General features: G+C 54.4%; 7 protein-coding genes, 3 long non-coding RNA genes, 3 other non-coding genes and 3 pseudogenes across 14 annotated transcripts; 6 read left to right on the top strand and 10 right to left on the bottom strand.

Moving 5' to 3' along the window:
* The first annotated feature begins 5,240 nt into the window (after nucleotides 1-5,240).
* LOC142025403 (U2 spliceosomal RNA) lies at nucleotides 5,241-5,434 on the top strand. The gene has a single exon (XR_012648674.1). It is a non-coding gene; the product is annotated as a U2 spliceosomal RNA (small nuclear RNA).
* Nucleotides 5,435-17,674: 12,240 nt separating this feature from the next.
* On the top strand, nucleotides 17,675-31,647 carry LOC142024869 (zinc finger protein RFP-like). Its single transcript, XM_075017163.1, has 8 exons — nucleotides 17,675-18,140; nucleotides 21,230-21,325; nucleotides 21,948-22,178; nucleotides 22,768-22,790; nucleotides 23,429-23,544; nucleotides 28,552-28,572; nucleotides 29,336-29,356; nucleotides 30,892-31,647. Exons 1-8 carry the CDS (start codon nucleotides 17,724-17,726, stop codon nucleotides 31,422-31,424), a joined length of 1,458 nt encoding a protein of 485 aa, XP_074873264.1. The 5' UTR covers nucleotides 17,675-17,723; the 3' UTR covers nucleotides 31,425-31,647.
* A 13,347-nt stretch (nucleotides 31,648-44,994) lies between these two features.
* On the top strand, nucleotides 44,995-45,203 carry LOC142025325 (U2 spliceosomal RNA; annotated as a pseudogene).
* A 6,452-nt stretch (nucleotides 45,204-51,655) lies between these two features.
* LOC142024882 (E3 ubiquitin-protein ligase TRIM11-like) lies at nucleotides 51,656-203,456 on the top strand. Its single transcript, XM_075017189.1, has 6 exons — nucleotides 51,656-52,918; nucleotides 190,524-190,619; nucleotides 191,430-191,660; nucleotides 193,105-193,127; nucleotides 193,227-193,327; nucleotides 202,510-203,456. Exons 1-6 carry the CDS (start codon nucleotides 52,502-52,504, stop codon nucleotides 203,103-203,105), a joined length of 1,464 nt encoding a protein of 487 aa, XP_074873290.1. The 5' UTR covers nucleotides 51,656-52,501; the 3' UTR covers nucleotides 203,106-203,456.
* LOC142025320 (U2 spliceosomal RNA) lies at nucleotides 56,717-56,893 on the bottom strand (annotated as a pseudogene).
* On the bottom strand, nucleotides 59,359-63,202 carry LOC142025000 (uncharacterized). Its single transcript, XR_012648563.1, has 4 exons — nucleotides 63,184-63,202; nucleotides 61,227-61,400; nucleotides 60,006-60,498; nucleotides 59,359-59,900 (listed from the first exon to the last, which is right to left on the bottom strand). It is a non-coding gene; the product is annotated as an uncharacterized LOC142025000 (long non-coding RNA).
* Nucleotides 73,553-84,254, bottom strand: LOC142024841 (zinc finger protein RFP-like; annotated as a pseudogene).
* On the bottom strand, nucleotides 96,851-106,656 carry LOC142024833 (E3 ubiquitin-protein ligase TRIM39-like). Its single transcript, XM_075017102.1, has 8 exons — nucleotides 106,240-106,656; nucleotides 105,813-105,908; nucleotides 103,600-103,830; nucleotides 103,303-103,325; nucleotides 102,620-102,732; nucleotides 101,432-101,452; nucleotides 101,188-101,214; nucleotides 96,851-97,563 (listed from the first exon to the last, which is right to left on the bottom strand). Exons 1-8 carry the CDS (start codon nucleotides 106,654-106,656, stop codon nucleotides 96,965-96,967), a joined length of 1,527 nt encoding a protein of 508 aa, XP_074873203.1. The 3' UTR covers nucleotides 96,851-96,964.
* LOC142024579 (E3 ubiquitin-protein ligase TRIM39-like) lies at nucleotides 114,809-136,929 on the bottom strand. Its single transcript, XM_075016710.1, has 9 exons — nucleotides 136,849-136,929; nucleotides 134,603-134,605; nucleotides 133,677-133,982; nucleotides 125,071-125,155; nucleotides 122,749-123,159; nucleotides 122,285-122,318; nucleotides 121,853-122,063; nucleotides 119,995-120,016; nucleotides 114,809-115,407 (listed from the first exon to the last, which is right to left on the bottom strand). Exons 1-9 carry the CDS (start codon nucleotides 136,927-136,929, stop codon nucleotides 114,809-114,811), a joined length of 1,752 nt encoding a protein of 583 aa, XP_074872811.1.
* On the bottom strand, nucleotides 120,042-121,220 carry LOC142025004 (uncharacterized). Its single transcript, XR_012648568.1, has 3 exons — nucleotides 121,105-121,220; nucleotides 120,695-120,717; nucleotides 120,042-120,107 (listed from the first exon to the last, which is right to left on the bottom strand). It is a non-coding gene; the product is annotated as an uncharacterized LOC142025004 (long non-coding RNA).
* Nucleotides 132,544-140,824, bottom strand: LOC142024255 (uncharacterized). Its single transcript, XM_075016076.1, has 4 exons — nucleotides 140,717-140,824; nucleotides 139,661-139,958; nucleotides 134,890-135,003; nucleotides 132,544-134,605 (listed from the first exon to the last, which is right to left on the bottom strand). The coding sequence occupies exons 1-4, from the start codon at nucleotides 140,822-140,824 to the stop codon at nucleotides 132,942-132,944; spliced, it is 2,184 nt and encodes a 727-aa protein (XP_074872177.1). The 3' UTR covers nucleotides 132,544-132,941.
* A 6,272-nt stretch (nucleotides 203,457-209,728) lies between the features above and the next one.
* On the bottom strand, nucleotides 209,729-214,995 carry LOC142025016 (uncharacterized). The gene is made up of 3 exons (XR_012648580.1): nucleotides 214,964-214,995; nucleotides 209,939-210,043; nucleotides 209,729-209,812 (listed from the first exon to the last, which is right to left on the bottom strand). It is a non-coding gene; the product is annotated as an uncharacterized LOC142025016 (long non-coding RNA).
* Nucleotides 214,996-224,756: 9,761 nt separating this feature from the next.
* Nucleotides 224,757-224,947, top strand: LOC142025394 (U2 spliceosomal RNA). The gene has a single exon (XR_012648665.1). It is a non-coding gene; the product is annotated as a U2 spliceosomal RNA (small nuclear RNA).
* A 13,309-nt stretch (nucleotides 224,948-238,256) lies between these two features.
* On the bottom strand, nucleotides 238,257-246,463 carry LOC142024911 (uncharacterized). 2 transcript variants are annotated; one of them, XM_075017253.1, is made up of 5 exons: nucleotides 246,234-246,463; nucleotides 243,684-243,857; nucleotides 242,465-242,980; nucleotides 242,158-242,359; nucleotides 238,257-239,912 (listed from the first exon to the last, which is right to left on the bottom strand). In XM_075017253.1, the coding sequence occupies exons 2-5, from the start codon at nucleotides 243,798-243,800 to the stop codon at nucleotides 239,713-239,715; spliced, it is 1,035 nt and encodes a 344-aa protein (XP_074873354.1). In that variant the 5' UTR covers nucleotides 243,801-243,857; nucleotides 246,234-246,463; the 3' UTR covers nucleotides 238,257-239,712. The 2 variants fall into 2 exon arrangements, with proteins under 2 accessions (XP_074873354.1, XP_074873353.1); XM_075017252.1 differs by lacking the exon at nucleotides 238,257-239,912 and having other exon boundaries at nucleotides 241,720-242,359.
* Nucleotides 239,392-239,582, bottom strand: LOC142025393 (U2 spliceosomal RNA). Its single transcript, XR_012648664.1, has one exon. It is a non-coding gene; the product is annotated as a U2 spliceosomal RNA (small nuclear RNA).
* A 1,332-nt stretch (nucleotides 246,464-247,795) lies between the features above and the next one.
* LOC142024787 (uncharacterized) lies at nucleotides 247,796-256,086 on the top strand. The gene is made up of 2 exons (XM_075017007.1): nucleotides 247,796-248,775; nucleotides 253,963-256,086. Exons 1-2 carry the CDS (start codon nucleotides 248,544-248,546, stop codon nucleotides 255,624-255,626), a joined length of 1,896 nt encoding a protein of 631 aa, XP_074873108.1. The 5' UTR covers nucleotides 247,796-248,543; the 3' UTR covers nucleotides 255,627-256,086.
* Nucleotides 256,087-258,616: the final 2,530 nt, after the last annotated feature.

Here is a 258,616-nt window from a genome sequence, read left to right as displayed (position 1 = left end):
CACACATGGAAATAAGGGTGCCAGGCTCAGCTGCAGACAGGGTCACAGGGCGAACTCAACAGCATTAAAATTAAATTAAAATTAAAATAAGGGGATTTCCACATCTGGACCAGCTGCACAGCGCGAGCCGCTGCAATTTCCAAGTGCTCCCCCCCCCCCCCCCCGCATTCTAAAGAGAGTCTCATTAGTAATCTTCAAAATGGCTATTTGCATGGACATTTTGAAGTTTTCGGCTAGTGTAGACACAGCCACTTTGTTTGATGTGACTCTTGATTTCTCCCCTTCGTACCGCTCTTCTGGTGTGCCCACTTTGATTCCGATTTTTCTGATTTGTCAACCTTGATGACTACTTTTGGTTGTCTGTGCCTTAAATATTGTCTTATGGTCTGAAGATGTAGGTCTATTCCAGAAAAGCTCACCCCTTAATAAATTATTTTGTTAGCCTTTAAAATGCTCATAGACTGCTCTTTTTTTTGCAGAGAAAAGAATCCGTGTGTTTGTAAGAGGCAGGTCTGCTCTAGGTCAGCAGGCCTCCAGGGCTGGTGAAAGCAGAGGGCTGCAAGTCCCCTTCATCAGCACTCCCATGATAAAAATTGTTCCAGCCCCCCTGGCCAGACCTGGTTTGGTTAACCATTAAGAACAGATTGAAACTTTTTGATTGTGCAGGTTTCAGACAAAGAGGAGACGCAACTGAAGACAGTTGGCAGTTTTTCCATGGGGCCTAAAAGGGCCTAAAAGCAAGCAAGCTGCACCCCTGTAGTATAAAACTCTTTCAGTTCTGTGTAATGTTCACCTGTATCTGACATTGAATTCAGTGTGATGGTTTTGAAATTAACTTGCTGTTCAGTCTCAGTACTGATTGTATCTGTGCTAATGAAAGCTCCTTGTTGTGTGAGTGAGAATGGATGCTGTACGTATGCGAGACTGTCACCAGACGTTCCAGGAAGCGATCAGGACAGACCCTTCGTGCTGCAGATCATTACAAGGTGAGCAGTGGGCAACTCTAGAGAAGGAGAGAGGCGGTGAGAAACAGTCCTCAGTCAGCAGTAGCAGGCTGGGCCAATAGAAGACGAGCCTGTAGAGTGAGAGGGAAAAGGCGAGCAGTGGGCGCATTGCCACCTAGAAAGGCTGGCGCACTCTGGGATGAAGCGGGGCTTTGCCCACGAGAGCTTATGCTCCAGAATGTTAGTCTCTGAGGTGCCCCAGGACTTGTTTTTCTTACAGGGCACTGCAGGGCAGTCCCAAGGGGGTATTAACCCTGAGCGAAATGCAAGTCCCCTCTCTCATGCGCTCTGCTCCTGCTTGTCCCCCTCCCCGCCCCCGCTCCCCCCAGCTGTTGGTCACCCCTTGGGAACAAGGCTGGGATGTTGGCCCAGCTGAGTTGGTGCTTCCTCTGTAAAACCCGGGCTCAGACTCAGCCTTCCCGTTAACTTTTCCCAGACACCTGTGGAATGAATTTGTTCCGTGCACCCCTCATGGGAAATGTGACACGTCCCCTCCATATCAGTAGTCTGACAAAGCGCGGGGGGGGGGTGAGGTCAAGGGGTTCGGCGTGTGGGAGGGGGGCTCAGGGCTGGTGCAGAGGGTTGGGGGTGAGGGTGCTGCCTGGGCGTGCGGGCTCTGGGGTGGAGCCAGGTCTGAAGGGCTTCGGGTGCCGGCTGGCTCCGGGCTACAGCAGAGAGGACCCCACCCCAGCTCTCCCCCCAACACAGCCCCCAGGCTGAGGCAGGGGGAGGCGCCACGTGGGGCTGGGCTGGGAGATCGGCATCCCTCCCCTGCCCTCAGTGGGTCTGGGGCTGGCGGGGGCTCCCCTGGGCCGGGGGGTTCCCCAGCTGCAGCAGGTCCCTGCCAGGCTGGGGCGCCTTTCCCCTGACAGCGGCAGGCTCGGGCCAGTTGGGTCCCGCAGCGCCCTGCTTGCAGGGGACGTCGCCCCAGGTGACCTCCGAGAGCAGCGTTCACCCCCAGCGGGGCTAAGCGGCGCCACGTGTCCCCCACCCCCGGGAGCAGCCCCAGCTCCTCGCCCCCGCCAGGAGGCCCGGCCCCGGCACAGCCCAGCGCCGAGCTCCCCGCACAGCGGCCAACGCCCCGTGAGCTCAGCGCCCCGGGAGGGGCTGGCCGGGGAGCCCCGTTACTCCCGGAGCAGCAGCCGGGCGGGGCGGGGCGGGGCACGTCCCCTTCGCGTCCCGCTCCCCCAGGCGCGCGGGAGCTGCAGGGGCGGCCCCAGCGCGGCAGCGGCGGAGGGCGCCGGGCTCGAACCTCGGCTCGAGAGAGCCCGCGGGCGCGGGCGGCTTTAGCGCGCCCCCTGGCGGCCGCAGGTGGTCACTGCCGGCAGGGAGCTGAAGCCACCGAAGCAGCCGCCCGGGCTGACCAGACCCTCCCAGCACCTGGTGTGACCCAGACATTTCCCGCCCGCCGCCCCCCGCCCCAGCGTGATCTGACCCAGAGCCCCTCCACCGCCTTCCAGCCTTGCCTGATCCAGACCCCCGCCCACAATGCATCCACCCCCCCCCCCCGGCACCCCCCAGTCTGGTGTGAGCCAGGTGCCCTGCTGCAAAGCCCTGAGTAGTTTCCGGGGTCTGCCATCAATCCAGCTTTAGCCACGCCCTCTTTCCCTTGAGCCACGCCCCTTTCCCCAGCTGTTCCGTCCCAGCTCTGCCCACCTGTTCTTGGCAGTCGTGCCCTGGTGCGTCACTTCCGGGGGTGTGGCCTACCAAAATCAAACCTTCGCCACAACGCCTTTTCCCTTCAGCCACGCCTCAGCCCTTTTAGCTCCGCCCACCCCTTTCACCAGAAGTCCCACCCCCTTAACCCTTTCGACCCTCCCTCCTGTCACCAGATGTTCCACCCCAACCTTTTTAGGCCCGCCCCCTGTCACCGGCAGACGTGCCCTTGGGGGGCAGGAGTACATCGGGGTCAAGTGAGACACGTGCCTGGAAGGAAAGGGTGTCATGCGACCCCTCGAAGGACTCGCCCCGCCACCCTCTACCAATCGGAGCGCAGCGCTACCCCCAGAAAGAGGCCATCTGGCTCCAAGGGCGCGTGGTTCAGAACTGTGCAAACGCTGAGCGGGAAGAGGGACACTTTCACCACCCCTGCCAGGAGTTCGGACGTTGTTCATGTGCCGACGGGTCTCTGCCGCACGTGGAGAAAGCGCCTCATCCGCGACAGCTCCGAGGGGGAGGCGGTAGCCGAGGGGAGCCCTTTGGCCCAACCCTTGTTGACGGATACACCGGAACCCGACCCCGAAACCCAACCGCTCTCGAGGCGGCCCGACAAGGTAGACGGCCTCTCTCTGTCCACCCCTACGGAGGAAGGCGGCCGCAGCTTGCAGGAGTCGGACAAGGAGAACGGAAAAGAAGCCAACGAGGGAAGAAACGAATGAGCGAGGTGGGGGGGGCGGTGTAATGGGATTTTGTAAAAACCTAAAAAGACCACAGGATCTTGCATTATTTTCTTTCTGGGAATCTCTCCAGAGCTCGACAGGGCCTTCCTTGAGGACCCAGAGCCCCAGGACGACGTTGTGTCAGAGAACGAAGATGAAATGGGCCCACTTTGGTTTTGCTCAGCACCGATACAAACCACTGAAGATAATGCCAAGGACGACGGCGATGAGGAATTTAGGAAGAGGCTTGGTATGGAAGCGGCTGAGCCAGTGCCCCATCGTCAGTGTAAAAAAGGTCTGCGTTCGATTGTACGCGTTGCTGTTTATGCTGTCCTTAAGCACTGCCTCAGGGAAAAGCTTTTTGAAGATTGTGAGGCCTGTGTCATAGGTGCACCAGGCCAAAGGCACCAGGACTTGGTGGCCCCTTAGAGACGAACAGAGATTTTGGAGCATATGCTTCAAAACGTCTCTCAAAAAATTCTGTCTGAATTGTTCTGGGCCTGGAGCTTCAGGCACCTCAGTCCCCTCCTTAATAGGGCCCTGGGCACGTCCAGCGCCCTCTCACCTGCAGCAGCTCCAGCGCCGGCTGCTGACACGTCCCCTCCAGCTGTGTGTTGTTGTGGGGGACAGGGCAGTCGCCATACCTGCATAAGACATTGATTACACAGGGCTCCCTGGTTTAAAGACTTGTAAGAAAAAAGGTGGCGGTGCAGTGGTTAAGTCACTTTTCTCAGTGCCTTGGCTGTGCGGCTCTAAGTCTGGCTTGGCTAGTCCCTCCCTGCTGTTGAAAGGTAAAGGTGGTGACGAGGATGTTTGTAAAACCCTCTCTGAGAAATACCAGGAGCTCTAATGCTAAAGTGGCAGCTGAGGCCATGCTGAGGTAAAATCAGAGGGTTCTGCCTTTGGGGGAGCCCAAACAGTGGGGTTGGGAACCATGGTGGGTGGCTGGTAGGAGTGCTGGTGGATGACAGTGGGAGGCTGGTCAGAAGCCCATCAGATGAGGGTGGGTGGCTTGTGGCAGCAAGGGGAGGCTGCAGACAAGTGGACAGCTGGTACTGCCCTGGTAATGAATGTATCTGTGGGCTTTGGGTTCGGGACTGCACTGCAGAAGGTACACCCTGTAACTGTGTGTATGGGGTAAAGGGCCAAGAGCCCCAGCAAGAGACTGGGTTCTACCGCATATGGGGATGGTAGCTGGGTAAAGGGGGTTTGTCTCTTCTTTGCTTAGATATACTGCATCTGTCACTGTAACCTTGGGGTAGGTAATGGTCCTTAAAGAAGCCATTTCTATCTCAGACTCTGTGCTTGCGAGGGGGGAGAACCGCCTTCCAGGCACCCCGCATGGGGGTGAAATTGTCCCAGGCCACTGGGTGGGGGCTCGAGCTGGTTGGTTGTATCCTTGACAGGAAAACCCCACAAGAGCTGAAGCCGGCCCTTCTGGCAGGCATGTGGCATGAACAGAAGGCTTCCAAATTCTTTTGCTAGTCTTTACAGTGCTACTTGACTGCTTTTTGTTTTGGTTCTGCAGTCCATCCAGGGTTAACAGCTCGATGGCGTCAGCATGCTGCAGCGAGGGGACAGGCTTCAAGCAGATTAGGTGATCGCTTAGGGAGCGAAACAGCCACCACAAAGGCAGCTCGCAGGTCTGGTGGAATAAGTCATTTTAAAGCTGAATTCTCTGGTGGGAGAGGTTTTGCTTTGACCAGCTAGAAAGGAGCTGCAGGATGAAGAGAGCAGGTGTACTTGCCGATCTGTAAAGATCTTGTTGCAATGCTCACGTGTGTTGCATTCGGGTGAGTCGTCATGCCATGGAAAAGTGTCCAGATGGGTGGGCTGTGTAAAATTGTTTGAAAATGGAATTGCTTCAAGGCCTTTTGTGGGCTCAAATCAAGTGTAGTATCTGTTTTTATCAGTTTAATATCTGATATGTTCTCTATTTGAGAACTCTATATGAAATGGATTTTTGGAAGAAGGATATGGAATAGGGTCTTGTTCCATCTACTCCATGTATTGACCTGATATTGCAGTGCTTCCAGGAGCAGTGCACTTCTCTTTTGAGGGAAATGCATTTGGTGAAAAAATAGATTTTGAGTGTGAAGATCTTGTTTTTCTGAACCAAAAACCGGGTTCTTAATATGTAAACTTATTCAAAAAATCATTTACGGTTTTGCTTACAGGTTGTGTTTTTATTTGCTGTGATCTTTCAGATTATTATATAAATGGCTATTTTAAGCATTACTCAGGAAGCGCTGAAATACGTGTTTAACATTTGGAATAATGACAGAAGCTCCTGGGTGACATACCTGTTTGTTGTTTCAGACAATCTCCCAACCTTACGAGGTTTCTCACTAACAGCCACAGTCTATAAGCCCAGGAATAGCAGTCCTGGAACCTTTCCCTGCAACAAAGCCCGCTGCTCGCTTTCTCCACGTCTCTTCTCTGGAAATACCCTCACTGGACCTAATCAGGTTACTCACAGAATCACGGGCACTTTCTCATGCTCCTCTACTAACATCATATATGCCAACAGTGCCCAGGTGCTTCGTATATTGGGCGGACTTCTAACTCCCTTAGACAAAGGGTCAATGGGCACAAAACAGACATCAAAACGCTCCAGATCCACAAACCAGTTAGTCAACATTTTCATGGCATGGGGCATTCTGTCGATGACCTCAAGGGATGTGTGTTGCAGAAAAGCAATTCTTGCTCGGTTTTGGAAAGAGAAACATCTGAACTGGCTTTTCTATTCAAATTCGGCACATTAACACATGGTTTCAATCATGATGGGAACTTTCTGAGTCACTATAGGGGCTTGTCTGCATACTTGGCTCAATCTAATTCTTGACCTTCCCCCCCCCCCCCGCTCTCTGATTTGCTCCCCTTGATTATCTTTTTCTGATTTGTCCTCCTTGCTTACTGTTTTGGTTCTCTGTGCCTTAAATCTTGAGTCTGTTCTGGTCTGGCTCTGGTCTGAAGAAGTGGGTCTGTCCCAGGAAAGCTCACCTAATAAACCATTTTGCTAGTCTTTAAAGTGCTACTTGACTGCTTTTTGTTTTGCTATTTATCATCTGGAAAAGCAGTCAAATGCATATTTAGCACCTCATTAGCAAGTGCGTGGCTGGGGCACTTTGGAATTGCAGCGCTGCTCTAGATGGGGGTCCTTTTCAAAAGAACCCCGGCAACTTCGAAATCCCCTTATTCCTATCAGCAAATTAAAATAAGGGGATTTCCACATCTGGACCAGCTGCGCAGCGCGAGCCGCTGCAATTTCCAAGTGCTGCCCCCCACCCCGCCCCCCGCATTCTAAAGAGGGTCTCATTCGTAATCTTCAAAATGGCTATTTGCATGGACATTTTGAAGTTTTGGGCTAGTGTAGACAAAGCCACTTTGTTTGATGTGACTCTTGATTTCTCCCCTTCCTACCGCTCTTCTGATGTGCCCACTTTGATTCTGATTTGTCAACCTTGATGACTACTTTTGGTTGTCTGTGCCTTAAATATTGAGTCTTATGGTCTGAAGATGTAGGTCTATTCCAGAAAAGCTCACCCCTTAATAAATTATTTTGTTAGCCTTTAAAATGCTAAGAGACTGCTCTTTTTTTGGCAGAGAAAAGAATCCAAGTGTTTGTAAGAGGCAGGTCTGCTCTAGGTCAGCAGGCCTCCAGGGCTGGTGAAAGCAGAGGGCTGCAACTCCCCTTCATCAGCACTCCCATGAGAAAAATTGTTCCAGCCCCCCTGGCCAGACCTGGTTTGGTTAACCATTAAGAACAGATTGAAACTTTTTGATTGTGCAGGTTTAAGACAAAGAGGAGACGCAACTGAAGACAGTTGGCAGTTTTTCCATGGGGCCTAAAAGGGCCTAAAAGCAAGCAAGCTGCACCCCTGTAGTCTAAAACTCTTTCAGTTCTGTGTAATGTTCACCTGTATCTGACATTGAATTCAGTGTGATGGTTTTGAAATTAACTTGCTGTTCAGTCTCAGTACTGATTGTATCTGTGCTAATGAAAGCTCCTTGTTGTGTGAGTGAGAATGGATGCTGTACGTATGCGAGACTGTCACCAGACGTTCCAGGAAGCGATCAGGACAGACACTTCGTGCTGCAGATCATTACAAGGTGAGCAGTGGGCAACTCTAAAGAAGGAGAGAGGCGGTGAGAAACAGTCCTCAGTCAGCAGTAGCAGGCTGGGCCAATAGAAGACGAGCCTGTAGAGTGAGAGGGAAAAGGCGAGCAGTGGGCGCATTGCCACCTAGAAAGGCTGGCGCACTCTGGGATGAAGCGGGGCTTTGCCCACGAGAGCTTATGCTCCAGAATGTTAGTCTCTGAGGTGCCCCAGGACTTGTTTTTCTTACAGGGCACTGCAGGGCAGTCCCAAGGGGGTATTAACCCTGAGCGCAATGCAAGCCCCCTCTCTCATGCGCTCTGCTCCTGCTTGTCCCCCTCCCCGCCCCCGCTCCCCCCAGCTGTTGGTCACCCCTTGGGAACAAGGCTGGGATGTTGGCCCAGCTGAGTTGGTGCTTCCTCTGTAAAACCCGGGCTCAGACTCAGCCTTCCCGTTAACTTTTCCCAGGCACCTGTGGAATGAATTTGTTCCCTGCACCCCTCGTGAACTGTGAGAAGTCCCCTCCATATCAGTAGTCTGACAAAGCGTGGGGGGGGTGAGGTCAAGGGGTTCGGCGTGTGGGAGGGGGGCTCAGGGCTGGTGCAGAGGGTTGGGGGTGAGGGTGCTGCCTGGGCGTGCGGGCTCTGGGGTGGAGCCAGGTCTGAAGGGCTTCGGGTGCCGGCTGGCTCCGGGCTACAGCAGAGAGGACCCCACCCCAGCTCTCCCCCCAACACAGCCCCCAGGCTGAGGCAGGGGGAGGCGCCACGTGGGGCTGGGCTGGGAGATCGGCATCCCTCCCCTGCCCTCAGTGGGTCTGGGGCTGGCGGGGGCTCCCCTGGGCCGGGGGGTTCCCCAGCTGCAGCAGGTCCCTGCCAGGCTGGGGCGCCTTTCCCCTGACAGCGGCAGGCTCGGGCCAGTTGGGTCCCGCAGCGCCCTGCTTGCAGGGGACGTCGCCCCAGGTGACCTCCGAGAGCAGCGTTCACCCCCAGCGGGGCTAAGCGGCGCCACGTGTCCCCCACCCCCGGGAGCAGCCCCAGCTCCTCGCCCCAGCCAGGAGGCCCGGCCCCGGCACAGCCCAGCGCCGAGCTCCCCGCACAGCGGCCAACGCCCCGTGAGCTCAGCGCCCTGGGAGGGGCTGGCCGGGGAGCCCCGTTACTCCCGGAGCAGCAGCCAGGCGAGGAGGGGCGGGGCGGGGCACGTCCCCTTCGCGTCCCGCTCCCCCAGGCGCGCGGGAGCTGCCGGGGCGGCCCCAGCGCGGCAGCGGCGGAGGGCGCCGGGCTCGAAACTCGGCTCGGGGGAGACCGCGGGCGCGGGCGGCTTTAGCGCGCCCCCTGGCGGCGGCAGGTGGTCACTGCCGGCAGGGAGCTGAAGCCACCGAAGCAGCCGCCCGGGCTGACCAGACCCTCCCAGCCCCTGGTGTGACCCGGACATTTCCCGCCCCCCGCCCCCCGCCCCAGCGTGATCTGACCCAGAGCCCCTCCACCGCCTTCCAGCCTTGCCCGATCCAGACCCCCGCCCACAATGCATCCACCCCCCGGCACCCCCCAGTCTGGTGTGAGCCAGGTGCCCTGCTGCAAAGCCCTGAGTAGTTTCCGGGGTCTGCCATCAATCCAACTTTAGCCACGCCCTCTTTCCCTTGAGCCACGCCCCTTTCCCCATCTGCTCCGTCCCAGCTCTGCCCACCTGTTCTTGGCAGTCGTGCCCTGGTGCGTCACTTCCGGGGGTGTGGCCTACCAAAATCAAACCTTCGCCACAACGCCTTTTCCCTTCAGCCACGCCCCAGCCCTTTTAGCTCCGCCCACCCCTTTCACCAGAAGTCCCACCCCCTTAACCCTTTCGACCCTCCCTCCTGTCACCAGAAGTTCCACCCCAACCTTTTTAGGCCCGCCCCCTGTCACCGGCAGACGTGCCCTTGGGGGGTAGGAGTACATCCGGGTCAAGTGAGACACGTGACTGGAAGGAAAGGGTGTCATGCGACCCCTCGAAGGACTCGCCCCGCCACCCTCTACCAACCGGAGCGCAGCGCTACCCCCACAAAGAGGCCATCTGGCTCCAAGGGCGCGTGGTTCAGAACTGTGCAAACGCTGAGCGGGAAGAGGGACACTTTCACCACCCCTGCCAGGACTTCGGACGTTGTTCATGTGCCGACGGGTCTCCGCCGCACATGGAGAAAGCGCCGCATCCGCGACAGCTCCGAGGGGAGCCCTTTGGCCCAACCCTTGTTGACGGATACACCGGAACCCGACCCCGAAACCCAACCGCTCTCGAGGCGGCCCGACAAGGTAGACGGCCTCTCTCTGTCCTCCCCTACGGAGGAAGGCGGCCGCAGCTTGCAGGAGTCGGACAAGGAGAACGGAAAAGAAGCCAAAGAGGGAAGAAACGAATGAGCGAGGTGGGGGGGCGGTGTAATGGGATTTTGTAAAAACCTAAAACGACCCCAGGATCTTGCATTATTTTCTTTCTGGGAACCTCTCCAGAGCTCGACAGGGCCTTCCTTGAGGACCCAGAGCCCCAGGACGACGTTGTGTCAGAGAACGAAGATGAAATGGGCCCACCTTGGTTTTGCTCAGCACCGATACAAACCACTGAAGATAATGCCAAGGACGATGGCTATGAGGAATTTAGGAAGAGGCTTGGTATGGAAGCGGCTGAGCCAGTGCCCCATCGTCAGTGTAAAAAAGGTCTGCGTTCGATTGTACGCGATGCTGTTTATGCTGTCCTAAAGCACTGCCTCAGGGAAAAGCTTTTTGAAGATTGTGAGGCCTGTGTCATAGGTGCACCAGGCCAAAGGCACCAGGACTTGGTGGCCCCTTAGAGACTCACAGAGATTTTGGAGCATATGCTTCAAAACGTCTCTCAAAAAATTCTGTCTGAATTGTTCTGGGCCTGGAGCTTCAGGCACCTCAGTCCCCTCCTTAATAGGGCCCTGGGCACGTCCAGCGCCCTCTCACCTGCAGCAGCTCCAGCGCCGGCTGCTGACACGTCCCCTCCAGCTGTGTGTTGAGGGTGCCAGCCCGGGAAATCTTCTCCCCCAGCTGGGTGGCATTTTCCTCCCCCCTCGGCCCGATCTCCTGGGCCAGCTCTCCCAGCCGTGCCAGCAGGAGGCGCTCTTGTTGAGCCAGGAACTCCCACGCCAGCAGCTGCCTCTCCGCGGCCGTCTGCCGCTGGGGTGCGCAGAGGGGCCGGGCTGGCCACGGGGAGAGGGACGCAGGACGTGGGCTGTTCCGCGCTGCCCGGGGCTTTTCATTCACAACTCAGCCGGGCCTAGCCAGCTCGCAGCCCCGAAAGGAGGCAGCCCCAGCGACTCCTGTGAGGAGCAGCGAACAGGAGCAGCTCCCAGGCAGCTCGCCTTTGGGAGGAGCCACACACCTGTTCTAACCTTTCTCGTACGGGGTTTCTCTTGTGCCCTCCAAGGCGGCACTAGAAACAAATAAGGGATCTCTGTCAAGGGAGCAATGGAGAGTGACGTGGCTGGGGAGAGCTCTGGTGTTGTGACCTGCGGGGCATGTGCCGTGTTTGTCTTCCTCCCGAATGAGAGAGAGGATTTTCTCTGGCCCAGGGGTGAGCTGGGAGCCATTTTAGAAGAGAAGGTGAAAGGACTCGAGGCACAAATCCCAACCCTCAGGTCCGTCAGAGAAGGTGAAGTGCGACTTGGCCGCTTTTTGTTTCGACAGTGTAGAGACGAGCGGGGCTTCCTCTCTGTTACTGGGCTCCCTGTGCGCTGCGGACACACCCGCTGGGGGGTTGTGTTGAACACGTGTCCGTGGCCTCATCTGTGGTTGTGGTCACTGGGTTGTCGCACTCCCAATGGAGTCGGAGCACCTGACCGGGACCCCCCTGGGCGCAGCTGTGCAGGGGGGGGGGGGCGGTCGGGCGCTGGCGGCTGGAGCCGGAACTAACCGGTTTTTCCCGCCCTTTTCCCTCAGCGTTCCATCCCCTCAGAGCTGTTTGCCCCCCAGGGGCAGGTCCCCCCCAGGCGTCTGTCAGAGCCGGTGACGGACGGACGGACGGAGGGACGGACGTCCCAGGGCGGCTGCCCGGCTCTGCCTCCACCCCCGCAGCAGCAGCGCTGTCTGGCCCAGGGCAGAGCCAGCGCGGACGTCACGCTGCCCAGCGCCGGCCGGCTGCTGCCTGCCAAGGGAGGGGAAGGAGGAGATCGTCCTCCCACCCGCCCGTCTGTCCCCTCACGCCCCATCCGCACCCCTGCCCCCGCCGCCCAGCCGCTGCCTCCCTCCGCTCCCACCGCCCAGGGACTCCTCAGCGCCCCCCGAGGGGTCCCCGCAGGCCAACGGCCGCAGGTCCTGAGCACCCGCCGCCCTGACGGACGCCACCCGGCGCTCCCCGAGGGCAGAGCTCTCCGGCCGGGGGCTGAGCGTGTGGGGTGTGCAGGGCGCTGGGCTGGGGCTGGGCTTCCTGCCCACTGCGACGTCCCTGGTCCCAGCACCGGGTGTTTTATTCCATTGACTGTTGGTTTCTGCTTCTCTTCCCCTCCCCCACAGCGTAAATTAACCCCTCAGACACCGAATTCTGGTGTGAATCCCACTCACCACTCCTCACTGTGGGATGCAGAGACGGAGCTGGATACAGTTATGTATGAGACAGAGACCTGCAGAAGTGGGTCCGTCCCAGGGAAGCTCATCACCTAACACATCAGTTTTTCAGTCTTTAAAGCGCTCCCTGATGGCAGGCTTGTGTTGCTGGAATACAGACTAACACGGCGACCTCCCTGGTACTGTCCCTCGTTAGGGGATCAGGCAGAGGGAGGGGGCCATTCGGGGTCAGCCACAGGGGACAGACTCAATTGGAGGAACGGTTTTGCTTCCCCAGGAGAAGGGTGTTTAACACACTCACCCACATCCACATCAAACTCCTGAGCCTTCCCTCGAACACCCCCACATACTGCCCAGTGTGCCCCCGACCGCCCCACCCCTCACTGCCCAGATCTCCCCACAGACCCTCTGAGACCCCATCTCCCACACGCTGCCCCCAGCAGCACTCCCCAGCCCTGCCGGACTGGGAATGTGTCCCCCGCTGGGCTGAGCGAGGCCGTAGGGCTGCATGGGGCTGTCTCCCCCTCACCAGCAGGACCCAGCAGCAGCAACATTTGAAGTTTTAAGTGTCCCTTGAAGGCTGGTCCCCCTGGGAGATTTGGCTCTGGTGGGAGCAGGCCCAGGGATGCAGAGTGGGGATGTCCTGAGGGGTGGGGATAGGTCAGTGGCCACCGTGATTGGACAAGTACCAGAGAGGCAGCCGTGTTAGTCTGTGTCTTCGAGAACAAGAAGTCCTGGGGCCCCTTGTAGACTCACAGAGATTTTGGAGCCTGAGCTTTCATGGGCAAAGACCCACTTTCCCAGATGCCTCCACGAACGCTCATGCTCCAAAGCCTCTGTGAGTCTCTAAGGGGCCCCAGGACTTCTTGTTCCTGACTGGACGGGCTGTCTGGATGAGAGCAGCTGGGGTTGGCTGAAATGAGGGGCTCTTTCAATGGCAATGTACCCACTGTCGCAGGCCCAGGTGACGGACCCGGAAGCAGTGCGCCCCGGCGCTGTGCAAAGGCTGCCTGGTGGGACTAAGGGAATCACTTTGGCCTGTCCCTGCCCACGTACACACTAGCACAGCTCAGCCTTGCACGGGGCAGCTCCCGCCTGGGGTTAGCTTTGCTACGCTCCAGGCTGATCCCAGTGGTACCTGGCAGGGACCTGCGCTGTCTGGAGCCTCGTTGTGGGGGGCCACAAAGCATTAGCATCCACACAGTGTTCAGCTCCGTGACCTCCTCTAGTGCCGGCCGCAGCATCGATGTCTAACCCCTCGCGGAGCTGCCCAGGAGTTCTGCATCCCAGTGGGACCTCCTCTTCCTGCTGGACATGGGGCCTTTATCACAGCACTTCCCCCCAGCGGACACACTCTTTCATGGGGGCAGTGGTGCTGCTGCTTAGCAGGCAGCATGATCTAGAGGGTAGGGCCCTGACAGGACAAGGCGTATTTGGCTTCTACGATGACCTCAGCCACTGACATGCTGCGTGACCCTCAGTAACGCACTGCCTTGCTTTGTGCCTCAGTTTCCCTTTGCCTTCTCCATTTTAACCAAACTCCTCAGGGCCGGGATGTCCCTCAGTGTGTGTTGTGTGGAGCCCAGATCTGAGCTGGAGTTTCTCAGGGCTACTCTGCTGCAAACACAGGTAATGGGGTGACAACGTTTTAACCGGTAAAAATCATTGCGTTGTGCTGTTCTCAAAACAGGGGTTACACAAAGTACCGTTGGATGTTATTTACTATTTGTACATATCTGTTAAGGACTGTCTTGTATTCACGTGCGTTGCAGCTTTTGAAGCTTGGCTTTTGGAGCTGAATTTGAAAACAATGGCTCTTGTTGCTATTTCGGTTGCAGACTCCTGCACAAAGGGCTACGTCGCAGCTTCAGGGGCAAATTCTAAGAATGAGCACCAGGGAGATGCCACCTGGTGACCTTTGCCACTACTTTTCGGTAAACAAGAGAACGGATGTACCTGGGCCATGATAATGTTGGGCACCTGCTGAGGCTTCACAAGATAAGGGCCACCAATTTACCTCAGTGTGCGGTTACAATAGCAAAGCTGGAACATCAGCTACAGATATTTTTATACTCACCTAACAGGCTATTTATACACTTATTTAAATCCATATTCGTAAGTGTCTGCCTACAATAGTAACACCTACCTAACATGGACACAGAGTGTGAGCTCTGCAGGCCATTTGCATTACTGCTAAAATAGACCAAAACAGCCTAAAATGGGGTAAGTAGGGAAAACAGGCCAACTCCTCTTGCAAGCTAGAAATCCAACAAATGTACCCTGATTAATAAAAGTGTGAGCTATTACGCTTCAGGGTCGTGGTGTTCTTGTGATTATCCAGGCACCTACATATTTGACCAGGTGATGCTCTGCATTGCAACATCTCTGCCCCTCCATGAATCCCACCCAGTCATTGAAATTAGAAGCTCACAGAAAGGGTCCCAGCCCTGGCTGAGGGTGGGGTTGCTCCTTCCTCCCCATTTTGGGCCTAGGCTCATGTCCAGCCGAGAAGAAAGGTTTGTTCGTTTTTCCAATGCAGTAGTGAATATGAGGCCGCAATCTCATTGTACCGGCCTAGTGGGGCTCAGGCGAGTAATGGTTTCACCTCAGTGACGGCTAGCCCGCCCCAGCACCTTCCCGCCCCCAGAACTTTCCAGCCACTGACACTGAGGTGAAACCACTTGCCTTGTTTACACACAGACTGCACAAGGAGGGGCAGAAACCTGCATCCTGGTGTAGACACCCCCAGAGACTGTCTCTGGGAGCAGGTCCCACCCCACAAACACCTCCTTGGGCACCACTGTGATTCCTGATGTGCAGAAGGAATGTGAGCAACATATTTCACACACCTTCAGCCTCCTTTTCACAAATTCATCCCCTCAGAAATCACAGGGGAGAGACAGCCCCACATGTGCAGCCCCCTTGGCACAGAACCAGCTGGGGAACGCTCATTTCCACAGCTGCAGAGAGCACAAGAGACGGCACAGGCTGGGTATCAACAAACCACAATCAAACCCCAGCCCTCAGCACAGGGACATGTCCGTCTGTTCCCTACTGACGTTGGGGGGGATCCAGCTGAGCAGGGAACCAAACCCACCACTCTGCCCCCAACAAGTGCTGCCAGGAAAAGAGAAAGGAATATGTTCTTTATTTACCATAAATACCTGTCTCTCTCCCACTCCCTGTGATCTCTGTCACAGAACATCCCCCTCCTGTTCTCCAGTCTTCCCCCTGGATTCATCCCTTCCCCTCTCCCTGCCTCTGGCTGCTTCTCCTCTGCAGGGGGTTTTCCTGGCACTGTTTTCCATTGATTTTCACCCTTTCTCCAGGACACTCTGGTTAGTTGGTTTTACTTTCTCCTTCCCTTTTCCCTCCATTTCCCCACCAGCCCCTCTGACTCTCGCAGTGTCGCTAACCTGAGAGGTTACACACCAGGAGTCTGAACTGACACTGGCTGCCCTGAAAACGGAGTTTCAAAGCAACACACTACGGCCATTCGACTCGGGCAGCTTCTGTTGATAAAACTCCAGCGCATCCATGCAGTTAAAGCGCTCCCTCGCCAGTGTGTCGACAGAAGGCAGCTGTTCTGCCAGTAGCTTCATACCTCTCCCAGTTCAGGTATAACATCCCTGCCAACAGTGTTTTGTCGGCAGAGGGCCGTGCAGCGCTCTGTTTGCAGGGCTGCCATTGCATTGTTCTGTCTCCCCAGGGCAGCGCAGTCTGGCTGTTCGGTCCATAGAGCAAGTTGTGCGAAGCAGCAATCTGCCCACAGATACTCTGCCGAAATTTCTGTGTCAACAGTGACTTTTGTTGACAGAAGCTGCCCGTGTAGACATGGCCATTATATGTCCTGCTTTATCCGGTGATGTCAGAACTCCCCCTGCCCAGCCCCAGGGGTGCGACAATCACAGCGTTACCAGCTCCCCAGCAGTTAGAGGGGAAGGGGACTTTGACCCCTGTGGCAGGAGTTCTGGCTCGGAAACCCCAATGAGATCTAAGGACACAGTTCAGTACAAAACATTTCCGCTGCTGCGGAGCTTCCAGGTTCTCACCCTCTGCCCCCCGTTAATTGATATGCCTGTCCCCAGCCCAGCTGTTAATTCTGCCCCACCCAGCCCCACATCTGCTGCTCACAACCCCTCCTGCAGTGCCAGGGGTTTATCCCCCTCCCCCTGTTATCTCTGGGGATGCCGGGAGGGAGGGGAAGAGATGAGGAGCCAGGGGCTGGGTACATGGGAGTCCTCCAAGTTCACAGGGACTGATGTATGTGAGGCTGGAGAGGCTGATTTCAGGAGCACAGTTGGAGCTGGGATTGCCACAGCCCCAGCCAGGGCCAGATTCTCTCCCCAGGGACGGAGCCCGGCAGGAAAGTGAAGATCAGGGCCTGAGTAGCAGCATCGATAAATGTCACCTGCCCCCGGTCACAGTCCAGACACACCCGGATCCTGCAGGGGGCCTGGCTCAGGGGCAGGGGAGTCACAGGGGAGGTGAGAGCCAGAAGCTGATCCCAGCCCTGTTCCACAGCCCAGATCTCCCTTCAGGGCTGAGGCTGATCCGTCCCTTCCTGCTCACAGACTCTCTGAATCAGAGCGTGAGGGGCAGAGCTCAGCCCTGGAGGAGGGTTTGATGGGTCAGTGACAGAATCGGGCCCAGCTGGAGAGTGACTCAGGGAATCTCCTCTCCCCAGGGCAGGAGTCTGCTACTTGTGGCTCCAGAGCCACGTGGTTGGTGCTCCTTAAGGACTTCTTGGTGGCTGCCGATGTTGTAATTGCCAAGTGAGAAAAAAAGTAAACCGCCTGATTATTTGTGAAAAACGGTGAACATCTAAAAGCCCCCAACTAAAGCCCCAGCACTACATAGAAAAGGACACGTGCTCTTGAAATGTTGGATCAAATGGAGAGAGAAACTTTCTGCATCTCCGCGTCTCCGGTCACTGAACGACAATTCCCTGATGCCCGATTGTCTGAGCCCCCAGGTATTTCCCACAACTGTGAAAGGGAGGGAAAAAATCTTTAAAAACCACTTAGGGCCCTTTATTCTGTGCAGCTGAGAACATTTCACCCCGAAATAATGAGAAATGCTGACAAGGAAACACCCGTGTCCCCCTCCAAGCAGAGCCGTGAATTCTGCCAGACTGGCGGCCCCCTTAGACACACACGGCCCCGGCCCCTGCCCTGCGCCACAGGGGGAGGCTGACGTCCGGGGGAACCTCTGTGAGCACAGGTGCGGGGAGGGAGCACTCCAGAGACCGGCTGCTCCCACCACAACTTTAACTGCCAAGTGGGTGTCCCCGGCCCCTCCCGGCCCCTCTGGGTGGCCTCCCTGCGCCCTCCGCCGCAGGCACCAGCACCCCTGGCAGTGACTCCCCACACCTGAAACTGGCCCGAGTGGCCCCTTTCCCGCAACAGCCTCCAGGGCTCTGACTTCAGCTGGGGCCTGTTACTCTGTTTCAGAGGCTGCGGCACCTGGAAGATAAACAGAGTTTGTTTGTTCTCCGGCCGCCCATGAGCGCTTAGGCCAGTCAATGAGCTCGTGGGAGTCCCAGGGCCCCGGTGTTACCGTGAGCTCCTCCCAGCCCAGCAAACAGCCTGAGTTAGATCCAGACAGGGAAACACCCGCTCGCTGCAGCGCATGAGCCTGTTCCTGAGCTCAGGGAAGCGAAACTCACCCTGTTCCCAGCCCGGAGGGAGCCATGGCTGCAGGGAGCCCCCTGCAAAGTCTCCAGGAAGAAGCCACATGTCCCGTCTGTCTGGAGTATTTCACAGCCCCGGTCACTCTGGAGTGTGGGCACAACTTCTGCCGAGCCTGCATCAGCCAGTGCTGGGAGGGACCCGACCCAGCCGCCTGCTGCCCTCAGTGCAGAGAGACTGTGCAGCAGAGAAGCCTCCAGACCAACAGGCAGCTGGCAAACATGGTAGAAATAACCAAACGGCTGAGTTTGCAGGCAGCGAAGGGAGCAGGTGGGGACGGGGTGTGTGGGGAGCACCAGGAGGCTCTGAAGCTGTTCTGTGAAGAGGATCAAACCCCCATCTGTGTGGTGTGTGATAGATCCAAGGCTCACCGCGCTCACACTGTGGTTCCCATCCAGGAGGCTGCCCAGGAGTACAAGGTACAGAGCTGCTGTCCAGGCTGATGGGTAATAACTTTGCGTTTTACTGACAACTCAATGGCACCATTCCGGTGTGTGCAGCCTTCAGGGCCTGAAAGTTGCTGTACAAATTAGTGATGCTCCAGCCTGGCAAAAAGGCAACAAAGGACGTTTTCAAGTTTGTCTTGTGAGGGACACCCCTCCCCCCTGTGCTGTATGGAAAATGGGCTGTGACTGTAAATCTGTATAGCTTAGAGATGCTTTGAACAAAAGATGTTTTGTCATTGATTGTTTTTAAAATTCTAACCTGCTGAGTGTGTAATTGTTGTGTGTAGTTGGAAATACGCCGTGTGCTTGTTGAGAGTTAGAGGTGCTAATAACGGCCATTGCTGGAGATTGAGGTTAAAACAAAAAAGCAGTGCAATAGCACTCTAAAGACTAACAAAATAGTTTATTAGATGATGAGTTTTCGTGGGACAGACCCTCTTCTTCAGCCCATAGCCAGACCAGAACAGACTCAATATTTAGGGCTCAGAGAACCATAAGGTTGACAAATCAGAAAAATATTATCAAGGTGAGCAAATGGGAGAGCAGAGGGGCAGAAGGTGGGGTGGGGTCAAGAATTAGATTAAGCCAAGTGTGCAAAAGAGCCCCTATAATGACCTAAAAAGCACATGGTTTGAGCTGGGATAGGAATTTTCAGGTCGTTATAGGCTCTCTCTCTCTTACTGTTTGGGGGTTACAAAGAGGAAGCCGTGCTAGTCTCTACACTATCAAAACAAAAAGCAGTCAAGCAGCATTTTAAAGACGAGCAAAATAATTTATTAGGTGATGAGCTTTGGTGGGACAGACCCACTTCTTCAGACCAGAGCCAGACCATGGTCTGAAGAAGTGGGTCTGTCCCAGGAAAGCTCACCTCAGAAACCATTTTGCTCGTCTTTAAAGTGCTGCTTGACTGCTTTTTGTTTTGTTCAGGGTTAGTTTTCCTCATGACTGAGCAATTACCCTGAGAGCTTGTAAATGGCTTTGTGTTCTGTAGGTTGAGGGGTGGCTGGTTTAAAGTAGTGAGCCTCACCCTTGCTGACTGAGCTAACCTTGTTATCCCCACCCTTGCTCTGGCTTATTTACACCTGGCCCTGCAGATTTCCAAGGGCAGCACCTGATGCAGTGAGTCTGTGCTCACGGAAGCTCATGCTCAGAACTTTCCTGTTAGTCTCTAAGGTGCCACAGGACCCTTCGTTGCTGGTTTAAAGCAGTGGCTCCCAAACTTTTTGGCATCCTGCCCCTCTTTAGATTTTAGAGACACTTTCACCCCCCCCCCCCCGCCTTCTTTGCCATCACCCAACCCCCCTTCTAAGAAAAAATGAACGACGTTGTTTAACACAAACACAACTTGAGATAGAAATGTTATTTAAAATTAAAAATAAGCACAAATGGTTTTTCCTGGCCCCTTGCAGGAGCCTGGTGCAGCCCCAGCCGGGCAGCTGCCTGAGCCCCATGCCAGCCATCTGCCAGCCCAAGACCTGCACTGCCAGAGCCGCCTGCCTGAGCCCCGCACTGCTAGGGCCAGCGACTCACCCACCAGCCCCAGCTGCAGGCCAGCTGCCCACCCAAGCGCCACACTGGCAGGGTCAGCCACCTGCCCACCATCCTGAGATGCCCAAGCCCCACGCTGCTGGGGCCAGCCATCTGGGCCTCATGGTGTTGGGGCCAGCCACCCACCTGCCAGCCCCAGCCATATAAGCCCTGTGCTGCTGGGGCCAGCTGCCCACCCACCAGCCCAAGACGCCCGAGCTGCCCATTGCCAGGGTCAGCTGCCCAATCCCCAATCTGCCAGGGCCAGCCGCCTGAGCACCGCAAGCCCCACGAGCCAACTGCCAGAGGCCCTCCCCTCCCACAAAGCCAGGTACCTCCAGCCCCCTGCTCTTACCCCATCCCCATCCTCATCCCCGTCCCCATCACTGAAGACAGCCATCTCCAGTCCCCCATATAACCTCATCCACCTCATCCCCCAGCCCTCACTCACTCATCTTTGCAGAAGGCAGCTGGCTCCACATGGGTCTTTACTGGCTGCCTGCCTTTTATAGCGGCTGTTGTAAAATGGGAGTGGGATCCCTTTCAAACCCTGCTCCCCAGGGACCCATGGGCACTCTCCACAGACCAGGAGCTGTTCAATGGTCTGTGAGGTTTGACTCTCAGGAGCCGGAGGCTGTTCTAGGTGAGAGAGCTGCCTTCAGGCTGCAGAAGGGCGAGTTACAAGTTGTGGCTCTTATTGCCAATTCTATCACAGGGTTTATTGTTGTAATTGGCACCTCAGCAGCTTCTACAGACCCCAGATGTGATCTGCCCTTGGGTGTGTGGGGCCCTGCACAGAACCTAGTGAGGGACAATCCCTGCCCTGAGCCATTTACACTCTAACTGGTCAAGACAGACGAAGGGTGGGAAGAGAATCTGAGGCACGTGGAGGGGAAGTGACTTGTCCAAGCCCACTCAGCAGGTCAGTGGCAGAGCTGGGTATAAACCCCCAATTTTCCAAGGCCAAGTCCCGTATCCAACCACTAGGCTATGAGGCCCATCTCACCAGCACTGAGCAGTGAAGAGGAGCAGCCGTTAGGAGGGAAAGACGCGCTGCTGAAGGCCCCAGGCCCAACAGGGAGAGGAGGTTCCCACTGGGAGGCTGAACTCCTGCGCAGCTCCACGAGGGGTTAAACTCAGATGCTGTGGCCGGCACTAGAGGAGGTCACTGGGCTGAACGCTGTATGGGCCTCAGATGCCCTCAGCCCACCCACAACAGGGCTCAGATGGAGCAGCTGGTTCACCCCCATGTGACTCCAGTGTCCTGGAACGTGCTGCACCACTCAGCAATTCGCAAGTACCCACAAAGCTTGGGCAGAATCCAGATCTCACACAAATTACTAAAAAGCCCTAACGTGAATTTGTAACATGTCTGGCTGTGACCAGCCCTGGGGCTGCATTAATAACGTGTCCTCTGCTGGGGAGTATTGACCTCACAAAGATTAACAGTTATCTTGAGTTCTGGGGGGGAACACCCAGCGCCACCCCCCTCTCGACCCAAAGTAAAACCTCCCAAATCCTTTGTGTTTCCTCAGGGAAAAATCCAGGCCCGTTTGAAGACTCTGAGGGAAGAGAGAGAAAAGCTGCTGGGACTGAAAGCGACTGGAGAAGAGAAAAGCCGGGAGTACCTGGTAGGTGCCTGTTGTTATGAACCATCAGGGCTGGCAGAGGGAGGTCTGTTTGGAGGCAGACTCCTGCGTGGCCTTGGTGAAGGAGGGCTAGTGAGTGTCTCTGTGATCAGGGATTGCTGGGTTAGAGCCGTGTGCAGACAAGCCCTGAGCTTCCATTGCAGCTAGAGTGTAAATGGCTCAGGGCAGGGGTTCCACTGCAGGGGATGAGTTAGTATCTGTCCCTTGTGCCTTTCCCACAAACCCTCCCCAAGGGAACGGACTGTCCCCAGGCAGTGCTGCCTGCTGCGTCTGCTCCTTTTGTTCACACACACTTCCTTCTTTTTTCTCCACTTCGTCTCTGTCAGTGCGGCGCTGAGCCCGGCCTCCTGCCGCCTGAACTCCCAGAGTCCTCGGATAACATAATATGTTGAGCATCACAGGCCTAGAAACCTCCCTTACAGCGATAACAGGGGACAAAGGGGGAAACTGTGAGAGAATCCTCTGCCTTGTGTGCACAGAATAGAGTCAAGCGTCAGATATCAGGTTTTTCAAAGACGTTCTCCCTCCTGCGCACTCAGCCCCCCATGACAGGGCCCAGGCGCCACCCATGGCCCTGACCAGCCCTTCCCCTGTCTTCCTACAGAAACAGACACAAACCGAGAGGCAGAAAATCGTGTGGGAATTCCAGCAGCTGCGGCAGTTCCTGGAGGAACAAGAGCGACTCCTGCTGGCCCAGCTGGAGAAGCTGGAGGAGGAGATTGTGAGGATCCAGAACGACAATGTCAGTGAACTCTCTGCGCAGATTTCCCGTCTCGGTGAGCTGATGGGTGAGCTGGAGGGGAAGTGTCAGAAGCCAGCGAGTGAATTCCTGCAGGTGAGACTGAGGGAGACACAGAGACTCTGTGTGTGCCCCAGGGCTGGAGATCCCATTGAAAAAGTTAAGTTGTTGCTTTGCACCCACCAGCCACAGCTCCTCCACTTCTCCCTGCACGTCCTGCCTGCCGCAGTCAGCTGGGGGGGGAGATGTGGGATGGGGAGGAAAGAAACAGGTCAAGGGTGTGCTGTGGGGAGGGGATGGGCACAGATGGAGATGGGGAAGGGGAAGAGGAAGTGCGGGGGCAGGAAGAGGTGGGGCAAAGTGTGGCATTGCTGGAGGGGTGGAGTGGGAGTGGGGTTCTGCACCCCCTGGGAGAAGTGGAAGCTGGTGCCTGTGGTAACAAACGTCCCAGCTCCCCACACAGGGAAGGGAGGCTCCTGAATCATAAGCTCTGGGGTCCAACAGTCAGAAGTCTCGAGTTACAAACACAGAGATATTGGAGATGGTAAAGCCTCAGTAGCTCAGGGAATCCAAGGCCCTGGGGCCAGGGCAGGGCCCCTCTTCCCTAGATTTGCAAACTCCCTTCCCTGGGATCCCCTGTGCGTGTTGTGTGGGACTGAGATTCTTTTCTCTCCTTCCCCTGTAGGACGTCAGAAGCACCTTGAGGAGGTACGTGGCTCTCACTCCCCTCCCACCTCCCAGTGTTGGGAAAGAGCTGAGAGATGATGTTAGCACCGAATCTCCCCAGGGCTCTACAGTGAGATGTTAGGGGAGGGTCACATCTAAGCTACAAATATCCCTGATCATCTCCAGCCTGAGGGTCTCACCCCTGCACAGACTTTACACTTATCCCCTCAATGGCAAAGTCTGACCTCAAGTATTCCCTAGAGGTGTCACCTCCCTGGGGGACTGGCTGCCCCAGGACTATGAGGCTGGAACATCAGCTTGTCACTGCTGGGCACTGGGTGAATTGGTGTCTGAGTCTAGTTCCTAGTGGGCAGATTTGTACAGCACTTCCACTGGCAGCATCCTGTCCCTCAGAGCCTGGAGGCCGAGGCGTGAATGGGCCATGGAGACGCAATTCCCCTTTTGTCCCCAGAGCTGGTCTCTCCAGGCTGGATTTCAAGCATATTAATAGGGCCTTTGAGTGGATGTTGCAGGGCCCTGGGCTGTGCTGCACCTGCTCTCAGGCTGGGAGAGGCGGAGGGATTCTAACTCCCAGCCTGTTAGAGCAGAGACTCACTGACAAGAACTGAAGAACCAAGTCACTAAATGCCGTATCACCATCTGACGTTGTTTCTGTCCAGGTGTAAGAAGGGGAAGTTCCAGCCGCCAGGGGAGATTTTCCCTGAACTGGAAGGACAAGTCAGTGGTTTCTCCATGAAAACTATTGCTCTCTCCAAGACTTTGAGCAAGTTCAAAGGTACCTACAAGGGATCTAGGAGGGGAAAGTGAGTTAATGGAATGTGAAAGGCTCTGTTCAATTGATTCACAATGAGGTTGTGCTTCTATTTAATTGCTGGGTGAAAATGGCACAAACTTGGGGTCGACCACACACAGGTTGATTAATTAAAAATCTTATTTGTTCCAAAAGTATCTTGTGCCATTAGAATTACCATTAGAGACAGAGAGATAGTGGTGTTAGTCTGTATTCTATCAAAACAAAACACTAGTCATGTAGTGCTTTAAAGACTAACAAAATAATTTATTAGGTGACAAGCTTTTGTGGGACAGACCCTCTTCTTCAGACCATAGCCATACCAGAGCAGACTCGATATATGAGGTCCAAAAATTGTTACCAAGGTTAACAAATCAGAATAATTGTTCTTCAGGTTGGTAAATCAGAAGAGCAGAGGGACAGTGGGGTATGTGGGTGTATGTAAGGTGGGGAAGTTAAGAGTTAGAAAAAACATTGAAATATGTAAAATAGTCCTTATAACAGGTCAGGTAATTGCTGTTGCTGTTCAAACCACATGTTAATCTGTCAAATTTGAATATGAATTTGATAGAACAAGAAGCAATAAGCTTAAACTGCAGCTAGGGAGGTTTCGGTTGGACATTAGGAAAAAGCTCCTAACTGTCAGGGTGGTCAAACACTGGAATAAATTGCTTAGGGAGGTTGTGGAATCTCCATCTCTGGAGATATTTAAGAACAGGTTCGATAAATGTCTTCCAGGGATGGTCTAGGTAGTACTTGGTGCTGCCTTGAGGGCAGGGAGCTGGACTCGATGACCTTCTGAGGTCCCTTCTAGTCCTCATATTTTGTGAGTTTGAATTACACAGTGAGGAGGGAGAAACAGTAACAGGAAGCTTGGAAATGGCAGAGATGTTTAATGACTTCTTTGTTGCAATCTTCAGTGGGAAGTCTGAGGAAGGAATGCCTAATGTAGTGAATGCTTCTGGGAAAGGGATAGCTTTAGAAGATAAAATAAAAAAGAGCAAGTTAAAAATCACGTAGAAAAGTTAGATGTCTGCAAGTCACCAGCACCTGATGAAATGCATCGTTGAATACTCAAGGAGCTGATAGAGGAGGTAGCTGAGCCTTTAGCTATCATCTTTGGAAAATCAAGGGAGACAGGAGAAATTCCAGAAGACTGGAAAAAGGCAAATCTAGTGCCCATCTATAAGCAGAGGAATAAGAACAACCCAGGAAACTACAGGCCAGTCAGCTTAACTTCTGTGCCAGGAAAGATAATGGGACAAGTAATTAAGGAAATCATCTGTGAACATTTGGAAAGTGGAAGGTGATAGGGAACAGCCGGCATGGATTTGTAAAGAACAAATCATGTCAAACCAATCTGAGAACTTTCTTTGATAGGATAACGAGCCTTGTGGATAAGGGAGAAGAAGTGGATGTGCGTGGTGGAGTCAGTCGCACTCCTGGGCCGCAGCTGCCCTGTTTAGTCCACTGTCCCCACCGTATGAACCCAAACTCTCCTTCCCCACCCTTCCCCTTTGCCCTGCATGGAGAAGAGCTTATAAAGGCAGCCCTGAGCAGGATCAGCTGGCCCTAATTGATTTAGGGCAGCCTACTCCTCAGCTGCTCCCACTTTGATTGCCAGCTCTGTCTCCCCTCTGTTTTCACTCCTGTCTCCCCTCTCCTGGCCCCACCCTGCCACAATGTGGTATACCTAGACTTTAGCAAGGCCTCTGGTATGGTCTTGAATGATATTCTTATCAATCAACTAGGCAAATACAACTTAGAGGGGCTACAATAAGGTGGGTGCAAAACTGGCTGGATAACTGTACTCAGAGAGTAGTTATAAATGGTTCTCATTCCTGCTGGAAAGGTGTAACAAGTGGGGTTCCGCAGGGATCTTGTGACCAGTTCTGTTTAATATCTTCATCCATGATTTAGATATTGGGATAGAAAGTATGCTTATTAAGTTCGCAGAAGATACCAAGCTGGGAGGGGTTGCAACTGCTTTGGAGGATAGGGTCAAAATTCAAAATGATCTGGACAAATTGGAGAAATGCCCTGAGGTAAACAGGATGAAGTTAAATAAAGACAAATGCAAAGTGCTCCACTTAGGAAGAAACAATCAGTTTCACACATACAGAGTTGGAAGCGGCTGTCTTGGAAGGAGTATGGCAGAAAGGGATCTAGGGATTATAGTGGACCACAAGCTAAATATGAGTCAACAGTGTGATGCTGTAACAAAAAAAGCAGACATCATTCTGGGATGCATTAACAGGTGTGTTGCAAGCAAGACACAAGAAGTCATTCTGCTCTAGTCTGTGCTGGTTAGGCCTCAGATGGAGCATTGTGTCCAGTTCTGGGCACCGCATTTCAAGAAAGATGTGGAGAAATTGGAAAGGGTGCAGAAAAGAGCAACAAGAATGATCAAAAGTCTGGAGAACATGACCTATGAAGAAAGGCTGAAAGAATTGGGCTTGTTTAGTTTGGAAAAGAGAAGATTGAGGCGGGACGTGATAAAAGTTTTCAGGTATCTAAAAGGGTGTCATAAGGAGGATTGAGAAAAATTGTTTTGCTTGGCCTCTGAGGATAGAACAAGAGGCAATGGGCTTAAACTGCAGTAAGAAAGGTTTAGGTTGGACATTAGGAAAAAGTTCCTTATTGTCAGGGTGGTCAAACGCTGGAATAAATTGCCTACGCAGGTTGTGGAATTTCCATCTCTAGAGAGATTTAAGAACAGGTGAGATAAATGTCTATCAGGGATGGTCTAGGCAGTACTAGGTCCTGCCATGAGGGCAGGAGGCTGGACTCAGTGACCTCCCAGGTCCCTTCCAGTCCGAGTATTCTATGGTTCTATGAACGTTTGTTCTGAGCATTCCCTCTGAAGGCAGTTGTTAAAGTACCTTTTCAGTAGAACACAAACTTTCAGGTCTTTAACAGGATGACCCGCTCCATTAAAGTGCTGGCTGACAGGTTTGTATATTTGGAGTTGTTTGATGTCTGTTCTATGTCCATTCATTCTTTGTGGAAGAGTGTTTGCCGTCTGTCCTACATACATGGTGTTTGGGCATTGTTGGCATATGAGGGCATACATGATGTTAGCTGAGGAACAGAAGAATGTGCCTGTGATTCTGTAATTAACGTGGTTAGGTCCAGTGGTGGTATCTCCAGAATAGATATGTGGAGAAAGTTGGCAATGGGGCTTGTTGCATGGAAAAGTTCCAGGATTAGTAGTATTGTGGTATCGACTGTGGTTGCTGGTGGGAATCCTCATTAGGTTTGGAGGTTGCCTATAGGAAAGAACAGACCGGTCACCTAGGGTCTTCTGGAGAGTGGCATCCTGATTTAAGATAGGTCGTAGGTCTTTAATGATGTGTTGCAGGGGTTTGAGTTGGGGGCTGCAGGTAGACAAGTGGGCTGTGTCTAAACTATGAAAATAACTTCGAAGTTGCTTACTTCATAGTTGAGCATCTTCCCACACCCTGCTTCAAAGTTAAACTTTGAAGATGGGCACTGCTCCATTCCCAGGAATGGAGTAAGGACTTAGAAGGAAGGGAAAATGTGTGTAGACTCTCTACTGGCTACTTTGATGTAGTGCATAACTTTGAAGTTAACTTCAAAGTTAGTTCCAAGTGTAGGCGCACCTGTGGTGTTCTGTTTTTGGCTTTTTTGGGCCTGTCTTGGAGGGGTTGGTTTCTGGGTATTCGTCTGGCCCTGTCGATTTGTTTTTTATTTCTCCTGGTGGGTAATTCAGGTTTCTGAATGTTTGTAGAGATCTTGGAGTTTTCGGTTTCTGTCAGTAGGATCAGAGCAGATGTGACTGTATCTCAGAGCTTGACTGTAAACGATGGATTGTGTCATGTTACCACTAGAGTGAGAAATGACAGACGCTTGGACAGAAATACTTCCCAGTTCCTTTCTCCTGGGGCACAGGCAGGTCATGCTGCATTTCCGCTCTGATGCTCTAACTAACCCTATGACAGCTGAAATGTTATACACATCCTGATTATAACTTCACGAGCAGATTTACCCAGCACTGCTCAGGTCCTTAACTCAATTCGGGGTTGTTTGACAAGAAGTGGAAAAGTCCATCCTTCATTGAAATGGTTGTGTTTTTCAAAATTACAATGTTGTTTTGATGAAGTTAATTTTTATTCTGGACTTTTTTTGAAAAAAAAAAAAGATTAACACATTTCCATTGAATTTTTTCAGACATTTTATAGAGGGGAATTTCATGAAGTGTATTTATTTTTTGTTGCTTTAAATTCTCTTTTTCTTCAGTGTGTTAACAAAAAAAAGGCAGCAGTTAATGTGGTTTCCAGTAACATTTTCTTTTTGTTTTCAAACCTTAATCATTGATTTAGGTGTGTTGAAACAGAACATGCTTCGAAATTTCTGGAAGGTTTATTAAGAAACAAGCCTATTCTAGGTTCATCCTAAATTTTTCTGGCTCATCTTGGTTCAGTCTCTTTCAACATTTACTCGGTTGTTAATTTTGAGGACTGTCCTGCATTCAGTGATCCTGTTTGGTTTTATGAGAATAAATCCCATTCCAGGCACATCTCATTTTCCTGACACAACCAAACCCTTATATTGCTTTAAATTCTGATAAGAGGAATCCATATACTGAATTTGGAGGTCCTACCTCTTCCCATTTAGGAGGATACAAAGAGACAAACTCTCTAAAATATACAGTTGAATCACAGAACTGGAAGGGACCTTGAGAGGTCATTGAGTCCAGTTCCAGCAGGACCAAGATGTGGGGAAGCACCACTTTTGATCTATTTTGTAGCAAAAGCTAATTTGAAAAACTGGTAGAGCAATAGAATCACAGAGCTCAAGACCAGAAGGGACCAATGAATGTTTTTGTCTAATGTCCCGAAGGAGATGTTGAGTTCTCTGTCTTCATTTTTTTTATTAATGATAAAGAGAAATGAGGCATAAGAAAAGGGAACTGCCTAACAGACACATGCATCTATATTATATATAACATTTATTTCTCTTCAATTTCAGACAAACTGAATGAAGAAATAAGTAAGTGTCATTCTCCTTCTTCTGAGAAGGTTTTGTAAGAAAATTAGACCCTCCTGCGGGGAGGCTTTGCATTAAATTTATCTTGTTCCAAACAAATCCCTTTTCTGTTTGTTTGCGGACGTGCTTTTTTATTATTACCTTTCTGTTTGGAGCTGTGAGTTGTTTTTCATGTAACTTTGTAAAATGTGGGGATTGACTAGACCGGATAAATTTCCCACCAAAAGCAAATAGAAAAACCGATGGTCAGTTCAGCAATAGAGACACAGAGCGTAAGGCCAGAAGGATTGACGAATCCTCCACTCAAGTGATCCCCAAACAGTGGGACCCACCTTCCTAGGGGTACATGCAGGAATATTCAGGAGGCCAAGGCCAGCCCACATGGGGGTGCAGAGGGAGCACTTCCTGCTCCCACTCTGCCCCCAGCCCAGCTCCCATCCCAGTCACAGCTCCACTCTGCCCTCAGTGCAGCTCCTTCCCCAGTTGTAGCTCTGCTCCTCCCCCGGCTCCGCTTTCAGCCCAAACTCCTCCGCAGAGCCAGTTGTTCAGCAGTGGGGGGAAGGGCACAGACCGGTTCCATTACTGGAAAGGGGAGGGCAGGGGTTGTACAGGAAAACCCTAAACACAACCTGTCCAGTCTGAGCTCCTTCAGGGGAGAGTGTGTGGAAATAATTCCTCAGTCGGAACTGCTGTGGTGAGGATAAAGGGACATAAAAACATTACAAGTGGGAAACCCCTAACGTGTGTGTGTCTCTTTCATCTTTAGGCAAACCGCATATGGGCATCGGTAAGTGTCATTCTCCTTCCACTGACAAGAAATGTTTGTCCCAAATCAGATCCTCCTGCGGCAGCTTCTTGCATTTGTGTGGAAGTTTTCCATTTTCAATGTCACTTTTATGATTTTGTTGCGATATGAGACACTGGCTGTTCATTTACCTGCTTTGCTTTTTGGAGAGGTTTGTGCAACTTGTTCAAATGGGGGGAACGCTCAGTTGGAATACAGTCAGGGGCACTTGTTTTTCCCTTCTCATTCTCCCCTCTGAAGAAAGCCATGAGCTCTGCAGTGACCCTACGCTGATGGGATGAGCAGGGACTGTGTCTGTTGGTGATCCCTGCTGCAGACACAAGCAGAGGGACGGAGCCAGGATCAGAGCCGGGGGCTCTCCTGGGGCCATTACACACCCCTGGGGAGCGCCTGTGACCAGAGCTGGGAGCTTCTTTCTTTTTGGCTCTCTGCACCCACCATGATCCCAGCCTGTGCCTGTCTCTGGTACACAGGGCATCACTTTCCTCCCATCACTAGCATGGCCCTCTCCCTCTTTCCACCAGCCACCTGTTTTATACTCCTCTCCCCCTCCTCCCCACGAGGAGAGCAGGAGCGGAGCCCAGAGCCCCTGGCTGGTTGTGGAGCCCAGGAAAAATATCCATCAAGGCACCAGAGCCAGCTCTGCCTGCTGCCCCCCAGTGCTACTGCCAGACTGGGGGTCTGGGCTTGGGGTCTTGCTGTGTGTCTCCTGCTCCACCCACCCAGCACTCCAGCCAGGGAGTGTAGTCAGGGTGAGGGAGTTGCCTAGTCTCCAGCTGGAGCACCAGGTGCCCTGTGCGCTGACCCCATTCCCATGACAGAAGCATGAGGAGTTGGGGGACAGCAGGCAGGAGGAGAGGGGCCCTCACATGTTCTCGCCCAGGGGCCCACAAAACCCTAATCCCCCTTCTTCCCTGACACTTGTAGTTCTTGTCCATTTCACCATCAAACCCCTTCCCGTGTGTTAACCCCTCCCTCTGTGCCCCAGGCTAATGGACTCTTCTGCTGCTGCAGCTGCTGCTGAGCTGTGATATTCAGGGCAGGATCTATCCTGGTCGTATGTGGCCTGTTATTCCCTGAGCTGTGACATTTCCCAGCAGGCCGGGTGCAGTGGGCAGGCCCCGGAGCAAAGTCCAGCCCAGGGGCAGCTGAGACACAGGGAGATTTAAGGTGTGTGTTGGGGGGAGGGGAGCTCTGCCAGTGGTCACTGAGTTGGACCATCTGCTGGGGCTCCCAGTCTCTAGTCCCTCCCCAGGGATAGGTGGGGGCAGGAGGGGAAAGATCCTGAGCCCCAGGCCTGGCCCAGCCGATCCTTTCACCCTGTCCCTGACCCGGCCCTGCCTGTGAGTGGCTCTCCCCAGCCCTGGGCCGAGATCTCAGAGCTGTTGGGCACAGCTTGGGGGAAGGAGATTCTCTGACTCACCCTCCAGCTGGGCCCGATTCTGTCACTGACCCATCAAACCATCCCCCCAGGGCTGAGCTCTGCCCCTCACGCTCTGATTCTCTCTCCCTTGCAGCCAATGTGACTCTGGATCCAGACACGGCTCATCCCCAACTCGTCCTGTCTGAGGGTGGGAAAAGTGTGAGACGGGAACATACACGGCAGCGACTGCCCGACAACCCGGAGAGATTCGACACTCGGCCCTGTGTGCTGGGCTGTGAGGGGTTCACCTTGGGGAGACATTGCTGGGAGGTGGAGGTGGGGGGTGGGCGATGCTGGGCTGTGGGGGTGGCCAGAGAGTCTGTGAGCAGGAAGGGACTGATCAGCCTCAGCCCTGAGGCGGGGATCTGGGCTGTGCAGCAGTTGGGGGATCAGTTCCAGGCTCTCACCTCCCCTGTGACCCCCCTGCCCCTGAGCCAGGCCCCCTGCAGGATCCGGGTGTGTCTGGACTGTGACCGGGGACAGGTGACATTTATCGATGCTGCTGCCGAGGCCCCGATCTTCACTTTCCCGCCGGGCTCCATCCCTGGGGGTAGAATCCAGCCCTGGCTCTGGGTGTGGGACCATAGATCCCAGCTCCGACTGTGTCCCTGTAATCAGCCTCTCTAGTCTCAGTCTCTATGACCTTGGGGGACTCCCATTTCCCCAGCCCCTGGCTCAGCTCTATGACCCCTGGATGCCCCTTCCCCTGGATGCTTTATTCTGGGTTTGCACTTAATTTTTAATTTTTATAATTAATGATAGGATTGCTGTACATCCTCCCGTCACTTGTTCATTCACATAATTTTCTCTTGTTAGTTTTTGTTCTTTGTAAAATAAAAGGCATCTAAAACCTGGAACTTTTTAAAATCAGCTTTGGAGAATTACAGGCAGCAATTTTTCGGTATGAATCTCCCTCTCCCCGGGCCCAGCCTGTCTGTGGGCCGTCAATATATTCCAAGCCCAAAAGTGTTCTGTGGCCAAATTACTTCAGGAAACGCTGACCTACCGGAATCGTTCCCGCGCCCCCCCCACTGAAATGCAGCCACCTCTGAAGGGAAATACACCGGCTGGCCAGCAGCGCACCACACGGCTGCAGGATGTCTGAAGGGAAGGGTGGAAGATGAACCCCACACCGCCTGGCCCTGCAGGAGGCAACCTGCAGTCACCCAGGCTGGACTCTGGGCACACTCAGAGCCCCTGTTCAAGCAGCGCTGTGAGATTTTTAAGGATGCCAAACAGCCCTGGCTGTCAGTTCTGCTCAACCACTGGCACTAGCGAGGTCAGAGCGCCCCCTACTGCCAGTCTGCAGCACTGAGCTCTGATCAGCCCTGTGTGTGGTCCCCACTTCCCAGGCTCCGTCTACACTGGGAGTTAAGTCAATGGCAGATACACAATTCTAGTTTCTGCAGTTGCGGAGCTAGACTCGACCTCTCTGCAGTTGACTTACCTGGCCGGCTACACAGAGGGAAGTGGATGGAAGAAACTCTTCATCGATCTCCCTTACTCCTCGCGATATGGAGGAGTTCAGGGGTCGACTGTCAGCTCCAGAGAGTTTGATTTCGTGCGTCTTTACCAGGTGCGCAGAATCGAACCCAGAAAATCAGCCCCGAACAGGTGACTCTTTCGCTGGTATTAGGGTGACCGTATCTCCCTATCCCAAACACAGGACAGGGAGATATGGTGGTGGGGGCGGCTCCTCCCGGCTCCACTGAGGTGTGGGGAGCTGGGAACCTGGCAGCAGCCGGGGGTGAGCTCCCAGTCAGCCAGCGGGGGTGTGTGGGAATACAGGGCAATTAGCCCCTTTTAAAAGATAAGCTGGGATGCCTTTCTGGCCCCCAAAATATGGGGCTGTTCCACCCGATATGGGACGGATGGGCGCCTGACATAGTATAGACAAGGCTCCATCACCAATCAGTGACAAATCTTCCAATCTGCTTTCCTAGTCCCGCCCCCCTTGTCCCACTCACCTGGCCCTCCCTCCCCTCCCCCACCCCACTGCACTTCCTCCCTCACCCCAACTCCACTACCACTCCCTCTCCTCCCCCGCTCCCCTGGCAATCCTTCCCTGCCCCGTCCTTTACCCCTCACCCCACCCCTGGGCACTCCCTCCCCTCCCCCACACCTCTAGCACTTCCTCCCCTCCCTCCCGAACACCCCCCACACCCCAGCAGTCCTGCAGTTGCTGCTGTACTTCAAGAAGAGCTTTTACCCCGGAGAAGCCACATGTGTCAGAGACTCCCGGAGAGACCCGGGGCGGCCTGGCGATTGACATGGAAAATGCCCACACCCCAGCTGGAAGCACCCAGCCCAGAGCAGTGAACGGGCAGGTGTCCTTCGGGGGAGGGGAAGGGAGACAAAGGGAAATAGCCGGATTTACGCAGAGACTCTCTCAGAGACAGGGATGTAAAATCACCTTTCATTAGCTCACCAGTGAAACACGAGTTCACTGCTCAATGGGTGCAGAGGCAGCTGGGGGGCCCCTCCAACCTCACCCGGCTGGAGCAGCCCCACTGCCATGGACAGGAGCTGCTGCAGCCCAGCTGGTGCTTCCTTGCCCGTGGCACTGCTGCAAGTGGGGGGCACCCCAGAGCAGACACAGGAGCCCCCATCAGCAGCGGCCTGGCTCAGGCGCTCCACAGGGCAGGGATGCTCCCGCTGGGCTGCAGCAGCCCCAGTCTGCCAGAGAGAAACCTTTCCAGCCACGTCCCCCCTCCCCCACCACTCCCAGGGCCACCACAGATGGGGGCTACTCTGGCCTGGCTGGAGCGCCCGGGCCTGCGGCAGGCAGGAGGCTGCTCCAGCCCCTACCGGTTACCCATAACCCTTTCAGGTGAGGCTTAGCAGGGCCACATGAACATCCCCACTCAGAGACCGCCTCACACAACATGCTGAGACAGACCCACACGTGACCGATGCGAATCGCTCCACTGAGAGGGCAGCGCTCAGGTGCCAGGAGGACACTGTGGGATAAACCTGAATAACCGCGGATGAAATCAGAACTGGATGCTGCGAAGAGTTCTTGGTAACAAAACCGCCACAACCATCCAAAGCAGCACGGAACTGGGCATCAGAACAACCCAAACAGCCGCAAATGGCCAAAGCCTGGTTCTCTAGGGGGCCCTCACCTGGCCTGGCATCCGGCAGACCCGTTCCTCAGCTTCCCCTCAGCGGCTGCACAGTCAATTCTGTTAAGCTTTGCGCAGGCCCCGCGCCAGCAGGGGTCCTCCCTCTGCCAGGGTAGGAAAGGACCCCAAGGAAACACAAGCTCTTCACCCTTCCTGGGCCACTTCTCCTCCCAGCTCCTCCCCTGCGTTGCAGGGTTCACAGAAGTCACTCCAGGGCCATTGGGTCACCTGCTTCCCAAGATGCAGGGGGTGAAGATGGCGAAGAGCTGACGTCTTTTCTTGAGTGGGAAGTGCAGGAGCTCTGCCCACTGCGCTCTTCCCTTCCTGCCACACGCGGGGTCCTTTCCTGGAGCTCTCCATGGGAGGCCTCCGGAACAACAGGCCGTGGGCTCAACCCTCCATTGGAATGCGCAGGGCAGCTCCCCGGGCTCACAATCATTTTCTTAGGATCTGCAGACCCAGGCAGATGTTTCTGCGTCGCTTCTTCTCAGGTCACAATTCCAGTCTGCTCTTCCCACGGACGCAAACCTGAAAAGAAATGAAAACACAAAACAAAACAGTCGGAGGTGGGGGTCTGCACCCTGCGGCTCTTTAAGGACGCTCTTTGTGGCTCCCACGCGATAATTGCAATGTTAAAAAAATTTTAAAAAATCCCCTCTTGATTATTTCCAGTAAATGGTGAACGTCTAAAAGCCTGAAAACAAGCAACTCATCTCTAAACAGCAAACAGTGTGTGATCTCCAAACACTGGGTAACTCCCCCCAGCAACTGATCAATCCCACCTCAGAACAGAGACTTGCTCATTATCCACAATGGCTCCAAGCACTCTCTCTAGAGTGGCAGCAGCTAATTTAGACCCCCCCACAACAGGTCTGGTGGGATGATGTTTTCCCCTGTGCATCACTTTACATTGATCAACACTGAATTTCATTTGCCATTTTGTGCCCCAGTCACCCAGTTTTGTGAGATGCTTTTGAAGCTCCAAACACCACATTGCAGGCTGCAAAGGGGTGCATGGACCAATCACTTACCCCGTCTCATTTTCTCGCTAATATTCCCAACCCAAAGTCCCACGACAGAGACCAAACTGCTGCAGGAGCCGTTATTCTGGGCAGAGTTTTTCGAGGAGGTTCCTCGTCCCTTTCTCCACCCACCCACCCCTGCATCCCACCCTCTGCCCCAGCCCGCAGCCCCTCCCGCACACTGAACCCCTCAACTTTGCTGCTACCAGCCAGGCGGCTGCTAGCCAAGACTGCTCAGGAACAGCTGTAGAAGCCACTGCCCTGACTCCACTGCCCTTGGGGGGTGCGCTGCACAGGGGTCACCCTCTGCTCCCTGATGGACGTGAGGCCTCAAGGGAGCAAATCTTAATGCAAACCTCGGTTTGTAGTAAATAAAAACATTCAAAGGACAAATTGTGCACAACTCTGGGCACCAAATTAAACAGGAAACACCACCTAGTTCACAGGCACTGCCAGGCCCTTCAGCCTGCGTGGGTGGGTGGGTCTGTGGGTAAAAATAAGCCCAGCGCTGCCCTAAGGCTGGGATCGCCGGAACACCCTCCCCGCACTGCATACCAGAGGGCGGGACTCAGTTTCCCAGGACACTGCGGTGTAGGAAGATCACAGCTCACCTCATCCAGGCACTCCCGGGCCGCAGCGCCCCTTGCAAGTCAGGTCCCAGCTCCACCTCCCCGTGTCTGTCCCGTAGCCGAAGGGGGACCCCGAACGCCCCATTCACACGCTCCTCTTTTCCCATTGCCAGGGCAAGAAAACGCGCGAAAAAGCCAGGCGGCAGCTGACTCCCTGTAGGGGCGTGGCCATATTAGCATAGTGCTCCCGGATTGGACGAGGCCCCGAGAGCTCTCCTGCAGCTGCTGTTCAAATGAATGAACTTCACCGCGGGCGGGAGGTTGGCGATGACCCTGTGACATTAGCATACAGCGCGCCAAATCCCTTAAAGGGGCAGAGCCCGTAGCTCTGCCGGGCGCGGCAGGCTAACAGCGCAGTAAAGGACTCAGCCTGCACCAATGTCCGGCCCCGCCCCGGCCCCGGCCGCGCTCCGCTGCCGCCCGCAGGGCTGTGCCCGGTGTCGCTGTAGCCGGGGCAGTGCCACGGGCGGCAGCTCAGAGACAAGGGGGACGGACGGAGGGACGCGTCGTTTATTGGCCCGGCTTCTGCCGGGGGGAGACTTGCCGGGAGCGCCGCGTCCTGCGGCAAAGCGCCGGGACCTGCCCCGCTTGGCCCTGCCGCCCACAGCGGGTCCCGCGAAGGCCCCCCCCCCCGCTTTGGGCTGGACACGGACGTGCGTGACCCGCAGTGACCGGGGAGCGGAGTCTCCGCTCTGCAGACGGGCCGAGGGCGGGGGCGCCAGCGGCCTGTGGCTCCTGGGACAGCCCCGGGCTTTAGTCCCCCGGGTGCCGGGTTCGTTCCCTCCTGTGGGTCCCAGCGGTCGGCACTCGCCTGCTGCCCCCCGGGCTGTGAGCTCCGACCCTGCGGGCCTGGGGCCCAGAGATCACACACAGATCTGCCCGGGCTGGGGCTGCGGCCCGCCGAGAGGGCCGGGCCGGGACCCTGGGACCTCCGGAGTCCTGTCCGGCTCTGTGAGCTGCGACTGGAGGCTGCGGGCAGCGGCTCTCCCCCGCCCCGAGGAGCTGAGACCGGGGCTGCACACACCCTGGAACGGGGGACAGGGTCTGCCGCTGGGTCTCGGTCCCGTTTCAAAGGCTGGACTCTGGGGCTGGGCCTGGCTGGGCGCTCACAGGGCTGGACTGACCCGCACTGTTTGTACTGGGGGTCCCTGTTCCCTGCACCGGCTCCACGGGCTTCACCCCCCCCGGGCAGAAACTCCCAGCGGTTGGGGACATGAGACGGGTGGGGGAGGGGCGGCTCATGGGTGGGACAGAACGTGGGGCCGAGGTGAAGGGTTTGCTCAGCTCTGGGACAGGCTCTGGGGGAGGGAGGAAACAGCTCCCGCCTCCCCAGCCAGCCAGTGTCCCCTCCGCCCACCGTGGGCAGCGCCAGTGAACCCAACAGGGAACCACCAAGTGAGCAGTGGGAGTGCTGGGAATGCAGCTGGGCAATATCGACCTCCTGTGGTCCTGCAAATTCTTTCGTCTGGCACCGGTCAGGGCCCGAGGATGCCGGACGGGGGAGGTTCATTTACACATTGCGCAAATTGCATAAATTATGTCTAGATACAACTGCAGCCTGAACGTCGCCTGAGCCGCATCTGGGGAGCTGCACTGCCCCCTTCATCGTCCTGCTGCAATGCTGGGGGCGGCCAGTAGGTGTCAGCATTACACAACAGACACACCCCCCCCCCCCCGCCAGCCCTTCGGCATTTAATACCCCCCCTCCCAGGGCTTGGGGGGAGCCCGCGCACACCCCCTCAGAGCGGAGGAATTCACCCCCCGGCAATAACCAACACCCCCCGCCAGTGCTGGACTCGGTCACGCGTTAAGCGTTGGATAGTAACAGGGAGGAAGCCCCGCCAGTCTCTACACTATCAAAACAAAACGCGGTCAAGTGGCACTTTCAAGACTCGCAAAATGGTTTATGAGGTGACGAGCTTTCGTGGGACAGACCCACTTCTCCCGCCCAGAGCCGGACCGGAGCAGACTCAAGATTTAAGGCCCAGAGAACCGAACGCACAAATCAAGGCGCACAAATCAGAAACAAACGATCGAGGGGAGCAAATCAGAGAGCGGAGGGGCGGGGGGGGAGGTCAAGATTTGGACTAAGCCAAGTTCGCAGACGAGCCCCGAGAGTGACGCGGAAAGTTCCCATCACGATTTAACCCCTGTGTTAAGGTGCCGGATTTGAATACAAAACCCAGCTCGGCTGCGTCCCTCTCCAGAACGCAGCGATAATGTCTCTTCAGTAACACACGTACCGCGGGGGAGAGGGGGCGGGCGGGGGCCAGAAGCTCGGGCTGTGCCCCGCCCACCCCGTACCGCGCATGCGCAGTGAGCGCGGCGGGAGCCGCTGCCCGGACTGACCCTGCCGGGGCTGTGGCTGCCGCTGCCCGATCGGCGCGCACGTGACAAAGCGCTGCGGGGGGGTCAGTGCCCCCTAGAGCCCCACGGGGGGAGAGTCCCCAGGGGGTGAGCCCCGCCCCCCCGCGCTCAGAGGGCGGGACAGGGCTGTTGTCACCCGCGCCCGGCCCGGCCCTGCAGCGGGTGTGTGCGGTGTCCTGCCCCTCCCCCCGCAGCGCAGCGCCGCGCCCCGCCCGTCGGTGTGACACTGTCACACCCGCTACACACCCGCCACGTCACGTGTTCCCGGTGCACCCCCGGGGCGCCCAGCGCCGCCTCCCCCGGGCCGCACCGCACAGCACCAGGGCCAGGGGGCGCGGCCACAACGGCGCTGCCCGTCCCGCTGGCACCGCCGCCCTGCGCTGCACCGGGGCCCGGCTGGGCTGGGACCCAGCCGCTGCCTGCGGGGAGCGCTCCGGCACTGCCACGTGTCCTGAGCCCATGAGTGAGTGACCAGGGGGCTGGGCTGCGCAGGAACGGCCGTGCAGGGCTCAGTGTGTGGGGCTGTGAAATGGGTGCCTGGTTCAGAGGCTGGCTTTCGGATGGGGGTGGGGCGAGGGGCAGTGCAGCGGGGTTGGGAGGGGCGGGGTGTCTATTTCCATCTCCCAAAGGAGGGTGACATCTCATGGGTACATTATTGCAGGAGCAGAGGGAGATCTCGCAGTTGAAGCAGGGGCAGGGCTGGGCACCAGGACTCCTGGGTTCTCTTCTCAGCTCTGGGAGGGCAGTGGGGTCGAGTGGTTTGAGCTCTGGCCTGCTCTCCCTCACTTCCCTGTCACTCTGCGCCTCGGTTTCCCTTGGTGAGTGAGGACACGTTTCCAGCCCCCCGGGGAGCTGGGCAGTCTGGATAATTCACCGAGAGGGGCTTCATGCCACTATCGTGAGCATACTCGAGATACACCAAGGAGCATGGGGGTTACTGCAGCCCATTGGGCTGCCCCACAGCTCCGACAAGCTGCCTCAGAGCAAGTGAGCAAGCTGCCTCAGAGCAAGCAACTTCCCCTTGAGCGGCCAACGTGTGTCAAAATGTCGCCTGCCTCAGCTCCCCGAGGCCTGTGACAGACAACAAGAGCTGCCTTCCCCAGCACAGGCACCACATGGGCCGGGTTTGCCTCTACGGAACCCCTCAGGGTAAACTGAGGCACAGGGAGGGAGTCGTGAGTCGCTTGAGCTGAGCTGGGGAAGCAGCGCTGTCTCCCACCTGCCCCTGCCTGCTCTCCAGCCCTGGCAGGCCCCTCACGCCCCGGCCGCCCCTTGCAAGGGAAGGGACACGACCCAACTGGATTTCTGGCCATGGAGCTCTGTGCTCCCACTGGAGATCCACCCAGTGGGACTCAGCCACTGATGTCCCTTTGAACACCCAGACCTGCTTCTTTGCCCTCTCGGGAAGGAGGGGGATTACGGGGCTGGAGCACATGACCTATGAGGAGAAGCTGAGGGATTTGGGTTTATTTAGTTTCCTGAAGAGAAGACTGGGGAGCGATTTGATAGCAGCCTTCAACTACCCAAAGGGGACGCTCTGGGGGGGTTGATCCTGCTTTAGGCAGGGGGCTGGACTAGACGACCTCCTGAGGTCCCCTCCGGCCCTCGGATTCTGTGATTGTGATTCTGATCTGTCTGCCTGTTCCAGATGGATTAGATCCTTTTCCAGTCGATTGATTCTCATCTGATTTTACCCGTTTTATCATCTTCAGCGCTCTCCTCCTGAGTAGAACACAGAGAATCCCTGTTTATCGACCCTCCCGTAAGAGATGCCTGTGTCCAATCCACACGCTCCTCTGCGCCCGTCGGCTCCCCCCAGCCCTTCGCTTAAAAACTGCTCTGCGACATCTCAGTGTTAAGTGCCAGCAGCCTGGTTCCGTTTTGGGGTAGGTGGGGCCCATCCCCCCCGTACAGCCTCCCGCTTCTCCAAAAGTGTCCCCAGTTCCTAATGAATGTGAACCTCTCTGCCCGGCCCCATCCTCTCACCCCTGCGCTGAGACTCTGCAGTCCTCCCTGCTCACCTGGCCCTGCACGTGGAAGTGGGAGCGTTTCAGAGAGCGCTGCCATAGAGGGCCTAGATTACAATCGCTCCAGGATCTCTCCAGGTCTCTTCCAGTTCTGTGACCACCCCAGAGCGCTTGGGCGGCTGCCCAGGAAAGATTCAGGGCCACTCAGCTGGTTTGCAGAGCACCCAGCGCTGGCCGCCTGTGTTTCTATTGCAGGCGCACAGCCACACAGGCTTTGGTGCACATACACATTTTATTCTGCTGCTGGAGGGGAACAATGGTGAGGAGGGAGAGGTCAGTGGTTAGAGCGTTGGCCTGGTAAACCCAGGGCTGTGGGATTAACCCTTCAGAAGGGCCTTCAAGGGTCTGGGGCAGGATAGATTGAAAAAACCCCAAAACTATCAGGCCTGGTGATGGGTCCTAGTAGTATAAGGGTGTTAGCCGGTGGGCAGGTAATGTGCGGTGAGGTATTCCCCTGGGTCCTAAGCAACCCAGTTTTTTACTGGTAGAGCAGGCAGCTCCTAGCACACTCACCCACGGCCAGGCTGTAGTAACCAAACGGTTAAAGTTCTTTTGTTGTGCCGGCTGTGTTGCAGTGACAAAAGGGTTAACAAAATAGTTAGGCTTGGATCTTAACTAGTTACAAGTTTATTAAGCTACAGTTATAAGAGTGCGGTTGCGAAAGGCTATTGTTTACTTCTTATATGCTAGCAAAGTACAGGTGTTAACAAGTTACCTTACAATCCAATACAAAGATATCAGTTATCATCTAACACAATGATATCTTGGCACAATGACATCTAGTTACAGAGCTCTAATTCTTTAGCTGTGCACAAAAAAAAGTCAGAGACCTAGCATGGGTGTATCTTACCCTCTCTGCGTCTCTCGATACCAGCGTAGCCAAGCCGGATCGGTCACTCAATTCCGCGGAAAGACGAATACGAGGTTGGGCGTCCCCAGTAGTGGACCTCGGGAGGCAATCACCTGACCCGACCAGCAGGTAGTTGGTTGAAATGCACTCAAAGTTAGAGTTCTGCTGGACCCATCTTTTATACCCCTTTCGGGTTATGTATTCTCTTTCTTATCTATGGTGCCAGATCATACTGGTCTGTCTTTGTGACGCCAGTTTGTTACAAGGGCATTTCTACTTAGTTTGCACTTGTAAGACAAGAGATAAGCAATTTAGGAGTACAGGACATTCTTTTGTGCGGGCGGGGCACGTCCCCTTCTGGGTGATTGTGTGTGTGCATCATATTGATCAATGCCAGCTGGGGTGATTTCTTGAGGGTCCCCCCCACCTCATGTTGACAGTCTGGCCTGTTAGCCTTCTAGCTGTACTTGCTGCTTCTCAGGGTCACGATAAGCTAGCATGTCTGAGCCTCAATGAGGGCATCAAAGACTGTGCTGTCAGCAGCCGTTTCCGTGCCCTGTGTGCTCCTCAGTGGGGGGGGCAAACGAGCAAGCTGGCTTGTAAGGGGGAGACTTTGTCTGGCTACAAAGGGATCTACCATCAATCTTTAGCCACGCCCCTTTTCCTTTTAGCCACGCCCCTTTCACCAGAAGCCCCAGCCCAGCCCTTTTAGCTCCGCCCATCCCTTTCACCAGAAGTCCCACCCCCTTAACCCTTTTGCCCCTCCTTCCTGTCACCAGAAGTTCCTCCCCAACTCCTTTAGGCCCGCCCCCTGTCACCGGAAGACGTTCCCTTCGGGGGTAGGAGTACATCTGGGTCAAGTGAGACTGGAAGGAAAGGGTGTCATGCGACCCCTCGAAGGACTCGCCCCTCCACCAATCGGAGCACAGCGCTACCCCCAGAAAGAGGCCATCTTCTTCCAAGAGCGCGTGTTTCAGAAATGTGCAAACGCTGAGCGGGAAGATGGACACTTTCACCACCCCTGCCAGACTTCGGACGTTGTTCATGTGCCGACGGGTCTCCGCCGCACGTGGAGAAAGCGCTGCACCCGCGACAGCTGCGAGGGGGAGGCGGTAGCCGAGGGGAGCCCTTTGGCCCAACCCTTGTTGACGGATACACCGGAACCCGACCCCGAAACCCAACCGCTCTCGAGGCAGCCCGACAAGGTAGACGGCCTCTCTTTGTCCACCCCTACGGAGGAAGGCGGCCGCAGGTTGAAGGAGTCAGACAAAGAGAACGGAAAAGAAGCCAAAGAGGTAAGAAACGAATGAGCGAGGTTGGGGGGTCGTGTAATGGGATTTTGTAAAAACCTAAAAAGACCACAGGATCGTACATTATTTTCTTTCTGGGAATCTCTCCAGAGCTCCACAAGGCCTTCCTTGAGGACCCTAAACCCCAGGACGACGTTGTGTCAGAACGAAGATGAAATGGATCCACCTTGGTTTTGCTCAACACCGATACAAACCACTGAAGATGATGCGAAGGACGATGGCTACGAGGAATTTAGAAGGAGGCTTGGTATGGAACTGGCTGAGCCAGTCCCATGTCATCAGCGTAAAAAAGGTCTGCGTTCGATCGTGCGCGTTGTTGTTTATGCCACACCCGCTCACGACACTGTCCTCAAGCACTGCCTCCGGGAAAAGCTTTTTGAAGACTGTGAGGCCTGTGTCATAGGTGCACCAGGCCAAAGGCACCAGGACTTGGTGGCCCCTTACAGACTAACACAGATTTTGGAGCATATGCTTCAAAATGTCTCTCGAAAAAATTCTGTCTGAATTGTTATGGGCCTGGAGCTTCAGGCACCTCAGTCCCCTCCTTAATAGGGCCCTGGGCACGTCCAGCGCCCTCTCACCTGCAGCAGCTCCAGCGCCGGCTGCTGACACGTCCCCTCCAGCTGTGTGTTGAGGGCGCCAGCCCGGGAAATCTTCTCCCCCAGCCGGGTGGCATTTTCCTCCCCCCTCGGCCCGATCTCCTGGGCCAGCTCTCCCAGGCGTGCCAGCAGGAGGCGCTCTTGTTCAGCCAGGAACTCCCACGCCACCAGCTGCCTCTCCACGGCCGTCTGCCGCTGGGGTGCGCAGAGGGGCCGGGCTGGCCACGGGGAGAGGGACACAGGACGTGGGCTGTTCCGCGCTGCCCGGGGCTTTTCATTCACAACTCAGCCGGGCCTAGCCAGCTAGCAGCCCCGAAAGAAGGCAGCCCCAGCGACTCCTGTGAGGAGCAGCGAACAGGAGCAGCTCACAGGCAGCTCGCCTTTGGGAGGAGCCACATGCCTGTTTTCACCTTTCTTGTACGGGGTTTCTCTTGTGCCCTCCAAGGCGGCACTAGAAACAAATAAGGGATCTCTGTCAAGGGAGAAATGGAGAGTGACGTGGCTGGGGAGAGCTCTGGTGTTGTGACCTGCGTGGCATGTGCCGTGTTTGTCTTCCTCCCGAATGATAGAAAGGATTTTCTCTGGCCCAAGGGGAAGCTGGGAGCCATTTTAGAAGAGAAGGTTAAAGGACTTGAGGCACAAATCCCAACCCTCAGGTCCATCAGAGAAGGTGAAGACTTTCTGGATAGAAGGCAACAGATAATACTGCAGGTACAGCAGGCTGCCCAAAACAAAGAGGAGAACTGGAAGCGTGTTACCTCCAGGAGGAGGGGAAAACCAGTTCAAGTCTCTCCAATTGCCGTGGAGTTAAGTAGCTGCTTTCAGCCTCTCTCTGAAATCACAGAGCAGCAGCTTGGGCCTTGCAGAGCTGAAATCACAGGGTTGTGCCTCAGGGCAATCCCCAGCAGTGTGATTGCTAAGGGAGGGACGATGGCAGTGGATGAGAGCAGGGGGTTGCTGCCGAGGTGTGTGGTTGACACCGGTTCTGCGGTCCGGTGGTCTGATGGTGTGAAGAAGTGGGTCTGTCCCACCAAAGCTCACCTAATAAATTATTTTGCTAGTCTTTAAAGTGCATGATGGGGTCAAATTTAGCTACGACAGATGAGGAAAGGGATCTTGGACTTATAGTGGATAGTTCTCTGAAGACATCCACGCAGTGTGCAGCAGCAGTTAGTAAGGCAAATAGGATGTTAGGAATTATTAAAAAAGGGATCGATAAGAAGACAAAAGATATCATACTTCCCCTATATAAAACTATGGTACGCCCACATCTTGAGTACTGCGTGCAGCTGTGGTCTCCTCACCTCAAAAAAGATATATTGGCATTAGAAAAGGTTCAGAAAAGGGCGACTAAGATGATTAGGGGCTTGGAACGGGTCCCATATGGGGAGAGGCTAGAGAGACTGGGACTTTTCAGTTTGGAAAAGAGGCGATTGAGGGGCGATATGATAGAGGTATATAAAATCATGAATGGTGTGGAGAAAGTGAATATAGAAAAATTATTTACCTTTTCCCATAATACAAGAACTAGGGGACACCAAATGAAATTGATGGGTAGTAGGTTCAAAACTAATAAAAGGAAATTTTTCTTCACACAGCGCACAGGCAACCTGTGGAACTCCTTGCCCGAGGAGGCTGTGAAGGCCAGGACTCTATTAGGGTTTAAAAAAGAGCTTGATAAATTTTTGCAGGTTAGGTCCATAAATGGCTATTAGCCAGGGATAAAGTATGGTGCCCTAGCCTTCAGAACAAGGGCAGGAGATGGATGGCAGGAGATAAATCACTTGATCATTGTCTTCTGTTCTCCTTCTCTGGGGCACCTGGCATTGGCCACCGTCGGCAGATGGGGTGCTGGGCTGGATGGACCTTTGGTCTGACCCAGTATGGCCATTCTTATGTTCTCATGCTACTTGACTGCTTTTTGTTTTGGTTGTGCAGTCCATACAGGGTTAACAGCTCGATGGCGTCATCACGCTGCAGCGAGGGGACAGGCTTCATGCAGATTAGGTGATCGCTTAGGCAGCGAAAGAACCACCACAGAGGCAGCTCGCAGGTCTGGTGGAATAACTCGTTTTAAAGCTGAATTATCTGGTGGGAGAGGTTTTGCTTTGACCAGCTACAAAGGAGCTGCAGGATGAAGAAAGTAGGTGTACTTGCCGATCTGTAAAAATCTTGTTGCAAGGCTCACATGTGTTGCATTCGGGTGACTCGTCGTGACGTCTAAAAGTGTCCAGATGGGTGGGCTGCGTAAAATTTTCACAAAATTGTATCGCTTCTCGGTCTTTTGGCTAAGATCAAACATTCGCTTACTGTAATTTTTTTAAGCTGTTTTTATCAGTTTAATATCTGATATGTTCTCTATCTGAGGGCTATATATTAAATGGATTTTTGGAACGGAGAGAGGGAATAGGGGCTTGTTCCATCCACTCCACGCATCGACCGGGTATTGCAGTACTTTCAGGAACGGTGCACCTCCCTTCGGGGGAAAATACTGTTAATAAAAAAATAGACTTCAACTTTCAAAGTCTTGTTTTTCTAAACCACAAACAGAATTCTTCATATGTAAATTTGTTGTAAGAATCATTTATGCTTTTATGTCCAGGTTGGGTTTTTACTTGCCCAAAACTTTGAAATTACCATAGAAGTGACTATTATAAAAACTACTAAGTGAACACTGACATACATATTTAGCATTTCTAAAAGCAGTTAAATGCATATTTAGCACCTCATTAGCAAGGCCATGGTTGGGGCACCTTGCAATTGCGGGGCTGGTTTAGGTGGGGGTCTTTTCCAAAAGAACCCCGGCAACTTCGAAATTCCCTTTATTCCTATCAGCAAATTAAAATAAGGGGATTTCCACATTGGGACCAGCTGCGCAGCGTGAGCCGCTGCAATTTCCAAGTGCTGCCCCCCACCCCGCCCCCCGCATTCTAAAGAGAGTCTCATTAGTAATCTTCAAAATGGCTATTTGCATGGACATTTTGAAGTTTTGGGCTAGTGTAGACAAAGCCACTTTGTTTGATGTGACTCTGGATTTCTCCCCTTCCTACCGCTCTTCTGATGTGCCCACTTTGATTCCGATTTTTCTGATTAGTCAACCTTGATGACTACTTTTGGTTGTCTGTGCCTTAAATATTGAGTCTTATGCTCTGAAGACTTGGGTCTATTCCAGAAAAGCTCACCCCTTCATCAATTAGTTTGTTAGCCTTCAAAATGCTCATAGACTGCTCTTTTTTTTTTTTTTGCAGAAAAAAGAATCCAAGTGTTTGTGAGAGGCAGGTCTGCTCTAGGTCAGCAGGCCTCCAGGGCTGGTGAAAGCAGAGGGCTGCAACTCCCCTTCATCAGCACTCCCATGAGAAAAATTGTTCCAGTCCCCCTGGTCAGACCTGGTTTGGTTAACCAATAAGAACAGATTGAAAGTTTTTGATTGTGCAGGTTTAAGACTAAGAGGAGACGCAACTGAAGACAGTTGGCAGTTTTTCCATGGGCCGTTATTAAGGGCCTAAAAGCAAGCAAGCTGCACCCCTGTAGTATAAAACTCTTTCAGTTCTGTGTAGTGTTCACCTGTATCTGACATTGAATTCAGTGTGATGGTTTTGAAATTAACTTGCTGTTCAGTCTCAGTACTGATTGTAGCAGTGCTAATGAAAGCTCCTTGTTGTGTGAGTGAGAATGGATGCTGTACGTATGCGAGACTGTCACCAGCTGTTCCAGGAAGCGATCAGGACAGACCCTTCGTGCTGCGGATCATTACAAGGTGAGCAGTGGGCAACTCTAGAGAAGGAGAGAGGCAGTGAGAAACAGTCCTCAGTCAGCAGTAGCAGGCTGGGCCAATAGAAGAAGAGCCTGTAGAGTGAGAGGGAAAAGGTGAGCGGTGGGCGCATTGCCACCTAGAAAGGCTGGCGCACTCTGGGATGAAGCGGGACTTTGCCCACGAGAGCTTATGCTCCAGAATGTTAGTCTCTGAGGTGCCCCAGGACTTGTTGTTCTTACAGTGCACGGCAGGGCAGTCCCAAGGGTGGATTAACCCTGAGCGAAATGCAAGTCCCCTCTCTCATGCGCTCTGCTCCCGCTTGTCCCCCTCCCCGCCCCCGCCCCCCCCAGCTGTTGATCACGCCTTGGGAACAAGGCTGGGATGTTGGCCCAGCTGGGTTGATGCTTCCTCTGTAAAACCGGGGCTCAGACTCAGCCTTGCCGCTAACTTTTCCCAGGCACCTGTGAAATGAATTTGTTCCCTGCACCCCTCGTGTGAAATGTGACAAGTCCCCTCCATATTAGTAGTCTGACAAAGCGTGGGGGGGGGGTGAGGCCAAGGGGTTCGGGGTGTGGGAGGGGGGCTCAGGGCTGGTGCAGAGGGTTGGGGGTGAGGGTGCTGCCTGGGCATGCGGGCTCTGGGGTGGAGCCAGGTCTAAAGGGCTTGGGGTGCTGGCTGGCCCCGGGCTACAGCAGAGAGGACCCCCCCCCCAGCCCTCCCCCCAACACAGCCCCCAGGCTGAGGCAGGGGGAGGCGCCACATCGGGCTGGGCTGGGAGATCGGCATCCCTCCCCTGCCCTCAGTGGGTCTGGGACTGATGGGGGCTTCCGTGGGCCGGGGGGTTCCCCAGCTGCAGCAGGTCCCTGCCAGGCTGGGGCGCCTTTCCCCTGACCGCGGCAGGCTCGGGCCAGTTGGGTTCCGCAGCGCCCTGCTTGCAGGGGACGTCGCCCCAGGTGACCTCCGAGAGCAGCGTTCACCCTCAGCGGGGCTAAGCGGCGCCACGTGTCCCCCACCCCCGGGAGCAGCCCCAGCTCCTCGCCCCCACCAGGAGGCCCGGCCCCGGCACAGCCGAGCTCCCTGCACAGCGGCCAACGCCCCCATTAGCTCAGCGCCCCGGAAGGGGCTGGCTGGGGAGCCCCGTTACTCCTGGAGCAGCAGCCGGGTGAGGCAGGGCACATCCCCTTCGCGTCCCTCTTCCTCAGGGTGTACGGGAGCTATTATTCCCCTCTGCTCATAGGCGTAAAGAGACTTTGAAGTAGGCAGGATCCTTTTGTAAAGGAGCCTCGTCTGGACGAACTGCGTACCCGGTGGGGGGGGGGGCATCACCTGTGAGGTGCAGCATGGTCCAAGAATCAGAAGAGTGCTTGAGGTAGTGGTTGCGACACTCCCCAACTTGGGGTCCATCTTTTCATTCCATGGTTGGCCAAGATGGAAGGGAAGTGGAACTTCAGCAATAGTACAAAAGGTGGGTGGAAGCCAATGCTTCCACTTAGCCCAGTCCTGTATCGTGTTCGTCATCTCGTCACGTGTCCTCGTTCCCCATATTCCGTGTTGGCTGGGTCGTGGGCGATGAGTGGAAGGGGAACGAGGGAGGAACGCACTGCGAAGGGAGGCAGAGAGGAAAAGAAAAAAAGAAAAGGGAGGCTAGGGAAGGGGTAAGGAGATGGCTTCTCTCTGTGCAGTAGGGCCCATTAGATGAGTTCTGGGTAGTTGGGCAGTTATTTGTCCTGATATTGGCGGAGGCCTGTAATATGCTCTGTGTAGACGTCCTGGGACCATCTGATGGCATCTGACACCATTAGCTGTCGCACGAGGCGGGCATAGTGGCGGCTGATGCCGCAGGCCTCCAGGACCATTTTGTTCTGGGGGTCCCAGGCCCCCAGGGCACCCACCAGCAGGGCGTGTACCTCCACTTTGTAGCCCTGTGTCCTTAGTGTATTTGCTAGCGGTGTGTATTTATCTAGCGTCTTTGCCCTTGCTTCCCGGAAGGCCACTGACAGGTTTTCGAAGGGGATGGAGACATCCACCATGGTGATCTTCTTTGCCCGCTCGTTAGTTATTACGATGTCTGGTCTGAGCAGGCTTTTGGTGTCCAGGATGATGCAGTCCACTGTCACTCCACCCAGGGCTGCCGGGAGGGCCTCGATAAATCAATCTAGGATTGCGTTATGCTGTAGTTGCCAGGTCCTGGAGGCTACGTCTACACGTGCAGCCAACATCGAAATAGTCTATTTCGATGAATAACGTCTACACGTCCTCCAGGGCCGGCAACGTCGATGTTCAACTTCGACGTTGCTCAGCCCAACATCGAAATAGGCGCTGCGAGGGAACGTCTGCACGTCAAAGTAGCACACATCGAAATAGGGATGCCAGGCACAGCTGCAGACAGGGTCACAGGGTGGACTCAACAGCCAGCCGCTCCCTTAAAGGGCCCCTCCCAGACACAGTTGCACTAAACAACACAAGATACACAGAGCTGACAACTGGTTGCAGACCCTGTGCCTGCAGCATAGATCCCCAGCTGCCACAGAAGCAGCCAGAAGCCCTGGGCTAAGGGCTGCTGCCCACAGTGACCATAGAGCCCCGCAGGGGCTGGAGAGAGAGCATCTCTCAACCCCCCAGCTGATGGCCGCCATGGAGGACCCAGCAATTGCGACGTTGCGGGACGCGGATCGTGGAAGTAGGGCGCTATTCCTATCTCCTCATGAGGTTAGCGACTTCGACGTCTCGCCGCCTAACGTCAAAGTTAACTTCGAAATAGCGCCCGACGCGTGTAGACGCGACAGGCGCTATTTCGAAGTTGGTGCAGCTACTTCGAAGTAGCGTGCACATGTAGACGCAGCGGGGAGAGAACCAGACATCCACAGAGAACATAGCACAGAGTATCCTTAGAGTATCCACATCCTCTGTTACAGTTCCCATGCTGGATGGCTCTGCTGACATGGATGCAGTTCAACCACACACACTGCATAAAATACCATTGTGCAAAACAGATAAAGTTACTGGCTAACAAAAAAGTAGGCTAAGATTACTGACACTTCATTTGCAGGTGATCTCAAATACTACACTTGACCTTGACCTACCTTCTTTTCTTTCTTTCTATTTTTTTTTAAAAAAAAAAGAGGGTGACTTAATGTTATGAACATTTTACACAGCCCACCTGTCTGGACACTTTTATATGTCATGACGACTAAAGCCAATGCATCACATGTGAGCATTGCAACAAGATTTTCACAGATTGGCAAGTACACCGACGTTCTTCATCCTGCAGCTCCTTTCTAGCTGGTCAAATTAAAACCTCTCCCACCAGATAATTCAGCTCTAAAACAAGTTATTCCACCAGACCTGTGAGCTGCGTCTGTGGTGGTTGTTTCTCTCCCTAAGCGATCAGCTAATCTGCATAAAGCCCGACCCCTCGCTGCAGCATGCTGATGCCATCGAGCTGTTAACCCTGTATGGACTGCAGAACCAAAACAAAAAGCAGTCAAGTAGCACTTTAAAGACTAGCAAAAGAATTTATTCGGTGAGCTTTGGTGGGACAGACCTACTTCTTCAGACCATCAGACCACCGGACTGCAGAACCGGTGTCAACCACACACCTTGGCAGCCACCAAAAGTATTCAATCAGGCGCCAGCAAGGACAAAGAAGAGAAAAATCAGACTGGAGCAGAAAGGAGGAAGAAGAGCAGAATTCAGCCAGGCGTGTGGCAGGAGCAGGGAACCTTTTCGGGGCTGGAGGCCGCTGACTACAGAAAATGGTAGAGGCCTCAAGTGACAAGGAAACCACAAAGTAAAACAAAAAAAATACTGCAACGCAGCCCCAAATGATGAGAAAAAACCTGCACAGACACGCCCCCCAAAGCAGCCTGGAGGGGGAAACAGCCCCCCCCCAAAGCCAACCTGCGGGCAATGCGGAGGCAGCTCCAGGGGGATAGCTCTGTGGAGCCTGCCCCCCACATCACCTGCCCCCCCAGAGTCTACCCCTCCTTATACGGCCTACGCTCTGCAGGCAGCTGCTGTAGAGGGACAGCCTCTCGGACCCTCACTCCCTGCCCACGCAGCCTGCAGGGGAGCGGGAGCCCCATGGAGACTGGTGGGCAGCTCCCAGAGCCTGCCCCACCCCACAGCCTGCCCACCATATGAAGGCCACGGGTGACTTGGGATAGCCCCAGAGTATCACCACCAGCTGGAGGAGGGGTCTGCAGAGAGAGGGCTGGAGCCCAGTTCTCCTTTCCCTTCCCCTGACAGCGAGTGCGGCAGAAAGGTGTGTTTGGTTAGTGTTGGTTATGTGTATGATGTACAGTTTCACGTCTGAGGACTTGCGTTTAAATGCTGCAGTTTCTATTTCCCTCTGTGTCACTCAGGGTTAGATGGTACGTACTGTAAGGCCTTGCTCCCTCCTAGCATTGCAGTTAAGTTGTATCCCTTGTCTGCATCACAACTCAGTTGTGTCTATAGGAAGTAGAGGCCCAGTATGAGGCCTTAGGCCTGAACCAAAGTAATGGTCAAGCCTTTGCTAAGAGAAAGCAAAGAGCAGCTGTGCGCTGAAGGGATGCATTGCTCACAGACGCTGGCATGAAGAGGGCTGATGGTGCATAAACAGAGCTACCCAGCATATTGAAGTATGAACATGGCACCAGAACACCCGACCCTGGAACATTCCACAGAGAAGAAAGAACAGGCCGACCCATCCCAGTGACAGGGGCAGAAGGGTAATATGATGGATAGAGTTGTTTTGTTGGAACCAACATGTACAAGGTGAGAGGCGGCACCTGACTACGTAGAAAGGGTTGTACCTCAGTACGTCAGGAGTGGTGTGTGAATTGTTTGTACCTGTGTATAAGAATGTACTCCTGGGGTGTGGTCTGGGTCCGGCCCAGGGGGCAGTGGAAAGTCCTGCCACTGACTGAGCCGAGTCCATTGACCGTGGGTGCATATTTGCAGTATGCCCTGACTTAGACTAAGAAGTCTACAGGGAATTACTATTGTGTCCAATACGGCAATAAACCTGGCCGACGCGCCTTCGCACCTTACTAGACTCTGTGGTCATTGGGGGTTCTCTTCGGGTCTGCTGCGTCGGCTATCTGCAGAGCTGGGGCAGCGCACAGAGGGAACACGCGCACGCAGCCGAGTGATACCAACACTAGAGAGAGCAGAGCACCGCGCTGGTAGCATCTGACAACAGAGGTGATCAAAAACAAGTTGAGCCGCTTGTCACAGCTGCAAGATATTCTTATTCAAAAGCAGGTGCATGCCAATATGGATCTGGTCCAAATAGGTTCGGGAAACTTGAAAGCTAGATGGAAAGTGTGGCAGTGGCTGAACTCTATCACCTGGTTGCTAAACAAGAAAGAGATGGAATTAGGAAATAAAACTGCCCTGGTGACTGGGTGTACTGAAATGCAGATTCTCAGCTTAGTGACGCTGGAAGGTGAAATGTATTGGGTGTTATCTGGGAATGTTAAGGTTTTAGCGCATCTCCTGAAACAACACCTATAAATATGATGGATACAATACGTCTCCAGCATGGTTAAACCTGATTTACAATTTGGTGAAATTGTTGTTAAAATTGTTCCCCAGCAGTCTGTGGAGACAGACCTGGGGAAGGTAGTAACCCCTGTCATTGTCATCTAGGATGAGCTGTAAATCCCTGAAGAAGTGCTGGAGAGATTTTAGCTGGGGGCTGTAGGTGGGGGTCTGTGGTTCTCTTTGATGGATCTGTCCAGTAGCAGGTGACGTCTTACACACACAGACCCAACTAGCTCCTGAAAGCTCCTTGGGACAAGTGGATGCTCATGTGCCTGTGAAGCCTCAGTGACCCTCCACATCAGGACTAGAGCCCTAGTGGCACGTTTTTCACCAAAGCCTCCAGGGCAGAATTGTTACCACTGGCACCTTCCAATTCAGCAAACAACCGAGTCAGTTCCAGGAAGGGAAAAACGCCCAGCACTTGCTGAAGGTGGGGCACAGTGTGAGCTCAGGAAAGGGAAACTCACCCTGTTCCCCAGCCCAGAGGGAGCCATGGCTGCAGGGAGCCCCCTGGAAAGTCTCCAGGAAGAAGCCACATGTCCCGTCTGTCTGGAGTATTTCACAGCCCCGGTCACTCTGGAGTGTGGGCACAACTTCTGCCGAGCCTGCATCAGCCAGTGCTGGGAGGGACCCAACCCAACCGCCTCCTGCCCTCAGTGCAGAAAACCTGTGCAACAGAGACACCTCCGGCCCAACAGGCAGCTGGCAAACATGGCAGAACTCGTCAAACGGCTGAGTTTGCAGGCAGCGAAGGGAGCAGGAGGGGACGGGGTGTGTGGGGAGCACCAGGAGGCTCTGAAACTGTTCTGTGAAGAGGATCAAACCCCCATCTGTGTGGAGTGTGATAGATCCAAGGCTCACTGCGCTCACACTGTGGTTCCCATAGAGGAGGCTGCCCAGGAGTACAAGGTACAGAGCTGCTGTCCAGGCTGATGGGTAATAACTTTGCGTTATATGTAATAACTTTGCGTTATGGGTAATAACTTTGCGTTAACTTTGCGATAGCATTGTTACCCCCCTTTTTTTTTTTAAAAAAAATATAAAGAAAGAAAGAAAGAAAGAAAGGTCAAGTGTAGTATTTGAGATCACCTGCAAATGAAGTGTCAATAATCTTGGTCTACTTTTTTGTTGGCCAGTAACTTTATCTGTTTTGCACAATGGTATTTTATGCACTGTGCATGGTTGAACTGCATCCATTTCCCATGCTGGATGGCTCTGTTGAGCGGTAACAGAGGATGTGAATACTCTAAGGATACTCTGTGCCATGTTCTCTGTGGATGTCTGGTTCTCTCCAGGACCTGGCAACTACAGCATAATGCAATCCTGGATTGATTTATCAAGGCCCTCCCGGCAGCCCTGGGTGGAGTGACAGTGGACTGCATCATCCCGGACACCAAAAGCCTGCTCAGACCAGACATCGTAATAACTAACGAGCGGGCAAAGAAGATCACCATGGTGGATGTCTCCATCCCCTTCGAAAACCTGTCAGTGGCCTTCCGGGAAGCAAGGGCAAAGACGCTAGATAAATACACACCGCTAGCAAATACACTAAGGACACAGGGCTACAAAGTGGAGGTACATGCCCTGCTGGTGGGTGCCCTGGGGGCCTGGGACCCCCAGAACAAAATGGTCCTCGAGGCCTGCGGCATCAGCTGCCACTAAGCCCGCCTCACGCGACAGCTAATGGTGTCAGATGCCATCAGATGGTCCCAGGACGTCTACACAGAGCACATTACAGGCCTCCGCCAATATCAGGACAAATAACTGCCCAACTACCCAGAACTCATCTAACGGGCCCTACTACACAGAGAGAAGCCATCTCTTTACCCCTTCCCTAGCCTCCCTTTTCTTTTTTTCTTTTCCTCTCTGCCTCCCTTCGCAGTGCGTTCCTCCCTCATTCCCTTTCCACTCATCGACCACGACCCAGCCAACACGGAATATGGGGAACGAGGACATGTGACGAGATGACGAACACGATACAGGACTGGGCTAAGTGGAAGCATTGGCTTCCACCCACCTTTTGAACTATTGCTGAAGTTCCACTTCCCTTCCATCTTGGCCAACCATGGAATGAAAAGATGGACCCCAAGTTGGGGAATGTCGCACCCACTACCTCAAGCACTCTTCTGATTCTTGGACCATGCTGCACCTCATGGGTTATGCCCCCCCCCCCACCACCACCGGGTACGCAGTTCGTCCAGACGAGGCTCCTTTACAAAAGGATCCTGCCTACTTCAAAGTCTCTTTACGCCTATGAGCAGAGGGGAATAATAGCTCCCGTACACCCTAAGGAAGAGGGACGCGAAGGGGATGTGCCCTGCCTCACCCGGCTGCTGCTCCAGGAGTAACGGGGCTCCCCAGCCAGCCCCTTCCGGGGCGCTGAGCTAATGGGGCGTTGGCCGCTGTGCGGGGAGCTCGGCTGTGCCGGGGCCGGGCCTCCTGGTGGGGGCGAGGAGCTGGGGCTGCTCCCGGGGGGGTGGGGGACACGTGGCGCCGCTTAGCCCCGCTGGGGGTGAACGCTGCTCTCGGAGGTCACCTGGGGCGATGTTCCCTGTAAGCAGGGCGCTGCGGGACCCAACTGGCCCGAGCCTGCCGCGGTCAGGGGAAAGGCGCCCCAGCCTGGCAGGGACCTGCTGCAGCTGGGGAACCCCCCGGCCCAGGGAAGCCCCCATCAGTCCCAGACCCACTGAGGGCAGGGGAGGGATGCCGATCTCCCAGCCCAGCCCCATGTGGCGCCTCCCCCTGCCTCAGCCTGCGGGCTGTGTTGGGGGGGAGAGCTGGGGGGGGGGTCCTCTCTGCTGTAGCCCGGGGCCAGCCCTTTAGACCTGGCAGCACCCTCACCCCCAACCCTCTGCACCAGCCCTGAGCCCCCCTCCCACACGCCAAACCCCTTGGCCTCACCCCCCGCCCCACGCTTTGTCAGACTACTAATATGGAGGGGACTTGTCACATTTCACATGAGGGGTGCAGGGAACAAATTCATTTCACAGGTGCCTGGGAAAAGTTAGCGGCAATGCTGAGTCTGAGCCCCGGTTTTACAGAGGAAGCATCAACCCAGCTGGGCCAACATCCCAGCCTTGTTTCCAAGGGGTGACCAACAGCTGGGGGGAGCGGGGGCGGGGAGGGGGACAAGCGGGAGCAGAGCGCATGAGAGAGGGGACTTGCATTTTGCTCAGGGTTAATAACCCCTTGGGACTGCCCGGCCGTGCACTGTAAGAACAACAAGTCCTGGGGCACCTCAGAGACTAACATTCTGGAGCATAAGCTCTCGTGGGCAAAGCCCCGCTTCATCCCAGAGTGCGCCAGCCTTTCTAGGTGGCAATGCGCCCACTGCTCACCTTTTCCCTCTCACTCTACAGGCTCGTCTTCTATTGGCCCAGCCTGCTACTGCTGACTGAGGACTGTTTCTCACTGCCTCTCTCCTTCTCTAGAGTTGCCCACTGCTCACCTTGTAATGATCTGCAGCACGAAGGGTCTGTCCTGATCGCTTCCTGGAACAGCTGGTGACAGTCTCGCACACATACAACAAGGAGCTTTCTTTAGCACAGCTACAATCAGTACTGAGACTGAACAGCAAGTTAATTTCAAAACCATCACACTGAATTCAATGTCAGATTCAGGGGAACATTACACAGAACTGAAAGAGTTTTATACTACAGGGGTGCAGCTTGCTTGCTTTTAGGCCCTTAATAACGGCCCATGGAAAAACTGCCAACTGTCTTCAGTTGCGTCTCCTCTTAGTCTTAAACCTGCACAATCAAAAACTTTCAATCTGTTCTTATTGGTTAACCAAACCAGGTCTGACCGGGGGACTGGAACAATTTTTCTCATGGGAGTGCTGATGAAGGGGAGTTGCAGCCCTCTGCTTTCACCAGCCCTGGAGGCCTGCTGACCTAGAGCAGACCTGCCTCTCACAAACACTTGGATTCTTTTCTCTGCAAAAAAAAAAAAAAAGGGCAGTCTCTTAGCATGTTGAAGGCTAACAAAATAATTTATTAAGGGGTGAGCTTTTCTGGAATAGACCCATGTCTTCAGACCATAAGACTCAATATTTAAGGCACAGACAACCAAAACTAGTCATCAAGGTTGACTAATCAGAAAAATCGGAATCAAAGTGGGCACATCAGAAGAGCGGTAGGAAGGGGAGAAATCAAGAGTCACATAAAACAAAGTGGCTTTGTCTACACTAGCCCAAAACTTCAAAATGTCCATGCAAATCGCCATTTTGAAGATTACTAATGAGACTCTCTTTAGAATGCAGGGGGGGCAAGGTGGGGGGCAACACTTGGAAATTGCAGTGGCTCGCGCTGCGCAGCTGGTCCAGATGTGGAAATCCCCTTATTTTAATTTGCTGATAGGAATAAGGGGATTCCGAAGTTGCCGGGGTTCTCTTGGAAAAGACGCCCACCTAAACCAGTGCCACAATTCCAAAGTACCCCAACCATACCCTTGCTAATGAGATGCTAAATATGCATTTGACTGCTTTTAGAGATGCTAAATATGTATTTCAGTGTTCACTTAGTAGCTTTTATAATAGTCATTTCTATGGTAATTTCAAACTTTTGGGCAAGTAAAAACCCAACCTGGACATAAAAGCATAAATGATTCATATAACAAATTTACATACAAAAACTCTGTTTTTGGTTCAGAAAGACAAGACCTTTAGAGTTGAATTCTATTTTTTTACCAACAGTATTCCCCCCCAAAAGAAGGTGCACCGTTCCTAGAAGTACTGCAATACCAGGTCGATGCATGGAGTGGATGGAGCAAGCTCCTATTCCATCTCCCTGTTCCAAAAATCCATTTAATATATAGTCCTCAGATAGAGAACGTATCAGATATTAAACTGATAAGAACAAATTAAATGAGTTTTAATGAAGAAATGTTTCAAATACAGCAGGGAGCTTAACAAATTCACATACACAGGGATATATCATCTGAGAAACTAAAACAGGTTATGGAACATAATATACAATAAACAGTATCTTAGTAGTTACATAAGAAACCCAACTAGTTTCAGAGAGACAACAAAACACAGTTACAAACAAGAAATAATATAAAATACTACACTTGATCTTACTACACTTGATTTTAGCCAAAAGGCCGAGAAGCGATACAATTTTGGGAAAATTTTACGCAGCCCACCCATCTGGACACTTTTAGACGTCACGACGAGTCACCCGAATGCAACACCTGTGAGCCTTGCAACAAGATTTTTACAGATCGGCAAGTACACCTACTTTCTTCATCCTGCAGCTCCTTTGTAGCTGGTCAAAGCAAAACCTCTCCCACCAGATAATTCAGCTTTAAAACGAGTTATTCCACCGGACCTGCGAGCTGCCTCTGTGGTGGTTGTTTCGCTGCCTAAGCGATCACCTAATCTGCATGAAGCCTGTCCCCTCGCTGCAGCGTGATGACGCCATCGAGCTGTTAACCCTGTATGGACTGCAGAACCAAAACAAAAAGCAGTCAAGTAGCATAAGATCATAAGAATGGCCATACTGGGTCAGACCAAAGGTCCATCCAGCCCAGCACCCCATCTGCCGACGGTGGCCAATGCCAGGTGCCCCAGAGAAGGAGAACAGAAGACAATGATCAAGTGATTTATCTCCTGCCATCCATCTCCTGCCCTTGTTCTGAAGGCCAGGGCACCATACTTTATCCCTGGCTAATAGCCATTTATGGACCTAACCTGCAAAAATGTATCAAGCTCTTTTTTAAACCCTAATAGAGTCCTGGCCTTCACAGCCTCCTCGGGCAAGGAGTTCCACAGGTTGACTGTGCGCTGTGTGAAGAAAAATTTCCTTTTATTAGTTTTGAACCTACTACCCATCAATTTCATTTGGTGTCCCCTAGTTCTTGTATTATGGGAAAAGGTAAATAATTTTTCTATATTCACTTTCTCCACACCATTCATGATTTTATATACCTCTATCATATCGCCCCTCAATCGCCTCTTTTCCAAACTGAAAAGTCCCAGTCTCTCTAGCCTCTCCCCATATGGGACCCGTTCCAAGCCCCTAATCATCTTAGTCGCCCTTTTCTGAACCTTTTCTAATGCCAATATATCGTTTTTGAGGTGAGGAGACCACAGCTGCACGCAGTACTCAAGATGTGGGCGTACCATAGTTTTATATAGGGGAAGTATGATATCTTTTGTCTTATTATCGATCCCTTTTTTAATAATTCCTAACATCCTATTTGCCTTACTAACTGCTGCTGCACACTGCGTTGATGTCTTCAGAGAACTATCCACTATAACTCCAAGATCCCTTTCCTCATCTGTCGTAGCTAAATTTGACCCCATCATGCACTTTAAAGACTAGCAAAATAATTTATTAGGTGAGCTTTGGTGGGACAGACCCACTTGTTCACACCATCAGACCACCGGACCGCAGAACCGGTGTCAACCACACACCTCGGCAGCAACCCCCTGCTCTCATCCACTGCCATCGTCCCTCCCTTAGCAATCACACTGCTGGGGATTGCCCTGAGGCACAACCCTGTGATTTCAGCTCTGCAAGGCCCAAGATGCTGCTCTGTGATTTCAGAGAGAGGCTGAAAGCAGCTACTTAACTCCACGGCAATTGGAGAGACTTGAACTGGTTTTCTCCTCCTCCTGGAGGTAACTCGCTTGCAGTTCTCCTCCTTGTTTTGGGCAGCCTGCCCAAAGGCAGTATTATCTGTTGCCTTCTATCCAGAAAGTCTTTACCTTCTCTGATGGACCTGAGGGTTGGGATTTGTGCCTCAAGTCCTTTAACCTTCTCTTCTAAAATGGCTCCCAGCTTACACTTGGGCCAGAGAAAATCCTCTCTCTCATTCGGGAGGAAGACAAACACGGCACATGCCACGCAGGTCACAACACCAGAGCTCTCCCCAGCCACGTCACTCTCTATTGCTCCCTTGACAGAGATCCCTTATTTGTTTCTAGTGCCGCCGTGGAGGGCACAAGAGAAACCCCGTACAAGAAAGGTGAAAACAGGTATGTGGCTCCTCCCAAAGGCGAGCTGCCTGTGAGCTGCTCCTGTTCGCTGCTCCTCACAGGAGTCGCTGGGGCTGCCTTCTTACAGAACTGCGAGCTGGCTAGGCCCGGCTGAGTTGTGAATGAAAAGCCCCGGGCAGCGCGGAACAGCCCACGTCCTGCGTCCCTCTCCCCATGGCCAGCCCGGCCCCTCTGCGCACCCCAGCGGCAGACGGCCGTGGAGAGGCAGCTGGTGGCGTGGGAGTTCCTGGCTGAACAAGAGCGCCTCCTGCTGGCACGGCTGGGAGAGCTGGCCCAGGAGATCGGGCCGAGGGGGGAGGAAAATGCCACACAGCTGGGGGAGAAGATTTCCCGGGCTGGCGCCCTCAACACACAGCTGGAGGGGACGTGTCAGCAGCAGGCGCTGGAGCTGGTGCAGGTGAGAGGGCGCTGGACGTGCCCAGGGCCCTATTAAGGAGGGGACTGAGGTGCCTGAAGCTCCAGGCCCATAACAATTCAGACAGAATTTTTTCGAGAGACATTTTGAAGCATATGCTCCAAAATCTGTGTTAGTCTGTAAGGGGCCACCAAGTCCTGGTGCCTTTGGCCTGGTGCACCTATGACACAGGCCTCACAGTCTTCAAAAAGCTTTTCCCGGAGGCAGTGCTTGAGGACAGTGTCGTGAGCGGGTGCGGCATAAACAAGAACGCGTACAATCGAACGCAGACCTTTTTTACGCTGATGACATGGGACTGGCTCAGCCAGTTCCATACCAAGCCTCCTTCTAAATTCCTCGTAGCCATCGTCCTTCGCATCATCTTCAGTGGTTTGTATCGGTGTTGAGCAAAACCAAGGTGGATCCATTTCATCTTCGTTCTGACACAACGTCGTCCTGGGGTTTAGGGTCCTCAAGGAAGGCCTTGTCGAGCTCTGGAGAGATTCCCAGAAAGAAAATAATGTACGATCCTGCGGTCTTTTTAGGTTTTTACAAAATCCCATTACACGACCCCCCAACCTCGCTCATTCGTTTCTTACCTCTTTGGCTTCTTTTCCGTTCTCTTTGCTTGACTCCTTCAACCTGCGGCCGCCTTCCTCCGTAGGGGTGGACAAAGAGAGGCTGCCTACTTTGTCGGACTGCCTAGAGAGCGGTTGGGTTTGGGGGTCGGGTTCCGGTGTATCCGTCAACAAGGGTTGGGCCAAAGGGCTCCCCTCGGCTACTGCCTCCCCCTCGCAGCTGTCGCGGATGCAGCACTTTCTCCACATGCGGCGGAGACCCGTCGGCACATGAACAACGTCCGAACTCTGGCAGGGGTGGTGAAAGTGTCCATCTTCCCGCTCAGCGTTTGCACATTTCTGAAACACGCGCTCTTGGAAGCAGATGGCCTCTTTCTGGGGGTAGCGCTGTGCTCCGATTGGTGGAGGGGCGAGTCCTTCGAGGGGTCGCATGACACCCTTTCCTTCCAGTCTCACTTGACCCAGATGTACTCTTACCCCCGAAGGGCACGTCTTCCGGTGACAGGGGGCGGGCCTAAAGGAGTTGGGGAGGAACTTCTGGTGACAGGAAGGAGGGGCAAAAGGGTTAAGGGGGTGGGACTTCTAGTGAAAGGGACAGGCGGAGCTAAAAGGGCTGGGCTGGGGCTTCTGGTGAAAGGGGCGTGGCTAAAAGGAAAAGGGGCGTGGCTAAAGTTTGATTGCTGGTAGATCCCTTACACTACTAGGACCCATCACCAGGCCTGATAGTTTTGGGGGTTTTTCAATCTATCCTGCCCCAGACCCTTGAAGGCCCTTCTGAAGGGTTAATCCCACAGCCCTGGGTTTACCAGGCCAACGCTCTAACCACTGACCTCTCCCTCCTCACCATTGTTCCCCTCCAGCGGCAGAATAAAATGGGTATGTGCACCAAAGCCTGTGTGGCTGTGCGCCTGCAATAGAAACAGGCTGCCAGCGCTGGGTGCTCTGCAAACCAGCTGAGTGGCCCTGAATCTTTCCTGGGCAGCCGCCCAAGCGCTCCGGGGTGGTCATAGAACTGGAAGAGACCTGGAGAGATCCTGGAGCGATTGTAATCCAGGCCCTCTATGGCAGCGCTCTCTGAAATGCTCCCACTTCCACGGGCAGGGCCAGGTGAGCAGGGAGGACTGCAGAGTCTCAGCCCAGGGGTGAGACGATGGGGCCGGGCAGAGAGGTTCACATTCATTAGGAACTGGGGACACTTTTGGAGAAGCGGGAGGCTGTACGGGGGGGATGGGCCCCACCTACCCCAAAATGGAACCAGGCTGCTGGCACTTAACACTGAGATGTCGCAGAGCAGTTTTTAAGCGAAGGGCTGGGGGGAGCCGACGGGCGCAGAGGAGCGTGTGGATTGGACACAGGCATCTCTTACGGGAGGGTCGATAAATAGGGATTCTCTGTGTTCTACTCAGGAGGAGAGGGCTGAAGATGATAAAACGGGTAACATCAGATGAGAATCAATCGACTGGAAAAGGATCTAATCCATCTGGAAAAGGCAGACAGATCAGAATCACACAATCACAGAATCCGAGGGCTGGAGGGGACCTCAGGAGGTCGTCTAGTCCAGCCCCCTGCCTAAAGCAGGATCAACCCCCCCAGAGCGTCCCCTTTGGGTAGTTGAAGGCTGCTATCAAATCGCTCCCCAGTCTTCTCTTCAGGAAACTAAATAAACCCAAATCCCTCAGCTTCTCCTCATAGGTCATGTGCTCCAGTCCCTTAATCCCCCTCCTTCCCCAGAGGGCAAAGAAGCAGGTCTGGGTGTTCAAAGGGACATCAGTGGCCCAGTCCCACTGGGTGGATCTCCAGTGGGAGCACAGAGCTCCATGGCCAGAAATCCAGCTGGGTCGTGTCCCTTCCCTTGCAAGGGGCGGCCGGGGCGTGAGGGGCCTGCCAGGGCTGGAGAGCAGGCAGGGGCAGGTGGGAGACAGCGCTGCTTCCCCAGCTCAGCTCAAGCTACTCACGACTCCCTCCCTGTGCCTCAGTTTACCCTGAGGGGTTCCGTAGAGGCAAACCCGGCCCATGTGGTGCCTGTGCTGGGGAACGCAGCTCTTGTTGTCTGTCACAGGCCTCGGGGAGCTGAGGCAGGCGACATTTTGACACATGTTGGCCGGTCAAGGGGAAGTCTCCCCCTCACTTGCTCTGAGGCAGCTTGTCGGAGCTGTGGGGCAGCCCAATGGGCTGCAGTAACCCCCATGCTCCTTGGTGTATCTCGAGTATGCTCACGATAGTGGCATGAAGCCCTTCTCGGTGAATTATCCGGACTGCCCCGCTCCCCGGGGGGCTGGGAACGTGTCCTCACTCACCAAGGGAAACCGAGGTGCAGAGTGACAGGGAAGTGAGTGAGAGCAGGCCAGAGCTCAAACCACTCGACCCCACTGCCCTCCCAGAGCTGAGAAGAGAACCCAGGAGTCCTGGTGCCCAGCCCTGCCCCTGCTTCAACTGAGAGATCTCCCTCTGCTCCTGCAATAATGTACCCATTAGATGTCACCCTCCTTTGGGAGATGGAAATAGACACCCCGCCCCTCCCAACCCCGCTGCACTGCCCCTCGCCCCACCCCCATCCTAAAGCCAGCCTCTGAACCAGGCACCCATTTCACAGCCCCACACACTGAGCCGTGCACGGCCCTTCCTGCGCAGCCCAGCCCCCTGGTCACTCACTCATGGGCTCAGGACACGTGGCAGTGCCGGAGCGCTCCCCGCAGGCAGCGGCTGGGTCCCAGCCCAGCCCGGCCCCGGTGCAGCGCAGGGCGGCGGTGGCAGCGGGACGGGCAGCGCCGTTGTGGCCGCGCCCCCCGGCCCTGGTGCTGTGCGGTGCCGCCCGGGGGAGGCGGCGCTGGGCGCCCCGGGGGTGCACCGGGAACACGTGACGTGCACGTGACGGCTGTGTAGCGGGTGTGACAGTGTCACACCGACGGGCGGGGCGCGGCGCTGCGCTGCGGGGGGAGGGGCAGGACACCGCACACACCCGCTGCAGGGCCGGGCCGGGCGCGGGTGACAACAGCCCTGTCCCGCCCTCTGAGCGCGCGGGGGGGGGCGGGGCTCACCCCCTGGGGACTGTCCCCCCGTGGGGCTCTCGGGGGCACTGACCCCCCCGCAGCGCTTTGTCACGTGCGCGCCGAGCAGGCAGCGGACGCCACAGCTCCGGCAGAGTCAGTCCGCGCAGCTATTTAAATTCTCCTCAAAACCCCCGCCCCCATTCATGTACCTGACCAGGCAGGTCTTTGCCACCAAAGCTCCTGCTCCAAATATCTCTTAGTCTCTGAGGTGCCCCAGGACGGTGTTGTCTTCTAGTCACCAGCACAACCAGGTCCCACAAGGGGCCGGGCGGGAATCGCACACACGGAAATGCCGGCAACGCTGGGGCCGGACAAGCCCCCCACAAGCGACCAGCTGGGAAAGGAAATGACTAGAAATCACAGGAGTCCCGGAGCTCCCACCCCGCAACCTGTCCGGAGCCCGGCCCCGCCCACAGTCTGTCCCCACCCAGAGCTCTCACAGCCCCGCCCCCTAACCTGTCCCGAGCCGGGCCCCGCCCACAGCCTGTATCCCCACCCAGAGCTCTCACAGCCCCGCCCCCAAACCTGTCCTGAGCCCGGCCCCGCCCACAGCCTGTGTCCCCACCCAGAGCTCTCACAGCCCCGCTCCCCAAACCTGTCCCGAGCCGGGCCCCGCCCACAGCCTGTATCCCCACCCAGAGCTCTCACAGCCCCGCCCCCAAACCTGTCCTGAGCCCGGCCCCGCCCACAGCCTGTGTCCCCATCCAGAGCTCTCACAGCCCCGCCCCCAAACCTGTCCTGAGCCCGGCCCCGCCCACAGCCTGTGTCCCCACCCAGAGCTCTCACAGCCCCGCCCCCAAACCTGTCCTGAGCCCGGCCCCGCCCACAGCGTGTGTCCCCATCCAGAGCTCTCACAGCCCCGCCCCCAAACCTGTCCTGATCCCGGCCCCGCCCACGGCCTGTGTCCCCACTCAGAGATCTCATAGCCCCGCCCCCCAAACCTGTCCCGAGCCTGGGCTCGCGGTGCCAACAAAAGGGTCCCTCCGGGGATTGAGCAGCGGCTGAGAAGGCGGACTCTTGTGTGTAATGGCCAATAGCAAGACACGTTACCGTTGATTGGCCACTGAGGAAACGGGATTGTCTCGCTCTAGCCAATGGCCGTGAGGATTGTCTGGATTGACATAATTGTCACAGAGAGCGGGAACAGAACGGGCGACCAATGGCAGGGAGGACTGAGAAGAACAGGTCAAATTCGGAAGGGGATTGGTTATCCTACTGACCAATGGCGATCGAGGATGTAGGAGGACAGCCAATGGTGGGGCGGGGCAATCCGAAGGCGCGCGGGACTGGTCTGCAGCCTACGACTCTGGTTGAGGTGAGGCGCTGCCGGAGCGCTGGTGGTGTCGGTTGGGCCCCAGGGCCGAGCCCGCGCGGGGTGAGGAAACAGAAAGGATTTGGGAGGCTTTACTTTGGAGGAGGGGCAGGACACCGCACACACCCGCTGCAGGGCCGGGCCGCGCCGGGCGCGGGTGACAACAGCCCTGTCCCGCCCTCTGAACGCGCGGGGGGGCGGGGCTCCAGGACGAGGCCGCGCACGCGGGGGGGCGGGGCTCACCCCCTGCGGACTCTCCCCCCGTGGGGCTCTCGGGGGCACTGACCCCCCTCTCCCCACGCAGCGCTTTGTCACGTGCGCGGCGAGCGGGCAGCGGCCGCCGCAGCCCCGGCAGGGTCAGTCCGGGCAGCGGCTCCCGTCGCACTCACTGCGCTTGCGCGGTACGGGGGGGGGCGGGGCACAGACGGAGCTTCTGGCCCCCGCCAGCCCCCCCTCCCCCGCGGTACGTGTGTTACTGAAGAGACATTATCGCCCCGTTCTGGAGAGGGACGCAGCCGAGCTGGGTTTTGTATTCAAATCCGGCACCTTAACACAGGGGTTAAATCGTGATGGGAACTTTCCGCGTCACTCTAGGGGCTCGTCTGCGAACTTGGCTCAGTCCAAATCTTGACCTCCCCCCCGCCCCTCCGCTCTCTGATTTGCTCCCCTCGATCGTTTGTTTCTGAGTTGTGCGCCTTGATTTCTGTGTCCGGTTCTCTGGGCCTTAAATCTTGAGTCTGCTCCGGTCCGGCTCTGGGCGGGAGAAGTGGGTCTGTCCCACGAAAGCTCGTCACCTCATAAACCATTTTGCGAGTCTTGAAAGTGCCACTTGACCGCGTTTTGTTTTGATGGTGTAGAGACTGGCGGGGCTTCCTCCCTGTTACTGGCCAACGCTTAACGCGGACCGAGTCCAGCACTGGCGGGGGGTGTTGGTTATTGCCGGGGGGTGAATTCCTCCGCTCTGAGGGGGTGTGCGCGGGCTCCCCCCAAGCCCCTGGGGGGGGATATTAAATGCCGAAGGGCTGGCGGAGGCGGGGGGGGGTCTATGTTGTGTAATGCTGACACCTACTGGCCGCCCCCAGCATTGCAGCAGGACGATGAAGGGGGCAGTGCAGCTCCCCAGATGCGGCTCAGGCGACGTTCAGGCTGCAGTTGTAGCTAGAAATAATTTATGTAATTTGCGCAATGTGCAAATGAACCTCCCCAGTCCGGCATCCTCGGGCCCTGACCGGTGCCAGACGAAAGAATTTGCAGGACCACAGGAGGTCGATATTGCCCAGCTGCATTCCCAGCACTCCCACTGCTCGCTTGGTGGTTCCCTGTTGGGTTCACTGGCGCTGCCCACGGTGGGCAGAGGGGACACTGGCTGGCTGGGGAGGCGGGAGCTGTTTCCTCCCTCCCCCAGAGCTTGTCCCAGAGCTGAGCAAACCCTTCACCTCGGCCCCACGTTCTGTCCCACCCATGAGCCGCCCCTCCCCCACCCGTCTCATGTCCCCAACCGCTGGGAGTTTCTGCCCGGGGGGGTGAAGCCCGTGGGGCCGCTGCAGGGAACAGGGACCCCCAGTACAAACACTGCGGGTCAGTCTAGCCCTATGAGCGCCCAGCCTGCCCCAGCCCCAGAGTCCAGCCTTTGGAACGGGACCAAGACCCAGCGGCAGACCCTGCCCCCCCTTCCCGGCTGTGTGCAGCCCCGGTCTCAGCTCCTCGGGGCGGGGGAGAGCCGCTGCCCGCAGCCTCCCGTCGCAGCTCACAGAGCCGGACGGGACTCGGGAGGTCCCAGGGTCCCGGCCCGGCCCTCTCGGCGGGGCGCAGCCCCAGCCCGGGCAGATCTGTGTGTGATCTGTGGGCCCCAGGCCCGCAGGGTCGGAGCTCACAGCCCGGGGGGCAGCAGGCGATCGCCGACCGCTGGGACCCGCAGGAGGGAACGAACCCGGCACCCGGGGGCTAAAGCCCGGGGCTGTCCCAGGAGCCGCTGGCGACCCCGCCCCCGGCCCGGCTGCAGAGCGGAGAGTCCGCTCCCCGGTCACTGCGGGTCACGCACGTCCGTGTCCAGCCCACAGCGGGGGGGGGAGCTTTCGCGAGACCCGCTGTGGGCGGCAGGGCCAAGCGGGGCAGGTCCCGGCGCTTTGCCGCAGGACGCGGCGCTCCCGGCAAGTCTCCCCCCGGCAGAAGCCAGGCGAATAAACGACGCGTCCCTCCGTCCGTCCCCCTTGTCTCTGAGCTGCCGCCCGTGGCACCGCCCCGGCTACAGCGACACCGGGAACAGCCCTGCGGGCGGCAGCGGCGCGCGGCCGGGGCCGGGGCGGGGCCGGACACTGGTGCAGGCTGAGTCCTTTACTGCGCTGTTAGCCTGCCGCGCCCGGCAGAGCTACGGGCTCTGCCCCTTTAAGGGATTTGGCGCGCTGTATGCTAATATCACAGGGTCATCGCCAACCTCCCGCCCGCGGGGAAGTTCATTCATTTCAACAGCGGCTGCAGGAAAGCTCTCGGGGCCTCGTCCAATCCGGGAGCACTATGCTAATATGGCCACGCCCCTGCAGGGAGTCAGCGGCCGCCTGGCTTTTTCGCGCGTTTTCTTGCCCTGGCAATGGGAAAAGAGGAGCGTGTGAATGGGGCGTTCGGGGTCCCCCTTCGGCTACGGGACAGACACGGGGAGGTGGAGCTGGGACCTGACTTGCAAGGGGCGCTGCGGCCCGGGAGTGCCTGGATGAGGTGGGCTGTGATCTTCCTACACCGCAGTGTCCTGGGAAACTGAGTCCCGCCCTCTGGTCTGCAGTGGGGGGGAGGGTGTTCCGGCGATCCCAGCCTTAGGGCAGCGCTGGGCTTATTTTTACCCACAGACCCACCCACTCCACGCAGGCTGAAGGGCCTGGCAGTGCTTGTGAACTAGGTGGTGTTTCCTGTTTAATTTGGTGCCCAGAGTTGTGCACAATTTGTCCTTTGAATGTTTTTATTTACTACAAACCGAGGTTTGCATTAAGATTTGCTCCCTTGAGGCCTCACGTCCACCAGGGAGCAGAGGGTGACCCCTGTGCAGCGCACCCCCCAAGGGCAGTGGAGTCAGGGCAGTGGCTTCTACAGCTGTTCCTGAGCAGTCTTGGCTAGCAGCCGCCTGGCTAGTAGCAGCAACGTTGAGCGGTTCAGTGTGCGGGAGGTGCTGTGGGCTGGGGCAGAGGGTGGGATGCAGGGGTGGGTGGAGAAAGGGACGAGGAACCTCCTCGAAAAGCTCTGCCCAGAATAACGGCTCCTGCAGCAGTTTGGTCTCTGTGGTGGGACTTTGGGTTGGGAATATTAGCGAGAAAATGAGACGGGGTAAGTGATTGGTCTATGCACCCCTTTGCAGCCTGCAATGTGGTGTTTAGAGCTTCAAAAGCATCTCACAAAACTGGGTGACTGGGGCACAAAATGGCAAATGAAATTCAGTGTTGATCAATGTAAAGTGATGCACAGGGGAAAACATCATCCCACCAGACATGTTGGGGTGGGGGGTGTAAATCAGCTGCTGCCACTCTAGAGAGAGTGCTTGGAGCCATTGTGGATAATGAGCAAGTCTCTGTTCTGAGGTGGGATTGATCAGTTGCTGGGGGGAGTTACCCAGTGTTTGGAGCTCACACACTGTTTGCTGTTTAGAGATGAGTTGCTCGTTTTCAGGCTTTTAGACGTTCACCATTTACTGGAAATAATCAAGAGGGTTTTTTTTTTATTTTTTTAACATTGCAATTTTCGCGTGGGAGCCACAAAGAACGTCCTTAAAGAGCCGCAGGGTGCAGACCCCCACCTCCGACTGTTTTGTTTTGTGTTTTCATTTCTTTTCAGGTTTGCGTCCGTGGGAAGAGCAGACTGGAATTGTGATCTCAGAAGAAGCGAGGCAGAAACATCTGCCTGGGTCTGCAGATCCTAAGAAAATGATTGTGAGCCCGGAGAGCTGCCCTGCGCATCTCAATGGAGGGTTGAGCCCACGGCCTGTTGTTCCGGAGGCCTCCCATGGAGAGCTCCAGGAAAGGACCCCGCGTGTGGCAGGAAGGGAAGAGCGCAGTGGGCACAGCTCCTGCACTTCCCACTCAAGAAAAGACGTCAGCTCTTCGCCATCTGCACCCCCTGACTCTTGGGAAGCAGGTGACCCAACGGCCCTGGAGTGACTTCTGTGAACCCTGCAACGCAGGGGAGGAGCTGGGAGGAGAAGTGGCCCAGGAAGCGTGAAGAGCTTGTGTTTCCTTGGGGTCCTTTCCTACCCTGGCAGAGGGAGGACCCCTGCTGGCGCGGGGCCTGCGCAAAGCTAAACAGAATTGACTGTGCCGCCGCTGAGGGGAAGCTGAGGAACGGGTCCACCGGATGCCAGGCCAGGTGAGGGCCCCCTAGAGAACCAGGCTTTGGCCATTTGCGGCTGTTTGGGTTGTTCTGATGCCCAGTTCCGTGCTGCTTTGGATGGTTGTGGCGGTTTTGTTACCAAGAACTCTTCGCAGCATCCAGTTCTGATTTCATCTGCGGTTATTCAGGTTTATCCCACAGTGTCCTCCTGGCACCTGAGCGCTGCCCTCTCAGTGGAGCGATTCGCATCGGTCACATGTGGCTCTGTCTCAGCGTGTTGTGTGAGGCGGTCTCTGAGTGGGGATGTTCATGTGGCCCTGCTAAGCCTCACCTGAAAGGGTTATGGGTAACAGGTAGGGGCTGGAGCAGCCTCCTGCCTGCCGCAGGCCCGGGCGCTCCAGCCAGGCCAGAGTAGCCCCCATCTGTGGTGGCCCTGGGAGTTGGGGGGAGGGGGGACGTGGCTGGAAAGGTTTCTCTCTGGCAGACTGGGGCTGCTGCAGCCCAGCAGGAGCGTCCCTGCCCTGTGGAGCGCCTGAGCCACGCTGCTGCTGATGGGGGCTCCTGTGTCTGCTCTGGGGTGCCCCCCACTTGCAGCAGTGCCACGGGCAAGGAAGCGCCAGCTGGGCTGCAGCAGCTCCTGTCCATGGCAGTGGGGCTGCTCCAGCCGGGTGAGGTTGGAGGGGCCCCCCAGCTGCCTCTGCACCCATTGAGCAGTGAGCTCGTGTTTCACTGGTGAGCTAATGAAAGCTGATTTTACATCCCTGTCTCTGAGAGAGTCTCTGCGTAAATCCGGCTATTTCCCTTTGTCTCCCTTCCTCTCCCCCGAAGGACACCTGCCCGTTCACTGCTCTGGGCTGGGTGCTTCCAGCTGGGGTGTGGGCATTTTCCATGTCAATCGCCAGGCCCCCCCAGGTCTCTCCGGGAGTCTCTGACACATGTGGCTTCTCCGGGGTAAAAGCTCTTCTTGAAGTACAGCAGCAACTGCAGGACTGCTGGGGTGTGGGGCATCTTCGGGAGGGAGGGGAGGAAGTGCTAGAGGAGTGGGGGAAGGGAGGGAGTGCCCGGGGGTGGGGTGAGGGGGAAAGGGATGGGGGGAGGGATTGCCAGGGGAGCGGGGGAGGAGAGGGAGTGGTAGTGGAGTTGGGGTGAGGGAGGAAGTGCAGTGGGGTGGGGGAGGGGAGGGAGAGCCAGGTGAGTGGGACAAGGGGGTCGGTACTAGGAAAGCAGATTGGAAGATTTGTCACTGATTGGTGACGGAGCCTTGTCTATACTATGTCAGGTGCCCATCCGTCCCATATCGGGTGGAACAGCCCCGTATTTTGGGGGCCAGAAAGGCATCCCAGCTTATCGTTTAAAAGGGGCTAATTGCCCTGTATTCCCACACACCCCCGCTGGCTGACTGGGAGCTCACCCACGGCGGCTGCCAGGTTCCCAGCTCCCCACACCTCTGTGGAGCCGGGAGGAGCCACCCCCACCACCATATCTCCCTGTCCTGTGTTTGGGATAGGGAGATACGGTCACCCTAATACCAGCGAAAGAGTCACCTGTTCGGGGCTGATTTTCTGGGTTCGATTCTGCGCACCCGGTAAAGACGCACGAAATCAAACTCTCTGGAGCTGACAGTCGACCCCTGAACTCCTCCATATCGCGAGGAGTAAGGGAGATCGATGAAGAGTTTCTTCCATCCACTTCCCTCTGTGTAGCCGGCCAGGTAAGTCAACTGCAGAGAGGTCGAGTGTAGCTCCGCAACTGCAGAAACTAGAACTGTGTATCTGCCATTGACTAAACTCCCAGTGTAGACCGAGCCTGGGAAGTGGGGTCCACACACAGGGCTGATCAGAGCTCAGTGCTGCAGACTGGCAGTAGGGGGCGCTCTGACCTCGCTAGTGCCAGTGGTTGAGGAGAACTGACAGCCAGGGCTGTTTGGCATCCTTAAAAATCTCACAACGCTGCTTGAACAGGGGCTCTGAGTGTGCCCAGAGTCCAGCCTGGGTGACTGCAGGTTGCCTCCTGCAGGGCCAGGCGGTGTGGGGTTCATCTTCCACCCTTCCCTTCAGACATCCTGCAGCCGTGTGGTGCACTGCTGACCAGCCGGTGTATTTCACTTCAGAGGCGGCTGCATTTCAGTGGGGTGGGGGGGAACGATTCCGGTAGGTCAGTGTTTCCCGAACTAATTTGGCCACAGAGCACTTTTGGGCTTGGAATATATTGATGGACCACAGACAGGCTGGGCCGGGGGAGAGGGAGAATCATACCAAAAAGTTGCTGCGTGTAATTCTCCAAAGCTGATTTTAAAAAGTTCGGGGGTTTTGATGCCTTTTATTTTACAAAGAACAAAAACTAACAAGAGAAAATTATCTGAATGAACAACTGATGTCCTTCTGATAGGAGGATGTTTAGCAATCGTATCATTAAGTATAAAAATTAAATATTAAGTGCAAACCCAGAATAAACGTCATTATGGCAGCCAAAAGGACGCTTAGTGTCGTTCTTTTGTACAAAAATAGAAAGAACAAGTGTTTAAAAAAGGCCTGTCCTTCCTTCAAGCTTAAAAAACAGATCTGTGAAAAAGAAACGACAAACAAATTAGGTGTGAAGAAATATGTTTAAATGTTGTGGTTTTATAATCTTGTTATTTTTACAGACAACCACTGGAAAAAGAAAACAAGTGCCACCTGACAGGTTTTTTAATGGGAGGAGTGTTTCTGCATCTCTTTCAGCACCAGTCAGATAATGACTATACTATTATGACTGTTATAAATCATAATGTACCTGCAATCTAAATAGTATTCAAACACCTTTGTGACTGTAGTGCCAGTTCCATGCCTCAAAATCAGAACACGAATAACAAAAAATCCTCACAGCATTATTTTTCTAAATCTCTCATGATATCTTTTTGGGCCTGATTCGTGGCTTTTGAACCACCGGGGATGGCAATGCCAGAGTGGTGTAAATAAAGGGACCTGGGTGAGAATGAGAATCCAGCCCATTGTCGTTCAAATTGGCAGTGTCCCTTTAACATGGTGGACAGGTTTGCAGTCAGTGAGGGTGTGTCTACGCAGCAAATTTACTGCGGAATAACAACCACTATTCCCAAGTAACTTTGTGAGTGTCTACACAGCAAAACCACAATTGCAAAATTATTTCGAAATAGCGAAGGGCTTATTTCAAATTTGGTCAACCTCATTCCATGAAGAACAGGGCCCATTCCAAACTAGGGGCTGTGTAAACAGGAGGAGGGCCTATTTCAAAATGAGCTATTATGGAATATTTATTCTGAAATAACTTTGCTGTGTAGACGTGGTATTTCAGATTAGAGCCTCTGGAAGCCGTGCTTTCAGGAACTCTAATCCACTATAGGCTGTACTGTGTGTGGAGACACTATTTGGGAATAAGTTTTGCTTATTTTCCGTGCGGCGTGGATGTGTTATTCTGAAATATTTTTGTAAGGAATATGCCAGCAGGAACTCAATGCTGCTGAAGGGTGGGAGGAATGTGTCTCCCAGAGATCATTTGCATGAGAATGCAAAGGGGTGCATTTCTGATACCTGACAAACAAAGAGTGATGGGTAGCAAGGAAGCAATGAGATTTTTGTCTGTTGTAAACACATTGCTGTAGAATCACAATTTATGCGAACACTCAGTACGAGAAGTGTGAAATCTCACCAATGCTCCAAGTCATTCTCGGGGACAGGGCAGTCGATATAAACTGCATAAGACATGGATTACACAGAGCTCCCTGGTTGGAAGCATTATAAAGCAAATATGCAGGGGTGGGGGGTATGGTTTGAACCAGGTAGGTGAGTGCCTTGGCCCTGCCCATGTCTTGGCCCTATAGCTGTAAGTTTGCTTTGAGTAGCCCTCTCCTGTGTTAAAAGTGCTGGATACTGATGTTTTTAGGAGACTCCACTTTGGTGGCTACCAAGTGTTGAAATTACAGGGGGGCAGTTGAGGCCACCAAGAGCTGAAATCATCCATGGCACTGGATGGTGTGACAGGTGGGCAGCTGGTAGGAGGAGCAGTGGATGGCAGGACTGGCGGGTGGCCGGGAGGAGGAGCAGCGGATGGACAGAAGGCACGACCCATGGACGGCTGGTAGGAGCAAGCAGAACGCCGGACGGGCACAAAGGTGGCCTTGTCTCAGGTTCCGCGAGGGAAAGCATCAGTGTGAGGTGTCAGTGCCCACAGGGACTGGACCAAGTTGTAAGTGGGGCATTTGAAGTGGGGGTACGGAGAAAGTTGGGTGTGTGGATTGGCTGGTCACAGTACTGGACTGGAGAGCCTGAGAGGCCAAGGACACTGCTCAATGCATCTGAGCTGGGACAGTTACTTGAGAACTGGTTATGAACTCTGGGTGTGGGATTTTCCCAAGCTTATGCTAATTGACTTTTCTGCCTCTTTTATTAAAAGTCCATTTCTGCACTCAGACTGTGTGCTTGCGAGGGGGGAAGCGTTGCCTCTCCGAGGCCCCCAGGGGTGTGTGGCCTTCCCAGGCTACTGGCTGGGGGCTTGAGCCGGTTCTGTGTGAGATGGATGAAAAGGAACCCCTCGATGTTGAACCCGGCCCTGGCTGATACCAATTCCTTCCGGCAGAAGGGTACCAACAATACAAATATCTGAGCTGAATAAAGAGATTCAGCCAATCACCAGACACCTCCCTTGGCCTAGTTGGCAGAAGATTTGGTACAAGCAGAGAAGAGCGGTTGCAATCATATTATGCATGTTCATTTTATACTCCAGTAACGTCTCACTTCAGCAGAGGGCCGTGCCGGTCTGTTCCCTGTTGGGGCTGGGGGGACCCCACTGAGCAGGGAACCAAACTCTCCACTCTGCCCCCAGCAACTGATGCCGGGAAGTGAAAAAGGACCAAACACATCAGAATTGTTTTTCCTGCTTTATTTACTGTAAATACCTGACAGACCCCAGTGAGATCTTAGGACACAGACTGGTACAAATTGCATCCAGCTCTTCCCACGCCCCCCACTCTCCGGCGACCCTCATTAATTAATTGTGTCCTGCCCCCGCAGCAGCCTCTCTGTTAGTTCTGCCCCTGCCCAGCCCCACATCTGCCCCTCAGGGCCCCTCCTGCAGCCCCAGGGGCTCATCGCTCTCCCCCTCCTGTCCCTGGGGCTGCAGGGAGGGAGGGGAAGGAGCATCCAGGGATCATAGAGCTGAGCCAGGGGCTGGTAGATGTGAGTCCTCCAAGCTCACAGAGACTGAGGTTAGAGAGGCTGATTTCAGGGACACAGTCGGAGCTGGGATCCTGGACACACCCAGAGCCAGGGCCGGATTCTCCCCCCAGGGACGGAGCCTGGCGGGAAAGTGAAGATCGGGGCCTTGGCACCAGCATCGATAAATGTCACCTGCCCGCGATCACAGTCCAGACACACCCGGATCCTGCGGGGGGCCCGGCTCAGGGTCAGGGGGGTCTCAGGGGAGGTGAGAGCCTGGAACTGATCATCGCACTGCTCCACAGCCCAGATCCCCCCCTCAGGGCTGAGGCTGATCCATCCCTTCCTCCTCACAGACTCTCTGGCCACCCCCACAGCCCAGCGTCGCCCACCCCCCACCTCCACCTCCCAGCAATGTCTCCCTGAGGTGAATCCCTCACAGCCCAGCACACAGGGCCACGTGTCGAATCTCTCCGGGTTGTCGGGCAGTCGCTGCAGTGTACGTTCCCATCTCACACTTTTCCCACCCTCAGACAAGATGAGGTCGGGATGAGCCGTGTCTGGATCCAGAGTCACACTGGCTGCAGGGGAGAGAGAATCAGAGCGTGAGGGGCAGAGCTCAGCCCTGGGGGAGGGTTTGATGGTCAGTGACAGAATCGGGCCCAGCTGGAGGGTGACTCAGGGAATCTCCTTCCCCCAGGCTGTGCCCGACAGCTCTGAGATCTCAGCCCAGGGCTGGGGAGAGTCACTCACAGGCAGGGACGGGTCAGGGACAGGGTGAAAGGATCGGCTGGGCCAGGCCTGGGGCTCAGGATCTTTCCCCCCCTGCCCCCACCTATCCCTGGGGAGGGACCAGAGACTCTGGGAGCCCCGGCAGATGGTTCAACTCAGTGACCATTGGCAGAGCTCCCCTCCCCCACACCTTAAATCTCCCTGTGTCCCAGCTGCCCCTGGGCTGGACTTTGCTCTGGGGCCTCCCCACTGCACCTGGCCTGCTGGGAAATGTCACAGCTCAGACAGCAACAGGCCACACGCGACCAGGATAGATCCTGCCCTGAATATCACAGCTCAGCAGCAGAAGAGTCCATTAGCCTGGGGCAGGGAGGGAGGGGTTAACACACAGGAGGGGGTTTGATGGTGGAATGGACAAAAGCTACGAGTGTCGGGGGAGAAGGGGGATGAGGCTTCTGTGGGCCCCTGGGCCAGAATATGTGGGGGCCCATCCCCCCTCCTGCCTGCAGTGCCCAACTCCTCATGCTCCTGTCATGGGAATGGGGTCAGGGCACAGGGCAGGTCCCTCTACACCTACCCAGTGCTCCAGCTGGAGACTGGGCAACTCCCTCACCCTGACTGCGCTCCCTGGCTGGAGTGCTGGGTGGGTGGAGCAGGACAAGCCCAGCAAGCCCCCAAGCTCTGACCCTGCTCCCAGCAGCAGTGCTGGGCAGGCAACAGGCAGAGCTGGCCCAGCCTCATAGATGCCCATTTTTCCTGGGCCCCACAACCAGCCCTGGGGCCTGTCCCTGTTCTCCCAGTGGCTAATTGCCCGTTGCAGAGGGAGGGGGAGTGTAGAACAGCGGCTGGTGGAAAGAGGGAGAGGGCCATGCTAGTGATGGGAGGAAAGTGATGCCCTGTGTACCAGAGACAGGCGCAGGCTGGGATCACGGTGGATGCGGAGAGGCAAAAAGAAAGAAGCTCCCAGCTCTGCTCACAGGCGCTCCCCAGGGGTGTGTAATGGCCCCAGGAGAGCCCCTGCCTCTGATCCAGGCTCTGTCTCTCTGCTTGAGTTTGCAGCAGGGATCACCCACAGACACAGTCCCTGCTCACCTGTCAGGGTGGGGCCACTGCAGAGCTCATGGCTTTCTTCAGAGTGGAGAAGATGGAGGAAAGAACAGAGAGGTGATAAGTCACTTCAGCACAGGGTGATCAAACAACCGCCCTCCACCTGCCATACCCATTGAGCATTTCCCCCATTTTTACAAGTTACACAAACCCCTCCAAAACGCAAAGCAGGTAAATGAACAGCCAATGTCTCATATCGCAACAGAACTGTAAAAGTGACATTGAAAATGGAAAACTTCCACACAAATGAAAGAAGCTCCCACAGGAGGATCTGATTTGGGACAAACATTTCTTGTCAGTGGAAGGAGAATGACACTTACTGATGCCCATGTGCAGTTTGCCTAAAGATGAAAGTGACACACACACGTTAGGGGTTTCCCACTTGTAATGTTTTTATTTCCCTTTATCCTCACCACAGCAGTTCCGACTGAGGAATTATTTCCACACACTCTCCCCTGAAGGAGCTCAGACTGGACAGGTTGTGTTTAGGGTTTTCCTGTCCAACCTCCACCCTCCCCTTTCCAGTAATGGAACCAGTCTGTGCCCTTCCCCCCACTACTAAACAACTGGCTCCACAGAAGAGCTTGGGCTGAAAGCGGAGCCGAGGGAGGAGCAGAGCTACAACTGGGGAGGGAGCTGCTCTGGGGGCAGACTGAAGCTGTGACTGGGATCTGAGCTGGGCTGGAGGCGGAGTGGGAGTGGGTGGTGCTTCCTCCCCACCCCAATGTGGGCTGGCCTGGGCCTCCCAAACATTCCTCAGCGTACCCCTCGGAGGGTGGGTCCTACTGTTTGGGGATCACTTGACTTAAGGTTCTTGTCATCCCTTCTGGTCTCACGCTCTGTATCTCTATTACTGAATTGACCATCAGATTTTCAGATTAGCTTTGTGTGGGAAACTCATCTGGTGTAGTCGTTCCCCACATTTTACAAAGTTACATTAAAACAACCCCCACTTCCAAGTACAATGTTAGTAAGAAAAAAGCACGTCCACAAATAAACACAAAAGGGATTTTCTTGGAACAAGAGGAATTTAATGCAAACAGCTCCACGCAGTTAAACAAACCCCCACACGAGGATCTAATTTGCTTTCAAAAACTTTTCAGGGGAATGACACTTACTTATTTCTTCATTTAGTTTGTCTGAAATTGAAAAGAAATGAATGTTATATGCAATATAGATGCATGTTAGTTCCCAATGAAACCATGTGACCGGTTTCATTCTTATTGGAGCTCATTAGATGTGCATAAACTGCTGTCCATAGTGTGAGTCAAACCCAGGACGCCGTCATCATAGACAAGGATGAAACCATATCTCCACAAGTCACAGCATTGATTGTAGGAAAGGAGGATATGTAGGGGTGTGTGTGTGTGTTTTCAACCCGACTGGGGCGTACTTACAGTTCACTCATCTGAACGTAGCACACGTGGCCAAGACTTGTTGGCCTCATCATCTGGGAAAGCGATCAATCCAACTCGCCTATAGATGCATGTGTGTGTCAGGCATTTCCCTTTTCTTATGCTTCATTTCTCTTTCTCATCAATAAAACTATGAAGACAGAGAACTCAACATCCTCTTCGGGATGTTAGACAAAACCATTCAGTGCTCCCTTCTGGTCTTCAGCTCTGTGATTCTATTGCTCTACCAGTTTTTCAAATTAGCTTTTGCTATGAAATCGATCCAGAGTGGTGCTTCCCCACATCTTTGTCCAGCCAAGAGGGCAGGGAACTGGACGTGATGAGCTTTCGAGGTCCCTTCCAGTTCTATGGTTCTACAATTCTATTACATTTTTTAGTAAGCTTGTCTCTTTGTCTGTTCAGTCAAGAACTCCTCCAAAATGGGAAGAGGCAGGACCTCCAAATCTGGTCTATGGATTTCTCTTATCAGAACTTAAAGCAGTATAAGGGTTTGGTTGTGTCAGGAAAATGAGTTGTGCCTGGAATGGGATTTCTTCTTACAAAACCAAACAGGATCAGCTAATCAAGGACAGTCCTCAAAATTAGCATAACCGAGTGAATATTCAAAGAAACTGAAACAAGATGATCCAGAAAAAATTAGGACGAATGTGGAATCAGTTTGTTTCTCAATAAACCTTCCAGAAGTTTGGAGGAATGTTCTGTTTTGGCACAACTAAATCAATGCTTAAGGTTTGAAAACTAAAAGAAAATGTTACTGGAAACCACATTAACTGGTGCCCTTTTTTGTTAAAACTGAATGGAAAGAGTTTATAGTGACAAAAAATAAATATACACATCATGAAGTTCCCCTCTGTACAAAAAATTTAATGGAAATATGTTAACAATCCTTACTTCAAAAAAGTCCATAATAAAAATTAACAATCAAAACAACACTGTAATTTTGAAAAATACAATCATTTCAATAAAGCATGAATCTTTTTCCTTCATTTTCAAACCAGCCCCAACTGACTTAAGAACCTAAGCAATGATAGATTAATCTGCTAGTCAATATATAAACAGGATGTGCGTAATATTGTAGATAGTGTAAGGGATAGTTAGAGCATCTCAGGGGAAATGCAGCACAGCCTGCCTATACCGCAGGAGGAGGTAAATGGGTAGTATTTCTTTCCATGTTTCTGTCATTTCTCACTCTAATGGTAACACAACACAATCCATCATTTACAGTCAAGCCCTGAGATACAATCACATCTGCTCTGATCCTACTGACAGAGACCGAAAACTCCAAAAGCTCTGCCAAACATTCATAGACCTGAATTACCCACCAGGAGAAGTTTAAAAACAAATCAACAGGGCCAGACAAATACCCAGAAGCCAACTACCCCAAGACAGGCCCAAAAAAGCCAATAACAGAACATCACTGGTCATCACCTGCAGCCCCCAACTCAAACCACTGCAACGCATCATTAAAGCCCTACAACCGATTCTAAATCATGCTGCCACACTCCAGAAGGCTCTAGGTGACAGGCCTGTTCTTTCCTATAGCCAACCTCCCAACCTTATGAGGATTCTCACCAGCAACCACAGGCTAAACCACAATAATACTAATCCTGGAACTTTTCCTTGCAACAAGCCCTGTTGCCAACTTTGTCCACATAGCTATTCTGGACAAAGATACCATCACTGGACCAAACCATGTTAATTACAGAATCACGGGCACATTCTCCTGGTCCTCAACTAACATCATATATGCCATTATGCCAACAATGCCCACACACCCTGTATATAGGACAGACTGCAAACACTCTTCCACAAAGAATGAATGGACATAGAACAGACAGCAAACAACTCCAAATACAGAAACCTGTCAGCCAGCACTTTAATGGAGTGGGCCATCCTGTTTAAGACCTGAAAGTTTGTGTTCTATTGAAAAGGGACTTTAACAAGTGTCTACAGGGGGGATGCTCAGAACTAACATTAATATTGAAATTCGACACATTAACCCATGTTCTGAAGAGGGACAGCAATTACCTGACCCATTATAAGGACTCTTTTACATACTTTGATGCTTTATTTAACTCTTAACTTCCCCACATCACACCCTCCGCCGTCCCTCTGCTCTTCTGATTTGCCAACCTTGATAACAATTTTTCTGATTTGTCAATGCTGATAACAATTTTTGGACCTCTGTGCTTTATATTCTGAGTCTGTGCTCGTAAGGCTCTGATCTGAAGAAGTAGGTCTGTCGCACAGAAGCTCATCACCTAATACATTATTTTGTTAGTCTTTAAAGTGCGACTAGACTGCTTTTTAGTATTGCTAGAATACAGACTAACGTGGCTGCCACTCTGTGTCTGATGGTAACTGGAACTGCACAGCATGCTTTTGGAACAAATAAGTTTTTTAATTAATTAACGTGAGTGGTGGACCTCAAGTTTGTACCATTCTCACCCCACAATTAAATAGAAGCCGAACCTCATTGTGAACCAGTTGACCAGAGACTTTGGCATTCCATAGTTCCAGATGCTTAACTCGCTTTGCCCTCCGAGATCTCTTCTACGTACCTTTGAACTTGCTCAGAGTCTCGGAGAGAGCAACAGTTTTCATGGAGAAACAACTGACTTGTCCTTCCAGTTCAGGGGAAATCTCCGCTGGCGGCTGGAACTTCCCCTTCTCACACCTGGACAGAAACAACATCAGAATTTAGTGACTCGGTTCTTCAGTTCTTGCCAGTGAGTCTCTGCTCTGAGGGGCTGGGAGTTAGAATCCCTCGGCCTCTCCCAGCCTGAGAGCAGGTGCAGCACAGCCCAGGGCCCTGCAACATTCCCCTCGCAGGCCCCATTCATATTCTAGAACTACGGCCTGGAGAGACCAGCTCTGGAGACAAAAGGGGAATTGCGTCTCCATGGCCCATTCACGCCTTGGCCTCCAGGCTCTGAGGGACAGGATGCTGCCAGTGGAAGTGCTGTACAAATCTGCCCACTAGGAACTAGACTCAGACACCAATTCACCCAGTGCCCAGCAGTGACAAGCCGATGTTCCAGCCTCATAGTCCTGGGGCAGCCGGTCCCCCAGGGAGGTGACACCTCTAGGAAATACTTGAGGTCAGACTTTGCCATTGAGGGGATAATTGGAAAGTCTGTGCAAGGGTGAGACCCTCAGGCTGGAGGTGATCAGGGAAATTTGTAGCTTAGATGGGACCTTCCCCTAACATCTCACCATAGAGCCCTGGGGAGATTCAGTGGTAACACCACCTCCAAGATATTTCCCAACACTGAGAGGTGTGAGGGGGACTGAGAGCCACGTACCTGCTCAAGGTGCTTCTGACGTCCTACAGGGGAAGGAGAGAAAAGAATCTTAGTCCCACACAACACGCACAGGGGATCCCAGGGAAGGGAGTTTGCAAATCTAGGGAAGAGGGGCCCTGCCCTGGCCCCAGGGCCTTGGATTCCCTGAGCTAATGGGGCTTTGCCATCTCTAATAGCTCTGTGTATGTAACTCAAGACCTCAGACTGCTGGACCCCAGAGCTTATGATTCCGGAACCTCCCTTCCCTGTGAGGGGAGCTGGGATGTTTGTAGCCATAGGCACCAGCTTCCACTTCTCCCAGGGGATGCAGAACCCCACTCCCACTCCACCCCCTCCGGCAATGCCACTCTTCGCCCCACCTCTTCCTGCCCCCACACTTCCCCTTCCCCACCTGTGCCCATCCCCTCCCTCCAGCACACCCTGGACCTGATCCTTTCCTCCCCCCAGCTGACTGTGGCAGGCAGGACGTGCAGGGAGAAGTGGAGGAGCTGTGGCTGGTGGGTGCAAAGCACCAACTTAACTTTTTCTCTGGGCTCTCCAGCCCTGGGGCGCACACAGAGTCTCTGTGTCTCCCTCAGTCTCACCTGCAGGAATTCACTCGCTGGCTTCTGACACTTCCCCTCCATCTCACCCATCAGCTCACTGAGACGGGAAATCTGCGCAGAGAGTTCACTGACATTGTCATTCTGGCTCCTCACAATCTTCTCCTCCAGCTTCTCCAGCCGGGCCAGCAGGAGTCGCTCCTGTTCCTCCAGGAACTGCCGCAGCTGCTGGAATTCCCACACGATTTTCTGCCTCTCCGTTTGTGTCTGTCTCTGTAGGAAGACAGGGGAAGGGCTGGTCAGGGACACGGGTGGAGCCTGGGCCCTGTCATGGGGAGCTGAGTGCGCAGGAGGGAGAACGTCTTTGAAAAACCCAATATCTGACGTTTGACTCTATTCTGTGCACAAAGGATTCTCTCTCAATTTCCCCCTTTGTCCCCTGTTATCTCTGAAAGGGAGGTTGCCAGTTAGCACATTCTGTCATTCATGGCCTCTGGGAGTTCAGACTCCGAGCAGCAGGAGGCCGGGCTCAGCACCGCACTGACAGAGACGCAAGTGGAGGAAAAAGAAGGAAGTGAACAGACACAGCAGGCAGCACTTCCTGGGGACAGTGAGTTCCCTTGGGGAGGATTTGTGGGAAAGCCACAAGGGATAGATACTAACTCATCCCCTGCAATGGAAGCTTAGGGCTTGTCTTCCCATGGCTCTAACCCAGCAATCCCCGATCACAGAGACACTCACTATCCCTCCTTCACCAAGGCCCCACAGAAGTCTGCCTCCAAACAGACCTCCCTCTGCCAGCCCTGATGGTTCATAACAATTGGCACCTACCAGGCACTCCCGGCTTTTCTCCTCTCCAGTCGCTTTCAGTCCCAGCAGCTTTTCTCTCTCTTCTCTCAGAGTCTTCAAATGGTCCTGGATTTTTTCCTGTGGAAATAAAAAGGATTTGTGAGGTTTTACTTTGGGTTGAGCGTTGGGTATTTCTCTCCACCAAGATAATTCAAGATAACTTTTAGTTTTATTTGCTTGGTGACATCCGGACTGCCCAGGAGAGGACACATTATTAATGCAGCCCCAGGGCTGGTCACAGCCAGACGTGTTACAAATTCACGTTAGGGCTTTTTAGTAATTTGCGAGAGATCTGGGTTATGCCCAAGCTTTGTGGGTACTTGCGGATTGCTGAGTGGTGCAGCACATTCCAGGGCACTGGAGTCACATGGGGGTGAATCAGCTGCTCCATCTGAGCCCTGTTGTGGGTGGGCTGAAGGCACCTTGAGGCCCACACAGCGTTCAGCCCAGTGACCTCCTCTAGTGCCGGCTGCAGCATCTGAATTTAACCCCTCGTGGAGCTGCACAGGACTTCAGCCTCCCAGTGGGAAACCTCCTCTCCCTGCTGGGCCTGGGGCCTTCAGCAGCGCGTCTTTCCCTCCCAACGGTGCTCCTCTTCACTGCTCAGTGCTGGTGAGATGGGCCTCATAGCGTCACAGCTGCCTTTATAGAAGGTAAAATCTTTACATCAAAAAGAATCTCATCCCAGCCTGGGTCTCCAGTAACGTTATCTGTGTTTCTTAGGACTTGTCTACACTGGTTTTGGTTTGGTTTGTTTTCCTAGAAAAGCTCCTTTATAGGTGGGGGGCAGATCCCACAAACCCTTGTGCCCACACTGCAAAGCTTGCTAGTCTGGTCTAACAGGGCATTTAACTCAAAACAGTAACTCCCCCAAAACAAACAACTTCCACTGACCTCCTCCCCCTTTCCAATTTGAAACTGACTCAGTATGTACGAAGGAGAGGAAATTAAGACAATTGGCCTCTTGGGAGACATCCCATCCTAGCTCTTATTTCAAAACTGGGCTCTCTAGTGTGAATGCTCCATACTGAAATGCTCTGGCAGTGCGAGCGCTCGTCTCAGAAATAACTTATTTAGCTGTTAGAACACTGAGATAAGTTACTGCTGAAAACCCTGCAGTGCGGACACAGCCTTATGGCAGGTCTACACGGGTCACGGAAGGGACGATCTTCTGGGGCGTTGTTTTGCACCTGCGTGAAACGGCTCGTTCTGGGGCCTAGGTTGCCCCCGGAGCTCCTTGCAAGCCGCACGGATGAAGGACTGCCGACCAGAGGAGCGCTCCCATTAACAGTCCGCAGTGAGGACAGGGACCAAAGTCGATGGCTGCAGAATTGATTTTAGGTACACAATTGGTGTAACTAAAGTTGCGTAGCAGCCATCGACATTCCCAGTTAGAGCAGACGTAGCCTCAGGGGATGTCAGGCTACTTTGAAGGCAGGCTAGAAGCAAAAAGTGAAGCTGGCCCAAATATTGGGCAGAAAAACGCCTGTTGCTTGAATAGGCTCCCTCTCTCCCCACTCCTCCCCCACAGGCATTCGTTAAGCATCCCCCCAAAATGGAGGCCTGCACCAGGTGACAGAGTTACATGTCTTTAAAGCAGCCACCTCCCAGACTTACAGAACAAAAAGCCATTTACAAGCCCTCAGGTTAATTGTTCAGTCATGAGGAAAACTAACCCCAGAATCTCCAGCAATGGCTGTTATTAGCACCTCTAACTCTGAACAAGCACACAGGGCATATTTCCAACTACACACAACAATTACACACTCAGCAGGTCAGAACATTAAATGTAATCAGTTACAAAACATCTTTTGTTCAAAACATCTCTAAGTTATACAGATTTACAGTCACAGCCCATTTTCCATACAGCACAGGGGGGAGGGGTGTCCCTCACAAAGACAAACTTAAAAACTTCCTTTGTTACCTTTTTGCCAGGCTGGAGCATCACTAATTTGTACAGCAACTTTCAGGCCCTGAAGGCTGCACACACCGGAATGGTGCCATTGACTTGTCAGTAAAATGCAAAGTTATTACCCATCAGCCTGGACAGCAGCTCTGTACCTTGTACTCCTGGGCAGCCTCCTCTATGGGAACCACAGTGTGAGCGCGGTGAGCCTGGGACTCTCTGCAGATCAGACAGATGAGGGTTTGATCCTCTTCACAGAACAGTTTCAGAGCCTCCTGGTGCTCCCCACAGACCCCGTCCCCACCTGCTCCCTTCGCTGCCTGCAAACTCAGCCGTTTGGCTATTTCTATAACATTGGCCAGCTGCCTGTTGGGCCGGAGGTGTCTCTGCTGCACAGTCTCTCTGCACTGAGGGCAGGAGGCGGCTGGGTCAGGTCCCTCCCAGCACTGGCTGATGCAGGCTCGGCAGAAGTTGTGCCCACACTCTGTAATCACTGTGGTCCTTAAAGAACTCCAGACAGACGGGACATGTGGCTTCTTCCTGCAGACTTTCCAGGGGGCTCCCTGCAGCCATGGCTCCCTCTGGGCTGGGGAACAGGGTGAGTTTCCCTTTCCTGAGCTCAAACTGTGCCCCACCTTCAGCAAGTGCTGGGCGTTTCCCTTCCTGGAACTGACTCGGTTGTTTGCTGATTGGAAGGCACCAGTGGTAACAATTCCGCCCTGGAGGCTTTGGTGAAAAACGTGCCACTAGGGCTCTAGTCCTGATGTGGAGGATCACTGGGGCTTCACAGGCACATCAGCATCCACTTCTCCCAATGAGCTTTCAGGAGCTTGGTGGGTCTGCGTGTCTAAGACATCACCTGCTTCTGGACAGATCCAACAAAGAGAACCACAGACCCCCACCTACAGCCCCCAGCTAAAATCTCTCCAGCACTTCTTCAGGGATTAACAACTCATCCTAGATGACAATGACAGGGGTTACTACCTTCCCCAGGTCTGTCTCCACAGACTGCTGGGGACCAATTTTAACAACAATTTCACCAAATTGTAAATCAGGTTTAACCATGCAGGAGACGTATTGTATCCATCATATTTATAGGTGTTGTTTCAGGAGATGCACTAAAACCTTAACATTCCCAGATAACACCTAAAACATTTCACGTTCCAGCGTCGCCAAGCTGAGAATCTGTATTTCAGTACACCCAGTCGCCAGGGCAGTTTTATTTCCTAATTCCATCTCTTTCTTATTTAGCAACCAGGTGGTAGAGTTCAGCCACTGCCACACTTTCCATCTAGCTTTCAAGTTTCCCAAACCTATTTGGACCAGATCCATATTGGCATGCACCTGCTTTTGAATAAGACTATCTTGCAGCTGTGACAAGCTGCTCAACTTGTTTTTGATCACCTCTGAATCTACAGTATTCATAATCCCTGTTCCAAAACCAATTCTTCCAAGTGTTGTATCTGCCACATCTTGTTTTGCTCGAACATTGGAGGGTTGATGTGTCTTTACCCAGGCCATCAGCACAAGAAGGGAGTACAGTAAACATTTAGATTCCATTCTAGACGCATTTAATTGAGTCCAGTCCATGCTGATTTTAATTTCTACTCGTCATGGATTTAATAAAACTTTTAACTGGGTTGATTTGAGTTTTAAACAATTTAGGTTTCTTCATCTTTCCTGGGGTCCCCCTCAGAAACGCACAGTTATTGTTCCAAGTCCTGGTATACATGTCTGGAAACCACAAGTTCGTTTCCTCCCCACTGGGTATTGGGCAATACCCGACAATCACACTCACCACGGTCCCTGATTTAATAAACCCATCTCACTCATATGGGAGTAGTGGGTAATTTGTAACCCACATCGTATCCCCAAAAAAACCTTCTATTTTTACTCCTATTTTCCAGTGTTTTCTCACCCTGGCAGTGTCTGTGAGGTGAACTTTAAGTCCCACTTCTCCCTCCCAGGCGTACATGTGGGTATTCCCTGGAGGTCTTAGAATATGGCGAGTATTTTTATCATACCATTCTGTGAGGGTCACTGGGTTACCGGTAGGGATCCATGACTGGTGGTCAGGGAATGAGTTGTTCCTTAGATGTTGATTTATAAGGAGGACTGCATCTGTTCCCATGACCGCTTCAATGAGCTTAGTGCAGAGAATCCCCCGAAGCAGCTCAAGCCATCCCTCATCCCGCGCTCTCATCTTTCCCTGGGATGGACCTCTGTGAATCAGCATCTCAGCACTTTCGAGCTCTGGTTCTGGGATTCTTTCTCCCTGTAACGCTTGTGCAATCAGGAAAAAGAAAAAGAAATATAACTGTTAATTGGCTTATGATACTATCAAGCTAATGGGAGGTGATCAGCTGCCGGCAGGATTCCAGGTGGTGGTTTTACCTAAAGGGGATGAAATATTATTAAAACAGGTTTATTTGGGATCCAAGCACCCATTTGAGTTTACTGTCTTTTGCAATGCGATATACCAAGGGGCTGAGGCGGTCAACTATGGAATATGGACTGACCCATTTGGAGTCTAGGGTATGATCCTTTTCCCCTAACTTTAAGTACATTATTTGGTTCCCAGCCTCCCATAAAACAGGCTCATTAGCTCTTTGGTTTTGCAGTTTTTCATTCATATGTTCAATGGCTTCATTGACCCAAAACTGCAGTGTGATTTTATCCTCCTGTAAGTGTTTTAACCATTGGAAATAGTCATTCTGGGTTGCTGTGGGATGTTCCTCGGGGTGCACATTAAAGAGTTCAGGATCAATCAGTAACTTCATTGGTTGTCCGAAGAGGACCTGATGTGGCTGGATCTTAGTTCTCAGCCTATCACTACTGCGAATGGCAGATAAAATTAAAGGTAACTTCTCAGGCCAATCCTTAACAGTACGGTTTACTACCTTCCGCAACGCTTCTTTAATAGTGCGGTTCATTCTCTCCACAGCCGTGTCTACACGTGCACGCTACTTCGAAGTAGTGGCACTAACTTCGAAATAGCGCCCGTCACGGCTACACGCGCCGGGCACTATTTCGAAGTTAACTTCGACGTTAGGCGGCGAGACGTCGAAGTCACTAACCCCATGAGGGGATAGGAATAGCGCCCTACTTCGACGTTCAACGTCGAAGTAGGGACCGTGTAGTCGTTGAGCGTCCCGCAACTTCGAAATAGCAGGGTCCGCCATGGTGACCATCAGCTGAGGGGTTGAGAGACGCTCTCTCTCGAGCCCCTGCGGGGCTCTATGGTCACCGTGGGCAGCAGCCCTTAGCCCAGGGCTTCTGGCTGCTGCTGCGGCAGCTGGGGATCCATGCTGCAGGCACAGGGTCTGCAACCAGTTGTCGGCTCTGTGTATTTTGTGTTGTTTAGTGCAACTGTGTCTGGGAGGGGCCCTTTAAGGGAGCGGCTTGCTGTTGAGTCCGCCCTGTGACCCTGTCTGCAGCTGTGCCTGGCACCCTTATTTTGATGTGTGCTACTTTGGCGTGTAGACGTTCCCTCGCAGCGCCTATTTCGATGTGGTGCCGCGTAACGTCGAAGTTGAACATCGACATTGCCAGCCCTGGAGGACGTGTAGACGTTATTCATCGAAATAGCCTATTTCGTTGTTGGCTTCACATGTAGACGTAGCCCACGTGACCAGAGGATTGGGGTCCGTATGGAATATGGAACTTCTGGGTGATTCCTGGGGCTCGTAACCTCATCGTAAAAATTTCTCCCACAAGTGCACCTCCGTTGTCTGAGTCTGTGACCTCAGGAGTTCCACACCGACACACCACTCCAGCAAAAAGCTTTTTAGCTGCAGCCCTAGCACTGTTCTCCCTAGTGAGGAGCGTTTACGTCCATCCTGAAAAGGAATCTATGATAACCAACAAATACTGAAATCCCTCCTTGCTCCTGGAAACTTGTCAATGAACCCATCTGTCTCTGATGCCATGGGCCCGACCTTCTTTGGTGCATCATTGGTTGCCAGCGTGGGGAACGAGCTTTGTCCCTTGCACAGCGGACACAGTTGTGCACCCCTGTTTTCACATCGTCCCCCATCCCTTCCCAGTCTGCTACCTGCCTTAACCGCCTCAGGGTCCCCTCTGCTCCCTCCTGCATGAGCTGGTGCGCCACACTAACGAGTTCCCGCCTCTCTGTCTTGCCGGGGGTGCGGCTGCAATTATCGTTTGTGTCACCAGCTGGCAGGGGTGTGTCAGAAACGTGCTCCCTGGAGCGTCCCTGGCTCCTAGTAACAGCGGCTGCGCTGTGCTGCCGGGCGACGCATCGGCTCGGCCCTTCCACAAAGCCGCCGCACCCGGCTCTTTGCTGGGGGCTTCGACGTGCCAAACCTTCCGCTGATCGGGTTCCTCGCCCCAAGAACGGCTCCATTTCCGTTCCTCTCCGTGCGCGAGCTCCTTCCCACCTGCTCCCTTCCACCCCCCTCTCTGCCAGGCCGGCACCCAGCGCTGCCTGCCCCGCGCACAGGCGGCACCGTCTGCGCGCAGCAGATTGGCCCGGGTGAGCACTCGTGTAGCTTTAAAACTCGGTACGCGGCGCAGAGCTCCGCCTGTTGCGCTGGGCCGTGGTCCGAGCGCCCTGGGATCGCTTCCTGCCCCACGTCAATGGCGGCGTATTTCATACACCGTTTCCCTACGGAGCTGCCGTCAGTGAACCGGATGTGCCTCTCCTGTCCTGCCGTGTGCAGCTCCCCTGCAGGGGCGTCCGCCAATGCGATCCTCTGCTCTAAGGTAACCTGGGGGCACTCACGCCTAGTTCCTTTCTCCGTCAGTGCCTGGGATAGGAGGTCGGGCTCGGATACCCTCTCCGCAGTGACCCCTCTGCTCACCAGGAGGAGGGGCCATTGAGCCAGGCGCGTATTGGAGTATCGGCTTCCCGGGTAAGAGACGCTTGAGGGGGGCGTGGGAACTTTGAATTGTAACGGGCGCTGTGCCTGTAAATGGCTCAAAGGACTGGATTGCCCACACTGCTGCTAAACGTTCACCTTCACAAAGGCCGAAACTTAACGCAGCACCTTGGAGTGTTTGAGACTCGCAGGCTACTGGCACTAACCTGCCCTTGTCGGCATTCTGCGGGAGCGTAGCTGCTAAGGCGACCTCGTCTGCAGCCAGTCTGATAGCAAAGGGTTTTGATTTGTCTGAGAAGTGTAAAGCTGGAGCCGTGACGGCTTTTGGTGTTAAAGTGCTTAACGCTGACTCCTGGCCTGGCCCCGTTCCCACAGGGCCTTTTCCTTTCGTAGCTTCCATGAGGGAAGTGTGATCTCTGCATAGTTATAGCTATGAGGTCTCAGGAAATTGAACCCACCCAGTAGAACTGGTACGGGATGCACATCGGTCGGGGCAGGCGTGTCTATTAATGCCTTCACTTTGCGCTGATCCACTTGGCTCCCCTCTCTCCCAAGCGCTATCCCCAAGTAGGCTACCTGTGGCTGCACTAACTGGGCTTTCTCCAAGGTCATCTTGAACTTGTTTCCTGGGTTAGTGACAAAACATTCTCAGGGAACTGTTGGACTTGTTCCACAGTTTCCCCCAAAATCAGAGTATCGTCTCCATAGGAGAAAACAAACGGTCTTCCCTGTGGGCTCAGGAGGCCCAACATGGCCACCACATGTGGGTGTGCAATGGGGGGCGGAATCCCAGAATCCCTGTGGCAATCGACAGAAGGCAAATTGCTGATCTTTCATGTTAAATGCAAACCTGTCTCGTGAGTGCGGGTGCAGGGGTCTGGCGAAGAAGCTGTTCGCCAGATCAATCACGGAGAAGTACTTCGAGGCGGCCTGCACTTTCTGTATGACCTGTGTCATATCTGGTACCATTGGGGCCGTGGGGATGGATCCCTTATTGATCCCCCTGTAGCCTAGAGTAAGTCGCCAGGATTTCCCGTCTGCTTTTCAGACTGGCCACATGGGGGAGTTAAAGGGAGAGTTTGTTTTTCTAATCACTCCTGTTGTTCCAAGTCTTGCAAGATTTGCATTAATTGGGTTTCTGCTCCCTGTGGGTGGGGAACCATCTGTGCGGGGGCACCAGTTCACCTACAGTTTTGACACAGTCATTAATCTTCCCATGGTCCGTTTTTCTTTGTGTCCAGACTGTGGGAAATTTTGAGCACCATTCCTCGGCTTGCTCCAGGGAGAGGGCAGCGATAACTCTTCCTCCCACTCTGGTTACAATGATTTCCCTCTTTTCCTGTTCAGGGCAGTCAGAGGGTACTTTTAATTTCCATAGGACACCTTCTCTCTGAGGCAGCTGCAGGAGAAATGCAGGGAGCAGAGGAAGCCACTCTTTATTACGTTCGTCGACCTGACCAAGGCCTTCGACTTGGTCAGCAGGGATGGACTGTTCAAACTGCTCCACAAGATAGGCTGTCCACCACGGTTACTCAAGATGATCCAGCCTTTCCACGAAGACATGAGAGGAGCCATCCAATATGACGGCACATTATCGGATGTTTTCAGAATCAGGAGCGGCGTCAAACAGGGATGCGTCCTTGCTCCGACATTGTTCGGGATCTTCTTCGTGCTCCTCCTGAAGCACACCGTTGGATCTTCAACAGAGGGCATCTTTTTGCACACAAGATCTGATGGGAAACTGTTTAATCTTGCAAGGCTGAAAGCTAAATCTATGGTGTGGGAAGTCCTCATCAGAGGTATGCTGTTTGCAGATGACGCTGCTGTAGTGTCACACACAGAAGACCAGCTTCAGAAATGCTGGATCGGTTCTCCAAAGCACGCAAGGACTTCGGGCTTTCCATCAGCCTAAAGAAGACAAATGTACTTACTTAGGACGTTGCTGAACCTCCATCAATCAGCATTGACAACTATACGTTAGAGGTCATCCACGAGTTCGTGTACCTCGGGTCCACCATCACTGACACCCTGTCATTGGAGTCTGAGCTGAACAGGAGGATCGGAAAAGCAGCCGCAACTCAGTCCAGACTCAGCGAGAGAGTGTGGAATAACATCAAGTTGTACACCCACACCAAAATGCAAGTCTACAGAGCCTGCATCCTCAGCACCCTCCTTTATGGCAGCAAGTCTTGGACCCTGTACACCCCCCAGGGAAAGAGGCTGAACATCTTCCACTTGCACTGCCTCAGGCGCATCCTGGGAATATCATGGAAGGACAGAGTGTCCAACACTGCTGTCCTTGAGCAAGCTGGAATCCCAAACATGCACACCCTCCTCAGGCAGCGGCGGCTCCGCTGGTTGGCCATGTCCACAGGATGAATGATGGAAGGATTCCAAAAGACATCCTGTATGGCGCGCTAGCCTCTGGCAAAAGACCTCCCGGATGCCCCCATTTGCGCTACAAAGATGTTTGCAAGCGGGACCTCAGGGAGGTAGACATCGAGCCGGACAGCTGGGAGGAGCTGGCAGACGATCGCAGGAGACAGAGGCAGGAACTACACAAGGGCCTTCAGAAGGGTGAGATGAGGATCAGACAGCTTGCAGAGGAGAAGGGAGCCCACAGAAAGCACAGTAAGGACCTGCCAGACACCCAGGACACAAGCAACAGATGCAGCAAGGACTGTCGCTCTCATGTGGGCCTTCACAGTCACAGTCGACACTGCAAATGATGACTCCACATGGAACTACGAAGGGCGCGATCCATAGTCTATGTAGACTGAAGGATGCCTACTACTACTACTACCCTGAGCCCCCCAGTATAGAAATATGTGAATCCATTGGAGAGGGTTCAGCAGAGGGCAACCGGAATGATTGGGGGCTTGAGCACATGACCTGCAAGGAGAAGCTCTGGGACTTGGGCTTGTTTAGTATGCAGAAGAGAGGAGTGAGGGGCCATTTGATAGCAGCCTTCAACTTCCTGAAGTGGGATTCCTAAAGTGGATGGGGAGAGGCTGTTCTCTGTGGTGAGGGATGGCAGAACAAGGAGCAATGGTCTCAAGTGACAGAGGGAGTGCTGTATGTTGGATATTAGGGAAAACTTTCACCAGGAGAGTGGTGAAGCACTGGAATGTGTTACCTGGAGAGGTGGTGGAATCTCCATCCCTAGAGGTATTTAAGTCCCAGCTTAACAAAGTCCTGGCTGGGATGATTTAGTTGAGGTTGATCCTGCTTTGGGCAGGGGTTGGACTCAATGACCTCTTGAGGTCCCTTCCAGCCCTGGGACTCTATAGCTGCGTCTACACGTGCACGCTACTTCGAAGTAGCGGCACCAACTTCGAAATAGCGCCCGTCGCGTCTACACGCATCGGGCGCTATTTCGAAGTTAACTTCGACGTTAGGCGGCGAGACGTCGAAGTCGCTAACCTCATGAGGAGATAGGAATAGCGCCCTACTTCGACGTTCAACGTCGAAGTAAGGACCGTGTAGACGATCCGCGTCCCGCAACGTCGAAATTGCTGGGTCCTCCATGGCGGCCATCAGCTGGGGGGTTGAGAGATGGTCTCTCTCCAGCCCCTGCGGGGCTCTATGGTCACCGTGGGCAGCAGCCCTTAGCCCAGGGCTTCTGGCTGCTTCTGCGGCAGCTGGGGATCTATGCTGCAGGCACAGGGTCTGCAACCGGTTGTGAGCTCTGTGTATCTTGTGTTGTTTAGTGCAACTGTGTCTGGGAGGGGCCCTTTAAGGGAGCGGCTGGCTGTTGAGTCCGCCCTGTGACCCTGTCTGCAGCTGTGCCTGGCATCCCTATTTCGATGTGTGCTACTTTGACGTGTAGACGTTCCCTCGCTGCGCCTATTTCGATTTTGGGCTGAGCAACGTCGAAGTTGAACATCGACGTTGCCGGCCCTGGAGGACGTGTAGACGTTATTCATCGAAATAGACTATTTCGATGTCGCAACATCGAAATAAGCTATTTCGATGTTGGCTGCACGTGTAGACGTAGCCTATGAGTCTATGTGATGGGGTAGGAAGTTGCCCATGGGGCTGCAAGCACCCCCAGGGCGGGAGGGGCCAGCCAGCAGCAAGAACATTCACCAGCGGTTATGGGGAAGATGCAACAAGGTGTCTCCAGCTCCTGCTGTTCTGCAGCTGTGCTGCTCCAGGGGTGGGGTAGGACCTCCCCACATTTCCCAACCAGAATAGGAGCAGTGGGGTCAGAGAGCAGCACGAGCTGGAGCCATCTTGCAATGCTTTCTGCCTGTCCCCACCGCCAGTCGTCTTACCCCTGCCATGGCCCTGCCCCAGTCCTCCTCTTCCTGCAGAGTGCCTGCCCTCTAACCAGCCTGGGAGCCCTGGCCACTCTGGGGAGCCTCTGACTCTCCCCCTAACCTGGGTCAAGGATAGGGAGGCCTGAGATCCCCAGCCCGTGTCTCTCCTCCCCAGAGTGCACCACCCAGGGCAGATGGAGGGGTCAGGTCTCTTCAGGACAGCTTGGGCTCAATGAGGGGCAGCCCAGCTCTGGCTCTGTGGCCTGGCCAGGGACATGGCCTTGGGAGAAGAGGTGCTGGGGTGGGGTCACTGAGAGGGGCCAGCACAGGGACCACAGGCTGGTTCCCAAAACTGGGGCTGTGCAGACCAGATGCCCCACCACAAAGCACAGCCAGTGGCTGCAAAGCTCCAGGCCAGCCCAAGACTTGCAGTTTGTGGGGTCAGCCTGGTCCTCTCCCACAAACTATCCCCATATTATGAAATGGGAGGGGGACTGGCCATCCCACTTCTTAAAGGGGACAGGCCACATACCCTTGGGTCCTGATCCGGAAAAACACAAACCAGCCCATGTTCAAGAAGCATGCAGGGGAATCTGCCTCCAGAAAGACCTCGCCAGGCCAGTCTCTGCTGGTTCATAACGGGCACCTGCCAGTTATTTTCCCCTCTCCAGTCGCTTTCAATCCCAGCAGCTTTTCTCTCTCGTCTCTCACAGTCTTCAGAGGGGCCTGGATTTCTCCCTGCGCAAAGAGAAACAGAGTGGGAGGTTTTACTTGGATGTGAGGGGGGTGGAGCTGGGTGTTTTTCTACCCCAAACCCAAGACGACTGTGGTCCCATCACTTTGTGACATCAGGGCCACCAAGCAGCTGAAACCTTATTTACACACACTGCGAGTGTGTCACAGTCCAACGTGTTACCAGCTCAGGCGCAGGGATGGAAGTGATGATTAGAGCGAGATCTCAGTTCTCACCCAGCTGCACTGTTGTTTATGAAGCGATCAGTGGTGCAGCACAGAACAGGACACTGGAGTCACACGGGGCTGAATCAACCAGCCCGTGTGGGAGAAGGTTGAACTAACCAGTGATGCAAACCCCAGAAGCTCCCAGGGTTTAAATCTGGGCTGGGATTTCAGGCCGGGAGCCCTGGGGAGGGCACTGGCTGGACAGAGCTGGGCTAAGCACCAGGCAAACCCCTGAAAAGCAGGGAGGCCGTTTGCCCAGGGTGAGGCTGCAGAGTCCCAGCTCTGTGGAGATCTGTCCCTGTCAGGCAGGGACTTACCACCACCGCATGGGGCTTCGTCCAGGCAGAGTGAGATGGAGGAGCAGACAGGGCCAGACTGACACCTCGTGTGCCCCTGAGGGAGGTCTGCACACAGCCCGGGGGCTGGGCACAGGGGGGTCCTGGCTCCAGGCGCCCTCCCTGCCCGGACTGAGGCGCCGCTGCTCAGATCGGCTCAGCTCCTGCTTACCACAGACACGGGGGGAATTTGCAGGTTCCCGACAGCCACAGCTCCTCCGCCCGCACCCCGGTCAGAGGCTGTGTTAAGCCGGGGTTAAATAGCGACTCTGGGGCTCTAATCGTGTCACACTGGAGTGGAGTCGGCCCGTGTGACCGGGACCCCCCTGGGCGCAGCTGTGCGGGGGGGGGGGGGGGGTCGGGCGCTGGCGGCTGGAACCGGAACTAACCGGTTTTTCCCGCCCTTTTCCCTCAGCGTTCCATCCCCTCAGAGCTGTTTGCCCCCCAGGGCGCCAGGGGCAGGTCCCCCCCCCAGGTGTCTGTCAGAGCCGGTGACGGACGGACGGACATCCCAGGGCGGCTGCCCGGCTCTGCCCCCACCCCCGCAGCAGCAGCGCTGTCTGGCCCAGGGCAGAGCCAGCGCGGGCGTCACGCTGCCCAGCGCCGGCCGGCTGCTGCCTGCCAAGGGAGGGGAAGGAGGAGATCGTCCTCCCACCTGCCCGTCTGTCCCCTCACGCCCCATCCGCACCCCTGCCCCCGCCGCCCAGCCGCTGCCTCCCTCCGCTCCCACCGCCCAGGGACTCCTCAGCGCCCCCCGAGGGCTCCCCGCAGGCCAACGGCCGCAGGTCCTGAGCACCCGCCGCCCTGACGGACGCCACCCGGCGCTGCCCGAGGGCAGAGCTCTCCGGCCGGGGGCTGAGCGTGTGGGGTGTGCAGGGCGCTGGGCTGGGGCTGGGCTTCCTGCCCACTGCGACGTCCCCGGTCCCAGCACCGGGTGTTTTATTCCATTATTCCCTGAGAGTGACCCCCCCAACCCCCACCCCAAAGCTGTGGCCACCCCCTAGCTCAGGCCGAGCTCCCCCGCTCACCCCAGGGCCGCTGCCACGGTTCCCCTGTGGCACTTCGTCCCCACTGCCCCTCTGCTCAGCTCACCTGGGGCCAGGCCCAGCCCCAGCCCCCATGACCTCCCCCTCCAGAGCTGAGGTTGGGGCTGGACCCCCCGAGCTCACCCTGGGGCCTGGCTCAGTGCTGCAGGCTGGCCCGAGCCCCCCACACCCAGTGCCCCATCCCAGAGCTGGGGCTGGCCCCAACAGCCCCCACACCTCAGTGCTGGGGCCAGTTCTCCCCCACATGGGGCCAAGGTCAGCTCAGTCCAGGGCCAGACCCAGCTCTCTGGCCTGTTCCCTTCCCCTGGGCTATGGAAGACACCTCCACGCAGGAGCTAACGCTGGGGCTGCAGACGCCAGCCCGGCCCAAGTGGCCTCCCCAGAGACGCTGGTGCCAGAAACCACAACATGAATCCCCCACGCACCCCCACACACACGAGGAGCTGCCAGGGCAGAGCAGCACGGCCCAGACCTGCCCCCAGCCCAGATCAGATCCACCTCTGCAGCTGTGGCTGCCCACGGTCAGCCCCTGAGACCTCCCAACCCCCCAACACACACACACACACACTGAACCTTCTGCCATCCCCCCTCCACTCACCCTCTCCTACCCCCAGCCTGAGCCCCACACACCAAACCCAGCTGTGAGGTCACCACTCCCACCCCATCCTCCCCCGACCAAACCCTGCGCCAACCCTGCAGGAGTGAGGAGCACAGAGACAGTGGGTGGGTCACGCTCAGGTGTTTATTGCTACGAACGTTTCTCTTTCATTTCCCGAACTCGCCCGCAGTGACACAGAGCAGCCACGTTTTCCGAACCGGGACGCAACACCCACGCGCGACGCCGGGAAATGGGCGGGTGGTGCTGCACAGACCAGGCAAACGCTCCTGGGGACGGGAGTGAAGAACCCACGTGGATCATCCCATTTCTCAGACACGCCGGGCGGGTGCGTGTAAAACCCGGTGAAATGGGAATGAGACGAGCGCTGGGGTTGCACCCGGCGCTGCTGGAGTAGAACAACTGCTCCGTTTTGTCCCCCCGCGCGTCACACGCAGATGTGGCAGGGCAGGACCTGGGACAGGAGCGACTCCCCCGCCCGGCGCCGTCTGCTGCCCCTGGGCCGGGGGCCGGGCTAGTCCGAGGGCAGCAAACTGCCCTGGGCAGCACCAGGCACTCGGTGTGTGTCAGTATTTCCCACCCGCCTCGCCCGGCGCTGGGGCCCTTTGTCACCGCGCACGGGAGGGGCAAACGCACGGGAGGAGCCAGTGGGTTCTGCACGGCCCGGCTGGGCCCCGCTCACGCCCTGGGGCTGGGCTCGCACCCCCCCGGCTGGCCCAGCTGCTGAGCCCCTTCCCCAGCCCCCCCAGCTGAGGCTGCAGCGCAGAGCGGCCGCACGTACAGCAGGGCCCCGGCCCTCTCCCCTGCCCAGCGCTGCCCCTGGGGCCGCTGCTCCCCCTCCGTGGGCAGAGACTCCCCAGGGCAGGAAATGTGCCAGGTCCCTGGGCCCCCCACTGGGCCTCTCCCCTCACTGGGCTCCTCTCCCGCCACCTCTTATCTCAGAGGCTCTTCCTCCTGGGGCCTCTCCCCTCCCCTCCCCCATCACACCCACCCCACCGTCCTCCCCTGGGGATCTGGGCTCCTCCTTTCCTGCACTCCAGCCCCCTCCTCACCCCCCTCTCAGCATCGACCTGACCCTGCCCCCACCCGACCCACACTGCCCTGCCCCCCACAGCCTGCAGCTGCTCCCCCAGCTCACAGGCCTGGGCACCGACAGGGAGAGGGTTGGGGGCAGGCAGGAGATGCCCCTTAGACGACCCCATGGGAGCAGGGCTGGGGGCTGGTTAGTGCTGGGAGGGGTCAGTCTGTGCCGCGGGGTCACTGCCAGGGACAGGGATTCCCTGCGGCTGCGCTGGGAGGGGGCAGATTGTCAGGGGAGCCGCGTTTGTCCCCCCGGGGTTGGTACCGGGGCAGAAATAAGGGTGGAGGGGCCCGGAGAAGGTGCGGGTGAAAGTGAAGAGATGGGACCTGTCAGTCACATTGTAAAATGAGACCTCGCCCGCCTCGTAGTCCAGGAAAACCCCCACCCGGCCGGGCCTGGCGCTCACGGGGAGGGGGGTCGGGGGGCAGGTGAGGGCCTTGTATCCCCCGTCCTTCAGCCACACGGCCCAGTATCCATCGTCAGGTGACAGTCTCACCTTCCCCTTCCTGCGCACAGATCCCCTGCACACCCCCAGGTCCCACTCAGTCTTGTCTCCCACCTCCACCTCCCAGTAACACCTCCCGCCCGTGAGCCGCTCCGCGCCCAGCACACAGGGACAAGGATCAAATCTCTCGGCGTTGCGGGACAGATCCTGGCGGGTGTCTCCGCATCTCACACGTTTCCGATCCTCAGACAGGACGAGTCGGGGACTTGCCGTGTCTGGATCCAGAGTGACGTCCACTGGGGAGAGTCACAGAGTCAGTGCGGGGGCAGGGCTGGTCCCTGGGGTCGGAGGGAAATGAACCTGCGCCCCAGTGATCGCTCTGGGGGTGTTGTCTGAGGGGCGTCAGGGCCCCTCTGCCTGGGAGGAGACGCTGAGGGGGGAGGGCAGGGGAGTGGGGGAGGGGGGAGAAGGAGTCAGGGAGGGCGGGGGAGGGGCCAGGCTCACAGCTGGAGAGGAGAGAGAAGGGGCAGGTGATGGGGAGGTGTGAAGGGGGAGGGGCAGGTGAGGGGGGAGGGGCGCAATGAGGGCAATGGGGGGCTGAGGAGCAGACCCCATAAGCCCTGGGAGGGATGAAGGGGGGTACCGGGGGCTGCAGAGGGTGACGGAAGGGGCAGCAAGGGGCGGGGCTGAGGGCTGTGAGGCGATGGGGAGCTCCCATGGGGCAGGGGACCAAGGGGAGGGACGGGTGCTGGGTGGGGGGCTGAGGGGTGGGGCAGGTGCCAGCACCATGGGGGGCAGGGAATGGGCAGCCCCAGGGCACAGAGTGAGGCAGGCGCCCGGGGGCCAAGGGACCGGCCGGGGCAGGGCAGCCCCAGTGGGGGAGGAGGGAAGGAGGAGGGGGGTGACGGGGCTGCAGGGGGGAGGGGAGGAGCAGGGGGTGGGGGCAGCGCTGGGGCAATTAAGGGGCAGGAATGGGGGCAGCGCCAGGCCCACAGACAGGAGTGAGGGGCTGGGCTGGGACCAATGGCGGGAGCTGAGTGGGGGAGGTCACCCAGGGACAAGGGGAGGGCAGGAGTCGAGCTGGCCTCTGGGGCACAGAGCAGGAGGGGGAGGGGCAACACCCCAGCACACGGTGGGTGAACAGGGGCAGGGGGAGGAGACAAAGGGGGTGAGCAGGGAGGCAGGTGCCAGGGGGCAGGGAAAGGGGGAAGAGGGGGGGAGATCTCAGGACATAACAGGGCAGTGAGGGGAGGGGCGGGTGCCAGGAATAGGGAGGTGTGGGGCAGGGGGAGTGAGCAGGGAGGGATGGGGGGTGGGTGGGGCAGAGGGGCAGCTGCAAGGAGGGCGGGGGGGGGAGGGACGTGGGCACCAGGGGGCAGAGATGGGGGAGGGAAGGGCCCACGTCGGGGACACAAAGGAGACAAGGGACGAGACACGGGGCAGGCAGAGGGAAGGGCCGGCACCAGGGGGCAGAAGGGACAATGGCTGAGAGGGGGCTCAGGGGGCAGAGGAGCGGTGAACAGAGGGGCTGGCACCAAGGGACCAGAGGGGAGGGGGTGCAGGTGTCAGGGAGGCAGGAGATGAGGGGAGGGTATGGGGAGAACTAAAGGGCAGGGAGCAGAAGGGGGGATGAGGGGAGGGGCAGGGAGCAGTGGTGGGGGGTGGGAAGAGGAAGAGGATGGCACAGGGGGCAGAGGAGCTGTGGTCTCTGTGAGGGGAGGGGAAGAGGTAGGAGGCAGTTCTGGGGGGCAGAGGGGGAGGGGAGCTGTGGTCTCTGTGGGGGGAGGGGAAGAGGGAGGAGGCAGTTCTGGGGGGGCAGAGAGGAGCTGTGGTCTCTGTGGGGGGAGGGGGAGAGGGAGGAGGCAGTTCTGGGGGGCAGAGGGGAGCTGTGGTCTCTGTGGGGGAAGGGGGAGAGGGAGGAGGCAGTTCAGGGGGGCAGACGGGAGTTGTGGTCTCTGTGGGGGGAGGGGGAGAGGGAGGAGGGAGTTCGGGGGGGCAGAGGGGAGCTGTGGTCTCTGTGGGGGGAGGGGAAGGGGGAAGAGGCAGTTCTGGGGGCAGAGGGGAGCTGTGGTCTCTGTGGGGGGAGGGGGAGAGGGAGGAGGCGGTTCTGGGGGGCAGAGGGGGAGGGGAAGGGGGAAGAGGCAGTTCGGGGGGGCAGAGGGGAGCTGTGGTCTCTGTGGGGGGAGGGAGAGAGGGAGGAGGGAGTTCGGGGGGCAGAGGGGAGCTGTGGTCTCTGTGGGGGGAGGGGGAGAGGGAGGAGGGAGTTTGGGGGGGCAGAGGGGAGCTGTGATCTCTGTGGGGGGAGGGGGAGAGGGAAGAGGGAGTTCGGGGGGGGCAGAGGGCAGCTGTGGTCTCTGTGGGGGGAGGGGGAGAGGAAGGAGGCGGTTCTGGGGGGCAGAGGGGAGCTGTGGTCTCTGTGGGGGGAGGGGGAGAGGAAGGAGGCGGTTCTGGGGGGCAGAGGGGAGCTGTGGTCTCTGTGGGGGGAGGGGGAGAGGAAGGAGGCGGTTCTGGGGGGCAGAGGGGAGCTGTGGTCTCTGTGGGGGGAGGGGAGAGGGAGGAGGCAGTTCTGGGGGGCAGAGGGGAGCTGTGGTCTCTGTGGGGGGAGGGGGAGAGGGAGGAGGCGGTTCTGGGGGGCAGAGGGCAGCTGTGGTCTCTGTGGGGGGAGGGGGAGGGGGAGGAGGCAGTTCAGGGGGGCAGAGGGCAGCTGTGGTCTCTGTGGGGGGAGGGGGAGAGGAAGGAGGCGGTTCTGGGGGGCAGAGGGGAGCTGTGGTCTCTGTGGGGGGAGGGGAGAGGGAGGAGGCAGTTCTGGGGGCAGAGGGGAGCTGTGGTCTCTGTGGGGGGAGGGGAGAGGAAGGAGTCAGTTCTGGGGGGCAGAGGGGAGCTGTGGTCTCTGTGGGGGGAGGGGAAGAGGGAGGAGGCGGTTCTGGGAGACGGGGGCGAGAGGCACAAGGCTGGGGGTGCAGTCGGGGGCGAGCAGAAGGGCCGGCAGCAGTGCCAGACTCTGGCTGTGGGGTTCACGCCCCAGCACTAACAGCCCTGCAGGGATGGGGCTCCAGCTGCTCATTCCCGACCCCTCCCCACACGCTTTGCTGACCCCCACCCCAGGCGCCAGCGCCCAGCCAGAGCTGCAGCTCCCCCCACCCCCCCAGTGCCCGAGTGTCACATGGGCGCCGAGACTCTCTGCCACGGGCCGCACACAAACCCTGGTGGGAAACCAGGAGCCTTGGCCCCAGCCGGACACTGGCGACCCGCCCCCAGCCCGGCGCGGTGCGGAGCTGAGCGGCCCCCGGGGCTCTGCCACGGCCACGGCACCAGCGGCTGGGAGCCCCCGGCCCTTCTCCATCGCCAGGCCCAGGGCGGCTCCCCCTCTGCTCCCCTCGCTGCAGACAGACGGGGGGAGGCGGGTCCCTGCAGAGCCGGGGTCACTGCTGAGAGCCCCAGGAAAGCTGCCCTGAGCTCCGGTCAGTGGCGCTCACATGGCGGCGGAGACCCTGGTGGAAGCCCTGGGTGACTCCCAGCTCGGTGGGGACGGGGCTCAGCGGGTTCAGCTCCACGCGGGGCAGGAACCGACGGGAGCTGGAGTGAGCTCAGCTGGTGGCAGAGGGAAATACGGGAGTCTGGGCCCAGCCTGGGACCCGGCTCACCCACTGACTCCTGGCCCCTCCCTCCAGCAGGGCAGAGGGGTCGGGGCACAGGGAGGAGGCGGCTCTTTGCCCTGGGGCTGGGCTGGGCTCCTGGGGCAGCTCTCAGCCCCTCCCTGTGGTGCCCCTGCGGGTCTGGTTTTGCTCCTCCTCCCCCACTAGGGGTATCCCCTCCCCCACCAGCTCTGCCGTCTCCCAGGTGTGGGGCCCTGGGCATGGGGCCAGGAGGGGCCGCAGGGAGGGAGCTGGAATCACCCACACAGGGTGAACGTCAGTTACCTGCGAATCCTCGGGCTCGTCCGAGTCCTGCAACGACCGGCAAAGGGAGAGGTGAGAATTCCCACCGCAGAGCCCCTGGAGCAGGGCCGTACGCGGCCCCTCCCCGCAGCACCCGGCTCTGCGCCGCCCCCCAACAGAGCAGTTCTGCAGCCTGCGACTCCCCTCGGCCGGTCTGTGCCCCGTTCCCCGGCCGGGCCCCGGGCAGATCCCGGCACACGCTCCAGCCCAGCCCCGGGATCCTCACCTCTCTCTGCAGCCAGCGACTCTGCAAGGAAAGAGAAAAACCCGTCACTGGCCTGGGTCAGGGCCCCTGGGGCTGGAAGTCACAGCTCTGTCCCACACGGCGAGAGGGGCCTGGGACTCAGGACAAAGGACCAGCTCCTCAGAGGCGTTTCGGCTCCCAGCCGCGCACAGAGCCCTCGTGTATCGTCAGCTTGGGCCCGAAGGACGAATGACCCGTCCAGTCCAAGGCTGGGCCCCAGACCCATAGGACAGCCGTCTCTGCCGCCAGCCCTGCTCCGTGTGACTGGGCTGGTGCCGTGTGGTGCAGGGCCCTCGGCCTGGGGCTGGACGTCGCCCTGTTTGCAGCAATTCGCTCTCATTTGCCCCTCTCAGCGGTGCCCAGAAGAACTCCAGTGTCACTGCCCCCTGGCCGGCACAGGTGGGATGGAGGGAGAGTCTCTCCTGGCGCAGCAGGAGGGGGCGGCTGCAGGGGAGGCACCTTCCCTCCACACCCCTGTTCTCGGCCATCCCCGTCTGTATGGGACACCTGCCTTTCTGCTCTGAGCAGCCTCCCTGGGCTCACAGCCCCAGCCCTCCCCAGGAGGGGTCACTGGGGTTTCTCCGGGACTCCAGCGTGACCTTCCCACGCCTGCTGGGCTGCGTTTCTCTGGAGGCCAATGTGACCGGGTTTAACCCACCTGCACAAATCCCCCCAGAAAGTCAATTCCCAGCTCCCTCGCTGGGCACCTCCCCCCAGCACGGAGCCACTCACAGCCCAGCCACACGGCCCCCACATTCGCCCCCAGCTCCCAGCCCACAATTCCAGGCCCAGTTCCAGACCCGGAGCATCGAGCCGCAAGTCAGAGTGAGTGAAATACACAAGAGTTGTGAGCGACTGACGGAGCCGAGAGCATCAGCCCCGGCACGCGCCTGCCTGGGGACAGATCGGGAGGCGCCCGGGCGCACACATACGGGATTAGCAATTCTCTCCTCAGCTCCCTCTCTCCACGCCGGCTCTGCTCCGAGCAGCCTGGGGAGCTGGGACACCAGGGGCTCTGATCGCAGCTCTGATCCACGGGGAGCTCTCAGCCACTGACGTGAACCCAAACGAAGGAGCTGCCACTTCCTGCCGTCCCCGATTGCCATGGGGGAGCCTCTGCCCCTGCCCAGACCCAGGGGGAGAGAAACCCCCAGCAGCAGCACCCCTCACCCAGGAATCCCGTCACGGCCTCCTGCAGACGGGGCTCCCCAGCGAAATCCCGGATTCTCTGCTCCAGCTCAGGGCACTTGGGCGCCGGACGGGGAGATGTCGCCTTCTCGGCCCTGCAGAGACACCAGTGGGGTTGTTCCTCCCCCTCCTCGGCCCTCAGCTCCTGCCCCCAACGCCGGACAGGGCAGCGGGTGGGGGCTGGGCACAGGCAGAGCTAAGGGGGCCGGGACCTCTGCTGCCCAGGGAATTTAGTGCCTGCACCACCTGCCGGGGCCCAGCCTGGGGCTTGACCCTCAGAGAGAAAACCCAGCGCAGGCAGGGCCAGCCCCAGCCCCAGTTCCCCTCACACCTGGCTGGGCCACTCAGCTCTTCCCACAGGCCCCTCATCTGGGACAGGCTTTGGGCCATGACAGAGCTGGGGCCACGTCCTAGCTGGGCCCTCGGGGTGACAGGCCCCAGCCCCGTTACTGATCTCCTGAGCCAGCCAGGCCCCAGGGAGGGTTCCCAGCCCAGAGCCCTGGGGCAGCTCCCTCCCCAGGGTGGGTCACACACCCACGGTGGCAGCAGCCCCAGAGCTACAGGGAAGGAGGGGGAGACAGTCCCTGGTGGGGGTTGGGCCTCAGCCCGGCTTCTGAGCCTCGTCCCAGCATGACGGGGGTGGGGGCAGATGGAGCCGGACTTACCTGCTAACAGAGCTTCTGACACCCTGGAGGGGATGGGGAGACAGCAGAGAGTCAGTGCCCACGGCCCAGCCCGGCCCTGCCCCACACAGCTCACGCTGCTCCCACAGCCTCAGCCCCACAGGCGGCTCCCCAGGGAGTGGGGGCGTCACCTGCTTCCCCCCAGCCCCAACTCCCGTCTCTCCGCAGCCCTGAGCCCCCAGCCCTGCAGCCACCCTGGGCCGCGATCACTGCGCTGAGTTCCCCCAGGAGCCGTCCCCTCCCGGCACTGGGCTCTGGGCACGTCCGGCACCGTCTCACCTGCAGCAATTCCAGCGCTGGCTGCTGACACGTCCCCTCCAGCTCCGTGATCAGGGCGCTGAGCTGGGAAATCTCCTCCCCCAGCCGGGTGGCGTTTTCCTCCTCCCTCTGCCCGATCTCCCGGGCCAGCTCTCCCAGCCGGGCCAGCAGGAGGCGCTCTTGTTCAGCCAGGAACCGGCGCAGCCGCTGGCACTCCCACGCCACCAGCTGCCTCTCCACCGCCGTCTGCCGCTGGGGTGCGCAGAGGGGCCGGGCGGCCACGGGGAGAGAAGGACACGGGACGTGGGACAGGGGCTGTTCTGCGCCGCGCGGGGCTTTTCATTCAGCCCAAACCGGCCACTGGCCTCATTGGAGGGTCCGATACTCCAGCCCTGGGCCCAGCCCAGAGCTCCCCCGTCCCAGCCCCACCCGGCCACAGCTGAGCACCTCCAGCAGCGCCACCGGCCTCTCCACCGGCCCCCAGAGCTTGAGCGGCCGAGCCAGAGGCTGCTCCCACCCCCTGCGCTGCCCTCACTGTCTCCAGTGGGGATTTACACCAGGGGCCTGAGCAGCCTGACCCTGACTACTGACTGCCGGGGGTCACTCCTGATTTACACCAGGGCCCTGAGCAGCCTGACCCCGACTACTGACTGCCGGGGGTCACTCCTGATTTACACCAGGGCCCTGAGCAGCCTGACCCCGACTACTGCCTGCCGGGGATCACTCCTGATTTACACCAGTGCCCTGAGCAGCCTGACCCCGACTACTGACTGCCAGGGGTCACTCCTGATTTACACCAGGGGCCTGAGCAGCCTGACCCCCAACTACTGACTGCCGGGGGTCACTCCTGATTTACACCAGGGGCCTGAGCAGCCTGACCCCGACTACTGCCTGCCGGGGATCACTCCTGATTTACACCAGTGCCCTGAGCAGCCTGACCCCAACTACTGACTGCCAGGGGTCACTCCTGATTTACACCAGGGGCCTGAGCAGCCTGACCCCGACTACTGACTGCCGGGGGTCACTCCTGATTTACACCAGGGCCCTGAGCAGCCTGACCCCGACTACTGCCTGCCGGGGATCACTCCTGATTTACACCAGTGCCCTGAGCAGCCTGACCCCGACTACTGACTGCCAGGGGTCACTCCTGATTTACACCAGGGGCCTGAGCAGCCTGACCCCAACTACTGACTGCCGGGGGTCACTCCTGATTTACACCAGGGGCCTGAGCAGTGTGACCCCGACTACTGACTGCCGGGGGTCACTCCTGATTTACACCAGTGCCCTGAGCAGCCTGACCCCGACTACTGACTGCCAGGGGTCACTCCTGATTTACACCAGGGGCCTGGGCAGTGTGACCCCGACTACTGACTGCCGGGGGTCACTCCTGATTTACACCAGTGCCCTGAGCAGCCTGACCCCGACTACTGACTGCCAGGGGTCACTCCTGATTTACACCAGGGCCCTGAGCAGTCTGACCCCAACTACTGCCTGCCGGGGGTCACTCCTGATTTACACCAGGGCCCTGAGCAGTCTGACCCCAACTACTGCCTGCCGGGGGTCACTCCTGATTTACACCAGGGGCCTGGGCAGTCTGACCCCAACTACTGACTGCCGGGGGTCACTCCTGATTTACACCAGGGGCCTGAGCAGTCTGACCCCAACTACTGCCTGCCGGGGGTCACTCCTGATTTACACCAGGGCCCTGAGCAGTCTGACCCCAACTACTGCCTGCCGGGGGTCACTCCTGATTTACACCAGGGGCCTGGGCAGTCTGACCCCAACTACTGACTGCCGGGGGTCACTCCTGATTTACACCAGGGCCCTGAGCAGCCTGACCTCAACTACTGCCTGCCAGGGGTCACTCCTGATTTACACCAGGGCCCTGAGCAGCCTGACCCCAACTACTGCCTGCCGGGGGTCACTCCAGATTTACACCAGGGCCCTGAGCAGCCTGACCCCAACTACTGCCTGCCGGGGGTCACTCCTGATTTACACCAGGGGCCTGAGCAGCCTGACCCCAACTACTGCCTGCCAGGGGTCACTCCTGATTTACACCAGGGGGCTGGAAGCAGGGGCTGCCCCACACTGGTTACTGGGACCCTGAGCTCGCTCCCTGAATCGGCCCTGCAAACACTTTAACCTTTGAGTGTCGCAGACGCCAACCAGCGCAGACACCCCCCAGTGCTGTCACAGCCCCTGTGCAAAGCACCTGGGCAGGGCCGGGCACCTACCCGCAGCCTCTCGCTCTCCTCGGCCCAGGCGGATTTCAGGCCCACGAGCTCCTCTCTCTGCTCCCGCAGGCGCTGCAGGCGGCTCAGGAGTTGCTCCTGCAAACACAGACAGTGGCTCTGGGGCTGGTTTGGGGCCATTGGTTTGTGCCCAGTGATAATGGGGTCACGGAGCAGAGTGGGGCTGGGGGGCAGCTTCCCATTTTCCAGCCCCCTGAGAAGTGACCCCAGCTCCAGGGTATCCCCCCGGCAGCACTGCTGGGCCTGGCCCAGTTTCGCCCAAGCACCAGGGGCTGCAGGTGGCTGAATCCTGTTATCAGACAGGTCCGTGGTTCCACCCCAGGGCCCGTCAGACCCACACAGGGCTCTGTGGCTTCAGAGAAGCTGCCCCTGTGACACCCAGCCCGCTGGGACCAGACCCGTTCCCTACCCTGTACTCCTGGGCAGCCTCCTCCACGGGCACCACCGTGTGAGTGCGGTGAGCCTGGGACTCTCTACAGATCACGCAGATGGGGCTTTGATCCTCCTGGCAGAAGAGTTTCAGAGCCTCCTGGTGCCTCTCACACACTCGCTGCCCCTCGGGCTCCAGCCCCGCCGGGACCCGCAGGCCTTTCACTAACTCCACCAGGTTCCCCAGCTGCCAGTTGGGCCGCAGGTTTCTCTGCCGGGTGGTTTCTCTGCACTGGGGGCAGGAGAAGTTGGGCTCCGACTCCCCCCAGCACTGGCTGATACAGGCCCGGCAGAAGCTGTGTCCGCACTCAATCGACACCGGCTCTGTGAAATACTCCAGGCAGACGGGACAAGTCACTTCTTCCTGGAAACTCCCGGCCACGTCCCTGGCAGCCATGGCCCCGGCGCACAGCGAGATCAGGAACTGCAGGTTAGTTTCACTTTCCTGAGCAGGGCCTGGGCAGCCTCTTTTTTTTTTAAATAACTTGAAGCCGATTGCACAAGCGCGTGAAGCCGATCGCACAAGCGACAGCCAATGCCACTCACTGGGAGGAAATTCCACACCAGGAAAATCACATCCCAGCAGCTGCACGGCCCTGAGAAAGCCCCAAACAAGCACCAAGCTGCCTAATGAAATGACAGGCCTCACAGTAGCCCCAGAGCATCCCCCACCCCCAAACCTTCCCTGAACCCGGCCCCACCCCGTAGCCTATATCCCCAGCCGGAGCTCTCACACCCCTGCACCCCGTCTCCTGCTCCAGACCTGATCCCTTAGCCCTGGCTCAGAGCCGGCGGCCCCAGCTGGAGTCCTTGTACCCCAGCCCTCTGCCTCTGCCCTGAGCCCCACCCCCCATAATTTTCTTCTGTGCACCAGTGTGAAGGTGTCGCCCATCACCACCGCATCGGTGCGTCACACAACTCACCCTGCCCGGGGTGGGGGGGGTGTGAGCGGGGGCTTGGGTCAGAGCCCCTCCGGAGGTGACAATGCTCCTGGTAACTCCCCCCCGTGTGCGGAAGAAATGCTGTTCTGTGCGGCTGGGCACCGCCCGGAGAAACGCGCTGCCGGCCGCGGGGGCTCTGCCAAGCACCGGGTCAGCGCCGGCATCTCTCCTGGGCGGCCACCCCAGTGCTCAGCTTACAGGGGTCCGCGCCAGCCCCGCCTGGGCCTGGTGACACCCCTCAGCCCGGGCTGGCTGCTGCCAATGGCATTGAGGTCCCTGCTGCCAGAGCCAGGCCCCCGCAGCCCCCAGGTGCATCGCTCCGGGGAGGGACTCAGGGGAGGGGACAGAACCGCTCCCTGTGCTCACCCGCGGGGGGGAAGACAGTCATGGAGCCGGGGGCAGTGGAGCGAGCTGGGGCCGGTGTCTCCGCTCCCCCCACTGCTGGCCCAGCCGGCCTCCCCAGAGATGCAGGTGTCAGAAACTGCAGTGGAACCTTCTGCTGGAAGGAGTCGGCAGCAACCAGGGCCGGGTTCAATATCTGCGGTTCCTTTTCATCCCTCTCACACAGAACCGGCTCGAGCCCCCACCCACTAGCCTGGGAAATTCACACCCCCGGGCGCGTCGGCGAGGCAACGATTCCTCCCTCGCACGCAAACACTCTGAGTGTAGAAAAGAAACTTTTAATGAAAGAGGCAGAGAAGTCACATGGCACAAGCTTGGGAAAATCCCACCCCCAGAGTTCGGAACCAACCCCCAAGTAACTGTCCCAGCTCAGATGCATTGACAGTGTCCTGGGCCTCTCAGGCTCTCCAGCCCAATCCTGTAACCAGCCAATCCACACACCCAACTTTCTACATACCCGGCTTCCAATGCCCCACTGACCGCTCGGGCCAGTCCCTGCAGGCCCTGACCCATCACCCTGATGCATCCCTCACTGAACCTGAGGCAATGCCCGCTTCACGCTGGTCCAGCGTTCCGCTTGCTCCCTGCCAGCTGCCCCACTGGTCACCCCCTGCTTCTCCTACCAGCCCAGCCCTATTCCTCCTACCAGCCCTCGACCAGCTACCGGCTGCTGTCTTGGGGGATTTGCCTGCAAACCCTGCGATTCCAGCTCTTGGCGACTTCAGCTCCGGCCCAGGCACAACAGCTCAGTATCCACCCAAAGCGGTTTCTCACAGAACAACGATAAACCTATTTTTAGGTCCACCTGCAAATCGCATGAAAAGAACTAACCACACCAGTCTTACAGCCAAAAGGCTTCCAGCCAGCTCCTTGAAACACAACACCTCCACCCTCTCCACTAACACCTCGCTCTGACCCTCCGCAATCCAGCTCTCACACAGCAGTGATGTGCCTGTACAAAACTGCCCCACAAAGCCTCAAGCGTTGTTGAGACTCCACAATTCTTTGCACTGGGCGAGAGCACAAATTGTGACTTTACAACATGTTTTGCGACCGGGTGCTGGCAAACAGGGTGTGTGCTAACAGGAGGGAGTTTGGAGAGGCTCTCCTGGAGGAGGAGAAGGAAGGAGCAAACTAAAGCACCTTGGGGTAAGTGGCTGCTTATATTTGGAGGTTTTGGGCTTGTGTGTTTGTTTGGAGTTTGGAGTTTGTTTGTTTGGAGTGCTGAGCTGAGTGTGTGTGTTTGTTTGTTTGAAAGGCCGTGTGCTCAGGCAGGCAGGCAGGCAGTTGGAAGCTGATTAGGTTTGAATTGAAACACCGTGTGCTGATTGGCTGAGCTGTAGGCAGAGGGAGGAGCTATCAGGGAGGCCGAGCACTTAAACCCTGCTAGTAAGCGACCAGGGAGCTTTGCGACCGGGTGCTGGCAAACAGGGTGTGTGCTAACAGGAGGGAGTTTGGAGAGGGGAGTTGAGAGGGGGAGCTTGGAGGGAGCCAGTGACTTCTGTTGCCCTTAAACTAAATCCTTTATAACAACCTCTATCTGAAACATTTAATTAACCCTCATATATAACTAGAGTAGGAAATGGAGGCAGAAGCCCAGCAGCAGAGTGGGGGCTATCCTGTTTATTGTGTCGAGTGCAGTATGTATGACTACCTACCCTGTGGGCGGGTGGCGTATGTGTGCGCTCGATGCAAGGAGCTCCTGGCCCTCAGAGACCGAGTGCGTGCTTTGGAGGCCAGGGTGGCTGAACTGGAGGAGCTAAGGAAGGCAGAGGTGTTTGTGGATGAGACTTTCCGGGACATAGTAGGGCTGTCCCACCTCCAATCTGACAGTCCTGAGGCTGTTACGGAGGATGAAAGGCTCAGGGAAGGAGAGCAGTCAAGGGGAGCAGAGGGAAACCATCCCGTAGTTGGGACCCTCCTTCCAGAGGGTGATGTTGTATCCTCTCGTGCCGAGGATACTTCTCCGGGGGAGGGAGCGCCAGCTGTTAGGAAGAAGCAGGTTTTAGTAGTGGGGGATTCGATCATTAGAAATATAGATAGTTGGGTTTGTGATGACCGGGAGAACCGTATGGTGACTTGCCTGCCTGGTGCGAAGGTTGCGGATCTCTCGAGGCATCTAGACAGACTTATGGGCAGTGCTGGGGAGGAGCCGGTCGTCGTGGTACATGTTGGTACCAATGACATAGGGAAGGGTAGAAGAGATGTTCTGGAGGCCAAATTTAGGTTACTAGGAAAGAGACTGAAATCCAGAACATCTTTGGTGGCATTCTCTGAAATGCTTCCAGTTCCACGCGCAGGGCCAGATAGACAGGCAGAACTTCAGAGTCTCAATGCGTGGATGAGACGATGGTGTAGGGAAGAGGGGTTTAGATTTATTAGGAACTGGGGACACTTTTGGGGTAGGGGGAGCCTATACAGGAAGGATGGGCTCCACCTAAATCAAGGTGGATCCAGACTGCTGGCATTAAACATTAAAAAGGACATAGAGCAGTTTTTAAACTAAGAGGTGGGGGAAAGCCGATTGGTGCGGGGGAGCACCTGGATCGGACGGAGACTTCTCTTACACGAGGCTCCATAGACAGGGATTCCCTAGAAGTTAGTCAGATAGGGAACGTGGGAAATAATATATGGGCAAGATCAGATGTAAAACAATCATGCATAAAAAAATCCACCGTGTCTGTGAAAGGCGGACATATAAATAGTGGTAGTTTTCTAACATGCTTTTACACTAATGCTAGGAGTCTGTCTAATAAGATGGGTGAACTGGAGTACCTCATATCAAAGGAGGAAGTTGACATAATAGGCATCTCAGAAACATGGTGGAATGAGGACAATCAGTGGGACACTATCATACCGGGATATAAATTATATCGGAAAGACAGAACAGGTCGTGCGGGTGGCGGAGTGGTACTATATGTGAAGGATAATATAGAATCAAATGAAGTAAAAATCCTAAAGGAATCAAAATGTTCCATAGAATCATTATGGATAACAATTCATTTCTCTAATATGAATATGGCATTAGGAATATATTACCGACCACCTAACCAGGACAGTGATAGTGATGCTGAAATGTTAAGGGAGATTAGAGAGGCTATCAAAATAAAAAACACAGTAGTAATAGGAGATTTCAATTATCCCCATATTGATTGGGTGCATGTCACCTCAGGACGGGATTCAGAGATTAAATTTCTTGATGCCTTAAATGACTGCTTCTTGGAGCAGCTAGTACAGGAACCCACAAGGGGAGAGTCGGTTCTCGATCTAGTCTTAACTGGAACGCAGGATCTGGTCCAAGAGGTAACTGTTACTGGACCGCTTGGAAATAGTGACCACAATATAATAACTTTTAATATTCCTGTGTTGGGAAGAACACCGCAGCGGTCAAACACTCTGGCATTTAATTTCAAAAAGGGGAATTACACTAAAATGAGGAAGCTAGTTAAACAGAAACTAAAAGGTAGAGTAATTAAACTAAAATCCCTGGAAGCTGCATGGAAACTGTTTAAAGACACCATACTAGAGGCCCAACTTAAATGTATACCCCAAATAAAAAAACACAGTAAGAGACCTAACAAAGAACCACCATGGCTAAACAGCCATGTTAAAAAGGCAGTGAGAGAGAAAAGGGCAGCTTTTAAAAAGTGGAAGTCAAATCCTAGTGAGGAAAATAGAAAGGAACATAAACACTCCCAAATTAACTGTCATAATGTAGTAAGAAAAGCCAAAAAAGAGTTTGAGGAACAGCTAGCCAAAAATTCAAAAAACAATAGTAAAATGTTTTTTAAATACATTAGAAGCAGGAAGCCTGCTAAAAAAGCAGTGGGGCCCTTGGATGATAAAGATATAAAAGGAGCGATCAAGGAAGACAGTGCCATTGCGGAGCGATTAAATGATTTCTTTGCTTCAGTCTTCACGGCTGAAGATGTTACAGAGGTTCCTAAATCTGAGCCAGCCTTTTTAGGCGACAAATCTGAGGAACTCACTCAGATTGAAGTGACATTAGAGGAGGTTTTGGAATTAATTGATAAGCTGAATAGTAACAAGTCTCCAGGACCAGATGGCATTCACCCAAGGGTTCTGAAAGAACTCAAATGTGAAATTGCGGAGTTATTAACAGTGGTTTGTAACCTATCCTTTAAATCCACTTTGGTACCAAATGACTGGAAGACGGCCAATATAACACCAATATTTAAAAAAGGCTCTAGAGGAGATCCTGGCAATTATAGACCGATAAGTTTAACATCAGTACCAGGTAAATTAGTAGAAACACTAGTAAAGAGTAAAATTGCAAGGCACATAGAAGAGCACGAATTGTTGGGCAAAAGTCAGCATGGTTTCTGCAGAGGGAAGTCGTGTCTGTCTAATCTATTAGAATTCTTTGAAGGGGTTAATAAACACGCGGACAAGGGGCACCCAGTGGACATAATATACCTAGATTTCCAGAAAGCCTTTGACACGGTCCCACACCAAAGGCTTTTATGTAAATTAGGTGGTCATGGGATAGGAGGAAAGGTCCTTTCATGGATCGGAAATTGGTTAAAAGACAGAAAACAAAGGGTTGGAATAAATGGTAAATTTTCACAATGGAGGGGGGTAACTAGTGGTGTTCCCCAGGGCTCAGTCCTGGGACCGATCCTGTTCAACTTGTTCATCAATGATCTAGAAAATGAGGTAAGCAGTGAGGTGGCAAAGTTTGCAGATGACACCAAGTTGTTCAGGACAGTCAAAAGCAAAAGGGATTGTGAAGAACTACAAGGAGATCTCAGCAAACTGAGTGATTGGGCAGCAAAATGGCAAATGAAATTTAATGTGGGTAAGTGTAAGGTAATGCATGTTGGAAAAAATAACCCAAATTACACGTACTACATGATGGGGTCAAATTTAGCTACGACAGATCAGGAAAGGGATCTTGGAGTTATAGTGGATAGTTCTCTGAAGACATCCACGCAGTGTGCAGCGGCAGTTAGTAAGGCAAATAGGATGTTAGGAATTATTAAAAAAGGGATCGATAATAAGACAAAAGATATCATACTTCCCCTATATAAAACTATGGTACGCCCACATCTCGAGTACTGCGTGCAGATGTGGTCTCCTCACCTCAAAAAAGATATATTGGCATTAGAAAAGGTTCAGAAAAGGGCGACTAAGATGATTAGGGGCTTGGAAAGGGTCCCATATGGGGAGAGGCTAGAGAGACTGGGACTTTTCAGTTTGGAAAAGAGGCGATTGAGGGGCGATATGATAGAGGTATATAAAATCATGAATGGTGTGGAGAAAGTGAATATAGAAAAATTATTTACCTTTTCCCATAATACAAGAACTAGGGGACACCAAATGAAATTGATGGGTAGTAGGTTCAAAACTAATAAAAGGAAATTTTTCTTCACACAGCGCACAGTCAACCTGTGGAACTCCTTGCCCGAGGAGGCTGTGAAGGCCAGGACTCTATTAGGGTTTAAAAAAGAGCTTGATAAATTTTTGCAGGTCAGGTCCATAAATGGCTATTAGCCAGGGATAAAGTATGGTGCCCTAGCCTTCATAACAAGGGCAGGAGATGGATGGCAGGAGATAAATCACTTGTCTTCTGTTCTCCTTCTCTGGGGCACCTGGCATTGGCCACCGTCGGCAGATGGGATGCTGGGCTTGATGGACCTTTGGTCTGACCCAGTATGGCCATTCTTATGTTCTTATGTTCTTATGTTTACACTAGCCAAGGCCTCACTGCTTCGCCTGCTCCCATGAGGTTTTGGTCACAAGGCATTACACACGCACACCTCTGTATTGTCATGCAAATGACCTCTGCAGGGGACATGCCCCAACTCCTTCAGAGTACTGAGCACCTGCTGGCACTTTCCTCGCCATAGCCTGGACTCCCCCCACACCCCCAACACACACCATGCCCCTGCCCCATCCCTGCCCCACCCTCCCAGGGTCAGATCCAGCTTTACAGCTCTGGCTGCCCACAGTCAGCCCGAGACATCCGAAACCGCAACACACACACACACACACACACACCCTTGTTGCTTTCTTCATCCTTCTCTATTCTCCACCCAACCTGAGCCCCACACACCAAACCCAGCTGTGAGGTCACCACTCTCACCCCATCCTCCCCCAGCCAAACCTTGTGTCAACATTACAAGCAAACAATGAGGAGCACAGAGACACTGGGTGGGTCACGCTCAGGTGTTTATTGCTACGAACGTTTCTCTTTCATTTCCCGAACTCGCCCGCAGTGACACAGAGCAGCCACGTTTTCCGAACCAGGACGCGACACCCACGAGCGACGCCGGGAAATGGGCGGGTGGTGCTGCACAGACCAGGCAAACGCTCCTGGGGACGGGAGTGAAGAACCCACGTGGATCATCCCATTTCTCAGACAGGCCGGGCGGGTGCGTGTAAAACCCGGTGAAATGGGAATGAGACGAGCGCTGGGGTTGCACCCGGCGCTGCTGGAGTAGAACAACTGCTCAGTTTTGTCCCCCCGGACGTCACACGCAGATGTCGCAGGGCAGGAACTGGGACAGGAGCGACTCCCCCGCCCGGCGCCGTCTGCTGCCCCTGGGCCGGGGGCCGGGCTAGTCCGAGGGCAGCAAACTGCCCTGGGCAGCACCAGGCACTCGGTGTGTGTCAGTATTTCCCACCCGCCTCGCCCGGCGCTGGGGCCCTTTGTCACCGCGCACGGGAGGGGCAAACGCACGGGAGGAGCCAGTGGGTTCTGCACGGCCCGGCTGGGCCCCGCTCACGCCCTGGGGCTGGGCTCGCACCCCCCCGGCTGGCCCAGCTGCTGAGCCCCTTCCCCAGCCCCCCCAGCTGAGGCTGCAGCGCAGAGCGGCCGCACGTACAGCAGGGCCCCGGCCCTCTCCCCTGCCCAGCGCTGCCCCTGGGGCCGCTGCTCCCCCTCCGTGGGCAGAGACTCCCCAGGGCAGGAAATGTGCCAGGTCCCCGGGCCCCCCAATGGGCCTCTCCCCTCACTGGGGTCCTCCAGTCCCCCCACTGCAGCCCCCTCCTCACCCCACCCTCAGCATCGACCCGGCCCTGCCCCCACCCGACCCACACTGCCCTGCCCCCCACAGCCTGCAGCTGCTCCCCCAGCCCCTTCCTGCCCTCCCCCTCCCAGCTCACAGGCCTGGGCACTGACGGGGGTGGGGCAGGCGGGCGATGCCCCTTAGACGTCCCCATGGGAGCAGGGCTGGGGGCTGGTCAGTGCTGGGAGGGGTCAGTCTGTGCCGCGGGGTCACTGCCAGGGACAGAGATTCCCTGCGGCTGCGCTGGGAGGGGGCAGATTGTCAGGGGAGCCGCGTTTGTGCCCCCAGGGTTGGGACCGGGACTGAAATAAGGGTGGAGGGGCCGGGAGAAGGTGCGGGTGAAAGTGAAGAGATGGGACCTGTCAGTCACATTGTAAAATGAGACCTCGCCCGCCTCGTAGTCCAGGAAAACCCCCACCCGGCCGGGCCTGGCGCTCACGGGGAGGGGGGTCGGGGGGCAGGTGAGGGCCGAGTATTCCCCATCCCTCAGCCACACGGCCCAGTATCCATCCTCAGGTGACAGTCTCACCTTCCCCTTCCTGCGCACAGATCCCCTGCACACCCCCAGGTACCACTCACTCGTGTCTCCCACCTCCACCTCCCAGTAACACCTCCCGCCCGTGAGCCGCTCCGCGCCCAGCACACAGGGACAAGGATCAAATCTCTCAGCATTGTGGGGCAGGTCCTGGCGGGCATCTCCGCATCTCACACGTTTCCGATCCTCAGACAGGACGAGTTGGGGATGAGCCGTGTCTGGATCCAGAGTGACGTCCACTGGGGAGAGTCACAGAGTCAGTGCGGGGGCAGGGCTGGTCCCTGGGGTCAGAGGGAAATGAACCTGCGCCCCAGTGATCGCTCTGGGGGGTGTTGTCTGAGGGGCGTCAGGGCCCCTCTGCCTGGGAGGAGACGCTGAGGGGGGAGGGGGGAGAAGGTGTCAGGGAGGGCGGGGGAGGGGCCAGGCTCACAGCTGGAGAGGAGAGAGAAGGGGCAGGTGATGGGGAGGTGTGAAGGGGGAGGGGCAGGTGAGGGGGGAGGGGCGCAATGAGGGCAATGGGGGGCAGAGGAGCAGACCCCATAAGCCCTGGGAGGGATGAAGGGGGGTACCGGGGGCTGCAGAGGGTGACGGAAGGGGCAGCAAGGGGCGGGGCTGAGGGCTGTGAGGCGATGGGGAGCTCCCATGGGGCAGGGGACCAAGGGGAGGGACGGGTGCTGGGTGGGGGGCTGAGGGGTGGGGCAGGTGCCAGCACCATGGGGGGCAGGGAATGGGCAGCCCCAGGGCACAGAGTGAGGCAGGCACCCGGGGGCCGAGGGACCGGCCGGGGCAGGGCAGCCCCAGTGGGGGAGGAAGGAAGGAGGAGGGGGGTGCCGGGGGCAGCAGGGGGGAGGGGAGGAGCAGGGGGTGGGGGCAGAACAGGGCGATGGGAGGGGCAGCGCTGGGGCAATTAAGGGGCAGGAGTGGGGGCAGCTCCAGGCCCACAGACAGGAGTGAGGGGCTGGGCTGGGGCGGTGGCCCAGGGACAAGGGGAGGGCAGGAGTCGAGCTGGCCTCTGGGGCACAGAGCAGGAGGGGGAGGGGCGACACCCCAGCACACAGGAGGTGAACAGGGGCAGGGGGAGGAGGCGGCTCCAGGGGAAAGGAGGGGGCAGGGGAAGGAGACAAAGGGGGTGAGCAGGGAGGCAGGTACCAGGGGAAGGGGGAAGAGAGGGGGAGATCTCAGGACACAATAGGGCAGTGAGGGGAGGGGCGGGTGCCAGGAATAGGGAGGTGTGGGGGAGGGGGAGTGAGCAGGAGGGATGGGGGGTGGGGCAGAGGGTCATCTGCAAGGAGGGCAGAGGGGGGAGGGACATGGGCACCAGGGGGCAGAGATGGGGGAGGGAAGGGCCCACGTCGGGGACACAAAAGGGACAAGGGACGAGACACGGGGCAGACAGAGGGAAGGGCCGGCACCAGGGGGCAGAAGGGACAATGGCTGAGAGGGGGCTCAGGGGGCAGAGGAGCGGTGAACAGAGGGGCTGGCACCAAGGGACCAGAGGGGAGGGGGTGCAGGTGTCAGGGAGGCAGGAGATGAGGGGAGGGTATGGGGAGAACTAAAGGTCAGGGAGCAGAAGGGGGGGTGAGGGGAGGGGCAGGCAGCAGTGGTGGGGGGTGGGAAGAGGAATAGGATGGCACGGGGGGCAGAGGAGCTGTGGTCTCTGTGGGGGGAGGGGGAGAGGAAAGGCAGTTCTGGGGGGCAGAGGGGGAGGGGAGCTGTGGTCTCTGTGGGGGGAGGGGGAGAGGGAGAGGGAGGAGGCAGTTCTGGGGGCAGAGGGGAGCTGTAGTCTCTGTGGGGGGAGGGGGAGAGGGAGGAGGCAGTTCTGGGGGCAGAGGGGAGCTGTAGTCTCTGTGGGGGGAGGGGGAGAGGGAGGAGGCAGTTCTGGGGGGCAGAGGGGAGCTGGGGTCTCTCCGGGGGGAAGCGGAGATTGGGGAGGCGGTTCTGGGGGGCAGAGGGGGAGGGGAGCTGTGGTCTCTGTGGGGGGAGGGGAAGGGGGAGGAGGCGGTTCTGGGGGGCAGAGGGGAGCTGTGGTCTCTGTGGGGGGAGGGGGAGGGGGAGGAGGCAGTTCAGGGGGCAGAGGGGGAGGGGGAAGAGGCAGTTCTGGGGGGCAGAGGGCAGCTGTGGTCTCTGTGGGGGGAGGGGGAGAGGGAGGAGGCGGTTCTGGGGGGCAGAGGGGGAGGGAGAGAGGGAGGAGGGAGTTCGGGGGGGCAGACGGGAGCTGTGGTCTCTGTGGAGGGAGGGGGAGAGGGAGGAGGCAGTTCAGAGGGGAGCTGTGGTCTCTGTGGGGGGAGGGGGAGAGGAAGGAGGCGGTTCTGGGGGGCAGAGGGGGAGGGGGAGGGGGAAGAGGCAGTTCTGGGGGGCAGAGGGCAGCTGTGGTCTCTGTGGGGGGAGGGGAAGAGGGAGGAGGCGGTTCTGGGCGACGGGGGCGAGAGGCACAAGGCTGGGGGTGCAGTCGGGGGCGAGCAGAAGGGCCGGCAGCAGTGGCAGACTCTGGCTGTGGGGTTCAGGCCCCAGCACTAACAGCCCTGCAGGGATGGGGCTCCAGCTGCTCATTCCCAGCCCCTCCCCACACGCTTTGCTGACCCCCACCCCAGGCGCCAGCGCCCAGCCGGAGCTGCAGCTCCCCCCACCCCCCCAGTGCCCGAGTGTCACATGGGCGCCGAGACTCTCTGCCACGGGCCGCACACAAACCCTGGTGGGAAACCAGGAGCCTTGGCCCCAGCCGGACACTGGCGACCCGCCCCCAGCCCGGCGCGGTGCGGAGCTGAGCGGCCCCCGGGGCTCTGCCACGGCCACGGCAGCAGCGGCTGGGAGCCCCCGGCCCTTCTCCATCGCCAGGCCCAGGGCGGCTCCCCCTCTGCAGACAGACGGGGGGAGGCGGGTCCCTGCAGAGCCGGGGTCACTGCTGAGAGCCCCAGGAAAGCTGCCCTGGGCTCCGGTCAGTGGCGCTCACACGGCGGCGGAGACCCTGGTGGAAGCCCTGGGTGACTCCCAGCTCGGTGGGGACGGGGCTCAGCGGGTTCAGCTCCACGCAGGGCAGGAACCGACGGGAGCTGGACTGAGCTCAGGCGCTGGCAGAGGGAAATACGGGAGTCTGGGCCCAGCCTGGGACCCGGCTCACCCACTAACTCCTGGCCCCTCCCTCCAGCAGGGCAGAGGGGTCGGGGCACAGGGAGGAGGCGGCTCTTTGCCCTGGGGCTGGGCTGGGCTCATGGGGCAGCTCTCAGCCCCTCCCTGGGGTGCCCCCTGCGGGTCTGGTTTTGCTCCTCCTCCCCCACTGGGGGTATCCCCTCCCCCACCAGCTCTGCCGTCTCCCAGGTGTGGGGCCCTGGGCGTGGGGCCAGGAGGGGCTGCAGGGAGGGAGCTGGAGTCACCCACACAGGGTGAACGTCAGTTACCTGCAAATCCTCGGGCTCGTCCGAGTCCTGCAACGACCGGCAGAGGGAGAGGTGAGAATTCCCACCGCAGAGCCCCCGGAGCAGGGCCGTACACGGCCCCTCCCCGCAGCACCCGGCTCTGCGCCGCCCCCCAACAGAGCAGTTCTGCAGCCTGCGACTCCCCTCGGCCGGTCTGTCCCCCGTTCCCCGGCCGGGCCCCGGGCAGATCCCGGCACACGCCCCAGCCCAGCCCCGGGATCCTCACCTCTCTCTGCAGCCAGCGACTCTGCAAGGAAAGAGAAAAACCCGTCACTGGCCTGGGTCAGGGCCCCTGGGGCTGGAAGTCACAGCTCTGTCCCACACGGCGAGAGGGGCCTGGGACTCAGGACAAGGGACCAGCTCCTCAGAGGCGTTTCGGCTCCCAGCCGCGCACAGAGCCCTCGTGTATCCTCAGCTTGGGCCCGAAGGACGAATGACCCGTCCAGTCCAAGGCTGGGCCCCAGACCCATAGGACAGCCGTCTCTTCCGCCAGCCCTGCTCTGTGTGACTGGGCTGGTGCTGTGTAGTGCAGGGCCCTCGGCCTGGGGCTGGATGTCGCCCTGTTTGCAGCAATTCGCTCTCATTTGCCCCTCTCAGCGGTGCCCAGAAGAACTCCAGTGTCACTGCCCCCCGGCCGGCGCAGGCGGGATGGAGGGAGAGTCTCTCCTGGCGCAGCAGGAGGGGGCGGCCACAGGGGAGGCACCTTCCCTCCACACCCCTGTTCTCGGCCATCCCTGTCTGTACGGGACACCTGCCTTTCTGCTCCGAGCAGCATCCCTGGGCTCACAGCCCCAGCCCTCCCCAGGAGGGGTCACTGGGGTTTCTCCGGGACTCCAGCCTGACCGTCCCACGCGCGCTGGGCTGCGTTTCTCTGGAGGCCGATGTGACCAGGTTTAACCCACCTGCACAAATCCCCCCAGAAAGTCAATTCCCAGCTCCCTCGCTGGGCACCTCCCCCCAGCACGGACCCACTCACAGCCCAGCCACGCGGCCCCACATTCGCCCCCAGCTCCCAGCCCACAATTCCAGGCCCAGTTCCAGACCCGGAGCATCGAGCCGCAAGTCAGAGTGAGTGAAATACACAAGAGTTGTGAGCGACCGATGGAGCCGAGAGCATCAGCCCCGGCACGCGCCTGTCTGGGGACAGAGCGGGAGGCGACCGGGCGCACACATATGGGATTAGCAATTCTCTCCTCAGCTCCCTCTCTCCACGCCAGCTCTGCTCCGAGCAGCTTGGGGAGCTGGGACACCAGGGGCTCTGATCGCAGCTCTGATCCACGGGGAGCTCTCAGCCACTGACGTGAACCCAAACGAAGGAACTGCCACTTCCTGCCGTCCCCGATTGCCATGGGGGAGCCTCTGCCCCTGCCCAGACCCAGGGGGAAAGAAACCCCCAGCAGCAGCGCCCCTCACCCAGGAATCCCGTCACGGCCTCCTGCAGACGGGGCTCCCCAGCGAAATCCCGGATTCTCTGCTCCAGCTCAGGGCACTTGGGCGCCGGACGGGGAGATGTCGCCTTCTCGGCCCTGCAGAGACACCAGTGGGGTTGTTCCTCCTCCTCCTCGGCCCTCAGCTCCTGCCCCCAACGCCGGACAGGGCAGCGGGTGGGGGCTGGGCACAGGCAGAGCTAAGGGGGCCGGGACCTCTGCTGCCCGGGGAATTTAGTGCCTGCACCACCTGCCGGGGCCCAGCCTGGGGCTTGACCCTCAGAGAGAAAATCCAGTGCAGGCAGGGCCAGCCCCAGCCCCAGTTCCCCTCACACCTGGCTGGGCCACTCAGCTCTTCCCACAGGCCCCTCACCTGGGACAGGCTTTGGGCCATGACAGAGCTGGGGCCACGTCCTAGCTGGGCCCTCGGGGTGACAGGCCCCAGCCCCATTTCTGATTTCCTGAGCCAGCCAGGCCCCAGGGAGGGTTCCCAGCCTAGAGCCCTGGGGCAGCTCCCTCCCCAGGGTGGGTCACACACCCACGGTGGCAGCAGCCCCAGGGCTACAGGGAAGGAGGGGGAGGGACCCAGAGGGGGAGACAGTCCCTGGTGGGGGGCTGGGCCTCAGCCTGGTTTCTGAGCCTCGTCCCAGCATGACGGGGGTGGGGGCAGATGGAGCCAGACTTACCTGTTCACAGAGCTTCTGACACCCTAGAGGGGATGGGGAGACAGAGCAGAGAGTCAGTGCCCACGGCCCAGCCTGGCCCTGCCCCACACAGCTCACGCTGCTCCCACGGCCTCAGCCCCACAGGCGGCTCCCCAGGGAGTGGGGGCGCTAAGGGGCTGTGCCGGGGTGAGCAGAGCCCTGTCACACCAGCTGCTCTGCAGCGCGGCCGGGCCTCTGCACTGAGCCCTGGGCTTGGAGCTGGGACATGTCACCTGCTTCCCCCCGGCCCCCGCAGCCCCAACTCCCGTCTCTCCGCAGCCCTGAGCCCCCAGCCCTGCAGCCACCCTGGGCCGCGGTCACTGCGCTGAGTTCCCCCAGGAGCCCCAGGGGCCGTCCCCTCCCGGCACTGGGCGCGTCCAGCACCGTCTCACCTGCAGCAATTCCAGCGCTGGCTGCTAACACATCCCCTCCAGCTCCGTGATCAGGGCGCTGAGCTGGGAAATTTCCTCCCCTAGCCGGGTGGCATTTTCCTCCTCCCTCCGCCCCATCTCCGGGGCCAGCTCTCCCAGCCGGGCCAGCAGGAGGCGCTCTCGCTCACCCAGGAACTCCCACGCCACCAGCTGCCTCTCCACGGCGGTCTGCCACTGGGGTGCGCAGAGGGGCCGGGCGGCCACGGGGAGAGAAGGACATGGGACAGGGGCTGTTCTGCGCTGCACAGGGCTTTTCATTCAGCCCAAACCGGCCACTGGCCTCATTGGAGGGTCCGATACTCCAGCCCTGGGCCCAGCCCAGAGCTCCCCCTGTCTCAGCCCCACTCGGCCACAGCTGAGCACCTCCAGCAGCGTCACCAGCCTCTCCACCGGCCCCCAGAGCTTGAGCGGCAGAGCCAGAGGCTGCTCCCACCCCCTGCGCTGCCCTCACTGTCTCCAGTGGGAATTTCCATTAGGGGCCTGAGCAGTCTGACTCTGACTACTGACTGCCGGGGGTCACTCCTGATTTACACCAGGGGGCTGGGAGCAGGGGCTGCTCCACACTGGTTACTGGGACACTGAGCTCGCTCCCTGAATCGGCCCTGGAAACACTTTAACCTTTGAGTGTCGCAGACGCCAACCAGTGCAGACACCCCCTGGTGCTGTCACTGCCCCTGTGCAAAGCACCCGGGCAGGGCCGTGCACCTACCCACAGCCTCTCGCTCTCCTCGGCCCAGGCGGATTTCAGGCCCACGAGCTCCTTTCTCTGCTCCCGCAGGCGCTGCAGGTGGCTCAGGAGTTGCTCCTGCAAACACAGACAGTGGCTCTGGGGCTGGTTTGGGGCCATTGGTTTGTGTCCAGCGAAAACAGTGTCACGGAGCAGAGTGGGGCTGGGGGGCAGCTTCCCATTTTCCAGCCCCCTGAGAAGAGACCCCAGCTCCAGGGTATCCCCCCCGCAGCACTGCTGGGCCTGGCCCAGTTTCACTCAAGCACCAGGGGCTGCAGGTGGCTGGGTCCTATTGTCAGACAAGTCTGTGGCTCCACCCCAGGGCCAGTGAGACCCACGCAGGAGGCACTGTCATTACAGAGAAGCTGCCCCTGTGACACCCAGCCCAGCAGGGACCCGTTCCCTACCCTCTACTCCTGGGCAGCCTCCTCCACGGGCACCACCATGGCTATGTCTACACGTGCCCCAAACTTCGAAATGGCCATGCAAATGGCCATTTCGAAGTTTACTAATGAAGCGCTGAAATGCATATTCAGCGCTTCATTAGCATGCGGGCGGCAGCCGCACTTCGAAATTGACGCTCCTTGACGCCGCGCGTCGCGTCCAGACGGGGCTCCTTTTCGAAAGGGCCCTGCCTACTTCGAAGTCCCCTTATTCCCATGAGCTCATTGGAATAAGGGGACTTCGAAGTAGGCGGCGTCCTTTCGAAAAGGAGCCCCGTTTGGACGCGCCGCGCGGCGGCAAGGAGCATCAATCTCGAAGCGCGGCTGCCGCCCGCATGCTAATGAAGCGCTGAATATGCATTTCAGTGCTTCATTAGTAAACTTCGAAATGGCCATTTGCATGGCCATTTCGAAGTTTGGGGCATGTGTAGACACAGCTCATGTGAGCGCGGTGAGTCCTGGACCTGTCGCACACCACGCAGATGGGGCTTTGATCCTCCTGGCAGAAGAGTTTCAGAGCCTCCTGGTGCCTCTCACACACTCGCTGCCCCTCGGGCTCCGGTCCCGCCGGGGCCCGCAGGCGTTTCACTGACTCCACCAGGTTCCCCAGCTGCCGGTTGGGCTGCAGGTTTCTCTGCCGGGTGGTTTCTCTGCACTGGGGGCAGGAGAAGTTGGGCTCCGACTCCCCCCAGCACTGGCTGATACAGGCCCGGCAGAAGCTGTGTCCGCACTCAATCGACACCGGCTCTGTGAAATACTCCAGGCAGACGGGACAAGTCGCTTCTTCCCGGAAGCTCCTGGCCAGGTCCCCGCAGCCATGGCCCCGGCGCACGCGGGCAGCAGCCGCTGCAGTTCAGTGTCACACCCGGAGCGTGTTTGGCCGCAGCTCGGGGGCTTCTCCTCCTGCTGCTCCCGCCAGGCCCTGTGCGGAGCGGTGGGAATAGAATAACCCCCAGCCCCGGGGCCAGGGCGAGCGAAGGGTTAACTCCGGCCCCTCCCCCCGGCCACGGGCAGAGTCTGGGCCGGGCTGGGGCAGTGGCGGCTCCTCGCGGCCCCAGCAGGTCCCGGCTCGGGGCTGTGGCCGGTGGGGGGGGCGGGAAGGGCGGACGGGGTCGGGGCCGGACCTGGTGCCGCTGCTGCCCCCGGGGCACGTGGGGGGAGGGGCAGCGCCGGGCTCTGCTCACACCCACCGCCCCGCGGGGTCGGGAACAAACCCCCCGGCCCCGGCCCCGCCCCCCGGGAGAGGCGGGAACCAGACACTGAGCTCCGCCCCCGGCCTCGGGCTCCAGCGCCGCGCGGGGCCCGGGGCGCACCCGCTGGGAGGGGGGAAGGGTGTTTGTCTCCCCTCTCACCACAGCCCCTCGCGCGCCCCCCGCCCGGCGAGTCCGTCGGCAGCGCCTCGGGCGGTCAATGACCCCTTCCAGCCCATCCCCCACCCAGCGCGAGCCCGGCCCGGCCCGGGGCCCAACCTACCCCCCACACCCCCAGCGCTGCGGCAGCGCCTCACCACAACCAGCGTCCTGTGCTGCAGCCCAGTCCCGCGCGCCTTCGAATTGCCCCGCCCCGCTCCCCCATTGGCCGTCAACCTGGCTCCACGATCCGCCATTGGTCGTGAAGAGAACCAATCCCCTTCCGGCTTTAACCAGTTGACTCTACCTTTCCTGCCATTGGTCGCCTGCTCTGATCCCGTCTCTGTCATGGAGTGTCAATCCAGGCAATCCTCACGCCCATTGGCTACAGCGAGCCAATCCCGTTTTCTCATTGGCCAAAAGACCCTAACCTGTCTCTCTATTGGCCATAAAACACAAGAGTCCGCCTCTTTCTCAGTTGCTGCTCAGTTCCTGGACGAGCCCCTTTTGCTGGCGCCGCGAGCCCAGGCTCGGGACAGGTTGCGGGGCGGGGCTGTGAGAGCTCTGGGTGGGACACAGGCTGTGGGCGGGGCCGGGCTCAGGACAGGTTTTGGGGGGTGGGAGCTCCGGGACTCCTGTGATTTCTAGTCATTTCTTTTCCCAGCTCGGCGCTTGTGTGGGGCTTGTCCGGCCGCGGCGTTGCCGGGATTTCCGTGTGTGCGATTCCCGCCCGGCCCCCGGGTCGGCTCCGCTTGTGGGCCCAGTTTGTGCTGTTGAATAGAAGACAACAAGCACAGCACTGGGGCACCTCACAGGCTAACAGACAATTTGGAGCATGAGCTTTGGTGGGCAAAGACCCGCTTCGGCAGATGCATGAGTGGGGGGTGGGGGGTTCAGAGGAGGATTTAAAGGGGGGTCCCAGTTAAAGGGGGTGCCAGAGCTGACAAGGTCTATTCAGTCAGGGTGGAAATGACCCATTAGCGGAAGGATGCTTGTCAGCTCTGCCCCTTCCTTGTACTGGGCCCCCCTTTAAATCCTCCTCTGAATCTTCCCCTACTCATGCATCTGACGAAGCGGGTCTTTGCCACGAACGCTCCTGCCCCACAATGTGTGTCAGTCTGTGGCTCCCCAGCGCTGCCTGTTGCTCTCGAGGACACAGACTGACCCGCTACCGCGCTGAGAGCTGAACAGAAGGAAAATGAAATGGACCCACGTGCCCGCTCCTGTTGTACACAGGGAGCGTGGGCAGGAGGCGGGCTCTTCTGGGAAACGGCCAATGGCGGGGCAGGCTGGGCCGTGCAGGCCCATGACGGATCGGGATTGGCTTGTCTGGCAGCCAATGGCACAAGGAAGCCAATCTGGACGAGCGGACTGTTTCGGAGCGGGCTGGGCGCCGGCCGACCTATACCTGAGCAGGATTGGTTGGACAGGCGGCCTATGGCGGAGCGGGATTGGCCGGACTGGCGGTTTATGGCAGAGCGGGATTGGCTGGACTAGCGGCCAATAGCAGGACAGCGCCCCGGGGGCACCAGACGGCGCCGGGCGGGGGAGTCGCTCCTGTCCCAGTTCCTGCCCTGCAACATCTGCGTGTGACGCGCGGGGGCACAAAACGGAGCAGTTGTTCTACTCCAGCAGCGCCGGGTGCAACCCCAGCGCTCGTCTCATTCCCATTTCACCGGGTTTTACACGCACCCGCCCGGCGTGTCTGAGAAATGGGATTATCCACGTGGGTTCTTCACTCCCGTCCCCAGGAGCGTTTGCCTGGTCTGTGCAGCACCACCCGCCCATTTCCCGGCGTCGCGCGTGGGTGTCGCGTCCCGGTTTGGAAAACGTGGCTGCTCTGTGTCACTGCGGGCGTGTTCGGGAAATGAGGCAGAAGAGTTCGTAGCAATAAACAGCTGGGAGTGACCCACCCAGTGTCTCTGTGCTCCTCATTGTTTGCTTATAATGTGGACACAAGGTTTGGTTGGGGGAGGAGAGGGTGAGAGTGGCCACCTGCCAGCTGGGTTTGGTATGTGGGGGTCAGGTTGGGCAGGGAATAGAGAAGGATGAGTAGAGACAAGAAAGCAACAAGGGATGGGTGGGGGTGTGAGAGAGAGAGGTGCCTCCCCGCCCGCTCTGGGCAGCTCCCAGCCGGCCCTGGGTAGCCGACCAGAAGGCGAGACCCCACCCCGCCAAAGGGGTCCGAGGACCCGGCCAGACCGAGCCGCCATCCCGCCTGCGATGTTAGGCGAGATGAAGAGAACAAAAGTGAATGGAAGAATTTGAGTTAGGGGACGTTAGGGGAAACAAACTTACTATGTTTATTAAGTATAACTATCAATAAAACTTATGTTCATTTATATTGTATTATACTATACTATATTAACTAGACTTTAACCTTTTATACGATACCCCTCTATACAAATACACATTAATTAAAGAGAGCAGGTAAATGGAAATGGATGTTTAGATTCTCAGGCTACCGCGGCTGGTGCCCGCAGTTCCCGGTGGTGACCAGCCTATCTCTGAAGGGAGTCAGGGTGGGGGTGCTACTTCCCACCCGGTACTGCGATAGCTTGCGGATCCAAACAATAGGAGTAGGATAGGGTATATGTTAATTAGCTATACTAATTATCTATCCTAATACTAACAGTACTAACATACTTAACATCACCTTGGTATTTACATTTATGTTACATGGGAAAGTCTGGCCTGGGCCTTAAGGCCCGGCCTCTACACAGTTAAATGAAAGGTGACACGTCGGTAGTCTTTATCTAGAGTTAGTGGTCAAGTCCAGTAATCATATTTAAGTGAACGGTCAAGTCCGGTGTTTATAACATCTAGTAATGAAGTGGTCGGTGGTCAGATAGGTTAGTTAGAACGGCGGAGGTGGTATTACCGCAGATGAGATGGTCCAGGTAGGCACTGCCAGGCGATGACGTGGCCGTAGCAGCGGCATCGATGAGATGACGTTGCAGGGCCTCCGGTTTCCTCACCGGGTACGCAGTACCCGCGGCAGAAGCCACGGGCCAGTTCGCCACCCGGTGAGTACGCCTGAAGGCCCACTTGCCGCTCCTAGATGCGAGCGCGGTGCTGGGGCTTGGGGAGGCGCTTGAACAACGGCTGACAGTGATTTCAGCTCTAGGCGGTGCCCCCTAAAGGGCAGCTGCCTCAGTGATTTCAGCTCCTCTTTGCTCTCTTCCCGAGCTGGCCTAAGGGTCAGCAGACGTTGCCATGGCAACCGATGCTCCCCTGTGCAGCAGCAGCGATTATGATAGCTAGCTCCCAGGGCCACAGAATGGTGGGTGGCTCCTGAATTTATAGAGCAGTCTCATGAATATGTATGACATGATTATCATACGAGAGTTCTGTACCTGTGGTTTTCAACCAGGTCCTCCAGGCCATGGAAGTTACTAGAAACTCCCCACCTGCGCCCAATCAGAGGCCGGGATTTTGAACCTGGCGCATGAGGTGTTTGAGTTCAGGTTACCGGGGAAACCAACTGACACAGAGTGACCGTTGCAGGGGGCTGCTAAACGGCAGCCTCTGTATCTTTAGATTCTGCCTGTACCTGCATTGATGTTTAATGGCCAAAGGCTTGTTCCCCCTGGCCCACAGGGACGATAATGCCCAAGGGATAAAAATCCCTGACACAGACCATTGTTGATCGGGAGTTTTCGCTCTACGACCCTCAGGAGCACCTCGTAAATGGAGGATTTTATCCCTATCAGTGGTACCTAATGGAGGGAACTGCAGTTTGGGATTGTCCCAGGTATAAAGATTCCTTTTGTCTCGAAACTTGCAAGTAATTTCCCCATTTATGTGAGTGTACATAAAAACAGCTGGACGGCCCTTAGCGGGTACCGGAATTCCTGGAGTCTGACCTGTCCCCAGCATTGATTTTCTCCCTGTGAGGCACCGAATGGAAGTTCTCCTGGCTCATAGGGTGTGAGGCAGTGAACCAAATTTCACCTGGCTCACAAGATCTCTCCCTGCAAGGCACCGAACCGAAGCTCACCTGGTTACAGAGTGTGAGGCACTGGACGAAAGCCCCCCTGGCTCACGGGGAGGAGGGGGGATGTTCCCAGCACCCGCTGCAGCCCAGCAGGACGCCTGGCGGGAGTTAAGTCTGCCCGGGCTTAAGGATATCATTAATGGTTAGTCTTACTTCAGAACAGAAACAGAGGGAGGCAACAAAGCTTCCCACAGATCCATGTGTCGAAAGAGAGTCGTGGCACCACGCCAGCTTTTAGTGTCTGAACACAGAGGGCCCAGCGCATGGCTGCCTCACTAGAGACACCGGTGTGCCCTTTGGGAACAGAGACATACAACACAGGCCTAATAGAGAAAGACAGACACAGACACACACAGAACGTTAGCTGCTCCACAAAGGTGGAACCCGTAGCTCCCCCTTACCCTGACGGCCGCCGGCACTCCAGTCCCAAGCCCCTGCGGGGAGATTTTGTAACAGGTATCCCCCTTACCTTTTATTGAGCGCTCTTCAGAGGCTTGGAGGTCGGGTGCTGGCCCCCTTGTCCGGGCAAGTGGTGCGTTGGGATCTCGGTGGAACCTCCAGATTGCTGAAGCACAAGACGTCTCTGTGTAGGTGGCGAACGTTCAGCTTTACTGAACTCAATAAGGCAACAGATGAGCCAAACTGGACAGGAGTAAAACCAGGCCCAGCAAGGCTGCTTGGTGCAGCGAACTCTGGTATTTTATCCCCTCACGCAAACAACGCCCAGTGTCAGAGGCAGTTAGAGCAGCGTAAATCACTTTCCAAAGAGAAACTGGTATCAGCAAAGAGAAACAGGTACCGGGGAGCTGGACCCCCAACTCCAAACAGCCCATTATCGCATTCCATAGAGCGCATCCTCCCGCCGTTCCCAAACAGGTCAAGGAAAGGACCGGCTCCTGTGCGCGCGGGAGGAAGGGCTGTGAAATGGCGTCTATACAAGATGGCTTCCGCAATCAGTTACAGCTACTTTGGTTTTTGGTCTACCCCCGCCCCCCGCCCCTGCACCCAGGCTGCCAGCAAGGATGGAGAGTCCTCTCCAGCTGGCACCCTCCAACACGCCACATGGCCTGGGCTAGTGTTTGGGGCAAGTGCGCTGCCCAAGGGCACCGTGCCCCTCGGGGTCGCCCCAGTCGGATGCAAAGGAAGGACAGACGTCAGTACGTTTGGAACTGAGGTGACTGTAAGGAGATGCGGAAATCAGGTTTGACGAATCCTCCCTGCTACCCGCCTTAGGGGCTCCACTCCGCACTTGCTGGCTGAGTTTGCTCCCGTAGCCTTTGGCTCTCCCGATCCTGCCCACAAGGCGGTGGGGAAGGTTCTCACAGGGGTATCTGCCCCGGGGGGACATAAGGAGTCAGGGCCCCTTGGACGCCGGTGACCAAATGGTGGTTCAGACGCCATTTGGATTAGCCCAATGGGGAGACCCAAGTATCCCAGACCCTCATCTCCTGCAGAATGAGGGGGCAGAAGCTGCCTAGTCAACACATCCACCATCACATTCGGGGGGTCCACACTGCCCGCCTGGTGCCTGTGGGCTGCTGGCGCTGCCGCTGCTGTGGGCTCACGGACGACCATGTGAGCAAGAAGAGATAACACACAGCAAATGGCAGGGCGGGTCAGGCCGGCTTGATCATCCACACCACCACTCGCTCCCGTCGCTGAGCTCCCCGCCCTGCCTGCAGCACCCCCTCGCCCAGCCTGCTCCCAACACCCCCCTGCCCATAGACCCCTAACTCCCCCGGTAAGTTAAGGACTTACTGCTGCTGCAGCCTGGAAGCGCTGCCACCTCCTCCACCAGAGCCACCAGTACCTCCAGCTGCACACGGCAAAGCGGCTCCTGCTGTGTGTCAGGGCAGGTGTGGCTGTCTGCTGCAAAGCAGCTCCGGCCGCGTGGCAGGACGCCCACAGCCCTGCAGCCAGGCACCTCCAGTCACGCGCCACAGCTTCCCCTGCACCCTTTGGCCCACTCCCAACATTTCCTTGGCCCACAGCTGACCCCCTGCACCCTCCAGCCCAGCCTGCTCCCAGCACCCACCCCACCTGGCTCCCCAAAAATCCCCAGCCTGCCACCCCCCCCACCAGGTACTGCTGGAACCTCCTCCACAGGAGCCCCCAACTAGCAAGTGGAATTTTAATGAAAAGAGCAGAAATGCCCCATGGTGAACATAAAAGCTCAGCAGCTGAAAGGTGATTTTCAGAACAAGCCAGGACCACCCAGCGCCTTTAATCCCTCTCCTGGTTTTGCTCGGGGGCAGCCCCACAGACAGGGGTGGCAAAGAAGGCAGGTGCTCCAGGGCCCGGCATTTTGGTGGTGGCAGAGGTAGCAGTGGCTGGAGTTCTGGGCCCCTTTTCAGAGATGTGCACTAAGGAGAACGCACACATTGGCGAACAAAAGGAAGCAGCAAGGCAGAGCCCAGCGTGGGGAGAGCTCAGTGGTTTGAGCATCGGCCTGCTACAACCAGAGTTGTGAACCCAGTTCTTGAGGGGCCATTTGGAGACGTGGGGCAAATAACTTAAAAAAAGCCCGTCAGGGATTGTTAGGGACTGGACTCAGCGACATCCTGAGGTCCCTTCTGGCTCTGCGAGATGTGCAGCTCCATAGATTGTAGTCTAGGACCTTAAAAAACTAACATCTCTTTCTGCAGAAGCGTTGGCGGATGAAAACCAGTGTGTCAGCTGCATGGAGTAGAAACAAAGAAACTCAAGAGGGAGGTCGTTGGACTGCGACACCCGGAGGACTTAAAAAAACCAACAGTGAAATCCTCTCTCACCCAATCTAGGCGTCTGCTGCCACAGGATGGCGTGAGAGCCACAGGTGTAACTGGCTTCAAAGAAGGGCTCAGTAGCTCATTGAGGAGGATAGGAGCAGCGATGGCTATTAGCCAAGCTGGCCAGGACACAACCTCTTGCTCTGGCTGTCCCTAAACCCCCACCAGCCAGAAGCTTGGACTGCAGGGAACGGGTAGCAGGAAGTTGCCCTGTTCTCTTCATTCCCTGTGACCCCGGGTGGCTGTTTGAATGAGAGCTGAGGTCAGTTTCTGGCTCAGCACCAGGCTTCCTGTGTGACTGTGGCACCGCTCTCACTTCACTCTGTGCTGCTCTTCAGCTTCTTTCAATATGAAGCAGCTGAACAAGGGCGAGTGCAGAATCCCGCACTTCCCTGGGGTTCGTCCAGCCCATCACCACTGGCTGGGGACCGCCTGGCTAAGGGAGAGGGCTGCAGAAAAGGCCCTGGGGATCACAACGGCTGAGAGCTGCATGTGCAGCAAGAAGGCTCAGGGCGTGTGGGATGACGCTGGGCGGGGCACTGCCAGCGGAGCCAGGGAAGGGATTATTTCTTCATTCCGCACCAGCCAGGGCACAGCTGGAGCTCTGCATCCGGTCACCCTAGTGCTCAAATTCACAGCACGAGAATATCTGCATCTGATTGTCAGACACACCCAGCAAGTGGCACTAACACTCACCCCTCGTTTAACAGGTGCTTCACTTACCAGTACTCACTAACATGAGGGGGACACACTTACCACTGTTCACTGTGTGAGTGGACTTCCCCACCCATACGAGCCAGCCCCCGGGTCCCTGGCTGGGGCTGGGGAGCCCCACAGCCTGGGGGTGGAGCTGATTGCTTGGGCGAAAACTCACTGGTTCCTGGCAGGAGCTGCTGTTAGGGCCCCGGGCTGGGGAGCAGTGGAGTGGGTGGGCCTGCATCCCCCTCCCCCACCCTGAGAGAAGTAGCCCCTCCCCTCTCCCAGCCCACACTGCTTTGGTTGTGTGTCTGTTACCGCACCTGTGCCAGGGCAAACCACCGGTGCACTGGCTGTTCTGCTCAGCCCTGCTAAAAGGCAGCTGGGCCTTGCTGACTGCTCAGGGCAGGGCTCCTACGCTGTGTTGCTCGGTTTAGGGGACTCCCCCAGGCAGCGACCACGTCAGCACATCTGCACGTCAGCCGACATTGACAACAGTGAGTGTTGCCAAAGCAAAGAGAGGAAGGAACAGAGCAATGATCACTGCCGCTGCCGTGCCCGGGGCGCAAAGGCGACGACAAACACTGCACAGACAGAGGCAGAGGAACCAGCAACGTTTGCTCATCTCATTTGTACAGGAAGTTTTGCATCGTTTTACTTGCCCAGGTGCCTTTTTAATTCCATCTGTTCCCATGGGGATCAGCTCTAGAGTCTCTGAGGGAATGTCTGTCTGTCTGTCTGGGTCTGGGCTTGTCCATTGGTCGAGAACTCCTAAATGGTAAGAACCAGGACCACCCACTCTGGTCTGCAGCTTTCTCTTCTTGTAACTTAGAGCCAGGCTGGGGTGTGGGTGTGCCAGGGAATGGATGGGCTGCACCGGGATGGCTTCTCAGGGGCCACACAGAAAAGAGACGACCACCACATGAGAAAGGGGTTGGCTGGGGATAACCCCTCTCCCCCACCCAGGACTATCCCAGCCATGAGCATCCCACCCCCAGGTGCCCTTGGGGACAGCTGCAGCTCCCTCCCCCCTAAGTTCATACAGGGACATGGTTGGCTGTTCCCCCACATCAGGGAGCGAGGAGAAAGTGCACATTTGCTGCATTCCTCTCTGGCTGGGCAGTGCAGAGGACCAATGACCCTGACCCTGGCCCTGCCCCAGGCGAGGGACATACACCGCTCCCCGAGTGTACCTGCTGGAGCTGCAGCAGCCAAGCAGAGGTGCTTCTCACCTGGGCCCAAAGCTGCTGCGGTGAAAGGGGGCTTGGACAATGGTTTCTCCCCAGAGTCCCCATGCACTGACCCCTCTTCTCCAGACACACCCAAGAGCAACAACTCAAGTGAAGCATTTTCAGTTTATTTAATTAGAAAGAGAGACACCAAAAATTAATCAAGTTCAGGTCCTGAACAAACTCCAGTGTGTCTAGTTCTTTTATAAAGGTTCATGGGTTAACATAGGGAACAAGTCGACTTTATTTTAGTTACTTGAATGGCTCCATAACACCACACCCTTGAGGAATGAGAAGCCGTGTGGTAGTTCATGGGGTTCTCACTGACTTTTTGCCCAGTGGCCTAGCTTCAAAAATAGCAAAAAAGAGAGAGTTACCAGATTTCTCTCCTGTGTGAATTCTCTGATGATCAATCACATCCAAGTAGCCATGGAAGGTTACGCACATGAGTGCAGTCTGTGGGTTATTCTCTTGTGTGAACTCTCTGATGATTGACAATGGGCGAGTGTTCCCGGACAGACAAAACAGCTGGAAGGTTCCTCTGATCTGTTAGATTTTAGTCGTGACAAAAGCTTTTCCCACAGTCAGATCAGCTGAAAGATTTCTCTCCAACATGGGTTCTCTGATGACGAACAAGACTGGAGCGCTGACAAAAGCTTTTCCCACACTTGGAGCAGGTGAAGGGTTTCACTCCTGTGTGGGTTCTCTGATGTACAACAAGGAGGGAATGCCAACTGAAGCTTTTCTTGCAGTAAGTGCAGTCAAAGGGTTTCTCTCCAGTGTGGGTTCTCTGATGACGAATAAGATTGGAGCGCTGACAAAAGCTTTTCCCACACTCAGAGCAGTTGAAGGCTCTCTCTCTTGTGTGGCTTCTCCTATGAGTAACAAGGCTTGACCTCTGTCTGAACCTTTTCCCACAGTCAGGGCAGCTATAAGGTCTCTCTCCTGTGTGGATTCTGTAGTGACTTCTAAGAGTTGAGTTGCATGAGAAGCATTTCCCACACTCAGAGCAGTGGAAGGGTCTCTCTCCAGTGTGGGTTCTCTGATGATCAATAAGACCTGAGCGCAGTTGGAAACTTCTCCCGCAGTCAGGGCAGCTATAAGGTCTCTCTCCCCTGTGGATTCTGCAATGACTTCTAAGACTTGAGGAGCATGAGAAGCTTTTCCCACACTCAGAGCAGTTGAAGGGTTTCTCTCCTGTGTGGCTTCTCCTATGCGTAACAAGGCTTGACCTATGTGTGAACCTTTTCCCACAGTCAGGGCAGCTATAGGGTGTCTCTCCTGTGTGGATTGTGCAATGACTTTTAAGTTTTGAAAGCCGCACGAAGCTTTTGCCACAGTCAGAGCAGCGAAAGGGTTTGTCCCCGGTGTGGGTTTTCTGATGATCAACCAGATATGAGCGTTGACTGAAGCTTTTCCCGCAGTCAGAGCAGAGAAAGGGTTTTCCCTGGGTGTGGATTCTCATATGTTTATCAAGGCCGGAAATGTCACTGAACCATCTCCCACACTCAGAGCAATTGAAGGGTTTATCCTCTCTGTGAATACTCTGATGTTTAATGAGGTTTTCACTCCTTCTGAAGCTTTTCCCACAGACAGTGCAGTGATAGGGTTTCTCTCCACTGTGAATTACCTGATGAGTGAGAAGGTGTGAGTTTCGCCGAAAGCTTTTCCCACACTCAGAGCAGTGGAAGGGTTTCTCTCCTGTGTGGGTTCTCCTGTGTGTAACAAGGTTTGACCTCTGTCTGAACGTTTTCCCACAGTCAGAGCACTTATAAGGTGTGTCTCCTGTGTGGATTCTGCAATGACTTTTAAGACTTGAGGAGCATGAGAAGCTTTTCCCATAGTCGGAGCAGTGGAAGGGTTTCTCTGCAGTGTGGGTTCTCTGATGATCAATAAGACCTGAGCACAGCTGGAAGCTTCTCCCGCAGTCAGGGCAGATATTGGGCTTCTCTCCTGTGCGGATGGTACAATGACTGTTAAGACTGAAGCTTTTCCCACAGGTTTTCTGTTGTTCGCTCTCTTTAGTGTTTTTAACACCTCTGCTTCCATGGCTGGAGTTATCCTGCCCCTCCCCTGCCTGGTTTCCCTGCTGCCTTTCTGGGCTACACTGACTCTCACAGGTCTCTCTGTGCTCAGGACTCTGAGAAACACGACCTTCAGAGCTTCCCAGGAACATCCCACAGGAGGCCACTTGCTCTGGTTCTTCCAGCTGAAGATTCTCCTCGTCATTCGTGAGCAGCATCACCTCACCTGCTGGGACACAGAGAGAACCAGACAGTGTCACTCTGAGCTGAGCTGAAAGGGAACAGAAAAGGGTGAACGCAGCCAACAGCTGATAGAAAGATTGAAATAACATGAGCTGAGTTGCTCCTCCGTCCTCACAACCCTTCCCCAGAGGAGGGACTCCAGCCCTGCCCCCTCCCTCTGGCTAAGGCTGATGACAGGCTGAAGGGTCATTCAGTCTGGATGAAAAGGCCCAAGTGACATCTAGGAGGACACAGAAATCGGTTTCTGAGTCTCTTGAGCTCACTGCTCACCTGTGTGGGGGTCGCTGACGATCTCCCCTTTCCCAGCGCCCTGGAGATCTGGGACCCCCAGCGCCTCCCCTCGCTCCACCCAGGAGATCACATCAGCTTTGGGAGCTGGAAATCCTGCTTGGGGAGCAATTAACCAAGTGCTGATCTTGTTCAGGAAGGTCCAGGCCATTACTTCTTCCAGCCCCAGGATCTGAGCCGCCCACCCAGAGAGGCTCCTTCCCTACCTGGCACAGGCCGGGCTCTGGATGGTACAAGATCCCATGTCACACTCACCTGGGGTACAGGTGCCTCACCCCTGCCTCGGGAATGGCCCAGCTCATTGCTGGGGGAGCCCAGTGCTCTGCTGCACTCTCTAGGGTACAACTCAGCCTCCCTCTTGACCTGTTCCACCCTCACCATCCCAGGGCAGGACAGGACCACTCAGCTCAAACAAGTCACTCGATTTGGTGTTGTTTTTGTGGATAAAACTAACACAGCTATGCCCAAGGCCTGGCACCAGGCAGGCCCCGAATTTAGCCACGTGGAGCGGGAACCCATCAAACCCATGAAAAAACCTGCACAGATACAGACACCATCTTCCTCGCCAAGTGCAAATGGATGGACGTCCCACCCAACGGGCTGAAGGTGAAACACTCACTGCAACCGACACACTGCAGGGACTGTGTCGAGAGATTGGTCACACACTCCCAGAGACCTGAGGAACCACCTGTTCAGCTTCCTGTGCAGCAAACAGGGAAACATCACAAGGAGGTCTCAAGTCTGGAGCCTCTTCTAAAAAACAGCCTCCCACACAAACGCCCAGGTGGCTGGACTTTACTGAAAGGAGACAGGAGAGTCACAACCCCCACTGCTCTTCTCTACAGGACTGTAAACTCTCTCACCTCTGACTTGTCGCATGGGGCCACAGTAGTGGTACCCGTAACTCACCCGGCAACATTGTCAATCTATCCAACCACACACACAGCCTGGCAGAGGAGTCTGTCCTATCTCGGGGACTCTCTTTGTGCCCCACCACCCCCACAAACATGACACAGTTCTGTGGGGATCTGGAACCTCACCCCAATTTTGCCAGGAATACTTTCCAGAAGCACTTTCAACAAGACTCTGAACAGCCCTGCAGGCACCGTCACACCTAGAGTAGAAGAAGAAGAATTCTGCATGGAATCCTTCCTGGCAATCAAAACGACAGACTGGATCTATACCTAGAGCGCTTCCGCTTCTGTGCGCAGGCAGAAATTGTGGCAAAGCGACATCGCTTGTCCCAGGACCTCAGCCGTGCGGAATGCAATGTCACCCACAGCCTCAGAAACAGCTCTGGCGTTGTCATCCAAGAGGCTGACAAAGGAGCTGCTGTTGTCATCATGAATAGGTCAGACCATGAAAAGGAGACTCCCAGGCAGCTCTCCAATACCACCTTCTACAGGCTACTGTCCTCTGATCCCACTGAGCAGCACACACAGAAACTGCACCGTCTGCTCAAGACACTCCTGACAAAAGCGCAGGAACAGATCTGCACAGACACACCCCCAGAGCCCCAAGACCCGTAAATCTAGAGATTCTGGAGGCACCATCAGCTCAGACATTGGCACTCTCATTGCAGCCTTGTCCAGCTGTGGGGACTCTCGACTCAAACCGTATGTTACCAGCACTCCAAGCTATCTCTGAAACACCACCGACTTCCTCAGGAAACTGCTATGCACTGGTGATCTTCCTGAAAACACCATCCTGGTCACCATGGATGTCGAGGTCTCTTACACAAAAAAGCCACGTGAAGATGGACTTCAAGCTGTTCGGAACAGTTTCCCTGATGATGCCACAGCACAAGTGGTGGTGGAGCTTTGTGACTTTGTCCTCACTCACAAGTACTTCAGATTTGAGGACAGTTTATAAGTTCAAATCCACGGCACTGCAATGGGCACCCGCGTGGCCCCACACTGTGCCAACATGTTTATGGCTGACCTGGAACAACTTCCTCAGGTCTCCACCCCTGGCGCCCTCCTCCACTTGAGCAACATTGACGACATCATCATCTGGACCCATGAGAAAGAGGCTCTTCAAGAGTTCACTGTGATTTCAACAGTTTCCACACCACCATCAACCTCAGCCTGGAACGATCCACACAAGAGATCCACTTCCTGGACACTCCTGTGCACATAAGTGATGGTCAGATAAACACAACCCTATACCAGAAACCCCAGGACCGCTATGCGACCTCCATGCCTCCAGCTTCCATCCCGGGCACACCACACGATCCACTGTTTACAGCCAAGCACTAAAGGTACAACCACGTTTGCTCCAATCCCTCAGACAGAGACAAACACCTTCAAGACCTTTACCAGGCTCTCCCGAAACTACAATACCCACCTTAAGAAGTGAAGAAACAGATTGACAGAGCCAGACGTGTACCCAGAAGCCACCTGCTACAAGACAGGCCCAGCAAAGAAAACAACAGAACACCACTGGCCATCAGCTGCAGCCCCCAACTAAAGCCTCTCCAATGCACCATCTGTGACCTACAACCCATCCTGGACAATGATCCTTCACTCTCACAGACCTTGGGAGGCAGGGCCTGTCCTCGCCTACAGCCAGCCCACCAACCTGAAACAAATCCTCACCAGCAACTATAGACCACAACACTGTAAATCACAAACCACACCGTTCCACAAACCTCCGTGCCATCTCTACCCACCAATGACACCACCACACCTGCTTAACCCAGGGTTAACCCGGGTTTAACCCAGGGTTGTGAGTTCAATCCTTGACGAGGCCATTGAGCAACTGGGGCAAATAGATGTCAGGGACGGTGCTTGGTCCTGCGAAGAGGGCAGGGGACTGGACTAGATGACCTCCTGAGGTCCCTTCCAGATCTAGGAGATGTGTATCTCCACTTATATTCTAATTTTATATTAACCAGCAGAGCTTATTCGCCTGCACATCTAAACTGGACAGTCTCCTTATAAAAGGATAAATGGATGCAAATCAGATATCAGGAACAGTAACATACAAAACCTCCTGGGATGCTCAGGAGCAGATTTAAAAGTAGCCATCCTGCAACGCAAAAATGTCAAAAGCAGACCTCAAAGAGCAACTGCAGAGCTGCAGTTCATTTGCAAATGTGACCCCATCTATTTAGGATTGAACACAGACCAGCAATGGCTGGCCAAGTAGAAAAGCAGTTTCTCTGCTCTGGCTGTTCACACCGCCACATCAGCTGCTGGAAATGGGCCACATGCTCCATGACTGAATTGCTCTCATTGGCTCCAGCCTTCTTCTTGAGTGGGACTCCCTCCTTTTCTTGTGCCTGTTTATTTCTACTGGTCTCTGGAATTTCCATGTCGTGCATCTGGTGAATTGGGCCTTTGCCCACAAAAGCTGATGCTCCAGAAAATCTGTTAGTCTACAAGGTGCCAGAGGACTTCTCTGTGTTTCTGCAGGACTCAAAACGTGAGCTCTGTGAGGGCTGGCAGGGCCAAAACCGAGGCCCCAGGCAGGGCTCAGACTGCAGCTGCCACAGGGCAGATCACTGGAACTTGGAGAGGAAGGCTCTGGCAGAGCTCTGGCTCCCCAAGGGCTCTGTCCACAAAGCTCCTGGCTGGGGCCTGGTTCCTCCGGCTCTTTGGCTCTGATGAGCTACTTGAACCAGCAGGAGGCAGAGGAAGTTGTCTGAGCAGCGAGGCGAGTCCCAGGTCGGCTGCTTCAGATTCTGCCCAGGCTCCTGCTCTGCGACCCCTGCCTGCCTGCGGCTGGGTGGGCCCTAGCAGCAACTCACAAGAGCTGCTGCTCCTGCAGCCAGCCATGGCGGTGTTTGGCTGTGCTGCTCTCTGCGGGATGTGGCTGTTGTTGCAGCTGGGGTCCCCCTCAACTGCCTCAGTTCTACTCTGCCAGCAGCAGCTTCTCTGTGTGGTTTACCACTTTCCTCCTGCATCACCGGCTTGTTGCTGATTCACTTTCCAGCCGCATGCGGCGTGTTTCCCTCGGTGCGCGAAGGAGACTGGCAGAAGTGCGGCTGGAGGGTGTTAGTTACAGCCCCCGTCTCCGCCTCCCCCACAACCTCCTCCTGAGCTTCTAGCTGCACTTTTGCCTTCACAGTTTTCCTACTCACTGCCCAGGTTTGGCCCCACCAGATGTCACATGACCTAGCTGGGCACCTCACAACCATCTTCAAAACCCCCAATATCAATGCACGCGGAGGACGCTGGATGACGGGTGTTATGAGACCTACGGGGAGTGACATTGCATCCAAACTGGGGCACACGTTACTCATAACCGGTTTGTCCTGTGTCTGGTACCCACCAGTCACTCCCGAGAAAGCAATCTACTGTACATGGGAGAGCTGGTGCGTCTGTCTGGGAGTTTGTGTTTGATTGTTCAAGAACTTCCCCTAAATGGTAGGTGCTAGCAGCGGTGCAGTACGCTGTTCCCAGGGGTGCCCTGCAGGCATGAAGAGCAGCCGGCCCCAGCCCCACAGCTCTGGTACCCGCCGTTCCTGCCTGGGCCGCTCCACTCACACGTCCAGACAAGGCAGATGGTGGGAAGCACATGGAGACCTGGGCTGTGGGAAGAGCAGCACCACTGCCGTGTCCCTCAACCTGCTTCCCCTGGGAGGGGCCGTGGAGGGAACAGTCTCTCACAGGGGAGTCAGTAATTCCTGAGGCTGATACTCCTGACACTGGGGACAGGGGCAGGGAGGGACCCTGAACCGAACCAAACCCAACCCAGCAGCTGTGGAGCCCACACAGCCTCTGACATCCCCGGGGACAGGGCTCCTCACCCAGCCAGCGCACGGTCTGGTAATTCTCCTGCATCACCTCCCTGTAGAGGGCTCTCTGCCCCGGGGCCAGCAGCCCCCATTCCTCCTGGGAGAAACACACAGACACCTCCTCCAAGGTCACCGGCTCTGCCGCCACCGCCATGTCCTCGCTCTGTCTCTTCAGGTCTGGGGCTGCTCTGGAGCCAGACGTGGGTGCTCTGCACCTGGTAGGGGAAAAGGGCAATGGAGACATATCAGACGGGGTTGGAAGCTGCTCTGTGCCCCCGGCTCCCCACACTCGCTCCCTGGGGCACACGTGCTGCACACGCACATTCGGAGAAACGCTCGAGTCTCACAGAACCGCCTCACACAAGTCAGATCCCAAATCCGTCCTCGTTTCTCTCCAGACACGGCCTGAGCTCCAGCACTGCTGCGCACTGGAGTGTCCCCCACGGACACGTCACATGGTTAGTGACACACCACGGGGACAAGCCCGGAGGAAGGGAGCAGCTGAAGGGACAATGAGGATCACTGAACTGCACCGCGGGGGAGCACAGGCACCGTGCGACGAGCGCCCGGCCCCACTGGGGAACCGGGAGGGGGTGGACACAAGCCCACCCAGAGCTCTCGGATCCCCTGTGGGGGGGGGGGTGCAATGGACTCAGGACCCCAAATCACTGAGGGGGACAAGGGAGAAGAAAACCAGGGGGGTGCAGAGGCCCTGGGGCGAAAACAAGGGAGCTGGGGGAGAACCGAGCACAGAGCCACCAGCACCCACTGGTCCCTGCGGGGTGCAGAGCCCGCGGGCGCCGCCCAGAGACTCCGCCTGGAGGGGCGAGTGGAGCCAGGAGCGAAAACCGGCCCCGAGTCACAATCCCCCGGCCGCCTCCGCTCCCCTTCCCTCCCCTCCCCGGGCGCCCCGGAGCCGGGCGGGGGCGAGTGCGGGGCGCTGGGGCGGCGCCTCTTTGCTCCCCGCGGGGCCCAGCGCCGCGAGCCGCCCGCAGCACGAGACGAACCAGGCGCCGCTGCCGGGGGGGGGGGGGGGCTCGCGGCTCCCCGGGGGGGGGGGGGCCGCACGGGCGGCAGGACGAGGCGGAGGGGCCGGAGAACGGGGCGGCCCGGCCGGGACCAGGGGGAGGCCCCGCACGGAGCGTCCGAGACACAAACGGGGGGGGGCGGAGTCATTTCCCGGCCGAGCCCCCCCTCACCCGGCGGCGGCTCCCTGTGGGGGGGCGGGGCTCAGGGGACTCCGGGCGGCGGCAGCGCGGTACCCAGCGGAGCGGCCGCAGGAAACTGGCTCCTCGGAAGTGACGTCCCAGGAGAAGCAGAAGGGGGCAGGGGAAGTGATGACAGGGAGAGGCGGGACCTCATGCGGGGAATAGAGACAAGAGAGATGAGCGACAGGCTGGAACTGACTGGGAAAGGGGAAGTGACGCAAGGGGGAGGCGGGAGTTGACGAGAGAGGGGAAGTGACGAAAGGGGGAGGCGGTGGCGGTGGCGGACTGCGGGTGGGGCGTAGAGACGTCTCCCACTCACAGGCTGTGCGGGAAACACTCGGCACCAGGCGGCTGCCCTTGTCCTGGCTCTGCGCCTGCGCAGCGGGAGACGGCTCAGTAGCTGTGTCTACACGTGCACACTACTTCGAAATAGCGCCGTCACGGCTACGTCTACACGTGAAGCCTATATCGAAGTAGCCTATTTCGATGTGGCGACATCGAAGTAGCCTATTTCGATGAATAACGTCTACACGTCCTCCAGGGCTGGCAACGTCGATGTTCAACATCGACGTTGCGCAGCACCACATCGAAATAGGCGCAGCGAGGGAACGTCTACACGCCACAGTAGCACACATGGAAATAAGGGTGCCAGGCACAGCTGCAGACAGGGTCACAGGGCGGACTCAACAGCATTAAAATTAAATTAAAATTAAAATAAGGGGATTTCCACATCTGGACCAGCTGCGCAGCGCGAGCCGCTGCAATTTCCAAGTGCTGCCCCCCCCCCGCCGCATTCTAAAGAGAGTCTCAGTAGTAATCTTCAAAATGGCTATTTGCATGGACATTTTGAAGTTTTCGGCTAGTGTAGACACAGCCACTTTGTTTGATGTGACTCTTGATTTCTCCCCTTCGTACGGCTCTTCTGGTGTGCCCACTTTGATTCCGATTTTTCTGATTTGTCAACGTTGATGACTACTTTTGGTTGTCTGTGCCTTAAATATTGAGTCTTATGGTCTGAAGATGTAGATCTATTCCAGAAAAGCTCACCCCTTAATAAATTATTTTGTTAGCCTTTAAAATGCTCATAGACTGCTCTTTTTTTTGCAGAGAAAAGAATCCGTGTGTTTGTAAGAGGCAGGTCTGCTCTAGGTCAGCAGGCCTCCAGGGCTGGTGAAAGCAGAGGGCTGCAAGTCCCCTTCATCAGCACTCCCATGATAAAAATTGTTCCAGCCCCCCTGGCCAGACCTGGTTTGGTTAACCATTAAGAACAGATTGAAACTTTTTGATTGTGCAGGTTTCAGACAAAGAGGAGACGCAACTGAAGACAGTTGGCAGTTTTTCCATGGGGCCTAAAAGGGCCTAAAAGCAAGCAAGCTGCACCCCTGTAGTCTAAAACTCTTTCAGTTCTGTGTAATGTTCACCTGTATCTGACATTGAATTCAGTGTGATGGTTTTGAAATTAACTTGCTGTTCAGTCTCAGTACTGATTGTATCTGCGCTAATGAAAGCTCCTTGTTGTGTGAGTGAGAATGGATGCTGTACGTATGCGAGACTGTCACCAGACGTTCCAGGAAGCGATCAGGACAGACCCTTCGTGCTGCAGATCATTACAAGGTGAGCAGTGGGCAACTCTAGAGAAGGAGAGAGGCGGTGAGAAACAGTCCTCAGTCAGCAGTAGCAGGCTGGGCCAATAGAAGACGAGCCTGTAGAGTGAGAGGGAAAAGGCGAGCAGTGGGCGCATTGCCACCTAGAAAGGCTGGCGCACTCTGGGATGAAGCGGGGCTTTGCCCACGAGAGCTTATGCTCCAGAATGTTAGTCTCTGAGGTGCCCCAGGACTTGTTTTTCTTACAGGGCACTGCAGGGCAGTCCCAAGGGGGTATTAACCCTGAGCGCAATGCAAGCCCCCTCTCTCATGCGCTCTGCTCCTGCTTGTCCCCCTCCCCGCCCCCGCTCCCCCCAGCTGTTGGTCACCCCTTGGGAACAAGGCTGGGATGTTGGCCCAGCTGAGTTGGTGCTTCCTCTGTAAAACCCGGGCTCAGACTCAGCCTTCCCGTTAACTTTTCCCAGGCACCTGTGGAATGAATTTGTTCCGTGCACCCCTCATGGGAAATGTGACACGTCCCCTCCATATCAGTAGTCTGACAAAGCGCGGGGGGGGGGGGTGAGGTCAAGGGGTTCGGCGTGTGGGAGGGGGGCTCAGGGCTGGTGCAGAGGGTTGGGGGTGAGGGTGCTGCCTGGACGTGCGGGCTCTGGGGTGGAGCCAGGTCTGAAGGGCTTCGGGTGCCGGCTGGCTCCGGGCTACAGCAGAGAGGACCCCACCCCAGCTCTCCCCCCAACACAGCCCCCAGGCTGAGGCAGGGGGAGGCGCCACGTGGGGCTGGGCTGGGAGATCGGCATCCCTCCCCTGCCCTCAGTGGGTCTGGGGCTGGCGGGGGCTCCCCTGGGCCGGGGGGTTCCCCAGCTGCAGCAGGTCCCTGCCAGGCTGGGGCGCCTTTCCCCTGACAGCGGCAGGCTCGGGCCAGTTGGGTCCCGCAGCGCCCTGCTTGCAGGGGACGTCGCCCCAGGTGACCTCCGAGAGCAGCGTTCACCCCCAGCGGGGCTAAGCGGCGCCACGTGTCCCCCACCCCCGGGAGCAGCCCCAGCTCCTCGTCCCCGCCAGGAGGCCCGGCCCCGGCACAGCCCAGCGCCGAGCTCCCCGCACAGCGGCCAACGCCCCGTGAGTTCAGCGCCCCGTGAGGGGCTGGCCGGGGAGCCCCGTTACTCCCAGAGCTGCAGCCGGGTGGCGGCGGCGGCGGGCTCCGGGCTCGAACCTCGGCTCGGGGGAGCCTTCGGACGCGGGCTGCTTTAGCGCGCCCTCTGGCGGCCGCAGGTGGTCACTGCCGGCAGGGAGCTGAAGCCACCGAAGCAGCCGCGCGTGTGACACCTGCCAGGCAAAGCCTCGTGGGGAGCGAGTCAGCCCTGAGATCTGCTCCCTTGTAAACACCTTGTTGTAAAACCACAATTTATGCTGACACTCAGTGTGGGTCAAGAGCTCTGGCCTGGTGGTCGGGACCGGATGGCAGACGAGCCGCCTCCCACCCGCGCTTCAGGCCATCCGGTGGAGCGCGGGTCCGCTGCTCTATCTAGGTGTCTTTCTATCTGCCACGCATCCCTCTCCGCCGGAAAACTGGCAAGGCCTAGAGAGCAGGGTCGCTGAGCGGTTGCGGAGGTGGACAGGGCTACTCCAGTGTCTCTCCCTCCGAGGGAGAGCGCTGGTGCTGAACCAACTCGTCCTGTCCATGCTCTGGCACTGCCTCAGCACCCTGGTCCCACCCCCCGGGTTCCTGGACCAGCTCCAGAGGTTAATCCTGGAGTTCTTCTGGCCAGGACTGCACTGGGTCCCTGCAGGGGTACTCCATCTCCCCCCGGAGGAGGGGTGACAGGGCCTGACCTGCACGCGCACTCAGGTCCATGTCTTCCGCCTCCGGGCCCTGCAGAGGCTTCTCCACACCAACAGTGCAGATAGTCCGGCGTGGAGCACGCTGGCGCACGCTTTCCTCCGCCGTTACCGAGGGCTCCGATGCGACCGGCAGCTCCTCTATTTATCCTGCAGAGACCGTCCGCGAGGCCTCTCGGAGCTGCTGGCCTTCTACCAGGACCTCCTCCGCACTTGGCGGCTGCTCGCAGCCTCCAGGTCCTCAGGGGCCACCGTGGGAGAAGACCTCCTCGCGGAGCCCCTGCTACACAACCCCCACCTTCGTGTGCAGGCGGCGGAGTCTTGCACGGTGCGCCGGAGGCTGGTCCTAGGCGGAATCACCAGGGTCGGAGACCTCCTGGACTACGAGCGGGGGGACTGGATGGAGGCCCCAGCGCTCGCCCGGCGCATGGGGCTCTCCGACCTACGCTCCCCCCGTCGTGTACTCGAGGAGGTGAAGGCTGCCCTGCCCTCCACCGCTCACAGTTACCTTGGCTGGGTCCTGCGAGAGGGTGCACCCCGCCCCCCTCCCACTCCTAGCCCTCCGGACCTCTTCGTGGGCCCCTGGCTTCGCGATTCTGCCCACCCCCCTCCCCCCCATCACCTCAGCTGGCTGCACACTTTCCAGCCGGTCCCCTTCCGAACCGCGCCTCGACACCTTCTGTACGCGCTCGTGCTTCACACGCTCCACTTCCCCACCATCGTGTCCCGCCCCGATCACAAATGGCGGGACCTCTTGCCGTCATCGGAGGGTGGGGAGCCCCGGTGGGCCGGCCTCTACTCCACCTTGGTCCCGCGGCCCGCCGGGGACATCAGCTGGAGAATCCTCCACGGAGCGGTGAGCACGGGCGTGTACCTGGCGCGGTTCACCCCCATCCCGGACACCTGTACCTTCTGCGGCACGAGGGAGAACCTGGCGCACATCTACATCGAGTGCGCCAGGCTGCAGCCCCTCTTCCGGCTCCTCCAGAACCTCCTCTTGAGGTTCTGGCTGCACTTCTCCCCACACCTTCTCATCCTCTCACACCCTATCCGTGGCCCCACAAAGTCGCGGGACCTCCTCGTCAGCCTCCTCCTGGCCACGGCCAAAATGGCCATTTACAAAACCAGGGAGAGGAGGCTGGCAGGGGGGGTGACCTGCGACTGTGGGGCCTACTTCCGTTCCTCCCTCCGCTCACGAATCCGAGCAGAGTTCCTCTGGGCGGCGTCCACCAACTCCCTGGACGCCTTTGAGGAACGGTGGGCGTTGTCCGGGGTCCTCTGCTCGGTGTCCCCCTCCGGCTCCCTTATTTTAAACCTTTGACCCTCACTCCCGCTCCTGGTTTTTCTTTCATTGTCCCCCGTATTTACTTGGGACTGGGCTGTTTTTAATGGGTCCCCTCTCATCGTGAGAGGGGCCTTGTAGCCGTGGGTAGCCTGCCCACTCCCCCGGCATCCAATATGTACACAGACAAAAGGGGTTTCAGATTATAGCTGCACATTATATTTTGCTCACCCATGTGAGCGTAAGGGCCATGGCCTGACCCAGGGGTGGGAGGCTGAGGCACACAGCTATGGGCTGTGGTTCCACCAGTCAGCAAGGGGTCTAGCAGAAAATGGAAACAGCTGTGGTGATGCTCTCAGGGATGCTTGTGCCTCTAGCTGAGCCATAGAGCAGAGAATGTGCAGGACCAGCTGCTAATCCAGGGAAGAGGGACTGGACTGAGAGCTGGGCAGTCCCTGTGGGGTGGAGCTGCCTTGTGCTCACAGCTTCACTTTTCGCTGTGCTTGTGCTGTGACACTCTGCAAAGCCCTGGGGATTGTTTTAAATGCGCAGATTGTGCAAAGGCCCCGACTGTTCCTTCGGAATGGACTTTTCATTGGTGTTTAATAATAACAACAATCCATGTAACAAAGAGAAATCAACCTCAAATGGCAAACACTTGGTGCCCCAGTGCAGTGGAGGCCAGAACAACCCTTGGGTGGCTTCCAGTCCCAGGTGAGTTCACACCTGGCCCCTGCCCACTTCTTTCCTTGGGCCTTTTGCTGCTGAAGGGTGAGGCTTGACGTTACAAGGGGCGTTGGCTGCTCACACAAGCTGGACTCCCAGTGCAGCTGTTACTCCTGGGGAATTCTGCACCACACATGTGCCCAGAATGCACACCCAGAACAGGTCGGTACGTTGGAGGTTAGGGGCAGAGTCCAGAGTGACCTGGATAAATTGGAGGACTGGGCCAAAAGAAATCTGATGCAGTTCAACTAGGAGAAGTGTCGAGTCCAACATGTGGGAGAGAAGACTCCCAAGCACTGTTACGGGCTGGGGACCGACTGGCTAAGTAGCAGTGCAGCACAAAAGGACCTGGGGATTACAGTGGATGGGAGGCTGGACATAAGTCACCAGTGTGCCCTTGTAGCCAAGAAGGCTAATGGCATACTGGGGAAAATTCGGTGGAACATTTCCAGCAGATCTAGAGAAGTTATTATTCCCCTCTGTTCAGCACTGGTGAGGCCACATCTGCAGTATTGTGTCCAGTTCTGGGCCCCCCAGTACATAAAGGATGTGGACACATTGGAGAGGGTCCAGTGGAGGGCAACAAAAATGATTAGGAAGCTGGAGCACATGACCTATGAGGAGAGGCTGAGGGATTTGGGTTTCTTTAGTTTGTAGAAGGGAAGAGTGAAGGGTGATTGGATAGCAGCCTTCAACTTCCCGAAGGAGGACTCTCAAGAGGGTGGAGAGAGGCTGCTCTCAATGGTGAGGGTTGGCAGAACAAGGCGTGATGGTCTGAAGTTACAGAGGGCGAGGTGCAGGTTGGATATTAGGAAAAACTATTTCACCAGGAGGGCACTAACAGAGAGGTGGCCGTGCTAGTCTGTTTTCTAACAAAACAATACAGCAGTCATGCAGCACTTTAAACACTAACAAAATGATTTATTAGGTTCCCTTCCTTTGATGTTCATAATTACCTCAGGCAAGACACTGAACATCCCTCACCCCACCCACCTTCTTCAGTTCTTCACCTTGGTTTTTTTTGGACCTCTGTGCTGGATAACTGTCAGTCTGTACCCGGAGGGAGGTGAGGCACTGGAGTGCGTTGCCTAGAGAGGTGGTGGAATCTCCATCCCTAGAGGTTTTTAAGGCCTGGCTTGACCAAGTCCTGGCTGGGATGATTTAGTTGGGGTTGATCCTGCTTTGGGCAGGGGGCTGGACTCAATGACCTCCTGAGGTCCCCTCCAGCCCTACAGTTCTATGACACTCTTTCGAAACAGGAAATACTTTTGTGGAAGTGCTGCTGTTCTGCCTTCTGACCACCAGAGGTCACTGTGGCACCAGAACATCTGGCAGACCAGAGGTAACAGACAGCAGCTGGCTCCTGCCTCCCAGCCACCTGCCCCTGGAGCCAGGGGACAGGCCGAGCCGGTGAGGAGTTACAGAGGGGTTCAGAAGGGCCAGTGGGGGACAGGTTGGGATAGCTCAGGAGCTAGTGGGGTGAGAGCACAGAGCCCAGGTAGGAGTGGGGGGGTGGGGGCTCCATGTCCCCATGGGGATGGGGGTTATGATTTATAAGGTAACGAATAATTTGCTGAAGTTCGGGGAGTCCGTGGCCCAGGAGGTGACCCACTGGGAGTCACTCTCGGCAATGTGCTGTGACTGAAGGAGGGGCAGGGGTCTGACACCTAACTCCTGCAGCAGCTAGATGGAAGAAGGGGTCCCTGGGATAGTGTCTGCAGCTTCCTAGAAACCATTTCATAGCATCATAGAGCTAGAATCACAGGGCCGGAAGGGACCTCAGGAGGTCGTCTAGTCCAGCCCCCTGCCTAAAGCAGGATCGACCCCAACTAAGTCATCCCAGCCAGGACCTTGTCCAGCCGGGACTTAAAAACCTCTAGGGATGGAGATTCCACCACCTCTCTAGGCAACGCATTCCAGTGCTTCACCACCCACCTGGGGAAGTAGTTTTTCCTAATATCCAACCTACACCTCTCCCTCTGCAACTCCAGACCATCACTCCTTGTTCTGCCATCTGACACCACTGAGAACAGTGTCTCACCCTCCTCTTTAGAGCTCCCCTTCAGGAAGTTGAAGGCTGCTATTAAATCACCTCTAAGTCTTCTCTTCTGTAAACTGAACAAGCCCAAATCCCTCAGCCTCTCCTCATAGGTCTTGTGCTTCAGCCCCTCAATCATTTCCATTGCCCTCTGCTGAACCTGCTCCAGCACATCCACATCCTGAAAAACCCGCGGGGATTACCCCAGGCACCACCTCATGGTGCGTCTACAAAACTGGCTACCACTTGACAGAGCTGCTGCCATTTCCCCATAGAGCCGGAGCCTGGCTCTCTCCTGTCGTGTGCTTCCCTCACCGCAGCATCTGAGCCTGCGTCAGTGAGTGAGAACCTGGAGTGAACCCTGTGCACATGGTTTTGTGCCTCCCACATGGCTGCCTGTGGCCCCCATCCCAGGCCCACCAATGCGGGGGAAATTGCCCCGGGGCTGTGTGTTTCAAAAGGCCCAGACATTTGTTTGCCACTGCTGCCAAAGCAGCTCAAGGGCTCCTTTGAACTGCTGGGGGAACCCCTGGAGCTGAACCCTCCCTTCGGGCAGAGCTTGGAACAAAGAGAAAGAAATTAAGCTGCAATGTGACAGGTGACGTGTCAGTCCTAGGCCTGGATGGACACAGACCCTTCCCTAAGGCACAGGAACCACATTGTTGCCTTCAAGTAATTTATTAACAACACAAAAGATAAAGACACCAAAAAGTCACAACGCACCCTTGGTTGCTAGGTGATACAAAGCAACTAGAAGTGGTTAAAGCAGAGCAAATTCCTTCCCTGGCAGTCAGTTTGGCAGTTACAGCGTACCGGGGGTTCATCAGCCCACACCAAACCCAAAATAAAAAAAAAATAACCTGCTGACAGCTGACTAAACGTTTCTGTTCTGCGTACGTAGCTGTGTGCCCAGGTCATATCGTGGCCTGAATATTTACCGGACTCATTGAGCCAGCTCAGGATTAAACATCTCTGTCTTTCTGCTGCAGCCGCACAAGAGAAAGACCCCTCAGCAGGGAACTGCATCAACTCAAAAGATCCCTCACTCTTCCCATTGGCTCCCCGGCTGCTTGCCAACAGGGAACTCACCCTTTGTGGCTTTAAGCCTCTACAGGCGTTCCTTCACCACACGCCGAACATGCAATTAGGGGTCTGGTGGGATTTTCAGAAACACCCACCATTGGGAGTTTGGTGTCCGGCACCGCTGAAAATTCCACTGGGCACCCATCTGCATTCTTAGACTCCAGAACACTCTGGGACCTGTGGGCCTAAGTGACCTGTGTAAATTCACACAGGGCATCTGTAGCAGAGCAGGGAAATGTGTTGGCTGCTGCTGCAACTCCCTTCAGAGCCACACCTGAAGGGTCTCGTATCCCCCGAGCTCCGTCAGTGCAGGAGGTGGATTGTGCAGTTACTGTTTCCCATCAGTGATTTTCTGGGGCACAGGCCCAGCATTGCTGTTACCCTGACTCAGGGGCTGTTTTTACACAGATCACTTCCTTCAGCAGTGGTATGCTAATCCACGGAGCGAAATATGCTAATGAGGCACGGATGCAAATTCCCCGTGCCTCATTAACATAAGGTCATGTGATTTGGAGTTCTGGACTCCAAAACGCTGTGTTGATGTGCTGCCCCCAGGGGGGCTTGTGGAAGGAAGTCCTTCTTCCAGAGGCCACTTCTTCCAGAAAATTTTTGGGAAGAAGGGGCCTGCAAACGAAGGACTTCCTTCCGGAAGCCCCCCGGGGGCTGCACTTCTACACAGTGTTTTGGAGTCCGGAAACATGTCTCCTGGACTCCAAATCATGTGACCTTATTCTAATGAAGAGCGGGGAATTTGCATCTGCGCCTCATTAGCATCTTTAGCTCCGTGTATTAGCAAGCCACTTCCAAAGGAAGTGGCCTGTGTAGAAACGGCCAGGGTGTCTCTTTCAGATCTTAGTTCAGGGATGTTAGATAAAAAGGAGACTCTGCCCCCAGAGGTTTCTATTGTTCACCACTCCCTTCTACAGCTCACTAAACTGCTGCTTATTGGTGCCCTTTGTACCCTGCGCTCAGCGCCTGCACCCTCCTGCTGCTCTTACCCAAGGGCGTTATCTCAGCAGGGTCGTAAATGATGGGGGAGGGGAGATCTGGCCATTAATAGGGCACCTTGGTAAATTTTCCTTTTACTTTTAAACTGCTTTTTTTTCTGTCTCACCAGACTGAGCCCATTTTCTTGGAAAAATGTGGCCGCAATAAAGAAGAGGCGATGAAATCACATGGTTAGTTTCTCCCGGCTCCTTCCTGTTCACTGGGGTTTGCCACATTCAACAGAAAGCTGCAGCCAGAGTCTTATCTAGCACCTGGGTTGGGCTGTGCCCTTCAGCCTCTGTTGCAAAAACTCCTTGGGGCTGTGCAGCACCACTCAGCTCAGCCCCGGGGCTGTTGCTACGGTCTGATATTTTCATATTCAGACTCTCGATGGTGCAACCCCCGAGATGTAACAGACAGGACAGAACGCTGTGAGTGCGCTCAGTGTCTGCCCTGCCCGTAACAGTAACCCAGGGTCGTTAGGAGTGGCTGCTAACTCCCGTGCCCTGCACAGGTGGTAACCTGACCTTGGACAGGCATAGACACGGGGTGAGGATCCCCCAGGACCTGGAGAGTCTGAGACAAGTTAACTAGGAGAAATGTCAGGCGGGACAGGCTCCCAAGTTATCGCCACATACAGCCCCTGCACTGAGGCAGGCAGGGCCCTGTGAACCTGACACACAGGGTTTGTCTTCACGCAGGTGCCTGCACGGGGTGGGGGAGGGGGATCCTTAGGCCTGGGTTTGTCCAAACTTGTTTAGCTGCTAATATGAATTGATCCCTGAAGCTGAGTGTAGCAGAGAACAGAGCGTGAAAAGGGGCTCAGCAGAGATCTGTGGGGCTGGGGCACAGGTGCTGTTGCCGAGCTGTGACGTGTGTGTCTTTAACAGGCAATTGCCCCTGTCAGTAGGAGTAAGGAGGAGCAGAGTCCAGGGGATGAGGACGGATGCAGGAGCTGGTGTGGGTCAGACAGGCTGTGCTGTTACTCGTGTGTTTCCTGTTGGAATCAGAGGATCCTAGAACCACAGAGTTCAGAAGGACCACAAAGGCCACCTAATCCCTCACCTGCCATGTTGCAGGGTTCATTGTGTCTCACTCATGCGAGAGCAACAGCTCCCCAGTGTCCTGTGGAAAACCTCCAGTGCAGGAGCATCCTCACCCTGCCTTAGCCTGGGGTTCCACTGCCCTAATGCTCTTACAGGCAGACATTTTTCCTGGATGTAACCTAGAGCAGCCGTGCTGTAGTTTGAAGCCAGGGCCTCTCATCCTGCCCTCTGTGGCAACTTTTCTCCATCATTTTTGTGGCAGCCTTTCCGGTATTTGCAGACTATCATGTCTCTCCTGGCAGTTGCCTCATTTCCAAGCTAAATGTACCTAGTCCCGTCAGTCTTAGCTCTTACGCTGCATTACATCCCTCTCATCAGCTTTCTTGCTTGCCCCTGAATCCTCTCCAGTTTCTCCACACCCTTTCTATACATTGATGACCAGTATTGGACACCGCACTCCAGCTCAGCCTAACCAGTGCGGAGCAGAGTGGTGCTATCACCTCCCATGACTTGCATGCAGTGCCTCTGTTAATGCAACCTGAAATTGCCTTTGCTGTTTTGGCAACAGCGTTGAATTGAAGACTCATGCTGAGGTTGTGATCCACCACCACTCCCAGATCCTTCTCCGGAGTACGGCTCCCTAGCCAGCCCCCCTCATTCTGTAGCTGTGCATTTCGGGTTCAACCTTACTAGAAGTGGGTTTGGCAGAGACAACATGTCCACTGGGTGCAGCTGGAGATCTCTGACCCTGTTACAGCTGAGCTAATGGCTATCTGCCCTCTCTGGTTCCCCCTGTAATGCTGAGAGGGATGTAGAATAACAGACCAACTCCCCTCTCAAAGCAGGATCAACTCCAGCTAAATCATTCCAGCCAAGGCTCTGACAGTGGAGATTTCACCATCTCCTAGACAACTCCAGAGCTTCACCAGCCTCCTAGTAAAACTACTTTTCTTAATATCCAACCGTGATAGGATGGGGTTTCTGGGCACAGCTCAAGAAATCAATCCAGGGCACCTTTGCTTAAAATCCAGGCGACTTACAGCCTCCGGCTGGGATTCCCTTCTCACTAAGGCAAATCCTGGCAGCCACAACCGCACCTCTGCCAGCCCTACTGGCCAGCCAGATGCCACACAAGCAAACCCACAACCTTCCCAGCTGCCATACCAGCCCAGCCCAGCAACCCCCAACTTATGGTGAGAGGCTCTTAAGCCTGTGTCACCCAACACCACACAGATTATTCCAGACCCCAAAGGGCCCAGCCCAGACCCTGGTCACTATACACTTGGATCTTACCCAAAGAACACGCTCACCAATTCTTTAGATCTAAGCTCTAAAGATTTCTCAATACAAGAGGAAGAACAGTGGTAGCGAGAACACTTGTTGGAGCAATACTTGAAACACATCAGCCATAGCTACTGGTGTAGCCAGTGGTGTTATCTGCTGATTCCTGAAAGTCTCTGAAAGTTCATTGCAGGTTACATAGGTGCAGCTGTCAAAGCATTGGAGATCCACCCAGCTGGGGTCCACCTGCTCCACATGGCTCCTTGGGGACCAAAAGACAAAGGATCCAGGATGGACACTGCTACGCCCACAGCCTGGGTCTCTCTTGTGTTGTCTCTCATGTTCTTTCTCAATGCAGGGACAAAAGCCCGTTCTGCTCCCCGTAGTGCCTTGAGGGCCTCCCCCGCCTGACTCGGGTGGCTGTTGTGGCAAACTGCCATTGGACGAGTCCCAGGAGACAGTTTCAGAGTTCGGAAATGGACCTGTTCCTTCCTTTCAGCCCAGCTCACTTGACCCTCGGGCTGCATCTGTTGGCATGTCCCAAGCATCTGGAATGTGGGCTTGGTGTCTGAGCACCTGGCTTCCGCCCTATTGTTCAGCCCAATGTCCTGGCTGGGGCTGAGCTCACACCTCCTATTGTGAAGCTCAGCACTGAAATATTTTCTAATACAGCTACACATCTAAAATCTGTAACTTTACCTACGTACACGGTACAGACACATGAGAAGCACACGGAGATTCAGGGCATCAATAGCTTTCATTAGACACCTCACACAGCACCTCGAGCACAATATTTGGGGCTAATAACCTCATTGGGCATGAAAATGGCTTCCAGACCCAATATTAAAATCTGGTCACGTGACACCAATCTAGACTCCCCCACTGCAACTTGAGACCATTGCTCCTTGTTCTGTCGTCTGCCACCACTGAGAACAGCCTCTCGCCATCCTCTGTGGAACCCCTCTTTAGGTAGCTGAAGGCTGCTACCAAATCCCTCCCTCATTCTTCTCTTCGGAAGGCAAAAGAGACCCACTTCCCTCACTCCCCTTTCATAATTCATGTGCTCATCCCCCAATCATTTTTGTTGCCCTCCTCTGGACTCTCTCTAGTCTGCCCACATCCTTTCTGTGGTGGGGCCCCCCAGACTGGATGCAGTATATGGCATCACCAATGCTGAATAAAGGAGAATAATCACTTTGTCTGAACTGCTGCCAGTGGTCCTCCTAATGTCGTCCAATAGGCTGTTAGCCTTCTGGGCAACAAGAGCCCAACGTTGTTTTGTATCTAGTTTCTTGTCCACCACAATTCCCAAGTCCTTTTCTGCAGGACTGCTCCTTAGCCAGCCTGTAGCAGAGCTTGGGATTCTTCCATCCTAAATGCAGGACTCTGCACTTATCCTTGTTGAAGCTCATCAGATTTCTTTTGTCTAAATCCTCCAATTTGTCTGAGTCACTCTGGACCCTATCGCTACCCTCCAGTGTATTTACCTCTCCTCCTAGTTTTGTGTCATCCAAGAACTTGCTAATGGTGTAATTCATCCTACCATCTAGATCATTAACAAATATGTTGAACAAAGCTGCGTTAGGACTGACCCCGGGCGCTCTATTTGATACTGGATGCCAGCTAGCCACTGAGCTAGCCTTTGAGACTGACAGTCTAATAGCTTTCTATCTACCTTCCAGCCCATTCATACAAGCCATACTTCAACTTGCTGGCACAATTACTGTGGGAGACCATTCCAAAAGCTAAAGAAGGCATGTCCATCCTTAGCGCCCCACAAATAACAAGCAGTCGTAACATCATAGAACAATAGAGCTGGAAGAGATCTAAAAAAGCCATTGAATCCAGCCCCCTGCCCAAGGCAGGACCAAACGATCAGATCAGCCCAGCCAGGGCTCTGTCGAGCCATGACTTAAACACCTCCATGGATGGAGACTCCACTACTTCCCTAGGTAGACCATTCCAATGCTTCACCACCCTCCTAGTGAAAAAGTTCTTCCTAATGTTCAACCTGGACTTTCCCAGCGCAACTTGAGACCATCGTTCCGTGTTCTGCCATCCATGACCACTGTGAACAGCCTCTCTCCAGCCTCTTTGCAACCTCCCTTCAGTAAGTTGAAGGCTGTTATCAAGTCCCCCCTCAGTCTCCTCTTGGCAGACTAAACAGTCCCAATTCTCTCAACCTTTCTTCATAAGTCATACGCTCCAGCCCCCTAATTATTTTGGTCACCCTTTGCTGAACCCTCTCCAGTGTGTCCATATCCTTCCTATAATTGGGGACCCAGAACTGGACACAATATTCCAGATGTGGCCTCACCAAAACCGAATAAAGAGGAATAATCATTTCTCTGGATCTAGTGGCAACGCTTCTCTTGATGCAACAACCCTAATATGCCATTAGCCTTCTTGGCTACAACGGCACACTGTTGACTATGTCCAGCTTCTCGTCCACTACAACTCCCAGGTCCTTTTCTGCAGAAGTACTACTAATCCAGTCGGACCCCACCCTGTAACAATGCTTGGGATTCTTCTGGCCCAAGTGCAGGACACTGCACTTGTCCTTATTGAACCTCATCAGATTTCTTGCAGCCCAGTCTTCCAGTTTATCTAAGTCACGCTGGACCCTCTCCCTACCCTCCAGCCTATCTACCTCTCCCCCTAGCTTAGTGTCATCCGCAAATTTGCTGAGGGTGCAGTCCAGCCCCTCATCCAGGTTATTGATAAATATGTTGAACAGAACAGGACCCAGAACTGAACTTTTGGGCTCTCCACAGAACTGAACTTTGGGGCACTCCACTAGAAACCGACCGCCATCCCGACATCAAGCCATTGATCACTACCCGCTGGGCCTGACCTTCTAGCCAGCTTTCTATCCATCTTACCGTCCATTTATCCAATCCACATTCCTTTAACCTGCTGACAAGAATATTGTGGGAGACCGTAACAAAAGCTTTGCTAAAGTCAAGATAAATCACATCCATTGATTTTCCCCTATCCACAGAGCCAGTTTTCTCATCGTAGAAACTAATCAGATTGGTCAGGCATGACTTGCCCTTCATGAATCCATGCTGACTATTCCTGATCACTCTCCCCTCCTCCAAGTGCCTCCAAATGACTTCCTTGAGGAGCCCCTCTATGATTTTTCCAGGGACTGATGTAAGACAGACTGGCCTACAGTTCCCTGGATCATCCTTCTTCCCTTTTTTAAAGATGGGCACGACATTTGCCTTTTTCCAATCATCCGGGATCTCTCCCGATCTCCACGACTTTTGAAAGATAATGGCCAAGGGCTCGTCAACAACATATGCCAACTCCCTCAGAACCCTCGGATGAATTAGGTCCGGGCCCATCGATTTATGGACATTTAGCTTTTTTAGATTCCTCCTAACCTGCTCTTTCCCCACCCAAGGCTGTCCACCTTCATCCCACAGTACATCACTTATCGCATTCGTCTGGGAGCTGTCTTTGTCCGTGAAGACAGAGGCAAAGAAAGCATTGGCCGTGTCTACACTAGCCAAAAACTTCAAAACTGCTGTGCAAATGGCCATTTCAAAGTTTACTAATGAAGCGCTGAAATACATATTCAGCGCCTCATTGGCATGAGGGCGGCTGCGGCACTTCGGAATTGACGCGGCTCGTCACCACACAGCTCGTCCAGACGGGGCTCCTTTTCGAAAGGACCCCGGCTACTTTGAAGTCCCCTTTTTCCTATCTGCTCATAGGAATAAGGGGACTTCGAAGTACCTGGGGTCCTTTCGAAAAGGAGCCCCGTTGGGACGAGCCGCGCGGCGGTGAGACACGTCAATTTCGAAGTGCCGCGGCCACCCACATGCTAATGAGGCGCTGAATATGTATTTCAGCACTTCATTAGTAAACTTCGGAATGGCCATTTGCATGCCCATTTCGAAGTTTTTGGCTGGTGTAGACATAGCCATTAAGTACTTCTTCTTGTTAACATGCCTGTAGAAACTTTTCTTGTTATCCTTCATATTCCTCGCAAGTCGCAATTCCAGTTGCACCTTCGCCTTCCTGATAACTGCCTTGCATTCTGGAGCTGTAAATTTATCTCCCTCCCTAGACATCTGTCCCAGTTTCCACTTTTTGTAAACTCCCTTTTTGTGCCTAAGTTTTCCAAGGATTTCTCCAGTAAGTCAGTCTGGTCTCCTACCATATTTACTTCTTTTGCTGCGCATTGGGACAGTTTCTTTCTGCGCCTTCAATAGGGCTTCCTTAAAAGACTGCCAGTTTTCCAGGACTCCTTTTCCCTTCATGGTAGCATCCCAGGGGATTCTGCTCATCAGGTTCCTGAAGGAGTCAAAGTCTGCTTTTCTGAAGTCCAAGGTGTGTAATTTGCTGCTCTCTTTCCTTCCTTTGGTCAGGATCCTGAAGTCTACCATCTCATGATCACTGCTTCCCAGGATGTCACCCACCTCTACCTTACCTATTAGTTCCTCCCTGTTTGTAAGCAGCAGGTCGAGCCGGGCAAGACCTCTGGTTGGGTCCTTCAGCACTTGTACCAAGAAGCGATCCCCAGCATTCTCCAGAAACTTCCTGGGCTGCTTGTGTATCGCCGTATTGGTCTCCCAACAGATGTCAGTCCTGTAGCACCTAAAAGACTAATGAATTTATTTATTAGGTAATGAGCTTTTGTATATAAGACCCACGTCCTCAGATTTGGAGCAGACAATTATATAGTGAAGGTGGGTGGAGGGGGAAGAAGGAAGGAAGGAGGGAGGCAAATAAAAGTGTCACCTGTAGGACAAGTAGAAGAAGCAAATTAAGTTAAAGGGGATGTGTGCCATTCCTGCAAATATCAAGGGTGGGAAATTGCCTTGTAATGCGTTAAATAATTGAGATTCCTTTTAAGACCTCAGGTGAATGCATCAAATTTGCAAATGAATTCCAATGCAGATGTCTCCCTCTGTAATCTTGTGATAAAATCCTTTTGCAGAAGAATGGCTCATTTTAAATCCTCTATTGACTGTCCAGGGAGGTTAACGTGTTCCCCAGTGGCTCTATGTATATTCCAGTTCCTGATATTGGATTTCTGTCCATTTGTACTTTGGTGCAGGGTCTGTCCACTAACCTATCCCATTAGTGGCTGTGCAGGTATATGAGCCCCTGATGGTGTGGCTAATGTGGTTAGGTCCTGGGATGGCGTTGCTCGTGTTGATATGTGGAGAGAGCTGCCAATGGGGTTTGTTGCAGGGATCGGTTCCTGGGTTAGTGTTTCTGTGGTGTGGTGTGTGGCTGAAGGTGAGTATTTTCTTAAGGTGGGGTGGCTGTCTGTCGGAGAAGACAGGCCTGTCGCTCAAAGCCTCTGAGAGCACGGGATTATGTTATAGTATAGGTTGTAGATTGCTAATGATGCACTGGAGGGATCTAAGTTGGGGGCTGTAGGTGATGACAAGTGGTGTTCTGATAGTTTCCCTGTTGAGCCTAGCATGAGGTAGGTGACACACGGATACTCATCTGGCTCTGTCAATCCCTTTATTTACTCCTGCCAGTGGGTAATTAAGTTTTGCAAATGCTGCATCTGGTGAAGTGGATCTTTGCCCACTAAAGCTTATGCTCCAAAATATCTGTTAGTCTATAAGGTGCCACAAGACTTCTTGTTCTCGAAGCTACAGACTTACATGGCTCCCTCTCTGATGAAGATCTTGTAGTTATTTGTCACTGTTGGTGGGACTGGACGAGATATGGTTGTATCTTAGGGCTTGGCTGTAGAGAATGTATCATGTGATGGGTATGGATGGAAGCTGGAGGCATGTAAGTAACCAGTCGATTGGTATGACCTTTGTTGATTTGTACTGTAGTGTCTGGGAAATGGATCTCTTGTGGGGAACAGCTGAGGCTGAGATTGATGGTGGGGTGGAAATTGTTGAAATCCCTGTGGAATTCTTCAAGGGCATCTTTACCATGGGTCCATACGATGATTTCATCAGTGTAGCATAAGTGCAGGAGAGACGCTATGGGCAGGAGCTGAGGAAACCTCGTTCTACAGCAGCCAAAAAAATGTTGGCTGTCTGCACTACTCCCCACTGGAGTAGGTCCACTTCATCCTCTTGCCCAGCTCACATATCCTTCTACCTGTGCATTTGTCTCCATGCCTGGGACACTCACAGTGAACCAGGGCCCAGACCTGCTGACTTCTCCTTTTAGTCCCTCCATACGCCCACCACTGAGCTCCTGAGCCTGCTTGGGAGCTCTCAGGGCAGTAACCATATAACATGCAGAGAGCGCTAAGGGAAGACAAAATAACATGGAATCGTGGTAACACCAGTAACTCTTGAGAGAGAGAGCAAAGTGTATATAAGAGAGAACAGAGCGAGACCAGTAAGGGACGGGGGGAATCATGTGCAGCCTGTATTGTGTCCAGGGAGTCCAACTTTCCTTCCAGTTTGTCAGCTGCCCACAAACTAATCACAATTCTCTCAGATGGGTTGGGTGTTCAAAACTAAATACGTTTGTGAAATACACTGATCAGTGGGGTAAGTGGGGGATCAAGTTTGGACAAACAGGTCACATGGATTTGTTTCTGTTTCTTAATTGGTTAAACTAACCTCCAAGAAACAGGTTTTTGCACCAATATTTGTGATGTAAGGCTTGGTGGGGCTGCTTGCATATTGACAGCTAGGCACAAATTTAATGGCCTTGTTGGGTCAGGGCCTAAATGTTCAGGTATTGTGTCCCATCAATAGAGTATAACATGTGGTAGAAATCCCCTATTAGTATGGACTCTCCCGCCAGCGAGCGCCTTGGATGGAACGTGCCTGGGTGACAGCTGAAGGGTGTTCATGCGAGTCGGGCCCTAGCTGGTGACCAGCACTTTTGAAAGTACCACTGGCCTCCTGTCTGCATCTTTAGGGGGGCAGAGTGTGGGAGGTCTGTAAGCACCTAATGATGGAATGAGATGTCTAGTGGGAATTTCAGAAACACCCACGTGCCTCACTCCCATGGGCACTTTGGTGCCCGGCACCTCTGAAAATTCCACTGGGCACCGATCTGCATCTTTAGACTCCAGAGCACCTGAATTGTCCCAGATCCCCTGAGCTCTGTCAGCGCAGGCAGAAGAGTGTTTAATTATCGTTCCCCGTCACTGCTTTCCTGGGACACACCTGAGCTGCGTCTACACATGCACGCTACTTCGAAGTAGCTGCACCAACTTCGAAATAGCGCCCGTCGCGTCTACACGCGTTGGGCGCTATTTCGAAGTTAACTTCGACGTTAGGCGGCGAGACGTCGAAGTCGCTAACCTCATGAGCTGCGTCTACACGTGCACGCTACTTCGAAGTAGCGGCACCAACTTCGAAATAGCGCCCGTCGCGTCTACACGCATCGGGCGCTATTTCGAAGTTAACTTCGACGTTAGGTGGCGAGACGTCGAAGTCGCTAACCTCATGAGGGCTACGTCTACACGTGCACCCAACTTCGAAATAGCTTATTTCGATGTTGCGACATCGAAATAGGCTATTTCGATGAATAACGTCTACACGTCCTCCAGGGCTGGCAACGTCGATGTTCAACTTCGACGTTGCTCAGCCCAACATCGAAATAGGCACAACGAGGGAACGTCTACACGGCAAAGTAGCACACATCGAAATAAGGGAGCCAGGCACAGCTGCAGACAGGGTCACGGGGCGGACTCAACAGCAAGCCGCTCCCTTAAAGGGCCCCTCCCAGACACACTTTCATTAAACAGTGCAAGATACACAGAGCCAACAACTAGTTGCAGACCCTGTATATGCAGCACGGACCCCCAGCTGCAGCAGCAGCAGCCAGAAGCCCTGGGCTAAGGGCTGCTGCCCACGGTGACCACAGAGCCCCGCACGGGCTGGAGAGAGAGTATCTCTCAACCCCCCAGCTGATGGCCGCCATGGAGGACCCCGCTATTTCGATGTTGCGGGACGCGGATCGTCTACACGTCCCTACTTCGATGTTGAACGTCGAAGTAGGGCGCTATTCCCATCCGCTCATGGGGATAGCGACTTCGACGTCTCGCCGCCTAACGTCGATTTCAACTTCGAAATAGCGCCCAACACGTGTAGACGTGACGGGCGCTATTTCGAAGTTACTGCTGCTACTTCGAAGTAGCGTGCACGTGTAGACGCAGCCGAGGAGATAGGAATAGCGCCCTACTTCGACGTTCAACGTCGAAGTAGGGACCGTGTAGACGATCCGCGTCTCGCAACGTCGAAATTGCTGGGTCCTCCATGGCGGCCATCAGCTGGGGGGGTTGAGAGATGCTCTCTCTCCAGCCCCTGCGGGGCTCTATGGTCACCGTGGGCAGCAGCCCTTAGCCCAGGGCTTCTGGCTGCTTCTGCGGCAGCTGGGGATCTATGCTGCAGGCACAGGGTCTGCAACCAGTTGTCGGCTCTGTGGATCTTGTGTTGTTTAGTGGAACTGTGTCTGGGAGGGGCCCTTTAAGGGAGCGGCTGGCTGTTGAGTCCGCCCTGTGACCCTGTCTGCAGCTGTGCCTGACATCCCTATTTCGATGTGTGCTACTGTGGCATGTAGACGTTCCCTCGCTGCACCTATTTCGATGTTGGGCTGAGCAACGTCGAAGTTGAACATCGACGTTGCCGGCCCTGGAGGACGTGTAGACGTTATTCATCGAAATAGACTATTTCGATGTTGGCTGCACGTGTAGACGTAGCCCTGCTGAACACAGATGTAACCTAACTCAGGGCATGTCTGTCACATCATAGTTCAATGACGGGCTATAAAAAAGGAGACTTTGCCCCCAGCGGCTCCCAGTGCTCACCACTCCCTTCTGCAGCTCAGTAAACTGCTGCTTAGCCGTACCCTTTGTACCCTGCGCTCACCCTCCCTCTGCTCTTATCCCAGGGCATCATCTCAGCAGGATCATAAATGATGGGGGAGGGGAGATCACCCTGGGAAATGGCGAGCAGATCTGGACATTAACTAGGGCATCTTGGTGAATTTTCCTCTTGAACTGTTTTTTTTCTGTCTCCCCAGACTGAGTCCAGTTTTCGGAAAAAATGTGGCCGCAATAAAGAAGAGCCGATGAAATCACATGGTTAGTTTCTCCCGGCTCCTTCCTCTTCAGTTACCTGGGGTTTGCCACATGCAAACGGAAAGCTGCAGCCCGAGTCTTATCTAGCACCTGGGCTGTGCACGTTGGTCTCACCACACCTCTGCAGCATCACTCGGCTCAGCCCCAGGGCTGTCGTTACGTTCTGACATTTTCATGTTCAGACTCTCGGTGGTGCAAACCCAGAGATGTAACAGACAGGACAGAGCACCGTGAGCCCACTCAGTGTCTGCCTGTAACAGTAACCCCAGGGTCACTAGGGGCGGCTGCTAACACCAATGCACTACACAGGCAATAAGATCTGCACTAGGGCCAGATCCAACAGCCAATGAGAATCTGACTTTGGACTGCCATGGACACCGGGCCAGGCTCCGCCAAGGCCTGGAGAGTCTCAGAGAGCCCAAGGCTAACTGGCCGAAATGTCAGGCAGGACGGGCTCTCAAGTTATCACCACATACAGCCCCTGCACTGAGGCAGGCAGGGCCCCGTGAACCTGACACACAGGGTTTGTCTTCATGCAGGTGCCTGCACGGGGTGGGGGAGGGGGATCCTTAGACCTGGGTTTGTCCAGATTTATTTAGCTGCTAATATGAATTGATCCATGAAGCTGAGTGTAGCAGAGAACAGAGAGTGAAGAGGGGCTCAGCAGAGATCTGTGGGGCTGGGGCACAGGTGCTGTTGCTGAGCTGTGACGTGTGTGTCTTCAAGAGGTAACTCCCACTGTCAATAGGTGTTAAGGTGGAGCAGAGCCTGGGGGATGAGGATGGATGGGGGAGCTGATGTGGGTGAGACAGGCTGTGGTTTTACAGTGTGTGTTTTCTGTTAGAATCATAGAATCATAGAACACAAGGACTGGAAGGGACCTCGAGAGGCCATTGAATCCAGCCCCCTGCCCCAATGGCAGGACCAAGTACTGTCTAAATCATCCCTGATAGATGTCTATTTAACCTGTTCTTAAATATCTCCAGCGATGGAGATTCCACAACCTCCCTTGGCAATTTATTCCACTGTTTGACCGCCCTGACAGTTAGGAACTTTTTCCTAATGTCCAACCTAAACCTCCCTTGCTGCAGTTTAAGTCCATTGCCTCTTGTTCTATCCTCAGAGGCCAAGAAGAACAAGTTTTCTCCTTCCTCCTTATGACTCCCCATTAGATACCTGAAAACCGCTATCATGTCTTCTCTCAATCTTCTCTTTTCCAAACTAAACAAGCCCAATTCTTACAGCCTTTTTTCATATGTCACATTCTCTCGACCTTTAATCATTCTTGTCGCTCTTCTCTGGACCTTCTCTAGTTTCTCGACATCTTTTTTGAACTGCGGTGCCCAGACCTGGACACAATACTCCAGCTGAGGCCTAACCAGCGCAGAGTAGAGCAGAAGAATGACTTCTCCTGTCTTGTTCACACCACACCTGTTAATGCATCCCAGAATCATGTTTGCTTTTTTTGCAACAGCATCACACTGTTGACTCGTATTTAGCTTGTGGTCCACTATAATCCCTAGATCCCTTTCTGCTGTAGTCGTTCCTAGACAGTCTCTCCCCGTTCTGTATGTGTGAAACTGATTGTTCCTTCCCAAGTGGAGCACTTTGCATTTGTCCTTCATTAAACCTCATCCTGTTTACCTCAGACCATTTCTCCAATTTATCCAGATCATTTTGAATTATGACCCTATCCTCCAAAGCAGTTGCAACCCCTCCCAGCTTGGTATTATCTGCAAACTTAATAAGCGTACTTTCTATGCCAATATCTAAATCGTTGATGAAGACGTTGAACAGAACCGGTCCTAACACAGACCCCTGCGGAACCCCACTTATTATACTTTTCCAGCAGGATTGAGAACCATTAAGAACTACTCTCTGGGTATGGTTATCCAGCCAGTTATGCACCCACCTTATAGTAGCCTCATCTAAATTGTATTTGCCTAGCTTTTTTATAAGAATATCATAAGAGACTGTATCAAATGCTTTACTAAAGTCTAGGTATACCGCATCTACCGCTTCTCCCCTATCCACAAGGCTCGTTATCCTATCAAAGAAAGCTATCAGATTATATTGACAAGATTTATTCTTTACAAACCCATGCTAGCTGTTCCCTATCACCTTACCACCTTCCAAGTGCTTGCAGATGATTTCTTTAATTACCTGCTCCATTACCTTTCCTGGCACTGAAGTTAAGCTGACTGGCCTGTAGTTTCCTGCGTTATTCTTATTCCCCTTTTTATAGATGGACACTATATTTGCCCTTTTCCAGTCTTCTGGAATCTCTCCTGTCTCCCATGATTTTCCAAAGATGATAGCTAAAGGCTCAGATACCTCCTCTGTCAGCTCCTTGAGTATTCTAGGATGCATTTCATCAGGCCCTGGTGACTTGCAGACATCTAGTTTTCCTAAGCGATTTTTAACTTGTTCTTTTTTTATTTCAACTTCTAACCCTACCCCTTTCCCACTAGCATTCGCTATGTTGGGCATTCCTTCATCAGACTTCTCAGTGAAGACCAAAACAAAGAAGTCATTGAGCATCTCTGCCATTTCCAAGTTCCCTGTTACTGTTTCTCCCTCCTCACTGAGCAATGGCCCTACCCTATCCCTGGTCTTCCTCTTGTTTCTAATATATTTATAAAAAGCCTTCTTGTTTCCCTTAATGCCTGTAGCTAGTTTGAGCTCATTTTGTGCCTTAGCCTTTCTAATCTTTCTCCTGCATTCTTGTGTTGTTTGCCTATATTCATCCTTTGTAATTTTTCCTTGTTTCCATTTTTTATACAATTCCTTTTTTATTTTGAGATCATGCAAGATCTCCTGGTTAAGCCAAGGCAGTCTTTTTCCATATTTTCTATCTTTCCTACACAGCGGGATAGCTTGCTTTTGAGCCCTTAATAATGTCCCTTTGAAAAACTGCCAACCCTCCTCAGCTGTTTTTCCCCTCAGTTTTGCTTCCCATGAGACCTTACCTACCAGCTGAGTTTACCAAAATCTGCCTTCCTGAAATCCATTATCTCTATTTTGCTGTTTTCTGCTCTACCCTTCCTTAGGATTGTGAACTCTGTGATTTCATGATCACTTTCACCCAAGCTGCCTTCCACCTTCAAGTTCTCTACCAATTCCTCCCTATTTGTTAAAATCAAATCTAAAACAGCTTCCCCCCGGTAGCTTTTTCAACCTTTTGGAATAAAAAATTGTCTCCAATACAATGCAAGAACTTACTGGATAGTCTGTGCCCCGCTGTATTAGTTTTCCAACATATATCTGGATAGTTGAAGCCACCTAACCCTAACCCTCACTGTCCCTTCGCGGTGGGCAGTCAACACTGACTGACAGGTGCCCCAATGGCAGCACTAAGAGCCTTTCCACACCTGTGACTTTAACTGCTAGAGCTCAGAGCCCCTTCGCAGTGGGCAGTCAGGATTGACTGACAGGCGCCCCAAGAGTTTGCCCCGTGTAGGCGGCACAACTCAACGCTAGGCTCTTAGTACTCTCACCTAATGGCCAGGCTTTATAGCCAAAACGGCTGAGGTTCTTTAATTGTGTTGGCTGCTTTACAGTAACCTAGAGAAACAAGTCAGGCTTATGCACAAACAGTTACCAAAATTTATTAAACTAGATTATAATCATGTGGTTACAAAATTGCTAGTGCCCACTTATTTAAATGTAGAGATGTTACACACACAAACAAGTTACAAAACTGAAGCCACGATCCCAAAGAAAGAAAACAAAGTATAGAGTCTATTTCAAAATATGTGTACACTAAAGATAGGCGATCAGGTGCGGGTGCTTCTTACCCTCCTTGCATCTCTCGATTCCAGCCGTGCCAAGCCAGGATCGGTCACTCAATTCCGCGGAAAGACGAATAAGGGACAAGGCTTAGGGACCCTTTTAGCTGCAGAAGCCTTGGGAGGCTGTCACTTATCTGACCAGCAGATAGATAGTGAAAAGCACTCAAAAATCATGGTGCTGTAGGTCCCATACTTATACCTCTGTACTCCTTTATTCTCTTTCTCCTTTCTTATGCCAAATTGGGGCTGGTCTGTCTGGGCGACGCCAGCTCTCGCAAGAGTAGTTTACACTTGCAAGGGAGAGAAACGATAAGTTTCGACTACGGGACATTCCTTTTATTAGGGTAAATATTTTCCCACCTAGGATGTTGGTGTGTGTGCATCATGTTATTTAGTAGGGGCTAAGAGCCATGTCTGTCACAGCTTCTCTGTCTGCTGTGAGCCTAATCGTTGTATATGTTCCCAGAGGCACATTGTAGCAGCACACCTGTGCTTTCTCGCAGCTTCAAAGGCTGTGCTGGAATTTATGTTAAGTGCCCTGTTGTTTTGGCTCCCTTGTTTTCCCAGCAATGCTGGTCTGAGAGGGGGCTGGCTGTCTGGCTACACTTTGCAGAGAGTCAAGTCACAGAGAGAGACAGCTGTGTTAGTCTGTATCTTCACAAAACAAAAAGCAGTCCTGTAGCACTTCAAAGGCTAACAAAATAATTTATTTATCTATTTAAATTTATAATTTATTAGGTGATGCGTTTTCATGCATCTGGAAATAGCCTGACCCACGAAAGCTCACCACCTAGTACTTTATTTTGTTAGTCTTTAAAGTGCTACAGGACTGCGGTTTTGTTTAGCTTTAGCAGAGAGAGAAAGAGACCCCACCAGAACTCCTGGGTTCTAGCTCAGCTCTGAGAGGGGAATGGGGTCTCGTGTGTACACTGGGGGCAGGTATCACTGGGTTCTGTGTGAGAACATAAGATCAGCCGGAGTGGGTCAGAACAAAGGTCCATCTAGCCCAATGTCCTGTCTTCTGATGGTGCCCAATGCCAAATGCTTCAGAGGGGGTGAGCAGAACAGGCGTCACTAAGTCATTCTGTCAGCCACTCGCAGCTTCTGGCAAACAGAGGTGAGGGACATGCAGAACATGGTGAAGGCTCTGAGCCCACACTGGCTAATAGCCATTGGGGGACCTGTTCGCCCATTCTTTTTTGAACCCAGCTATAGCCTTGGCCTTCAGAACAGTTTATAGGATGAAGTTCCACAGATTGACCGTGAAGAAACCCTTTCTTTTGGTTTGTTTACTTTGTTTTTTAGAATGGCTACCTATTGATTTCATTGAATGGCTCCTAGCTCTTGTGTTATCTGTAGGAGTAAATAACATTCCTCATTGTTTTTCCACATCATTCATGATCTTATAGAGCTCTGCCATATCTCCTTCTGAATCAGCTCTTCTCCAAACTGAAAAGTCTCAGGCTTTTTCTCTCTCCTCATATTGTTTTTTTACTTCTCCTGGTGGGTAATTCAGGTTTATGAATATTGGTAAAGATCTTGTAGTTTTTGGTCTCTGTCAGTTGGATCAGAGCAAATGCGATTGTACCTAAGAGCTTGACTGTAAATAATGGATCTAGTCACGTGTGCAGGATGGAAACTAGAAGGGTGTAGATAAGTATAGCGATCAGTAGGTTTTCGGTACAGTGTGGTACTGATCAGGCCATGCTTGATTAGTACTGTAGTGTCCAGGAAATGTATCGCTTGCATGTTGTAATCGAGGCATAAGTTGATGGTGGGGTGTAGATTGTTAAAGTCTCTGTGGAATTCTTCTACAGCCTCTGTACCATGGGTCCAAATCATAAAGATGTCATCAATGTATCTTAAGTAGAGGAGTGGTAATAGGGGACGAGAGCTGAGGAATCGTTTTTCCAGGTCAGCCATAAATATATTAGCATATTGTGGGGCCATGCGGGTTCCCATAGATAAGTCAATTATCTATAAGTCAATTGCAGCTACTGAGTTGCCTTAGCTAGAATTGCTTATCTTCAATCAACTGTAACTGTTTGCAGTCTGCTTTCGACTTAACTATCTTGCATAAATTGCATCATTTGCAAATTTTGCCATCGCACAGTTTACCCATATTTTCCAGATCATGCATCAACATGTTGAATAGGTTTGGTCCCAGTTCAGACCCCTGGGGGACATCACTATTTGCCTCTTTCCATTTTCACCGTTTTGCATCTCTTCATTTCCACCTTTTGTTTCCTAGCTTTTAACTGGAGTGCTTGACAATTCTTTTGGGATCATTTAATGACCCTTAGTTTACTTTAATGACAAGCCTCTTGTTAGGCTAGTCATACTACCTCTGTTTATCAAAACAAAAAAGCAGTCAAGTAGCACTTTAAAGACTAACAAAATAATTTATTAGGTGATGAGCTCTCGTGGGACAGATCCACTTCTTCAGATCATAGCCAGACCGGAACAGACTCAGTATACAAATCACAGAGGGCCAAAAATTATCAAGATTGCCAAGCAGGAAAATTGTTACCATTGTAGGCACATCAGATAGAAATGCAGAGAAACAGGGGTGAGGGATGGGGAAGCAAGTGTTAGGTCAAACATCACAGTATGTAAACGAGTCTTTGTGATGGGTCAGGTAGTTGCTGTTCCTGTTCAAACCATGTGTTAGTGTGTCAAATTTGAATATGAATGTTAGTTCTGAACACTCTCTCTACAGACAGTTGTTAAAGTCCCTTTTCTGCAGAACACAAACCCTCAGGTCTTTAACAGGATGGCCCACTCTGTTAAAGTGCTGGCCGACAGGTTTGTGTATTTGGAGATTTTTGATGTCTGCTCTATGTCCATTCTTTGTTGAAGAGTGTTTGCAGTATGCCCTATATACAGAGCATGTGGGCTTTTTTGTTTTGCCAGAATACAGGCTAACACGGCTACCTCTCTTTTGCTACCTCTGTTTATACAAAACTCCCTGGGCAGAGGATGTATTAGCGCCAGCCTTCTGAATTCATAGCAAGTCACCATTCAGACTGTGTTGGAAATTAGATCTCTGTCTGTGGCTAGTGTACAACATCCCTCATGCAAAATTCAGGAGGGGGCTAGAGCTCCCCCCCCCCCCCCCAGCAGTGCCCCTGCTGCAAGTTAAAGATCGACAGCTTTAGACCAGAAGTAAGATGCACATGTTTTCCCATGAGGTGGCTTTACCACTGGAACAATTTACTAAGGGTTGTGGTGGGTTCCCGTCACCTGGAGTCTTTAAATCATTGCTGGGCATCTCTGAGAGACCTGCACTGGCTCAGCCACAAGCTGATGATTTGAGAATCACTATGGGAAATTCTTTGATTTTGCTTAAAAACAGGAGATCAGACCAGAGGATTAAATGGCCTCTTCTGGCCTTGTCAGCTGTAAATCTACCACTTTCCCTGGTCAGTCCTGGTCCAAAAAGAACCATAACTCTTGTGAGCTGACAAAGGGGCATGGCAGTGGGTTTAGCAAACTGGCGCCGTAAAACAAAGCAAGCAGTCCTGTAGCACCTTAAAACTAACAATATTATTTACTAGGTGATGAGCTTTCGTGGGACAGACCCACTTCTTCAGGTCTGGAGAATAACTGAAAACCAAGAGAAAAAGAATTAAAAAAGATAGGAAAAAATGAAAGAAAAAAGATATTGAATCAGTTAGATGGGGGAAGGAGAGAGGGTGGGGAGGGAGGAAGAAAAAATGCTTCTATAAGTCTTGTTACATTAAGTGGGCTGCCTGTGATCACTGCAACTATCAAAGCTGGAGAAATTGTCCTTGTAATCTAACAGTTATTTTGGAGCATAACCTTTCATGGGCAAAGATCCTTTTTGTCAGATGCATGAGTGGGGACAGGGTTCAGAGGAGAATTTAAAAAGGGGGGTCCCAGTAAAGGGGACGGCCAGAGCTGACAAAGTCTATCCAGTCAGGGTGGAAATGGCCCATTATCAATAGCATACATCAAGAGAGGAGAAAACAAGTCAGAGCAGAGGGTTATTTTCTCCTGTCTTGATGTATGCTACTGATAATGGGCCATTTCCACCCTAACTGAATAGATGCTATCAGCTCTGGCCCTCCCTTTCACTGGGACCCCCTATTTCTATCCTCCTCTGAACGCCCCCCACGCATGCATCTGACGAAGCAGGTCTTTGCACACAAAAGCTTCTGCTACAAAATATCTGTTAGTCTGTAAGGTGCCACAGGACTTCTTGTTGTTCTCGAAGATACAGACTAACAGAGCTCCTCTCTGATACTTGTCCTTGTAATGTGTAAGATAATTGAGATCGTTGTTGATCTCAGCCACAGAGTGATAAATAAGTTAACTGCATGATAGGCTCAGGTGAATGGAATTAGTAAATCTATAGGGAAGCAGGGATGGCTGGGAATTTACCCTTCTGAAATGGGATTGCCCTGATGAGACAAGGGGGTTTGTGCCTGAAGCGTGTAGCACACCCATGGGGAATCATCCAAGGGTGGTTTTTTTTTTTATTCCTGTGACTTCATTAAATTATAGACAGTTATTGACAGTTTTCCCATTTCTCCTTTCAGGAGGAGGTGAGCACATCACACAGGTACTGTACACACATTTGCCTCAGTCATTCCCTTTACACCCCTGTCCCATGCACTGCAGAATCACTGCACCAAGCCCCGGAGCTGAAATGTGACAGAGAACATCTTCTCTCTAGGAGTGAAAATGGGAATGTTCTGGAACAGAAAGACATTTCTACTCAGCGACGGGACTTCAGAGGTAAATGTATGACACTCATATTCAGCAGTGCTAACTGTGCAACAAGGCTGGAAAACAATGTATTGCAAGATACTGAACAAAAACAACTGTGCCACCTTGTGTTTGAACATTTAAGGAAATTTCACCCATCCCATCCCTCACTCCCTCCCCCCAGTTTGTGCGGGCTCTTCCTGTATTTTCTTAAGAACCCACACACGGATGTGAGCATCTCCGTAGAGTTAGAGCATTAGCTCAAATGGTGGAGGTGGTGATGGATCTCCAGGTGTGTGTTCCAATTACACGGTTGGTCACACACCATTGTACGCAAATGCTCAGGCTGAGATGAGGAGCTTAGATAAGCAGGATTGTGCAGTGGTTACATCTCTAACCTGCCATGCCACAGATGTCCTATGGACAGGACCTTGGGTGAGTCACGTAGTGACAGATTATTAAAGCTCTGTAGGTGCCTAAAGAGGCAGGTAAGAGCCAGGTGGGATTTGCAGGTGTACCTACATGCAAACTTCCATTGATTTCCATATGAGTTAAGAATTATTTTGCTTTTGAAAATCCTACTAGGCACCTATCTGAATCTTTGGGTGCCTCAGCCCCTTCAGAAACCTGATCCCTTTGTGATTCAATCCCTTGTCTGTACAATGGGGATTATAGTCAGATGCTGCCTCCCCGAGGTTGTGAGGATCAATACACTAAGGACTGTGAGAACTCAGACACTATAGGCTATGTCTACACTAGAGAGTTTTGTCGACAGAACTCTTGTCGACAGAGCATTATTCCTCAAAGCTGAGAGGGTAACACTGTTGAGGACAATGCTGGTTTTGGCTGAGACTCTGTTGACAAAAAGCTTTATGTGTGTAGACACTCCCTGAGTTTTGTTGACAGAAGGCCACTTCTGTTGACTAAACTCTATAGTCTAGGCACAGCCTATGAGAGCCAAAGGGGCACCAGCAGATTATGGCACCAACACCGTAAGAGTTCAATCTCCTGTCAGAGTATTTAGCTGAGAACCTGAGAGGTGAGTTTAACCCTTAACAGATGTGGCAGCATTTTCAATCCAGGTATGATGCAGTTGCATGTGTTTGGCTGTCCCCAGGCATGATGTGCCACCGCGGTTTGCAATAGTTTAACTTAGAGGTAGTTTTAGTTAACGCCAGGGTGACTGCAGGTGATGTTTTTAAAGGGACAGTCCCATATTTATGTCCTCTTGCAGGTGTCCCTACTTTTTCTTAAAAATGGGCAAATTTTCCCATATTTTCTGTCTCTTCTCCCCACCTGACACCGATTAGTACTGGTGGGTCCTACTGCTAGCTAGATCCTTCCTTGCCAGCCACCATTCACCAGCAGTGAGTGGCAGGGGTCCAGGGGCTGGCAATGGGGTAGGTGTGCAAGGCTGGTGGTCAGCCAAAGCTGCTGGGCGAGCTGCTCCCCCTGCTGGCCCATCAGTGCACTGCCTGTTGTGTGCCTCCTCTAGGCCAGCAGAAGCCCCTCACCCCTTCCTGCTTCCAGCCAACACTGGCTGCTTGCTGCAGTGACTGGTGAGTGCAGACAGACAATGACAGTTCTGTCACCTCTATTATCCATCCATCCATCTGCCCTTTACATGTTCCCCCTCTCACTGTTCTGTCCCTGATGTGCCCCTTCACCCCCTCAGTCCTGCTGCTCCTCCATATCCCTGCCCAGCAGCAGGGTGTCCTGTTCCCAGCACTGTGCAGAGAACCAGCCCCTGGTCAGGTCATTCAGCTCACCAACCGCCTGGATGGCAGACTCCTTGTGCCCTGAGCTGCTTCTGCCTGGGCTGGCAGCTGAGGGAAGCTCAAGACCTTCTGACATGGGATGGATGACCAGGAGGAGCCAAACCCTGCACATGCCAAATAGGGCCTGATTAAGAATGGGTTGTTCGGGGCTGTAGCACAGGGACCTTGGCTAAGGGCAGGGGGTGGGGCTGAGCCTGGGACCCTGGTTGCAGCCACTTAAGTCCCTGTGTTTCAGGCCGGCCCTTCCTGGTGGGGTCTGGGGGGAAGAAACAGCTCCAGACACTGATGTTCCCAACCTCCCCACCCGGCCTGGGCTGGAGACACACTGCTGTGAGCACCACGAAGCTATGTCCCTGTGTTGCATTCACCTGGAGGCTCCACCTCCACAGGTCCCATCAGCCAGAAATTGGTCATGGGGGTGGTGCTGGCAGGTGAGCCCGGGGCAATGTGCACCACCTCCTGTTCCCCACCACCTCCAAAGGGGAAAGCTCCAGCTGCACCAGGTGAGCCCACACCCTGCACTCCCACCCCTACTCTGAGGCTGCTTCTGTACTCCAAAGCCCTTGATCCCAGCCTGAAGCTGCCTACCACACACCATATCACTAGCCCCACACCAGAATCTACACCCCAGTTGGAGCCCTCATCCCCTCCCATGCCCGGCCTCCTGTCTCCACCTGCAGCCCCTTTCTGTACACCCAACCTGTCAGTTTCAGCCATTCCCCAGAGCCTAGGGGCCCACACCAAAACTAGTAACCCTGGGCTCCACAAAGAGTTAACTTGTCCCCAGTGCCAAAGCCCCGCGTAGCAATGTAACAGGAATGCATAGTCCACCCCTCAGCTAAGCTTTGGAGTGGTGGGAAGGAGGCTTAGCACCTCTTCACACTCTGCCCTAGGTTCTGACCATCGGCAGTGTGGGGCAGCTCTGCCCTCTAGACTCTCTCCTCTTCTGAGCCACATCTGTGGCTGGAAGCCCCTGCAGCCCGGCTCCCTGGTCCTGGTGCACAAGGCATCCTTTCAGCCCATGCTGTAACTGGGGGCAGAGACAGGAGGTGGGTAGATTATGCCAGTGGCCAGCAGAAACTTGGAGGAGTGAATTGCCTGATTATGGGACAAGGTGCTTCTAGCCACAGGGGAATGAGGGTTAAGGGTGGAAGGAAGAGATGATGTCTACAAAGATATGGGCCAAGTTATCCCAACCTCCACCCACTGTCCCCACTTCTCTTGTGCCCAGTTGTGAAAGGCAGCTGCTGGCCACTTTCTGGTGTGAACCTTACAGACACCTGGGGGTGCAGCATTCCCTCTTTTTCTGTTCATGGACTGGCCATGCACATGCAAATGTGCATCACCAATAGGAGCACGTGCTCCAGCCTGTGGACACTCTGCTAATCAGCTGGGCAACATTCGAATCTCTCCTGGATGCCACCCAAGCACACAGCTTACAGGGAATGCTGGAGCAAGGCCCTTCGACAGTGTGTGCCCCCACATATTGCCTCCAAGAGGACACAGTACTAGGAGAGGCAAGTCCATCCCAGCAGCCCAGCCAAGCAGGGAAGGAGGAGAGTACTGGGCAGTGGGGGTTAGGTCAGGTCACACAGGAATCCTATCCTCATGTGAGAGAGGGGACAGAAACTGTGTGTGTGTGTGTGTGTGTGTGTGTGAGAGAGAGAGAGAGAGAGAGAGAGAGATTGATCTCCCCAGGCAAACCTTAAAGAAGGTAATTTAAAATACTCCAGCAACACAGTATATCTTTTAAACACCTGCTCAGTCAAGCTGAAGTTAATTTGAATGTTCATATTACATCTTTCTGGTTTATTGCCATCAAACTCCCTTAAAGATGGGTAACTTTATCAGGTGTCCTATATTCAACATGGGGACATATAGGCCATGTCTACACTAGCCAAAAACTTTGAAATGGGCACGCAAATGGCCATTTCAAAGTTTACTAATGAAGCGCTGAAATGCATATTCAGCGCCTCATTAGCATGTGGGCGGCCGTGGCACTTTGAAATTGACGCGGCTCACTGCCGCGTGGCTCATCCAGACGGGGCTCCTTTTCGAAATGACCCGCCCACTTCGAAGTCCCCTTATTCCCATCTGCTCATAGGAATAAGGGGACTTCGGTCCTTTCAAAAAGGAGCCCCGTCCAGACAAGCCACATCAATTTCAAAGTGCCATGGCCGCCCGCTTGCTAATGAGGCCACCTGTGGTGCTGGGGCCAAGGCTGTCGCAGCGTGGCCCCAGCCTTGCTGGGGGTGTGTGAGAACTGTAGGCAATTTTGGGAAGGCAGTTTCTTCCCTGGCTTACATTTCCTGCCACCCACACTCCATTCAAAGCTGTTCTAGGTGGTATGAATAATTAAATCATCATAGCCAGAGGCTATGTCTAGACTGCAGGCTTCTGGCAACCAAACATCTGTCAGCAGAAGTTTTGTCGACAGAGTGCGTGTCCAGACTGCAGATCTGTTGGAAGAGGTTTGCCAGTCGGGAGCCCTCTGCCAACATCCCTGTCTTCCTCGTTATAGGAGGTAGAAGGGACATCTCAACAGAGGTTTTTTTCTGACATTTGGCCCTGTGTGGACAGACCAATTATTGGAAAAGCCTCTCCCGATAGACGTGTCAGCAAAATATACGCAAATACTTTGCACAATTTGCATATCTTTTGCGACAGTTCTTGGCAATCTAGACATAGCAGAGAGAGACTGGGAACCAGGTGCTCAACCCTCCTCAATAATTATCTTAATCCCCGGTCTACATTGTAATTCAGACTTGCTTACTGGACCAAATCAAATTAAGCTAGACAAGTATTTTCATAAGTATTTAAATTCTCAAGTACGTAAGGCTAAAGGCCCTGCTATAGCTAAAATGCAGCTCAGTTTTCTGTTTATAGCTGGTCTTTCCAAAGTTATGTAAAATCTATGCCCTTATTTGGATTGTCCTGAAATTTGGTGTGGATCATGGGTATAGGTTTCTAGTAACCAAGCAAAACAAAAAGCAGTCAAGTAGCACTTTAAAGACTAGCAAAATGGTTTATTAGGTGAGCTTTCGTGGGACAGACCCACTTCTTCAGACCGTAGCCAGACCAGAACAGACTCAAGATTTAAGGCACAGAGAACCAAAACAGGAAGCAAGGAGGACAAATCAGAAAAAGATAATCAAGGTGAGCAAATCAGAGAGCGGAGAGGTGGGAGGGAAGGTCAAGAATTAGATTGAGCCAAGATCCACAAACCAGTTAGTCAACAGTTTAATGGAATGGGGCATTCTGTCAATGAGCTCAAGGGATGTGTGTTACAGAAAAGCAATTATTGCTCCGTTTTGGAAAGAGAAACATCTGACCTGGCTTTTCTATTCAAATTCGGCACATTAACACATGGTTTCAATCATGATGGGAACTTTCTGAGTCACTATAGGGGCTTGTCTGCATACTTGGCTCAATCTAATTCTTGACCTTCCCCCCTCCACCCCTCCGCTCTCTGATTTGCTCACCTTGATTATCTTTTTCTGATTTGTCCTCCTTGCTTCCTGTTTTTGGTTCTCTGTGCCTTAAATCTTGAGTCTGTTCTGGTCTGGCTATGGTCTGAAGAAGTGGGTCTGTCCCAGGAAAGCTCACCTAATAAACCATTTTGCTAGTCTTTAAAGTGCTACTTGACTGCTTTTTGTTTTGATAGTGTATAAACTAGCACAGCTTCCTCTTTGTTACTAATAACCAAGCAGCTTCTGAGGTACATCCTTGCCTCCCATATTTTTCTAAGGTTGAGAGATTTTGATAACCAGTTTTCACTTGGAGATCAAACTAAGGCTCAGTTGATCACACCAGGTCTCCAAAGCTCCAGGACTGCCTGAACAGTGTGTATTAGCATACACCATCCCTGTGATGACAGTCAAAATAATTTAAAAAAAATTTGCTCCTCTAGTTTAGCACTTCAATAATCTCTTGTGCTCTGAGGAACTAAAGGGATCACGCAGAAGTGAAGACTGACAGGCTAATTACCAGAAATCTACCTCTTTTTTTTTTTTTTTTACAGCACTCGGGTGGCTGAGAGGGAAAGTCAAGTCACTGAAGCAGCACCTTGCCTAGGCAGTGTGGGTTTAAATCCAAACTGAGGGAGGTGTATCAGCCCCAAAAGCAGGCCTCTTGCTACAGTTGGCCTCTTCAGAGAGGGGTTTGGTTTTGGGGAAATGTAAATGATTCAAAGGCATTGACATGATTTTTAACACAAGATAAAGTATGCAAGCAAATGGTTGCTAGGAAGGAGGATGTTTGGTGTGGAAGTGGGCATGGAGGGAGGGGGTTAGAGGCTAAGAAGGAAAAGATGGGGGTCTTTGACAAGGGGAATGCCCAGCTAAGCTATAGAGGTCCTCTCAAGTCAGCTCCTTGACAGAGGCCTTGCCTCTCTGGGCAAATACGAGCCCCTCCCTACCCTCTGGGGAGTCTGGGATGTCGGTGGTTACCCTGTCCCTTCCCAGGCTTCTTATAGGCAAGGAGAGAAACCCTCTTCCCTGCCAGCCACAGTATTTCTGTTTAAGTGACCAGCTCCCATCTCAGCCCTCTCTCAGCACTGGGTCCAAGAGAACTGGGTAGTTAGGGATCTTGAGGGCTGTTGTTTTAATGATTCAGTCCTTCCCCTGGATGATGTCAAGCTGCTGTCCTAGAGAAGCCCCCTTACCAGCCTGCCCCACCCTTCTTGTGTCTGCACATTGGTGGGGCAAACAGCTCCACATTTGGAAGCTCACCCCAGGCTGTGCATCCTTTCAGCAGTGGCTGGGGTTTTACTACCCACAATTTGACAGATGTCCTGGGTTGCCAATCCCATGTTCCAAGGGTAGCAATGTGTAAGAGAAGGGTATCTCCCTCATCACAACTTGTAGATCCTACTTGGCCCAAGGAGCAGCCATCTGAGATGGAGGATAGCAGAGGTGACTGGGGGGCATGTGGTGGTCACATGCCCCCCAAGGTGCCTCTGCATGCCTCTTGTGGGGATGACCAGCAGCAGGGAGCAGCACTCCACTGGCAATGGCTTTCTCCCTGTGTTCCTTCTGCCCCTGGAACAGCCGGTCATCTGGCAGCCCTCTGAGCTCCTCCCCTGCCATATGGAGCTGATTTGTTTTCCCTGCTACTGGTGTCCCTGAGATGAATCATGGGGTGGAGCCAGAGGCAACCCAAAATACTAGATGAAGCAGGGACCTGACCAAGGTGCAGTCGTGCTGAAGTTCTTCTATTCAGTGCATAGCAAATCTTTTAATCTACTCGCAAACTGAATATCTGAAGTGATGGAAAGTGATGGAAAGAGTAAAATTGCAAGGCACATAGAAGAGCACAAATTGTTGGGCAAAAGTCAGCATGGTTTCTGCAGAGGGAAGTCGTGTCTAACTAATCTATTAGAATTCTTTGAAGGGGTTAATAAACATGCGGACAAGGGGCACCCAGTGGACATAATATACCTAGATTTCCAGAAAGCCTTTGACACGGTCCCACACCAAAGGCTTTTATGTAAATTAGGTGGTCATGGGATAGGAGGAAAGGTCCTTTCATGGATCGGGAATTGGTTAAAAGGCAGAAAACAAAGGGTGGGAATAAATGGTAAATTTTCACAATGGAGGAGGGTAACTAGTGGTGTTCCCCAGGGGTCAGTCCTGGGACCGATCCTGTTCAACTTGTTCATCAATGATCTAGAAAATGAGGTAAGCAGTGAGGTGGCAAAGTTTGCAGATGACACCAAGTTGTTCAGGACAGTCAAAAGCAAAAGGGATTGTGAAGAACTACAAAAAGATCTCAGCAAACTGAGTGATTGGGCAGCAAAATGGCAAATGAAATTTAATGTGGGTAAGTGTAAGGTAATGCATGTTGGAAAAAATAACCCAAATTACACGTACTACATGATGGGGTCAAATTTAGCTACGACAGATGAGGAAAGGGATCTTGGAGTTATAGTGGATAGTTCTCTGAAGACATCCACGCAGTGTGCAGCGGCAGTTAGTAAGGCAAATAGGATGTTAGGAATTATTAAAAAAGGGATCGATAATAAGACAAAAGATATCATACTTCCCCTATATAAAACTATGGTACGCCCACATCTCGAGTACTGCGTGCAGCTGTGGTCTCCTCACCTCAAAAAAGATATATTGGCATTAGAAAAGGTTCAGAAAAGGGCGACTAAGATGATTAGGGGCTTGGAAAGGGTCCCTTATGGGGAGAGGCTAGAGAGACTGGGACTTTTCAGTTTGGAAAAAAGGCGATTGAGGGGCGATATGATAGAGGTATATAAAATCATGAATGGTGTGGAGAAAGTGAATATAGAAAAATTATTTACCTTTGCCCATAATACAAGAACTAGGGGACACCAAATGAAATTGATGGGTAGTAGGGTCAAAACTAATAAAAGGAAATTTTTCTTCACACAGCGCACAGTCAACCTGTGGAACTCCTTGCCCAAGGAGGCTGTGAAGGCCAGGACTCTATTAGGGTTTAAAAAAGAGCTTGATAAATTTTTGCAGGTTAGGTCCATAAATGGCTATTAGCCAGGGATAAAGTATGGTGCCCTAGCCTTCAGAACAAGGGCAGGAGATGGATGGCAGGAGATAAATCACTTGATCATTGTCTTCTGTTCTCCTTCTCTGGGGCACCTTGCATTGGCCACCGTCGGCAGATGGGATGCTGGGCTCGATGGACCTTTGGTCTGACCCAGTATGGCCGTTCTTATGTTCTTATGTTCTTATCACTTCCACTGCGAAGCTGTTACAAGGGTTTGTTAACCTCACTCTTAAAATGCTGTCTAATTTCCAGCTAGAGTTTTTATAATTCAGTACATGAAACTGATCACTGAAGCACTTACATTCCCACAGCCCAAAAGTTACTGGAAGAAGTGAATTGTTCCATCTGTTGCGGGTGTTTCAAGGATCCAGTGAACACAGACTGTGGGCACAGCTTCTGCCGAGTTTGTATCACAAAGGTCTATGAAGAATCAGAAATTGAAAAAGAAGCCACCTGTCCACAATGCAGGAACAAATTGAAGGACAAGAAATTCCAGACCAACAGACAGCTTGCCCACCTAGTGAAAAATTTCCAGCAATTAGGGATAATAACACCTGATCACCCAAACAAGCAGACAGCCTGCAGGGAGCATGAGGACAAACTCAAGCTGTTCTGTGAAGAGGATGGTGAGGTGATCTGTCTGGTTTGCGATGAAATCTGGGAACACAAGTTTCATCCGCTGGTGCCTGTCGAGGAGGCTGCGCAGGAGTACAAGGTAGGAAACATTATTTGTTTCTAAACAGTCAGGAAAAATTAAATCACTATTGGAGTTTTTATTTAAAATGACATGGAGTTTAGCCGTACTGGGTAGGAATCTTCTAAATATACCCAGTGAAATCTAAGCCCCACTGAAGTCAATGGAAAACTCCCACACCCAGACCACAAAGGTACTTAGCAACCTAATTCCCAGTTTTAGGTGCAACTGTGATCCACTGAACCCCTTAATTTACCTAAAGTGGAACAGCTTTAACAGGATGGAGGGAGGCCCACATTGAACAATCCCACTGCCCAGCACTTGGAGCCCTCTCCTGAGTCATTGGATTGGAACAGGGGTCTCCTTTTTACCATCAAGCAGAGAGAGGAATTGAACATGAGTCTCCCCTATCCCAGGTGAGTGCTCAAACCATCCAGCTGAAAGTTAAAAAGCAGATGGTACCTCCAGCCATTTCATGAAATGGGAAGCAGCTTTATAGCTCATTTCCTCAGGGAACAGCCTGGGTGTGCAAATACCTGCTCCAGGAGACAGGTAAGTGGCTGGGGTCCTCTAGCAGTGACAAGCACTGCCCTGAATCCTGATGTCAGGGGACAGAGCTTCAGACACCTTACATCAACACACCCCATTGGCTAGCTGAGGAAGCTCCTCTTCCAGCATGCTGGGATTTGTGAATCACAGAGCAGGTCTCTAGACTTGAAAGTCAGCCTTAGATGTGCTATTCCAGCTACAACAATTGCATAGCTGGAATCTATGTATCTATGATGGAATTATCAGGCCACACGCACAGAGGGAGGTCACAGAATCACAGAGCTGGAAGGGACCTCAGGAGGTCGTCTAGTCCAGCCCCCTCTTTCAAGCAGGATCAACCCCCACTAAGTCATCCCAGCCAGGACCTTGTCAAGCCGGGACTTAAAAACCTCTAGGGATGGCGATTCCACTTCTCTAGGTAACACATTCCAGTGCCTCCCCTCCCTCTTGGGGAAGTAGTTTTTCCTAATATCCAACCTGCTCCTCTCCTTCTGCAACTTCTGACCATTGCTCCTTGTTCTGCCATCTGTCTCCACTGAGAATAATATCTCTCCATCCCCTTTAGAGCTCCCCTTCAGGTAGTTGAATCATCATCATCATCATCAATAACCGTGGGCTCAGCACCCGTTGGTGTCTGATGCCTCTCTCCCTATTTCCTTCCATCGTTCCCTGTCCAGTGCAGAGTGGCTTAGTTTCTGTAGACTAGCTCCACACCAATCTACTACATCATCTATCCATTCTCTGTGGGGGTCTGCCTCTCCTAGTCAAACCATCCATTATGCCAAGTACCAGGGTCTTGATTTTTCGTTCGTCGTTCATTCTGCAAATATGTCCAAATAGTTGTAGCTTCCGTTTTATAACCTTCTGCAGCAGGTTCTCTTTCGGCTGTATCTTCCTACATAAGTCCTCAGTGGTGACCTTCTGCATCCATCCTATTCTCAGAATCTTTCTATAACAACTTCATTTGAATGCCAATATTCTTCTTTTCATATCTTTTGTTATCACCCGTCTCACATCCGTACAACCTGCTGCTGAATACACACGTTTTCAAGACGCCCAACTTTGTTCTGAAGCCAATCGCTTTGCTTTTCCAGATCTTATCCATCACCTTCAAACTTGCTCTTGCTTTCACTGTTTTAGTCACTGTTTCCTTCTTACAGTCTAGATCATACGTTATGTTGCTCCCTAGTTCAATCCCATCGACACTGATCTTCCTTCCTATTTCCTTATCTCCAAATACCATTGCTTTTATCGGTGTTCATAATCAGTCCGTACCGCTTCCCTTCTTTGTTTAACACCTGCACCATTTTCACTAGCTTCTCCTCATCTTCCTCAATGATAATTATATCATCTGCAAACCTCAAGTTAATTCTTTTCCTGTGCACAGATACCCGTCTACCTCTTCCTTGATCTTTTCCATCGCTCTCTCCAGATGTGCGATGAAGATACTTGGCGATATTGGATCTCCTTGTCTCGTACCTCTACTTGTTTTAAACCAACTTCCCAACTCCCTTCATGTTCTCACCGCTGCCTCTGCATTATCACTGATATCCTTCAACAACTGTATCAATCTACTACCCACTCCGTATGACTGCAACACCGCCCAAGTCACTTTCTGATCTATACTGTCAAATGCCTTTTGAAAATCGCTGAAGCAAGTGTATACGTTCTTGTTCTTTTGTCGCGCTTTCTCCGCTATCAGTCTTAGTGCCAACATCTGCTGTCTGGTACCTCTATCTTTTCTGAACCCTGCTTGCTCATCGGCTATACATTCTTCTATCTGTGATCTTAGTCTCTCTGTCAGTATCATCACCAGCACCTTACCTAGATGACTCGTAAGGGCAATTGTTCTGTAGTTCTTGCACTCCAATGTACTTCCTTTCTTGGGTGTTGTCACAGATCTTGTCCATTCCTTAGGCGCCTTCCCTTCTTTCCATGCTATATTGCATAGCCAGTGTATTTCCTGAATCATGCTTTCTCTGTCGTATTTGATCATCTCTCCTGTGATCTTGTTATTTCTAGGCTCTTGTTGTTCTTTAGTTGTTTCACTGCTTTTTCTACTTCCTCCTTCAAAATATCGGTCTTGCTCTCGATGCTTGGGGGACATGTGTCTTACAGTTTTTCAATCAGTCTCTCTGAGACACTCGGGTCCAACTGTGCTTTGTATAGATCGGAGCAATGTCTTGTCCATCGCTGCACAATCTTCTCCCTGTTCATGAGCACTTCTTCATTCTCATCTTTGATTGCCATCTGCTTCGGTTGCCATTTCCTATTAATATTCCTAATTGTCTTATACACCTCCCTGGTCTTACATTCTCTGTAATACCTCTTGATATCCTCACATTGCTCCTCTGACCATTTCTTCTTATCCTTTCTGGCTGCTTTCCTTACCTCATTGCATTTCACCCTGGCTGTGTCTACACGTGCCCCAAACTTCGAAATGGCCATGCAAATGGCCATTTCGAAGTTTACTAATGAAGCGCTGAAATGCATATTCAGCGCTTCATTAGCATGCGGGCGGCAGCGGCGCTTCGAAATTGACGCGCCTCCTTTTCGAAAGGGCCCCGCCTACTTCGAAGTCCCCTTATTCCCATGAGCTCACGGGAATAAGGGGACTTCAAAGTAGGTGGCGTCCTTTTGAAAAGGAGCCCCGTCTGGACGCTCCGCGCGGCAGCAAGGTGCATCAATTTCGAAGCGCTGCTGCCACCCGCATGCTAATGAAGCGCTGAATATGCATTTCAGCGCTTCATTAGTAAACTTCGAAATGGCCATTTGCATGGCCATTTCGAAGTTTGGGGCACGTGTAGACGTAGCCCCTATGTTGCTGTTCCGCCATCTCAGAAACATCTCTTCTGATCTTCAACGCTCTCTTCTCTTGAACCAACTTCAATGTCTCCTGGGTAATCCACTTCTTATTGATCTTTTCTTCTTCTGGAACAGTCTGCTCAATTGCCTCTTCTGTAGCGATGGCCATCCCTGCGACTCTCTTATCTAGGTCTTTCTCTGTGGCGATATTCTTAATCTTCTCTTTGAGCTCTGCTCTGTATGCACTCCCTGTTTCTTCCTCACATAGCCTCACCACACCTCTTCTTTTCTTAAACTGTGTCTTACATTTTCTTTTGAGTTTTATCTTGATGTTTGCAATCACTAGACTGTGGTCTGAGTCTATATCTGCTCCTTGGAAAGTTCGGCACTGCTGTACTCATGTTACCCATCTTCATCTTATCAAAATCATATCTATCATGTTCTTGGACTTCCAGTCATTCAATCGCCACATCCACTTCCCACAGTCCTTTTGTGGGAATCTCGTGTTACAGATCACCATCTCATGCTCTGTGGCAAACTCTAATAGTTTCTCACCTCGTTTGTTTCTTTCTCCATATCCAAACCTTCCCATGACTCTCTCTCAACCTTCATTATCTGTTCCATCCTTTCTATGCCAATCTCCTCTGACGATCAACACATCTTTCTTCAGTATCTCCTCCATCGTGTGTGTTAAGTCTTTATAGAACAGTTTAATCTCTTCCTCCGTACTGTCCGATGTGGGTGCATACACCTGAATGACTGAGCTGTGGAACAGTTTTGCTTCGAATTGTGTGACCATCATTCTTGCACTCACAGGTTTGTATCCTGATAATGCTCTTCTAGCTGTTTTGCTAAGAAGGAGTCCAACTACTGCTTCATGCTTTTTTTCCTTGCAAAAAATGACTTTGCAACTGCATATCTCTCTTGATCCCATCCAACGGATCTCTGCCAGTCCAAGTACATCACATCGGTATCTCTCCATCTCCTTCCGAAGCAGCTCTAATTTTCCAGTTGCCCACAGTGTTTGGACATTCCATGTTCCAATGGATAGCATGGGTGTTAGCTGCAATTTTCTTTTGGTAGCCACCTTATCAACCCAACCCCGATTGCTCCATTGGTATCACCTTGTTTATCTGGGTGATGTCCGAGCCGGCATCTTTTAACATTTAGTTACACTGGCATCTGATTTCATTCATACTGTTGTTTGACAATCAGCGCTTCGACACACATCTGACCAACCCTCCTCATTTGTCCAGGCTTGGGACTGGCATGGAGCTCTCAGTGGCTTCATGGAGGAGTTACGAAGTTGAAGGCTGCTATTAAATCAACCCTCAGTCTTCTCTTCTGTAAACTAAACAAGCCCAAAATCCCTCAGCCTCTCATCATAGGTCATGTGCTCCAGTCCCTTAATCATTTTCATTGCTATCTGCTGAATCTGCTCCAGCCTCACCAGTGTCAAATAGAGGGGAACAACCACTTCTTTATATCTGCTTGAAATGCTCCTTCTAATGCACCCTAGTGTGCTGTTAGCCTTCTTGGCTACAAGAGCACACTATTTACTCATATTAAGCCTTTTATCCTCCATAACCCATAGGTCCCTTTCCGTTCTACTGCTGCTTAGCCAGTTGGTTGCTAGACAATAACAATGCTTGGGGTTCTTCTACCCCAGGTGCAGGACTCTACACTTGTCCTTGTTGAACCGCAGCAGATTTCTTTTGTCCCAATCCTCCAATTTATCCAGGTCCCTCTGGATTCTCTCTCTACCCTCCATCATATCTACCTCTCCCCCTACCTTAGTGTCATCTGCAAACCTGCTGAGGGTACAATCCAGTCCCTCATCCAGGTCATTAATAAAGATCTTGAACAACACTGGCTCCAGAACCAAGCCTTTCAGCACTCTGCTTGAAACCGATTGCCATCCAGATACCGTCCCATTGACCACTACTCGTTGGGCCCGATCATCAAGCCAACTTTCTGTGCATCTTTTAGTATAAGGATCCAATCCATACTTCCTCAACTTATGGGCAAGAAAATTGCAGGAGACTGTATCAAAAGCTTTGCTGAAGTCAAGGTATATCACATCCATTGACTTCCCCATGTCCACAGAGCCTGTTACCTCATCATAGAAGATAATCAGATTGGCCAGGCACGACTTGCCCTTGATGAATCCATGTTGAGTACAATAGGTCACTTTCTCTTCTTCTAAGTGCTCCAGAATGGATTCCTTGAAGATCCCCTCCATTATTTTCCCAGGGATTTAGGTAAGGCTGAACAGTCTATAGTTCCCTTCTTTCCTTTTTTAAAAAATGAGCACTACGTTTCCCTTTTTCCAGTTATCTGGGATCTCTCCCGATTGCCAAGAGTCTTCAAAGATAATGGCCAAAGGCTCAGTAATGATGTCTGCCAATTCCCTCTGTACCCTTAGGGGCACTAAATCCAGACCCATGGATTTGTGTACATCTAGTTTTTCTAGGTAGCTCTTAACTTGTTCCTTCCCCACCAATGGCTGTCCTCCACTTTCCCATACTGCATTGTTTAGCAGCGTAGTGTGGGAGCTGTCCTTTGTCCGTGAAGACTAAGGCCAAAAAAGCATTGAGTACTTCAGCTTTTCTTACATCATCTGTCACTAGGTTACCTCTCTCATCCAGTAATGGCCCCATGCCTTCCCTGATAGCCCTCTCATTGTTAACAGGCCTGTAGAAACCCTCCTTGCTGCCTTTCACATCCCTTGCCAGCTGCAGTTCCAATTGTGCTTCCGCTTTCCTGATTACTGCCCGTCATTCTCCAGCCATATGTTTATACTCCCCCTTAGTCAACTGTCTACGTTTCCATTTCTTATATGCATCCTTTTTGAGTTTAAGCTGACTAAGGATTTCCCTGTAAAACGAAGCTGGTTGCCTACCATGTTTGCATTTCTTACTATGCAGGGGGATGGTTTGTTCCTGTGCCTTCAGTAAGACTTCATTAAAATACCGCCAGTTCTCTTGAACTCTTTTCTCCTTCATCTTCATTTCCGAATGGATCCTGCCCACTAGTGTTCTCATGGAGTCGATGTCTGCTCTTTTGAAATCAAGGGTCTATATTTACTACTCACCTTTTTTCCTTTTGTCAGGATCCTGAAATCTACCATCTCAGGGTAACTGCAGCCCAGGTTGCCACCCACTTTTATTTCCCCTACTGGTTCTTCTCTGTTTGTGAGCAGCAGGTCAAGTTGCGCACGGCCCCTGGTCAGTTCCTTCAGCACTTGTACCAAGAAGTTATCCCCAACATTCTCCAGAAACTTCCTGGATTGTCTGTGTGCTGCTGTATTGGTCTCCCAACAAATGTCCAGATGCTTAAAGTCTCCCATGAGAACCAGGGCCTGTGATTTGGAGGCGTCTTTTAGTTGTCTGAAGAAATCCTCATCTACATCATCTCCCTGATCTGGTGGGCTAGAGCAGACGCCAACTACATCATCACCTCTGTTTCTGGCTCTAAGCCGAACCCAAAGACAATCAACTGTTTTTTCTCCCTCCTTATACTGGAGCTCTGAGCAATCATACTGCTCCTTCACAAAGCCTAACTCCTCTTCCTTTTCTCCCCTGTCTGTCCTTCCTAAACAATTTATAACTGTCCATGACTGTACTTCAGTTATGTGAATCGTCCCACCAAGTCTCCATTATTCCAACCACCTCATAGTTCTTTGACTGTGCCAGGGCCTCTAATTCTTCCTGTTTGTTCCCCAGGCTTCTGGTATTAGTGTACAAGCACCTTAGAGAAGTGGCTGATTGGCCCACTTTCTCCTCTTCACCCAGGAAGCCTACTTTATTGTTCCCTACTCCTTCCCCACTTACCTCAGGGTTTGTGTCACCATCCCCCAACAAACCTAGTGTCCCAGGAGTAGAAGGGGCTTGCTGGATGACTGGTGGATGGAGACGAGACAAGCAGTGAGCGTACAAAAGCTTTATTAATGATGGCTTAATCAATGTTATGAGGGGAGTTAAGAGGGGATACCTAGTGTGCTCTAGCTGTCTACCCCCACACTATGTCGGGTGATGGACAGAGAAAAGCCTGTACTTACAGGATGGTTATCAAACTGCAGATGGTGAGCAGAGCCCACACCAACATCTAGCCAAAAGGGTCTGGATTTTCGGCAGGAGGGACAAGCGACTCGGGCCGGCCGATGGAATTGTCAAGATAGAAACATCTCCAATTTGGGAGGGGGAGTTGATCTTTTATTGGGGTTTGGACACAGAAACAATCCCTGGGCCAATACGTTGTTTCCTTTAGGAGTTGTCCTTTTTAGGAGTTTCTAATGCTTGGTGAGGTGGTGGTTTTGCTTCTACATATGTGACTAAGCCTTTACCTGGCCCCGCTTCCACGTATGTGACTGAGCCTTTAGCTCTTTGCGGGGGGTTGTTGATACATGCTGGCATGTGAGGTTCTGATTGGGTAGCAAAGCCTTGATCATGCATGGGGTGCACGCAGGCCGCAGCTTGCAACACTGTCATGGTCACACCAAAAATATCTGTGCCCACGCCTAGTTTAAAGCCCTCCTCACTAAGTTTGCAAGCCTAATCACAAGATGCTCTTTCTTCGCTTCATAAGGTGGATCCCATCTCTTCCCAGCTATCCTTGTTCACAAAACAGAATCCCATGGTCAAAGAAACCAAATCCTTCTCTGCAAGACCACCTACACAACCACACATTTACCTCTACAATTCAACAATCCCTACCCAGACCCCTTCCTTCCACAGGGAGGACACCACTTGTGCTCCATATTCCTTGATCTTTCTTCCCAGGGTTACATACTCCGCCGTGATCTGATCAAGATTGCTCTTCCCTGTATCACTAGTTCCTACATGGAGAAGTAGGAAGCAATAATAGTCTACAAGTTTGTGATTTTTGGCACAGACTCTGTAACATCCTGGATTCTAGCTCCCAGCAAGCAGCCAGCTTGCTGGGATTGTAAGTCTGGGTGGCAGATGGATGACTCCATCCCTCTTAGGAGGGAGTTCCCGACCACCGCCACTCATATTCTTCTCTTAAGGGTAGTGGTCATAGAACCCATATCCCAGGACTGCACACTCCATGCCTTAGAAACTGTGGGGTCTCCTTCTGATGCATTCCCTGTGAGGTATCAGCCTCAGCTATCTCCACTGTATCACCTGTGCAGAGAGGCTGAAAGCGGTTACTTAACTCCATGGGAATTGGAGAGACTTGAACTGGTTTTCTCCTCCTCCTGGAAGTAACACGCTTCCAGTTCTCCTCCTTGTTTTGGGCAGCCTGCTGTACCTGCAGTATTATCTGTTGCCTTCTATCCAGAAAGCCTTCACCTTCTCTGACGGACCTGAGGGTTGGGATTTGTGCCTCAAGTCCTTTAACCTTCTCTTCTAAAATGGCTCCCAGCTTACACTTGGGCCAGAGAAAATCCTTTCTATCATTCGGGAGGAAGACAAACACGGCACATGCCACGCAGGTCACAACACCAGAGCTCTCCCCAGCCACGTCACTCTCCATTTCTCCCTTGACAGAGATCCCTTATTTGTTTCTAGTGCCGCCTTGGAGGGCACAAGAGAAACAAACTTACAAGAATGGGAAAACTGATAAGGGGCTCCCCCATAAGGTGAACTCCCAGGCAAACTCCCTGTTTGCTGCTCCTGTTTGCGGCTCACAGGGTTCCCTGTAGCTGCCTTCTTATAAAGCTGTGACTGGTTAGGCCCAGTTCAAAGCCTTTGCCTCCAGTCTAATCAGCCCTTGAAGGTCCACCAGGAAGGAAGCTCTCCCAAGTCACACCTTGCAAGCTTACCAAACTGCCAAACAAGCTTTCTCCCCTTGACCTCCCCCCACCACTTACTCTTCACGAGAATGAGGGGTACCAGGGTCGACTGCTGAGCCCTGATGGTTCCATTTAGCGCATCCCCACTAGGTGTGCGATATCAAATCCCAGAAGTTTTACCCGAATCAAGGTGATCTCTCTGTAAGTAGAGGCATACCCTCATTCTAAAGAGCCCAGCTCCTCACATGCATTGTACAGGAGGCCTAACCCCTAACTCAGCCTGTGCAGGTTGCATGTTGCCCCATAGATGTCTGAGGTGTTTTAGAACTTAGGGACTGCAGTTCTGAATGTCACAGTGTCAGACTCCCTTTGTGAACCCCACTGATGGTATTAATACATCTCCGAGTTGAGGCTGCACAGCAGGAACCCTGCCTCCACACCCTTCCCCAGCCTGTGCAGGGCATCTGTGAACTTTCTGATTAGTGTTCTCATTCCCCCACGGTCACATGTTCCTAGAAGAAATTAAAGCAGCTGTGATAATGCTTTGTGCTTGCACACAGCATACAGCTTCCCACTCCAGGTTCAAAGAGTCTCACAGACACCAGTGGGTCACATTGTAGTTCCTTGTGTGACCGGGGTGTCCAGGACAGCCCTCAGTGACAGTGCTAAGGGCAGGGCAGGCTGCAAAATGGATACTCCGAAGGCTGGTGGGTAAAATGACCATGGAACTTCCCGATCACTCACAGGCTGTGCTCCTGATCTCCCATCCTGGTTATTGCAAAATAAACACATCACACAGCCCCCTTATTGCCTTCCCAGCTCTGGCTCCCAATCAGCACCTCAGGCTAGCACAGAGGGAAGTTATTTTACACTCTGCTCACTATACAAAACCAAGTCATACTAAGCCCAAAGGGCTGTGCCAGCGACACTGCCAGGCCAGCATAGGTTTGGCTCTTGCCCCAAGTGCCACACTGCCCACCAGCTCTGTAGCATCTAGCAGTAAAGGGTTACTATAGTGGAGAAGAGAGTTTGAATGGTGAAACAAATACAGAGACTGATGCCCGTGGGAGTTCATCCATGGGGCTTAAGGGGAACAGACCCTGAGTGAGCAGTTGATGATCCACAGGAGGGGTCTGCTTGCCCAGGCTCGGTGTAGACAGAACTGCCCACTGGTGGAGCAGGCTGAAGCCAGAACAAGCCCCACATGTGCCAACAGCACAACACTTCTGTAACCCAGACAGAGCCAGGAGCAGAGCCAGGTCAGGATCTCTAGAAGGGCTTACCGACTCCCTGGTCCTGGCACAGCTCTTCCCCCCAGCGCCTGGCAAGTCACAGGCAGGCTCCCTGCCCCAGGCCAGTGGAATCCCCTGGCCCAGCCTGGCTGGGCTCTGGTATGGGCTGATCTGGGGTGTGTGCACAGGAGGGAGTGTCAGTGTTGTGCTCTCAGCGCCAGGCTGGGAGTTTACGAGTCCCCTTTGTCAGGCAGCCGCCTCTCCCCCAAGTAGCTCCCACTGCCCTCACCCGAGTCCTTTCCTTCCGTCTGTGGTTTCTTCCCTATTGCCCAGCTTTGCCCTCTCCCTTCCCCGCTGGTGCAAACCCTCCTGGCATGGGAGTTAAGGCTGGGTGTGTGACTAGCACTGCCCCACCCAACCAGGGAAAGTGGGGGATGGGCAGGAGAAGGTGCTTCCTCTCACAATCCCAGGCTGCCCAAGAGCTCTGGGCTGATGACTTCAGCTCCCTGGGAACTGGGGGGGTCTCCCTCTGTGTGGGTCCCACTGGGCACTGAACAAATTCCTCCTCATATGACACCACTGCTCCCTCCAACACCCCCCAGTGCTGAGTACCTCACCTCCCCCTGCTCATAGGGCAGAGCAAGTGCAGGGCAGAAAAGCTCCTCTCTGAATCTCAGACTTGGCTGTTTGGGGGTGCAGTAGGAGAGCTCTGCAGAGAGCCTCAGGGTCACTCAGATCTGCTCTGTCTGTGGCAGGGCCAGGCCAGGATCCCTCACTGGCAGGCCTGGGCTTGGCACCAAGATTCTCCCGCCACCCATATGTGAGGAATCCTCTGAGCTCCAACGTATGGCTGCAGAATTCTCCATGCATCTTTCTCCCTACAGGTGAAACTCCGCAAAGACATTGCCCTGCTTAACAGAGTGAGGAAGAAGATTTCAAAGGTGACATCTAAGGAGCAGAATAAGGCAAAAGAGTGGGAAGTGAGTGTCTGCGGTTTGGTTTAATAACCTTTAATCTCTCATTTCACTGGAGCATTCTGAACAATTTACAAGAGACTTGATGAAAATAGCCAACAGCAGCATAGCATCAAAACAGACAAACAAATAAACCCTATTTGTTATAATAAATGGCGTTTATTCCCAAAAATATTCGGCCTGAGGAATATGGAGTGAAATGAAAGGATTAAAATAGCAAATCTTTGTGGCACTTAACAAAACTGGGCCCATTTACCTTGACTCAAATCATAAAAGCAGTCCAGTAGCATTTTAAAGACTAAGAAAATAATTTATTAGGTGATGAGCTTTTGTGGGACAGACCCACTTCTTCAGATCTGGAAATTCTGATAGCTGAAGAAGTGGGTCTGTCCCACAAAAGCTCACCACCTAATAAATTATTTTGTTAGTTTTTAAAGTGCTAGAGGACAGCTGGTTTGTTTTTTGAAAATACAGACCGACACAGCTACCTCTCTGTGCCCTGAATCAAATGTTCATGAGTCTCAGATAAACCCACAGCCACCTCGGTAGTGGGAGACACTGAATGAGACCCCTGGTTCATTGGCTAGTTAATTCTTTACTGAGAAGTTCTGGGCTTGGGGCAGGAACCACTTGGTGTGATTTCCTGGCCTGTGCCATGCAGGGGTAAGATGAGATGATCATATTGGTCCCTTCTGGGCTTAAAATATGAATCTGTGAACATGCATTTAAATCTATCTACTTCACCCTAAATGACCTTATACACTTGATATTTCTGCTGGAACTTGTGGCTTAGTTTGTTCATTTTATTCCCTAAAGAAAATAGCGATGTATCAGAAACAGCAAACCCTATCTGAGTTTGAGAAACTACAATGGTTTCTGAATGAAGAAAAGGAACTCGCTCTCCAAAGACTGGAGGAGGCGAGGGGGGAGCGTCTGAAGAAATTAAATGAAACTGTCTCCAAACTCTCCCAGCAAATCTCCTCTCTGCAGCAGCTGATCACAGAGCTAGAGAACAAGTGTACACAATCAGCCTCTGAGTTGCTGCAGGTGAGTTATACAAAGTCCCCCCTTAGTTTTAATTTTCCACAGCCATGGAAACAAACACGGACTCTATCCCCTCCCCCATGTCCATATTATCATTATTTACTGGTTTACTATTTATTTATGTAGTGCAAGAAATTTAAACAGCATTACACAGCAATATTAGCAATATTTAGGCCAAAATGTTCAAACTTGGTTCCCTAAATTTAGGGACCTACAGGTAAAATGATCAAAAGCAGCCAAGTGAAATAGGAGCCCACGTCTCAGTTTGAAGTGTGACTTATGGCCAGACTTTCAAAAGTGGGGTTGGGCTAGTGAAGTTCGGCATGTCGTGAGGTTTCCAAAACTATAGTGCTAATGCTTCTTTCAAGACAGCCCCTCCCATGTGCTGAATGCTTTCCAGGATCCAGACAGACTCAGCTCTGCTCCTAATCCATTGGTAGCCAATAGGTGGACCATGGATCAGAACTGAACTGTCAGAAGCTTTCGGACAGACCCCAAAATATTTTTATTTACCTCTTCCTTTTTAAATGTTTTAAAATAGTTTTCACTCCAGCCTGGAACTCGACCATGTTTTGGCCAAGAAGTTGGACCTTGATTACAAAATAACTAACTAACCCTGCCCTAAAAGATTAGTCAATCAATATTCCTAAATTCTCACTTGATGCCCATCACTATGACATCAGAGCACCTCCCAGTATCATCGAATGGTGGGCATGAAGCTTTTGGGGGTTGGTTACCTGAGCGCTGAGTCCTTCCACACCTGAGCCAGTTCAGCATCTGTGTTGCTCTGCAGCGGGACAGTAACCCCAACTCTGTGCTTTGTTTGGTGGATGCCAGAGGATCTGGCCCAGCAGGGACGATTGGTAGGGAGCCCCAGAGAGTGTCAGTGGCATCTCCTCCCAGCGGTGAGCAGGCTGAGGTTTTGTTACTGGTAGGGCAATATGAAAACACATTGTCACAGTAAGAGCGGTGCGTATGAGGCAGCATTTGCAGCCTCTAGAGATCAGTTTGGCCATCACTTTTTGCCATGGAGTTTTTGTTTAACACTTGCCTGACATGATGTAAAGGTGAGTTTTCCTAATCTTGAGATTCATTTTGGCAGCTCAGTGCAGTCTCTGGAACATCTGCAGAGTATTTCTGGGAACCCTCAATTTCTCTTATTGTTTGCTAATAATTAAGACACCATTTAGTGACCCAGTGCACCCCGGTACCATTAGTGACTGGTGAGTCATACACACACCTCTGGAGTTGTACATCAGTGCCATTAATCACCCACCATTCAGCTATTATTACCTAATTACAACACATGTTCATGTAGCTGAGAGCAGTGGGCGTTCTGACATCTGTAAAGCCTCTGGGAACAAAGAAAATGATCCAGACATTCTGTGAATGGAAGAGTTGACCTCTGCACAACTAATGCTTTCTTATTTACTGTCTGTCTCCTTAGGATGTCAAGGGCACCCTGGCCAGGTGAGATTTCTTCTCAATTTAGTATCCATTTCTATGAAGCCCATTGCAGTGGTACCTGTGCTGCATGTCTGAGCACTAACGGGATTGTGTTTGCCTTAGGAGTGAGCAAATGAAGCAGCAGCAACCAGACCTCAGTGCAGTTGAACTGACGGCTGTGTGCAGAGCACCTGGCATGCTGGAAATGCTGAGCAGATTCACAGGTAAGACAACACTCACAAAGAAAAGCCAGAGACCTCTGCCGTCTCCCACCTGAAAATCACCCACATTTTCCCATTCTCAAATCCATGTACCAGGTTCCCCTGGGCTCCTCCAGTCACAGGTACTACAAGTGCTGTGATGCACATAGACCAACATGATACACTGGCTCCCTAGAGAAAAGTGGTGTGTGCATTCAGGGGCTCTGCCTCTGATAACCTAACACTGGAAAAGCCTGTGAAGTGCATACACCCACTGCTGGTGCAAATCCCAACTAAGGGTATATCTGCAAGTGAGTTAAAATGTTTGATTCCCTGGTTTGATGCCAGGGTAGCACAAGGGGCAGCTTCAGTTACTGAGTACAACCCTCCTGTCCCCAGGTCCCTTGGTAGGTGCTCAGGCTGCTGGCCCCAGCTGCTCACACTGCCCTAACTATGCTGCTGCCCTCAACACGCTGGGCTGAGCAGAGCTAGCACTGGTACATCGCAGGAGCTGGGAATCGCATCTCCCGGCTCAGATGCAGCCCCAGCCTCCGTCCCAAATTCTCTGACTGTCTTCTGCTGGGTGTGGCAGGCTCCTGGGTCCCAGCAAACCCACTTCTAGTTTTCTAGCCCCACCACTCACATCCCACAGCCCTTTATGGGGCCCCTCATTGATAAGACCTAGGGCAGCTTCCCTCTTGAACAGCTCATTCTTCTTCGAGCAGTGTCCCTGTCGGTGGTGATGTGTCCTAATGCGAGCGACCAGAAACTTTTATAGCAATGTCTTCTTGCACCACGCATGCACTGTGGCACCTTCTCATGCCACTGATGTCCATTAGGGGTGTGTGAGGCCCTCTGTTCCTTCTCTGTCATCCTTGGCAGCAGGCGGAGCGTCCTCTCTCGCCCATTTCAAAAGAAAAACAAAACATCTGTTAATTCCCCCTGGTTACCTCATACTTCCAAGATTTACGCTTCCCCACACACTTAAAAAAATTCCCTGCATTGTCATCAGCCCACTGCTTTTCACTGCACATGATGTGAGGGTCTCCCAGCTTCAGACATTGTGAATCCTGCTGAGATGCTATGTCCTTCTTAGACAGGCATTCTGCCTGCATAAAGTGTCTTGGAGTAGCTCATCAGACGCAGATGTGTCCTCACTACTCTAGTCTAACAGTCAGAGCATGACACAACTGCACCAACAGCTTAAAAACTTTTCTTTACAAAAAGTCTCTTCAGCCACCTTCTGAGGATGTACCATCTACTTTGAACTCAACACCTGAGCCAAAAGGTAGGGATGAAAATTGTCCCTCTTCCTTTTCTGGCAAATCTATATCTAAAGCCAGTCTAGCCCTGGCCAGATCTCCACCCTCGGCACTGACCACCATCAGGGTTAGCACGGCTGACAAGCCTGGCACCTGTAGCATGACACTGCCAAAGACGCCAGCACCACACAAAAGGGCACATTTGGAGCCCAGATGGAAACAACCAGCACTGACCACACCAACTAGCCTGCATCAGGATCATTCCACACCAAAGACGACATCTTAGCTGGCACTGGACACGGCACTGAAGAGACCCTGTGCCAGCTCACCACCTCTCAGTTGACTGTTGCTGCCTACAGCACTGACTACTTCATGATCCTCAGCACCAACACAGGAACATCAATGGCACAGATCTCCATCAGTACCATTGTCTCCATGCTCCTCTATTCAATTGGGGCACTCACTGAACTTACCAGTTTTCTCAAATTCCCTGAGTAATCCAAATAAAGATGGAGGAGTCTTTATCCTCACCAGATGATGTGGTTATTTCCACCATCCTGCCCCCAAGCGATGACTCCAAAACTTTCCAAGATCTTTGTAAATGAATGGCATTCATACAGGAGAGAGATTTACAAGAGGTTCAAGAAAAACTGTTTTGCCTCTTATGAACCTAACAACTTCCCACCTCTTCCAGAATCACACCCCCATGGGCGAGGCCATTCTGGACCCAGCTGACAACTACTGGCAATCCCTGATGTCTGTCACTCCTACCAACAAAAGAGCAGATGGAAAGTATTTCATTTCACCCAAGGGAATGGACTTTTTTTTCACCCACCCTCCACCCAATTTCTGGTAGTCGATGCAGTTAGATGGATTCAGACAACCCAGTGTCAAATCTACCCCACATGACAAGCATCACAAAAGAATGGACATTACGGGGCACGAAGTATACTCCTTGGCTACCTTGCTCCTCAGGGCAGCAAACTATACTGCCATGCTAGCGGATTATGATTATCCTACTTACTCTAAGATGCAGAAGCTTGTACAATGCCTGCCAGGACAAAAAGGCCTATCTTAACATCGTGCAGGTGGGCCATACAATCTTGTGCACAGCATTATAATTCGCTATGGATGCAGCTGACACCACTGCCTGCATCACAGCCTCTGCCTTAGCAACGTGCAGAATATCTTGGCTCCAAGCATTGGGGTATTGAGAGATTTGCAGCAAAAATTAAAGGATCTGCCCTTCAACAAAACCAATCTGTTTGCTGCAAAAACTGATGAGGTGCTCCATCTATGAAAGACTCCCCCATGACCCTCTGGATCCTGGGCATATACATGCCTGTCTTTAAGAAAGCCAGATACAATGCCTATCAAAGACCTACGAATGACAGCCAACAAAAACATAGGCCCCAATGACATAGACCTCAATGTCAGCAACAGCATCAAACTTCAGCACCCCAACCTCCTGCATCCAAATAGCAGTTTTAAAGATTTAGTTGAGAGTCAGAAAGACGCTTTACTGATGGTCACACCATCACTCAATTACCCACAGCTCCACCACTGCCTTTGCCCTTTTTTACAACAATCAGCACAAATACCAGCAAATAAATGGGTCCTGGAGCTTATCTGCTATGGTTACTCCATCCCCTTCACTTCCCTCCCCTTTACCCACCCTTCTACTCTGTCCCTCCTCAGGGACCCCTCTCATGAAAACCTCCTACAAGAGGTGCTTCACTTTCTAAGGTTGGGTGCCGTAGAACCAGTGCCAATGGAGTTGCAAGGCAGAGGCTTCTACTCAACATATTTTCTATTAAAGAAAAAGAAAGGTGGATGGAACCCTATTTTAGATCTAAGAAGGTGCAACAAATATGCCACTTACCAATGATTCAAGCTGATGACCCTAGCAACAATAAGTCCAGCTCTGTATCAAGGCAATTGGCTTTTGACTTCCAAGATGCATATTTCCACATCGCAATTCATCCCACCCACAGGCATTTTCTATGGTTCACAGCTGGTCATCATCACTACCAATACCAAATGCTTCCTTTTGGCCTTTCAATAGTTTCCAGAGTCTTTTCCAAAACTCTAGTGTTGCGGTGACATACCTACAGTGCCTGGGAGTTGTAATATTCCATACTTAGATGACTGTCTCATAAAAGGCACATCCTTCCAAGAGACACAAGGCATGGTCAGGAGCACAGCAAACCTCTTACTCAGGCTTGGTTTTCACGTAACTTATGACATATTCACACTCAATCCCCTTCAATCTCTAGAATTTGTAGGAGCATGCAGTGACACCACTACAGCCAGAGCAACTCTACCCATGCACAGATTCGAGGCGTTGTGCAGCTTCATACCAGTCGTACGGGAAACCCCTACCACAATGGCTTGAGAATGGCTAAAAATCTAAGACCACATGGCTGCCACAGCCTACCTCATCAGACTAGTGAGGCTTTATGAGATGCATTCAGTCTTGGCTCACCACACTGTACATCCCATACAGAGACCTGATCTCCATACTGGTTACCATTCCACAACAGGTCCTCACCTCCTTAGTTTGGTGGATGGATCTGCACATGTAGCTGGCTTCCCATTCCATCAGCCAGCCTCCACACTCACCATTATGACAGACGCATCACTCTTGGGATGGGAAGCCCATCTAGGAACCCTCACAGCCCAAGGCAAATGGCCTTTCACAGAGCAAACGCTCCATATCAACCTTTAGGAACTCAGAGCGGTACAGTATGCATGTCAGTGCTTCCTGCACCACATAGCTTGCAATACAACCACCATGACTGATGGACAGTGTGACTTGTAAGAATTATATCAGTTGGCAATGCGGTGTGCAATCTTCCTCCCTATGCATGGAAGCTCTCAAACTATGGAATTGGTGTCTAGCGTGCCATATTACCCCGGTTGCCTCTTATGTCCCAGAAGTGTTACACATCACAGCAGATGCCCTCACCCACAAGTTTTATAACCACCACAAATGGGAGATAGACTCACGAACCCTCAATCACGTATTCAATCAAACCAGACATAGATTTTTTTGTGACCAGCGCCAATCACAAATGCCACCTGTACTGCTCCAGAGCTGCCCTAGGGAAACATTCCCTTGGGGATGTTCCCCTATCAAATGGGATGCACCATTACCCTACACATTTCCACCCCTTCTCAAACTTCACTCATGGCTCCAGGATGCCAAAAATACTTGCTCAGAAAGAGTAAAATAAATGTTAATCAACAGCAGGAAAGTGCCCACTGGAAAAACCTACATTTACAAAGGGACCAAATCGAAAGAGCCATGCAAAGGTATGAAGTAGTACAAAGCCCATTAAAAGACACAGGGTAATACTGGGTAGGCAGTCCATCGTGTCCAAAGGTGACGTCTTGAGCTTGCACAGGCTCATCGGTTGTGGACTCGCATGTGGCTGAGGAGTCCAAGCTTTGCACAGCATGGGCCTCCACAGTGGGGCAAAGGAATTGTCCTGGCTCTGTTGGTGCGGCTGCTGCTGTTGCTTTCTTCCTCTCATGAGCATCAATGAGATGTACACGTCGCTGCTCTTCAAAGTTGTCATACATGTGTTGTACGAGAACACGCCAGCCTGTTTGGTCTCTTGCATGCTTGTCTAGCTGATCTGGTTTTAAACCAGCATGAGCAATGTTGGCCGTCACGCAGTCTTTATACCTCTTGTGAGGCCGACCTCGATTCCTTTTGCCCTGGGAGAGTTCACCGTAGAGGAGTTGCTTAGGGATTCTCAACTCCTCCATTCGTATGACGTGCCCTGTCCAGAGAAGTTGGGCTTTCAGAATCATGACTTTGATACTCGTGGTTCCTGCTCTGTCCAGGACTTCCAGGTTCATAACTCTGTCCTGCCATCGAATGTGCAGTATTGACCTCAGGCTGCATGTGTGGAAGCCTCCAGCAGTTTTATATGTTTTCTATACAAGGTCCAGGTTTCACAGCCATACAGGAGACTGGTCAGGACTCCAGCCTTGTACACTTTCAGTTTAGTGGACTGTCGGATATTGTGCTGATTCAACACTCGCGCTCTCAGACGTCCTGGTGCCCAGCTGGCCTGGCAGATTCTGGCCTTGATTTCTTTGTCAAGGGAGCCATCACTGGCTATCACACTGCCAAGGTACTTGAACTCCTCTACTGTTTTTAACTTTGTTCCTTCAATAAAGATGGAGGCAGGGAGAGCAGCAGATCCTGGAGCAGGTTGAAACAGTACTTCGGTCTTTCCTAGGCTGATGGTCACACCAAAGAGGCGAGAGGCATCAGCAAACTTGTTGACAATGACCTTGAGATCAGATTCCTCATGCGCCATAAGTGCAGTTGTCAGCAAAAAGGGCTTCAAGGATGAGCCTCTCAAGTGTCTTGGTTTTAGAATTCAGACAACAAAAGTCCAAAAGTGACCCATCAAGTCTGTATTTTATGTTGACTCCCTGGTCCAGGTCCCTAACTGTGTGGCTGAGGACGCACGTGAAAAAGAGGTTGACTAACAGTGGGGCCAGCACGCACCCTTGCTTCACACCATTGGATATCTCAAATGGATCTGAGGACTCGCCACTTGAAAGAACAAAGCCAGTCATGTCATTGTGGAACAGGTGTATGAGGTTAATGAATCTTCTCGGGCAGCCAAGTTTTGACAGAATAAGCCACAGGGCTTCTCAGTTGACGGTGTCAAACGCCTTGGTCAGGTCTATGAAGACAGCATACAGATCCAAGTTCTGCTCTATACACTTTTCCTTGACCTGACAAACAGCAAAGATCATGTCAATGGTGCTGCGGTCTGGGTGAAAACCACACTGTGCCTCTGGTAGGTTCTCCTCTGAGATGCTGGTGATCAGACCTTTGAGGATGACTCGAGCCAAGATCTTCCCAGCAGTACAGAGAAGGGAGATGCCCTGGTAATTTCCAGTCAGCTTTGTTGCCCTTGTTCTTGAAGAGCGAGATGATTGTGGCATCCTTAAAGTCTTTGGGCATGTCTTCTTCCTCCCAGATGCTGATCAGAATGTTGTGAAAGGCTTCAAGTGACACTGGTCCTGCCACTTTGAAAATTTCAGCAGGGATACCGTCCACCCCAGGGGCTTTGCCAGAGCTGGTCTGGCTGATTGCCTTTTTGACCTCATCTATTGTAGGGGGCAGGTCAAGACTGTCTATTGTGGGTTTCTGAGGGGTCTGGTCTAGGCCCACAGGGTCAACAATAGAGGGTCTGTTGAGAAGGTTGCTGAAGTGCTCTCTCCACCTATCGTTGATGCTGTTCTTCTCCCTCAGAAGGGTCATGCCATCTGCAGGCAGGAGAGGTGTAGTACTTGGCTTTGAAGGTCCATATATAGCTTTGATAGCATTGAAGAACATCTTGGAATTCTTGGTGTCAGCGTAGTATTGGACTTCATCAGCTTTACTCTCCCACCACTCCTCTTGCATTTTGCGAAGTGCCATTTGTGCCTGGCTCTGAAGGTGTTTGAAACAATCCTGTTTGGAGATTGAGGACTGATCATTTTGCCATAGCAGACATGTGTTCTGTTTTTCATCTGAGATCTTCATGATGACTTCGTCATTTTCATCAAACCTGTCTTGGTAAACTCTCTTTTTCAGTCCTAGTGTTAACTTGGCTGACTCCGTCACCAGGGTTTTGAACTGGTCCCACTTTTGTGTTGGGTCTCCAGTCAGAGGTCCATGGGATGTCATCACTTCATCAAGGCAGGCTGAGAATTTCTCACAATGACCAGTATGTTGCAGCTTCCCGGATGTTGAAGGAGGGTCCGACAACTTTGATCTTCTTGCAGTGCAGTGTTGTGATGTGCAGCATAAGGACTGATCTGATGAGTCTATGATCAATCCAGCACTCAGCTCCCTGCATGGCTCTGGTGATCTTAACATCTCGAATGTCCTGCCTGCGACTGATGACATAGTCAATCAGGTGCCACTGTTTTGATCTCGGTTGCATCCATGTGGTCTTGTATTTATCAGCTTGCCTGAAGAGAGTGTTGGTAATTGTCACGTTGTTTTCTGCACTCAAGCTCAGCAGAAGGTGGCCACTGGCATTCATTTTACCAACACCATGATGCCCCAGCACCCCTCTCCAGGTCCTACAGTCCTTGCCGCCCCTGGCGTTGAAGTCACCCAACAGGAGAAGCTTGTCACTAGGAGGAGTTGTTTTCACGAGATGGTCAAGGTCCTCATAGAAACTTTCTTTTGCTTCGTCGCTGCTAGTCAGTGTGGGGGCGTAAGTGCTGATGACTGTAATGTGGCGAGAGGTGTTGAGGGGGAAGCAGAGCTTGATCAGATGCTCACTGGTGCAAGTTGGTAAGTCAGAAAGCTGGTGCAGAAGTGATGTCTTGATGGTGAGTCCCACTCCGTGGATTCTGTCTTCATTTTCTGGCCTGCCTTTCCAGAAGAAGGTGCAACCTCCTTTTGGTTTGCAGATGGATCCTTCCTCTGCCAGTCTGGTCTTGCTCAGGGTGGCTGTGTCAATGTTATAATGTGCCAGTTCTCTTGCTACGAGGGCTGTTCTTCTCTCAGGCCTCACAGCATTCTCCCCGTCCAAGAGGGTGTGAATGTTCCATGCTGCAAATATTATCTTTCTTTTCACTGTTTTTTGACCGCTATGAGGGGTAAAACTGCCAGCTGCGGCATGCTGGCCATTTTGGTTGGGACAAGAAATTTTTGGGACACCTTTTCTAGGCCCCTCTCTCATTTTGAGGGTGAGCAGTGCTGTTCCTAACAAGGCCTGCTCAGTCGCCTGGGATGCTGCTGAACTCCTCTGTCGTCCTGGTCAGAGTTGAGCGACCAAAGTCCACAGGCCGCCTATGTGTAGGTTTGGAGATACAACTCCCAGCGGTCACCTCCACCTGTCACCGCCCCTCTGCCATTGCCAGAGGACTTTGACGTAGACAGAAATGATGCGAATGTGCAAAGAACCTGTGCAGGAGAATGTTTAAGGTGGAAAAGCCGTTGCACAGGGGCAGTTCCAGTCTCTTGACCTCAGAAGCCTGGTTCCAGTGGTACAAAAAGTCGTCACGGCTGGGACTTCCTAGGCTGCAGTGGATGGCCAGGCCGTCTTTGGTGCCTTGTCATGCCCTTCGCTCTCCACAGAGCGTTGCAGAACCGCCTTCCTGGTCATTGGATCTTGCTGTTGATCAAATCTGCCCAGTCCGCCGGGGCCGACTTTGCATGCTGGGATAGGCAATTCCCTATCTCACCACAGGTTTCAGACCTGCCGTCCCCTCACCTGGTTTAGCCCACCTGTCGAGGAGGTTTATCAGGGTGTGGCTGCTGCATGTTACAGCTTCTTGGAGCCACAGGTGAAAGCTGGGTGCCAGGGGGGAACAAAGGTGTACAAACTGCCCCGAAGAGACACAACAAGTCCCCACACCAGAGGTGCTACCCCTCCTGGACAGCCCATACACACCCACAGGGTAATAGAGGGTGATACAAAGATACATAGTAACACAAAGCTTCTATCAAAAGATACATTCTATCCAGGGCTGCTACACATGGTGCTGGCACGTGCCCCAGCCCTCATCCTACCACCTCCAGCACCTGTCCCTCCTCTTGTCCACCAGTCCCAGTGGAGCTCCCCACTGCCTCACACCCCTCAGGCCCCTAGTGCCAGCCCCTCCCCTCAACTCCTGCAGCCCCCGGTACCTGCCTTTATCCCCCCAGTGCTTCTAGTGTCCTCTTCACTCCATTGCCCCTACCCCTCTATCCCCCAACCCATCACCTGCCCCTCCCCTTCCTCTCCCACTGTCAGGTTGTCCCCACCCCTCCCCCGCTCCCCCTGCCCTCACCCCTCAGCGTCTCCTCCCAGGCAGAGGGGCCCTGACTCCCCTCAGACAACACCCCCAGAGCGATCACTGGGGCGCAGGTTCATTTCCCTCCGACCCCAGGGACCAGCCCTGCCCCCGCACTGACTCTGTGACTCTCCCCAGTGGACGTCACTCTGGATCCAGACACGGCTCATCCCCGACTCGTCCTGTCTGAGGATCGGAAACGTGTGAGACGCGGAGACGCCCGCCAGGATCTGCCCCAGAACCCCGAGAGATTTGATCCTTGTCCCTGTGTGCTGGGCGCGGAGCGGCTCACGGGCGGGAGGTGTTACTGGGAGGTGGAGGTGGGAGACACGAGTGAGTGGGACCTGGGGGTGTGCATGGAATCTGTGCGCAGGAAGGGGAAGGGCAAATACTCTCCCATGAAAGGTGTATGGGCCGTGCGGCTGAGGAACGGGGAATACAAGGCCTGTACCTCCCCCCCGACCCCCCTCCCCGTGAGCGCCAGGCCCGGCCGGGTGGGGGTTTTCCTGGACTACGAGGCGGGCGAGGTCTCATTTTACAATGTGACTGACAGGTCCCATCTCTTCACTTTCACCCACACCTTCTCCGGGCCCCTCCGCCCTTATTTCAGCCCACGTAACAACGCCAGGGGGGCAAACGCGGCTCCCCTGACAATCTGCCCCCTTCCAGCACTGTCAGTAGGAATCTCTGTCCCTGACAGTGACCTTGTAGCACAGCCCAACCTTAAGGCATAGCTGAGTGGTTTGAGCCAGAGCCTACTAAACCCAGAGTTGTGTGTTTAATCCTTGTGGAGGCCCTTTTAGGGATCTGGTGTGATCAGGGTGGTGCTGGTAAGAAGTACTGCCAGACATCTGTTGGGTTTTGCTGCCCTCACCTTTCTCAGTGTTTCCTGTATGCTGTGTGCTCCGGCAGTCACTCAGGAGAGATTCAGGTGCTGCCCAATGGATTAGCAGAGCACCCACTGTGGGCAGCATGTGTTTCTATTGGTGGTGCACATAAGCACATGCCTCAGTGCACAGAACAAAATTTAATCCACACAGAAAAAACTTAGAGGGAACATTGGCCCCAGGAGCAGCACCCCTACCGGCTGCCCGCTGCTTCTCCTACCGTCCCTCCGCCAGTTGTTCCTGCCAGCTGCCCATGCCTACTGGCCATCTGCTGGTTGCCCACTGCTTCTCCTACCATCCGCCCACCTGCCAGCAGATTTTCCCACCAGATGCTCATCTGCTGTCTTATGGGTTTTGCTGTAGGCAAAATCCTGTGATTTCAGCTCATAGTGGCATTCAGGTCTGGGCCTCCTCACAGCAGCTAAGTATCCACCAAGGTAGAGTCTCACAGAATGACTATAGACCTATCTTTAGCTCTACATTTGGACAGTGGGCGGGGGAGACCTAGTCAAACCAGTCTTACAACTGTAGAGCCAAAGGCTTCCAGCCAGCTGGTTCAACCACCTTCCTGCCCCAGCTTTAATGGCATAATGCTTTGATGGAAGGAGTCCCGTGCAATCCATATCTTATACAGCAGTGTTGAATAGTAACAGAGTGATAGCCATGTTAGTCTATACTCTATCCAAAAAAAACAAAAAACAAAAAAACAGTCCAGTAGCACTTTAAAGATTAATAAAATACTTTATTAGGTGGTGAGCTTTTGTGTGACAGACCCGCTTCTTCTGTTCTGGTAAGGCTAGGGTCTGAAGAAGTGGGTCTGTCCCATGGAAGCTCATCACCTAATAAATTATTTTCTTAGTCTTTTAAGTATTACTGGACTGCTTTTTTGTTTTTACACAGCGGTGATGACTGCCCTGTACCCCCACAATGACTTCAAGCATTGGTGAGACTCCACAATTCTTACACTGGGGCTACGTCTACACTTGCACACTACGTCGAAGTAACCTATTTTGACATAAGAACATCGAAATAGGCTACCTCGACACATATCATCTACACGTCCTCCAGGGCTGGTGCTGTTGATGTTCAATGTCGAAGTAGCGATGGGGAATGTCAAAAGGAGCCGCCCTGGAAGGCAATGTGGAGCATCCACACACACAAGTGCTCCCCGTCGAAATATGGGGCCAGCAAAGCCCCAAGCCACTGCCTTAAAGGGCCCCTCCCAGACACACACAGCCTGCACAGCACGAGATCCACAGAGCTGACAACCAGTTGCAGACCCTGTGAACGCAGCATGGACCCGCAGCTGCAGCAGCAGCAGCAGCAGTAGCCATAGCCAGAAGCCCTGGGCTGAGGGCTGCTGCACGCAGTGACCATAGAGCCCCACAGGGCCTGGACAGAGCGTCTCTCAATGCCTCAGCTGATGGCCAGCATGGAGGACCCCGCTATTTCGAAGTGGAGAGATGCAGATTGTCTACACACGCCCTACTTCTACTTTGAACATAAAAATAGGGCGCTATTCCCATCTTCAATGTCGAAATGGCACATGGCACGTGTCGATGTGACGCATGCTGTTTCGATGTTGTGCCGGCTACTTCAAAGTAGCCAGCTAGTGTAGACGCATCTTGGGTGATAGCATAAATTGTGACTTTACAACAACATGTTGTTTACAATAGCTAAAACCTCATACCTTCATCTGCTCCCATCAGGCTTTGTTTAGAAGGCATTACATATGAACACCTTTGTATTTTCATGCAAATGATCTCTGAAGAACTCATTCCCCAAATCCTTCAGTGGTATTGAGCTCCTGCTGGCACACTCCTTACACATGTAAGAAGTTTCTTCGTGGACTAGAACTAGCTCAGTATTTTTGTTCATTTCAACTTAGTAACTTACTGTGATCTTTCACCTGCAACCACTTAAATCCAACTTTTAATACCAGAGAAAAAAAACTACTTTTTGTTATTGTCAAGCCTGGTGTAAATATCTTTTATCAGGGTTGCAGTGAGACCAACCACTGTGCAGATCTCTCTTTAAATGATAAATGAGATGCACATTGTTATGAGTGTTCTCAGTGTAAAATTTTAACAGAGGATAAGACTGGTTTGTTTGGGGTTTTGGCTACTGGGGGTTGCTTTTCTGGGTTCTGAGCCGGTAGAGCTGAACCCTCTCAGAGCTGAGCTGGGTCAGTGCCTGTGCTGTGCTGCAGGTGAGTGGTAACCCCAGTTCTCTGCCTTGCCTGGGGGAGGACAGAGCTTCTGGCCCAGTGGGACAGGGGAGCCCTACAGAGTAGGTGGGAGGGTTTCAGTGGTGTGATCAGCACCCCATGTCGCAACCCAAGGGGTCTTATGTGGTTCAACCCCTCGCAGTGGACAGCTGCAAATACACATTTGCTGTTTCTGTTTCTGGGCTCAGGCAGTCAGCCCTCACTGGTGGGATAAGATCATTCTGCAGGCAGCGGGTGACCAGCTGTAGGGCTCTGTCTGAGAGATGGGCTGACCCAGCCCCAGAGCTTGCAGTGACAGCAGCATGCAGTGCCCTGCCGATGTCTTTTGCAAACTGCTCCAAACACCATCAGTCTGGAGTGACACATGGTGGGTACAAGTGTGGTGTGCTCCCCAAATGTTGTGGGGGGGGGTCTGGCCAGCTGCTGGTGGGGGGCTCGCAGTGGGGGACTGGAGCCTGCGGCAAGGCCCATAGCCCCTCTCCCACAGTCGCCAGCAATGGTGGTGAGAATGGAGCTCCCTTTACTCTCCCAGCTGGGTCTTGTGGGGTGGGACTGCAAAGGGGTGGGAGGCTGAGGCGCACAGACGGGCTGCGGTTTGACCGCTCAGCAAGGGCTCTAGCAGAAATCGGAACCGGCTGCGGCGATGTTCCCAGGGACGCCTGTGCCTCCAGCTGAGCCATAGGACGGAGCATGTGCAGGGGCAGGACCAGCTGCTGATCCGGGGAGAAGGGACTGGACTGAGTGCTGGGCGGTCCCTGTGGAGTGGAGCTGCCGTGTGCTCACAGCTGCACTTTCCCCTGGGCTTGTGCTTTGATACTCACTCTAGGGGCTCGTCTGCATACTTGGCTTAATCTAATCCTTGACCTTCCCCCCCCACCCCTCCGCTCTCTGATTTGCTCACCTTGATTATCTTTTTCTGATTTGTCAACTTTGATTACTGTTTTTGGTTCTGTGCCTTAAATCTTGAGTCTGTTCTGGTCTGGCTCTGGTCTGAAGAAGTGGGTCTGTCCCACGAAAGCTCATCACCTAATAAACCATTTTGCTAGTCTTTAAAGTGCTACTTGACTGCTTTTTGTTTTGATACTGTATAGACTAGCACGGCTTCCTCTCTGTTATTCTGTAAAACCCTGTTAATTGTTTAAAATGTACAGATTGTGCAAAATGCACTGACTTCTCTTTACTAATGAACTTTTCATTGTTGTTTAATATCAATAACAATCCACATAGCAAACAGCAATCAACTTCCAATGAAACACTTAGGCCGCGTCTACACGTGCACGCTACTTTGAAGTAGCGGCGCCAACTTCGAAATAGCGCCCGTCACAGCTATACGTGTTGGGCGCTATTTCGAAGTTGAAATTGACATTAGGCGGCAAGACGTCGAAGTCGCTAACCCCATGAGGGGATGGGAATAGCGCCCTACTTCGACGTTGAACGTCGAAGTAGGGCACGTGTAGGTGATCTGTGTCCCACAACATCGAAATAGCGGGGTCCGCCATGGCGGCCATCAGCTGAGGGGTTGAGAGACGCTCTCTCTCCAGCCCCTGCGGGGCTCTGTGGTCACCGTGTGCAGCAGCCCTTAGCCCAGGGCTTCTGGCTGCTGCTGCTGCAGCTGGGGATCCATGCTGCATATACAGGGTCTGCAACCAGTTGTCGGCTCTGTGGATCTTGTGTTGTTTAGTGCAACTGTGTCTGGGAAGGGGCCCTTTAAGTGAGCGGCTGGCTGTTGAGTCCGCCCTGTGACCCTGTCTGCAGCTGTGCCTGGCACCCTTATTTCGATGTGTGCTACTGTGGCGTGTAGACGTTCCCTCGCAGCGCCTATTTCGATGTGGTGCTGCGCAACGTCGATGTTCAACATCGACGTTGCCAGCCCTGGAGGACGTGTAGACGTCATTCATCGAAATAGCTTATTTCGATGTCGCTACATCGAAATAAGCTACTTCGATGTAGGGTTCACGTGTAGACATAGCTTTAGTGCCACAGTAGAGTGACACTTTGGTGACCTCCAATCCCAGTTGAGTTCACACCTGGCCCCTGCCCACTTCTTTCTTTGGGCCTTTTGCTGCTGAAGGGTGAGGCTCAACGTTACAAGGGGCGTTGGCTGCTCACACAAGCCGGACTCCCAGTGCGGCTGTTACTCCTGGGGAATTCTGCACCACTGCACATGCCCAGAATTAATGCCCAGAGCAGAGGTTTTTTTATCAGAAAATACATTTGCAGAGAGAAGTGCTGCAGTTCTGCCTTTCCTCCATCAGTGGTCACTGCAGATCCAGAACATCTGGCAGATCCAACCTAACAGACAGCACCTGGCTACTTCTTCACAGCCACCTGCCCATGGAGCCAGGCCAGTAGGCAGAGCTGGGCACTTAGGGCTGCTGGGGAGGGGGGGTGGGGTCCACAGGCAGGTGCAGAAGGGTCAGTGGGGTCAGATTTGGGGTGGGCACAGGAGCTAGATGGGGGCAGGGACACCATTAAGCTTGGGTATGAATGGGAGGGGGCTGCATACCCACATGGGGATGGGGGCTATTGGGCTGCTGAGTCACAGGAGGGCCAGAGCTCCACATGGGGCCATGGGGTGGTGGGGTGGATGTCACTGATTGTATGGGACGGGCTAAGGGTCAGCCAGGGTCTGCCTGGGGGAGGTTCCCCAATTGCATCACAATCACCCCTGCCCCCAAACCAAACTGTTATTTGAGTGAGGGCAGGATAGCTCAGTGGTTAGAGCCTGGTTCATGTCCATTCCCTGTTAGCCAGGTGTGCACACCACTGGCACCGGTGCCGGGAGAGTTTTCCTTCGCCAGTATCTGTAGGGGCCTGGCTCATTTCTGTCTCTTATACAACACTTATAAAAGTTCTCTTCTGAAAGGCTGTGGCTGGCTGTGGTGCCTTTGGTGAGTTGGGGGGTGTTCCTTTGCTGGGTGATGAGGGACTGGCTCTCTGGAGCTGGAAGGACTTACTGTGCGGTGATGGGGTTTTAATAACCTGCCACCCCAGTGTTCCACTGTATATGGGTGGTAAGTGAGACTGAAGTGCAAAGGGGACCCTCTGACTGCAGGCCACACTGGGTGAGTGGTGATCTAGGAGAGCAGGGTTAGGACGGCTTGTGTCCAGAAGGGTCTAAGTCCCACTCCTAGCCTCCTTCCTCCCTTTCCAGCCAGACCAGACTGACCCCCTCCCAACAGCCCACTTCCAGTTCCAGCCAGCCAGGCCCCTCCTCCCTCTTTTGCCCTGTTCCCCCGGAAGGAAGACAGGGCTCACCTGATGGCCCAGGTTACAGAGAGCAGGAACTCCCCTTATCTCCCTGTGAGACGTCATCACACCCCAACTCCCATCACCCCCACACACTGATGCTGACCCTAGGGAAACTGAGGCACCCGCCTGGCATTACTGCCAGGCATCAGGAAATGCAAGCAACCTAACCAGGGGGATAAACTCCTCACACCCCGACCTGGTCTCAATGTGGCCTCAGGCGGGAGGGGTGGGGCTGGAGTCTGGCCTCCCCCAGCCCTGAGCTCACCTGCTGCTGATTTTGGATGGGGCCAGTGTGAGAGTTTCAGACCTGGCCAAGGGCTGCACTGTCCTCCAGAGGGAGGGGGGCTCTGGGAGGGAGACTGGGGGCAGTGTAACAGCATAACCAATATGGTTTCTCTACAGCCATATTGAGCGGTGTAGAGATCTTCTGCTGCTAGAATACAGAGCAGCTGGCAGGAACTATGAAGCTGCAGGTCACATACTCACATTCCATCCACACGTCAGTACAGGAGTGTCACATCCAGTAGGTAAGATGAAGACCACATCCTAATGCCACCCACTGTCACCAGATACAGAAACAGATCTCTGGATGGGTAAAGAAAACTTAGTTAACAGCACGTTACCTGGCAGGCAACGACTTATCAATAGCTGAGGTTGTGGGATCCCCATTCTCTCATGATTGTCTTCATTTTTCGACTGTTTTCTGTATACTTCTGTCTGATTTGTAATTGCTCCCATCTGCTGTGTAATTTTGTCAGGTGTAAATCAGTTAAGGTTAGTGAAATTATACTAAAGTAATTGGTCAGGGTAGAGCTAACCAGGACTCAAGTTTCACTACTTAAACTGGGGTCCAAGAAGGAAAAAGCGGGGAAAAGAAAGGAAAGAACATCAAGCAGGAAGGATGGAAGAAGGAACACCTTGAGGACTCACTCTCCAAGACCCTGAGGTGCAGCGACCAGCATCTGGAGAGTGACATTGTCTGTCCCCACAAGGGAAGGCTGCTGCCTTGTCACGACTGGTGAGCATGACACCGTGTGCGTAGCATGAGTTCTGCTTTCTTGGCAATTGTAAGTAACTAGAAAATAAGAACATTACTGTGTAAGGCTTTTCCAGTGGCACAGATCCTGCAGAGCCGCAGGGAATTACGCCCTGAGCACTAGGAACTAGGTATGGGTGGGAGTTTAAATGAACAGGGTCACACCTTGAGTCCATTCCATCCTGAGTCTCTGTGAGGCTGGCTCCTTCTCCCAACAGGTCTATGGGGCTGCTTGTAGAGGTCTCCAGTGAGTCCCCTTTCAAACCACTTCTGAAAATTTTAAGAACATAAGAACAGCCACACTGGGTCAGACCACAGGCCCATCAAGCCCAGTATCCTGTCTTCCGACAGTGGTGAATGCCAGGTGCCCCAGAGGGAATGAACAGAACAGGCCACCATCAAGCGATCAACTCCCTGTCACCCATTTCCAGCTTCATGCCAACAGAGGCTAGGGACACCATCCATGCCCGTCCTGGTTAATACCCATGAATGGACCTGTACCCCAGGAATGTATCTACTTCTTTTTTGAACTTTACTATAGTCTTGGCCTTCAACATTCTCCAGCAAGGAGTTCCACAGGTTAACTGTGCGCTATGTGAAAAAATATTTCCTTTTGTTTGTTTTAAACCTGCTGCCTATAAATTTCATTTGGTGACCCCTTAGTTCTTGTGTTGTGAGAAGGAGTAAATAACAATTCCTTATCTATTTTCTCCACACCAGTCATGATTTTGTAGACCTCTATCATATCCCCCCTTAATCATCTTTTTTCCAAGCTAAAAATTCCCAGTCTTCTTAATCTCTCCTCGTACGGCAGACACTTCATATCCCTAATCATTTTTGTTGCCCTTTTCTAAACTTTTTCCAAGTCCAATATATCTTTTTTTGAGATGGGGCGACCACATCTGTACCAGATATTCCACACATGGGCGCACCATGGATTTATATAAAAATAATATGACGTTTTCTGTCTTCTTGTCCATTCCTTTCTTAATGATTCCCAACATTGTTAGCTTTTTTGACTGCCGCTGCACACTGAGTGGATGTCTTCAGTGAACTATCCACAATGACTCCAAGATCTCTTTCTTGAGTGGTAACAGCTAAGTCAGATAAGCGTTAATGTATCAAATCTGAGCATGAACCCCAGTTCACACATCTCCCTTTGCAATCTGCTGTCAAAGTCTCTTTGTTGTGGGAGGCATATTCTCAGATCTTGAACAGAACGGCCCACTCCATTGAAATGCCCACTAAGAGGTTCACATGTATTCAGATTCCTAACGTCTTCTCTCTGCCCATTCATTCTTTGGCAAAGGGTTTGCCCAATTTGCCCAATGTACATAGCAGAGGAACACTGCTGGCACATGATGGCATAAACAACATTGGTTGAGGTTACAGCACACTCCTTTGGAGCAGCTCTTTGGTACTAAGATCCAGCATAAAGAGCCACATGTTAATGGTTCTGTCAACCAGTAAGAGGGCACATTTGTTTAGAAAATAAGTATAAACAGTGGTGAAAAAAATCGAACATTTAAGCAAAGGCTGGATGACATATCACCTTAATTTATACCTACGCATTCCGTGCACTGACCACTGCTTCTGCGGGGGGCGACCACAGTCGCTGTGTGAGAGGTCAGGACGTCATTCCTCCCCCCACCACCCCAACCTCTTTTACACACTTGAGCAATCAAAGCAAATTAACAGTCCAGTTCAGAATTAGTGGCTTCAGTCTGTTCCCGCCCCAGTCTACGGCCCTTCCTCTCAGCTGTCCTCCTTTCTGGCTAGTTCCCATGAATGACTCTCTGGGGTGAGCTCACGGATGACACTAGCAGCAGGGGCCTGTCTGAAGGACAGGTGAAGCTCTGCAAGGGATCTGCAACCCTAACTCTAGCTCACAGCTCCTCGGATCTACACTCAGCTAACCCAGCCACCCTCGAGCCCTTTTTCTTCCTTACTGTCTCTCCAGATGGACTTTTCTTGATGGCATATACAGCAGCCCAGGCCAAACCTCTCCAACCCGGCGCTCTCTGGTCTGGCAACAGCTGCGGTCTGGCATCATTTTAATTAGCTGGATGACCACTTATTGTGGGCGCAGCCAGGTTTCCCATGGTCTCATAAAGTTTGCTTCCAGCCACCAGTCCTGGCTCTCCATTTTCTGTGCTGTTATTTAGCTGCATTTTACCCCAAAACATCTTCAAAGAGCCCAGTGAGCAGCGGAAATGCTGGGAACGCAGCTAGGGAATATTGACCTCCTGTGGTCCTGCAAATTCTCTCATCTGGCACCAGTCAGGTCCCGAGGGTGCCGGACTGGAGAGGTTCATTTACTCACTGTGCAAATTGCCTAAATTATTTCTAGATACCACTGCAGCCTGAACGTAGCCTCAGTGACATCTGAGGATTTGTATTGCCCCTCTTCATCCTTGTGCGGCAATGCTGGGAGCGGCCAGTAGGTGTCAGCATTACACAGCGCATCCCTCTCCTTACGCACCTGTATCTGCAACTCCAAGACCCGCATTCTCCGCCCGGGCAGAGGACCCCTGAGTCACAGCTCTGCAGGGGCTTGGGGGGAGCCCGCGCAGAGGGCCCCTGAGTCACAGCTCTGCAGGGGCTTGGGGGGAGCCCGCGCAGAGGGCCCCTGAGTCACAGCTCTCCAGGGGCTCGGGGGGAGCCCGCGCAGAGGGCCCCTGAGTCACAGCTCTCCAGGGGCTCGGGGGGAGCCCGCGCAGAGGACCCGAGTCACAGCTCTCCAGGGGCTCGGGGGGAGCCCGCGCAGAGGACCCGAGTCACAGCTCTCCAGGGGCTCGGGGGGAGCCCGCGCAGAGGACCCCTGAGTCACAGCTCCGCAGGGGCTCGGGGGGAGCCCGCGCAGAGGACCCGAGTCACAGCTCTCCAGGTGCTTGGGGGGAGCCCGCGCAGAGGACCCCTGAGTCACAGCTCCGCAGGGGCTCGGGGGGAGCCCGCGCAGAGGACCCGAGTCACAGCTCTGCAGAGGCTCGGGGGGAGCCCGCGCAGAGGGCCCCTGAGTCACAGCTCTCCAGGGGCTCGGGGGGAGCCCGCGCAGAGGACCCGAGTCACAGCTCCCCAGGGGCTTGCGGGGAGCCCGCGCAGAGGACCCCTGAGTCACAGCTCTCCAGGGGCTCGGGGGGAGCCCGCGCAGAGGACCCCTGAGTCACAGCTCTGCAGGGGCTTGGGGGGAGCCCGCGCAGAGGGCCCCTGAGTCACAGCTCTCCAGGGGCTCGGGGGGAGCCTGCGCAGAGGACCCGAGTCACAGCTCTGCAGGGGCTCGGGGGGAGCCCGCGCAGAGGACCCCTGAGTCACAGCTCCCCAGGGGTTCGGGGGGAGCCCGCGCAGAGGACCCCTGAGTCACAGCTCTCCAGGGGCTCGGGGGGAGCCCGCGCAGAGGACCCCTGAGTCACAGCTCCGCAGGGGCTCGGGGGGAGCCCGCGCAGAGGACCCGAGTCACAGCTCTCCAGGTGCTTGGGGGGAGCCCGCGCAGAGGACCCCTGAGTCACAGCTCCGCAGGGGCTCGGGGGGAGCCCGCGCAGAGGACCCGAGTCACAGCTCTCCAGGTGCTCGGGGGGAGCCCGCGCAGAGGACCCCTGAGTCACAACTCTGCAGGGGCTCGGGGGGAGCCCGCGCAGAGGACCCGAGTCACAGCTCTGCAGAGGCTCGGGGGGAGCCCGCGCAGAGGGCCCCTGAGTCACAGCTCTCCAGGGGCTCGGGGGGAGCCCGCGCAGAGGACCCCTGAGTCACAGCTCTCCAGAGGCTCGGGGGGAGCCCGCGCAGAGGACCCCTGAGTCACAGCTCTCCAGGGGCTTGGGGGGAGCCCGCGCACACCCCCCTCAGAGCGGAGGAATTCACCCCCCGGCAATAACCAACACCCCCCTGCCCGGGGTACACAGACAGGAGCTGCTGAAACAGAAGCCACGTCCTGGGCTCAGCCTTGTGTTAACTGTTCTACATCCTTCTCCCAGAGCTGGTTTCAATGCGCGCTGCTGGCAACCAGCCTCCCTCCAGCCACACACCGGGCCAGCAACTCTCTCATGACCACACACAAACCAGCAACTCCCGTGGGTCACGTCGTGTATTCGCTCTGCAGGGCCAGGTGGGCCCTTCACCTCCGCCCCCGGGGAGGAAGGAGAGACAAACGCTGCTCCTGCCCGCTGCTCTCGGGCTGCCACGTGCAAAGAGGACACCCCGGGGAGGGAGCGTCTCTGTGTCAGTATCGACCCACTCGGGGAGTGTCCCTGCCCTGCACGATCGGAACCAGCACGCGCCAGTGCCGGGTGAGGGGGTCGGTCCTGACACAGACACGCTCCCTCTCGGGGGCGCCCTTATCTGAAGGGGGAACGTGGTGACCCTCCGGCACCTTCCCCGCGTCACCCCACGGGCACGTCAGAGCCACCTCCCTCCCCACACGGGGGGGGGATGAACTGAGGGTTTGGCCGGTCGGAACGGACACGAGGAGGGAGAAGCTGGGGACGTGCAGAGCCGCCCGGGCGCTCCAGACACTCCCCCGTGGGGGGGTCCCCGCCGCCCCGCTGCCACTCACAGGAACGGGCCGGCGGGAGCTTACCGGGGCGGTGACACCAGCGGGGTCCCCCGGACGGAGCCGCAAGAGACCCCGGTGTGTGCGAACCCCCTGCCCCGCGGGACCGTCTCTCCCCGCGCCCCCCCGGCACGTGCCCGCAGCCGGCGCGTCCCAGCCCGGCCCCTCGGGGAGGAGAAGCACCGCCCCGCCCCGCCCCGCAGCGCCGCTTCCCGCCGCCGCGGCTGAGGGGCCGCTGGAGGACGTGACCCACCCCCGCAGCAGCGTTTCGCGCCCAGGAGACGTGACAGAACCGCCCCCCCACGCAGAGGGCGCCCGCGGCCGGACCACACCCCCCCTCCCCCCGCTCGGCCCGGCAGGGGGCACCTGCAGCCGCACGTGGAGCCCCGCTCGCGCACCCAGCACTGCGCACGCGCCGCGGAGCGACCCCCCCCCCCCCGCGCCCCTCCCCTGGGGCTGGGGCTGGGTCTGTCCCCCCTCCCCCACCCCCACCCCCACCCCCTGCGGCCCGAGCTGAGCCCCGGGGGACCGAGCGCCCCCCCGCCATTACCCCGGGTCCGTGTCCCCCCCACAGCTTGTCCCGTCCCACCCCCTACCCGGCTCTCCGCAGGGCTCCCCCTCCCCAGGCCCGGGACCCCGACACTCACCGCTGGGCGGGGCTGTATGAAACACCCCCGCGCAGCTCGGGCTATGCCCCGCCCCCCGTACCGCGCATGCGCAGTGGCGGGAGCTGCTGCCCGGACTGACGCTGCCGGGGCTGTGGCGGCCGTTGCCTGCTCGGTGCGCACGTGACAAAGCGCTGGGGGGGGGGCAGTGTCCCCGAGAGCCCCACGGGGTGGACAGTCCCCAGGGGTGAGCCCCGCCCCCCCGCGTGCGCGGCCTCGTACGGGAGCCCCGCCCCCATCCGCGCGCTCAGAGGGCGGGACAGGGCTGTTACCACCCGCGGCCGGCCCGGCCCTGCAGCGGGTGTGTGCGGTGTCCTGCCCCTCCCCCCGCAGCGCCCCGCCCGTCGGTGTGACACTGTCACACCCGCCACGTGCACCTCACGTGTCCCCGGTGCAGCCCCGGGGTGCCCAGCGCCGCCTCCCCCGGGCGGCACCGCAGATCACCAGGGCCGGGGGGCGCGGCCACAACGGCGCTGCCACGTGTCCTGAGCCCATGAGTGAGTGACCAGGGGGCTGGGCTGCGCAGGAAGTGCCATGCAGGGCTCAGTGTGTGGGGCTGTGAAATGGGTGGCTGGTTCAGAGGCTGGCTTTAGGATGGGGGGGGGGGGCGAGGGGCAGTGCAGCGGGGTTGGGAGGGGCGGGGTGTCTATTTCCATCTCCCAAAGGAGGGTGACATCTAATGGGTAGATTATTGTAGGAGCAGAGGGAGATCTATTAGTTGAAGCAGGGGCAGGGCTGGGCACCAGGACTCCTGGGTTCTCTTCTCAGCTCTGGGAGGTGTAGCCAGACATGAACCCCCTATTTGGCCTTTTCTTCCTCTTCCCCCCGCACTGGGAGAGACAGAGAGAGAAATAAGCAGGGGAGACAGGCGGCCTTTGATGTCCTGGGAACACAGGTGTGCTGTCTCCCCAGCCTCTCTGCTATACACAAAAACCAGACAGTGGATGGGCTAGCTAATGGCCGCCCTTCTGGCTGATCTCAGTAATTGACACGCCTTGATCACTTCACCAGCCTTGATCACTTCACCAGGAAGATTGGGGAACCCCGCCCATCACCTCCAAAGGTGCCCAATTGTCCACAATTCACAGGTGCAAATTGAGCCTTGCATCTTCCCTGGGAAACCTGGGGTTCAAACACTCTCCTCCCAATTGGCCACTTGACACCAGGAAGAAGCCTACGTGCCAGAAGGGGTATAAAGGGGCTTGGCAAACCACCCCCCCTTTGAGTTTCAATCACCTACAGCTGCTGGCCAGGTCTGGAACTAACTCCCGAGACTGGGGATGCCTGGTTCGTATCTACTTCGTGCCGAGGGATTGAGAGAATTTGGGTCACACTGGATCGAGGAGGCAGGGGTAAGAATTACACCTGTACTGCACTTCTTTCCTATAGGAATTAAGGGAAAGACTCTGGTTCCACCAGGTCTAAGAGGCAGGGGTGAAAATCACACCTGCAACTTGCCTTTCTTGTGTACACATTACTTGTATTAGTTTAAGCTAGTGAATTTGTCTAAAACTTTTCTTAAATTAAATTGTGTTGTTTCCCCTTTAAAAACCGCGGGTACGAGCTGTTTTTGGGCTATAAACTGCTAAAACCAGAAGCCTGTCACTCAGACCGCGGGAAGCCCTGACCTTATCTTTAAAACGCGTTTACCCCTTTGATCTATTAGCGGAGGATCGCAGTGTTCTATCTTTTACGTAGAACTGTAGAAAATGTATCTTGCCTGTCAAACCCCAGGGGGTCCTCGCCTGACCTGAACTGGCGAGCTGCGGTCAGCAATGACCTTCTGCGAATATTAGTAACCACGAGAAAAATCATTCTCCTGTCACTCACTCGGCGGCCATCTTGGTTTCATTCATAAAGTGAGCGGTCAGTTTAAAACCCCCTTTCACACGCGGCAGCCGCTTCTGTTGTAAAATCGCTGCCAGCGGTTTCCTATTAACTGTTAGAAAAGTTATAAACAAAAATTCACAATTGTGGTACTTCGATCACTTGTCTGAGTTATATTGTTTCCATCTGTGTGTAAATACAGAGTAACTGTTAAGGCCTCTAATAAGTGTAATTTTCCTCTTGCTGCTGTGCCCGCACTAAGCACAAACCAAAGAACCCCGCCTGCCCTGGCTGCTCAGCGCAGCTGCTGGGGCGGCATCGCCCCCCCTTTGCCCCTCCAGACCTTTAGCTGCACCTGGGCACCGGCTCACAGAGCCGCGAGAGACCCCGGTGTGTGCGAACCCCCCGCCCCGCGGGACCGTCTCTCCCCGCGCCCCGCCCCCCCGGCACGTGCCCGCAGCCGGCGCGTCCGAGCCCGGCCCCTCGGGCCCCGGGGGAGGAGAAGCGCCGCTTCCCGCCGCCGGGGCTGCGGAGCCGCTGAAGCACGTGACACCCCCCCCCCCCGCAGCGCCCCCTCCCCTGGCAGGAGCGTTTCGCGCCCAGGAGACTGGACAGAACCGCCCCCCCCCGCAGAGGGCGCGCGCGGCCGGACCACACCCCCCTCCCCCCGCTGGGCCCGAGCTGAGCCCCGGGGGGACCGAGCGCCCCCCCTCATTACCCCGGCTCCGTGTCCCCCCCACAGCTTCTCCCGTCCCCCCCTCGGCTCTCCGCGGGGCTCCCCCTCCCCGGCCCGGGACCCCGACACTCACCGCTGGGCGGGGCTGTACGAAACACCCCCGCGGAGCTCGGGCTATGCCCGGGAGCCGCTGCCCGGACTGACCCTGCCGGGGCTGCGGAAGCCGCTGCCCGCTCGGCGCCCACGTGACAAAGCGCTGCCGGGGGGTCAGTGCCCCCTAGAGCCCCACGGGGGGACAGTCCCCAGGGGGTGAGCCCCGCCCCCCCGCGCTCTCAGAGGGCGGGACAGGGCTGTTGTCACCCGCGCCCGGCCCGGCCCTGCAGCGGGTGTGTGCGGTGTCCTGCCCCTCCCCCCGCAGCGCCGCGCCGCGCCCCGCCCCGCCCGTCGGTGTGACACTGTCACACCCGCTACACACCCACCACGTGCACGTCACGTGTTCCCGGTGCAACCCCGGGGCGCCCAGCGCCGCCTCCCCCGGGCGGCACCGCACAGCACCAGGGCCAGGGGGCGCGGCCACAACGGCGCTGCCCGTCCCGCTGCCACCGCCGCCCTGCGCTGCACCTGGGCCGGGCTGGGCCGGGACCCAGCCGCTGCCTGCGGGGAGCGCTCCGGCACTGCCACGTGTCCTGAGCCCATGAGTGAGTGACCAGGGGGCTGGGCTGCGCAGGAAGGGCCGTGCAGGGCTCAGTGTGTGGGGCTGTGAAATGGGTGCCTGGTTCAGAGGCTGGCTTTAGGATGGGGGGGGCGAGGGGCAGTGCAGCGGGGTTGGGAGGGGCGGGGTGTCTATTTCCATCTCCCAAAGGAGGGTGACATCTAATGGGTACATTATTGCAGGAGCAGAGGGAGATCTCGCAGTTGAAGCAGGGGCAGGGCTGGGCACCAGGACTCCTGGGTTCTCTTCTCAGCTCTGGGAGGGCAGTGGGGTCGAGTGGTTTGAGCTCTGGCCTGCTCTCCCTCACTTCCCTGTCACTCTGCGCCTCGGTTTCCCTTGGTGAGTGAGGACACGTTCCCAGCAACCCGGGGAGCTGGGCAGTCCGGATAATTCACCGAGAAGGGCTTCATGCCACTATCGTGAGCGTACTCGAGATACACCAAGGAGCATGGGGGTTACTGCAGCCCATTGGGCTGCCCCACAGCTCCGACAAGCTGCCTCAGAGCAAGTGAGGGGGAGACTTCCCCTTGACCGGCCAACGTGTGTCAAAATGTCGCCTGCCTCAGCTCCCCGAGGCCTGTGACAGACGACAAGAGCTGCCTTCCCCAGCACAGGCACCCCATGGGCCGGGTTTGCCTCTACGCAACCCCTCAGGGTAAACTGAGGCACAGGGAGGGAGTGGTGAGTCGCTTGAGCTGAGCTGGGGAAGCAGCGCTGTCTCCCACCTGCCCCTGCCTGCTCTCCAGCCCTGGCGGGCCCCTCATGCCCCGGCCGCCCCTTGCAAGGGAAGGGACACGACCCAACTGGATTTCTGGCCATGGAGCTCTGTGCTCCCACTGGAGATCCACCCAGTGCGACTCAGCCACTGATGTCCCTTTGAACACCCAGACCTGCTTCTTTGCCCTCTGGGGAAGGAGGGGGATGAAGGGGCTGGAGCACATGACCCATGAGGAGAAGCTGAGGGATTTGGGTTTATTTAGTTTCCTGAAGAGAAGACTGGGGAGCGATTTGGTAGCAGCCTTCAACTACCCAAAGGGGACGCTCTGGGGGGGTTGATCCTGCTTTAGGCAGGGGGCTGGACTAGACGACCTCCTGAGGTCCCCTCCAGCCCTCGGATTCTGTGATTGTGATTCTGATCTGTCTGCCTTTTCCAGATGGATTAGATCCTTTTCCAGTCGATTGATTCTCATCTGATTTTACCCGTTTTATCTTCTTCAGCCCTCTCCTCCTGAGTAGAACACAGAGAATCCCTGTTTATTGACCCTCCCGTAAGAGATGCCTGTGTCCAATCCACACGCTCCTCTGCGCCCGTCGGCTCCCCCCAGCCCTTCGCTTAAAAACTGCTCTGCGACATCTCAGTGTTAAGTGCCAGCAGCCTGGTTCCGTTTTGGGGTAGGTGGGGCCCATCCCCCCCGTACAGCCTCCCGCTTCTCCAAAAGTGTCCCCAGTTCCTAATGAATGTGAACCTCTCTGCCCGGCCCCATCCTCTCACCCCTGCGCTGAGACTCTGCAGTCCTCCCTGCTCACCTGGCCCTGCACGTGGAAGTGGGAGCGTTTCAGAGAGCGCTGCCATAGAGGGCCTGGATTACAATCGCTCCAGGATCTCTCCAGGTCTCTTCCAGTTCTGTGACCACCCCAGAGCGCTTGGGCGGCTGCCCAGGAAAGATTCAGGGCCACTCAGCTGGTTTGCAGAGCACCCAGCGCTGGCCGCCTGTGTTTCTATTGCAGGCGCACAGCCACACAGGCTTTGGTGCACATACACATTTTATTCTGCCGCTGGAGGGGAACAATGGTGAGGAGGGAGAGGTCAGTGGTTAGAGCGTTGGCCTGGTAAACCCAGGGCTGTGGGATTAACCCTTCAGAAGGGCCTTCAAGGGTCTGGGGCAGGATAGATTGAAAAAACCCCAAAACTATCAGGCCTGGTGATGGGTCCTAGTAGTATAAGGGTGTTAGCCGGTGGGCAGGTAATGTGCGGTGAGGTATTCCCCTGGGTCCTAAGCAACCCAGTTTTTTACTGGTAGAGCAGGCAGCTCCTAGCACACTCACCCACGGCCAGGCTGTAGTAACCAAACGGTTAAAGTTCTTTTGTTGTGCCGGCTGTGTTGCAGTGACAAAAGGGTTAACAAAATAGTTAGGCTTGGATCTTAACTAGTTACAAGTTTATTAAGCTACAGTTATAAGCCTGCGGTTACGAAAGGCTATTGTTTACTTCTTATATGCTAGCAAAGTACAGGTGTTAACAAGTTACCTTACAATCCAATACAAAGATATCAGTTATCATCTAACACAATGATATCTTGGCACAATGACATCTAGTTACAGAGCTCTAATTCTTTAGCTGTGCACAAAAAAAAGTCAGAGACCTAGCATGGGTGTATCTTACCCTCTCTGCGTCTCTCGATACCAGCGTAGCCAAGCCGGATCGGTCACTCAATTCCGCGGAAAGACGAATACGAGGTTGGGCGTCCCCAGTAGTGGACCTCGGGAGGCAATCACCTGACCCGACCAGCAGGTAGTTGGTTGAAATGCACTCAAAGTTAGAGTTCTGCTGGACCCATCTTTTATACCCCTTTCGGGTTATGTATTCTCTTTCTTATCTATGGTGCCAGATCATACTGGTCTGTCTTTGTGACGCCAGTTTGTTACAAGGGCATTTCTACTTAGTTTACACTTGTAAGACAAGAGATAAGCAATTTAGGAGTACAGGACATTCTTTTGTGCGGGCGGGGCACGTCCCCTTCTGGGTGATTGTGTGTGTGCATCATATTGATCAATGCCAGCTGGGGTGATTTCTTGAGGGTCCCCCCCACCTCATGTTGACAGTCTGGCCTGTTAGCCTTCTAGCTGTACTTGCTGCTTCTCAGGGTCACGATAAGCTAGCATGTCTGGGCCTCAATGAGGGCATCAAAGACTGTGCTGTCAGCAGCCGTTTCCGTGCCCTGTGTGCTCCTCAGTGGGGGGGGCAAACGAGCAAGCTGGCTTGTAAGGGGGAGACTTTGTCTGGCTACAAAGGGATCTACCATCAATCTTTAGCCACGCCCCTTTTCCTTTTAGCCACGCCCCTTTCACCAGAAGCCCCACCCCAGCCCTTTTAGCTCCGCCCATCCCTTTCACCAGAAGTCCCACCCCCTTAACCCTTTTGCCCCTCCTTCCTGTCACCAGAAGTTCCTCCCCAACTCCTTTAGGCCCGCCCCCTGTCACCGGAAGACGTTCCCTTCGGGGGTAGGAGTACATCTGGGTCAAGTGAGACTGGAAGGAAAGGGTGTCATGCGACCCCTCGAAGGACTCGCCCCTCCACCAATCGGAGCACAGCGCTACCCCCAGAAAGAGGCCATCTTCTTCCAAGAGCGCGTGTTTCAGAAATGTGCAAATGCTGAGCGGGAAGATGGACACTTTCACCACCCCTGCCAGAGTTCGGACGTTGTTCACGTGCCGACGGGTCTCCGCCGCACGTGGAGAAAGCGCTGCATCCGCGACAGCTGCGAGGGGGAGGCGGTAGCCGAGGGGAGCCCTTTGGCCCAACCCTTGTTGACGGATACACCGGAACCCGACCCCGAAACCCAACCGCTCTCGAGGCAGCCCGACAAGGTAGACGGCCTCTCTTTGTCCACCCCTACGGAGGAAGGCGGCCGCAGGTTGAAGGAGTCAGACGAAGAGAACGGAAAAGAAGCCAAAGAGGTAAGAAACGAATGAGCGAGGTTGGGGGGTCGTGTAATGGGATTTTGTAAAAACCTAAAAAGACCACAGGATCGTACATTATTTTCTTTCTGGGAATCTCTCCAGAGCTCGACAAGGCCTTCCTTGAGGACCCTAAACCCCAGGACGACGTTGTGTCAGAACGAAGATGAAATGGATCCACCTTGGTTTTGCTCAACACCGATACAAACCACTGAAGATGATGCGAAGGACGATGGCTACGAGGAATTTAGAAGGAGGCTTGGTATGGAACTGGCTGAGCCAGTCCCATGTCATCAGCGTAAAAAAGGTCTGCGTTCGATTGTACGCGTTGTTGTTTATGCCACACCCGCTCACGACACTGTCCTCAAGCACTGCCTCCGGGAAAAGCTTTTTGAAGACTGTGAGGCCTGTGTCATAGGTGCACCAGGCCAAAGGCACCAGGACTTGGTGGCCCCTTACAGACTAACACAGATTTTGGAGCATATGCTTCAAAACGTCTCTCGAAAAAATTCTGTCTGAATTGTTCTGGGCCTGGAGCTTCAGGCACCTCAGTCCCCTCCTTAATAGGGCCCTGGGCACGTCCAGCGCCCTCTCACCTGCAGCAGCTCCAGCACCGGCTGCTGACACGTCCCCTCCAGCTGTGTGTTGAGGGCGCCAGCCCGGGAAATCTTCTCCCCCAGCCGGGTGGCATTTTCCTCCCCCCTCGGCCCGATCTCCTGGGCCAGCTCTCCCAGCCGTGCCAGCAGGAGGCGCTCTTGTTCAGCCGGGAACTCCCACGCCACCAGCTGCCTCTCCACGGCCGTCTGCCGCTGGGGTGCGCAGAGGGGCCGGGCTGGCCACGGGGAGAGGGACACAGGACGTGGGCTGTTCCGCGCTGCCCGGGGCTTTTCATTCACAACTCAGCCGGGCCTAGCCAGCTCGCAGCCCCGAAAGAAGGCAGCCCCAGCGACTCCTGTGAGGAGCAGCGAACAGGAGCAGCTCACAAGCAGCTCACCTTTGGGAGGAGCCACACACCTGTTTTCACCTTTCTTGTACGGGGTTTCTCTTGTGCCCTCCAAGGCGGCACTAGAAACAAATAAGGGATCTCTGTCAAGGGAGAAATGGAGAGTGACGTGGCTGGGGAGAGCTCTGGTGTTGTGACCTGCGTGGCATGTGCCGTGTTTGTCTTCCTCCCGAATGAGAGAAAGGATTTTCTCTGGCCCAAGTGTAAGCTGGGAGCCATTTTAGAAGAGAAGGTGAAAGGACTTGAGGCACAAATCCCAACCCTCAGGTCCATCAGAGAAGGTGAAGGCTTTCTGGACAGAAGGCAACAGATAATACTGCAGGTACAGCAGGCTGCCCAAAACAAGGAGGAGAACTGCAAGCGAGTTACCTCCAGGAGGAGGAGAAAACCAGTTCAAGTCTCTCCAATTGCTGTGGAGTTAAGTAGCTGCTTTCAGCCTCTCTCTGAAATCACAGAGCAGCAGCTTGGGCCTTGCAGAGCTGAAATCACAGGGTTGTGCCTCAGGGCAATCCCCAGCAGCGTGATTGCTAAGGGAGGGACGATGGCAGTGGATGAGAGCAGGGGGTTGCTGCCGAGGTGTGTGGTTGACACCGGTTCTGCGGTCCGGTGGTCTGATGGTGTGAAGAAGTGGGTCTGTCCCACCAAAGCTCACCTAATAAATTATTTTGCTAGTCTTTAAAGTGCATGATGGGGTCAAATTTAGCTACGACAGATGAGGAAAGGGATCTTGGAGTTATAGTGGATAGTTCTCTGAAGACATCCACGCAGTGTGCAGCAGCAGTTAATAAGGCAAATAGGATGTTAGGAATTATTAAAAAAGGGATCGATAAGAAGACAAAAGATATCATACTTCCCCTATATAAAACTATGGTACGCCCACATCTTGAGTACTGCGTGCAGCTGTGGTCTCCTCACCTCAGAAAAGATATATTGGCATTAGAAAAGGTTCAGAAAAGCGCGACTAAGATGATTAGGGGCTTGGAATGGGTCCCATATGGGGAGAGGCTAGAGAGACTGGGACTTTTCAGTTTGGAAAAGAGGCGATTGAGGGGCGATATGATAGAGGTATATAAAATCATGAATGGTGTGGAGAAAGTGAATATAGAAAAATTATTTACCTTTTCCCATAATACAAGAACTAGGGGACACCAAATGAAATTGATGGGTAGTAGGTTCAAAACTAATAAAAGGAAATTTTTCTTCACACAGCGCACAGTCAACCTGTGGAACTCCTTGCCCGAGGAGGCTGTGAAGGCCAGGACTCTATTAGGGTTTAAAAAAGAGCTTGATAAATTTTTGCAGGTTAGGTCCATAAATGGCTATTAGCCAGGGATAAGGTATGGTGCCCTAGGCTTCAGAACAAAGGCAGGAGATGGATGGCAGGAGATAAATCACTTGATCATTGTCTTCTGTTCTCCTTCTCTGGGGCACCTGGCATTGGCCACCGTCGGCAGATGGGATGCTGGGCTGGATGGACCTTTGGTCTGACCCAGTATGGCCATTCTTATGATCTTATGCTACTTGACTGCTTTTTGTTTTGGTTCTGCAGTCCATACAGGGTTAACAGCTCGATGGCGTCATCACGCTGCAGCGAGGGGACAGGCTTCATGCAGATTATGTGATCGCTTAGGCAGCGAAAGAACCACCACAGAGGCAGCTCGCAGGTCTGGTGGAATAACTCGTTTTAAAGCTGAATTATCTGGTGGGAGAGGTTTTGCTTTGACCAGCTACAAAGGAGCTGCAGGATGAAGAAAGTAGGTGTACTTGCCGATCTGTAAAAATCTTGTTGCAAGGCTCACATGTGTTGCATTCGGGTGACTCGTCGTGACGTGGAAAAGTGTCCAGATGGGTGGGCTGCGTAAAATTTTCACAAAACTGTATCGCTTCTCGGCCTTTTGGGTAAGATCAAGTGTAGTATCTGTTCTTATCAGTTTAATATCTGATATGTTCTCTATCTGAGAACTATTTATTAAATGGATTTTTGGAACAGGGAGATGGAATAGGGGCTTGCTCCATCCACTCTGCGCATCAACCTGATACTGCAATACTTCCAGGAACGGTACACCTTCCTTCGGGGAGAAATACTCTTGGTAAAAAAATAGAATTCAACTCTGAAAGTTTTGTTTTTCTGAACCACAAACAGAGTTCTTTGTATGTAAATTTGTTGTAAGAATCGTTTATGGTTTTATGGCCCGGTTGGGTTTTTATTTGCCCAAAACTTTGAAATTACCATAGAAATGCCTATTATAAAAGCTGTTAAGCGAACACTGAAATACATGTTTAGCATTTCTAAAAGCAGTTAAATGCATATTTAGCACCTCATTAGCAAGGGCATGGTTGGGGCACCTTGCAATTGCGGTGCTGGTTTAGGTGGGGGTCTTTTCCAGGAGAACCCCGGCAACTTCGAAATCCCCTTTATTCCTATCAGCAAATTAAAATAAGGGGATTTCCACATCTGGACCAGCTGTGCAGCGCGAGCCGCTGCAATTTCCAAGTGCTGCCCCCCACCCCGCCGCCCCGCATTCTAAAGAGAGTCTCATTAGTAATCTTCAAAATGGCGATTTGCATGGACATTTTGAAGTTTTGGGCTAGTGTAGACAAAGCCACTTTGTTTTATGTGACTCTGGATTTCTCCCCTTCCTACCGCTCTTCTGATGTGCCCACTTTGATTCCGATTTTTCTGATTAGTCAACCTTGATGACTACTTTTGGTTGTCTGTGCCTTAAATATTGAGTCTTATGCTCTGAAGACTTGGGTCTATTCCAGAAAAGCTCACCCCTTCATCAATTATTTTGTTAGCCTTCAAAATGCTAAGAGACTGCCCCTTTTTTTTTTTTTTGCAGAGAAAAGAATCCGTGTGTTTGTGAGAGGCAGGTCTGCTCTAGGTCAGCAGGCCTCCAGGGCTGGTGAAAGCAGAGGGCTGCAACTCCCCTCCATCAGCACTCCCATGAGAAAAATTGTTCCAGTCCCCCTGGTCAGACCTGGTTTGGTTAACCAATAAGAACAGATTGAAAGTTTTTGATTGTGCAGGTTTAAGACAAAGAGGAGACGCAACTGAAGACAGTTGGCAGTTTTTCCATGGGCCGTTATTAAGGGCCTAAAAGCAAGCAAGCTGCACCCCTGTAGTATAAAACTCTTTCAGTTCTGTGTAGTGTTCACCTGTATCTGACATTGAATTCAGTGTGATGGTTTTGAAATTAACTTGCTGTTCAGTCTCAGTACTGATTGTAGCAGTGCTAATGAAAGCTCCTTGTTGTGTGAGTGAGAATGGATGCTGTACGTATGCGAGACTGTCACCAGCTGTTCCAGGAAGGGATCAGGACAGACCCTTGGCGCTGCGGATCATTACAAGGTGAGCAGTGGGCAACTCTAGAGAAGGAGAGAGGCGGTGAGAAACAGTCCTCAGTCAGCAGTAGCAGGCTGGGCCAATAGAAGACGAGCCTGTAGAGTGAGAGGGAAAAGGTGAGCGGTGGGCGCATTGCCACCTAGAAAGGCTGGCGCACTCTGGGATGAAGCGGGGCTTTGCCCACGAGAGCTTATGCTCCAGAATGTTAGTCTCTGAGGTGCCCCAGGACTTGTTGTTCTTACAGTGCACGGCAGGGCAGTCCCAAGGGTGGATTAACCCTGAGCGAAATGCAAGTCCCCTCTCTCATGCGCTCTGCTCCCGCTTGTCCCCCTCCCCGCCCCCGCTCCCCCCAGCTGTTGGTCACCCCTTGGAAACAAGACTGGGATGTTGGCCCAGCTGGGTTGATGCTTCCTCTGTAAAACCCGGGCTCAGACTCAGCATTGCTGCTAACTTTTCCCAGGCACCTGTGAAATGAATTTGTTCCCTGCACCCCTCGTGAAATGTGACAAGTCCCCTCCATATCAGTAGTCTGACAAAGCGTGGGGGGGGGGGTGAGGCCAAGGGGTTCAGGGTGTGGGAGGGGGGCTCAGGGCTGGTGCAGAGGGTTGGGGGTGAGGGTGCTGCCTGGGCATGCGGGCTCTGGGGTGGAGCCAGGTCTAAAGGGCTTGGGGTGCTGGCTGGCCCCGGGCTACAGCAGAGAGGACCCCCCCCCAGCCCTCCCCCCAACACAGCCCCCAGGCTGAGGCAGGGGGAGGCGCCACATCGGGCTGGGCTGGGAGATCGGCATCCCTCCCCTGCCCTCAGTGGGTCTGGGACTGATGGGGGCTTCCCTGGGCCGGGGGGTTCCCCAGCTGCAGCAGGTCCCTGCCAGGCTGGGGCGCCTTTCCCCTGACCGCGGCAGGCTCGGGCCAGTTGGGTCCCGCAGCGCCCTGCTTGCAGGGAACGTCGCCCCAGGTGACCTCCGAGAGCAGCGTTCACCCTCAGCGGGGCTAAGCGGCGCCACGTGTCCCCCACCCCCGGGAGCAGCCCCAGCTCCTCGCCCCCACCAGGAGGCCCGGCCCCGGCACAGCTGAGCTCCCTGCACAGCGGCCAACGCCCCCATTAGCTCAGCGCCCCGGAAGGGGCTGGCTGGGGAGCCCCGTTACTCCTGGAGCAGCAGCCGGGTGAGGCAGGGCACATCCCCTTCGCGTCCCTCTTCCTCAGGGTGTACGGGAGCTATTATTCCCCTCTGCTCATAGGCGTAAAGAGACTTTGAAGTAGGCAGGATCCTTTTGTAAAGGAGCCTCGTCTGGATGAACTGCGTACCCGGTGGGGGGGGCGGGGGCATAACCCATGAGGTGCAGCATGGTCCAAGAATCAGAAGAGTGCATGAGGTAGTGGTTGCGACACTCCCCAACTTGGGGTCCATCTTTTCATTCCATGGTTGGCCAAGATGGAAGGGAAGTGGAACTTCAGCAATAGTACAAAAGGTGGGTGGAAGCCAATGCTTCCACTTAGCCCAGTCCTGTATCGTGTTCGTCATCTCGTCACGTGTCCTCGTTCCCCATATTCCGTGTTGGCTGGGTCGTGGGCGATGAGTGGAAGGGGAACGAGGGAGGAACGCACTGCGAAGGGAGGCAGAGAGGAAAAGAAAAAAAGAAAAGGGAGGCTAGGGAAGGGGTAAGGAGATGGCTTCTCTCTGTGTAGTAGGGCCCGTTAGATGAGTTCTGGGTAGTTGGGCAGTTATTTGTCCTGATATTGGCGGAGGCCTGTAATATGCTCTGTGTAGACGTCCTGGGACCATCTGATGGCATCTGACACCATTAGCTGTCGCATGAGGCGGGCATAGTGGCGGCTGATGCCGCAGGCCTCCAGGACCATTTTGTTCTGGGGGTCCCAGGCCCCCAGGGCACCCACCAGCAGGGCGTGTACCTCCACTTTGTAGCCCTGTGTCCTTAGTGTATTTGCTAGCGGTGTGTATTTATCTAGCGTCTTTGCCCTTGCTTCCCGGAAGGCCACTGACAGGTTTTCGAAGGGGGTGGAGACATCCACCATGGTGATCTTCTTTGCCCGCTCGTTAGTTATTACGATGTCTGGTCTGAGCAGGCTTTTGGTGTCCAGGATGATGCAGTCCACTGTCACTCCACCCAGGGCTGCCGGGAGGGCCTCGATAAATCAATCTAGGATTGCGTTATGCTGTAGTTGCCAGGTCCTGGAGGCTACGTCTACACGTGCAGCCAACATCGAAATAGTCTATTTCGATGAATAACGTCTACACGTCCTCCAGGGCCGGCAACGTCGATGTTCAACTTCGACGTTGCTCAGCCCAACATCGAAATAGGCGCAGCGAGGGAACGTCTACACGTCAAAGTAGCACACATCGAAATAGGGATGCCAGGCACAGCTGCAGACAGGGTCACAGGGTGGACTCAACAGCCAGCCGCTCCCTTAAAGGGCCCCTCCCAGACACACTTGCACTAAACAACACAAGATACACAGAGCTGACAACTGGTTGCAGACCCTGTGCCTGCAGCATAGATCCCCAGCTGCCACAGAAGCAGCCAGAAGCCCTGGGCTAAGGGCTGCTGCCCACAGTGACCATAGAGCCCCGCAGGGGCTGGAGAGAGAGCATCTCTCAACCCCCCAGCTGATGGCCGCCATGGAGGACCCAGCAATTGCGACGTTGCGGGACGCGGATCGTCTACACGGTCCCTACTTCGACGTTGAACGTCGAAGTAGGGCGCTATTCCTATCTCCTCATGAGGTTAGCGACTTCGACGTCTCGCCGCCTAACGTCAAAGTTAACTTCGAAATAGCGCCCGACGCGTGTAGACGCGACGGGCGCTATTTCGAAGTTGGTGCCGCTACTTCGAAGTAGCGTGCACATGTAGACGCAGCCGGAGAGAACCAGACATCCACAGAGAACATAGCACAGAGTATCCTTAGAGTATCCACATCCTCTGTTACAGTTCCCATGCTGGATGGCTCTGTTGAGATGGATGTAGTTCAACCACACACACTGCATAAAATACCATTGTGCAAAACAGATAAAGTTACTGGCTAACAAAAAAGTAGGCCAAGATTACTGACACTTCATTTGCAGGTGATCTCAAATACTACACTTGACTTTGACCTTTCTTTCTTTCTTTCTATTTTTTTCAAAAAAAAAAAAAGGGGGGGGGGGTGACTTAATGCTATGAACATTTTACACAGCCCACCTGTCTGGACACTTTTATATGTCATGACGACTAAAGCCAATGCATCACATGTGAGCATTGCAACAAGATTTTCACAGATTGGCAAGTACACGGACGTTCTTCATCCTGCAGCTCCTTTCTAGCTGGTCAAAGCAAAACCTCTCCCACCAGATAATTCAGCTCTAAAACAAGTTATTCCACCAGACCTGTGAGCTGCGTCTGTGGTGGTTGTTTCTCTCCCTAAGCGATCAGCTAATCTGCATAAAGCCCGACCCCTCGCTGCAGCATGCTGATGCCATCGAGCTGTTAACACTGTATGGACTGCAGAACCAAAACAAAAAGCAGTCAAGTAGCACTTTAAAGACTAGCAAAATAATTTATTCGGTGAGCTTTGGTGGGACAGACCTACTTCTTCAGACCATCAGACCACCGGACTGCAGAACCAGTGTCAACCACACACCTTGGCAGCCACCAAAAGTATTCAATCAGGCGCCGGCAAGGACAAAGAAGAGAAAAATCAGACTGGAGCAGAAAGGAGGAAGAAGAGCAGAATTCAGCCAGGCGTGTGGCAGGAGCAGGGAACCTTTTCGGGGCTGGAGGCCGCTGACTACAGAAAATGGTAGAGGCCTCAAGTGACAAGGAAACCACAAAGTAAAACAAAAAAAATACTGCAACGCAGCCCCAAATGATGAGAAAAAACCTGCACAGACACGCCCCCCAAAGCAGCCTGGAGGGGGAAACAGCCCCCCCCCAAAGCCAACCTGCGGGGAATGCGGAGGCAGCTCCAGGGGGATAGCTCTGTGGAGCCTGCCCCCCACATCACCTGCCCCCCCAGAGTCTACTCCTCCTTATACGGCCTAGGCTCTGCAGGCAGCTGCTGTAGAGGGACAGCCTCTCGGACCCTCACTCCCTGCCCACGCAGCCTGCAGGGGAGCGGGAGCCCCATGGAGACTGGTGGGCAGCTCCCAGAGCCTGCCCCACCCCACAGCCTGCCCACCATATGAAGGCCACAGGTGACTTGGGGTAGCCCCAGAGTATCACCACCAGCTGGAGGAGGGGTCTGCAGAGAGAGGGCTGGAGCCCGGTTCTCCTTTCCCTTCCCCTGACAGCGAGTGCGGCAGAAAGGTGTGTTTGGTTAGTGTTGGTTATGTGTATGATGTACAGTTTCACGTCTGAGGACTTGCGTTTAAATGCTGCAGTTTCTATTTCCCTCTGTGTCACTCAGGGTTAGATGGTACGTACTGTAAGGCCTTGCTCCCTCCTAGCATTGCAGTTAAGTTGTATCCCTCGTCTGCATCACAACTCAGTTGTGTCTATAGGAAGTAGAGGCCCAGTATGAGGCCTTAGGCCTGAACCAAAGTAATGGTCAAGCCTTTGCTAAGAGAAAGCAAAGCGCAGCTGTGCGCTGAAGGGATGCATTGCTCACAGACGCTGGCATGAAGAGGGCTGATGGTGCATAAACAGAGCTACCCAGCATATTGAAGTATGAACATGGCACCAGAACACCCGACCCTGGAACATTCCACAGAGAAGAAAGAACAGGCCGACCCATCCCAGTGACAGGGGCAGAAGGGTAATATGATGGATAGAGTTGTTTTGTTGGAACCAACATGTACAAGGTGAGAGGCGGCACCTGACTACGTAGAAAGGGTTGTACCTCAGTACGTCAGGAGTGGTGTGTGAATTGTTTGTACCTGTGTATAAGAATGTACTCCTGGGGTGTGGTCTGGGTCCGGCCCAGGGGGCAGTGGAAAGTCCTGCCACTGACTGAGCCGAGTCCATTGACCGTGGGTGCATATTTGCAGTATGCCCTGACTTAGACTAAGAAGTCTACAGGGAATTACTATTGTGTCCAATACGGCAATAAACCTGGCCGACGCGCCTTCGCACCTTACTAGACTCTGTGGTCATTGGGGGTTCTCTTCGGGTCTGCTGCGTCGGCTATCTGCAGAGCTGGGGCAGCGCACAGAGGGAACACGCGCACGCAGCCGAGTGATACCAACACTAGAGAGAGCAGAGCACCGCGCTGGTAGCATCTGACAACAGAGGTGATCAAAAACAAGTTGAGCCGCTTGTCACAGCTGCAAGATATTCTTATTCAAAAGCAGGTGCATGCCAATATGGATCTGGTCCAAATAGGTTCGGGAAACTTGAAAGCTAGATGGAAAGTGTGGCAGTGGCTGAACTCTATCACCTGGTTGCTAAACAAGAAAGAGATGGAATTAGGAAATAAAACTGCGAAGGGAGCAGGTGGGGACGGGGTGTGTGGGGAGGCAGAAAATCGTGTGGGAATTCCAGCAGCTGCGGCAGTTCCTGGGCTGTGGAAGTTCAGACCCCGAGCGGCAGGAGTTTCAGAGCCTCCTGGTGCTCCCCACACACCCCGTCCCCTCCTGCTCCCTTCGCTGCCTGCAAACTCAGCCGTTTGACGAGTTCTGCCATGTTTGCCAGCTGCCTGTTGGGCCGGAGGTGTCTCTGTTGCACAGGTTTTCTGCACTGAGGGCAGGAGGCGGTTGGGTTGGGTCCCTCCCAGCACTGGCTGATGCAGGCTCGGCAGAAGTTGTGCCCACACTCCAGAGTGACCGGGGCTGTGAAATACTCCAGACAGACGGGACATGTGGCTTCTTCCTGGAGACTTTCCAGGGGGCTCCCTGCAGCCATGGCTCCCTCTGGGCTGGGGAACAGGGTGAGTTTCCCTTTCCTGAGCTCACACTGTGCCCCACCTTCAGCAAGTGCTGGGCGTTTTTCCCTTCCTGGAACTGACTCGGTTGTTTGCTGAATTGGAAGGTGCCAGTGGTAACAATTCTGCCCTGGAGGCTTTGGTGAAAAACGTGCCACTAGGGCTCTAGTCCTGATGTGGAGGGTCACTGAGGCTTCACAGGCACATGAGCATCCACTTGTCCCAAGGAGCTTTCAGGAGCTAGTTGGGTCTGTGTGTGTAAGACGTCACCTGCTACTGGACAGATCCATCAAAGAGAACCACAGACCCCCACCTACAGCCCCCAGCTAAAATCTCTCCAGCACTTCTTCAGGGATTTACAGCTCATCCTAGATGACAATGACAGGGGTTACTACCTTCCCCAGGTCTGTCTCCACAGACTGCTGGGGAACAATTTTAACAACAATTTCACCAAATTGTAAATCAGGTTTAACCATGCTGGAGACGTATTGTATCCATCATATTTATAGGTGTTGTTTCAGGAGATGCGCTAAAACCTTAACATTCCCAGATAACACCCAATACATTTCACCTTCCAGCGTCACTAAGCTGAGAATCTGCATTTCAGTACACCCAGTCACCAGGGCAGTTTTATTTCCTAATTCCATCTCTTTCTTGTTTAGCAACCAGGTGATAGAGTTCAGCCACTGCCACACTTTCCATCTAGCTTTCAAGTTTCCCGAACCTATTTGGACCAGATCCATATTGGCATGCACCTGCTTTTGAATAAGAATATCTTGCAGCTGTGACAAGCGGCTCAACTTGTTTTTGATCACCTCTGTTGTCAGATGCTACCAGCGCGGTGCTCTGCTCTCTCTAGTGTTGGTATCACTCGGCTGCGTGCGCGTGTTCCCTCTGTGCGCTGCCCCAGCTCTGCAGATAGCCGACGCAGCAGACCCGAAGAGAACCCCCAATGACCACAGAGTCTAGTAAGGTGCGAAGGCGCGTCGGCCAGGTTTATTGCCGTATTGGACACAATAGTAATTCCCTGTAGACTTCTTAGTCTAAGTCAGGGCATACTGCAAATATGCACCCACGGTCAATGGACTCGGCTCAGTCAGTGGCAGGACTTTCCACTGCCCCCTGGGCCGGACCCAGACCACACCCCAGGAGTACATTCTTATACACAGGTACAAACAATTCACACACCACTCCTGACGTACTGAGGTACAACCCTTTCTACGTAGTCAGGTGCCGCCTCTCACCTTGTACATGTTGGTTCCAACAAAACAACTCTATCCATCATATTACCCTTCTGCCCCTGTCACTGGGATGGGTCGGCCTGTTCTTTCTTCTCTGTGGAATGTTCCAGGGTCGGGTGTTCTGGTGCCATGTTCATACTTCAATATGCTGGGTAGCTCTGTTTATGCACCATCAGCCCTCTTCATGCCAGCGTCTGTGAGCAATGCATCCCTTCAGCGCACAGCTGCGCTTTGCTTTCTCTTAGCAAAGGCTTGACCATTACTTTGGTTCAGGCCTAAGGCCTCATACTGGGCCTCTACTTCCTATAGACACAACTGAGTTGTGATGCAGACGAGGGATACAACTTAACTGCAATGCTAGGAGGGAGCAAGGCCTTACAGTACGTACCATCTAACCCTGAGTGACACAGAGGGAAATAGAAACTGCAGCATTTAAACGCAAGTCCTCAGACGTGAAACTGTACATCATACACATAACCAACACTAACCAAACACACCTTTCTGCCGCACTCGCTGTCAGGGGAAGGGAAAGGAGAACCGGGCTCCAGCCCTCTCTCTGCAGACCCCTCCTCCAGCTGGTGGTGATACTCTGGGGCTACCCCAAGTCACCTGTGGCCTTCATATGGTGGGCAGGCTGTGGGGTGGGGCAGGCTCTGGGAGCTGCCCACCAGTCTCCATGGGGCTCCCGCTCCCCTGCAGGCTGCGTGGGCAGGGAGTGAGGGTCCGAGAGGCTGTCCCTCTACAGCAGCTGCCTGCAGAGCCTAGGCCGTATAAGGAGGAGTAGACTCTGGGGGGGCAGGTGATGTGGGGGGCAGGCTCCACAGAGCTATCCCCCTGGAGCTGCCTCCGCATTCCCCGCAGGTTGGCTTTGGGGGGGGGCTGTTTCCCCCTCCAGGCTGCTTTGGGGGGCGTGTCTGTGCAGGTTTTTTCTCATCATTTGGGGCTGCGTTGCAGTATTTTTTTTGTTTTACTTTGTGGTTTCCTTGTCACTTGAGGCCTCTACCATTTTCTGTAGTCAGCGGCCTCCAGCCCCGAAAAGGTTCCCTGCTCCTGCCACACGCCTGGCTGAATTCTGCTCTTCTTCCTCCTTTCTGCTCCAGTCTGATTTTTCTCTTCTTTGTCCTTGCCGGCGCCTGATTGAATACTTTTGGTGGCTGCCAAGGTGTGTGGTTGACACTGGTTCTGCAGTCCGGTGGTCTGATGGTCTGAAGAAGTAGGTCTGTCCCACCAAAGCTCACCGAATAAATTATTTTGCTAGTCTTTAAAGTGCTACTTGACTGCTTTTTGTTTTGGTTCTGCAGTCCATACAGTGTTAACAGCTCGATGGCATCAGCATGCTGCAGCGAGGGGTCGGGCTTTATGCAGATTAGCTGATCGCTTAGGGAGAGAAACAACCACCACAGACGCAGCTCACAGGTCTGGTGGAATAACTTGTTTTAGAGCTGAATTATCTGGTGGGAGAGGTTTTGCTTTGACCAGCTAGAAAGGAGCTGCAGGATGAAGAACGTCCGTGTACTTGCCAATCTGTGAAAATCTTGTTGCAATGCTCACATGTGATGCATTGGCTTTAGTCGTCATGACATATAAAAGTGTCCAGACAGGTGGGCTGTGTAAAATGTTCATAGCATTAAGTCACCCCCCCCCCCCTTTTTTTTTTTTGAAAAAAATAGAAAGAAAGAAAGAAAGGTCAAAGTCAAGTGTAGTATTTGAGATCACCTGCAAATGAAGTGTCAGTAATCTTGGCCTACTTTTTTGTTAGCCAGTAACTTTATCTGTTTTGCACAATGGTATTTTATGCAGTGTGTGTGGTTGAACTACATCCATCTCAACAGAGCCATCCAGCATGGGAACTGTAACAGAGGATGTGGATACTCTAAGGATACTCTGTGCTATGTTCTCTGTGGATGTCTGGTTCTCTCCGGCTGCGTCTACATGTGCACGCTACTTCGAAGTAGCGGCACCAACTTCGAAATAGCGCCCGTCGCGTCTACACGCGTCGGGCGCTATTTCGAAGTTAACTTTGACGTTAGGCGGCGAGACGTCGAAGTCGCTAACCTCATGAGGAGATAGGAATAGCGCCCTACTTCGACGTTCAACGTCGAAGTAGGGACCGTGTAGACGATCCGCGTCCCGCAACGTCGCAATTGCTGGGTCCTCCATGGCGGCCATCAGCTGGGGGGTTGAGAGATGCTCTCTCTCCAGCCCCTGCGGGGCTCTATGGTCACTGTGGGCAGCAGCCCTTAGCCCAGGGCTTCTGGCTGCTTCTGTGGCAGCTGGGGATCTATGCTGCAGGCACAGGGTCTGCAACCAGTTGTCAGCTCTGTGTATCTTGTGTTGTTTAGTGCAAGTGTGTCTGGGAGGGGCCCTTTAAGGGAGCGGCTGGCTGTTGAGTCCACCCTGTGACCCTGTCTGCAGCTGTGCCTGGCATCCCTATTTCGATGTGTGCTACTTTGACGTGTAGACGTTCCCTCGCTGCGCCTATTTCGATGTTGGGCTGAGCAACGTCGAAGTTGAACATCGACGTTGCCGGCCCTGGAGGACGTGTAGACGTTATTCATCGAAATAGACTATTTCGATGTTGGCTGCACGTGTAGACGTAGCCTCCAGGACCTGGCAACTACAGCATAACGCAATCCTAGATTGATTTATCGAGGCCCTCCCGGCAGCCCTGGGTGGAGTGACAGTGGACTGCATCATCCTGGACACCAAAAGCCTGCTCAGACCAGACATCGTAATAACTAACGAGCGGGCAAAGAAGATCACCATGGTGGATGTCTCCACCCCCTTCGAAAACCTGTCAGTGGCCTTCCGGGAAGCAAGGGCAAAGACGCTAGATAAATACACACCGCTAGCAAATACACTAAGGACACAGGGCTACAAAGTGGAGGTACACGCCCTGCTGGTGGGTGCCCTGGGGGCCTGGGACCCCCAGAACAAAATGGTCCTGGAGGCCTGCGGCATCAGCCGCCACTATGCCCGCCTCATGCGACAGCTAATGGTGTCAGATGCCATCAGATGGTCCCAGGACGTCTACACAGAGCATATTACAGGCCTCCGCCAATATCAGGACAAATAACTGCCCAACTACCCAGAACTCATCTAACGGGCCCTACTACACAGAGAGAAGCCATCTCCTTACCCCTTCCCTAGCCTCCCTTTTCTTTTTTTCTTTTCCTCTCTGCCTCCCTTCGCAGTGCGTTCCTCCCTCGTTCCCCTTCCACTCATCGCCCACGACCCAGCCAACACGGAATATGGGGAACGAGGACACGTGACGAGATGACGAACACGATACAGGACTGGGCTAAGTGGAAGCATTGGCTTCCACCCACCTTTTGTACTATTGCTGAAGTTCCACTTCCCTTCCATCTTGGCCAACCATGGAATGAAAAGATGGACCCCAAGTTGGGGAGTGTCGCAACCACTACCTCATGCACTCTTCTGATTCTTGGACCATGCTGCACCTCATGGGTTATGCCCCCGCCCCCCCCACCGGGTACGCAGTTCATCCAGACGAGGCTCCTTTACAAAAGGATCCTGCCTACTTCAAAGTCTCTTTACGCCTATGAGCAGAGGGGAATAATAGCTCCCGTACACCCTGAGGAAGAGGGACGCGAAGGGGATGTGCCCTGCCTCACCCGGCTGCTGCTCCAGGAGTAACGGGGCTCCCCAGCCAGCCCCTTCCGGGGCGCTGAGCTAATGGGGGCGTTGGCCGCTGTGCAGGGAGCTCAGCTGTGCCGGGGCCGGGCCTCCTGGTGGGGGCGAGGAGCTGGGGCTGCTCCCGGGGGTGGGGGACACGTGGCGCCGCTTAGCCCCGCTGAGGGTGAACGCTGCTCTCGGAGGTCACCTGGGGCGACGTTCCCTGCAAGCAGGGCGCTGCGGGACCCAACTGGCCCGAGCCTGCCGCGGTCAGGGGAAAGGCGCCCCAGCCTGGCAGGGACCTGCTGCAGCTGGGGAACCCCCCGGCCCAGGGAAGCCCCCATCAGTCCCAGACCCACTGAGGGCAGGGGAGGGATGCCGATCTCCCAGCCCAGCCCGATGTGGCGCCTCCCCCTGCCTCAGCCTGGGGGCTGTGTTGGGGGGAGGGCTGGGGGGGGGTCCTCTCTGCTGTAGCCCGGGGCCAGCCAGCACCCCAAGCCCTTTAGACCTGGCTCCACCCCAGAGCCCGCATGCCCAGGCAGCACCCTCACCCCCAACCCTCTGCACCAGCCCTGAGCCCCCCTCCCACACCCTGAACCCCTTGGCCTCACCCCCCCCCCCACGCTTTGTCAGACTACTGATATGGAGGGGACTTGTCACATTTCACGAGGGGTGCAGGGAACAAATTCATTTCACAGGTGCCTGGGAAAAGTTAGCAGCAATGCTGAGTCTGAGCCCGGGTTTTACAGAGGAAGCATCAACCCAGCTGGGCCAACATCCCAGTCTTGTTTCCAAGGGGTGACCAACAGCTGGGGGGAGCGGGGGCGGGGAGGGGGACAAGCGGGAGCAGAGCGCATGAGAGAGGGGACTTGCATTTCGCTCAGGGTTAATCCACCCTTGGGACTGCCCTGCCGTGCACTGTAAGAACAACAAGTCCTGGGGCACCTCAGAGACTAACATTCTGGAGCATAAGCTCTCGTGGGCAAAGCCCCGCTTCATCCCAGAGTGCGCCAGCCTTTCTAGGTGGCAATGCGCCCACCGCTCACCTTTTCCCTCTCACTCTACAGGCTCGTCTTCTATTGGCCCAGCCTGCTACTGCTGACTGAGGACTGTTTCTCACCGCCTCTCTCCTTCTCTAGAGTTGCCCACTGCTCACCTTGTAATGATCCGCAGCGCCAAGGGTCTGTCCTGATCCCTTCCTGGAACAGCTGGTGACAGTCTCGCATACGTACAGCATCCATTCTCACTCACACAACAAGGAGCTTTCATTAGCACTGCTACAATCAGTACTGAGACTGAACAGCAAGTTAATTTCAAAACCATCACACTGAATTCAATGTCAGATACAGGTGAACACTACACAGAACTGAAAGAGTTTTATACTACAGGGGTGCAGCTTGCTTGCTTTTAGGCCCTTAATAACGGCCCATGGAAAAACTGCCAACTGTCTTCAGTTGCGTCTCCTCTTTGTCTTAAACCTGCACAATCAAAAACTTTCAATCTGTTCTTATTGGTTAACCAAACCAGGTCTGACCAGGGGGACTGGAACAATTTTTCTCATGGGAGTGCTGATGGAGGGGAGTTGCAGCCCTCTGCTTTCACCAGCCCTGGAGGCCTGCTGACCTAGAGCAGACCTGCCTCTCACAAACACACGGATTCTTTTCTCTGCAAAAAAAAAAAAAAGGGGCAGTCTCTTAGCATTTTGAAGGCTAACAAAATAATTGATGAAGGGGTGAGCTTTTCTGGAATAGACCCAAGTCTTCAGAGCATAAGACTCAATATTTAAGGCACAGACAACCAAAAGTAGTCATCAAGGTTGACTAATCAGAAAAATCGGAATCAAAGTGGGCACATCAGAAGAGCGGTAGGAAGGGGAGAAATCCAGAGTCACATAAAACAAAGTGGCTTTGTCTACACTAGCCCAAAACTTCAAAATGTCCATGCAAATCGCCATTTTGAAGATTACTAATGAGACTCTCTTTAGAATGCGGGGCGGCGGGGTGGGGGGCAGCACTTGGAAATTGCAGCGGCTCGCGCTGCACAGCTGGTCCAGATGTGGAAATCCCCTTATTTTAATTTGCTGATAGGAATAAAGGGGATTTCGAAGTTGCCGGGGTTCTCCTGGAAAAGACCCCCACCTAAACCAGCACCGCAATTGCAAGGTGCCCCAACCATGCCCTTGCTAATGAGGTGCTAAATATGCATTTAACTGCTTTTAGAAATGCTAAACATGTATTTCAGTGTTCGCTTAACAGCTTTTATAATAGGCATTTCTATGGTAATTTCAAAGTTTTGGGCAAATAAAAACCCAACCGGGCCATAAAACCATAAACGATTCTTACAACAAATTTACATACAAAGAACTCTGTTTGTGGTTCAGAAAAACAAAACTTTCAGAGTTGAATTCTATTTTTTTACCAAGAGTATTTCTCCCCGAAGGAAGGTGTACCGTTCCTGGAAGTATTGCAGTATCAGGTTGATGCGCAGAGTGGATGGAGCAAGCCCCTATTCCATCTCCCTGTTCCAAAAATCCATTTAATAAATAGTTCTCAGATAGAGAACATATCAGATATTAAACTGATAAGAACAGATACTACACTTGATCTTACCCAAAAGGCCGAGAAGCGATACAGTTTTGTGAAAATTTTACGCAGCCCACCCATCTGGACACTTTTCCACGTCACGACGAGTCACCCGAATGCAACACATGTGAGCCTTGCAACAAGATTTTTACAGATCGGCAAGTACACCTACTTTCTTCATCCTGCAGCTCCTTTGTAGCTGGTCAAAGCAAAACCTCTCCCACCAGATAATTCAGCTTTAAAACGAGTTGTTCCACCAGACCTGCGAGCTGCCTCTGTGGTGGTTCTTTCGCTGCCTAAGCGATCACATAATCTGCATGAAGCCTGTCCCCTCGCTGCAGCGTGATGACGCCATCGAGCTGTTAACCCTGTATGGACTGCAGAACCAAAACAAAAAGCAGTCAAGTAGCATAAGATCATAAGAATGGCCATACTGGGTCAGACCAAAGGTCCATCCAGCCCAGCATCCCATCTGCCGACGGTGGCCAATGCCAGGTGCCCCAGAGAAGGAGAACAGAAGACAATGATCAAGTGATTTATCTCCTGCCATCCATCTCCTGCCTTTGTTCTGAAGCCTAGGGCACCATACCTTATCCCTGGCTAATAGCCATTTATGGACCTAACCTGCAAAAATTTATCAAGCTCTTTTTTAAACCCTAATAGAGTCCTGGCCTTCACAGCCTCCTCGGGCAAGGAGTTCCACAGGTTGACTGTGCGCTGTGTGAAGAAAAATTTCCTTTTATTAGTTTTGAACCTACTACCCATCAATTTCATTTGGTGTCCCCTAGTTCTTGTATTATGGGAAAAGGTAAATAATTTTTCTATATTCACTTTCTCCACACCATTCATGATTTTATATACCTCTATCATATCGCCCCTCAATCGCCTCTTTTCCAAACTGAAAAGTCCCAGTCTCTCTAGCCTCTCCCCATATGGGACCCATTCCAAGCCCCTAATCATCTTAGTCGCGCTTTTCTGAACCTTTTCTAATGCCAATATATCTTTTCTGAGGTGAGGAGACCACAGCTGCACGCAGTACTCAAGATGTGGGCGTACCATAGTTTTATATAGGGGAAGTATGATATCTTTTGTCTTCTTATCGATCCCTTTTTTAATAATTCCTAACATCCTATTTGCCTTATTAACTGCTGCTGCACACTGCGTGGATGTCTTCAGAGAACTATCCACTATAACTCCAAGATCCCTTTCCTCATCTGTCGTAGCTAAATTTGACCCCATCATGCACTTTAAAGACTAGCAAAATAATTTATTAGGTGAGCTTTGGTGGGACAGACCCACTTCTTCACACCATCAGACCACCGGACCGCAGAACCGGTGTCAACCACACACCTCGGCAGCAACCCCCTGCTCTCATCCACTGCCATCGTCCCTCCCTTAGCAATCACGCTGCTGGGGATTGCCCTGAGGCACAACCCTGTGATTTCAGCTCTGCAAGGCCCAAGCTGCTGCTCTGTGATTTCAGAGAGAGGCTGAAAGCAGCTACTTAACTCCACAGCAATTGGAGAGACTTGAACTGGTTTTCTCCTCCTCCTGGAGGTAACTCGCTTGCAGTTCTCCTCCTTGTTTTGGGCAGCCTGCTGTACCTGCAGTATTATCTGTTGCCTTCTGTCCAGAAAGCCTTCACCTTCTCTGATGGACCTGAGGGTTGGGATTTGTGCCTCAAGTCCTTTCACCTTCTCTTCTAAAATGGCTCCCAGCTTACACTTGGGCCAGAGAAAATCCTTTCTCTCATTCGGGAGGAAGACAAACACGGCACATGCCACGCAGGTCACAACACCAGAGCTCTCCCCAGCCACGTCACTCTCCATTTCTCCCTTGACAGAGATCCCTTATTTGTTTCTAGTGCCGCCTTGGAGGGCACAAGAGAAACCCCGTACAAGAAAGGTGAAAACAGGTGTGTGGCTCCTCCCAAAGGTGAGCTGCTTGTGAGCTGCTCCTGTTCGCTGCTCCTCACAGGAGTCGCTGGGGCTGCCTTCTTTCGGGGCTGCGAGCTGGCTAGGCCCGGCTGAGTTGTGAATGAAAAGCCCCGGGCAGCGCGGAACAGCCCACGTCCTGTGTCCCTCTCCCCGTGGCCAGCCCGGCCCCTCTGCGCACCCCAGCGGCAGACGGCCGTGGAGAGGCAGCTGGTGGCGTGGGAGTTCCCGGCTGAACAAGAGCGCCTCCTGCTGGCACGGCTGGGAGAGCTGGCCCAGGAGATCGGGCCGAGGGGGGAGGAAAATGCCACCCGGCTGGGGGAGAAGATTTCCCGGGCTGGCGCCCTCAACACACAGCTGGAGGGGACGTGTCAGCAGCCGGTGCTGGAGCTGCTGCAGGTGAGAGGGCGCTGGACGTGCCCAGGGCCCTATTAAGGAGGGGACTGAGGTGCCTGAAGCTCCAGGCCCAGAACAATTCAGACAGAATTTTTTCGAGAGACGTTTTGAAGCATATGCTCCAAAATCTGTGTTAGTCTGTAAGGGGCCACCAAGTCCTGGTGCCTTTGGCCTGGTGCACCTATGACACAGGCCTCACAGTCTTCAAAAAGCTTTTCCCGGAGGCAGTGCTTGAGGACAGTGTCGTGAGCGGGTGTGGCATAAACAACAACGCGTACAATCGAACGCAGACCTTTTTTACGCTGATGACATGGGACTGGCTCAGCCAGTTCCATACCAAGCCTCCTTCTAAATTCCTCGTAGCCATCGTCCTTCGCATCATCTTCAGTGGTTTGTATCGGTGTTGAGCAAAACCAAGGTGGATCCATTTCATCTTCGTTCTGACACAACGTCGTCCTGGGGTTTAGGGTCCTCAAGGAAGGCCTTGTCGAGCTCTGGAGAGATTCCCAGAAAGAAAATAATGTACGATCCTGTGGTCTTTTTAGGTTTTTACAAAATCCCATTACACGACCCCCCAACCTCGCTCATTCGTTTCTTACCTCTTTGGCTTCTTTTCCGTTCTCTTCGTCTGACTCCTTCAACCTGCGGCCGCCTTCCTCCGTAGGGGTGGACAAAGAGAGGCCGTCTACCTTGTCGGGCTGCCTCGAGAGCGGTTGGGTTTCGGGGTCGGGTTCCGGTGTATCCGTCAACAAGGGTTGGGCCAAAGGGCTCCCCTCGGCTACCGCCTCCCCCTCGCAGCTGTCGCGGATGCAGCGCTTTCTCCACGTGCGGCGGAGACCCGTCGGCACGTGAACAACGTCCGAACTCTGGCAGGGGTGGTGAAAGTGTCCATCTTCCCGCTCAGCATTTGCACATTTCTGAAACACGCGCTCTTGGAAGAAGATGGCCTCTTTCTGGGGGTAGCGCTGTGCTCCGATTGGTGGAGGGGCGAGTCCTTCGAGGGGTCGCATGACACCCTTTCCTTCCAGTCTCACTTGACCCAGATGTACTCCTACCCCCGAAGGGAACGTCTTCCGGTGACAGGGGGCGGGCCTAAAGGAGTTGGGGAGGAACTTCTGGTGACAGGAAGGAGGGGCAAAAGGGTTAAGGGGGTGGGACTTCTGGTGAAAGGGATGGGCGGAGCTAAAAGGGCTGGGGTGGGGCTTCTGGTGAAAGGGGCGTGGCTAAAAGGAAAAGGGGCGTGGCTAAAGATTGATGGTAGATCCCTTATACTACTAGGACCCATCACCAGGCCTGATAGTTTTGGAGTTTTTTCAATCTATCCTGCCCCAGACCCTTGAAGGCCCTTCTGAAGGGTTAATCCCAGAGCCCTGGGTTTACCAGGCCAACGCTCTAACCACTGACCTCTCCCTCCTCACCACTGTTCCCCTCCAGCGGCAGAATAAAATGTCTATGTGCACCAAAGCCTGTGTGGCTGTGCGCCTGCAATAGAAACACAGGCGGCCAGCGCTGGGTGCTCTGCAAACCAGCTGAGTGGCCCTGAATCTTTCCTGGGCAGCCGCCCAAGCGCTCCGGGGTGGTCATAGAACTGGAAGAGACCTGGAGAGATCCTGGAGCGATTGTAATCCAGGCCCTCTATGGCAGCGCTCTCTGAAACGCTCCCACTTCCACGTGCAGGGCCAGGTGAGCAGGGAGGACTGCAGAGTCTCAGCGCAGGGATGAGAGGATGGTGCCGGGCAGAGAGGTTCACATTCATTAGGAACTGGGGACACTTTTGGAGAAGCGGGAGGCTGTACGGGGGGGATGGGCCCCACCTACCCCAAAACGGAACCAGGCTGCTGGCACTGAACAATGAGATGTCGCAGAGCAGTTTTTAAGCGAAGGGCTGGGGGGAGCTGACGGGTGCAGAGGAGCGTGTGGATTGGACACAGGCATCTCTTACGGGAGGGTCGATAAAAAGGGATTCTCTGTGTTCTGCTCAGGAGGAGAGGGCTGAAGAAGATAAAACGGGTAAAATCAGATGAGAATCAATCGACTGGAAAAGGATCTAATCCATCTGGAAAAGGCAGACAGATCAGAATCACACAATCACAGAATCCGAGGGCTGGAGGGGACCTCAGGAGGTCGTCCAGTCCAGCCCCCTGCCTAAAGCAGGATCAACCCCCCCAGAGCGTCCCCTTTGGGTAGTTGAAGGCTGCTACCAAATCGCTCCCCAGTCTTCTCTTCAGGAAACTAAATAAACCCAAATCCCTCAGCTTCTCCTCATAGGTCATGTGCTCCAGCCCCTTCATCCCCCTCCTTCCCCAGAGGGCAAAGAAGCAGGTCTGGGTGTTCAAAGGGACATCAGTGCCTGAGTCCCACTGGGTGGCTCTCCAGTGGGAGCACAGAGCTCCATGGCCAGAAATCCAGTTGGGTCGTGTCCCTTCCCTTGCAAGGGGCGGCCGGGGCATGAGGGGCCTGCCAGGGCTGGAGAGCAGGCAGGGGCAGGTGGGAGACAGCGCTGCTTCCCCAGCTCAGCTCAAGCTACTCACGACTCCCCCCCTGTGCCTCAGTTTACCCTGAGGGGTTCCGTAGAGGCAAACCCGGCCCATGGGGTGCCTGTGCTGGGGAAGGCAGCTCTTGTTGTCTGTCACAGGCCTCGGGGAGCTGAGGCAGGCGACATTTTGACACACGTTGGCCGCTCAAGGGGAAGTTTCCCCCTCACTTGCTCTGAGGCAGCTTGTTGGAGCTGTGGGGCAGCCCAATGGGCTGCAGTAACCCCCATGCTCCTTGGTGTATCTCGAGTATGCTCACGATAGTGGCATGAAGCCCCTCTCGGTGAATTATCCGGACTGCCCAGGTCCCCGGGTTGCTGGGAACGTGTCCTCACTCACCAAGGGAAACCGAGGCGCAGAGTGACAGGGAAGTGAGGGAGAGCAGGCCAGAGCTCAAACCACTCGACCCCACTGCCCTCCCAGAGCTGAGAAGAGAACCCAGGAGTCCTGGTGCCCAGCCCTGCCCCTGCTTCAACTGCGAGATCTCCCTCTGCTCCTACAATAATCTACCCATGAGATGTCACCCTCCTTTGGGAGATGGAAATAGACACCCCGCCCCTCCCAACCCCGCTGCACTGCCCCTCGCCCCACCCCCATCCTAAAGCCAGCCTCTGAACCAGGCACCCATTTCACAGCCCCATACACTGAGCCCTGCACGGCCCTTCCTGCGCAGCCCAGCCCCCTGGTCACTCACTCATGGGCACAGGACACGTGGCAGTGCCGGAAAGCTCCCCGCAGGCAGCGGCTGGGTCCCAGCCCAGCCCGGCCCCGGTGCAGCGCAGGGCGGCGGTGGCAGCGGGACGGGCCGCGCCGTTGTGGCCGCGCCCCCCGGCCCTGGTGCTGTGCGGTGCGGCCCCGGGGAGGCGGCGCTGGGCGCCCCGGGGCTGCACCGGGAACACGTGACGTGCACGTGGCGGGTGTGTAGCAGGTGTGACAGTGTCACACGGACGGGCGGGGCGGGGAGGGGCAGGACACCGCACACACCCGCTGCAGGGCCGGGCCGGGCGCGGGTGACAACAGCCCTGTCCCGCCCTCTGAGCTCGCGGGGGGGCGGGGCTCACCCCCAGGGGACTGTCCCCCCCGTGGGGCTCTCGGGCGGGGCTCAGCTCAGGCCGCAGTGGGTGGGGGAGGGGGAACAGACCCAGCCCCAGGGGAGGCGCGCGGGGGGCACTTCTGGGTACCCCGCCCTGCCGGGCGCGTCCGGAGTGCTGGGTTCGCGAGCGGGGCCCCACGTGTGGGTGCAGCTGCCCCCGGCCGGGCCGAATGGGGAGGAGGGGTGTGGTACGGCCGCGCGCGGCCTCTCCGGGGGTGGGGGCGGTTCTGTGCTGTCTCCTGGGCGCTAAACGCTCCTGCCGGGGGGGCGCTGCGGGGGGGGCGGGGTGCGGCGCCATCGCCCCGGCCCAGGTGACAGCGACCTCCCCGCGCCCGGCTGCTGCCTCCCCCCGAGTCCCGCCCCCCTCCGCCGCCTCTGGGGCCTCTGCGAGCTTCGCGGTCCCCCCAGCTCCGGCCCTGGGGGGAGAATCCGGCCCTGGCTGGGTGTGTGGGACCGTAGCTCCCAGCTCCGACTGTCCCTGAAATCAGCCTCTCTAGCCTCAGTCTCTGTGACCTTGGAGGACTCCCATGTCCCCAGCCCCCGACTCAGCTCTGTGACCCTGGAAGCCCCTTCCCCTCCCTCCCTGCAGCCCCAGGGGCAGGAGGGGGAGAGAGATGAGTTCCTGGGGCTGCAGGAGGGGCCCTGAGAGGCAGATGTGGGGCTGGGCAGGGGCAGAACTAACAGAGAGGCTGCTGCGGGGACCCCCCTTTAAATTCTCCTCCACCCCACCTATTCATGTACCTGACCAGGCAGGTCTTTGCCACCAAAGCTCCTGCTCCAAATTGTCTCTTAGTCTCTGAGGTGCCCAGGACGGTGCCTGTTGTCTTCTAGTCACCAGCACAACCAGGTCCCACAAGGGGCCGGGCGGGAATCGCACACACGGAAATTCCGGCAACGCCGCGGCCGGACAAGCCCCCCACAAGCTCCCAGCTGGGAAAGGAAATGACTAGAAATCACAGGAGTCCCGGAGCTCCCACCCCCCAAACCTGTCCTGAGCCCGGCCCCGCCCACAGCCTGTGTCCCCACCCAGAGCTCTCACAGCCCCGCCCCCAAACCTGTCCTCAGCCCGGCCCCGCCCACAGCCTGTGTCCCCACCCAGATCTCTCACAGCCCCGCCCCCAAACCTGTCCTAGCCCGGCCCCGCCCACAGCCTGTGTCCCCACCCAGAGCTCTCACAGCCCCGCCCCTAAACCTGTCCCGAGCCCGGGCTCGCGGCGCCAGCAAAAGGGTCCCTCCGGGGATTGAGCAGCGGCTGAGAAGAAGGCGGACTCTTGTGTGTAATGGCCAATAGCAAGACAGGTTACGGTTTTTTGGCCAATGAGGAAACGGGATTTGCTCGCTCTAGCCAATGGCCGTGAGGATTGCCTGGATTGACCTTCTTGTCACAGAGAGCGGGAACAGAACGGGCGACCAATGGCAGGGAGGACTGAGAAGAACTGGTCAAATTCGGAAGGGGATTGGTTATCCTACTGACCAATGGCGATGGAGGACGCAGGAGGACAGCCAATGGCGGAGCGGAGTGGGGCGGGGCAATCCGAAGGCGCGCGGGACTGGTCTGCAGCCTACGACGCTGGTTGAGGTGAGGCGCTGCCGCAGTCCTGGGGGTGTCGGTTGGGCCCCAGGGCCGAGCCCGCGCGGGGTGAGGGAGGGGCTGGGCGGGGCGGGGCGGGGCGGGGCCATTCACCGCCGGAGGCGCTGCTGAGGGACTCGCCGGGCGGGGGGTGCGTGGGGGGGGGGGGCTGTGGTGAGGAGAGAAAAACGCCCCTCCCCCCTCCCAGTGCGGTGCGCCCCGCCCTCCCCCATGGCGGCGGAGCCCGAGGCCGGTCTGGTTCCCGCCTCTCCCGGGGGGCGGGGCCGGGGGGTTTGTTCTCGCACCCGCGCGCGGCCCCCCCGAGAACGTTCCTGGCGGCGCTGGAGCGGCGCTGCCCCTCCCCCCCGGCCGGTCCCACCCGCAGCGACCCCCCCCCCCCCCCCCCCCCCGCTATTGCCGCTCTGACCTGACCTAGCCCAGCCCCAGCGGGACCAGCCGCCGCCCCGCCCCGCCCCCACGTGCCCCGGGGGTAGCAGCGACACCAGGTCCGGTCCCAACTTTCGCCCGGGAGCCGGGGGGTTTCTCCCCCGTCCATCGTTCCCCCTCTGCTCTGTCTGCTGAAAACGTCACTTCCCTTCCCCCGGCGCCGCCCTCACCGCGGCCCTGGCCCCGCCCCCGCGCTCAGCCCGGCCGGCGCAGCCCCTGCGGGAGGCGAGCGGTGGGGGCGGGGTCCGGGGGAGCCGCGCTGGGACTCGCCGGCCGCGTGTGCGGCTCCGGCAGCGGAGGGGTTAACCGGGGTCCGGCGGGAACGTCCTGCGACCGCTCCGCCGGGTCACGCGCTGCCGCCGCCCGGAGCCCCCCGAGCCCCCCCGCAGGGAGCCGCCGCCAGGAGAGGGGGGGCCCAGCTGGGCCGGGCCGGGAACTGACTCCGCCCCCCCCCCGTTTGTCTCTCGGACTGTCCGTGCGGGCCCCCCCCGCCGCGCCAGCGCCTCCGCCTGGTCCCCGGCCGGGCCGCTCAGTTCTCCTGTCGCCCGGGGAGGGGGGCGGAGGCGGCCGGGGGGGCTGTGACTCGGGGCCGGTTTTCGCTCCTGGCTCCACTCGCACCTCCAGGCGGAGTCTCTGGGCGGTGCCCGCGGGCTCTGCACCTCGCAGGGACCAGTGGGTGCTGGGGGCTCTGTGCTCGGTTCTCCCCCAGCTCCCTTGTTTTCGCCCCAGGGCCTCTGCACCCCCCTGGTTTCCTTCTCCGTTGTCCCTCTCAGTAATTTGGGGTCCTGAGTCCATTGCACCCCCCCACCACAGGGGAATCCACGTGATGTTTCCGTGGGACACACTCCAGCGCGCAGCAGTGCTGGACCTTAGGCCGTGTTCAGAGAGAAATGAGGACGGATTTGGGATCTGACTTGTGCGAGGTGGTTCTGTGAAACTCGAGCATTTCCCCAAATGTCCGTGTGCAGCACGTCCGCCCCAGGGAGCGAGTGTGGGGAGCCCGGGGCACAGAGCGGCTTCCAGCCCCGTCTGAAATGTCTCCATTGCCCTTCTCCCTTGCCAGGCACAGAGCACCCACGTCTGCTTCCAGAGCAGTCCCAGCCCTGCGGCGACAGAGTGAGGACATGGCGGTGGCGGCAGAGCCGGTGACCTTGGAGGAGGTGGCTGTGTGTTTCTCGGAGGAGGAATGGGGGCTGCTGGCCCCGGGGCAGAGAGCCCTCTACAGGGAGGTGATGCAGGAGAATTACCAGACCGTGCGCTGGCTGGGTGAGGAGTCCTGTCCCCGGGGGTGTCAGAGGCTGCGTGGGCTCCGCAGCGGCTGGGTTGGCTTTGGTTCAGGGTCCCTCCCTGCCCCTTTCCCCAGCGTCAGGAGTGTCAGTCCCAGGAATCACTGGCTCCAATGTGAGAGACCGTCCCCTCCACGACCCCTCCCAGGGGAAGCAGGTTCAGGGACAGGGCAGTGGTGCTGCTCTTCCCACAACCCAGGTCTCCATGTGCTTCCCCACCATCTGCCTTGGCTGCAGGTGTGAGTGGAGGGGGACAGGGGAAGAAACGGCAGGTACGAGACCTGTGGGTCTGGGTCAGGCTGCTCTTCGTGCCTGCAGGGCACCCCTGGGGCCAGCGTGCTGCACCACTGCTGGCTCTTACCGTTTGGGGGCAGTTCTTGAACAATCAAACACAGACTCCCAGACAGACACACCAGCTCTCCCATGTACAGTAGTTTGCTTTCTCAGTAGTCACTGGTGGGTACCAGACACAGAGCAAACTGGTTATGAGTAACGTGTGCCCCAGTTTGGATGCAATGTCACTCCCCGTAGGTCTCATAACACACCTCATCCAGCGTCCTTGGCCTGCATTGATATTGGGGGGTTTAGAAGATGGTTGGGAGGTGCCCAGCTAGGTCATGTGACACCTGGTGGGGCCAAACCTGGGCAGTGAGTTGTAAAACTGTGAAGGCAAAAGTGCAGCTAGAATCTCAGCAGGAGGTTGTGGGGGAGGCGGAGACGGGGGCTGTAACTAACCCCCTCTAGCCGCACTTCTGCCATTCTCCTTCCCGCACCGAGGGAAACGCGCCAGGTGCGGCTGGAAAGTGAGTCAGCAACAAGCCCGTGATGCAGGAGGAAAGTGGTAAACCACACAGAGAAGCTGCTGCTGGCAGAGTAGAACAGAGGCAGTCGAGGGGGAGCCCAACTGCAACAACAGCCACATCCTCCAGAGAGCAGCACAGCCACACACCGCCATGGCTGGCTGCAGGAGCAGCAGCTCTTGTGGGTCGCTGGCAGGGCCCACCCAGTCACAGGCAGGCAGGGGTCGCAGAGCAGGAGCCTGGGCAGTGTCTGAAGCAGCCAGCCCAGGACTCACCTCACTGCTCAGACAACTTCCTCTGCCTCCTGCTGGTTCAAGTAGCGCATCAGAGCCAAAGAGCTGGAGGAACCAGGCCCCAGCCAGGAGCTTTGTGGACAGAGCCTTTGGGAAGCCAGAGCTCTGCCAGAGCCTTTCTCCACAAGTTACAGTGACGTGCCATGTGGCAGCTGCAGTCTGAGCCCTGCCTGGGGGCCTCGGTTTTGGCCCTGCCAGCCCTCACAGAGCTCACGTTTTAAGTCAAGCAAAAACACAGAAGTCCAGTGGCACCTTAAAAACTAACAGATTTTCTGGAGCATCAGCTTTTGTGGGCAAAGGCCGAATTCGTCAGGTGCCTGGTGCAGAATTTCCAGAGGCCAGTAGAAATATACAGGCACAAGAAAAGGAGGGAGTCCCAGTCAAGAAGAAGGCTGGAGTTTATGAGAGCAATTCAGTCATGGAGGATATGGCCCACTTCCAGCAGCTGATGGGGTGGTGTGAACAGCCAGAGCAGAGAAACTGCTTTTGCACTTGGCCAGCCCTTCCTGGTCTGTGTTCAATCCTAAATGGATGGTGTCACATTTGCAAATGAATTGTAGCTCTGAAGTTGCTCTTTGAGGTCTGCTTTCGACATTTTCACGTTGCAGGATGGCTACTTTTAAATCTGCTCCTGAGCATCCCGGGAGGTTTTGTATGTTACCGTTCCTGGTATCTGATTTGCATCCATTTATTCTTTGACATGGAGACTGTCCAGTTTAGATGTGCAGGCGAATAAGCTCCACTGGTTAAAATAAAATTAGAATATAAGTGGAGATACACATTTCCTAGAACTGCAGGGGACCTCGAGAGATCATCTAGTCCAGTCCCCTGCCCTCTTGCCAGGACCAAGCATCATCCCTGGCATCTGTTTGCCCCAATCCCTAAATGGTCTCGTCAAGGATTGAACTCTCAGCCCTGGGTTAAGCAGGTGTGGTGGTGTCATTGGTGGGTAGAGATGGCACGGAGGTTTGTGCAAGGGTGTGGTTTGTGATTTAGAGTGTTGTGGTTTATAGTTGCTGGTGAGGATTTGTTTCAGGTTGGTGGGCTGGCTGTAGGCGAGGACAGCCCTGCCTCCCAAGGTCTGTGAGAGTGAAGGATCGTTGTCCAGGATGGGTTGTAGGTCCCTGATGGTGCACTGGAGAGGCTTTAGTTGGGGGCTGTAGCTGATGGCCAGTGGTGTTCTGTTGTTTTCTTTGCTGGGCCTGTATTGTAGCAGGTGGCTTCTGGGTACACATCTGGCTCTGTCAGTCTGTTTCTTCACTTCCTTAGGTGGGTATTGTAGTTTCAGGAGAGCCTGGTAAAGGTCTTGAAGGTGTTTGTCTCTGTCTGAGGGATTGAAGCAAACGTGGTTGTACCTTTAGTGCTTGGCTCTAAGTGGCTCTCTGGAGTGTGTGGGTGCCTGGGTTTGGGGGTTCTGGGCCTGGGTTTGTCTGTTTGTTTGGTGTTTGGAGTGCTGAGCTGTCTGTGTGTTTGTTTGAAAGGCAACGTGCTCAGGCTGGCCATGTGCTCAGGCTGCGTGCCGAGTGGCTGAGCGATAGTCGGAGGGAGGGGCTCTCTCAGGTAGGCCAGAGCTCTAAAGCCCTGCTGGCAAGCGACCAGGGAGCATGCGAACAGGAGGGAGTTTTGAGAGGGGAGTTTAGCGGGGGAAGCTTAGAGGGAGCTAGTTACTACTTTAGGTGTAAGAGGCAGCATCATCCCCAACTGCTGGCTGGAGCTGAGGGACCTGCTGCAGCATGAGGAGCTGGGGGGTGAGATTGAGGGATGTCAGTGGTGGGCAAGTGGTTTGGGGGCGTCTGGTACAGGTGCGAGGATGGCAGCACCCACGGAGGCTGCTTGCTTTCCAGGTCAGCCATAAAAATGTTGGATACTGTGGGGCCAGGCAGGTGCCCATTGCAGTGCCACTGATTTGAACATATAAATTGTCCTCAAATCTGAAGTACTTGTGGGTAAGGAGAAAGTCACAAAGCTCCACCACCACTTGTGCTGTGGCATCATCAGGGAAACTGTTCCTAACAGCTTGAAGTCCATCTTCACGTGGGTATTTTGTGTAAGGGACCTCTACATCCATGGTGACCAGGATGGTGGTTTCAGGAAGATCACCAGTGCCTAACAGTTTCCTGAGGAAGTTGGTGGTGTTTCAAAGATAGCTCGGAGTGCTGGTAACATAAGGTCTGAGTCGAGAGTCCCCATAGCTGGACAAGGCTGCAATGAGAGTGCCAATGCCTGAGCTGATGGTGCCTCCAGAATGTCCAGATTTATGGATCTTGGGGCTCTGGGGGTGTGTCTGTGCAGATCTGTTCCTGCGCTTTTGTCAGGAGTGTCTTGAGCAGACGGTGCAGTTTCTGTGCGTGCTGCTCAGTGGGATCAGAGGACAGTAGCCTGTAGAAGGTGGTATTGGAGAGCTGCCTGGGGGTCTCCTTTTCATGGTCTGACCTATTCATGATGACAACAGCAGCTCCTTTGTTGGCCTCTTGGATGACAACGCCAGAGCTGTTTCTGAGGCTGTGGGTGACATTGCATTCCGCACTGCTGAGGTCGTGGGACAAGCGATGTCGCTTTGCCACAATTTCTGCCTCTGCACAGAAGCGCAAGCGCTCTAGGTATAGATCCAGTCTGTCATTTTGATTGCCAGGAAGGATTCCATGCAGAATTCTTCTTCTTGTACTCTAGGTGTGATGGTGCCTGTAGGGCTGTTCTGAGTCTTGTTGAAAGTGCTCCTGGAAAGTATTCCTGGCAAAATTGGGGTGGGGTTCCAGATCCCCACAGAACTGTGTCATGTTTGTGGGGGTGGTGGGGCACAAAGAGAGTCCCCGAGATAGGACAGACTCCTCTGCCAGGCTGAGTGTGGAGTTGGATAGATTGACAATGTTGCCGTGTGAGTTACGGGTACCACTACTGTGGCCCCAAGCAGCAAGTCAGAGGTTAGAGAGTTTACAGTCCTGTAGAGAAGAGCAGTGTGTGTTGTAACTCTCCTGTCTCCTTTCAGTAAAGTCCAGCCACCTGGGCGTTTATGTGGGAGGCTGTTTTTTTGGAGAGGCTCCAGACTTGAGAGCTCCTTGTGATGTTTCACTATTTGCTGCACAGGATGCTGAACAGGTGGTTCCTCAGGTCTGTGGGAGTGTGTGACCAATCTCTCGACACAGTCCCTGCAGTGTGTCGGTTGCAGTGAGTTTTTCCACCTTCAGCCCATTGGGTGGGACGTCCATCCATTTGCACTTGGCAAGGAAGATGTTGTCTGTATCTGTGCAAGTTTTCTCATGGGTTTGATGGATTCCCACTCCACGTGGCTAAATTCGGGGCCTGCCTGGTGCCAGGCCTTGGGTGTAGCTGTGTTAGTTTTATCCACAAAAACAACACCAAATCGAGCGTCTTGTTTGAGCTGAGTGGTCCTGTCCTGCCCTGGGATGTGGGGGTTGGAACAGGTCAAGAGGAAGGCTGAGTTGTACCCTAGAGAGTGCAGCAGAGCACTCGGCTCCCCCAGGAATGAGCTGGGCCATTCCCGAGGCAGGGGTGAGGCACCTGTACCCCAGGTGAGTGTGACATGGGATCTTGTACCATCCAGAGCCCAGCCTGTGCCAGGTGGGGTAGGAGCCTCTCTGGGTGGGCAGCTCAGATCCTGGGGCTGGAAGAAGTAATGGCCTGGACCTTGCTGAACAAGATCAGCACTTGGTTAATTGCTCCCCAAGCAGAATTTCCAGTTCCCAAAGCTGATGTGATCTCCTGGGTGGAGTGAGGGGAGGAGCTGGAGGGTCCCAGATCTCCAGGGCTCTGAGAAAGGGGGGAGATCATCAGCGCCCCCCACACAGGTGAGCAGTCAGCTTAAGTGACTCAGAAACCGATTTCCGTGTCCTCCTAGATGTCACTTGGGGCTTTTCATCCAGACTGACTGAGCCTTCAGCCTGTCATCAGCTCCAGCCAGAGGGTGGGGGCAGGGCTGGGGTCCCTCCTCTGGGGAAGGGTTGTGAGGATGGAGGAGCAGCTCAGTTCATGTTATTTCAATCTTTCCATCAGCCGTTGGCTACATTTCCCCTTCAGAGTTTTCCTTTCAGCTGTTTGGTTCTCTCTGTGTCCCAGCAGGTGAGGTGATGCTGCTCAAGAACCTGGAGGAGAATCTTCAGCTGGAAGAACCAGTGCAAGTGGCGTCCTGTGGGATGTTCCTGGGAAGGTCTGACGGTCGTGTTTCACAGAGTCCTGAGCACAGAGAGACCTGTGAGAGTCAGCGTAGCCCAGAAAGGCAGCAGGGAAACCATGCAGGGGAGGGGCAGGATAACTCCAGCCATGGGAGCAGAGGTGTGAAAAACACTCAAGAGAGCAGACAACAGAAAACCTGTGGGAAAAGCTTCAGTCTTAACAGTCGTTGTAGCATCGACACAGGAGAGAAGCCCAATATCTGCTCTGACTGTGGGAGAAGCTTCCAGCTGCGCTCAGGTCTTATTTATCACCAGAGAACCCACACTGGAGAGAAACCCTTCCACTGCTCTGAGTGTGGGAAATGCTTCTCATGCTCCTCAAGTCTTAAAAGTCATTGCAGAATCCACACAGGAGAGACACCTTACAACTGCTCTGACTGTGGGAAAAGGTTCAGACAGAGGTCAAACCTTGTTACACATAGGAGAACCCACACAGGAGAGAAACTCTTCCACTGCTCTGAGTGTGGGAAATGCTTTCGGCGACACTCACACCTTCTCACTCATCAGGTAATTCACAGCGGAGCGAAATCTTATCACTGCACTGCCTGTGGGAAAAGCTTCAGCAGGAGTGCAAACCTGGTCAGACATCAGAGTATCCACAGAGAGGAGAAACCCTTCAACTGCTCTGAGTGCGGGAGATGGTTCAGTGACGTTTCCGGCCTTGATAAACATATGAGAATCCACACCCGGGGAAAACCCTTTCTCTGCTCTGACTGCGGGAAAAGCTTCAGTCAACGCTCATATCTGGCTGATCATCAGAAAACCCACACCGGGGACAAACCCTTCCACTGCTCTGACTGTGGCAAAAGCTTCTTGCGGCCTTCAAAACTTAAAAGTCATTGCAGAATCCACACAGGAGAGACACCCTATAACTGCCCTGACTGTGGGAAAAGGTTCAGACATAGGTCAAACCTTGTTAAGCATAGGAGAATCCACACAGGAGAGAAACCCTTCAACTGCTCTGACTGTGGGAAAAGCTTCTCATGCTCCTCAAGTCTTAAAAGTCATTGCAGAATCCATACGGGAGAGAGACCTTATAGCTGCCCTGACTGCGGGAGAAGTTTCCAGCTGCGCTCAGGTCTCATTGATCATCAGAGAACCCACACTGGAGAGAAACCCTTCCACTGCTCTGACTGTGGGAAACGCTTCTCATGCTCCTCAACTCTTAGAAGTCACTACAGAATCCACACAGGAGAGAGACCTTATAGCTGCCCTGACTGTGGGAAAAGGTTCAGACAGACGTCAAGCTTTGTTACTCATAGGAGAAGCCACACAAGAGAGAAACCCTTCCACTGCTCTGAGTGTGGGAAAAGCTTTTGTCATCTCTCAAGTCTTATTTATCATCAGAGAACCCACACTGGAGAGAAACCCTTTGACTGCACTTACTGCCAGAAAAGCTTCAGTTGGCATTCCCTCCTTGTTGTACATCAGAGAACCCACACAGGAGAGAAACCCTTCACCTGCTCCAACTGTGGGAAAAGCTTTTCTCGGCGCTCCAATCTTATTCGTCATCAGAGAACCCACACTGGAGAGAAACCTTTCAGCTGATCTGACTGTGGGAAAACCTTTTGTCAGCGCTAAAATCTAACCGATCAGAGGAACTTTCCAGCTGTTTTGTCTGTGCGGGAACATTCGCACATTGTCAATCGTCAGAGAGCTCACACAAGAGAATAACCCGCTGACTGCACTCAGGTGGGTAACCTGTGGCTACTTGGATGTGATTGATCATCAGAGAATTCACACAGGAGAGAAATCTGGTAACTCTCTCTTTTTTGCTATTTTTGAAGCTGGGCCACAGGGAAAAAAAGTCAGTGAGAACCCCATGAACTTACACGCTACTTCTCAAGGGTGTGGTGTTACGGAGCCGTTCAAGTAACTAAGAAAAAGTCGACTTGTTCCCTACGTTAACCCCTGCTCCTTCATAAAAGAAGTAGACACACTGGAGTTTGTTCAGGACCTGAACTTGATTAATTTTTGGTGTCTTTTTTTAATTAAATAAACTGAAAATGCTTCACTTGAGTTGTTGCTCTCGGGTGTGTCTAGAGAGGAGGGGTCAGTGCATGGGGACACTGGGGAGAGACCATTGTCCTAGCCCACTGTCACCGCAGCAGCTTTGGGCCCAGGTGAGAAGCACCTCTGCTTGGCTGCTGCAGCTCCAGCAGGTACACCCAGGGGAGTGGTGTATGTCCCTCGCCTGGGGTAGGGCCAGGGTCATCGGTCCTCTGCACTGCCCAGCCGGAGAGGAATGCAGCAAATGTGCACTTTCTCCTCACTCCCTGATGGAGGGGAACAGCCAGCCGTGTCCCTGTATGAACTTAGGGGGGAGGGAGCTGCAGCTGTCCCCAAGGGCACCTGGGGGGTGGGATGCTCATGGCTGGGATAGTCCTGTGTGTGGGAGAGGGGGCATCCCCAGCCAACCCCTTTCTCATGTGGTGGTCGTCTCTCTTCTGTGTGGTCCCCTGAGAAGCCATCCCGGTGCAGCCCATCCATTCCCTGGCACACCCACACCCCAGCCTGGCTCTAAGTTGTTCATCAATGATCTAGAAAATGAGGTAAGCAGTGAGGTGGCAAAGTTTGCAGATGACACCAAGTTGTTCAGGACAGTCAAAAGCAAAAGGGATTGTGAAGAACTACAAAAAGATCTCAGCAAACTGAGTGATTGGGCAGCAAAATGGCAAATGAAATTTAATGTGGGTAAGTGTAAGGTAATGCATGTTGGAAAAAATAACCCAAATTACACGTACTACATGATGGGGTCAAATTTAGCTACGACAGATGAGGAAAGGGATCTTGGAGTTATAGTGGATAGTTCTCTGAAGACATCCACGCAGTGTGCAGCGGCAGTTAGTAAGGCAAATAGGATGTTAGGAATTATTAAAAAAGGGATCGATAATAAGACAAAAGATATCATACTTCCCCTATATAAAACTATGGTACGCCCACATCTTGAGTACTGCGTGCAGCTGTGGTCTCCTCACCTCAAAAAAGATATATTGGCATTAGAAAAGGTTCAGAAAAGGGCGACTAAGATGATTAGGGGCTTGGAACGGGTCCCATATGGGGAGAGGCTAGAGAGACTGGGACTTTTCAGTTTGGAAAAGAGGCGATTGAGGGGCGATATGATAGAGGTATATAAAATCATGAATGGTGTGGAGAAAGTGAATATAGAAAAATTATTTACCTTTTCCCATAATACAAGAACTAGGGGACACCAAATGAAATTGATGGGTAGTAGGTTCAAAACTAATAAAAGGAAATTTTTCTTCACACAGCGCACAGGCAACCTGTGGAACTCCTTGCCCGAGGAGGCTGTGAAGGCCAGGACTCTATTAGGGTTTAAAAAAGAGCTTGATAAATTTTTGCAGGTTAGGTCCATAAATGGCTATTAGCCAGGGATAAAGTATGGTGCCCTAGCCTTCAGAACAAGGGCAGGAGATGGATGGCAGGAGATAAATCACTTGATCATTGTCTTCTGTTCTCCTTCTCTGGGGCACCTGGCATTGGCCACCGTCGGCAGATGGGATGCTGGGCTCGATGGACCTTTGGTCTGACCCAGTATGGCCATTCTTATGTTCTTATGTTCTTAGTTCTAAGTTACAAGAAGAGAAAGCTGCAGACCGGAGTGGGTGGTCCTGGTTCTTACCATTTAGGAGTTCTCGACCAATGGACAAGCCCAGACCCAGACAGACAGACAGACATTCCCTCTCAGAGACTCTAGAGCGGATCCCCATGGGAACAGATGGAATTAAAGAGGCACCTGGGCAAGTAAAACGATGCAAAACTTCCTGTACAAATGAGATGAGCAAACGTTGCTGGTTCCTCTGCCTCTGTCTGTGCAGTGTTGGTCGTCGCCTTTGCGCCCGGGCACGGCAGCGGCAGTGATCATTGCTCTGTTCCTTCCTCTCTTTGCTTTGGCAACACTCACTGTTGTCAATGTCGGCTGACGTGCAGATGTGCTGACGTGGTCGCTGCCTGGGGGAGTCCCCTAAACCGAGCAACACAGCGTAGGAGTCTTGGCCCTGAGCAGTCAGCAAGGCCCAGCTGCCTTTTAGCAGGGCTGAGCAGAACAGCCAGTGCACCGGTGGTTTGCCCTGGCACAGGCGCGGTAACAGACACACAACCAAAGCAGTGTGGGCTGAGAGAGGGGAGGGGCTACTTCTCTCAGGGTGGGGGAGGGGGATGCAGGCCCACCCACTCCACTGCTCCCCAGCCCGGGGCCCGAACAGCAGCTCCTGCCAGGAACCAGTGAGTTTTCTCCCAAGCAATCAGCTCCAGCCCCGGGCTGTGGGGCTCCCCAGCCCCAGCCAGGGACCTTGCAGCCGGCTCAGCTCCAACTGCAGGGCTGTGGGTCTCCCCTCATCCCAGCCGGGGACCCAGGGGCTGGCTCGTATGGGTGGGGAAGTCCAATGGCACAGTGAACAGTGGTAAGTGTGTCCCCCTCGTGTTAGTGAGTACTGGTAAGTGAAGCACTTGTTAAACGAGGGGTGAGGGTTAGTGCCACTTGCTGGGTGTGTCTGACAATCAGATGCAGATATTCT

The sequence above is a fragment of the Carettochelys insculpta genome, chromosome 22 (assembly GCF_033958435.1).
Source record: "Carettochelys insculpta isolate YL-2023 chromosome 22, ASM3395843v1, whole genome shotgun sequence".
In the NCBI taxonomy this organism is placed as follows: domain Eukaryota; kingdom Metazoa; phylum Chordata; order Testudines; family Carettochelyidae; genus Carettochelys; species Carettochelys insculpta.
Note: the sequence above shows the minus strand (reverse complement) of the source record. Positions and strands in the feature narration are given on the sequence as shown.

Bases quoted from the DNA above. Each gene is read 5' to 3' on its own strand.
- LOC142024869 (XM_075017163.1), top strand. From the start codon at position 17,724: ATGGCTGCAGGGAGCCCCCTGCAAAGTCTCCAGGAAGAAGCCACATGT. The intron at 21,326-21,947 runs GTAGGTGCCTGT...GTCTTCCTACAG, and splicing joins AGAAAAGCCGGGAGTACCTG to AAACAGACACAAACCGAGAG. The intron at 22,179-22,767 runs GTGAGACTGAGG...CTTCCCCTGTAG, and splicing joins CAGCGAGTGAATTCCTGCAG to GACGTCAGAAGCACCTTGAG.
- LOC142024882 (XM_075017189.1), top strand. From the start codon at position 52,502: ATGGCTGCAGGGAGCCCCCTGGAAAGTCTCCAGGAAGAAGCCACATGT. The intron at 52,919-190,523 runs GTACAGAGCTGC...TTCTCCCTACAG, and splicing joins AGGCTGCCCAGGAGTACAAG to GTGAAACTCCGCAAAGACAT. The intron at 190,620-191,429 runs GTGAGTGTCTGC...TATTCCCTAAAG, and splicing joins ATAAGGCAAAAGAGTGGGAA to AAAATAGCGATGTATCAGAA.
- LOC142024833 (XM_075017102.1), bottom strand. From the start codon at position 106,656: ATGGCTGCCAGGGACGTGGCCGGGAGTTTCCAGGAAGAAGTGACTTGT. The intron at 101,453-102,619 runs GTGAGGGGTGCT...CTTTCCTTGCAG, and splicing joins GGCCGTGACGGGATTCCTGG to AGTCGCTGGCTGCAGAGAGA. The intron at 97,564-101,187 runs GTAACTGACGTT...GACTCTCCCCAG, and splicing joins ACGAGCCCGAGGATTCGCAG to TGGACGTCACTCTGGATCCA.
- LOC142024579 (XM_075016710.1), bottom strand. From the start codon at position 136,929: ATGGGTCCAGATGATGATGTCGTCAATGTTGCTCAAGTGGAGGAGGGC. The intron at 123,160-125,070 runs GTATAGGTCGGC...ACTGAACTGCAG, and splicing joins GTCCAACCAATCCTGCTCAG to CGGCTGCTGCCCGCGTGCGC. The intron at 122,064-122,284 runs GTAGAGGGTAGG...GTCTCTTCTCAG, and splicing joins GTGGAGGAGGCTGCCCAGGA to GGGGCTGGAAAATGGGAAGC.
- LOC142024255 (XM_075016076.1), bottom strand. From the start codon at position 140,824: ATGACTCCGCCCCCCCCCGTTTGTGTCTCGGACGCTCCGTGCGGGGCC. The intron at 139,959-140,716 runs GTGCGGCCCCCC...GTGCGTGTGCAG, and splicing joins TCCGCCTCGTCCTGCCGCCC to CACGTGTGCCCCAGGGAGCG. The intron at 134,606-134,889 runs GTGAGCAGTGAG...TCTGTGTCCCAG, and splicing joins CGTCAGCGACCCCCACACAG to CAGGTGAGGTGATGCTGCTC.
- LOC142024911 (XM_075017252.1), bottom strand. From the start codon at position 243,800: ATGCCTGTGTCCAATCCACACGCTCCTCTGCACCCGTCAGCTCCCCCC. The intron at 242,981-243,683 runs GTAGGTGGGGCC...TCCTGTCACCAG, and splicing joins CAGCCTGGTTCCGTTTTGGG to AAGTTCCTCCCCAACTCCTT. The intron at 242,360-242,464 runs GTAAGAAACGAA...GAATCTCTCCAG, and splicing joins ACGGAAAAGAAGCCAAAGAG to AGCTCGACAAGGCCTTCCTT.
- LOC142024787 (XM_075017007.1), top strand. From the start codon at position 248,544: ATGTCTCCATTGCCCTTCTCCCTTGCCAGGCACAGAGCACCCACGTCT. The intron at 248,776-253,962 runs GTGAGGAGTCCT...TCTGTGTCCCAG, and splicing joins CCAGACCGTGCGCTGGCTGG to CAGGTGAGGTGATGCTGCTC.